At 40.0% G+C, this 273,648-nt stretch overlaps 3 protein-coding genes and 3 non-coding genes across 8 annotated transcripts; 4 read left to right on the forward strand and 2 right to left on the reverse strand.

The window, feature by feature from the left end:
• Window positions 1-6,596: 6,596 nt before the first annotated feature.
• Window positions 6,597-18,448, reverse strand: LOC119901715 (arylsulfatase I-like). Of its 2 annotated transcripts, none has more exons than XM_038717322.1 (11): window positions 18,268-18,448; window positions 16,487-16,676; window positions 15,366-15,505; window positions 14,675-14,824; window positions 13,824-13,898; window positions 13,556-13,730; window positions 12,570-12,806; window positions 11,485-11,631; window positions 10,418-10,550; window positions 9,479-10,119; window positions 6,597-9,379 (listed from the first exon to the last, which is right to left on the reverse strand). In XM_038717322.1, the coding sequence occupies exons 2-11, from the start codon at window positions 16,661-16,663 to the stop codon at window positions 8,972-8,974; spliced, it is 2,283 nt and encodes a 760-aa protein (XP_038573250.1). In that variant the 5' UTR covers window positions 16,664-16,676; window positions 18,268-18,448; the 3' UTR covers window positions 6,597-8,971. The 2 variants fall into 2 exon arrangements, with proteins under 2 accessions (XP_038573250.1, XP_038573249.1); XM_038717321.1 differs by having other exon boundaries at window positions 18,234-18,448.
• A 4,129-nt stretch (window positions 18,449-22,577) lies between these two features.
• Window positions 22,578-38,299, forward strand: LOC119901716 (uncharacterized protein DDB_G0286299-like). Its single transcript, XM_038717323.1, has 15 exons — window positions 22,578-22,775; window positions 24,318-24,373; window positions 26,443-26,609; window positions 26,910-27,067; window positions 29,806-30,036; window positions 31,316-31,468; window positions 31,673-31,763; window positions 33,504-33,562; window positions 33,720-33,801; window positions 34,256-34,927; window positions 35,149-35,335; window positions 35,517-35,893; window positions 36,016-36,092; window positions 36,250-36,296; window positions 36,868-38,299. The coding sequence occupies exons 1-14, from the start codon at window positions 22,671-22,673 to the stop codon at window positions 36,286-36,288; spliced, it is 2,454 nt and encodes an 817-aa protein (XP_038573251.1). The 5' UTR covers window positions 22,578-22,670; the 3' UTR covers window positions 36,289-36,296; window positions 36,868-38,299.
• Window positions 38,300-90,276: 51,977 nt separating this feature from the next.
• LOC119901717 (contactin-associated protein-like 4) lies at window positions 90,277-228,924 on the reverse strand. 2 transcript variants are annotated; one of them, XM_038717324.1, is made up of 24 exons: window positions 228,099-228,924; window positions 184,365-184,475; window positions 172,104-172,297; window positions 165,791-165,938; window positions 160,106-160,312; window positions 154,736-154,923; window positions 154,476-154,622; window positions 151,968-152,235; window positions 151,562-151,705; window positions 150,210-150,381; window positions 136,948-137,054; window positions 135,309-135,428; window positions 133,974-134,174; window positions 129,151-129,313; window positions 127,707-127,834; window positions 126,981-127,151; window positions 122,629-122,847; window positions 112,918-113,157; window positions 108,913-109,137; window positions 106,812-106,945; window positions 103,568-103,655; window positions 99,251-99,469; window positions 96,475-96,546; window positions 90,277-92,682 (listed from the first exon to the last, which is right to left on the reverse strand). In XM_038717324.1, exons 1-24 carry the CDS (start codon window positions 228,292-228,294, stop codon window positions 92,486-92,488), a joined length of 4,059 nt encoding a protein of 1,352 aa, XP_038573252.1. In that variant the 5' UTR covers window positions 228,295-228,924; the 3' UTR covers window positions 90,277-92,485. The 2 variants fall into 2 exon arrangements, with proteins under 2 accessions (XP_038573252.1, XP_038573253.1); XM_038717325.1 differs by lacking the exon at window positions 228,099-228,924 and adding an exon at window positions 216,846-217,156.
• On the forward strand, window positions 142,684-142,766 carry trnal-uaa. The gene has a single exon. It is a non-coding gene; the product is annotated as a tRNA-Leu (tRNA).
• Window positions 146,845-146,927, forward strand: trnal-uaa. The gene has a single exon. It is a non-coding gene; the product is annotated as a tRNA-Leu (tRNA).
• trnal-uaa lies at window positions 148,050-148,132 on the forward strand. The gene has a single exon. It is a non-coding gene; the product is annotated as a tRNA-Leu (tRNA).
• Window positions 228,925-273,648: the final 44,724 nt, after the last annotated feature.

The following is a 273,648-nucleotide window of genomic DNA, read 5'->3' on the forward strand; positions in this document are numbered from 1 at the left end:
CAAAAGGTCTCCGTAGTAACACAGTAGTGTGGATGGGGCCTAAGTGTTAAATAGTCTGAAAGCAATAAATCTGGCTGGGGTCTTGCCCCAGTTTTAGTGCAGTAATACAGCAAGAGGTAAATGCTCTTTTTTGCCAAGAACAAAGACAATACTGAGTGGAAGGGGTAAAGGAAAGTAGTTGGGGTGTTTGTATCAAACTATAAATATCTATGTATTTTTGGCTATACTAGCAGTATGGCTCTGTCATTTGGTCGTTCGTTCAGTCCACCACTCCAGACTAAAATATTTCAACAACCATTGGATGGTTTCACATAATATTTTACGCTAACATTCATGCTCCTCTGACGATGAATCCTACTGACTTGTGTGATCCCCTGACTTTTCTTCTAGGTACCAGGTCACTTTGTGCAGTACTTCAGGTTATGACTGAACACCTGCAAAACCAATCACATTCCCATCAGCCTCAGCTGTACTTCATGTTAAGCAATAATTAGCAAATACTGCTAAGATCATGAACATGGTAAATATTATACCTGCAGAACCTGTAGGCATGTTAGTAGTATACTGACTTAGCATTTAGCTCAAAGCAATGCTGCAGTGCTGCTAGCATGACTCTTGGAGTCGTGGGAGCAGTGAAACAAGTTGTAAACACAACACTGCACTTTATCACATCATAAAGTTAGTATGGCAAGCTTGGAGTTGTGTTTCTGAAGTAAAAATATCTAGTTCTTTAGTGTCTAAATGTTACCAGCTTGTTGCTAACTTTGTCTGCATGGGTCTGAGCAGTTGGTGTACTTGGCTAGCTCATTAGCCTGCTAACTTTTCTGCAACCAACACAATAATGTTACATAATTGGGATAATTTTTTTTCACATTGATAATGTTCATTTTTAAATGTTTTTAAACTAAAATTCTTCCACATTGTGCCTTAAGTTGGTTCATTAGTTTTTCTAATGTAAAATTTACTGCATTAACTAAACCTAAGTTGGTTAGATACATTTAAATCTGTGTAGAATTTGCATTGTGTGGTCTTTCCTCCTGCTCTGTCTGAGTGTCTTTGAAAATTCAAATGAATCCAGAATTTCCACGTTGTTGTTATAAGCCTTATTGGTAATGTGTAACTACATACACATACAGGCTTTTAAGAAATTAGACAGATAGCCTTTATTACTGAATTACTAACATTTGTTACAGCAGATTTGATGAGCTTAAAAGACAAACCAAGTAAGATTATTAATAAAATAATCACCAGCCAAAGGGATTTTTTAACCTACCAATTCACAAAGTTGGCATTATTAGCCTCAGAAACAGTATATAACCAGGAAATAAAAGCTGAAATTCTGAACTCTTGTCTCATACTCATCTTTTGATCTTAAACCCAAATGTCTTCAGTGAACAACAAAAACAAAGGAATTTGCCTTATTGTTCCAATACTTTTGGAGGGCACTGTAAGTAATTTATGTTTAACCATCAAAAACCTTTAGTTACAACTCAAACCTTGTATAAATGGTGACTTAACCTAAAGTACCATTTTTCATAGATAAAATTACAAATATCTCCGGATAGCTCATGCAGGGTTTACAGCACTAGTGATTTAAAAAAAAAAAAAAACATATTTCAAGAATCTACTAAACATTGATCTGGATCTTTCACCCCACCACCAACATGGTGTCCATTTAAACACAGTAACTCAGTTTTTTTGTGCTGCTGACCAATGAGCAATTTGAGATTTTGTGTTAAAAGGACCCAAGTTGAGTTAATGCAGGCAGGGAAAGGATTTATTATTTACCACCCACGAGGTCGTTGGCCCAGATGGGCTGGGATTCAGAATATTGTATAAAACAGAATTAAACAGCTTGGGATGCATTTGACTATAAGACCTCGGGTGGTTTCACAGCACCATACCAAAAGTGAAGAGAAGGGATATTTGCTATTGCTGCTTTTCTCTTTATTTCTCCCTTAAACATTGTACATGGCAATGTTCAGATTTATAACTAAGTATACCATAATAAGTATACATATATTAGTTCCACATATCTATATAGGTTATGTATGTACCAACATTTTCTGTGTGCCATAGAGCTCTGTTATTTTCTAGAAACTATTAAAATTGCATCACATCACATCAAGGAGTCACACAGTTGCACTGGTGCAACATGTTTCTTCATTACCATATACACTCTCTGTAGTTTATATTGACTCAATCACACACAGACATACACCGTTCCGCTGTTAGAAATACTTACTAGAGCAGCAAAGGTGTATTAGTCCACCGCTGAAAATATTCCCCAACAAATGCATTATTTCCTCCAGTCTGAGTGACGTTTGCTGAAAACTACAGTGCCCAGGCTTTTTAGGAAATCACATCTCACCTCTTTAAGAAATACAATAACAAATGTATGTCTTCAGTAGGAGTCAGTGGGCTTAGGGCAGTGTCACAGATAGATCAAGAAAGCGTTGTTTTGGTCTTTTCATTTGATTTTTTCCACAGTGAACCTGTTAACCTTTGAATAATGTTGAAAAGAAATAGACAGTCATTTGCCAATAATCACCTCTTTTCATGTTCTGAAAAACTTGTTTTGACATCAGCAACGTTCTTGGATAAGCTCGGCTGCCACTTTAGTAAATGAGTTTTGTGAGTCTGGTCAGTGCTCTGAGCGAGGTTATGTTCTAAAGAGTGCAATCAAAGCCAAAGAGAGCGAAGCACAAAGACGCTTTCACACCCAGGCCTCATTATCTGTGCTCTTGGCTTGCATGTATGGTGAATTTATCTCCCCCATCCACCTTCATATCTTCATCTACAGTCGCAGCTTTCAATTACCGGGGATCCTAATGAACTGTAGACATACTCCGTGGAGACATAGTGGACTGGCAGGCTCATTAAGGCTGATGAGTCAGAGGGCAAATAGGGATGATCAAGGTTGTCTGCAAAGGCCTGATCACATTGACCAAATAACTGTCTGGTTGCTGAGCCCATAAGAGTGGATCATCTCAGTCTTTGTTCTTTGGTTTGAAAGTGGAGTATCCATCAGTATCTGTCTGTCACTCCAATAATGCTGCATCACATTGAGATGCAGGCTTTGGATTGTTTGTTACCTTCTTTATTTTCAAGTTCTCTGAGGATGAGGACTTATTTCTTTACTAATGTAAAATATCATAAATGTTGGAAATTGTAGATAAAGGCTTGTGGGTGTCTCACTGTCTAATAAGTCCATTAAAATATAATAAATCATTAATAAGGTAAACCACTTTCCACTTAGGGGTGTACTCACTATTGTTGCCAGCAGTTTAGACATTAATGGCTGTGTGATGTGTTATTTTGAAGGGACAGCAAATTTACACTGTTACACTGTACAAGCTGTACACTCACTACTTTACATTGTAGCAAAGTGTCATTTCTTCAGTGTTGTCACATGAAAAGATCTAATCAAATATTTACAGAAATGTGAGGGGTGTCCTCACTTTTGTGAGATACTGTATACTACAATGATTATGTTAGAATCAATCTTAACAACACAAGATAGATCTAGGTTTTGCATCATCTTCATTCTACATGAAGATGATGCAAAAAACAAACGGCAACAAAGAAAGTAGAGACTTTTTGGCAAGAGCCCAACCACATTCACCACCAAGGACACTTCAGAGCACATAAATCTCATAGGCAAACTGGGCCAACTTGAGCCAAATGAAATGAAACAAACCAAATGAAAAATGTAATTTAAATGATAATGAATGTAAACATCACACCATTTGTACTGTGATCATTTCAAAACTTTCAAAATAGAAAGTAAGGAGCATTTAAGCAAGACATTTATTTTGTGAAAGTGATGAAAACAGCTGTAACTCTTAAGACAGTGAGCTGAGAAAGGGCGTGAAGAGTGAAAGATGAGAAAGGGGCTTTGTGAAAAGACTTGACTGGCAGATAAAAAAACATTTAGCTTGGGGGGAGGGTGGTGAGGCGTCAACTGTCATATTCATGCAACCAATAGTAATCTTATGCCAGACTGGTCCGACTAGTACATAACTGAACTCCCGCAACACATTGTCATGTTGTGAAGTCTCACAGACTCACGGACGAGATGAGAAGTGGCTCTTTACCATTTTGAAGCTTCATCATTCGGCATGCGACCGCACAGAGGGAGCATTTTACCATTTTTAATCTAGCAAAAGAGTACAAACAGAGGCTCGTGTCACTGCAACCACAGTACAGAACTCAATTATGAGTTTCTGATTGTGTCAGCAGAAACCACCCAAAAAAAACAGCTCTGTGGTAAGGGAATCCTAATTTCACAGCCGCCCACATGCTCCGATTCTGTAGATCTCATATTCCCCTGGTTCCCTGGAGGGGAGCAGGATAAAGCCGGGATTATTGGTTACAGGATTGCATTATGTCTGTGTGTGTGTGTGTGTGTGTGTGTGAGAGAGAGAGACAGAGGGGGTGAGAACAGAGATATTTCTGTGTAAACTTGTTAATTCAAGGTGTGAGAGAAGTGAGAAAGCGTGACTCTGTGTGAGTGAAATGAGCGCATTATTTATGTATGAGCTTGCTTATTCAAGCTGTGAGGTGTGTGTGTGTGTGTGTGTGTGTGTGTGTGTGTGTGTGTGTGTGTGTGTGTGTGTGTGGACATGTATTACTCATGTTGTAGGGATATAAATGTTTACACAGTGAAATTGTGGGGACTCGCCTTCCTTTTGGGGCATAAACATATCTCATATCGTATATTATTACATTTTAAGGTAAGGATTTGGTTTGAGGTTAGGTTAAAAGACAGACTGTCCACATCCCCAGGGTTCGGGCTAGGCAAGTATGTATATATATATATATATATATATATATATATATATATATATATATATTTTCTCTATATAGTCTATTTCTCTCAAATATTGTTCACAAATCTGTCAAAATCTGTGTTAGTGAGTACTTCTCCTTTGTCGAGATAATCCATCCTCCTCACAGATGTGGCATATCAAGATGCTGATCAGACAGCATGGGTATTGCACAGGTGTGCCTTAGGCTGGCCACAATAAAAGGCCACTAGAAAATGTGCAGTTTCACTGTATTGGGGGGGTCTTGGGGGGTCAGGAAACCAGTCAGTCTCTGGTGTGACCTCCATTTGCCTCACGCAGTGGAACACATCTCCTTCGCATAGATGAGGACTACGAGCATGCAGATGAGCTTCCCTGAGACGGTTCCTGACAGTTTGTGCAGAAATTCTTTGGATATTTAAACCGATTGTTGCAGCAGTTGTCCGGGTGGCTGGTCTCAGGCAATCTTTGAGCTGAAGATGCTGGATGTGGAGGTCCTGGGCTTGTGTAGTTACACTTGGTCTGCAGTTGTGAGGCTGGTTGGATATACCGCCAAATTCTCTGAAACGCCTTTGGAGACGGCTTATGGAAAGAGAACAGCTCTGGTGGACATTCCTGCAGTCAGCAGTGTACACTCCCTCAAAACTTGTGACATCTGTGCCATTGTGCTGTGTGATGGAAATGCACATCTTCGCGTGGCCTTTTATTGTGGCCAGCCTAAGGCACACCTGTGCAATACCCATGCTGCCTGATCAGCGTTTTGATATACCACTCCTGTGAGGTGGATGGATTATCTCGGCGAAGGAGAAGTGCTCGCTAACACAGATTTTGACAGATTTGTGAACAATATTTGAGAGAAATAGGCCTTTTGTGTACATAGAGAAAGTTTTACATCTTTGAGTTCAGGTCATGAAGATGAGTTCAGAGTATATAGCAGTGTATACATATATATATATATATATATATAAAAACTTGAATGTTTCTATTAACTTAAGGATTTGCTATTTTTTTCTGTTACCACAGGGTGCATCAGTCCTTAGAGCCCACTTTGTTGTGTTTATGATCACTTTTGGTAATCTGCATCAGTTGAACTGCTTATTTAAATCCCTGAAGATTACACAATCCTACTTCTGTTTGGGGATAAAAGAAGCGACTAATTCAATTATTCCTTTGTAAAAACAGTGTGAAGTAGGAAGGCAACAGCAAGCATGGAAAATCCTTTTTAAGGCCTGGGTTGCGTGTGGTTTTCAAATTAGACAAACTGCCAATCTGCAGGAATTGTTGATATTTGGCACCACCTACTGGTTAAATCCATTGTGTGCCCTGAGTTTCTAATATGAAACTACAGTATATGTAACAAATTTTTCTACATCTCATCTTCTATACATATTAGACATTTATCATGAATTATTAGGATGATCTATCCATAAATAATAATAATCAGAGGTTGAACTCCAGGTGTAGACATGAGACTTATACTTGAGTCAGACGTAAGTCACAAAATGAGGACTTGACTGCTTTTTAAAAGCAAAAAACATTTCTCAAGTTTGGACCTGCTAAAATCAGGCTTTGCACAGCCATGTGTACATATACATATATTAGGCCTGTGCATTGAAAAGACACATAAAAAAACCCCACAACATCTTTGACAATTTGCTTATAACAACATTTGACTTGACCTAAACTTGCCTCAAAATGTTAACACAAAACACTTTACTAAAACATTTTGCTTTACTTAGTGAGATGAGCTGTACATTTCCATTAAACATAAAAAGAAAAGAGTCATAGTTCATTTTATTTAACCTTTATTTACTCAGGGTGGAGAAATCAAGCGTCCATTGAAACAGGAGCACTCATACACACTCAAACTGCCGTGCACTTTAGTAACTGGGTGCTGTAACAGAGCCGCCACAGTCGTGGTTTGTTGGATATTGAGCAAATACACTGAAATATTTAGAGGTTAGGTGTCCTGCTCAAAAGGGAGAAAACCAACATCTTACTTCAAAGGGGTTACTAATGCTGGCAAAACATTTGCTGCAACACTTTTTACTTCCTTCCTTCCTTTTCTGAATTAAGTGAGCTTTTACTGAAGATACAAATGTAAAATGCATATGTATAATGTGTGATAGCAGGAGGGAAATGCAGCTGCTTATGTTTAGCTGGTTCGATCTGTGTATGTTTTCATACACAGAGTCATTACACAGGTGTCAGGAGGTGTTTTCCTAAAACATTTCCCTTTCAACTTACTTCAGTGCTTTCTGGTATTGATCCATTTCATGTGTTTACACCTTGAAACTAATAAAAACCTTAGTTGGTTTAAATAACTGAGCTTTTCCCCTACATCTGGTGGAATTTAAAACAAAACTTGTTATAAAAGGAAGGATTTTGTCCCTTTATGTCTTGAAAATGTTTTCAAGACGTATGTGGGGTCCTGCCTAGGGCTGAATAAGTTGTGAAAAATCAAGTTCATATGACAGTTTCTGCTTTTCACAGTAGCATGTAGTGAAATAAAAACACATACTGTAAATTCATAGTCAAAATATGCTTGCCATTGGCAATACATTCAAACAGCCACAGTATCCAAAGGCCTGTTCCACCTATAGTAATACATAAAGAAACTTAAAAAAAACCCAAACCAAAACATGAGAAACATATCTGTATTCACTGAAATGTACTAAAAATGTGTCCTATTTTCTTACACATGATGGACAAGCAAAAAACATTAACAGAATTATAGAAATAAGTATAATTCTCATGCACTTTCACTGTAAAAACAAGTACGAACTGTTGGTGTAAACATACACTAAACCTGTGTCACAGATTGTTGAAAAGTCTGGTCAAAGTAAAAAATATAATCATAATTGTTTACAGTGTCTAAAAACCTTTTACTGCCGCACAGTGGCAGTCCTCGTATCAAGAACTCTGTGAGATTGTGAGTGACAAAAATAAAAAAAGGAATAATAGACATTAATGAGGAAACAGTGGACGCACAATTTCTACAATCACATAATGCTGAAAACTGTAACAGCTGTCATAACAGTAAAGAACAGGGGTCTGGAAAACCACCAGAGAAGTTTTATTTAAAGGAATTTAATGGGTCAGTTCACCCAAATCATAAAAAAAACATTTTCCTGCTTACTCTTAAGTAGTATCCTGCCATCATGCAAAGAGTTTCATATTCTTTTGGTGCAGTATGACTGACAACTGGCTATCCCGGCACCTATCTCAACAACAATCCCTCTTTCCTAAGGTCCCGGGGCTACTCACCGCCAACACTGGAAACTGTTAGCAACAGTTGTTGGACATACTTTGGTAGATAACAAAAATCCTGTTCTCAAAACCTTGCAAATAAAAGTGAAACTACACTCTCGGCAAAACACAATATATGATTTCAGCCAACTGACCTTCTAAAAGTCAACGAAAAGCCTGAACTGAGTCTTCTTACCAATCCAGCTGGACTCTCAGCACCACACATATACTTCTTGTATGACCATCAGCGGTGGAAGAAGTACTCAGATCCTTTACTTAAGGAAAGTAGCAATACCACATAGTAGATATACGTTACAGGATACAAGTCCTGCATTTAAAATTTTACTTATGTAAAAGTACGCATTAGAAAAATGTACCAAAAGTAAAAGTACTCATGCTGGCCTGGATGGTAATTTGGTATAATTTATATATTAACTTACTGGATTCTTATTATTACTTTAATGTAGCTAGTAAATGTGGAGCTAATTTCAGTTACTTTATATAGTGCTGGGAAGCTTACAGTAATCTATAATGCATCTTTTATTAGTTGATAATATTTTGTATTGATAGTCTGAATCTGCAAAGAAACTATTGAATAAAAATATCAAATAACAATTTCCCTCTGAGATGTAGTGGAGTAGACGTACAAAGTTGCATAAGTACCTCAAAATTGCTCTTAAGTACAGTAATTGAGTAAATGTACTTTGTTACATTCTACCACTGATGGCCAGTATGTCCACATTTAACATTATTATAAATTACATGACATAAATGACAAGGAACAAGTAGAAAAGTGAAGCCAGTGAAAGGACATGTTTTAGAAAGCTTTCTGAAGAGTTTCACTTCAACTAAATGTAGTGGCATTACCTCACCTGGTAACATTTCAAAAGGTTGAAGTCTCTGACACGATCGCCTCAGATCTGATGGGACATCATCCTGCTGTTCAGTTTCAGAAAGAACGACTGCAGCTGGCACTTTTTCTTCTTTTTCTTCTTATTGTTCCGACCTTTCTTGTACACGCCGTGATATTTTCCCTCCTCGTCCTCCTCTTCCTCCACCCAGGGTACCCAGGCTCCGCCGTGCTGGCTGGGATTTGCCCGAGGGTCATCAGGTGGAAAGTAAACCGGCACGGCCGTTTGGTTATAGTAGGCGAGTCGGGCCATCAGCTGTTGCACCACATCTGGTCTCTGGTCCGCCAGGTCCCGCCGCTCACACGGGTCGGCCGTGATGTTGAACAACCAGACATTTTTGTGGTTGGTAGGTTTGTGGAGCGACGAGACGACTTCGAGGTTCCACCAGGGACCAGGGAGAGTGGGAAGTACCTTAGGATCAAAATAGGCAGTGATTTATGTTTCCTGATCAATTTGAAACCAAGAAGTAAAAATAATCGTACTAAAATGGGTCTAAATGCTTTGAAGTACCTGTGGGGGGACCCAGTCTCCATGGCCTGGGTCTCCTGTTAGCAGCTTCCAGTCTCCAACTCTGATGGCAGCCTGGACTGATGGGTCCCACACTGGCTCGGACGACTGGAGCCTTAACTTGGGCTTTGGATGGGATTTGGGCTGCGTTGTCCCTGCCTGGGACATGTTCTGGTACTGGGGTAATGTCTGCCTTGACTTGGACTTTAAATGTAATTTTAGCTGTGTCTTAGATTTTGTTTGAGGTGGTCTTGACCGTGACAGGTTCTGGGATATGGTCCGCCTAGATTTTGACTTTAAACGTGGTTGGATCTGAGGCTGAGACTTGGGGCGAGATGTTCCTGACGCTGATGGAGTACCACTGGAGTGGGACTTTAGATATGGTTTGTAATGTGACAGTCTCTGGTTCTGATGTAAGCCTTTGGTCTTGGGTTTGACTTTTGATTTTGGCGGGGGCTTAAGCTTTGGTTTGGGAAGGGGGTTGGATTTCAGTTTGGCTTTAGGCTTAACAGCATGATGGGAAAACGTCAGAGGTTTCTTGGTGGTCTTTAACTTGAACGCTGAGTTCTGCTTCGGTTGCTGCTTCAGGACCTTCTTCTTCTTTGGCTTCTTAAAGGCCGGACTTCGGTCTTTCGATTTTCTTACTGACAAATCAAGTTTGCGCAAGAGGAGGAGTTGCAATATGACAAAATAACTTTACATAAAATAATAATAAAATGTAAGAAAAGTAGAATACAGTTGCCTTTGCCTATCTACTGTTTATCAGCGTAAGCATAAACATTGGCATTTGACAACCTGTTTCCATTTGTGTGCAGTTTTGTAATTAATCTCACCTGTACTGTAACCTGAGTGAAGACTTGCAGTAACCTTACTGTGAAGTAGTGTTTAAGTACGACAACTTTTGATGTTTCGATTGTTTAATTTTTATTTTGGTGTTTTTACCTGAGGCGTCCCGGGCCCTGGTCCGAGCACGAGGTTTGTGCAGTGGGTCAATGTTGTGAAGGATCTCCTGACGAGGTGACTCCTTCCCTTCACTGATGGTGGGCCAAACATCAAAACCATCCAGACCCTGGCTCTGAGAGGCAAACAAATACACAGATATCATTTGAAGAGTAATGAGAGGTACCTTTTATGTGGGCCAGTAGGTACTGTGAAACCATGGTAACAGTTCATGTGTTTCCTGGATTAATGGTGCTAGAAGAAATAGTTGAACATTTACCACACCGGAATAAATAATAACATTTTCTTTGGTAATGGAGGCGATCGAGTCTCTGGATTAGTCAGAAACTGATACTTGATTGTAGCCAAGATAGCTTTATTCATCTGCTTTGGCAATGGAAACCTTCTTGCATACTAAGCCAACAAAGCTCTTTGGGAGCTGTACACACGCTGCTCTGTCCTGCCATTAACATGGATTGATGTCTGAATTAAAACACAAAGTGTCTATGTGGCCACTGTTAAGAAATAGTGCACTTATCATTAAAAGTCAAGAGCACATTTATCTACATGATAGTCGTAAATAAAGACAGTTTTACGGCAGTGCTGTAACCTGAAATTTAGTACAACCAACGAAACTCATGAATCAATATGAAATCAGCGGGAGACACTGAGCACAGAGCAAACTCTAGCAGAGTAACATTTCTGGCGAGAGAACAAGGAAAACATACAGAACCTAAATCCAGTGTACTCTGTACTCCCTTACAGTGAAGTGATCGCTCATGTCAGTGACGTGGGGGTCCGTGGTGAGAAACGCATCCCTACATCTGGTCTGTTTTATAGCACAATCAAATGGTCAGTAATGCACTTTTTTATGGTATTCAACCTTTACTATCCCGTATTCACTGTGAGACTAAAAAGATAGGCCCGGCTAAGAAAGCAACATCAATGACATGCAAGTTCCAGGCAAACAATATGCGACAAAATCTAAAGCCAACAACACATCCATAAGTTCTAAAAAGGCAAACATTCCCTAAATATGTGTCTCTAACAGTGTACTGAGTGCCACTGACCTGGCTGATGTTCCCCCCAGCCAGGCCCACCAGCGTCGGGAACCAGTCAGTGATGTGCAGAAGAGCTTTGGAGACCCGCCTCTTGTGCCTCAACAGGGGACTGTGAACGAACCCCACTCCACGGACTCCACCTTCCCAATACGTACCCTGGAAACACAGTCAGGAAATGAAGTTTTCAGAAGCATTTTCTCATCCCGGTTACATAGCAGAGATCTCCATAAGTACCACTAACATTCACAACATCATTTTAATCTATATGTTTATTTTATCTATATATCATATTTATATTTTTGCAGGTACTTGAGGATAATGTTATGAGTATTTATTTTGGGGGGAAACAAGATCCATGAATGTTACTTTAAACTGTCTCATACTTATGTATAGGTATGGAATTAAGTAAACTCCTTATTTGACATATGAAGGACTTCATAAATTATGTTAAACTGTAGAAAAACAAAACATGACTGAAGGTCTCTAAACATATCTAATACTTGCAGAATTAATAAAAAAAAATAGAGAAATAACTCTGCCATTCTTAGATATTTACCATGTGTAGGGCAAAGAGAAAAGGCAAAATTCACTGGGCAATCAAAAACATTCTGCCAAAACTACATACATGACTACATACATCCGAAGTTTGGGCTGGACGATATGGCCAAAAATGTTTTCACGCTGAAATGCATATCTTTCGATATCGATAATTATCACAATAAGTATCAAATCGTTATTTCTTTTGAGTTTAAAGGCTGATTTTTGCTCCCGAGTGAAGAAACCTGATGGTTAACTGTGGTTTAAACTCTTCTTTATGGTCAACACTTGATACCAAACAGTGGATCACTTCACAAATCTGAGGTACAACATTCAAAACAGTCATGATAAAATCTTTGTCAAATATGCATAAGTAAAAATAAGTCTTTTTTTCTTTTTTCTCAACAAAATAAACAAAATTAAGTCCTAATTTGTGTAATTTGTCAAACATTCGTTGAATATTAACTGAACATTTCTTATATTGTTATTGAAAAAACTTATATGACTGACTGTAAATGGTAAAATTGATGTACAAAAATGCAAGATGTCCTTTCTACCTTACGGCCTCGTAGCGGCCAGTTGCTCCCTCCTGTGAATGGTTGGGCACCGTTGTCGGTGGAGTAGATGATAACGCTGTTCCGGTAGTATCCGTACTTTCTCAGGGCGTAGGTGACATTTCGGACCGACTCATCCACTGTGGACACCATGGCGGCAAAATTTCTCCGGCCGATGTTAGCCATGTCACGGTAGGGGTGGATGTAGGACATGGGAGTCTTTAGAGGAGTGTGAACCGCCTGGAGGAAAACATTAACATGGTGCGTTAACATGTGTTCACTTTTTTAAAGAAATACAGGGTGCAAGTACAATACACAGAGATGCTCAGAATGACCAACCCTCCACTCCTACATTTCATTTCATGATGAAACTAGTAAAAAATTATTTTATTTTTTAGATATGCCAACAATGTTTAATGCTATTTTTAGAAATTATACCAATTCTGTTATTTTGGGATAACATTCGTTTTCAGATAACCCACTTTCCTCCACTCAGCGTTCCCTACTCCCTGCCAGCGAAATATTGTTTTGCTGTTGCCAGGGCATCGGCTAGATTAACTTAAACCCCTCAGCCCAAAACTTCACATTAAATGAACATGGCTGACCACAAAAATCAACAATGAACAAATGTCAGTCTTTTGAGTTTAAATGCTTTTAACCTCATACATTTTTTGTGTGGCCTGCTTTCAGTTAAATCGTCAGAGACCGTATGAGCCAAACAGTCTTTAAATATGTTTCTCATGCTCATACACAATTGCTTTCACGGGGGCCTTAATGTTATTCCAACATTTCTGAATCCCCACATCCAGACATAAACTAACACAGGATCGAAACACATGTCAGGTTGTGCTTTATTTCACCTATTATCTGCAACTATTTGTAAAAAGAATACCATGTTCTTTTTGATTTTGAGGGGCTTAAACCTAAACCAGAGAACTTTTCCATAGGTGCTTTTGACATTTTTCTGATATCAAACTTCAGCGTGATACCTGGAGGGAGAGCAGCAGGAAGAGGGGCCTGTCCGTGGGGTCGTGGCTCTCCAGGATCTTACGAGCTCTCTGTGTGAAGAGCGTGGTGGAATATTTCCCTTTCTGGCCCCACGCCACGTCCTCGTCGTCATGGAGATCGTACCCACACAACCCCGGGCCATCGCAGGACCCATAACTGGGGACAGATGAAGAAAGGCGAGTTATTGAAACAGATAATGGAAACAGAAGCAGACAACAAACATTCTAATCAGTCCTAATACACCTTTACCTGTAGTAATCCACACTTCCTGTTAGAGAACCAAAGAAACTGTCAAAGCCCTTTCTGGTGGGCAGGCATGCCTTCCTGGAGAAAAGAAGAAAGCAAAAGTCGGATCAGATTTCTGCGATACTGTTATACACAAGCAGCTTACACAAGTGTCAAAGGAGTTTTCTTCTAGCTCTGTCTACATTCATTGTTTCTGACAGAAACACGTGTGTATCCTCGAGGCCTAAAACATTTGCAAAGCCGATTTTTAAAAACATTTTAAATCTGCATTTATTGTTAGCCTGCTAGTCGTCTTCCTTCCTGCGTTTCTTTGTGTATGAACGATCAGCGGAACAGTGTGAAATCACTGGCAGGGATGTGTATCCTATTTTTATTTATTTTCATTTATTAATTTGAAACAGCTGAGCTCTGTGGGCGGGAGTGGATGAGTGAGTCTGTATGTGTGTATTTGCAGTGTATGTTATGTAACGTAATGTTTTTGTGGGTTTTTTTTTGTTATTTTTGTCTATAGGACTCTCTCGAAAATGAGATGCTACATCTCCAGGGGCTATCCTTTCAATAACGTCAAATCCAAACTAGTAATTAAAGCTTTCAGACAAATGTAGTGGAGCAGAATGTGCAACATTTCCCTCTGAGATGTAGTGGAGCAGAGGTATAAGTAAAGTATTTATGCACTTAAATTAAGTACAAAAACAACCTCAGTTTGTTTGGAATTTGAGATAATCTCACCTCATTAGCAGAGGGTTTGGGTTAATAACTCTACAGTGATTAAATAGTTTGTTAATAGTGACTGTAGAATAGAAACTCCTTGTCATTTTCATCGACCCTTTCTACCCGTGGAGGATCCATCTCACCTGTAGAAGCCCAGGTGCCACTTGCCGACCATGTGCGTGGTGTAACCGGCCTCGCGGAGCCTCTCAGGCAAAGTGTCCATGTGTGATGGCAGACAGCTCGGCTGGCTTGGTCTGATTATGGAGTGCTGTAGTCCTGTGTGGATCTGATATCTGAAGTAAAAAACAACTTGTCCTTGGCTTTGTATCAAACGAGCCGCTCACACAGGAGCTACTATTAGACCTCAGTAATACCAGGGACTCATTCAACCTCACTGCAGTTAGGCTGCCTGATCAATACTCACGTGTTCAGAGCTTCAAACTCAATAACTGCTTTACTCTCTGGTCAGCTTTGACATCTTTTGTGTCAGACAGATCTGAAGCTTTTGAGATTCATTTCTTTCTTTAATCTTATTTTCTCTATCTTCATTTTAAATTCTCCTTTAGCCTGTCGCTCGTGCTTCTGAGGATCAATAAAGTCTTATCTTGAACTAATAATAGTGACATGCTGTAAAAAAGATTTTAACAATTATTTATAAAAATCTGACAAAGAGAGAATTATTTAATGATGAAACAATTTGGCAGTTCATCGATGAGTTACTCGATAGACAGTTTTGATAATCAGATCATACTGATGTTTCTGTAACGGTTAAAGTTGCAGTGTATTTTGTACAGAAGACAGATGGACAAAAGAAAAGTAAAGAGGCGTCTGTACCTGCCGGTGATGAGCTGGCTGCGTGACGGCGTGCAGATGGGCTGAACATAGTAGTTCTCCAGCTTCACGCCCTCCGCCGCCAGTTTGTCCAGAGTGGGAGTCTTGATGGTGGGGTTGTGGTAGCCGATGTCGTTGAAGCCCTGTTTTAGAGCCACGGAGGCACGAAAGAGTTCATTTTTCAGATTTCCAAAACAGATTTTCGATCCGGAGGTCTAAGAATAGAGGGTGTTGTGGGCTGTACAGGTTGTGAAGGCAAATTTCTGAGCTCTTTTTTTTGTCAGGACTTTTGCAGGATATTTTCAGTGATAATCTAGCTGGTCTGACATACAGGGATCACGTCATACACTAAAATGTTCCTCTCTGTGGGAGTCTGATTTTAAAGAGGTGCAATGGTTTAAAACAAGTTGAGTAGAATAAAGTTTAAGCAATAAACCTGATAAAAAACTACCACAGTTCCAGCCAGCAGCCAGCAGTGACTAATGTTACAGCTGGAGGATAATGCAACTTACTTACTTTTAAACCATAGCCGATCTGTGCTACCTTGTGACGGGAGTTGGGGGTGTGTTCACAACGCTGCTTAACCGAGCAACCACAACATCGTGTTATAATAATTTTCCATGACAACACGAGATTTTCTAGGACATTTTACTTTTTCTGTTATTTTCCATGTGTTTTCCATGACTGGAAAATTGGTTAACTGTTTTCCAGGTTTTCACAGGACGTGTAGGAACCCTGTTTATGGTTTTAATTTCTTATTTCCAGTGAAAATACTGATGTTGGTGTGGAAGATTTCTTTTCTGTTTTACAACTGATCAACTACATTTTTCAGTTACTTTTAATTTGGCCTACTTTTCCAATTTTATGCCACAATTAAACTTTTAAATACTACCACCCCTGATGTGAATAATACAGCTGAATTTGTAGTGTACAACATGTAGAAAATCACCTATTCTCTATGTAAATGTCATCATATATTTGAAGTTATTAACAATATACTGTATTTTCAATACTTATCAGGTGTTTTAGTCAGATTAGCATCTTGTTATATATAAAAGGAGCGTGATCATCCCAGCATCTTGCTATAAGTAGAGGCATTCTCACCGCCTCTTTCATAAACACACCTGGTCGTCTGTGAGGATGAACAAGATGTGCGGCTGGTTCTTCTTCTTCGCTTCTGTCTCATCTTTCTGAGTGTTTCTGTCGTTCTGTATCTGGTTTGGTTTGGACCGATGAGCGGCCAGGCAGTCCAGGCCGAAGAAAATGCTCAGTACAGTCAGAGCCACAGCAGCAGCCTGCATCTTCACAGGAGCCCTGCAAGGAGCAACAACAACAACAATACAGCAAGAACCTCCATGAACAAAACACCAGGGAAGTAGAGCTTAGAAATGTTTGGCACAAATTCACACAGACACGCCATCGCTGGCGGACTAACTGTAGATCATAAAACCGCATTTGAGATGGGCCTGCCAACTTGGCTGTAACTCGGATCTGAAACACATCCATCTGGTGGAGAGAGAGCTGAAACTCCGAGGAGGTCTTTTTAACCATTTACAATCTGCACTTTATTTGCATTTTATGGTGCCTCTTACATTAACATGGATAAAATCATCTTTTACTATATGCGTAAATTAACAAGACTGGGGTGTCTGTTTTTGTCTAATCCAGCAAATTAAGTAACAGATCAAAGTACTTGATCACCTTAATGGAAAAATCATGTAGAATCCAATACTGGCATAAAGGAGTCCTGCTCATTAAGGGAGAGTTACCACGATCGATGGTAGACCTTAAACGGATGAGTTATTGTCACTCTTGATTGATCTGTCAATTATTTTTTCCTATTAATTTGTCAATATATGTGAAAGAGTTGGGGAAATTACACTTCACAGGTTCTGAGAGCCCAAAGGTAACACCCTAAAATTGCTCGTTTTGCCCCAGCAACATATTCAATTTACTACGACATGAAACAGACAAAGTACAAATAAATATCAAATGTGTGGAATGAGAGAATTGTGAAAGTGATTTAAAAAAAAAAAAACAACTATCAAAATGTTCTGATCGATCAATGTTTTAAGTTGTCACTTATACTTTGTCATAAACCTTACAAATACAACACCACAACATAATCTGGCCACAGACTTCAAACCTCTCTGTCTCACAAAGTGTCAACCGAAACAGAAAACTAAGAAGGTAGAACTGCTTTGCACCATACATATATTTTTATAGTCTTTAACCATTTATTTTCTCGGAAATGATGCAGTCTGACCTGCAGCTTAGTGCTCTGTGAAAGGAATGGAAACAGGATATATCTGTGTAATCTATCACGTTTACAAACTTACACAACCCAGGATCAGCTAATAATGTTGTGTTTATCTGTAAGACGTGACTAAAAGCAGCTGAATGGTCACAAAGCTGGTGACCATTACTACTGATGTCTGCACCGGTTTCCCATTAGATGAGATACTGGTGTTCATGGCAGCAGCAGAGGACACACACACACACACACACACACACACACACACACAAATGCAGAGGGAAATGTGTGTGTTGGACATGAGCTCCCTTCCTGTGACACCCTTGAGTGTGTTGGTTCAGACTATGCAAGCAGGGACTGGTCTTGCATAAAATCTGTTTTGATGAAGGCTGCAGCCCGTGTCAAGTTAAAATGTGACAGAACCTTATTATAAGTATACTATACAGTATTTGTCCATATCAGTTTTCATTTTGACTTTAAATTGCATCACAGCTTCATCCAGGTGCAAATGACCCAAACAGATTCGCGCTATGTATAAAATCAGCCCATTTCTTATTGAATGCATAGGTATTCCTCACAACATGAGTGTTATTTCAAAGCCAGGCCTAAATCAATACCTCGATATAGGATCAATGGAAGTGAACGGCTCACCCCCGGCTCCTCCTCTCCTCTTCCTCTTTGCTCCCCTTCAGTTCATTCTTGACACTTCAGGTCTTTCTCAGGATCGCAGAAAGTTTGGTTTGACTAAAGTTTGCGGGAGACGCCGCATGTCCTCAAGTTTCCTCCACAAAACCCTCCTTCCTTCAGCCTGAGAGTCCACACTCCCAGTGAAATACGACCAACATCAAGCCGCTCACAGTACCACGCTGTCACTACCGGTCTGACCTGTCAAAATAAAACACAAAACGTTGGCAGCTTTTTAAGGCAAGGACTGGTGGATTGAAAGTGCAGTTTGAATAATGAATATTATAAAATAATGTTTATTTTCCGTCGTTGAACTATTTTCCAATAAAACAAAACAAAACAAGCAAAAGGGAAAAAAACACATTCACAGTTGTAAGCTAATCTCAGTTATGCAGGGTCCTAAATCAACTGTTAAAATGTTTTACATTTTTGGTTTGGTGGTCAGTATAACATCATTTTGAGGTAGAAATTACCTTTCAGTCAAAAAGTAGAAGCTGCAATCACTTTCTGGCAAGTGAAATAATGCATGTTATGTTATGGTGTTTTGGCCATTTAAAGGTATTTCAACAGGTAAAAAGTACTGGATTGGTTTGTACACAGCAAGTGGAGATCATGTCTTTATTTTATAAATAACTCAGCAGTAAGTCATGTTAATTAGTATATTATTCTGTCGCCATCATAGACTGTACATAAAAGGGCCACAGGATAATGTCAAGTTAGCTAACTCACTTAACCTTATCTAGCTAATTCTGCGCAGGCTAACTCCACTTCCTGCTGTTCAAATTTTTATTTTTTTTTCTCATGAATGGTGATTACATTATAGAATTTGCAGTTAAGGCTCAAAAATGACCATTACATGAGATACATGGCTAGCTAGTAAATTAGCAGGTAACCTTGTTGGCTGTGAGGCTAACATTCAAAGACAACTTAAGACCTGCTAACGATAGTGTTTACTAGACAAAAGTTTTTTCTTTGTATTTGTATCATTCTATATCACATTGCTGAAAGTAAACGGTAGAGGCATATTCGTAAACTTAACAGCCCCCCTTACAAAGTGATAATGTGGAATAAAATGCTAAATTCTATGTGTTCTTGATTGTGACAGTTTTATTTTGAAGGCTAAATAGCTTAACATCCGCTGTTCTTGATTTTATTTGTGAAACTTGACACGCGGTGGGAAACGGTAATAAAGCCCTTAGCCTTTACCATTAACGGCAATCTGTTACTTTAATATGTTTATTGAATCTTATGCTTATTGTCACCGTATCGGACTTCCCTGCTTGTGGATGTGCGACCACGGACAGAACATCAGCCCGTATGGCTGCAGCCTGAACAGGCAGAGGAGCTGAGGAGCCAGCTGGCATTTCGGAGTAGACCAGGAATGTCTCTCTCTTTACGCAACGTACTGTACAGATGCAACACTGCAAGGCAACAAGAGACAAACTAGGGTGAGAGCTGAGACCGGAAATAGGTCAGGAAATAAAGTTCTATTTATGCCAAAAACACACATAATCAGCAAACTCTGAAAATTCACAGCATGTGCATTAGAAATGTTTGAATACAACATATTGCCTGCATCATTATGAGGAGTTAATGAGACAAAGATAATGTATAATATACAATAGTTAATGGAGCTTTATATATGCATAAGGGAAAGACAGCGTTTAAAAAATGTGAAGACAATTAAACGTGTGAAGCATATAATTGGCATTAATCAGTCTGCCAAAGGCACAAAGTATTAACTGCACACACAGATTAGGTAGCGGGTGCTCAGAACAACCAACATGTTCTCAAGTATGCAGCTACATTCACCCTGAAGTAGAGCTATCAGTAGGGAATTAGACCTCAGTACTATTTGCTAGTCTTTGACTATTTCATTTAGGAACAATCCCTGCACAGCTATTTGTGTCTAAAAAATATTTAACATTTGACATCTTAAATCAAATTTGAATAAACAAGTGTTTTAAAGAAAAATGTGTTTAAATTCCTCAAAGTAAGGAAATGCATTGTTTTGGTATCAGTTTTTAGGAATTGCATTGTTTTTGGAGGACCTCTTCCAACACCGTTTAAGGTGAGACAGTGCTTCTACAGCACTGTTCTCCTGACCTGCAAACCCTTCTACTCCCCCCCGTGAGTTAGTTTCATTCATTCTGGTCAGTGTTTACATTCCACCGCAGGCCAGTGTGCAGGAGGTGCAGCGCATGCTCGCTGACCAGAGTCCTTAGTTATTGTCCTAGGTGACTTTCCTTTTCCCTTTCACTTCATATTGTGAAGTTTTGCACATTCCTTGGTCAATATTTTGCACAAAGAGATGCACAAACTCTACATCTCTTTCATTCTTAAGCATAATTTATTGTATGTAATTTCTATAAAAACATTTCATACTCGTAGTACTTTTTTTTGTAGTACTTTTTTACTTATTATGTTTGTTGTTATGTACAGATAAGGATTAGGACCACAGAGATTAAAGTCAGAATTCTGACTTTTTTCTCAGAATTCTGACTTTAAACTTGGAACTCCAAAAAAAAGTTCACATGTGGCCTTAATCCTCTTCCGTAGTTATGCACCAAAACACCAAAGCAAATTCCTTGTATGTGAAAACCCACTTGGCAATAAACCTGATTCTGAGAAGGTCTTACTAATTCTTCTGACATGTGTTATTTATTCAAACAGTTTGTCTCTATTTGAAACATTCAAACAGTCTGGTCTGCATTGGGACCCCCTGCCCATCTCGAAGAGCCTCCCTGGCCTGCAAGTTTCCAACAAAAAGGCTGATAGAGATACATTAAGGCCTGATTCACTGGCAGTGAGCAATACATGAAGTACTGTTCCCAGATTTTTTGAAGCTCCTGGAGAAAGGAGAACAATAGTTAACCCATACTTGACACACACTGTTTTTGCACTTTAATAACTTTAATTTATCTATTCACCTATTCACACTGTATCTTCTTCTTCTACTTCTTCTTTTACTACTTCTACTACTGCTACAGCCTATTCTACTACTACTACTATTACTACTGCATCCTATGCTACTATTAGAATTACTACAGCCTTTCCTACTGCTATTACTACAGCAAATACTACAACTTCTACTGCTTCTACTACAGACTACTACAGCTGCTACTACAACAGAAAATACTGCTACAGTTGCTACTACTACAACAGACATTACTATTACTGCTACTACTACAACTTTTACTGCCGTATAGAGACTATACTACTACAGCTGCTACTACAACAGAAAATACTGCTACAGTTGCTACTACTACAACAGACATTACTATTACTGCTACTACTACAACTTTTACTGCCGCTAAGAGACTATACTACTACAGCTGCTACTACAACAGAAAATACTACTACAGCTGCTACTACTACTACAACAGACATTACTATTACTGCTACTACTTCTACTACCTCTACTACAGACTACTACATCTGCTACAACAACAGAATATACTACTACATTTGCTACTACTACAACTTCTACTGCTTCTACTACAGACTACTACATCTGCTACAACAACAGAATATACTACTACAGTTGCTACTACTACAACTTCTACTGCTTCTACTACAGACTACTACATCTGCTACAACAACAGAATATACTACTACAGTTGCTACTACTACAACTGACTTAACTACTACTACAACTACTGCTGCTACTAGGCTACTACTAAATGTACTACAACTGCTGCTACTACTTCAGACTACACTACTATACTACTACTACTACTACTACTACTACTACTATACTACTATACTACTAGTTTAAACAAACCACTTTAAATTAGGCACTTTATATCTTATGGATGGATTTTATTGAATAGCGTTTTATTACTGAGTTTTCTTTGGCAATGGGCTTGTCTGTTTTATGTTATGTGTTTTATGTTTTTTATGTGGTGACATTGCACTTTGAGCTTCTTGCATATTCTTTTCCAATGTGGTTTTATACTGCAAATGGCTAATAAAGTGAATCTGAATCTGAATCTGATACTACTGCCACTACTACAGACTATCACTCCTGCCGCTAGTAATGCTACCACTACAGCCTTTACTACTACTACAAAGTACTCTCAGTCTCACCATTAGCATATCTCCCTATGTGTATATATCTATATACATAGACTATATATATACATATTATATACGAACATTATATATATATATATGTAAATGTGTTATTTGTCATTCATGGTCGTTGTCTGTTGCATTTAAAAAACTCTTTTTCCCATGGTGCACTTCGAGGGGGGCGTCGTCTGCGCTCACGGCTTCACGCTGAATAGCGAGCATGAGCTGAACTGTAAATAACTCCTCAATAATATTCCAGTTTTGCTCCAGTTTTCCAGCCGTGTCAGTCGGACAGCATGGCCTCGGAGGAGGACGACGCTCTGCTGCTTTTAATCTACCAGCACCTGAAGGTGAACGGTTACGAGAAAGCTGCCAAGGTGCTGCAAAAACACGTTTCTCAGGTAAGAAGTTTGGTGTGACTCTGCATCATGCACAGCCTGCTTCAGTGTACAACCGACCTGACTGGGTTGTACCTCGCTGTTTTTCGTTAATTCCAGTCATAGTGATGATTCTATTGCTATTTCTTGAGCGGACATGCGCGTCAGCTTTGTTATATAAGAGAATGAATTAAATATAAATGTGATTTCAGTGTGTTTTCTGCTCCAGTGTGGCAGTCAGTAAGCTGCAGGTCTGCTCTGAGTGTGTGTTAAAGCACATGGCTCCTTGTTCAGGCCTCCTGGAGGAAAAGAACATTATGTTACAGGAGCTGCATGGCCGTAGAAACAGCCCTGCTGCAGGCCTGCTGCTGCACTCTGACACCCCATTCAAAACCTCCATACAGTTTTGTAGTGTTTAGTGTTAAAAGTTGTTCATTTTTCTTTAAATGTCTTGGGGCTGCAATGATTCAGCGATTAGTCAATTGACAGAAAATTAATCTGCACCTATTTTGATAATCAATTAATAGTTTAGGTCACTTTTCAAGCAGCAATGCAAAGTGGTTCCAGGTTTTCAAAGGTGAGATTGTAACTTAGATTATTGTATTCATGGGCTGTTGGTTTGACAAAACAAGATGCCACTTGGGCTTTAGGAAATTGTGATTGCAATTGTTGACTGTTTTCTGATATGTTAGAGACCAAATGATTAATTGATTATTAAAAAACATAATCGCCACAATAACTTGTGATAACAACAATTGTCAGTTGCAGCCGTAAAATTTCCAGTATACATGAGACATGATGCAACCAAACACCCTTAGAGACTGTCAAAAAGGCCACACACTGCTCAATTGAGGCCGTTCTTATTTTTTTTATTTTTGTGTATTCTATAAACTGTGACAAATTTAATTCAAAACTTAATTTATTATAAGAACTGCAGGGACCTCATTGTGTTGTTGCTGCTATAAATAGTTGTATTTTTTAAATAATTCACCCAACATAATGTCACACATTGTGTTTTTTCATGGACTAAGATTACAATTTGCTCATTCTTATGTCTGCTATGGTGAGCTCTGCCCAGTCACAAGTTTCAGGTTTCAGGCTCATGTGCAAAAAATATAACCGTCAAAAGTTGCTGACGGAGTTTTTTTCAGAAGACCGCAACAGAGAAAATAGTCTCAACAACATTCTGAAAATTAAAACATCCCCTCGTTCTCAGAGGCTCCCACCGAGTCCCTGTTCTTTTAATATTTTGAGCATCTTTTATCATCCAAACTTTCATCCCATGTCACATCCCATGGTAATTATGTAGTTATGCTGCTGCATGGATTCATTTCCGGGAGCGTGTGGCATCAAAGTGGAAGCATTCCTGAACGGCAGGGAATTTGCTGTTTGACTTTGAACTTTTTCCCCTGTCTAGCTAAGTGATCATAGTTGGGTTACAGGAATAATATCTGGCCACTTGATTATGTAACGTTCAGGGCATCAGTCAGAAACTTGGAAAATATGGCTTCAAGATGGTGATTGCAGAGAAAGTGTGTAAATGTGTTTGTTTGTTTGTGTTTGAAGGTGGAGACACCAGAGGAGGGATCCAACCTACATGATATCTACACAGGCTGGAGGAAGTAAGTCAGAAATGTCACATGGTGCAGGAAGTCTCTACCTTTCTTTTTAATAAAACATTTTAGATGTAAAAAAAAACAAAGAGGTTTAAATATTAGCATTCTCAAAAGTCAAAAAACTAGCACCCTTCTCTCTAACATAGGGTGACCAGATGAGAATGGATGAAATTCGGAAGGGGGGGGGCTTGTATAAAAAGACATTAAAACACGTGAAAATCAAAACACGTTAGAATTAGGCTAATTATTTTTGTTCACGAAGTCACCTGTCTGTCATTAGGAAAAACACCAACAACTGTGGATATGTAGCTAGCAGTGGGTACATCATGATTTTTTTACTTATTACTTTACTTTTATTTTATTAATTTCATCAGTGCAGTGTCGCATCTGTCTGTGGCACCGCCGTGGCTGCCTGAAGCTGCACTTTCCCTATCCTCGCGACTGTTAACCACAAGAAAACAAAAAGGGGAAAAGAGCACGAGTGTTACTTTGTGGCTATAACAACGCTGTTGACACGAGGTAGGCCTACAACCCCTACTGGAGCAAGAGAACTACACAACGATCAGTAGGCTATTTAATGTTTAATTAGACTATAAGCTTTGCGGTGCTACAGAGACGCCCTGACCTAAAAATTATATTCTCCATATGTGAGGGAACACTCTAGTTTGGTACAGACCGCGACTCATATGTTAATATCTACTATACAGTTGGGTGTAACATTGAGCAAGCATAGGTTTCTCTGAACTGTCTGTATGAACAGGATGTGACTAGTAATCTGTGTGTGTGTGTGTGTGTATGACTGCCTGCCTGGCCTTCTGCCCAGTGCACTGCATTCTGGGATTGGCTTCAAATCCCCGCCACCCTGAAAAGGATTAAATGGGCTGCAGATGAATGATGGGAATGAATGACCTCAGCTCACGTCTCTGATTCCTCACTGTGAATCTCACACCAAAATTATACAAATCGAAGCCATTCATTGGCCGTCGTATTGGCCGGCCCAAATGTAAGAAACACCCTCCTTTTCCAAAAACTAATTTGGATGAGAAACACTTCATTAGACTAGTACTAGTTTCTCTGAGATGCCATCAGTCCCAAGGATGAGACGGCGCTCATCACTGTGGTCAAAAGTCAACTGTAGCTTGTCCAAGTATGTTCTCAAGTCGAACTAATTCTTCCTTCTGCTCATCAGTCACATACACACACATTCCCCTGCCAGAATGATTTTCACCTGCTTCAGACTCCTTGAGTTCCTCGTCACGACGTTCACAGACATCTGTAAGTCCTGGCTGCTTGACAGATGATTTGGTCCCTGGTCAGTTTCTGCAGTAACGACGACTTTTGATTTTTATTTAAGTTTTTTTCCAACTGTGAGCAGCTCCTCCATCTATCTGTCAACAGCACACTCAAAATACGGCCGTGTTCAGTCTAGAGTACACTTATTAGATATTAAAAGCCTGCATAGACTTAGTACGTAGGAGAGATTTCGGACACGCTGATACCATACATGGACCTGAAGAAACGTGCTAGAGCTGCAACGATGAGTTGGTTAATCGCTTAGTTGTCAACTGTTATAGTCATCAGCAGCTGTTTTGATAATCAATAAATCACTTTGAGTCCTTTTTTTTAAAGAAAAAAACATCCAAATCCACTGATTCCGGCTTCTCAGATGAATATTTTCTAGTTTCTTTACTCCTCTATGAAAACAAAGACATTTGAGGACATCATCTTGGGCTTTGGGAAATACTTGATTGACATTTTTCACAATTGATTGAAAAAATAATCAACAGATTAGTTGCAGCCTAGTGCTAACCTAGCAACAATAAGGCAACCATAATACAACACTCCCACTGTAGTGCAACATAGGAACCGGTTCTAGCTCCTGGCTAGGAGAACATCTGCTGCTGCGAATATATAAATGTCTGTTCCTTGAGTAGAGTATTATTTTCATTGTCAATGAATCCATCAGTTATATTCTTTATTAATCAAATTCTGGATGTTTGACAACCTCTATGATCTCTTTCCAGTCTGTCAAAATCAGCCAGAAATAAAATTGTGTGCATGTGTGTGTGTTGCAGGCTGTGCTCTCTAGCTCAGCATGCCGAGCAGGAGACAGAAGACTCTACTACTTTGAAGAAGAATAGCATCAAAGCAGAACCTGCCACCAGCGAAGAAGAAGAGGTCATAGAGCCCAAACTCTCCGACACCACAGTAGAAAACAACGTGGATGCCAAACCTCCACTTGGTTAATGTTTTTGTTGTTTGTTTGTGTGTTTTTCAGGTGTATTTTGTTTTTCCTTTACAGGATGGATGTAGTATCTGTTCATTCACCTGTCTGACTGACGGCTGATTATTCTACGCTATATCTAGTAGTCCTAGTCAGTTGTTTGTTTGGAGTTTATAGTTTGTAGTTGGATAATTTTACTTATTTGAACATGTTTGTGTATTTGAATATGTTTTCATTTTTGTGTTGTTGTTTTTTTAAACATTTTTTTTTTTAACCACAGACACCCAGTCTTACAGGAATTTTGTGCCCCTGTTTCAGAGTCCATGACAGGCGCTGAGACCGCCACTGAGCAGCTGCTGCTGCATCCTGGAGCTGAAACCAAAACAACAGACGCAGACAGTGAGAGCGCTGATGTGTCTGACAGTGAAGAAGAAGAAGATAAAAAAGAGGAGGAAGAAACAAAAACAGAGCAAGAGGTGAGCAGAGAACAACACAGTGAACACATGACAGGGTACAGACAGATATGCTTATACATGGATGCAGTACTCACATGGCAGTGGCTGCACAGAAATGGGAGAAGCAGATGGAAGGTGACCAGTTTGAATCCCTGAACCGTCCTGAAATTGAGAGCGGGGAAAGGAAAGTGAGTGAGTGACGCTGTCCCCTCCCTCAACCACTAAACCCTCTGCTTCCTTTTGTTTTCAGGCTGTTTATTCAAGTTCGAACCAGAGTTTGATAGTACGCCCCTCCCCCTAATCTAGTATGCCTTCACACTTGTTTTTTTATTGTTGTTACGGTCCATATGCTGCTTGCACATGTGTTCTTTTAGTCAACAAAGTGCAGCTGTTGACCGCCGTTGCCAGGAGATGAGATTTGCACCCTTATTGACGTTTGCAGGAACAATGAACGTGTGGCTGTGTCCATGTCTGCAGAACACGCGTCAGTGAAGATCCTTGAACACGTTTGGTGTTTCATCCACGAGGCTTCTTCAGAACTGAGCCACACATTTGGTGTCCGCTTCATCCGACTCTCTTGTCATGTAGGAGAACAGAAGTACACATGCAATCCAAAGAAGATTGCAAAGAAAAATAGCTAACATAATATACAATCTGTAAAAAAAATATCCAGGATCTCAAAGTTTAAACTACAGAAGAGAAGGCGGCTGCAGAATGAAACATGACCACACCATCCAAGACTACAATATAGCAGATCTGATTAATGATAACTGATGAGGGAGGAACCAAAAAGAAGTGGCAAATTAGTATTGAGTATGGCTGCAGCAGCAGGAAACTACCACCCTCTCACACACACACACACACACACACACACACACACACATAGCTGTTGTCCAGTCACTGTAATAATGTGCTGATAGATGGACAGTAGCTCCAGTGTTGTTATTATATGCCTCTGAAATACACACAGACACATTTCTCTTCTGTATCTGTTAGTTTGTATTCGTTTGCTCGTTTGTTATTTCTGTGTGTGTGTGTGTGTGTGTGTGTGTCCAAGTCTTGTCTCTGCTCTTTTCTGTTGGCCCAGTGATGCAGCAGATAATGCTGTTTGGACTGAAACTCTGAGTGTGTGTGTGTGTGTGTGTGTGTGTGTGTGTGTGTGTGTCTGACAGAATGATAATCTCCTGAGACAAATTGTGTGTGTGTGTGTGTGTGTGTGTGTGTGTGTGTGTTTCTCTCAGTGTGTTAATGGCTCTTTTGTGGTTCTGTCTACAAAACCTGATTACTTTGCTTTGTGTCTGTCAGCAGAAGAGTTTGTACAGATTTTTCTCTCTCCGCTAAGGCGAATACAACACCTGCACTGATCTTTTAACATAACAAAGGTGTTTCTACTGAACAGAATTAAAAGCAGAGAGTTTTTGGTTCTTTTGTTCTCCTACCCCCAGCTGGTCAAATTAAATCTGGCCCACATGCAGAGGACAAGATTAATGCAATGCATTCTGCAAATGTATACTTTTTAATGGATACTTTTTGATTAGTAGTTTCACACTGTTCAGCTGGGAATGAATTGGTCCTACTAAATGTTTTGTGAGTTTCCAAACCCTCGGATATCTGCTGTGCCAAAACTATTAAAAATGCATGAATGAGCCACACTGTTGCACTGGGTGACATGTTCCTTCATACCACATACTGTAGTTCATTTAAACTGAATCACACATACACCGTCCTGCTGCAATCAGTAAGTCATTGAAAATAGGCCCCAACAATGTTAGTTAGAGTAACGTTTGATAAAAACTAAAATACCCAGCTGTTGTCAGCCCTTTTTTAAAATGACTGTATTCATTCATGAACACTTTTTAGAGATGTACATCTTCAGTGGGAAACCCCAGACAGGGCAGGGCAGTCAGAAAGTACTGGAAGAATGACTTAAGCCTAGTTCACATTACACGATTTGAAACACGATTTGCTGCTCGGCGACCGTCAGGCTGTGATCGGGGGTAAATCAGTGATTGATCGGCGGCTGCTAGTTGTTATGTGTGAACTACACAAAGACACATCAAAACGGCTCCCCGACACATTTCTGTCACATCGCAGATGTCTTCCAGATATCTGGCATGCCAAATATCTGGAAGAGTTGGCCGAATCGACATCCACATCCAGCCAATGAGAGCAGGCAGCTGCAGAGCAGGCAGCTACTTTTTCACCACAAAACACTTTTTACTCCCCTCCAGCTCTCTGTAACTCAGACAATCCCTGCTACCTGCATGTACTAATCCATTCTTTCACCCAGATTATTTGTGTTTATAATTGCTAGCTTTATAATAACAAACAGCTGTTTCGTGTGTAGGTTCGCCTCATTTCCCGTCTCACACGTGTGTTTTCTTGACAAAACGTGGTTTGGAGACCAGCGTCGGGTTACAGAGTCAGACCGATCAGTCACGTAGTGTGAACGCCACAACGACTTCAAGACTCCCGTCACAAGACGGCAAGTTGTGCAGTGTGACCAGCACGGCCATCAGCCGACGCTGAAAGTCGTGTAGTCTGCACGAGCCTTAATGCATTGTTGGTTTTGGTCTTTTCATGGGATTTGACAATAAGAACAACAGATTATTGTCAGCATTACTCTTTTAAAATCCCATTGCAGGGATCCATAAAAAAGATGCTCAAATATCTTGAATTTATGACACAAGCAGACACCCTGGATTCTCTAACCGATGGGAAAGGACAAAATGTAGTGCTCTATTGTACATATTTTGCAGGCAGCTACCATCGAAGTGTCTGCTGAGGCATCTAACAAGGCAGAAAGTTCCAGCCCCAGCTCCTCAGACTCTGAGGAAGAGGTTGAACCCAACTCCAGCCAGGCCGACCCTGGACAAGCTGCCTGTGATCAGGCCAAGGATCAGGTCACTGACCCTGATCCAGCTGCGGTCTCCAGTTTGGACAGCGAGAGCAGTAAGGAGCAGAAAGAAGACGACGATGAGCCCAAACAGGTTAGTGACCCGAGGCTGAATCCAAAGTACGTGGTTTTGTGAGACCTTTCCTCCAACAAGCGTAAAAAACTTGGAAGTGCAGCCAAGATTTTCATCTCCTTATCAGTTTTGGCAGTGTTTAATTTTCACTTAAGTCTATCTACCTGTCCAAAGAATGGAACCCTTTGATCAGATTATTCTCTGCTCTCAACGCCTGCATTTTCTTTCTCCTACCCTCTTACAGGAGTGAATATCACTCCAACTTCTCTTTGAAGATGTGACAGTTAAATGTGAAATTGTTTTCTAGCAAACACATATTTATCATTCGTAACATCTGAGCCGCCAACAAGCTTGTCTTTAACGTCCCACTCCACCAAACTGCTCTGAAGGCTAAAGAAATGAGCAGAAATGTCAATGACTTTCAACCACAACTCCTAAAAAGACGACTGACAGGAGTGCTCGTTGATTCCTGGCACAGCCGAGCCTCTGTTCCCTCAGCTCAGCCTCTGCACATCTGAAACTTATTTTGCAGAGGACTGTGACTGGCTGAAGTGCATTGTTTGTGCAGTTTACTGTAGGGAACACTGCAAGCAGTTCTTTTCTGCTGAGTAATGAAGTTTTCAAAGAATGTTCTGCCGTGTGAGGGTTTGGGATTAAATGTCACTATACCTGTCCAACCTTTGAAAATGGCAACTAAATTTAAAGCCCTGCACATTTACATTGTTCAAACAGCAATTCATGATGTTACTGACCCTACAGCAGGTCAGTTTAAAGTGCCGCGTATCTTAAAGTCCAATTCTGGTTTATTACAACGTGCGTCTTATTTTCATTGGCCATCCTTTGTATCAGTGCTGATAACACTGTACACACCATGTTAATCACTCCAGTCTGGGAAAGAGAAGTCAGACAGGGCAACACAGCAGACAGGCTGTAAACAAAACCCCAGGTTAGACAAACTTATTTGGGGGGAGAAAACAAAGGTGTACAGTGAACAACACAGCTCACAGACTGACTCTGTGGTTCCATACTTGCTGTAGCTTTGCGCTTGTTTAAACCTGTCTCACCGCCTGACTGATCGTGTTTGCTGCTCCGTCTGACTTCTTGATGTAATTATGATGACATTGTATTCAGCGAAGTCTTGGAAACATGGATTGAAAATGATAGAAATAAAGTGCAGAACTATGAAAGGCCCTAAATCTAAGACACTGAAATTATCATTTAACCTCCACAGTAAAGATTAAAGAGAAGTTTTTGTTTCAGTATCATGCCGTCGTCTCTCTGCTTTGTTTTCCTTCCTCAGGAGACAGAAGCAGCCACGGGCGCCTCTGAGGTCACAGATGAAACCTCTGCATTTGAACAGACGGCTGTCAGTCAAACGGAGGCCACGCCTTCCTCCACACAGGAGGCCTCTGAAGCAGATTCCTCAGAAGATGAGGAAGGCGGCGTTGCAGAGGTGCAATATTGGTTAATTTAAGTTCATGTACTGGTGGCACATAAAGTGGGGAAACCTGCAACTCACTGTAGCTTTTTTGTTTTTGACTGGAAAGGATGTGATCTGTGTCGTGGACACGGGACGTAAGAAAGAAAGAAAATCATCTGAGAGTCTTCATGTCTGGTCTTGGAGAATGTTGTTGACCTGTGTTGATTCCTCTTGCAGAAGCCCAGCCAGGCCGACCCCCCCACATCCGACCTGACAGCTCAGGACACCAATGACCAGCCGGCAGAGAGTGAAGCCCCGCCCCCTGCAGGTATGAACAACCAATAGACATTTGAATACCAGGCTGTTCTTTCCATGTTATGGATGGCATCTTTTCTGTGTGTTTCTCACTGCACTGACAAGAATCACAAACTGTTGTGAAGAAGCTGCTCAGAGGGTCCGGTGTGGCTACTTTTTTTTATTTAGAGGCCCTTCAGTAGATTTCAAAGCTGCTGATGAAAGGCCGTGTGGTTTTCTATCATTTATTTTGAAAATCTAAACAGAAAGGATGCTGGACAGTCAGACGGTATGAGGTATCCAGGTTTGCAACTAACAACTATTCATTTTCACCTTTTGGTGGTAAACATGCAGATAGTTTTAGTTTGGTTTGATCTATCTATTTCTACCTTCATCCTGGTACAATGAAGATCAATTGATTTTCACTCACAATATTTAAATATTTCAATCGCGGCAAATCTTTCCAGAAACTGGGGCCCAATTATTTACAGATAAAGTCACTGTGAAAACTGTTTGTACCCAAGTAAGAGACATTTTGTTATTTTCTTTTTGTAATATAGATGATCAGACCTTAAAAGCTACCCACCAGTCTTGAAATGCGGTTCCAAAAGTGAATCACAACTTAAGTAGTTTCCTGCTCGGCACAGGCTCATGCTGCGTTTCATTTTCCATCTGGAAGATTTTTCAGTTTTATTTAAAAGTACAAGAAATGTTTTACTTTCCTTTTTGTCTGCAGCACTGTGTCTCCAGCTGTGTAAATACAGAACTTTTGGATCATTTTATTTTATTTGAAGAAAAAAAAAAAAAGGGATCAGAAAGGAAACTGAGACCTAAAGATGGAGATTTTACCTGGAGGAACTCAGACTCGGCGCCAAAACCTGTAAAGAGTTTGAAGGATTTCTGCCAAAGCTCAGTGAAACAGCTCTGTTCAGGAGTTTTCCATGTCAGCCACTTGTTTAACTTCTCAAAGGACGTTTCTTCAGCTTGTCAGAGCTTGTTAAGCAAACAGGAGCGATGAGTAGTCTGGTAAATGAGGTGATTGTGTTCCAGATGACTGTAATTCCCAAAGTTTTAGAAATTAATTCATGACTTTGGTGAAGAAACTGAAGTGACATTTTTCTCAGCAGACATTTTGACTTTGACAAACACAGGCGTAACAATAACATTACTAATTGTTGCATTGCTTTGCAATAATTGCTGTAATAGGGCCATCATTAAACTGTTCCATCTGTGCTTTTGTCAAAACGATAAATAAACGAGGGCGCTCTGATGCTGCAAGACTATCAAGACTCAGGTTGGCAGGATTTATTCAGACAGAAATACATCATGTTAAGTACAAGATGGACGGACTTTTTTTGACAACTCACTGAAAACTGGAAACGCTCATCAAACAAAGACACCAGCTGAATCTAAAATATGAAAAGGCTTATCTTGCTCTCGAGTTCATTGCCAGTGCAGCAGGAGAGCTTTGTCGCTGCATGTGTGTAAAAGCTGGGTGAAGTTTTTTATCAACCGTGCTCTGCCGTTATGTAGCGTCTCAATCTTTTCTATTTATACAGAACCTTGTGAGAAACATTTCTAAAAAGAAACATGCAGTACATGTTAATACTTTAATATTTGTTGTAGTTTCCCCAGTATTGTTATTGTACTGTAGTAGTTTGGACCAAGGATTAGTCGTCCGGGCGCCGTCCGTTTGTCATGTTTGGTAAATACTTCTAATAAGATACATTAGATTTGGACCATATAATGGCAACTGTGTTTATAACTTTTTCAGATCCTGACTCTGAAAATCCAAAGGAGGAAGAGGAGGAAAAGGAGGAGGAGATAGCCAAGGTACCCCAAATCATTTTTCACGAGGGACTGTTGGGCTTTACAGTGTTGGTCGGCCTCCCCCTGCCAAGAGCAGGGAGTGAATCATACCATAAGAACAGATACAGTAGTTATTAGTTAGTGTATGTATGTTCACTTTCCTGTCGGTGTGTTCCCTCAGAGGACAGGGGGAGGTGACCTCACATCCCCGCAGAAGCTTGAGGACCAGGGTGGCACTTCTGACCTCCTCATCACTGACACTGGTAACACAGTTAATTTAAAAAAAATCTTGCTTTAATCATACCCAAAACCTAAACATTTTAATGGGTTGAATAAAGTTTGAATCAATTGCACTCTTTCAACCTCATTTTTCAGTTTTCTCAGAAAATGTATGAATATTTATGAATAACCGTAACTCATTTTTTATCGGTGGCTGAAAGTTGGCCGTGATATTGCATTTTTTAACATTTATTTATGGGCCTTTAAATTTGTCTTCTAAATTTCCATTTCCACCAGGAGTAAATATATTTTCTTAGATAAAAAGATTATGGGAATGTTTTATAAACTCAGGAGTTTCAGGAGTTTAAAATCATGTGACTAACGTGATGAGGAGGACCCTGGTGAGGTCAAGAGGGTGTTTTTCTTTACATGAAGAAGTGTGCTTTTAAAAACAGGGAAAGAAAGAACTCTTGAATGTGTTGTTGTGTTCTGTTGCAGAAAAGGTGATGGTGGCGGCTGCAGAGGAGCGAGTCGACCCAGAGGTCTCCATCATCCTCAACATCGAAGACAGCGAAGCAGACGAGCAAGAAACCAGCCAGCCGCTCCCTGAGGAGGCTGCTGAGCCCTGCAAAGATGCCGAAACTCCCAAGAAGAAGAAAAAGAAGAGCAAAAAGGGTGTAGAGACGCCAAGTGCAGATACGCCGAGCACAGACGCATCCACCATAGATTCACCCAGTGATACTCCTCTTACCACCAAGACTGCCAGGAAGAAAAAGAAAGACAAAAAGAGACAGGAGGAAGATCAGCAGAAAGAGGAGGAGGAGGAGGTGGTGAAGCAGGAGGAGGACATGTCTCAGGCCACTTCATCAGAGATGAAGAAGAAGGCTAAGAAAAGGAAACGGGAGAGAGATGAGGTGGAAGAGAAAGATGAGGGAACTCTTGCCACTCCTTCAGAAAAAAAAATTAAAAAGAAAAAGAATAAGGTGAGAGATGTAGAAGAGGCGCAGAGCGAGGCAGTAGGGGAGGAGGAGGAGGAGGAGGAGGAGACGCCGGAGAATCCTGCAGAGAAAACGGAGGCGAAAAAGAAGAAAAAGAGGAAAAAGGTGGTGCGGGCTGATGAACGACCAGCAGGGGGCGACAACGACACAGAAAAGCAGCTGGACGCCACAGGTAGAAAGAGTCAGAAAATATTCTCCTGCTCTTGTCTCTTAAATTTGAAGTTCTCTTGAATACATTGTACATCAAAGATAAATGGCTTTGACTCTTAATCAGTGTTAGTAGTTGCTTGAAATGTTCAGTGTAAGGCAATAACAACGGTCCCACCTGGGTCATGGCGTTGTTACAGCTAAGTTCAGGGATTTGTACATTTTCCCTGTCCCACTTCCTTTTAGACGGAAACTCTTCTCAGCTCTCCTCGGCCCAAAAGAAGAAACGTCTCAGGATCAAACTGAGCAGGAAGAAGAGGTTGAGGGTCCAGAAGCAAGAGGAGAAAATGAGGAGGAAGAAGAAGAAGAGCAGCATGACTACGGGACAGACTGAAAGCGCAGCTGAAAGCAAGAAGCTCGCGGGCAAAAAGAAGTCAGTCGAGTTCATGTTTGTCTTTAAACTTCACAGATTGTACACTGTTATTACTACTCTTCATTTGTTGTGGAGAGTTTCATTTGTTTGTCGTACAAAGGATAATTTCTAGAAATAAAAAAATAAAAATATCTGTATTTTATTTTTATACTATAGGAAATTAACATTTTCCATTCTTCAGACAAAAACGGATCCAAGAGGCAGCAGAGGAAACGCCTGGACCAAAACCAGCCAAAAGACCTCAACCTGATCCTGCCCTGGAGGACGAGATACCAAAGAAGAAGAAGAAAAAGATGAAAATAAACCCTGAACAAGAGGAGAATTCCTCAAAAGAAAACCAGCCGCCAAAGACGAAGAAAAAGAAGAGGCCGGTGAAGGAGGAGGATGAAAGTGGTGCTGAGCTTCCTGAAATCGTCTCGCCTCTACTTTCAGAGGAAGGCGAGAAGAAGAAGAAGAAGAAAAAGAAAAAGAAGAAGGTGAAGGCTGGAAAAGACGAGGAGACAACAGAAAGTTCAACTCCCATCACTGTGAGCCACGATGTATCTGCAAAGAAAAAGAGTAAGAAAACTTCTGATTGTGTAAAAGAATTTTATTTTCATAGGGCTGCTGCTAACAACAAATTTAATTATTGATTAATTGTTTAACAACAACAACTGTTTTGTTCTGACTGATGTTTGCAGAGAAGAACAGATTAGAGCAGAAACTGGAAGAGACGGAAGCTGCTGCTGACGAACACACACCAACAACTACTTCTACGGTAACAAACACAGCTGAAATCTGACTCGTGTTTTGACCAACGTTGTCAGAAACAAGTGTTGAAGTATAAACCTGTAGAGGTGTTGTTCTCGCGCAATAATCAGCTTGACGCATCAATACAATTTGTTTTTACAAACTTTTTCTCCTGATATTTCCAGAAAAAGAAATCTTCCAAAAAGACGATCATCTTAGATTAAACCTCTGGGTAAGTTGCTACTGAACATCTTCACTTCGACATCGAGTCTATGCTACAATAGAGCTGCAGCAATTAATCGATAAGTTGTCAACTATTAAATTAATTATCAACTGTTTTTGATAATCGATAAATTGGTTTTCTGACTTTTTATAGATCAAACAAGTAATCGAGAAAGTAATCGTTAGTTGCAGCCCTATGCTATGTTGGGAACTGTGAGCACAAAACAACACACATTTACATTTTAAATCCATCAAAAGTATTTTTACAAGCACTAATAGACTATTTTCTACTTGGACTGAGATGTGATTCCTGCTTTTATAGACTCTTTAGAGACACTATTCATTCACCATCTCACCTACGATTTTAAAAACCATTTGCTGAGATGGACATTTCTTTTCAGTTTGGCTCAAAGCTTACTGAACCATAAGGGAGTCCTGCTTTTCAGAAGTGGTTTACAATAAAAACAAAAAAACAAATGCATAAAATCACAGTAAAACACAATGAAAACACAATGATTATGACAGCGAACTATTTGTGCTTTAGTAATGACTAATAAGGATTATAACCCCCCCCCCCACAGTGTATTCTGTGATCAGGCATCAGTGGAGCCAAAACAACACGGCAGTCTGCATAATGTGCCTTTACTCCTGAGTTTTCTGTCTGTTCCTGGGAGGAGATACCCTTTCATCTCTGAAAACACTGATGTTCCCTCTCTCATGTCATGTTTCACAATCTTTTGCTCTAAAACTGTGAAAACGATACAACTAACATACACGATTACAACTTTAAAAGACCGTCAGCAGATTGGAGCTGTTAAATCTAAATTCAGCCAGTTGGTTATCTCAAGGGCTGGTTATCATTTAAAACTTTCTTTCTATTGTTCAAGTAATAGAAGCCAACATTTAGTCTTAAATATTTTTGTTTAAAATCAAAGAACAACTGAACTTCATTACAAATAGGTCTAAAATGAACTTCGTTTACTCTGTCAGTTGCTTTGTCTATAAATTGTTTTTTTTAATAGTAGTGAAAAGAAAGAACATTACCATAAGTGAAAGTTTTCAAACATCCCAAAACCTAAAGATATTCAGTTTACAGTGATATAAAACTGAGAAAAGCTGAAACCAGACAATATTTGGATTGATTAATTACTTAAGCAATGAATCATTTTCTTTCAGTACACTTGATTTCAGCTCTGATTATGAATCTGACCAGACATTCGATGCCAACTGTCGGGACTAGTTTGATACTTGGAGCTACATTTTGGTCTAAATCAAATAAGAAGGATAATAATAATAATAGTATGCAAGTTTGATAAGCAGCCCTAGTTATTCCTACTCCTCTGCGTCAGAGAAATATATTAATAATATTTGTATTATAAAAGCCGCAATCTACATCCAACCAGAAGTGAAAGAAATAATGAAGGGGGGCTGTCTCAGTCAGACCCATTTGTCATCTTGGAAATAAAAATATATAACAGTGACTGTCTTACAGCCCGGGGCGTCGTCTTTTGCCACAATCTAAATAACACTACCTTTGCTGGTAGGACAGGTGAGCTTTGCGGCGTTAACTGCTACATAACCTCGGCTAGAAATGAGCTTTACGGGAACTAGCTGTGAGAGAGAAACATTTCGTTCAGGCCATGTTGGAGAAATAAAAGGTTTCTGTTGGTAAAGTGTAAATGAGCTGATATTGACGGTTAAACATTTTTCCGTGTTTATGAGGTTAAAAAAAAAAAGTAGTTTGAGGAAGAAGACGATTTGCTTTTCTTTCAGTCACAAAGCTGTGAAATTCTGTTTTTATTTGGAAATGGTTTTGTTTACAGAGTTCTGTTGTTTACACACTGTTTTTCTTTATAATCCCATGAGCTGTTAACTATGCATCTGATTAAATCTTGTTGCTTGGAGGGAAAATTAACAAATTTCACTACTTGGACTTATTTTATTTTATTTTTTTTGTGCTGTTTCTGAGGACCAACATGGGAAAGATAAAATAAAACTCTGTAACAGCTTTAATTCTGCAGTGTTTCTTGCTATTTCACCATCATACTGTTGCCATGTTCGTGTCAAGTGGGAGTTAATATCATTTAATCAGATGAAACTGGTCATTTTCTGACTTGTTCATGTCTAAGTAGCTGCGATATATCCGACAAAAGTTCCTGAAAATGCTAACAGATATGGACACGTCACGTTTACTGTTTAAAACTCTAAATTTAAAAGACAACAGTTATGTTGTCTATGCATAATATTTTTAACCCCCATACAACCAACATAGCAATCTTGAATTGTCAGATGACGTGAACGCTCACAAGATGGAAACATGGAAATCCATCCCACATGACATGAACACAGAGCACATCCCACAATTCATTTCATCTCACAACAATGAATCTGACTTCACACCAAACTAAAAATCTGCTCATCTTGTCAAGATCGTGTCAAGATTTTAACTTGGCATGAAACAGTATGAAATGTTCCCGCTACAATTTAAACATCAACAACAGCTGCTAGTGTCCTTCCTCAACTGACACACGGGATCCAGGTGGTATGGCAACAGTTCTGAGGCTGACAAGAAGGCTTTTCAGAGAGTCATAAATACAGCCCAGAAGATCACCAACACACATCTGCCTGACCTGGAAGACATCTACAGCTCTGGCTGCCTGCGAAAAGCACTCTCGAAAAGACCCATCTCAAAGCGTCTCGAAAGACCCATCTCACCCCGCCCATCACTTGTTTATCCTTCTGCCCTCAGAAAAAGCGCTACCGGTCCATCAAAGCACACACCACAGGACTAATGAGCAGTTTTTACCCCGAGGCCATCACCAGGCTGAACTCTGCACTGAAAGAACATCCCTTAGCCAATACTTCCACAGTGCAATAACTCCTCTATGCAATACTTGTGCAATAGCTACGCCTGTGCAAAATCCCAAACCATCAGTCCTATTGAGCCAGTGAGTCTGTGGAATACTAGGGGCTCAGGTAGTGCACCTGAATTTTGTTGAATACACCAGGGCAGTGACAAAGACATTCAATTCTATGTATGTTTACATATGGCTACTTAATTTGGATTCTTATGATTTGTGCCCCCAAAACAGGTGATTTGAATTCTAACCAGTTGCACGTTTGCATCACCAGCTACACAATAATTCACTGATAATTCCTTCAGTCTATCTGGTTTTCGTTAAAACAGCACATTAAACCTGTAGCAAATTTCTTGTCTTACATGAGTGCAACAGAGAAATACTTGGGATTGGACGTTGATTAGTTAATTAGTATTTCTGACACAGCTGTAATGTGGGTCCAAATAGATAAGTGACTTTGTTTTGTTCCTCTTACAATCGATCAAAAGCACATGTCATGCTGTTGACTAGCAATTTGTGTCTAACTACTAACAAAACAAGACATCTGAAAGTTTTTTAAAGAAACTTTACACTCCCAGACCTAGTTTTTTCGTTTGGTGCTGAGCTTCAGAAGAGAGAAAAGTAAAAGCAGCTAAGAGACGATAATGATATTGATTCATAACAGTGAGAAGAAAATGGGTTTTTCACACACGCACACACAGTTCTGTATTCGCTGTCTTTCAGACAAACACGGCTTTTACCTTAGGTATATTTTATTGTCACATACACATACATGTTGCAAAATTCATTCTCTGCATTTAACCCATGCCTCAAGGGAGCAGTGGGCAGCCGCTGTGCAGCGCCCAGGGACCGACGCCAGATCTGAGCCAGTGTCGCTGGGTCAATGGCACTGACTGGAGAACATGACGTTTTTTTGTTCACAGAAATGTGAATATGTAGGAAATTAAACTCTTGAAAGTACAAGCTGTGTGACACAATTCCTGTCGCCGTGTAAAAGACAAAGATTGACGTAGCAAATGAAGCTGTATTTTCCTAATCTCTGAAACACGGCAGCCCACATAAACGATCGACGGTAAAACATTGTCACATTTATTGCTCTATATATCATGTCATCTCTTTCAGGTAACTGTAGAAAAGTAGATTTTTCAGTTACAAAGACAATTTTAACTGGTGCAGACTTTAGGTTTCCTGCTTCATGTAGTTCACATTTAGCAATGTGTACTTTTAGGGATTTTGTTTTGTAACTTGTGCGTTTTTTCCAATACATATTTTTTCTCTCAAAATAAGACTTTTTGTTGCAGTAAGTGTGCAAACAGAGTGAAGGGTGCCACTTTATTAAAAAAGGAGCCCAATGTGGATTCAGGAAAGAAAAACAATCATAAATTTGGATGTGATGCTAGTGTTTGTTTGGATGTAAGATGTTGATGACATCAGGGTGGTGAAGAGCCATGTTTGCTTTGTGGCACCAGTTTGTGTCTCTTATGAAATCGATTTTGAGAATATATATATGAAACCTTTGACCAAGCAGGATTTAACAGGACATTTCTAAAATCCTTACAGAGCCTTCTGTCCTGCTGATACACAAAATATCCCGTCCGCTGTACAATCAAGTATATTTGACCTGTTATATAAGCTGTGACTCGAACCCAAGACCAAAGACCACTGTTGGACGAGTCAGCAGATTACAGCTGTTTACTACTGCCAGTTTGGGTCGAGGAATAGAGTCAAACCTTGTGCAACAGGTTAAAATGCTGCTTTTACTGTAGACAAGAGGAAAATTTATTTTAAGTGATCACTGTAATTTCAAACGCCCCGTGATGATATACAAATGTTTCAATGATTAAACTGTTTTAAACTACCACTGTAGGATTCAGAGCTGCTGAAACTGCTTTCTTTTTAACCAAAAGTGAGATCACTAGGGCTGAGCAATACAGTTAAAATCATTGTCACGATATTAATATGGATCTGTTCCGGTATCAATATAATCACGTCATCACTTCAACACATTTTGGTACTTTCTAATTCTAGGATTCTTAGATCATTAATTTGAAAGAAATGTGTAAACAATATCATGATAAGATCATAATATCCCAGTCATGGGATAACACATAACGTGATTCTGCTAAAAGGTGATAAACAATAATATTGACTTATCACCCAGCCCTTATAACTACACAATAACTACCACATATTAAGTAGCACCTTGTATAACAGTAAAGTAAAACTGCACAAAGGGTGGGCGACTGGCAGTAGTGAGGACGCAATAATTACTACTGGCTTCTTTTGTTTTAAGAAAAGTAAATAGTTCAGACAAAATAATAATAATAATAAAAGTATCTTCGGTTTATGGGCGGCACGGTCGTCCAGTGGATAGCGCTGTGGCTTCACCGTAAGAAGGTCACTGGTTCAAACCCCGTGTCTGTGTAGGTTCTCTCCGGGGGCTCCGGCTTTCTCCCACCATGCAAAGACATGCAGGCTAGGTTGATTGGTGACCCTAGATTGTCCTTAGGTGTGAGCGTGACTGGTTGTTTTGTCTATATGTGGCCCTGTGATGGACTGGCGACCTGTCCAGGGTGTACCCCGCCTTTCACCTGGTGTCAGCTGGGATTGGCTCCAGCCCCCCTGCGACCCTGTACGCAGGATAAGTGGTTGAAGATGGATGGGCATGATGCATTTTCCATTAAATTTAAACCTAATTGTATAATGTACTTATCCGACATACTGTAAGTTTGATCTCACTTAACATGATGCTCACTTCAGCTTTATAAAAAAAAAAACATTTCACAAACTTTTCATGAAACTGATTTTCTGTGTTTTTCTCCCTCCTCAGCGTCCCTGCATTTAAAACGCCCACACAGACACAAAGTACAACACAATTATTGAGTGACTCTTGTCTGGATCTGATACAGGAATGATCTTGGATGTGATTACATACAAATGTGATTAAATACAAAGAGCTGATGCAGCGGCCGTGCAGAGCCAGCAGCATTTAAGTGGTCATAATGACATCTGCGGCACATTAAATTCCTTTTATACGACCATGTTCACTGTCTGGAGAAGAACCTTTTCTTTAAAGTACCATACTTACATGAGTATAAAATTGTTAATGTTACTTTATGACTTTCAAACTTTATTTTCTTTGCATGTTTCTGGAGCTTATTCATTTATCAAACTGATTAGAGCTCAAATGATTGGTTGGTTAGTTGAAGGACAGAAAAGTAATCAGTCACTGTTTTCATAATCAGGTATTTTTGAAATTCACTGGTTCAAAACTCTCAAATGTGAAAATCTGCTGGTTTTCGTAGCCTTCCCTAATAGTAATCCGAATACTTTTGGATTGTTAGTCAGACATTACAAGACATTTGATGGCGTTACATTGGGCTTTAGGAAATTGTAATTAACATTTTTAGACCAAATGATTAAACAATTAATCGCGAAAATAATACAGATTAACCGAAAATAAAAATAACTGTTAGTTGCAGCCCTAGATATATTAGATGTGAATTATATTTTGTTAAAATCTAATTGTTTTAACAGCTGTGGAGTTTATGAAACTTAGTTGTTGACTTAATTGTTGAAATAAACAAAGTCAGCCTGCCTATCCCTTATATAACAGTAATGTAAAACACACACTGCAGCACACACACAGTCATTTGCTCAGGAAACATAAACTGCATCAGTTTTTCCAAGATCTCATGAAAAATATGAAAACAGCCACACATCAGCACCACCTCTCTAAGTTTATGAGATGTTGCAAATCCAGTCTTGCACATTTAATTATACTCCAGATCTGCAAACAGTAAATCGCCTCCAGCAGCACCACTTTTCTTCTCCAGACATCCTCTAACCTCCTATTTCCCTGAAGGACAGCTGAAGCTTTATTTCGTGTTTTCATCATGTCAAAAACCTTCAATGCTTCCATTAATTATAGTGATGGAAAATGGGGGGGGGGGGGGTACAATGTTAAGAGTACGTTTCCAGTATTCTTTTACAATTACTCAGCTTTCTCTTTCTGCTTCTTTCAGTAGTGCGCTTTCCTCAACAAAATAAAAGATTCAACCAACAGCTAAAGCTTTCTGCTTACATTAGGCCTCCTGTCAATCACCTGATGCCAGCTATAGCACGAGTGCAGGTTATATTCAGACCTTATTTTTTGCAAATGCTGTTGTTGTCAAAACTGTTTAGATGAGGAAGCATGTTTCTAAAGGCTATAACATGAACTACAGTGATGTTAAAGAAAGTATAGGAATTAACAATCTGCACCTGTAAAATATTACAATTACCGATTAAAATACGTGGTAATTACATAAGTTAAACAGCTACTTACACTAAATGCATTTGGGACAGTGTGTTTCCTGCACTAAACAGATGTGATAATTGTCTTTAGTTTGGTCAGAGATGTAACATTGTTGAATTATAATACAGCTACTCTACAAAACTACTCTACAAAACTACAAAAAAAACTACAACATATTTTTGAGTTGTTAGTCTTACGGTGTAGACCTGGATCCCTGGGAACTGTTTGGAAGCAAAGCCGATATATTGCAGATAAATCAGTAGTGGTGTTTGTAACAGCTGATAAATGACAATTAAAAAAGAAACAGTGGGATGGATCCTTCAAATCTTTTTTGTAGTTTTAAACATTTGACTTTTGTTTAAAGTATTATTTATTAAAATGGTTATTTTTAAACTGCATGTCACGTTATCTTGGTTAGGTCTCATAAATCCACGTAACAAATGTTAGGGATAGTCTTTGTTTATGTTGGGTATTTCTGAAAAGAAGAGAAAAAAAGAATATCACCTGTTTGAATATCCTGAAATATCAAAATCGGTATTGGTCTCAAAATTCCCATATCGGTCTGGCTTTATTTGGAAGGTTTGTTTTCCTATGAAGTAAAACTAGCGAGATTCTTCACTTTATTGGAAATTTGATCAGTTTTGAATCATCTGAAATCACTAAACCACTTTGCAGAAGTACACACAGCAGCCTGAATATACCACGTGTGTGCTGTTAAGCACACCAAGCTCCATTAAATCTATGTAATCTAACATTCATTTTTCTCACTGAGACAAAAGAGAGATTATCCGCATTAATGATTTTTGGTGCAGAGAAGTAATTATGTGTAATTACAGGAAAAACTGGTGATGAGATAGGGAGGTGGGAGAGTGAGAAGCAGCCAGGAGAGCTTTACTGTTGAACAGCACGTTCAGCTTAAATCAGCACTAAAGGACCAAAATATTAGGAAAGTTTGTTTTTCATCTGTGCAAGTATTCCCTTAGGTGACTATAAAGAACACAAGTAGATTTTTTAGAGAGATGGAAACTCTCCTCCTGTAAGAGCCAGGTAATGAAAATCTGTGCTCATAATGAACCTTTCAACTGCTGCTTTTACCCAAAGCAAACTACAGCACAATCAAGGCATACACATAAGTGATGTGGGTGGTTTTTGTGCACACTGAAGACTTTCCACAGTTAATAGGAATATTCATAATGCAACCTCTGGCTGATGGCTTTGTCCACAGAAAGATACATTATGTGCATTCAAGTGGGACCCTGAATACATGTATTGCTTCACGGTGAAGGATTTGAATAGGGACTAGTGAAGAAGCTCCTGGCAGCACAATGGGCTGCTGACTGCAGAAGCTTTTACTGCACTAAATATCTAAAGGTTTATTGCTTTCAACAGTCATTTTATTTGGTCAAAGTGTTCCTAAGAAAAGCACTAAACTCTGATTCGGTTCCTTTATGGCAAAATATTAAATAAACATAGTAGCTCTCCTAGAAGCTTGGATAACTGAGCCTTTAGGTATGGCTCAGTGTGCTTCAACAGGTGCGTGTTGGATGGTCAGACAGTGCCTGAAACTCCTTTGGACCCTTCTCTTTTATTGTTTGAGAGACCATCCAAAGGTGTTCGACATCCCCATATTGAAATGATTACTGCGTTGTCTCTATGACAGTGGGCTTTTTCAGTCCAGTTTCAATTGTGGCAGTTTAGAACAACTGGAAACACATTGTACAACCCAGTTTCTTTCAAGTGTAGCCTACCTCCTGCCATACAACTGATGTTCCTGGACAGTCATCATTATTAGTGTGATGGAGCTGGATATCAACTGGTTCGATTAATGGTAGTGTTGTAGTTCTCAAGACCGATCTTAAGACCACTTTTTGATGGTCTTGGTCTCGTCTCGGACTCGAATGCATTTGTACTCAGTCTCGGTCTCGGACACTGAGGACTCGGGATTTTATTTCAAGACCAGTCAATACCATAACCTTGGGAATATCAATTAATTGCTTTTGCATTGTCGGATTTATTTGTTAACATCGTTACTTTGATTGGATGTAAAACATATTGCTTCAAATGCAACCAATAACCCTAATTAAAAATGTGTTGTTCCCGTCAACGACTGTGAACCCTCCCCGCGATGCTTACGTTGATTTCATCTCTTGTGGAGATGGATCAATTTGAGAAATACCTATGATCTCGTATCACATTTTATCATGTGTCATATAATGTGGGGAACTGGTCTTGGTCTCAGCCCCTAAAAGTCTTGGTCTTGTCTCGGTCTAGGTCAACTCTGGTCTTGGTCTTGACTTGGTCTCGGTTTGGGTGGTCACTAATTAACGGTGCCTTTTACAACCACATTATAAGCTCTGTTTTAATTACAAAGCTATCATTGGCAACATCAAGAGTGCAGCGTTTAAGGGGACAAGACAAAACAGTGATTTACGAGGAGAGAGTATGTTTTTGCAGAACCAGTAGAGCAAACAAACAAAGAAATCGTGATGCGTTGTACTGTGTCCTGTCACGATGTGTCGTGTCGTGTTCTGTCGTGATTCACGTTGTGACGTGATGTGTTCTGTCCTGTGGTTCTGTCCCGATGTGTCGTGATGAGATCTCATGACTCGATATGCCACATGTGGCAGGTGGAAATTAGCACAGAGGATGCCACTGCCACTTTTAAATCGTTTGTGAGGCAGCGTTTTGAGTGCCCGGCGGAAACGGCAACAGTGAATGACAGTCAGGACACAAAGCAACATTTCAAAATGCACCTGCATCGTTTAGCATTTTGTAACATGTAACATGTTTCGTCACTGAAGTGTTAAAATATCATCTTGTTCTCGCGAGATAAGTGTGTTATCACACCCCTAGTCATGACGTACCGATTAGTTGATTTATCAAAATACTGAACTGAAATTTAAGGAACTATTTTCAAATAATCCTCACTTAGCAGCCTTAATTAATATAGTCAAATAACATTACCTCAATGTGCTTCATGTGCACACATGATAATAATTATCTCTGGAGTTCCACAGGATTTATTGTCATGCTCGGTGAATATAACGATTAACGCTGACACATGTTAATCTAAAGTCTGAGAGTGTTCAGTCCTGATAAAAGATATTGATGAAATGAAGTCCTGAGGCTCCCTGATATCTTGTGTTAAAGACTGGATTAAACTACATATTGAAGTTTATTGTCACGTCTTACTCAATCTGCCAGGGGACAGGCAGAGACAGACTGTCAGCAGTATATTGGTCTGGAAATGTTTGAATATTGCAGCAGTATGTGTTTAGTTTTAGGTTTTGTAATGCTCAGCCAAGAAGCATGACATCATTACTGCCACTCTGAAAATAAAAGTAAAACCACAGTGTTTGATTTTAAAGTTTACTTCTGATTAAAGTGAATTGATTAGTGGCTCTTGTACACCCTCAAGCATGTTTAATTTCAAAAACATGCAGGTGTTGATTAGAAAATAGGCATAATTTTCTTAGTTCCTGGTTTCATATATGGTGGTTTTAGAGTGACAATTTAATTAAGCTCATCATATTTGGGTCAGAGGGGCCGGAGGCTAATTACATTGCAGGTAAAACCACCTCAAAAAAAGAAGGATTTCACAGCAAAAACACCCACTCAAGAGCTCTGAACTCACACATTAGACATCTGAAAGTCGTAATTATGCATCTTTCCTGCAATTAGGCTACTTGGAAACTGACAGAAACTGTTTCCTATTCTTTTCACATTTCTATTCAACGGATCACGTCTTGTCTGCCACTTCCAGCTCACTATTTACAGATGCAATATGGAAAGCGCAGAAGGTCAAGCATGTGCTGGAGCATTTACTAATTTTGATATCACTTTAATATCCACAATATATGATGCATCTGCGCACATCATGCACAGACGTTTAGAGATGTTCACGCTTTAGCAACGACAACACATTCGGCTCATCTACAAACCAAACGAGTCGGCGTCTGCTGGAGCGAAACAAGAAGCACACACACACGTCAGAGCTGTAATAACTGCCAGTAATTAAAGCTCATTTCACGCCGCTGCAGTTTGGGATGCTGCACACACGGAGCTATTCGTCAAAATTAGTTGAGATGCTCAGAAGCACATCACACCTGTCAATCAATGTACAACCTGCTGATGAAGGCTGTATGACCAAAACATGATAGTTTGTTTTCTTCATGACATTAATTGTTTTTCAGTCAATCTTGGTTCCCTAGTGAGCTCCACAAATAAGCTTGGAATTGATCTGATAGCGCTGCAGTTTTTCCAGGTTTTCACTCACTTTGTCCCCGTCTACTTAGACGTGTTTCAACATTTATTTAAAGGTGAATTAACTGAGTAAATGATCACAACATCATGAAATTAACAGTATTTTTCAACAGATTAAAAGGAAGCGCAGGAGTCCTCCTGTCCATGCCCTCAACATCATCGTCAGGCTTCGCAGTTGTTGTGGTTTTGTTGTCCTTCTCTCTTGCCTCCCTCTACCTGCAATACATAAACAGGAATAGGATCACACATGCAGAGACATAGAGGGGGGAAAAATGAGCACCTCCACAACAACTTGATCTCAAAAACTTGCACAGTGATTTATCATAAACTCCAGCAGTCAGCTGAATGGCTCATATTTAAATTACTACTAAACTATAATACAGGAAACAATTAACACGAAAACAACATGTGGGTGATGTAATACTTTAAGCAGTACTGGAACTGTACTTTACATTTTGTAGGTACTTTGAGTATTTCCATTTCATGCTGCTTTAAACTTCTACAACACTATATTTAGGTGGCAAATATAGTTTCTTTAGAGATTAAGATTTTTAAAACATAGTTTTGGGTGGTGGCCCCTTACAAAAAGCAGTGTCTATATATGAGGGCCCTTGTCATCTTTCAGATGTCTCTGATTGGAGAAAAAGTCCAGTTAAGTCCAAAGAATATATACAAATTTGGGTTGTTACGAAGTGCTTCACAAGGGCAGAAAAATAAAAGCACCAGGTTTGGAACAGTTGAAAAAGATAGACAACTCATTTGTTTTCCTGTTTGAACCGTGAACAAACATACGATGCTTGTCAATGTAAAAGATAATTTTGCAAGTCAAGAAAGTCGCAGTTTTGGTTTTTTGGGGGGTTTTTGGGGTGAAACTGCTCAATGAGCTACATCTCTCGTCTCAGATAATATACGTTGCCAACATGTTAATCTTGAGCAGCAGTCACGCACATAGGCAGTTGGCAGGTCAGTCTGTGTCAAGCTCTATTGCTGTGACTTTAATCTCAGCCAAAGTAACGACTACACAGGCAGCTTCTTACAGCAACTTGTCCCAGTTCCTACTAGTGGAGCCGTCTGATAAAGAACAGGCATTGGTTAACTTAACAGCAGAGATAATGAGAAAGGTTTCATGAAGTATATCTAGCTGGTCTGTCAGTACTGTTGTGCGGCTTCATTTTGATTTATTGGTTAAAAAAAACAACAACTAAAAACCTAATGCAGTCCATAAAAGCTGATTTTTATCCCTGAGTTAGAGACCTGAAAGGTGTATTGACTGGTTGGACATTAAGAGAGAAAAATGAGCAGTGGACATGATCTACCTTGAGTTTTGGCTACTTTTCTCCTACCTTTTCAGAAAAAAGGCTAAACCCTTCAGCAGAAAGATGGACAAACCCTTCAGTTTCTATACGAGTGCACTTTTATTCCTATTCGAAGACCCCAGCAGAGTTATAGATTTTCCAGCAGGGAGCAGTGTTAGTGTGTGGGCTGGCAGTTGCCTGCTGAGGCTTGTGTCCCAGTGATTTGTTTGTCCTGCTGAATGAGTTTGCTGCCTGTCATTAATGCAGCCAAGCAGGGAGGAAAAGTCTGTCAGTCACAAGCCCCTCTGCGGCTGCTCTGAGTTCAGCTTTCCCCCCGGCTCGCTCTCTGTCTGCCTCTGTCTATATCTGTCTGTGTTTGTCATCGCCTGGCTCTCTCTGGTTGCCTCGTCCATCATGATGCAGACACTCATCTCTCCGTCTACATTTCAGCCATTATATGATGCTGTCATACGGTGTAGCTCATAATATTTGCAACACTGAAATAAGCGCTGGCGTTGCTACGTTTTCAACCTTCTAAGTTAAGAGTTCACTTTCGCAAAGCTTTAGCACTGACATCCTACAATCCAAATTTGAGGTACTTCTACTTTCCTTGATACAGTAGTAATATTAATCCAGAAAAATCATTTATAATAGTAAAACATGGACAGGGAAAATTTTACTGCAGAATGAGGACTTTTACTTTTGATACTTTAAATGGAGTTATGTAAACTGAGGTTTAGGAACAGGACCACGCCTCTCTCACTTATTCGATCACCTGCGCTTCATTCAATTCCTCCAATCAACCACCTTCCCTTCACTCATTTCATCCACCTGTGCCTCTCGAATCCAATCACATGCACTCACGTACAGTATATAAGCTGTCTAACCCGTTTTCTCTCCCGTTTCTCAGTTCTCACATCCCTCCCACCCAAACCCCACTTGCTCACCTCTTCTAATGGGCGGCGCTGCGGCCTCACGGCGGGAAGGTTCTGGGTTTGGACCTGCTCACTTTGCGTGTTCTCCCCGTGTTTGCGTGGGTTTACCCCGGGTTCCTCCCACCATGAAAGACATGCATCCTAAAATCCATAATTCCGCCAAATAATCATTTTGTAACAGGAACCACAGGGGGTTCATAAAACCTAGCCGCTTATCCCTCACCCTGAGTCTTGACCCCTCGGGTTCCCAGCCGCTCCGGCCACCAAACCCTAAACAAACTCCTCGACCCCTTCATCCCTCCATCTTGCATACTTACATACTTATACTTAAGGTTTTGCATGCAGTAGGTACTATTACTGTGTGGTATTAGTACTTTTACTTTTAGTAAAGTATTTGAATACTTCCACCTCTGACTGACTGATTTAACATTTGCTTTACTGAATATTTTTGAGTTTTGGAAAAAAGGAGCAATTTGAAGACGTCATCTCCCGGCAAAAGCCCACAAATAAGTACATAAATCGTGCAACATTGCCTTTGCTACTTCTCGCTCATCACTGTTTGTAGGCTGATTTGGATGATCTGGCTCAATAGCAAATGGTAAATGTCTCTTTGACAGACATTTATGCCCAGCAGGCTGGCAGACTAAATTCCTGACCCAACACTGCATCGCTTTCTCTTTGTCGGCAAATATTTTAAAAGCATCCAAAGAAATTTTGCTCTCACTTGCATCAATATAAATTTGCATCTATGGAACTTAAATTGTATTCTCTGAAAGACATTTTATAAACTAAACAATTAATCAAGAAAAAGTGATTCATTGATCTGTAGTTACTGCTATAATTGATTACCCATATAGAGAATATTTTACTTCCTCACTTGCTGCAGTTGCAGAACAATACAAATATTGATTAAAAAGTATTGATCTTCAAGATGAAAAACATGATCAGTGAAAACACTTACCACCACCCACATTCTATAAATCATTTTATGACCTGCTGATGTGCATTGACCACCCTGAAGTGCAGAGGGAATCATTCTGGCAGAGGAGGAGGGAGACAGTGGCTGGCTGTTTCTATATATTCAGCTGTAAAAATACACTGTAGAGGGATTCTCATCACAGTCTCTATTCAAATGGGCAGATAGCAGAGTAGCCATATCAGCATGCAGTCCCCTGAGCCTGTGATAGATTACTCATGTCGGTTTGGGAATATATTTGTGCATTTTATGCATATTTCTGTACCTGTGTGTGAATGTGAGTATATATGTTATTACCCTTTATCAGAACCTCCCAGCCCTCAAGACATTTCATTTACTGTACATATGGATCATTGTCTGACAGCCCAGTCTATATTAAACCCGTTCATTTCCATCCATCTCTCTGAATAATCCCTGAGCTGCTGCTCTGCTCTCTGCCAACATGAGTCTTGCAGGCCTGTTGTGGGGCGTCTCATCGCCCATACATTTTCAATGTAATGGTCCTTTTTTTTATGGATGAGATGAGATCTGGGAGCCTGTCTGCCTTTGTAGTACGCTAATCAACCTGTCTGCCTGCTTGCCTGCCTTTGCGTTGTTGTTCAGCAGAGAATAAAATCAATTTTGCAACAAATGCAGCAGGACAGTAAAAGCAGCAGCAGATTGCCTTGTACCCAACATACCCAATCAAGAATCACAGTCATAAAGATGATACTCGTCTTCTGTCCAGGAGCATTGGATGGAAGAAAAAGTGGAAGCAATAGTGTTGTAGTGAACATGACTTTACCCTGCATGCGCCATTGTCAGCGATGGCTCGCCTTTGTCCTTACCAAGGACATAGTAAAAGTAGTTTTACATTACAAAATGGCGTAAATGTTTGCAGAGGTTTATCTACTTGGCCACAGTCGTAGGATTGTCCTTGACGAGCTGTCTAAAAATACCCTTGAACCAGGACTGTGAATATAGAAGCAGAAAAGCAGAGTGTGTGGAAGATTTCATGCTTTAAGATGATTTGAGGCATCTTTAAATGTGAATCCTCGGAGTATGTGTTGCAGCAAACCGCTCATTCTCCTCCAAGTGTTATCAAAGGGAGACACAAGGGTAGAAAAATTGAGCTCAAGAGTAAAAATAAAATTGACGTGTCACTTGTATTTTGCAGAAGGAGGGATTAAACATGGGAAGGGATACTGACCTGTAATAATAGCTGGAAGAATCAAAGGGGTTTTCTTTGTGGAACAGAAAGCTGCTTCTGTGGGATTTCAGGCAACCCTTCTGTGCAGTTTAATACTTAAGTTAAAGAATCTTGGAGTCAAAGGCCTTGTCGTGCAGGGAGAGGGGATAAAAACCCTACAAAAATGAAGGCAGTGGAAGACTACAAGGAGTGAGGAAAGGTGGCCAGGTGCACTGTCCATTACGCAGTTAGGGCGAGGAGTACAAATATACTAATGGATCATATGTGATATAGAAACAAACCACAATAGATTTGTAAAGTGGGAGTAGATATTTTGGACATCTAGTGTCCCTAAAGTAAAAGCAGCTGAAGCACTTCCAACGCTTAGATGGTTGTAAATTTTTGGTACAAAAGATGAACTCCATCAGAAAATCTTTTGATTAAAAGTCAACAAGTAGAAGCCTTTCTATAAAATGTAAGGTGAGAAGTCAAATACGACTCTCAAAGAACAAATCTGTAAGAATTATCCAGTCACAGAGTTTAAAAATCACGTGTGTTTGCTTAAATATTCACTTTTATTTTCGGCAACTATGTTGTGTTTTTTTCTCAATTGCAATGAGAAAATGTTTTTGAATTTAGTACAGTAAAGCTTTGATTCCCACCTCTGACCGGCTTTTACTCCTTAGAAATGATGGCTCAGGCTCATGGGTATTGTAGTAGGGGTAAACCGGGGCAAAAGTAACACAGGACGAAAATAACAAGGTGATCTTCTCAGAGCCCTGACTGCATTTGCAGTTCAAGTTGTGACAGCACCTTCAGCACACAACCCTTGATGGATCTGCCAAATATCGCATGATTGTGTCATTGTTTCCCGCGGCCGTCTTCGGAAAACTGTTTTCGAGCATGGCAAGTAAATTTCTAAAGCAGTACTGTTTTTCAAATTACAAGTTGTGTCTCTCGTTTCATGTGTCATAGTAATGATCAATCTACAGGTTATTTAGTGCTTTAACACACCTTGAAGTTTGCCCTGTCAGAGTTTTTCAGAGTAAAAATAAATCGTGTTGATACATCAGGAGTTCCTGCTACAGTGCCCACTAGTATTACTTTTGTACCGCTCGCTGCTAATGTGGTGACTTTCTCTGTGTTGCAGCATGTATTGAAACATGTTTCTGTTATATTATACCAACAGATTATGCCAAGAGTGAGGGTCAGAAAGACGGACAGAGGTCTGATTCAGCCAGATGTTTTCATGCACATTTTGGAATTACGTATAAAAACAGCTGGATAGAAACATGACTATTTTTGCATTATTTTGAGTATTTATATTTATGTTATGAATATTAATTTTCATATTGTTCATATTGTTGAAGAAATGTTTTATAAAATGGATTGACATTGCCAATGAACAAGTATACGGTTGGGTTTCTTTTGAAACATTTGAAGAAACTGTAAATAGATAATAAATAAAATGAAAATGTTATTTATACATTTTTTGCAAAGATAAAGGACAAAATCCAGGTCATAGTAAAGTATATTTAATAAGAACAAGGGAAACACAAAACATCCTCCTGTGTGTTACTTTTGACCCTCCTGTGTGTTACTTTAAAGCTTCCTGTGTGTTACTTTTGAACCTTCCTGTGTGTTACTTTTGACCCTCCTGTGTGTTACTTTTGACCCTCCTGTGTGTTACTTTTGACCCTCCCGTGTGTTACTTTAAACCTTCCTGTGTGTTACTTTAAACCTTCCTGTGTGTTACTTTAAACCTTCCTGTGTGTTACTTTTGACCCTCCTGTGTGTTACTTTAAACCTTCCTGTGTGTTACTTTAAACCTTCCAGTGTGTTACTTTTGACCCTCCTGTGTGTTACTTTTGACCCTCCTGTGTGTTACTTTAAAGCTTCCTGTGTGTTACTTTTGACCCTCCTGTGTGTTACTTTTGACCCTCCTGTGTGTTACTTTTGACCCTCCTGTGTGTTACTTTCGACCCTCCTTACTTTTGACCCTCCCGTGTGTTACTTTAAACCTTCCTGTGTGTTACTTTAAACCTTCCTGTGTGTTACTTTAAACCTTCCAGTGTGTTACTTTTGACCCTCCTGTGTGTTACTTTCGACCCTCCCGTGTGTTACTTTCGACCCTCCTTACTTTTGACCCTCCTGTGTGTTACTTTCGACCCTCCCGTGTGTTACTTTTGACCCTCCTGTGTGTTACTTTTGACCCTCCTGTGTGTTACTTTTGACCCTCCTGTGTGTTACTTTCGACCCTCCTGTGTGTTACTTTCGACCCTCCTTACTTTTGACCCTCCTGTGTGTTACTTTTGACCCTCCCGTGTGTTACTTTTGACCCTCCTGTGTGTTACTTTCGACCCTCCTGTGTGTTACTTTCGACCCTCCTTACTTTTGACCCTCCTGTGTGTTACTTTCGACCCTCCTGTGTGTTACTTTTGAACCTCTTGTGTGTTACTTTTGACCCTCCTGTGTGTTACATTCGATTCTCCTGTGTGTTACTTTTGACCCTCCTTTGTGTTACTTTTGACCCTCCAGTGTGTTACTTTTGACCCTCCTGTGTGTTACTTTTGAACCTCCTGTGTGTTACTTTTCACCCTCCTGTGTGTTACTTTTGACCCTCCTGTGTGTTACTTTTGAACCTCCAGTGTGTTACTTTTGACCCTCCTGTGTGTTACTTTCGACCCTCTTGTGTGTTACTTTTGAACCTCCTGTGTGTTACTTTTGACCCTCTTGTGTGTTACTTTTGAACCTCCTGTGTGTTACTTTCGACCCTCTTGTGTGTTACTTTTGAACCTCCTGTGTGTTACTTTTGACCCTCCTGTGTGTTACTTTCGACCCGCCTGCGTGTTACTTTCGACCCTCCTGTGTGTTACTTTCGACCCTCCTTACTTTTGACCCTCTTGTGTGTTACTTTTGACCCTCTTGTGTGTTACTTTTGACCCTCCTGTGTGTGTGTCCTTCAAAGAAAACTTTCAAATGCGAAATTACAGTCATAAAAATACTTCTGGGACCAGCGTGTTGTCTCACTTCACAGCTCTATTGGGAGATTATTAAAGTACCCCCACCCCCGACCCCAACCCCCACCCAGGAGGTAAATTAGAAAAAGCTAATTAAAGAAAGGTTGTATTTTTGCAGATTGAGCTTTGGTCTAGTGGTGCAATGACTATGGGAGTGTTTTAATATCTCAGGTGAGTACTCCAGCCACCACAGGGAGGCTTTGCACCATCAACATTATTTTCACCTGGGAGGATAGGTGATGATGACCTGACTGTGCTAACCGCAGTATAAAGATATGTTAGGGCTTTAAGAAGCTGAGTTTGTCTTATTTTAGTTGGACCACAAACACAAAGACAGAGAAAACATTCCCTTGTATTTGCCTACCTGCTAAAAACATCATATAACATCTCTTACAATGTGGCAGACAGCGATGCACAACACTACCCCAGTTTGAGCCACTAAGACAGCCTTCTGTTTGGTGTTCAAAAGCTGCCACAAAGACTGACACACGTCTGCAAATGGCTGGTACTGACAGCATGATGTACAGAATTATTATTATTATTATTATTGTTGTTGATACCTGCATCATTTAGTAAACTGAGACCCTGAGATCAAACGCTCGCTGAGCTCTGTAATCTTTTCCTCTCGATCCCTCCTCTGTGATCGGAGCCTCCTACTTTCTTCAGCACAACTTAGCTCAGTCTTGTTTTTTTTAATGTTTGTCCTGTAAATCAGTCAGGTGTGACAAAGTAAATCCCTGATGTCAGTGTTCACCGTCAGGGTTTTATTTTCGGAATCAAATATTCCAGTATTAACTGTTTCTGTTAGTCATGTAACTTCAGGGAACTTTGACGTTGGTTGGATTTATGCTTTTAATGTTTTCTACCATCTGTCTTGTACCTTGAAGGAAAAAAAAAAAAGATTTTAAATTATATATTCCAGCATTTGCTGTTTCAACTTGTAGTGAACTAGTGGAGTAATGAATTATTGAAGTAATCACTGTGTTATCCTGTCTTGTGACTAGAGGCAAAGTTTGGATTTTAGTACAGTGAGCAGAATATTACAACGCAGCCTGAGGTGAGAGGAGACAAGAGAGGAAGAAAGACAGATTGCTGCAGTTGTGGAGTTACAGTAATATATATTCACTGAGCAGCACTTACCGCTATTCAACTGAACAATGATTTTGCCTTTCTGGATTCTAGCAAACATGTCTTTAAAAAGTGAGTACACAACAGGTATTTATCAGAAGAATTAGAAAGAGGTCAGTTTCAGAAAGCTCCTCTGTAGGCCAAACATGCTGGACAGTGACCTCAGGCCAGCTACAAAACACCTACAGTAATCATGGTAGACAAAAAGCTTTCGCTTTCAAACCCCAAAAATCAAAGCATTAAAGAAAGAGAGCTTTCATCAATACATTTCTAAAAGCGCAAACCCAGGGTTAAACCAGAGGAGGGACACTGACCTGGCTTTAGTGTGTTTCCGAGAAATACGCTTTGGATGTCAAGGTTTTCAAACTTGGAGAGACATGAAGAAAAGTAAACCCACGGCTCTCTAAAAGGAAATCAAAAGTATATTTAATGCCGCAACATAGAGTTGCAACTTTTTTCCAATAGAAGCTCCTTTTGGATTTGACTCTCTTTTCTTCACAAGCCTGTGCACATGTTTTCTCATACAAATGAAAAGAAAACATCTATAAGTAATACAATGAAGCCATCCTCAATTTAATACACAACCACGCAGATAAACAAATGGTTTCATTATAAAATAAAATGAGAAGCAAACACTGTAGGCCTCCCTGAGTAGAAGTGTTGTTTTCGGATTTTCATCCTGTCAGACAGGTGTTCTTCTTCCTCTGTTCCTCAGTCTTTATTACGAGCTACAAATCAATCTACTCTGGCAGAGTGTGAGACCTTATGACTTCATGTTGGGTAAATCTTTCTAGGTCCCAGCATTTGTCCACTCTTTTCCAATGTATGCATTTAGTTGGCTCAAGTTAGATAATGTTAGCTTGGCCGACTTACGCAAGCAGTTGCTACTGTCATCTTGTGCAAAATACTATAGTTGTAACATTATCGTTTTCCACATTACTTCACCAGCTAACGCGACACATAGTACTATCCTGTGTACCACCGGTATTATGTCAAAGTGTTGATTTAGAAAGGCAAGAAAGGATGTAACAGTAACAAAGCAAATGTGGAGTGATTTGTTTTACTAAGTCAGCCTACAGTGATGCAAGAGTCTGCTACTTCAGCGCAGATCTGCTGCCGTTTGCTGTTTGTTTTGTAACGTTTAATTTAGATTTATTGTCATTTTACGATATTCAGGTACACAGCTTGTCCACCGGACACCAACACCGTGGAAGACCCATTCACTACTGTAAAGTTACTTACTGCGGTCTAACTCTTATAAAGTGTGGCAACAATCTCATTATAATATTCAGTCTATCTCACTAACCGCTTTGTGTGTCGGACTCTGTCATGGCTTGCTCATAAGTTTGAGCACTTGCGCGACAACACGAATTGGAAGGTAGTGGTTCCCATCTGAAGCTTCACTGCTAGAGTCCGCTAAAAACTACATAAAGCCCCTTTAAGTCTAATTCTATATAAAACCTTTTACAAAAAAACTTTTACATACTGGTAGGAGCCCATACTAAAACTAATCTTTAAGAAACATCTCCTTTCCAGCATCTTCCTCTATAAATTCTAACTCTAGGAGACTGCTTCATTCTATAATAACCCCTACCTTTATTGTCCTTATCCCATATTTCCTGTCAAGATTTACTGTGTCATGATCTTTAGCTCTACAACAAACATGGCTCGCTAAAACGATCAGTTCACTGAAATTACAAAATATCATATTTTACCTCCTACCTTGTGTGGATTAGGTTGTCCAGGGTTTAAGATAAATGTCTCAGAGATTTCTGCCTTCAAGACAGTGGAAGTGAATGGAAGATAATTGGTGAGGCGTACCGCATTGTAAAATACCACTTAAAAACTTAACAGTGAACTACAGAAGAATTGACTGTAGTTCCTCAGAAAAGTCTCTGAAGAGTTTTAACCTGAAAAGTCTGCTAATATGCTAATAATCTAACTTTATGAGTTTAGTGAACACTCAGCTGTGCATTAATTCATTTCAAATCACAAGAATTTGTGTTGATAAAACTTAAGACTTTTTAAGCTGAATTAAGTTCAGCTTGCTGACAGAGAGAAATTTTGAGTGAGCTCCTCATCCTGAACCCTTTACTGGCTCCGGATCAGTCCTGCCCTGATCCCAACCCTAGCCACGTCCTGCACCCCTTGCCTCAGACGTCTGTAGCATCCTGGCTACCAAACAAACCTCTCCACCGGTCCTAACCTCTGCCTGGCCTCCTGCTTTTGCCTGAGCTTCGTCTCTTACCGCTAAACTGTCAATCACCTGTAGATGCAGCCATGGATCCAGCAGACCGGTCGCTCTGTTTTCCATCCCCGGGCAGCAAAACCAATTAGTGTCTGACAGTTGGCCGCAGAGCTTCTCCTCAAGTTTCCAAACTCTGTTTTTATTTTCTTCTCCCTGTGACCACAAAACAATCTCGTCCATTGACCCGTGTCAGCGCAGGTCAGGCAGAGCGGAGACGCTGCAGGATACCTTTGTGTTGTTGTGATTCATTTGTCCCCAGACTGTCCAAACCAGATCCTATTCGTCCTTGTTTGTGTTTCCAGAAGGGCTGTTTTGAGTCTCTGATGTGGTTTAGCTTCACCCACGAAGCACTTTTTTTGCATTTTCTCACTTAATTTTCACCCAGAAGAAATCCCAGAGAGGGTGTAACAATCAAATCAGAGTTTGTGTGAGCCTCCTAAATTGAGATGAGAGCAGACAGAAATGACCCTTGTGAAACTGTTAATTTCCTTCAGCAGCATGTGTCTGTTTTATTTGCATGTGAAATCTGTTTTATTGTCCTCTGATGAGACATTTAGCGCTGTGGCATTTAGGAAACCAAAGGTTCCCCTTTTGATTCCATTTGGCAAACACAAAAGAGTAGTTAATGTGATTGTTTCAACTGGAGAAGACGACATGACTGAAATGTTGCGTACTTGTCTTAATTTAACAAAGACAAAATGCGTAACAACAATAAAATATCACAGTATGCATTGTTTTTTCTTCGAACAATCTCATCAGCATTAGAGAAGTGGGAAACACTTCTTTAATTGTTGGGAAAGTCAGTAATTAAATTAAATCTGCATCAGTGATCTGCTGAAGCTTTCCACTAACAAAGAAAGGCCCTGGAGAGATTTAATCATTCAAAGAGAATTTTACTGATAGAAGATATCCACCTGAGCAAAAAAACAAATGAAAGCAAGTAACCTCAAGCAATCATCTAAAACATTTTAATATGCTGATTGGGGAGATTCTCTCTACTAGATGTTAAAATTGTGTTGTATTGGGATGGGCAGGATGGATATATTCAGTGTTTAAAGATTCAAGATTTAGCAAATATGTAGAATAATTTAAACCTGCTTTTGCTGATTACATTTGTCACCTGGGGGGCAAAAGACTCAAGCTGTTAACATAACAGTGACACATTGTGAGCAACATTAGCATTCATTTTGCTTTCAGCCACCGGTCTAATATAGGTCTAATATAGCTGTGTTTTGGTCTCCAACAGCATCTTCTTTAACTGCTAAATGCTAAATATGTTCACCAGCTAGTCATTAACTTAGTCTCTCTGCCGTTTTCTGCTGAACAGGTAGCATACAGTGTTTTATTGGTGAAAACAACGGTGTGCCTGAAACAATGCGGATAAGACCAAATTAAGTAGCGCGCCGTGAAAGCAAAGACTTATTAAAAAGATACTAAAATGCTCCATAGTCTGAGTCTGCAGGAGAACTGCAGGCTTAGGTGGTAATATCTTTGAAGGTTTTTCAGTACGAGCGACCCTTTTCACTTTACACATAGTTATGTGAACCATTGTGAACATAGATATACAGCTGAGGCTGAGGGAAATGTCATTAATGTCATTGTATTAAATCATAAAGCAGAGTACATGGACAAAGTGACATTTTAAACTGTTGGTGGCGCTGGAAGAAAAATCAGGGGATCATTTGGATTCATCTTCTGGGGACCATGGATTTTTGTCCAAAATGTCATGGCAATTCATCCAGTTGTTATAGAGATATTCCATTCTGGACCAAAGTGGTGAAGTGGCTACAAATACGTAAAAAATAAGTATATGTACATCTGTCCAACCCTGAGGTTGGGTGATAAGACTCAATTCATCTTAAAAGTGTTGGATGGGGTCGAGTTCAGGGTTCTGTGCAGACTAGTCAAGTTCTTCCACACCAAAATATTTCTTTATTGAGCTGGCTTCATGCACGGGGGGCATTGTCATGCTGAAACGGGAAGTGTTGCAACAAAGTTAGAAGCACAGTATTGTCTAAAATATTACTGTCTGCTCTAGCATTATTTTCCTTCTTTCTGGCCCGGACCGACAGTGTATTTAGAAATGCACCTGATTTGATGTAGTGTCCTTTCCTTTAAACTCCACACATTGGTTACAAAAAGTTGGAGCAGTTATAACAGGCGACAAAGAAAGTACGAGGTTATGTTTGAGTTGGAAACCTTTTTTCCCTGTGTTATGATAGACAGCTGAGTCACAACACTGGAGGAAGTGTGTTTCACTGTGGATAGTCTGTTTCATATCCATGAGAGAGATCGAGAGAAAGAGAGAGAGTGGGAGTGGGAGAAAGATTGATGCATCTGGCTGTGGGTGTAATGCTGCAAAAAGTGTGCAGATTGGTCTTTCTGACTGGATTGTATGTAAAGAGGAGATGATAAAGAGAAGAGAACAGCCAAAAAAGCGCATGAGGAATGGAAGAAGGGGGGGGGGGATAATGGAGAGGACACAGTGACACATCCAAATTCAGCGCTAGGTAAAGTGAATGTTGTAGGTTTTCCAGCATCTCCTCAGGCTTAAAATAAATGCCAAATGACTTGGAGAGAACCGGGAGGTGGAAACATCACCAGGGAATCTCTATTTGATGCAGAAAGAAGAGAGGAGGAGAGATAAATGGAGATCCTCTGGGGAGCTACACAAAAGGAAAAGGAAAACAGTTCCCCTCCTTCACCTTGACAGTCTTTCTCCTCCTCTGTCAATTTTCTTTTTCTCTGTGACGTCCACTTTCTCACATCAGTGCTTTCTTCTTATCCACTGTTTCCCTTGACCTCGTCCTCCTCCACAGTCCTTTGCTGTCCTCAGTTAAAATCCCTTCTTCTCATTTTTAATTCCCATCTTTCCAGCAGTACAAAAAATATGGAATTAACCACCATGTTGCTGTGCTAGAAATAACATTCACATCACAAAATGAAACTTTGTGGTTGCAGTTGTCTACATAAATGTTTTTCATTTATTAAAAGTTTTGTGACTGCTTATTTGCAATGCTGTTAATCAGATTTACAATTGTCTTTTTCAGATCAATTAAAGGATTACACTACCACTTATGCATGGTGCAGACACTGCTTTCATTCTTTTCTAAAGATCTTTTTTGGGGGCATTTTCTGCCTTCATTAGATAGGACAGTGGGAGAGAGATATGGGTTGACACGCAGCAAAGGGCCACAGGCTGGATTCGAAAGAACTCAGCCTTGTACATGTGGGGCGCACTCTACCAAATGAGCTAACCGGCTCCACATATTTAACATACTAGATATCTGTCTGGTGTCTTTGATGCGTTAGTTTACACATAAGTGCCAATCGCTCCCTGACTGGCGAGCCCGGCGAGCTCGGGGACCTGCAAAAAGTGATTTCATTGCTTAACCTAAACTTGTTGCCATCATTTTGTATACAGAAAACAATCTGATCAAAAAACTGGTCAGATCAATAGACAGTAGACACATGTTATGTTTAGGATTAATACCTCTCACCTACTGACAGATGATATCAAACTGTGTGGATTTTTAAAGGAGACCTATGCTTTTCCACATTTTATGACTTATCTGCAATGTTATAATGTTGGATGTTCATGTTAAACATGGCAAACGCTTAAAAAAATGAGGTTAAAGTATTTATAAGAATTCCCTCAGGTTTCCTCCTGTTCTCAACGCTCTGTTTTGAACTGCTTTTTCTACCAACAGCTCCGTTTTACATATTACGAGCCAGATGGCAGCATCTACAGCTTGTTTCAGACAGAGGCTGAAATGAAGGCCTACATGAAAAGTCATTATGAGAAAAAGAAATTTTTCACACAGTCACAGAACTACAATATAGGAATGGAAAAGCAGTATAATAGGTCTCCTTTAATTGTGCTTTGGAGTGAAATCTAAACAAATGTAAAGATGGTGCACTGGTTTTAGCTGGTCAACAACATCATTAAGTTATGGCATTAAGTCAGGTGTTAAAAAGGTAAATACTTTTGCATTTTCAAGGTTAGTAGGAATTTTTCTAATGTGTCAGATTCATTAGTGAATAATAATGCTGAGGCAACTCTGACTCCGAGAAACAAATGAAATATTGGCCGAAGTTATTTTGTCAAATATGTTTTGAAGGAAACCTAACTCCTGACTGGATTATGTCATAATGTATAAAGTAAGTAACACATTAGTTAAATAGCACCTTTCAAAACCAAGGTTACAAAGGGCTTAAAAGGATAAAAGTTTGAAAGAACAAAACACAAAGCAAAATAGTTAGAAAAGAGAGAGGTGTTCAGCTGAACTAAACACCCAAGAACTGAATTTTAAACTGAATCAGAAGCCAGTGAAGTGACTTTAGAACTGGGGTGACGTGAGAGCGATGTGAGGTCTAAGTGGGTAATTTTGCTGCAGAGTTTTGTACTAACTGTAGCGTCTTGGCTTAGGCAGGAAGAAAGAGCATTACAGTGGTTTAAAGTGGATAGACACAAAAGCATAGATTACATTTTCCAACTGCTGGAAAGAGAACATTGTGAGCATATTTTTGCAGTAACCCTCAGGTAAAAGTACCAGGACTGAGTAACTGTATTTTCAGCTGGCAGACTGTGGTGAGGGCAACAAAAGTGCTTTTTTTTTTTTTTTTTTTTTAAGTTTTAAGTAAAGATTGTGGTTAAATGTTAATTCTACTGTAAACACGTAGTGTCTCATGCTTCAAGTCACTTTTCATTATTTAGCCACAACTAGGGTCTTACTTACTTACCGTTAACCTGGGACCACCGTTTTCTTTTACCCAGTGCTTATATATAAATGTGTTATAATGTAAGCAAGTTACAACTTTCTTGAGAATGAACCAAAATGCCAAAAACACAAGGTTTCAAAAAAGGTTAGACTGTAAGTTTTTGTGTGCAGTAACATCTGATGAGCTAATGATCAGACAAACTTCAGGCTGTTGAACAGCAGCGGTTCTAATCTCAGCTTCAACAGCAGCTTCTGGATGAACTCCCATTGAGGAGAAACCAGACGAAAAGCACAGCACGAACCAAACACCAACTGCCAGCCCGAACATCAAAACACAGATACCCGAACAGGACCATCGACTCTGACATGATTAATGGCTCTCGCGTGGAAATATCTTACAGCTCCGGAAACACAACAAGAAAGTTAGACGAGAGAGGAATAAGAGACATTCTAGGAGTGACACCAGTTTATATAACAGCAGGAAGGATTCAGAGTGAGACAAGAAGACAAAATGAGACAAAGGAAAGGCTGACAGAAGGAGGGGTAAGGAGGTGAGAGGGCAGAGTGGTGAGGAGGAGGAGGAGGGCTGATGTGGTTTCAGAGGCTCGGAGACACAGTTGGAAGTTAATTCATTCGTCTGTCTGCTGATAGAAACATCACAGCTCGGTCCTCTCTGACTGAAGGCCTGCTATCAGCCGGCTGCAGCCTGTTATGGGAGAGAGGGAAAGAAAAAAGTGAAACTGAGAGAAATTCACAGTCGGGGTTCAGCAGCTTAAAGTTCATTATGCAGATTGCAGAGTTAAAGTGCCTCCATTCTGCGAGTCTAATTTCTCTCTCATGGCCATTCTGAGCGTTTAGATGATCCATTACAGGTTAGCAAAGAGCAGCGGGGGCAGAACAATCGGATTAGCAATGTAACTCTGTGTATTTTTACAATATCGTGATAATACTGATAACCGTGATCATTTTGGTCACTATAATCATGATATGCAGTTTTCATACCATTTCATCCCTCCTGCCTTCCTCGCCCGTGAATAGGAGTACAGTGAGTGAAAGTTACAAAAGGCAGCATGTAGGTTTATTACAAAGCTTTCTGTAACATGTAAATATGAATGTTGTAATAAAACAAGCTCAACATCAAACGCACGCTCCCACGCAAAAACAAATAAGCCCTTTAACTTCTTTCCTCGGTTTTCTGCAGCAGAAGCTGTAATCTGAAACGCTAATTATAATCAGTGTTTGCTTAAGGCAAACTAAGCAGCACTGTACTATATATATGTATTATGCTAATATAACCTTAGTACATTTAATCTGTACAGCTGCTGTCGGCATTGTTCTGCTTGTTGAAAAAAGATGTGCTGTGTGGGGAAAAAAATACACAGACTGTAAAAAAAAGATGGAGATTGGAAAACCTTAACGTATTAATCAAATTACAGTGGGAATATAGCAAATTACAGCAATACAATGGATGATTTACAATTGTAATTAGTATTACATACAATATCCATCTATGAATGATTTCCATGCAGTTTAATTCTTAGGACAAAATATAAAAATGAAAACCATGTTCTTTACATTCATGCATGTATACTAATTACAATAAATTGCAGTATAGTCAGTCTGCTGACAGGATGCAGTGGGAGGGATCACTAAACAGAAAAAGAAACTTAATTAAGGAGATGAGACTATTTTTTTAATGTGATTTTTCCAAGATTTAATTTTAGCTTCCAAAACCTCCAACAATTTATTTTTCCAGTAAAAGTGGTTTTGCATTAGGATATGAAACTTTTTTTTTTTGTCATGTGACACTGCTGACACAATGAAATGATCTTTTATATAAGCTATGTTTAAAGAAGTATGTTAAAATTAAATACTTTAACTAACAAATGAATATAATGTATAAAGAAAATAAAATGTAATCACAGGGCTAATCACAGCTGAGGTGTACACCATCGCCCAAAATACAGACAAAAAAACATAATGAGAAACAACATCATTGTTCACATCATGTGCGGTTGTGCAGGTTCGCAGCTGATTTTCTCTTGGCTGCTGAACGTGTGTGATGGGCTTTCTCTCAGGAGGAGGTGAAGCAGGAGGAAAGACCAGAAGAGTCCCTGGCAGCCTCTGAGACCAGATCGACTGACAGGCCTGAGTGAGCTTCTGAAACCCTCTGAACTGATCAAATGCATCTTTTGTACTTTCACAGCCTCTGTGGCAAAACCTGCTGATGTAATGTGTGAATTAAGTTGTGTGGTTCAGATCTTAAAGTTGCCTTTCAAAATGTCTGTTTAAGATTCATTAAAGGCCATTGTGCTGGACTCTCTACACACAGATAGATTTGTTTCCACAGAGTGTGCAGAACACAGATCCATTTTTATGTGTTGACCTAAGAATACAGTGTATTCTCTCTGACTAGTTGAGACCACTATCATTGGTTCGTGTTTGGTTGCGCTCAAGAGCACACAGTGATTGATAGTTTGACTTTTAATATTTGAACAAACTACTTTACGATTGAGTAGTATTACAAAATGGAGAAAATCCTTGCCACTGTACAACAATCTGAATATCAGAATAATATAAATATAGTTGAAAAATATATCTGTGACCAAAAATAAAACAGAACAAGACAGAGAATCCAAAAATAGTCCCTAATGTAATAACAAATAGCAAAAATTAACGTTAACAGACATTCTGTAGTGTTTGGCATTAACACCTGTAACTTTTGTTACTGTTTTAATGAATTGATGAATTGATATGATGATACTTCTTACAAAGAAATGAATTTATGTGGAATTTACTATGTAATATAATCAAGTGAATAGATTGGAGATTCACAATCAAAGTAAACATGTACATATCTTTGTTACTAAACTGTATGCTGTATCCTGTAATACCCTAACTGTATTTTTCTTACATCAACAATCAAGTATTCATAAATGTTCCTCAAAATTTAGAAAATGTACTATTGTTCACTAATAATCTTATAGGTGCTGGATTTTGTTACCCTCAGAAAGAGCCAGGCTAGCTGTTTCCCATCTTTACGCTAAGCTAAGCTAACCAGCAGCTGGTTGTAGCTTCATATTTATCAGACAGACATGACAGTGGTATCAATCTTCTAATCTAACTCGAGGCAAGAAGGCAAATAAGCATATTTTTTAATAAATTGATAAACTATTCTTTTAATCTTACCCAGGTCAGTAACTTGACAAACTAACCTTGAAGAACTGTTTTTTCAGACTCGGACTACATATCAGCACCAACAGGACGCAATGTCTCCAGAAATCCAAATCTTTATTTGTTGACCTAAGAATGTTTCAGTTGATCCTAATCAACACCTATTCTACCCGGACAACAACGTGTTGTTAGAAAATACTCGGGTCGAATTGATTAGGCTCACATCAAGCTGCTCAGATTCATTTGCACTCGCATCAGTACAAAGAGCCAATCTTCGGGAGATTGGAAAGCAATGGTTAGAGTCTCCTCTGAAATTTAATGTGGGTTTCAAAAGTCAAGACATGAAGCAAGCACACACAGTGTTGAGGTGTCAAGACTGGACTGAAAACAACAATGCCATCTTTTCAAATCATTTAGCATTTTACTAACATGTCATTACATCCCTGAAAACCCCTTAAAAAGATTAATTTTAACACTGTATTGAACTTCGTATGAGTGTTTTGTGTGAGTGTAAGTATTATATATACTTACACTCACACTAAGCATCATTAGCACCATTATTTCCCTCTTGAATCCTGGAAGCTTCAGCTTTAGCCAAATAGTGAAATAACCATATCAGCAGTAATTGTCAGCTCTGATTGTTAACAGTTAATTAAGACTGTGTGCGAGTGGATTTGGGGCCTTGGCTAGTGAGGCGACATATCAAATGATGGTAATTGTTCATCTCACAGACAGTGGATGAACAATTACCCATGAGCCTCTGGGGCCAGGCCGAGGCACGCGGACAGGGACGTGGGTGGTCAGTGAGTTGACACAGTAACAAGCTGTGAACCAGCGGCCTTCTGGGAAAAGGCAGCCATGACAGACTGCGCCCTGCGTGAGAAAAAAACATTGAACGTTGAGACTCATGATTAATGGCCGCTGTTGGTTTTATAGCAGAGAGGAATATAAAAGTAAATGATATTATAGGAGAAGCAGAAGAGTGGCTGGCATTATAACAAAATAACAGGTATAATAGGATATAAATGGAGCTGCAGAATCATTTAATGATTCATATGTTTTGGTATTGAGCTACGGAGTAATGAGAAGGACTGAGAAACTGAACAGAAATGACCAAACAAAGGGCCGTACTGAGGAGATGTGAGGCTCCTGGGAAATCAACATAATGAAACCTTCTCACCTGAAAACACAGGCCGCCATGCCACAGCGTGATTGCCTTTCATCTGGCCGTCTGGATCTGGTGGAAAAAATGAGCCGACGATGGTGTAAACTAGAGGCTTCTGAATGAGGAGGATTTAGAGACCTGTAAATATCTGTGAGTGGTGTTATGAAGTGTGTGTTACACTATATCTGCCATGTTGCTTTATCCCTGTCTGAGACTGTCATCCACTTTGTAGCAGCTAGTCCTGTATGCTTCCTATTGAAAAGCTAAGGGCCATGCACTGCTCTTTAATGGAGGTGGAAAAGTTCAATTAGACATGCATTTGCCAAACTAACCAGTTAGTCCTCAAGCCTTTATTCTTGTAGAACCAAAATATGCTAACTTAAGTATAGAGCTTTGTGTGGCTTGTTTTAGTTTGTTTTTGAGTGTGAAAAGGGGCTCGTTGCTGCCCCTTGTGGCCGATAGGGGGAAAACACCCACTACAACTGTGGCTCTCACCATCCTAGACTGTCATAGTTGTTTTCTGCAGTGTAAAGGAATTTTCACTTCATTAGAGTACCATCACACAGGTACTCCCAGGTCATGTTAGGGTCAGTCTCTCTTCTCTGTCTGTTGGGTTGATTGACGCAGCTGCCTTGATCAAGATGCACAGTGTGATTCATTTGTTAGGTAAGGTCGAGATTATCTTTATTTTGTTTCATTATAGACAGACTGACTGATGTCATGTAGAAAGTGATAGCCTACATGTGCCTTGAATGACACACAGCGTTTCTTTGGTTAAATTAGGTAAGCATTGTATATTGTTTTGACCCAAGATCCAATAGAATCTTCACACATGTGTTGATAGGTGAACAATCAATGCCTGTGTTTTATTTTTCAGTGTTTAAATGCCAATGTTTCCCTTTTCACTTCAGGTTTTGTTTTCAATGACAAATTTTATTTTCAGTGTCAGAATGTAAAGTCACTGTCCTGACTCCATGGCATAGCATCTTGGACCAAGTTTAATCATTAACACTAGCAATATGCTGGTGGGCATTATTTCAGAATATGATTTTATTTATTTATTGAATATAAGAAGTGGCATATGTCAGTGGAACAGCAGTGATGAGCACACTGTTACTATTGCAGTGACATGTGTCAGTAAGAAATATTGTACATGTCAGTTCAACATTAGTGGCACGCCATTTTTATGTGGCAGACAGCAGGAGCATACCAATAGTCAGCAGCGGCATATGTGAGGAAAGAATCAACGTAAGGAGGTTATGTTAGAAAAGGAATGACAGTAAACAAAGTAAATACAGTTGTCATGTGCATACGGCGGTCAAATGGAACAACACACCACTAATCGGCAAATGACACTAAAACAATAGTGGCACACCATCAGGATAGCCTGGGGAAAGCGGTTATCTATACTTGGTGAAAAGTGGTATATTACAGTGCTCTGCTGCACAGAGACATTTGCTGAGACATATGTTGGTGTTACAGAGCAGGGTGATGGGAGCAGACATAAAATTAAACAAAAATGTCCCGGCAGAGGTCATACTGTAGCAATGTGACACAATAAATATAATAAAACAAGGGTACTGACAGAATGAGGGCTGGCAGCAGCACATAAATACTGACTAAAGACTGACCATGGAGCAGCCTGCTGGACATTACAAAGGAGCAAACTGAGCAGCAGAACATGGAGAATCATCTGTGTCAGAGTTAAGTGGCTCCTATAGACAGCAGGCCGGCACAAATTTGATATACAGGTAATGGAATGACTCTTCACACATGATGAAAAGAGTCACCATCCCTGACTGCTGCGAATGGGAATAAACAACCAAATGATGTTGAAATGAATATGGATCAGATCTCATTATGACTGCAGGTGAGGTTTTTTTTTCCAGCCATGCGTAAATATATTCCCTCTAATTAGCTGTGTGTGTGTGTGTGTGTGTGTGTGTGTGTGTGTGTGTGTGTGTGTGGGTGTGTGTGTGTGTGTGTGTGTCTGTGTGATTCCAACTTGGTGTTAAATACATGACACTTTTCATCTGGGCAGAGAAAGTGGTTTGGTGTCAGACGGACGGTATTCTTGCTGAATGTGATTATGAAGTAATGTATGTCCACATCTGTGCCAGCTGCTCTGGTGGTTTCACTGGCTTTTCTCGATCAGAGGAGACAGAAATGGACCAATGGATGAAAAATACTCCTGTAGTATGATATGACTGCAGCTGGTCTGTGCGTGCATGAGTGAACAACACATGTAAATATATTTTGGTTTCTGAAAGTATGAGGGGCCAAAGGGCCAGACTGAATGAATGTGATACATATGTGAGAGGGCCAGAATGAATTATGGCTTGCATGGCCCCTCATATAAGCGTTGATTTAAAGGTGGCAAGAAGTGTATTTCTTCTCAAAACAAACAAACAAAGTAAATTATGTAAAAAGAATTGTAAACATTAACATCTTAGGATGTGAGGAGCAGTGTTGGGCAATTTACTCAGAAATTGTAATATATTACTAGTTACTTATAACTCCTTAAAAAGGGGGGGGGGGTTATTCTAACTTTGCACAGGTTTGTGCAGCAGTGTTCGGGAGAGAGAGAGAGAGAAAGAGGGAGCGAGCGAGCAAGTGAGGAGGTGCTGCAGGAATATGCTCCTCAATACAGCTCCTCAATCAAATATGATTTTAAATATGCCTAGTGAAAAAAAATTAGACACTCAACGAGTGGTGGTCAGCGTTGATAGCGTTTATCCAAATTATAGGCTAATTATGGGAAACGCTGCTTTCCCTACCACCCCCTTCACCCCCAAACAAAGCAGTCTGCCCCGACTTTTTAACTAAAAACATCATAACAGCAGCAAGGAGTTTGTTTTTACAAAGCATATAGCCTAGGCCCAGCGTTTCTTAACACAACCGGCTGAAATAAAAAAATAAAGCAAGTAAATCCTGACTTTTGAACTGATGTTTTTCTGCACTTGTATTTAGAAGAACAGTATTTAGTATAGGACTCAGCGCTATGGAATTCAAAGTGAGATATTTCAAGCCTTTATTTGATATAATTTTGATGATTATGGCTTACAGCTTATGAAAACCCCAAATTCAAAATCAGAAAATTAGAATATTGTGAAAAGGTTCAGTATTGTAGACTCAAAGTTTCACACTCTAATCAGCTAATTAATCCAAAACACCTGCAAAGGGTTCCTGAGCCTTTAATTGGTCTCTCAGTCTGGTTCAGTGGAATTCACAATCATGGGGAAGACTGCTGACCTGACAGTTGTGCAGAAAACCATCATTGACACCCTCCACAAGGAGGGAAAGCCTCAAAAAGGTAATTGCAAAAGAAGTTGGATGTTCTCAAAGTGCTGTATCAAGGCACATTAATAGAAAGTTAAGTGGAAGGGAAAAGTGTGGAAGAAAAAGGTGCACAAGCAGCAGGGATGACCGGAGCCTGGAGAGGATTGTCAGGAAAAGGCCATTCAAATGTGGGGGAGCTTCACAAGGAGTGGACTGAGGCTGGAGTTACTGCATCAAGAGCCAGCACACACAGACGGGTCCTGGACATGGGCTTCAAATGTCGTATTCCTCTTGTCAAGCCGCTCCTGAACAACAAACAACGTCAGAAGCGTCTTACCTGGGCTAAAGAAAAAGAACTGGTCTGTTTCTCAGTGGTCCAAAGTCCTCTTTTGTTTTGCATCTCCTTTGGAAACCAAGGTCCCAGAGTCTGGAGGAAGAACGGAGAGGCCCACAATCCAAGATGCTTGAAGTCCAGTGTGAAGTTTCCACAGTCTGTGTTGGTTTGTGGAGCCATGTCATCTGCTGCTGTTGGTCCACTGTGCTTTATTAAGTCCAGAGTCAGCGCAGCCGTCTACCAGGACATTTTAGAGCACTTCATGCTTCCTTCAGCCGACGAGCTTTATGGAGATGCTGACTTCATTTTCTAGCAGGACTTGGCACCTGCCCACACTGCCAAAAGTACCAGAACCTGGTTCAATGACCATGGGATCTCTGTGCTTGATTGGCCAGCAAACTGGCCTGACCTGCCCAGATAGATTCTCTATGGGGCATTGCCAAGAGAAAGATGAAAGACATGAGAGCGAACAATGCAGGAGAGCTGAAGGCCGCTATTGAAGCATCCTGGTTTTCCATAACACCTCAGCAGTGCCACAGGCTGATAGCATCCATGCCACGCCGCACTGAGGCAGTAATTCATGCAAAAGGGGCCCAAACCAAGTATTGAGTACATATGCATGATTATACTTTTCAGAGGGCTGACATTATATTTAAAATCTTTTTTTTTTATTGATTTCATGTAATATTCATATATATTAATCAATATATTTTCTGAGATTTTGAATTTGGGGTTTTCATAAGCTGTGCGCAATAATCATAGAAATTATATCAAATAAAGGCTTGAAATATCTAACTTTGCATGTAATGAGTCTATATAATATATTAGTTTCACCTTTTAAATTGAAGTACTGAAATAAATGAACTTTTGCACGCTATGCTAATTTTTCGAGTTTCACCTGTATTGAACATTTGTTATGTTGTTCTTGAGGAAAATTATATTGCGATAATTATCGTTATTGTTTTATTGCCCAGCCCTAATTCAGTAGTTACAAAATGTTACATTAACGGCACTCTCTCCCCACGAGTCCAAGCATCAGTGGCAGTAGTGGGCGGAGTTTCTTTCTGTAAGTTTCACGTTGCTGTGCTGCTTCAGCAGATGCTTCAATAAATCAGATGTAGAAATGTTCGTGGCTGAAAGCTTTTCGCTGGTCACACAGAGTTTACAATAGACGACAATGTTCTTTGCATCTTAGACTGTGACACAATAATGGCAGTACATACTTACAGCTGTGGAAAGAACTCTCCCTCGTTCTCCATTCTTCCTTAAGTGTTTGGCTAACAGCAGACATGAACAACAGAACGTCCAATGCCGCTGACCTGCCACACAGTCACGCTTTTGCGTCAAGGATGGTGCGTTCAGTAACAAGTAACGCAGCGTTACTTGCCTTAGTAACTAGTAATAACATTAGTTTTAGAAAAGTAATTAGTTACACTACTAGTTACAGTAATATTATTACAGTAACACGTTACTCAGTAACACCCAACACTGGTTAGGAGCCAGAAGAAGAGGAATATTGGGCATGTTGTGCAGCTTGCTGATATCAATGTGTGAAAGTGTTTGAATACTAGTAGCACATGTGCTCATCAAGGTAGGGCCTGGATTCAGTGTGTGGCTGACAAAACAAAGAAAATGATGGAAAGAGAAGGAAGTGACGTGACATCCAGAAGACAATCAGACAGAAGCAAATGCATACAGGGAAGCTATGGGCAGCTCGGGGACTTCAAGCGGACATAAAGTTTCATGAATATGATTCATGTGGTGAAAAAAAACAAAAACAAAAGTGCTCTGACACGAGCAAGGCTATTCTGCTAACCGCAATCTTTTGTTTAATTAAATCACCCGTATTGTTAATGATTGGTAAAAATGAAATTCACTTTTGCAGGAGTGGGGGCCATGAACTTCCCCCGCGTGACAGAAAACGTGTGAGCACCACTGTCCTAAAGAGAGAGCTTACTCTGAGTAATTTAGTTGGTGCTCTAAAATATCCTAATTTTTCTGTATAAATGTAAATTTTCCTGTACATTTAGGTTTTGTGTGAAAAGGCTAATAGTGAAGAACTTTTCAACGTGTGTTTTTTCGCACTTAACAATTTCTGATCATTTGTGTCTAATAAAAATGATGATGTCTATTCCTGCTGTGGCCGTCCATGCATGGATCATGTTCATAATGGTCATATGCAACCTAGGTCTGGTCTGTTTAACTCAAACCATTTCCTGTCCATTCTACCTTGGCATTTTAATTGTTTCCTGGCAGAGAGCGATTTAAAACGGTGAAAGATATTTCTGTTTCTTTGTTTAAATATTCTCTGTATGAATTTAAATGTGCTCATAGTTTATTTTTGCACGTAGGCGAGTGCAGTCATGTATGCGCCTGCATATGTACCCAAAGATAGGGCTCCTCTGAAAGCTACGGTGTAATTGGAACACTGCATATAGAGTACACTGGTGCTGATTATAAATGAGAAGCAGGTATGGGGGGGTCAGGTGATATGGTGGGCAGGTGAGGAGTAGAGTGGTGTGTAATGAGAGCAACATAGCAGCTGGAAAAAGCACAACAAATGGAATCATAATAACTCAATGAAACAATGACACCCCCACAAACTGTACCAACGTGTTTGTAGAAGCGCAAGTTGTTTGCATAATGAATCCATCAAAGCTCTACGCACTTTCCAAATATTAGAGTTTCCATTTTTCCAATGAACACACAGGAGCGGTGACAGGTGATGTGGCAGAGCTCTCTCTCTTTGTCAGTCTCAGATGTGCACAGCATGTGGCCAGATTTGTTCACCGTCTGCATCATGGTGCCGCCTTTCAAGAGGCCCTTCAGCAGCAGGTGTGGACCTTAAACAGCTGTTTATGTTGCTTAATGGGCCGGGCCGGCTTTGGTGCTCATGCAAATCTCCCCCGATGAATAGAAGGGAAGAAAACAGTTGACTGCCTTTTGAAAGTCACTGTGCTGCGTCATCTTCCTGGGTCGAGCTTTAAGACAAACTCTGTCAATCACAGAAGCCCAACAGGTATCTGTTTCTAATGAGGATTTTGTGCTCTGTTGTGTTTTGGTTTGTGAAACCTGAGGGGATGGTGTAGGCTTTGTTGCATCTCTACAGACATTCCTTATTCTTCTGCACTTTCTAGAAACCCAATATTCCTCCATTTCTGATCTTGCAGTTATTTTTCTGTTCATATGAAACTGTTTTTAGAGCTTTGAAAACCCTGAGGAGCGTTGAGCCGTGCCAACTCTTATCAAAACTCCTGAGACTGGAGCTGAAAACAACAGTCAAACCGCAGCAGGCCTGTTGAACAAGGAGAGACGGTAAGGGTTGATGTAACAAGCTGCTTTATCGTGTGGGTGTGTGTTCAGTCGAACCGTGACTGAACATGAAAAGCCCACAGCAAAAACCAGGTTGTTGTTTTCCTTCCCAGGTGAAACCCTAGAGACCTGCTGCGCCTTTCAAACAAAACAATCCCAAACCCCATGATCGTAGTCGAGAGCTAAGAGCGTAATAAACATGAATCAAATGAATTATCAGGCAAAACAAAGCTGAATTATTAATTATTTAGCAGAGCAGAGCTCCTCAAACAGCCATTTAATGTGGTGGGCTTTATATTTGCAGCCACAGAGAATTAAAACAGTCTTAGGTCAACTGAACTGTCCGTATTTTTGGAAACAACTAGTACCCTAACAAATTCTTCCTTAAAGGGGAATGAGACAACCTGTTCTCACTCCCTGACTCTCATATATGGACGCATGGTCAAGACCCATTGGCGCACTGGGGATTCCTATGGCGTCATAGTTTAGTGATGTGGAGGAAGCCCTGTAGCGTCAGTTTTTGATGGTAAAGGTAGCTTTATGCTGTTTGCCAGAAAAGACTGAGTAAGAAGGTGGTTGGGGTGGATGGAGGGCCAGAACCCGGACTTTGAACCAGCAGAGCGGCGTCCGTGTCCTGTGTGAAACAAAAAGTCAACAATATTTTTATTTAAGTTAGGCAAGTTACGTAAATTGCGTAACTTACGCAAGTGAGTTAACTTACGTGTTAACTGATGTACGTAGTTATTTTAACCCAAACAATGATCTTTTCCTCACCTTAACCAAGTACTTTTTGTGTTTAAACCTAACCTAACTGCAAAGTTTCACAACTTTGATAACGTGCCATTTTAAAATGGCGATGTTTCGAAACGCTACCGTTTTATTTTGAAAATGTAACCGGACGTTGCATACTTTTTGTTGCTAAGCATTGCTAACTTCACCACGGAGCTCTAAACGTCTACAAATGACGCAAAAGGGGTACCCAGGGGTTAAAAAGCGACGCCAAAGGGCCTTGACCAAGCGTCAATATGTGACGAGTTGTTAGTGAGAATGTGTTGCCTGAGAAAGAGACTAAGCACAGTGGCTTCAAAGAACCAATGGGAACAAAGCTTTCTATCAATGTAACAAAAGTTGCAGTTCAAACTCAGTCTCTCTTGCAAACCAGCACAATGCCTTCTATGCAATGTTTGACAGCTGTGATATTAGTCATATCATAAAGATGATGAATGTGATAGACAGAGTCCATCCTGTCTCGCTTCAGGGCAGAAGTGTACTGAAGGAGTTTAAAGTAGCAATTTTAACCTATGCCATCACGTTTCCCTAGCCAAGTTGTTTTTTTGCTTAAACCTAAAGCTTAACCATGGCGTCAGATCAGAACACCGTTTTGTTTTTGCACCGTTTTGTTTTTGCGGGTTATAGCCCATACTGACAAACAGTCAGGTCACATTCAATCAAATCCGAGCTGAGATTCTTTTTATAACTAAGAAATTATATCTGAACATATTTTTTTCTACTTTTTTAGAAGTTTAACTGATTGTTGCTGATTAAGCATGGATGTTTAATAGAGTTAAAACCAAGTATTTATGGGCTTTATGGAACAGGCTGCAACAAGTAATGGTTTAGAGTTTGAGTTTTCATTTAGAGTTGAGAGTCAATGCTTGCTTGTGATAACGCAATGGAAAACTGTACATTTTGTGGATAACATCTCACCTCCCAACCACAGTCAATTTAAGGTCAATACAGGGTTGATGTAGCTGTATTGACATACGTGTTTTATTTTTCTTATTCCATATCTGTCAGTAAGAGCTCTCCTGTTCTTCGGATGTACAGTATGTTGTTTACTGTGTCTCGGTGTATCAACATGTTGAACATGATGATCAAAGTGATACAGATAGTGGTTCATCGTCCCACTCATTTGGCCACTCTGATGTTTCAGTGTGAGCGATCCCAGAGAAAGCAGCCTTTCCCTGATTTACTGAAATCGGTCTCTGTCTCATGCACTTCAGAACCTTGTAAACTAATAATCCATCACTGTGCTCTGACCTTGGGCCATGAACAGCATCACTGATGTGCTACACAGATACAGAGTGAGTAATGGCACAAAGCAGTGGACGACCTTTATCACCCGGTGTAGCTGGCCCGCTGCCCACTGTCAATATGGCTGAGCATAAATATGGATCCGAGTGGGATCTGAATATGGATGTGACTACAGCTCTGATTACAAATACATTATAAAACACAGCGAGATGGAACAAAACCTAGACTCAGTGATGAATCCAGAGAGACAGGGCTTAATATGGTGCATTCAGCTGAATGTGGTGAATATAATTATGATGACAAATCTGATTATGTGTAAAAACAGTGTAGGCAGTGCTGTAGATGATTTCCATCTCTGATACGACAGGTTTTAAGATGCTCTGATGCCACCAAGATAAATTCCTTCATATTTGCTCTGCGTGGTGAAATCATCATTTTGACTTTAACCCTCCATTAGAACACGATGCAGCACATAATAAATATAGATATAATTACAAATCTGAATGCTAAAACAGTGTAGGTGGTGATTATGACAGGAAACAGAGCTTTGACTACTGAACGATATAAATACAAACTCCATTTACAACAGCTGAAAATATAATAATCTTTTTATTTTAAGACGTTAATGTCAATAAACCAGTGTTTCCCAACCTGGGGATCAGGACTACTGAACACTATTTATATAGCACTTTTCTTAACAAGATTCAAAGTGCTATATAAAAAACTACAGATAAAAACAAAAACAAAAAACAACAACACAGGGATCATTGAACACAACATCAGTGGTGCGTGGCGGAGTGCATGAATGAGTGGCAAGTGCTATTTAATGTACTGTTCAAAGAAAACACACACAAGGTTGGACCACACAACAAACCAAATGCATTAATAAAACATGTGTAAGTCACAACTATATGTTAGTTGAATAATTGATCAATTCTGGATAAATTAATTACATTACATGTGGGCACGGCTAATGAAAGCCTGCAGACTCTTCATGGCACACAGTTGGCCAACCCTGAACCTGAATATCATTATGATAAAAACACAAACTGTAACACAAGGACTAAAACTAGTCAAAGACTGCACCTAATGTAAGACATTAATAAGAATGGTGTTTGTCATCAGAGGTTTTCTAGAGTGGGATATACACCAGCTGAAGAGGCAACTCCATGTTGTTCTTAGTAATGGTTTATTACAAATTAATAATTGTAAAATATGTAAACCATTTGCAGTATTGACATATTTGAAAGTAGTGTTGGTTTCTGTTTATGGTAAATCTTTGTCTCTTTGTTATATCATTTTGTTGTCTGGTTGAATGATTTTGTTTTATTATGTACATGAACGTATGTGAATTCAAATTCAAATTCATCCTCAGCACTGCTCCATGCAATCTAGTTTATTTCTCTTTACCATTTCATAATTATTGTATGTATTGTCTGCTTTTGGCTCCAGCTAGCAGTGAGGTAAATCAAATACTATTATTTCACAAAACACACATAATGTGCCGTTACGGCATTCATGTTCATGTTTATTAACTCAGCCTGTGTGTGAAGCTTAACACTGCATGAAGAAGGAGAAAAAGATTAACACTGGTGATTTCAGCTTTCTCTGGATTAAGTATTCAATCATAGATGTTTTTGTTTTCACTCTTAACTTTCAATTTGTCACTTGGTATGTGGAGAGGATTACTCACTAATATCAACAAACTGACTCGTTTCGATGAGGGAGTCAGGGTTAAGGTACAGGTCTCAGTTAGTCAGGACTGGATGCTTGTTATTGCTGCAACCAAACTGCGATATAGGCTGTTATCTGGTGTTATTTTCTACTTATTGATAAAACAATTGACCACCTGGCCTGGTGCAGCACTGAACAGACTATATTTTCCTACAAGTCAAATCAATTTCATTTGTACTGCCTTTAATCAAGGTCGCAGTCTCACAGGGCTTCACAAACGCCTACATTATGAAAAAAATATATGAAAAGGAATTCAGCCCTGTGGGAAAATGAAACTGCAGCTGTTAGCTCAAACTCAAACTCTGCCGCTCCCTGTGCGAGCAAACAAATAAATACAGAAAACCCATCTTAGGTTAAATAGATCTATTTGGAAAATACATTATTCGTGTTCCTTTTAGTAGACATTTCACAGGCTTTAAATGATGGCTAGAATACATTTCTCTTGACTGGTTGTTGAATACATTGCCCTTTTAAAGCATCTGCATGGCTGGGAATCCACTAATGATTCCTGCAACACTTGACCATAATCTACTTTCCTCTGCTGTGGGTTTGACATGTTAATCCCACTGTCACAACAAAAATAAAAAATGTGTTTACCCCAGAGATTTGTGGTCATATTTACAGAGTTTATTTCCTGTGAAGCTCGGCTTAATAAAACAGTTTTCTGAGCGTCTTATCCAGCACCAAAACACACAACAAGATATCACTGTAATGCCATCTATCCACAACCTGCAAGGCTTCTGTGAAAGCATCTTTGTTCCCCTGCCTGTCATCCAGATTAAAGGTAAATTGAAGCTAAATTGATCAATATATACTGCGGCTGCTATGGGTGTCATTTCATATCGACTTAGTGAAACCCTTTTAATCCTATGAAAGTGGTGTGCCAAAAAATAAAAGTTGAAGAGACACAGACAGACAATGGCTTGGAAATATAACAGCAAATTGAAGATGGAAAAGACGGAAAGAAAACCAAGAGACAGTAATTTGAGAGAGAATGAGATGGAGGCCCCCGCTGAGCAGAAAATAGCTCACCGTCTCTGTGTGAGATAACAACAAATAGGAGGCTTCTGTAAATGTCAACCTGTAGTCGTGTGTAATGGGAGGTGTGCCACGGGGTAAATGAGAGACTTTAACGGGAGAAAGCCTCATGAAATCGACTATAATGGGACAGCTTAGGCGAAGACCTGGAGGAAGACGGAGGCTTCTTACTGGGATAATTATGTATGATTGAAAACCCCATCTTAAAAACTTGAAACTGAGTTGGGCACGTTGCATATCACCTCGACAGCGTCCAAGTCTCATTTAGGGCGATCATGAGAAAATTGGCATTTGGGCAGCTGGAGGCATCTTTTCTAAATTACACCACATTACAACAGAGCTGAGGGAACTGATGCTCTAAATGAACTGAGGCTGCGAACAAGAAATTGGTGCTTTCCACTGCAGAGAGGTGGTGTCTCTAAACTGAGAGGTTATGTCTATTCATAATACTGAACAATGTATCCTTCTAAAAAGAAAAAGGCTGCTGTCATTTTATTTTTTAAAATGTCCTTAAAAAGAATATTTTCCATGTTGCCCAAGTCTAATATCACTTAGAGCTTTAACATAGTTTGAAAACCATAGTTTTGCCATCATCCAGTTTATTATCTACATTTTCACTCAAAGAGGCATCTGTTGTGTGTTGTGTTAGTCAATAATTCAAGCATCTATTATAACATGATAACACACCTTTGACATCTAAAATCTGAATACCAAAACACAAGACATATAACATGGATGTCAAATCAATACTCAAATGCGCAAAACAAACTCAATGTTACAAACTGTCATTGAGTTTGTTTTTTAATTAATCCTGAAATAATTGTGTAATCTTTAGTAAATGTACAGATGTAATATGACTCTTTTAATGTGTTTAGTAGTCCTTTATGAATTGTCTCTATATATTTTGTATAATAATAATAATAATAATAAAGTAATATGGTCATAATGGAAAACAAATGTTTAAGGCAGATTGTTGAACAACCCTTATCACATCTTTCTTCCGTCAGAATTAGGGGGGCTGCGTCCGGCTATTTTTGTAACTTTCCAAAACCAGACAACCCTAACAATGAATCTTACAAGTTTGCATTGCAATTTCCCAGGTGTGGGGATGTGAGAGAGTAAGCAGGGTTTGAACTTCTATCTCAAGCTCTCTTTTTACGTTCATCACACACATCCAAGTACAAGGAGAGACTGTGTCGTTATCTCCATTTGTTCAATGTGTCTTGTTTCTTCTCTACGAGGCAGACTTTTTGCTTTTTCGCACAGGAAGTACCTAGTTGGATCCACACATCGTTCTAACAATGTTCAGATAAACGGACTCTTTCCAAATTCCAAAGACAAGATAGTTTGCTTCATATGCGTGTACTTTTCTAGCCAATTAACCATTTTTTACACTTATCTTCTGTTTGACCTGCCACGGTACCAGATGTGGTAGATGAGAAGGTTTTTGGGTTCAAGCTCTTATTGTTTGTCATATTTGTTCAGAAATGTCTGAATGAAATGTGCTGTAGATGGTTGTTAAACAGAACCTTCCTGCATGCTAATCTTAGTGAATTTCTGGACGGTGCCACATTAGAGACTGTCACCTGTGTTTGATTGACTTTTAACAGGAAAACTGATCGAAGGGGGCAGATAGAAGATTAAGGAAACAAGAGGAAGGTAGAAGCTAATGACTAGTAAGAGACAGCTTAAACGGAGCAGATATTTTGTGGGTCTGCAGAGAATATTTATCAGATTGCTCTTACAGCCTAGTTTTAAACCAAGGAAAGGTGGGAAGAGTCAACCTTCACTCTTCCCACCTTCTTAATAGGAGATAACACTAGTCTAATCTCTAATGGAAAAATAACAGTCTCTGTAGAAACAGAGCTAATCTGTGACAGAGAAATAACAGCAGTGGAGGGCAACTTTTCAAACATGGCTGCCTGCAGACGACTTGTACTTTAAAAAAGGATTATCCCCACACTTCTCTCTCCAAAAACATTTCCAGCTTCTTCTCTCTGACAGCGTTCATCCCGATACATTTCAGTTATCACGGCAGAGCCACCTTACAGCCTCCCTGTCCAATAATAATTCTCCAAAAAACGTTTTTCATTTTCACCTCTGCGCGCTCTTAGCAGGCAGGTGGAGAGCTGTGAGGACTCTGAATCTGAAGTGGATGCAGACCTCCGACATGGCAGAATCCAGATGACCTCAACTACTAATTTAGATATTTTGCCTCCAAAAAACCCTGCCAGCTCTAAATCCCTCTGATAAGCAGGAAAAGGCTTAAATCTAGAGCTGATGCTCTGGTGATTATATCGCCATTAATACATTCTGAACACGCCTCATGTTTACTGACGTTTAGGATATGAACATTTATACAAATTCTTTCAGCATCCTCCTGCACCTGTATTTGCCACTAACTCTGCAAGCCACTATTGTAATGCAGTTGTGCAGTATTGTTGTTGCCTAAATGACTTCGAACAACATATTTTTACATTCAGCAGCAAAGCAGGATGTATGACGTTGTTATACCGTCACAATAATCATTCACACAGAAAAGGGGTTACTCAGCATTGGAAATAATGTATTTGAGTTGAAAATGGGGTCCCATTCAGACAGAGAAATGCAACGTTCACTATAGGAGAATTACAAGAAGGAAGGAGAGTTTGATCATGTGTATCACCTTAAAAGTGTTGGTGGCTGAGTTGTTAAAATGCCCACACAGTAACCACGATGATGCACCTCCTCTCTTTCCCTGTGTTCCCTGTCACTTTACACCGTCAAACTATCACAAATAAAAATGCCTAAAATGTTTGTACTACTTTGTGAGAAAAGAAATACAGCTCTGGCCTGCTGGAGAGCTTTGAGTCACATCACTCCATTGAAACACACGGAGAGTTTCTCCTGAGTGACATCTGTCTTTGTCACTGGGCCATACCTCAGCTTTTGAGGAGACACACTGCAGATGGAAAACTGCAACAGAAAGCCAATAAGTGATGAGTCATTTAGGAAACCTATCTGTAGTCCTGCTCACATAAAGCCCACAGCTTTAAGTAGGGTGGTGCAGGTTTTTTCCCCCCAACTATTCGCCTGACCAGGTGATTTCCCTGATGACATCTCCCCGTCTACCTAAAGGAGTGCTAATCAGTGCGTGAATCCTTTGTGTACAATCGGTGTTCTCCAAAACTGTGTTCAGCAACTAGGTAAACTAAATGGCACATGCCAACTATACCGGCTTGTGTGGCAGGTAGCAAAACATTTGGTGTGGCCTGATGGACCTAAGGGTTAAGGTGCCAACCGTGAGCCGAAGCGTCCCTAGTTTGTGTCTGGTACATTTGCTGCAAGCCATTTCCCCTGTCTCCCCCCGTTTCCTGTTATCTCTCTAAAGTCGATTATCCAATAAACACATAAAATTATAAAACATTTCACATGGTTTGTTGTGAAAAGGTATCGTGCTGTTTCTGTCAACATTTAAAGTTGTGAAAAGATCAAATTAGATTTTACCACAGCATCCCCTCTCCTGCTGCTATTTTATTGTCAGCTGATGGACATTTAACATGACTAGCACCTCACCGCCTGCACTCCACTAAAGCGGGTTTCCCCCGAATCTTGCCACCATGTAACAGGCTACATGTGGGCACGGCTAATGAAAGCCTGCAGACTCTTCATGGCACACAGTTGGCCAACCCTGAACCTGAATATCATTATGATAAAAACACATAAAACATAAAAGCAACAGGGAAATATAAAAAAGTTTAAAAGCAACATAGGGAAATTGAAATTGAAAAAATACACATTAAAAAATAAAAGTTACAGTGCAGTGTACAATCAGGGGTTAAAAGAGTTAAATGGAAAATAAAAACAGGCTGACGGGTTGAGCAAATAATTGAGTTACAATTATTTTGAAAAGAGAATAAACAGAGAAGTACACTTAATCTACTCTCTCTAGCTAGTCTGTACTCAGGTCCATAGCAATCTTTGGGTCCACTGAAACTCCAAAAACCCTCGGACACTACAGAGAAACCAGGACATGTCTGTCCGCAGGCCACTTTGATCAAGTTATACTCTGGACCCACCTGCGCGTTTACAGGTGGACAGAGGTTCCTGCAAATCACTCAGGCATGAGATTTAAGACCACTTCCTTCACTCTGTTCAATCTCACTCTCATTATCTTTTCACTCAATTACCTACTCATTTCTCACCGTGTAAATATTTAATTAAAAGCAATGATAAAAAGCTAAAAACAAAGAAAAAGAAAACAGGACAGTAAAAGTTACAGTGCAGTGTAAGTTATCAATCTACTAGTTAAAGGCAGTGGTAAAAAGAAAAATCTTAAATATTTAATTAAAAGCAGTGGTAAAAAGAAGAGTTTTAAGTCTTAATTTAAAAGAACTGACAGTTTCAGCAGACCTGCAGTTATCTGGGAGTTTGTTCCAGATATACGGAGCATAATAACTGAACGCTGTTTCTCCATGTTTAGTTTTGACTCTGGGGACAGAAAGCAGACCTGTCCCAGTCGACCTGAGAGGTCTGGATGGTTCATAACGAAGCAGAAGATCAGAAATGTATTTTGGCCCTAAACCATTTAGTGCTTTATAAACTAACAGCGTGATTTTGAAATCAGTTCTCTGACATACAGGAAGCCAATGTAAAGACCTCAGAACTGGAGTGATGTGATCCACCTTTTTGGTCTTAGTGAGGACTCGAGCAGCAGCGTTCACATTTTGATCATGTTACTTCAGTCTTGACCTTTGGAAACAAAATAATCTTAGCTCTTACTAGTGTTTTTTCTTTTTACTTCATCTCACAATAGGTGACATATTTATCATATTTGTAGTTATAATGTTTTGTGGTTGGAAAATGACTGATTAGACTGTTTCCTTTCATTTGAAACATTGTCAGAGATAAAGAGAACTTGAATGTTAATTGATTGCAATGAGCGGTTCAGTCGAGGCGTCTCTGTCAAATGACAGATCTTCTGAATTAAGAATCCCACACATGAATGAAACAAAGTGTGTTCATTAGATTTTCACCAGATAAATGAAGATAGAAGATAGAAGATGAGGGGAGTGATGGTGGACTGACTACGTTCTCTCCTACATGCTGTAGGTGTGCTGATAATTAGCCGGACAAACTCTGCCATCTAATTACTCATCTGACAGAATTCTAACTCTCCACAGCCGCTCAGATTTATAAACTGTAGGTGGGCTGGATAATTACCAGCTGTCTGCCATGAGAGGAGAGATGTTATCCCCCCAGCAGAGCATTATCACAAAACATGGAGACCTTCAAATCGAAGCAGAGGGAACTCATGAACTAAAATCAGTTCTGCAAAGTGTTATCTGTGGGCTTTGTGATTTTTGACACCATGCCACTGACGAGCAGAGGTGGGAGTAGCTCTGTGCCTACACAGCAAACAAAAGCAGTGAAGGAGTATTATCTGCTAAATGTCTCATGAACCTTGTAGAGGAATGTGATGAATTTAATCTGACAGGACACTAGAAGAGTGGGTGTTGACTGTGGCCACTTTTTTCTTTGTCAAAGTGAATAGCCGTGTACTAAGGTGCATGAATTCATAGAGCAGCAGGTTGTGAAAACGTACATATTTTTAAAAGCCATCTCTAATGTAAGAGCTTCAAGGAGGCCAAATGATTGGTGCTGAAAGTGTAGATAGTTGTTGATTGTTTAATTAAAACATAAAAAGAAATATAAAAATGACTATGTGTGGTCATCACTGTGAGGCTACCAGATTTGGTATCATAATGCGTGTGAGACCAAAACCTGTGCTCACCACCTGCATCTGGCAATCTCTGTACTATAACTTGAGACACTAACAGTGTTGAGGGTATGGGTACATTCTACCCCAAAGTTTTTATACACACAGGCTTGTACCTTTGACTTTTTTTTTAAATGAAAGAACTAATTTTTAATCTTTTGTACAGCAGATTCAACCAGGAGAGTGTCATACCAATCCAAACAGCAGAAAAGCTCCCACTGTGAGTCACATTACTTTGTCAGAGGGGAGAATGAATGGGACTTTTTACTTCTGGAGCCAGCAGCGCTCGAAATAACTCCTACCACTTCCCATCTCCATAGACAGCAGTGTTTCCTGTAGTTATCTCTAAGTAATTTATTCAGCCCACCTACACTGTGAGGAACACCAGAGTGTGATGTGATTAAATCAGCCAGAGACTGAGCACGGAGACTTTAAAGAAGGAGCTGACAGACAGTGAATTCTATAACACCTTTCAGTACTGGCTATTGTGTAAAGGGAAATCACTTTCAACAGTAATATCACTAACAGGGACACTAAAGTGAGCAATAATGTATTGAATACACAGAGGTCTTGCTCTGTTCAGACTGGGCTCACTGTATATGTGGGAATATAATAAACAAAACATCCATGTCAGGAATCAATTTCACTTTTCCATTGCCCTGAAGACATTACAATATAAAGTTATGATCTAACAGTCTAATTTAGAAACTAAATATAAGATATTGCATCACTATGATGCATTAATATTACACCAGTGGTTGTTTAAAACTACTATTATTTTATTTGTTCAATACAAAAATCACATATCTCCCTCTACACACTCAAGGAAAAACAGATCTTAGTCTTAAAATGGTCATTAATATTAAAGTGCCTCAGTGTGTTCCCTTACCAAAGTGACTAAAGTGACAGGATCTTATATACGCACACACACACACACACATATATATATATATATGAACTATCTTAATTTCTATGAACTTATCACACATTGTTAAATAAATAAAACCAGTGGACTTACGACGACGATTGAGCAGGTCTCAGTCAGTAGGAATCCTGTGGGTATCTTATTTCCTCTGTGAGGGGCTGCTAATGAGAGGCTCCACTTCCTCCTGCAGGGCAAACAACAGCATCATCTGCATCATGTGATGGAGAGCTGCTGACCACAAGGAGAGGGATGGAGGACTCAGAGAGAGAGAGAGAGAGAGAGAGAGAGAGAGAGGTCCAGGAAAGAGAAAGTGACAGTGGTGGAAGAAGTATTCAGATCCTTTACTTAAAGGTATTAATACCACACTGTACAAATAGTCCACAAGTAAAGGTCCTGAATTCAAACAAAGTAGTAGTGGTTCACAGTAGCAGTAGATGTTTAAGTTTATGTTTATTTTAACTGCTTTATTTAATGTTGGGTAGTTTAATCTACAGCAATGCACCATTTTCTATAAGAATATCATGTTTGCAGCTTTGCTGTCCTGTGAGAACCACGTATCTCTTAAAGTTTTCTGAAGTCAGAAAAACGGCTCTGTTTTCAGCCTTGTGATGATGCATTTTCCAGCTGATCCAAGGAGGGTTTAAATTGTTTATTTAGCTTAAGAAGTAGGAGAATTTTCTCCCCCTATAAAGGAACACTTCATCCTCCAGTTGATTAAATTTGGAAATACATGAAGTATAAAGTTGTATAAAATGGAAATATTCAAGTAAAGTACAAGTACTTCAAATTTGTACTTAAGTAAAGTACTGTAGTAAATGTACTTAGTGACATTCCACTACTGGAAAAGAATTAGTAGGGAGAGAAGCCAACATTACATCAGAAAGGGGTTCTCTGTGTCCTGACCATTATCAGCCACCACAGGTTTATCATGTGGACATTACATTTGTGTTATCTGCTGATGTCGTGTGTGAACCACCACACAACAGTTTATACATGATTACCACATCAGAGTCTTGCACATTTTATCCCAGAATCATATGAACATCATAACAAGAAAAGAAAACTGCTTCAGCTGCTCTCATCAACATGCAAATCTGTCCTGCTACAATCACACGCACCTCTCCCATCATCTGAACAGCCACTAAAATGGGTACGGCAGTGATTACGACTTTAAAAGCCACTGTTTACATGGCTGAGAGGAAGCAGAAGTGAACAATCGAGGGATATAAGTCATCAAAATGGTCAACATGCCAAGTGGAGGAGAAAAGAGAAGTGCAATCAATCAAGGATGGATGATGATGGATGTGCCAGATCCCATGCTTTCTGTTTCTGTTTCTTTATGGTAAGCATCAGGCTTCATTGGTGTCTGTCTGTATGTGACCTATAGATCCAGCTGACCTGTCCCAATCAGCCACAACCAAAAAAGTTACGAAGGACTGGAGTCTCTTTCTCCAATTATGTTTAAATTATTCCTCTGCGTAGTAACTCTGTATCTGAAAGCAGTGTTGGGGCGATGCAGTTCCACACAGGCTCAATCCATCAACTACTTTTAAACAAATACTGTGCATTCATTCTACACCTATATACATTCTGTTGCATATACTGGGTGATAAACAGTAATCTAGACAAGCTAGGAGGTCACTCACTCTCATGAACCTCCACCTTTCATCTGCTGGGTTGCACATCGTTTGCCTACAGCAAACTGATCCTGCAGGCTCTTTGTTTCAGTTGGGGCTCATTCAACATTATTGTTAAGGTTTGTTTTTATTTATTTATTTGTTTTTTATACTTTGCAGTCCAAATAAATCAAGATGTGTTAGAAAGTTCTACAGTATTGGCACATTTTATTTTGTGGCCTCCACTTTGGTCCAGACTGAAAGAACTCAACAACTTTTAGATGGATTTGTACAGACATTCATGTTCCCATCAGGGTAAATTGTAATTTTTCATTGACCATTGTAATCTTTAGTGATCCTCTGATTTTTCATTTAGTGCCATCAAAAGATAAAAATTATAATTTGTCCAATTCTTAGGTTTACAACCACAAGCCTAAGTCTAATCAGATGTGCTGTGTATTTAGTGCTAATTAGAAAATGTTAGCATGCTAACCTGCTAAACTTACATAATAAACATGGTAAACATTAGCAGCTGTTAGTATTGTCACCGTGCGCTTGTTAGCATGTTTACATTAGCATGTAGCTCAAGGCACCACTGCACCAACGAAACAGAGCCGCTAGCATGCTGTGTTTGTTATCTGCTTATCATGTCCTGTAAAAAGTCCTGGAGAAAGACTTCCATGTTAAGGCCTGTATGATACACTTATTATAGATTCATAACTTGTTGATTCTGCAATAACATTGAAATAGGTGGGGTGAGAATGTATGTAAGCATGTAGATACATATGTCATCAGAACATATGAAATACATAAATAAAAGTCTGTAGCACTGTTTCTTTATATGGAAGATAAGTGGTCAGTACTACATTTTTTTAAAAATGATTTAAGAACTTAAAACTCAACCAATGGAAACAGAGCTGTGACAATATGCCTGTAAAGAAAAATGACACTGTAAAATTAAATAATGACCTGAGTTTTAATAATTGCTTCCATTATCTGACAGAGTGTTAGTTCATTTATATATTTTCCACAATTTATTCAAATTTATTTATTTCATAATGTATTTTGTTCTTGTATTCTGCTCATTTCAATATGCATATTCACAATGCATGCATACACATAGGATAGATCGGCTGGGACTGGACAGAGTCGACAGTTTTTATTATCAACAAACACTACTGCTACAGAAAACATAAGAGGAATAACAAAGTGGCCTTGCTGGCCATTTTAGCACTTAAATGTTTTTGAAAGAGTGTGGCATGGCTCTCTATAAACTAACGCAGACAGCACACTCGTTTCAACAGTGAGGCGCAGGGGCGTCACTTTGTGCTGAAAAGTGGTGGGGACATTTAAGGACTCAGATAAGGGGTGCAGTGTTACACCCGGAATATGAACAAAACTGGAAGATAGTAGAATAAATATTCACTACTGTGATATATGATTTGGGGGGTCTGTGTGTCCTCCCCTAGAACATTTTGAGCATTAAACACTTAATTTCCTTAATTCTCGAGACATTTCTGGACCAATTTCTGGTCTTTTATATATATAAAGGGAAACACAACATTAATTTCTTGGACAATGCACATTCATTTCTTAGATATTTACATTACATTGCATGTTTCTTCAAATAAACCTTTCTCAAAGTATTCTCATTTGTTATGTAACGTTTCTTGTTGCAAGCAATTTATCAGAACCATTTTAACAAATACTTTCAGAAAGTGATGGGGAGAAAATCAGCCATTTTATGTGTAAGTGGCTGGAAAAAGTGGTGTCCCTAGCGTAAATGACAGCTATGGAGAGGTGGCTCTGTAGCTGCCACCCAATCGCAGAGAACCACAGGAATACAAAGTGGTGCCTATAATCCCACGAGCTACATGAATGTCACCGCAGATGAAATGTGTTGAATCAGCACATCAAAGGTTTTTAAAATTTTCCCCTGGAATGATATATTGAAGTTTTCTTGTGGAATAAATGGAGCTGTGTCCCAGTGGTATTTGTCATCCTAATCAAACACATTAACTGCCTACAGATGAGACTGAAGCACACTTAAATTCCACTTGGCAGCAGATTAGTTGATCTTTAAGATGTTGGGGTTTTCTTCAATGATGTCTTTGAAATCACTGATGATGCTGAAGATGGCAGCTACACATCTTCGCTCTGATCACAACCAATACGAAGAGATTTAAATGAATCAAACAGGGATTGCTGATCTGAGGCAGTTGAATCATCTGAGTGTTTAAACAGGCAGCGAGGCTAAATGGCTCTTCAGAGTTTCACTTTGACGTCCTCTGTTCCTGGTTGCTGCACGGCTTTACATATTTCCCTTTACATCTCGGGTCTGCAGAATGTTAACAGCCATCAGAAATGTCAGTACTGACAGATGTGTATCCTCCCACATTACGGTTTGAAGAAGCAAATATAAAAGATGCAAATGTATGTAAATTGTCCTGGTTGTTGAGGGGGGAGTCTTTGCTGTGTGTCAGCTTCATTTAACAAAGAAATAAAAGAGCTCAGTGGTTTAAATGGTTTGAAAAGAATCCTACTTCAACAAATGTGAATTTTCTTTCATTTTGTTGTGGAGACACATGTCAGCTTTGTGCAGAGGCCTGCAGACATGTAAATTGGTTCACAAGCTCCATCTGCACAATTAGAGTGTCTCCTGATGAATCAACTGTAAAGCGGGAAGAAAATCCAGCTACAATGAAAAAAACATGATCTTTTCAAAAGGAAATTGGTTTTTATTTCCATCAAACAGGATTTTGTTGATAACCAAACAACCAGATATGGGTAAAAGCTGGATTTTTCTATGGCATGTCACTCAAACTCACTACATCACTGTTATTGACCAACACTACAGTTACACTGAACAAAATTCAACTTTAAACCAGTGCATTGTCAGAGAGGAACTACGCCACTGTCCAACAAATAATCCACACGTTCTCAGGGCCTGAGCACAAAATGTGCAAGGACCCTAATTAAAAGGAATTGTTCTTTTCCTCCCAAATGATTGGCACTTTTGAGTGGCTAGAGGTGTTCGAAAACTCACAAATCTTTGCACACAAGTGGCGAAAATTTACATCTTATACTTATACAATGATGACGCTATGTTGTGACGCTTGTCTAAACACTGTTGCTGTGGCGATGTAACGGGAACTTGTTGTAACTTGAACTTAGCATAGGTCCACACCTATGACCCCAACTGACCTCTGGCATCTGTGCTGCGGAAGCAGCACGCCCTTGTAAAATGTGTGGGCTAAGCCAAGGAAAAAGGGAAAACACAAACAAAGAGATGAATAATGCACTTTGAAGTTTTAGCAACTTTTGTCATTAAAATGCCATCTGTGCGTTGGGGTTCTCGGAGAGAGACGGCAGTGTGTGTTTAACAAACAGCTGCTGTGGATCCTCATTCTGCTTCTCATCCTCCCTCTATCAGCAGCAGTCTTTACACATGAGCTGCATTAACACACGGGGAGGGATTTGCTTCATTTTCAGTGTTAATATCAGGCTGTGTTCATTACATCCACACTTTCTCTTGGATTATCTTTCTGTCTCATCCTGATCATCTCTCTGCTTTCCATCAAGTCACAATCCACCTGTCAGACCAAAGCAGATTAGCATTTCAAAAAAACATTAACTATCTCTGCGTGCGGTGAACGAAGTGACAGACAGCCACGGTGTTATGGAGCCTATGCTGCTGTCAGTGTTAAAAGCTTTGCTGTTCAGAGACATTAAGAGAACTGGCAGAGGAAGCGCCCAGCAGGCAGCATGCAGCAGGGAGGAGAAAACTTTTATTATAGAGTGAACAACATGTGCTAGTCTTTTATGAATAGCTTGTAAACTATACGAAACTACCAACACTCAATGCTCATGGATGTATTTTTGTTCCCTTCTTTTGGAGTTAAAATGGAAATAACCTACCAGAGAAAAGAAAGAACGAAGTATAAGAGGAAGAACAAGAAAGAAAGAAGTAAAAGTGAAAATTAAGTGAAAATGAATCCCTACAGTATAAAAAGTCTCCAGGTCTCTCGACCAGGAGCTGCCAGACTGCAGTGTACGATTTCTCACACAGTACAAATTATGTACTGATGGTGGTGTGCGTGATTGGAGTGTGTAAAACTATGTTGACTCTGAAGATGCCACTTGTTAACACCAAGATTCTGTGGTAGCACGATTGCTGGAAGAAAATCACTCATCAAAATGTTTAATTAATGTGCTGACTGGAGTTAGAAAATCATCAAACAATGACTTGGTATTTGGTGGACGTATGCACTGCAAGGGCTCTGACGATGCTGGCAAATTCTCCAAGTGTACAAGCTGACATAGGTTTCCCTTAAACGGGGCTTTCAGGGTGTACTCCCCCAAAACACGGCTCACAACAAAAGGCATTACACACGAATAAACCACGAAACAAACTCTTACAGAAGTACTGGGGCCTAGAGGGCCTAATTACAGGTCATACGTTTCCATTTCCAGTTAGGCAAACATCCATTCATTATCCTCATAGAAAAGTGCATCAGCCAAATGACTTCAGCCCTGATGTGTTTGAGTACTCTAAATCAACAAAAATCTGTTTCCCTTAAGACTATTTGCAACATTTCAATATGACATTATGACATTAGTTAGATATTGCTGTAGACGCCACTTCCACATTTACATTTTTGAATATTTACAGTTTTTGAAACAAGGAAATCAACACCTTATAGGTCCAGCACTGTTGCATGTTTGTATCAGTATGTACATTATATACAGTAAAAGACAAAACTGTTTACATAGTTCCTTTTCGTTGTCTATATTCTGTAGAGCCACAGCCTCAGGCAAAGTGTCTGTGTGGCTTTGAGTCCATTGTAAAGTCCTGAGGCATGGCAGGACACCTCCATCCGCAACCTCTGCTCCAAAAACCACCAGTTCATCAGGCCTCCAGTTAAATGAAATACTCCTTTGGGTTTTCACCGGAGACATTCTGGGATTCAGTCTGGTTGTTGAAAGGGAAGTCTTGGCTGTCCTCCCGTTTGACACCCTTCACCTCCTGGTTTCGATATGTCTCTTTTCTCCGGTAGAGGAATCTGGCAGTTATCGCCAGGCCAGCCACAATCACAAAGATCACCACTGCTATGACACCTGCAAGGTAGAGGATATTTACTTTGATATATTCAGACATGTAGGGAAATATATTTGTTTGATGAGAAGATTGGTATCAATTTTATATCGGTGAGTTTAGTCCAGGCAGCTCGGTGACGTGTTTAGCCTAGCTTAGCGAAAATACTGCAGTGGGAAAAGGTCTAGCCTAGATCCATAAAAAGTGCTTTCCCACAATATTGTCAGATTTTATCATATGCATTTAACACGTAAAGACAGAAAACAATGCATTGTGAGCTAACAAGCAGTTAGCTTAGACTGTGAAGCCATTTCTTGATCAGCAGCAACTGGATGCCCACTTTCCAATTCTCTAATGAAAACCCAGGGTGACTCTTGGATGTATTAGTGGCTAGCTTGCTGTACTACATCTACACAAAGTTAATTTTAGAGATGTGGGATGTCTCTGGAGTACATGATTTTGTGGGAGTGATTATTTGCTTCTTTTTAGTTAATTACCTGCCGCAACACCCATTGGACTAGGGGTGAGTAAGTAACCAGTACTTACCAGTAATTAGGCAGTTAAACTCTCTGTGAGGATTCACTTGTACCTCAAGTGTGTGTCTGGTGGTAAACACTTTGTAGTGAGTTGTAGTTGTTACCCCTTGTCTGGGTTTTTTGCTGTGTCTACGGTGGCTTTTGTAAATGGCTATAAAAAGGATCAGCTGGTGTAAATAGCTAGCTACCAGCGTATGGAGGAGATCAGGAATGTGTTTTTTGTTTGAACAAGGTGTGTGTAGGAAAGTGTGCTTTGTGCTGGTGTCTGCGCCAGCGGTTGTGCCGACAGTTGGTTTGACTTTTGAGCAGCAGAAGGAGTTAGCTATGCAGTCAGAGCAGGAGAAGTTACAGTTAAAAGTGGACATGGAGAAGCAGTAGTTTGAGAAACTTCGGCAGAGCACTGACAGACCGAAATTGGAGTTAGAGCAGTCCAAATTGCAGTTAATTTGAGAGGGCAAGCTTTCTCCACATGGGATCTGGTGTGGAGGATTCTGCTTTTGCTGGTTCTGCAACGGGTGGTATTGATGTCATTGCTAGTTTGCGTTTGGTGCCAAAGTTTAATAAGCGAGACTCTGAAACTTTTTTTCACTCTCTTTGAACATGTTGCTGATGCAAAAAATATATGTGCTTATATGTGCTGAGGAAGATTTAGATTATGATATAGTGAAAAAGGCTGAGTTGAAATCATACCAGTTGGTCCCTAAAGGGTAAGCCTGCATTTACAGGGTGACCTGAGGTTGCCAGAGTGTGTATTTACTGCCGTGGGGAGGGTCAGTGGAAGGATCAGTGTCCACTGTTAAAGTTAAAAGTTCAGCGTCATGTGGTATCCCATGCTCCAGCTATGCTATGCCCTATGAAAGAAAGGAAGCCAGTGTGTGAGGACCCAAGAGCTGGTTCTGGTTTTGAGTCGCTTATAGCTGACGCTTGTGTGTCCTTGGCTGGTAGTGAGACGCATGTTCCAATTAAGCTGTTGCACGGTCTGGTGCTGCCCTTTTAACCCGAAACAGAAACGGGGGGTTTTGCGCTGATGCAGGGTATGGAGCATTAAACCATAATATTGTACTCAAATATGAGCTTGTTTGGGGCATTGTTCCTGTCAGGATGTGTCCTGCCTTACCACTTGACGATGTGGTGATGATTTTGGAAAATGGCCTGGCTGGTAATCAATTGTGGTTCGATGTGCCGGCATCTCCTGTGGTTGTTGCTAGACTGCTAGCATTTGGGGAGCCAGATTATGGTGGTCTGGGATTTCCAGAGGTTTTCCTGCTGTGACCGACCAGCCGTGCAGTGCATAGTAAAAGGTAAAGGTACTTTATTGTCACATTTAACCCATCCCTCAAGGGAGCAGTGAGCAGACACTATAGCGCCCAGGGACCAACTCCATATCCTTGTGCCTTGGTCAATGCTACTGACCTACTAACCCAACCTAACATTTTTTTGATGGTGGGAGAAACCAGAGCAGTCGGAGGAAACCCACGCAGACACGGGAAGAACATGCAAACTCAACACAGAAAGGCCCGGGATGCCTGAGAAGGAACCCAGGACCTTCTTGCTGTGAGGCCACCGTGCTCTTCACCGGGCCACCGTGCTGCCCCTAAAAAATATGGTGCATTCTGAACAGATTCACTGACTGATTCAATTCTGTCTGCTTGGTGGAATGAGGAATAATCATGGTTACTTTGTTCAGGGAGAGTTGCTGGTGCAAAAGCAGGGTATTGTAAGCAGTGCATGCTTGTTGTGGTCATTTGGGGGGATAGCGAAAACGTGCCGTGGCCAAAGCACGATGTCCCCAAGTATGTGAAGTCGTGCCAAACATGCCAGCTCACTGGTAAACCAAGTGAGGTTATTAGGCCAGCACCTCTTTGTGTCCCATTCCAGCCATTAGCCATTAGCCATTAGCCGTTTCCCTTTGCTTTTCATCTCAGTGAAGTCAGTAGTTAAGGCGTTAACTCAGTTCATCTCCATTTTTGGCAATCCACGTGTGTTCAAAAGTGACCAAGGTTCTAACGTCACTTCTCATATGTTTAAACATAACAAGCAGCTGGAAATGAAGCATAACCAAGCTTTGGCATATCATACCAGCTAGGGCGCACTGGAATGATTCCATCAGACTTTGAAGTCAATGTTGCGTGCGTATTGTATGGAAATTGGGAGGGATAGGGAGGAGGGACTGCCTTGGCTCATGTTGGCAGCTGGGGAAGTTGTGCAGGAAAATACTGGGTTTAGTCCCAACGACTTAATCACTTGCTCTGCTTCAGCCCACAGGCACACCATGTCTCGATTGTATTCACCTTACAACACTCGCACTCTTCAGTTTCTCTCATGTACCTTCCACACCACCGACTGATACCCCATGTTTTTTTCTTGAATTTGGTATTTTAATTTGATTAATGAAATATATTTTTTGGCAACTGTTTCTCTTGGTGTGTCTCCTTTTTTGTTGTGGCCCCTTTAGCCAGGCCATAACAGAGCTGTTATGCGTAAGATAAATTAAACATGAAAATTACAGCAGCTAATATACTATACTAATGGGGACCTATAAACCTGTCTGAAACCAACTGAGCAGACCTCATACTGTAACTCATCTGTGTGATTTTGATGTGTGTTCCCCTCTAAATCCTGAAATGCCTAGTTGCTTGCTGATATTCTGTAAAGTAAATCCATCACAGTGGACTTTGTGAACGTTCTGTGAAGTCTCAACATGATTTCTGCTCATATCTTCCTCCCATGGGTATGTGAGTCCTTTTTCCCCGCAGTCTAGTTGTTCTGCTAATCTAACTTCAACACACAAGGAGCATATTTTCACACATTTGGACCCAGATGGACTTTCCTCTTCAGCACTTTTCATTATCCAGAGAAAGTCTCATCTAATTGGAATTCCAAAATATGGCTGAAATCAATTTCGCACTGTTTAGTTTGCATTTGAAGAGAGTGTGAAAGTTTCTCCATCAGCACGTAATTTCAGCAGCGGTTTAATTACTTCAGCAGTCCTTTGTGCACATAGACACAGAGTCAGAGATTTAATAGACACTTTTAAATGACTTTTGACTCTCTCACTTTTTTACTACTCACATATAGGAACTATTCAGATTTTGAATCAATCAGGCAGAAGAGCAAAAACATTTCACTTTTGATGGCATTCTTTGCCCATTGCATCACCTTGGCTGGCTTTCAGCAGAATATTACTCATCAATAAAATACTGAGTGTAATCTCTGACAGTTAGGAGAAGTCCAATACACATGAAAAAAACAAAAAACAAGGTGAAACAGGTGACGTACCTCCAATCAGAGCCGAGTCGGTCCTGATGGCATTGACTAATGGTTGACCTGAACCCACTGAACCGGACTGGTCTACAGCAAAGAAAGAGAAAGGCAGAAGAAATGAAAGGTAAAAAGATAGAAGAGAAGAGGTGAGGTGAAAATGAGAAAGCCAAAAGGGGGCAAAGAATTGGAAGAGGAAATGGCGAGAAGAATAACAGAAAGCAGAAATGATGTAAAGAAGAAGTGGAGAACAGAAAAGAGAGACAAGGAGAGAAATTCAGAGACAACATCACAGTATCATCTATCAGAGCAGAAATGAATACAGCAGCAGCTCTCCAAAAGAAGTCTATTCAAACTGGAATGCAGGACTTTTAAATGAAAGTCTGTTACATTCAAGCCCTTGCCACTGGAACTATCATTGGCAAATCTCTCTGTATTTCTCAGTATAGAGTTTTTAAATCTTGTGTCTGTTGCGATATTCCCCTGCTGGCACACCGGTAATGATGCGTTTTATGGAGAGAAGGTTTATTATGATTGTATAGTTTGTGTTAATATGCTTTGTATTGTTTACAGTCAAAGGTTATAATCCTTAACGAAGACGAACGAAATAACGAAAACTAGGCGTGAAAAAACATCGTCGTTAACTGAAATAAAAAAAAACCCGAGGATTTACAAAAGAATTATACACTAAAACTGTATTGTTGGTTCGCAAAACTAACTAAAACTACCTAAACTAACTAAAATGAAAGAGTAAATGTTCTTAGTTTTCATTTATTTATTTTATAGGACCTAATAAGCCTACGTTTCCAGTGGACATGAAGCTGGGGGAACTAACATTGAGGGGCAGTTGGTCTGACCGGATTGAACCTATGGGCTGGACCGGCAGTTCAGCGGGGCACGCGGTGATTAGCTGATAGGCACCTGTTGGTGAGGTGATGTGTTCTATTATCTTTTATCCATACATGTGTACAAAATTATATGAATGCAACAACTGCATAGAGTTGTGTTTTGTTTAGTTGGGGTTGGTGAGTCACTGTCTTGGTGATTTTCTTTTCCTGTTCTGTTCCATTCTGATGGTCTGGCTTAGCATTCTGCGTGTGGGATAAACTTGCCCCTTGCCCACTGACTGTGAGCTCCCCTTGCGCTGGGTTAACATGTCTGCTGGTCATTATATTTACTGCATGTCAGCTAGTGTGTGTTTAATGGGCTCATTGATATCTCAGCCAACCTGTCTCATTGTGCTTCACATTGTTTTAATACCTATTTTGTGATTAATAAAGGTTGAGATTTTAATAAAATGCTTTCCAGTCATACTTGCCTTCAGGGTGCTAGAGACCTGTTTGTGGCTCCAAGGGGTACCTTCACTATCTTCCAATTTCTTTGCTCCCTATCAATTGTATTTCACCTCCATTTATTGTATTTCACCTGTTTAACCAAGAATGATAGAGCTACAGACTGATGTAATGAATTTCTTGGGACCACTGGATAGTAGGATTAGGGTAGTTAGCTCTTAGGGTTTTCTGTATGTAGGTTAGAAATTATTCTGTAGATTGCATGTGCTTCATTTATAGTATTTATTTAGACAATGTGTCAGTACTTATATATATATATTTTTTTTGCTTAGTGTTTGGGGCTGTATGTGCATGCAAGTTTTGTCCTCTGGTGGAAGACTGGAAGAATCCCAGAAGAGAAAATTGAACTGAGACAGTGAGAAACGATCACCTTCAATCAGACAGTGTTGGAGCCCTAGGCGAGATTTTAAATGGCGCCCCCCCATGCCCAACCCTAAAAAGTCCACCTCAGGGGTTGGAGTCATCAGTCCCCTAACGTTCAGCAGCTAAACTCACAATTTTAGCATGTACAGATGACAAGCCAAGTTAGTAATCTTGGTCAAAAAGTGTGATCCACATCATAGCCTAAATTGGGACCAAACCTGTATGTGTCCCCACATAAAACTGTGTGTCAACCCAGAGACTGTTATCTTGCATTATGGGGTAGATTTCTTGAAATGCAACAGCATTGGTTTTGTTTCAATGGTGGAGGTAACTCAAAAGAAGATTTTCCCCCAGAAGATTTTAAGCATTGAAGACTTCATTTCCTGCATTCTGGTTTCTGCCTTTTATGCCTCAATTTATGGTGGAAAAGTCTTCATTTATGTAAATGGAAACACAAAATTCAGGCAGCAGGGGACAATTCAAAATATAAAAAATGAATAGAACATAAAGCAGTAAGGCTTTCAGGCGTTCTGTAGCTATTGCTTTTAAATAGCCCATGTTTCTCCTGATCAACTTTTATAATTTAATAAAATCCCTGCTGAATCAATCTGCTACCTACCTGTCCTATACTCTGCTGTGCATTGCTTATTGCTCCGCTGATATTATCCCCTTTAGACCGTTTGACCAACACAGTTTGGGACTGCATGTTGCATGTGAAACCGAAACCAACTGGAAAACACACCACAAATCCAGACATGTTAACTTCAGCAGCTCACATTCCCTAACAGAGCCAGGCTAAGCCTTTAGATGTTTTTATTGCAAAACGCTACACAACGACACGACTCGTCACAACTGTCTGGACTCACAGTGCGAGGTGCACTTAATTGCTATCACGGCGTACGCCAGTGTCACAGCAGCTGGGCTGAGTTGATTTGCGCCTACTCAAAAACCTTCTCTCGCGGCGCCCCCTGACATTTGCGCCCTAGGTCTAGTTGAATTTGAAAATGATATAACTTTAATCTCAAATGACACATTTGAAATTACAAACTGACCTACAAAGCTGACTCCTCCCCTCTTACCTGACAGGTGGTGTGTGTTCTCTGCTGCGTAGGGATTGGACGAAGCTGAGGAGCCACAGTTGGACTGGACTAAAGGTCCGGTGATGATGACAGGGCTGGTGTCTGGGTGGAGCAGAGCAGCTTTCAAAGGGCTGATGGAGTTAAAGTGGACCACTGAGAGGCAACCGGTAAAACCGAGAGCTGCCACCCTGGCCAGATCTGCGTCTAAATCATCAGACTCTGGAGAGAGAAGATTGAGAGGGAGGCTTTCTCCAATTCAACAGAATAAAAGAATACTTGTTTCAAAGCTTCAATCAAATGTAAATGATTCCTGACAAGGTTACTTATCTTTAATAAAAAATATAATCATCCTAAAATTTCATATTATGACTTTGTCTTTTTTGCCATTTGTTCCAAGAGAGACAAAACTGCTGTTGAAGATAGGAAGTATTTTCTTGAAAGAAATGTAATATGTACAAAAACAAGTGGAGATATTTGATCCAATGGGCAGATTTTGCTTTAAGATTTTACAAAATGCAACACTTTTGTTAAGGATGGGTCTTTTTTGCAATCTGGTTTTCAAAGCACAGGTTGAAGAATCCAGTAATAAAATTTTAATTATCTCTACCTGATCAAACTTTTAACCTTTTGTTTAAAGGCTGAACTTTCATAACGAGTAGAATGGCTTACCCAATAATCCGTGACACTCACCGACAGGTTCATTGACTCTGCTTCACATTTCCCTGTTATCCGAGTTGGGCAACAGTTGCAGCACATTGAGTCTGATGATTAGCACACACACAAAACCGCACGCACCGCCTCATTACGGTACAGAGACTTTCAATGACTCAGCTTCCAGCCTGCATCTATCACTACTTAAGACACATGTGCGCTCGTCTCTCTCTGTTGACTTTACTGACTTATGCTGCATTCATGTGCTCCTTGGATGGCCTCATTTCCAGAGCTGGGAAGTCGTCCTTATTCAGTGTGTTCATGAGCTTTATGCAGTAATGTGAATACGACATGTATGTTTTTGTATAGTGTCTGGGTGGTGGGTTGTTCTATATGTGATGTTGCTCTGTGCAGTTTGAAGCTTTAGTTTGCTGCGTCAGTAGGCTACATTACCTAAACCATTAACATATATCTTTACCTGATCATGTGAATTCATGTAAATGAATAACTATCTAGGTCACTCTATGTGGATAGCAACCAACGTTTATAATCTAATAATATATTACAAATTACATGCGAGCAATGTATGTGTTAAATGTATTTGCAATATGTGATTTAATAAAAAAGCATTCACTTTCGTCCGACATGTTTCTGCGCAATGTGACATTGACTTGGTAGGTCGTGTACTAAGATTTTTGCAGACTTTGACGAGAGTTGTTGTTACGAGGGGGCATTTAAGAGAATTTTCCCAGTGGGGAACTCATTTTCCAATTATTCCAATACCACATGAATGCAGGGTGTAATCCCTTCATCATTCCCCTCCACTCCTTCACAGCAGTGTAAACAGCAGCTGTGAACGCCACATTACCGCTGTAAACCGCTGCATCAGTGTCTGTTCAGATGACTGAGAGGTGACTGTGGTTTTACCAGCACACATCTGCATGTTGATGAGAGCAGCAGGAAACATTACTGCAGCCTGTAAGCTCCTCTCAGCTGATTCACTCCATCACCTCTCTCCCTCTCTCTGTCGCTCTGTATTCCTTCCGGGTCCATTAGTAAGGCTGATGGATGACAGGGTCGGCAGTAAACGACAGAAACTCCACTTCGCTGCTGCTTTTCTGATCCTGATCTCACTCTCTGGTTTGACAGGGGTGAGGAGGTCACATGCTGACATGACGGGGTTAAAACACACCGAGCTGAGTTGCAACGTGGTACTGGAGCTTTACTGCCAAAAAGACAAATGATCTTGGAGACTTTGTATTGGGTGGTCCATAAGATATGTGGTGGGCATGTTTGCTCTGATTATGCATTATTGTACATATAAACAGGTGACATTGTGAAATGAAGCTGCCAATGATGATTATGTTCGAAACAGAGAAGATTTGTTTTTCATTTCCACACCCCAAAATGCGAGTATAATTACATTATTCAACACTGGCAGTGGCACTGGAAGTGAAAACATTTAAAATAAAGATTACCGACATAACACGTATTTATGCATGCATGTGTGCAACTCAATCGAAATCTTCTAAAACATAAAAAATAAAGCTTTTGTTATCTTTTATATTTTTTCTTTATTTAGAGCACCACATGACACTGACACACATTGATTTCTTTTACCGCACTTGGTTAAAACATTCCAGCAAAGCTCCGCTTGAGCAGAAAACTTCTTATGATTTGTATGTGTGAATATTAAACATTTTCTTCAGGTTGTTATCTGGTATTACCTGACCATGCTTTTTATGGAAGCTATTTAGACGCACACCCATGTTTTACTTCTAATAGCCACTGTGTTTCCTTTTAAATTGACTGTGTGTTTTCTGTGTATCTGTCTTATCAGCACGCTGGGACTGCCGCCTGCGGCCTCTCTCTGATAGAGCCATGACAGAGAAGATGAATAAGTCATGATAGAGCCATCTAGGGCTGAACGATTTGGGGAAAAAATCTAATTGCGATTTTTCTGCCAGATATTGCGATTACGATACGGTTTAGCTAAAGTATTCACTGCCGGTCTATTTTTGATCTTGCCTCGTCAAGCATCACAGAGCAGATGAACCGGGAAGGAAGTCAGACACAGAATGGCATAGAGAATCCAGTTGATTTTCAGAATAAAACACCCTGTGCAGACTCCCAATCGTATATCAACAATAAACACAGTTAAAACACGTAGCCTACTTAACCATGCACAAAAATCAAGGACAACCAAACAAATCAACAGAAGTCAGCAAAATCAGGCAGGCAAAACATTTTCTGAAATGCCCCATGTGTAGCCTGCGGAGAGCAGCTCAAAACCGCCTCACAGACAGCTGTTATCCGTAGTTGAAGCACAAGAAAGAACTAACAACACGTCAACAACGCAGGATTAAACATTCAGCCCTACATACTACCCATTAAAATAACTTAGCCTCCCCACTCTGCCCCCCATCACCATACTCAACAGCCCTGTGTCTGCTGTGGAATCCTTCAGCTTTCTGGGATCCACTATATCCCAGATCCCTGGACCTGAAGTGGGAGAACAACACTGACACCATCATCAGGAAGGCCCAGGAAAGGATGTACTTCCTGCGCCAGCTCAGGAAGCTCAACCTGCCTAAGGAGCTGCTGATCCACTTCTACACAGCCATCATCCAGTCTGTCCTCTGGTAGGGGCTACAGAGCACTGTACGCCAAAACCAACAGTCTCAGGAACAGTTTCTTCCCACAAGCCATCACTCTGATCAACAGCTGATTTCTGCCTCACAGTGTCAGGAACAATTCCTGTGCAATAACCCAGTAACTCTGTCTCTAATCAGCCACCTGTTTACTGGTTACCACTTATTATTTATTCACCATTCTCTATTTCAGTGCCGTTCATACGGTTTATATTGTCATTTTGTATATACTGTAAACCACATCCACCTACCGCATGTACATAACACCTATAATACTTAATACATAATACTTATTTATTCCAGCATCCTTAGCACTTTGCTCCACCGTACTGTGTACATGAATGCATGTATGTGTATGTGTACTTGTAAATCTCATCCTTATAATACTACTTAATAATAATAACGATAATAACGATTATAATAATTCACTGCTGTATCCTTTGCATTCTGCTCATTGCACTATTGTCTCAATCTGTCTGTATTGTTTTTGTTTATAGTGTGTATATATGTGTTCTCTATACTGTAGTGTGTGTTATTATTGTATTATTGCATAAGTAAGCACATCGTGAGCAATGTACAATCCAGAGTCAAATTCCTCATATGTGTACACATACATGGCAAATAAAGCTGATTCTGATTCTTTTATATTTGAATTTGATTCAGATATTTAATCTTTTTTTTCTGTCATGTGCCGCAATTACCTTTGTGGTCTAGCTTAGATTAGAGATACCCAAAGCAGTTAAACTTCAGTTCTGCTGCAATACTGCTCAGACATAACAGAATGCTAACCTTCATGCTAAAGTAGCTCTTACATTTTGCCTCAGACTTCTCCTTCAGATAATTTGAATAATATTTCCATTAGGTGCAAACAGCTGAAGCTGCATTTATTTCTCTAAGGATTCGTAAACTGTGTGTCAGATGAGGCCAAACATCTTAAAGCTGTTATTCAAGTGCAAGTCTGAGTGCACTCTAAGTAAAAAGGCCTTGAATCTGCTTTTACTGCCTCCTTGCTTACCGTGTACTCTGCCCAACTCCAACGACTTGATGGCGTTGAATTCTCCGTCAGATGTCAGGTTGAAGTCTTCTCTTGAGTTTTGGTCAAGCTGAAAAAGAAGAATTATTTCCTAAATTCATTTAGGGTGTTTTAATGTTAAAGCCTGGTTATCATTTAACAATTTCTGACTTTAAATATAGCCGCGAGCAGCAATGATCAGGATCCAAGCAAGTCGCAAAAAACGCAACATTTGACATTTTCAGAGGAGAAGAACAGATGCAGATGACTTAAGAGATTTAAGTGATCAAAGAATTTGGACTTGGAGAATGCAAACTTGATTTTTATATGTACCTGACCCCTGGGTGAAATGTTCAATCCACCAGCAACATTTTGTGTTTCCAAGATTTAAAGTTTAAGCTGCACAAACACTTTTAAGCAAAGAAAAATAAGAATAAAAGTGTCACAGGATCCATATAAAATAGAGAACGTAGACTGACTATGATCTGAACACCCCCATTTGTCAGCACATTTGACTCAGTCACCTGAGGATTTGAAACCTGGAACTTCAGATCTCCAGAATTGGTGAGTTGAGGTAGTAACATCACATGTGCCAGACCTGGATAGTTTTCTCAACTTAAAACGCCCATAACAGTCAAGATGTTGGTCAGAAATTTCTGAAAAAAATCACACATCATTCTGCTGATTTTGGGTGTGTTGTCAATTATTAGTTAAGTTACAGCAAGATACTGCATATCACTGCAGACCGATTTAAAAAAACCTTTGCAACACTTAATATTGTCCATCTAGAAAAAAAGGAGAATTCATTTATTTTCACTATAATTCCATCCGTAAGTAACATAGTGACCGAATGTACAACTTTACTGGTCATGGAATTCATACACTAAAACATCTAAAAGCCAAAATCCTATCAGATGGGCAATCCTGGGACAAAATCTTATCAATGGGGGTACGTACTCTTATTTGTGTCAGTTTATGGGTCCTTGTTGTGAAAAAGTTTGAGAACCACTGATCTAGAGAATGTCTGTGTTGATTTTGGTAGCGCTTGAAGAAAGACTTGTGGAGATGTAGATGTCAATTTAATTAGCATATTCTAAAAAATATAGAGTGACTGACTTCTGAATTAACCATAGGTTGCATTGAGGCAAACGGAAAAAGCTCCTAGAGAGCTGCTAGGATGTACGGGTGAGAAATGTCTAGAAATTTACATTTCTTGTAATAAGCCACGCTCACTTTGAGCAATCATTACCAAATTTTATGCATCAACTGAGTAGTGACCCAAGATCGTACAAACTGAATTTTGTACGAACCCATGCCGCAAATTACGAGGTATGAACTTTTTTTGTAGTGCTCCCTAGTGGAAGAATATCCAAGGAGTGCTCACTGAAGCTCAGACCAAGCACCTATATAGACGCGTCAAGTTTGGTTACAATGGCTTAAGCCAATTTGGATTTACGGGCATTTATGTAAAATTGTAAGTAAATTCACAAAAGTAAAAATTTATAAAAAAACCCCCCCAACAGATTGACATATCAAAATTCTTTCGATATCTTTTGATCAACAACGTCCGTAGATGACGAAAGATGCCAAAGTTTCAGGTCGATTGGCGAAACCGTCTGGGACAAGTTCCCAAAATAGGTTTTTAGTGAAAAGTGATAAAAAGTCGTATAATTTGACATTTTTAGAGTGGAAGACTATTGGAGCAAAGATGCAGATCAATTCAGAGATTAAAATAATGAAAGAAGATTGATTCTAAACAAAGCTGTTTTAAAGATAATTGCAAAAACATAAAGTTGATTGTTATAGCGCCACCATGAGGTTTATGAGGGCCATTTTTTAAGCCAGAGTAGTGGGTGGAATTTGCAACGTAAGTGCCAATTTTAGTGAGTTTTCGTCCAGCAGTTATTGCTGCCCAAACACTTTTAGCAGAGAAGAAAGAAAGAAAGAAAGAAAGAAAGAAAGAAAATATAATGAGAACAAAAACAATAGGTTTCGCTTCGCTGCTTGGATCCCTAATGATTCCTCACACTAGATATGTTATATGCAGAGATGACATTATGGCTTGAGGATGACAGGAACAAAGCTCATGAGAGTCCACAATGGGAAGGGTTCAACCCGTGAGGAGTTTAAAATGATTTATCTTCTGGAGACGAAAACATACTCAGTTTTATGTATATCTGTTGTAAGTAGTTGTTGAGATATGTTTTTCCAGACTAAACCTTCTCCTTATGCCTTCAAAGTATGATTCTAAAGATATCATGATTCAACATGATGAGATGCACCTCATATTCCAATGGAGCCTCACAACAATGTGAATCGGGAGGCTGCACCCATGCAAGACGAGGTCACCTTGTGTTTCAGCTCAGGGTGTTATTAATTATACAGACATTCCGGCTGCTGGTTTGATTAAGTTAACCTGATACATCATCTGAGACTGCTAAAAAGATAAGACATTCAGTAGATCCAGGTACGATTACAATGTTTCATATTTCATCTGAAGCTCTTCTAATGTGTAGTTTGTGCTGGCCTGCTGTGACTACACTTAGGACAGCAGCTGCTTGTGGCTGAATTGAGAATGAAAGTGATGGTTGGGGCTTTAGTTCATAGAAGAATATCACAATACTGTACCATAGTTCACACAGTGAGTAGATGTGACTACCTGTAGTTAAAATGTCTGATGTCTTCAACGGAGAAATTATAAATGTTGACAAAAATGTAGATTTATAAACACAAAAATGTATGTATTATCCTAAAAAAGACCAACATGCAGAGAATCTCTATAGTCAATCTCAGTACTTCCTTGTAATCAAGATTGTTGATTGAAACAAGCATTATATTAATTAATATCCAACTCTGCAGGTTTACAGATTTTAAGTGTATTTATTTTAGCTCACTGCTTTGCCTTTACAGCACATTTAATATGTGGTTGAGTCCCGTGGTTCTCACCAGCCTCCATGTATAACACTGTAGCTGCTTGTTTCCAATCCAAGTTTACAGTTCCTGTTTGTAACTTTGAAGAAAGTGGAACATGTTCAACAGAAGCTAAAAAGCGAAAGGTTTTGTTGTGTTGGTGGAGACCAAACCAAAGCAAAAAGGTGTCTAAATGTTAGACTTACATTTGCAAGATGGCCCAATAAAAGACTCCAAAGGGATGTTCATGTTGCTTTGTGTAAGTAGGCGATTGTCTGCTATGGTGTAAGCTAAGGTGTTAGCTACAAATTGTGATGAACTGATGAGGTGGTTTTACCTGCACAGACACAGAGTTTGTCAGCCTCCTGATGGTAACAGAGTGTAGCTGTCCGTCGGCCAGGCTCTTCACTCTACTTCTCAACACTTCAACATCTCTGCCGCTGTCCAGCTTGTATCTCACCTCCAGCATATCTTCACACATAACACACAACAAACCGTGGGGTTTCAGATCTCACAACAACAGGAAAAAACCTTCAGAGCTCGACTTTCTGAGAGAGAGATTTTCACTTAAAATATATTCATTTCAAACGAGATACATTCTAGGCGAAGTTGTCTGTTTCCTAAAAATGGCCTTGTCATGTCTTTGAGGGTTACAGTCCAGCAACAGGCGACCAGACCTTAATAACTACATGACGCTTTGAAGTCACATGACATCAAACATGTGGTTAATGTTGTGAAACAGTCGCAGTTTGGTTAAGTTTAGGAAAAGATTGTGGTTTGGGTTAAAATAAGTACATCACGTGACTTCACATGTGACAGAACTCACGTTAATGAAGTGATGGAAGTCAGTAATGCTATTTAACTTGAAAATCAAAATAACATTTACTTGGTTTCACATGGGACTCGAAAGCCGTTCTCCTGCTTGAGAGTCCTGGGTTAGTTTGACCGAAACATCCAACCCATCCACCTCTGTACGCGGACGTTTTCGCTATTTATAATACGTCACCCTTCTTACTCCTTTGCTACCGTTGTACCCATCCTAGAGGTCGCTGCCACAATAAATGTAAATATGGGTCGTAATAACGTGCTGCAGAAGCCCTACTTGGTAATATTTCTGGGGAGGACAGGTTGGCGTTACATTAGTGTAAATAAACATAATAGTTTATTTACAGTACCAAAGCCTCACAACTGCAACTCCCTACCTGTCTTCCCTATGGGGAATGTGAAGGAATAATTAGTTATTGTTGGAGGACCTTCAACTACCTGCTGCTGCTCCAATAATAAATGTATTTTTGAAAAGATGCCTTAAGTATAGAGGTTGTGTTTGGGCTGAGCAGGTGTAACTGCAGTCGAGACTAAAAAGAAATGAGCCATCTCAGGGCATACAAGAGAAAGCTCCCCGGGATTTAATTGGACACTTCATTTTAAGTGCACCTACCTGGCGACTCCACGTTCAGCATGAAACCTTAATGCCCTGCCGTCCATCAGCTTTCTTTGACTCATTAACACCAGAAAAAATCCATCTACAGCTAATCTAGCAGCAAAGTGCTGATTTTATTAGTGTCCTGGATGCTGAAAATGTCATTTTAAATTCAAAGTGCCTCCTACTACTCTTAAAAGCCAAATTCAAAACATGATTATTTCACACAAAAGTTTCTTAAACACATCAGCAAGTTTTCTGCTGTTTTATTCAGCAGCACACTGACCTTCCACCCATTAGCAGCCCACCAGACCTTTACTCCCTCAACATCACTCATCAGTTCTCAGTGATAAAACCAGTGGACTCTTTTTTTAGCCGGACACAAAACATAATAGCCGGCCCAGCTGGACAGATTAAAAGGCAGTAGATGCTGACAGGGGAATCCAGAAAGAGGAAAGGTCTGACAGATCCTGATAGATCTGGTAAAGCTGCAGAGGAGAAGGAGGAAGGAAGAAGGAAATGAGGAGAGGTCGATATCAGGCGAAGATGACAGGGAAAAGGGAGACGATGAGAGGAAGAGGGGAAGAGAGGTAAGATGGGAAGCTGGGAGGAGCCGAGGAAGAGAGAGAAAGTAATTGAAAAGGGTTGAGGGAGGAAGACGACGAGAGGCGAAAAGGGAAAGTCTTGAATAGACGTAATCTCTGAAAAACAGGAGGAGAGAACAAGAAAGGAGAAAAAAGAGAGCAAGGCAAAGGCAGCAAGGCAAAGGGAGGGGTAATTAGAGGGAAGAATGAGAAAATACACAATATTAGGATATAGAGTGTATTTGAAGTAGGGAAAACCCACAAGATGAAGAGATTCCAAAAGTATTCAAATAAAAGAAACCCACAAAGGGAACAAAAAAGAGGGGAGGAGGCCATTTCAAAAAAGGAAGAAGGATTGAGTCAAAATAAGACACTCCACCTCAACTCAACTTCTGCCACATAAACAAACTCCTTCAAAATAAAAGCCTGCTCACCGTGCTTGTTGATGAGCAGGGCCAGGTACTCTCTGTAGTAGGAGCTGACGTAGAACAGCACGGCCGGACTTTGGTTCGTCCTGAAGCTCAGGGAGACGTTCTCTCCTCTCAGCGTCATGTCAGAGTAGATGGAGGACGGCAGAGCGCTGCTGTTCCTGCTCAACTCGTACGGCTCCTTGAAGGTGTAGCTGACAGATGTCCCCGACTTGAAACTGGCTGACACCTCTGGAGGTAGGGGGGGATTACATATATCTGATTTGTTGCTGTTGTATGAGGACTTTTTGCTTTATGTGTGACTGATTGTGATATACAGCTTATGACCTCCTGATTAGGACAGTTACTCTAACAATAAGGTGAAACCCTAAACTATTAATATATTTTAATAGCACTTTCTAAACATTACATTTACATCTTGATGTATTATTCCTAAATTGTTGAACACATTTGTAGGAACATAAATTCCCCGTTAGGTCATTCTGTAGTTTCCCAGTCCCAATAAAATAAATATTTACATTACTTCATCCATCTATCATCATATCCAGTGCAGAGTCATGCTGGAATTATAGTTCTGCAAAGATACACACAATCATCTCAGCAGATCTAGAAGGGTATTATGGGTAACAAAGAGCCTTGTCATTCACAAGCTTCAAGGACTCTATGTTGCCCCCCATCTCCTCCTTTGGTCATCAGATTGTACTGTTCCACCTGATCCTTTGAAATGTTATCCGTTACTCATCGGGCCAAACTTACATGCACAACCACGTCTGCTGCCGGGATAATTGGTCTCCCCACACCCAACCTAGCAGAACAAAATATTAAGGCCACTGCACACATTGCAACCTCAAAAGCACAGGACATCACACAACCACTCAATCACCATCTTACCCTACTGCCCTCTGGATGCAGGTACAGAGCACTGAGATGCAGTAGGGGTTGCTTTGGGAAAAGCCTAATCCCCGCAGTAATAGCCTCGTTAAATAATAGGCTTCGCTGAACTGGCCTGAGAGTGTGCTGTTGTTTGTCTTTTGTTTTTTTACCGTGTGCTATTGTTGTCTGATGTGTACAGTGCTGTGAAAACAAATTTCCCCCTTGGGGACAACAAAGTCTAAAGTCTAGATTGTGGAGGCTCATAGAGGAGGTGACGCGCACACTTCCCAACTAAACAATGTGCTTTGCGGCCGGAGAGTCGAACAAGTGGGTTGGTTAATCTAACTTTCTGTCAGGAGGTCCTTGAAACAGAAAGAAAAAAGTTTGTACGAGCCACATGTACGTCTGTGAACAACATACACGGTGTGGCGAAACAACCTCATTAGCTACAACAAAGTCTGATGCTTCTCTAACACCCCACCTTGTTCTCCTTGTGTGTTGTCACAAAGTTTCCGAGCGACAGAGACACAGAGCGTCCCCGTAACCATAGTAACTTACTCTCACGCCTGCCTGAGAGAGAAGAGATGCTGTGCTGCTGCCAGACGAGGCGCTCACGGAGATTACTCTGTGCAGCATGCATAAATTAGCCTAGTATAATATACTTCTCACTTTCACGCCGATGGTTAGAATAACTCACTTGTAGCTCTGAATAGGGTAGGCAGTGGACCAAACCACTGTGAGGCATATGAGGGGGAGGACATACTCTTTAAAAACTTAAAAACACGTGTAGAAAGCAAGTGCAGTTAAAGTTTGTGTGCCAAATACATTGACTAGATACTGATGATATTTAATTAAGTAGTAGCTCAATATTGGTAGGGACCATCGCTACTACATTCTTCACCATTGCGAATACCAATCAGTATCCCAGCTGCTCTTCATCTTCACAATCAAGCCCGCCCGTGTATACCTGGTCATCCCTGCAACTCATCGCCAGATTATAGTCTAAAACTGCTCAGTCAGTCTCTCTTCTAGCCTTTCTATATTGTGACCTTGTCATGTTGAACACCGCTTAACTCTGATGTTTTGTGTGCAGACTCCCCGCCGGAAACTTGACTCCTGTCTTCGCTCCACTCCTGCTCCACTTGGATTTTGGATTCCCCCACTTGATTCCCCCAACTGGACCTGCTCCCCCTCCCCCGTTTAAGTATCTGTCCAATAAACCTAATTTTTGACTCCACCCTTTCCTTGTGTCAAACTCATTACCAAATCTGCTTTCTACCACCCCAAAAACATCTCCAGACTTCGACCATCACTCTCAGACTCTGTGGCAGAGTCTCTCATCAATGCCTTCATCACCTGCCGCTTGGCCTACTATAATGGTGTCCTGTATGGGGTACCCAGCAAGGTCCTGGACAGGCTACAATATGTACGGAACTCAGCTGCCAGGGTTCTCACACACACTAGGTCGTGGCACCACACCCCAATCCTTCACTCAGCTTCACTGGCTCCCGGTCAAATTCCGCATCACCTACAAAATCCTACTCCTCACCTATAAATCTCTCCATGCCACTGCCCCCCAGTACCTACTGGACCTTCTCCACCCTTACTCCCTGCAGTCCATCGACAAGGGCGTGCTCTCTGTCCCCCACACCAGACTGCGGACTTTTGGGCACAGAGCCTTCAGCGTCACAGCCCCCACCCTCTGGAACTCATCCCCACAGAGATCCACAATGCTCCCTCTCTGGACACCTTCAAAAAAACTCCTAAAAACCCAGCTCTTCACAAAGGCATTCAACCCTGAATGACTTTTTATTGAAAGGCGCTATATATATATATATATATATATATATATATATATATATATTTAGAACTGTTGAGTCTTTGCTGTAATTTTCAAACAGGAAGCAGAGATGAACTTTTAAAACATCAAACACAGCTAGAGTGTGTCACTGTGACTCACAAAGGCATAAAAAACAAACTGTTTCTGGCTCTGCACGGCAGAACAGATAAGTAGGAGGTAAACGTAGATATCAATATTTAGTGGGAGGAGGGTTAAGAGTAAAAAAGTAGAAATGGCTGAACTCACTTAAGTTATTGAACTCATGGAAGGCATAAAGTTGAGTGTGATTATGCATTATTACAGAGTTAACATCAAACAAATGACTAAAATAGACTCCAACACATCAAACAGGCCAGTAAATGCAGTAAATAGTTCTCTGAATTTATACAGATCCTTAACCTTTAGACAACGCAGATAAGAACCCACACATGGAGGTTGTCTTCACTAACATTTTAATTTGTATGTCTATATGAGCTTGAGGGAATTCATCCTATCACAACTATGCTCTAAAAGAAAGAAGTTTTCTTTACAGAGACAGAAGTTCAAGACTCTGCTGAGAAAATGTTCCGCTGAGACTCTTCTCCTAAAGGAAGTATGAGCCGACATGAAAACAGCTTTAACCTTGGCTGTGGAGATATATGTGACTAAAAGTCCCTTTGGCTGTACAAGCTTTGTACTTTTATCTTTCACAGAGAACAGATTTGTGGTCAGCTTGGATTCATGGTTACAATGGATAGTGACCAGATTTCATGGTTGAAACGGCATTAAAATATCCAAAGAATCTTCTCAAAACATGTCTGCACCACAATCCACTGTCTATCCTTAAACTCAATATGTCCACACACATATTTCTGCCAAAATATGGCTAAATACATACCGTAACTTCTCAATTAATCTTCATGCAAGACCATCCTATCAAATTGGCGTAAACTGTACTAATCAATATATTTCCATCCATCCATCCATCGTCAACCACTTATCCTGCGTACAGGGTCGCATTTTTCATATTTCAAAAGTAATACAAATGATTAATATGAAGTGACATATCACAAACCCTGCAGCTCTACAGAGCTTTTTAGCTTCTTTTAAGTTAGTGTTTTGGTGTTACGGCACATTTACTGTTTGGTTCTATCTCACTGTTTCCAAGCAAACAAGCACTGATAAACTGTGTATTGTACATATTGAAGGACATCTAGCAGGAGTTGGTGGAGAGAAAAATAGCTAAAAGAGAGTGTAAATTACACTTACTTCACCAGCCAAAGGAACACTTTAATATGTGTTTTCTTATATGTGTGTACCTGTATGGCAGAAGACTCCAGTGTATGCTGACAGGCTGCAGTCACAGTGGAAGCCGTTGGCCCTCTCCACACAGCGGCCCTGGTTCTGGCAGAACGAACCGTAGCTGCTGCAGTGACCTGGACAGCCGGGTCGAACCCCGGGTGTGATCCTCGCCCTCTCCTCCAGGTCTAGGGTGACGCCGTTCAGTTGCAGGGAGCGAATACAGCCCCGAAAGCCCTTCTGCCTGGACGCTGTGCCTCCTGACAACACAGGAAATGGCGCATGACATTAGCATTATATTTACATTTTAGACATTCAGCTAATGAAATGGAGCGAGAGCTCCCAGACCAAAGAGGTGACAAATACACCACCAGCACACTCTGTTTTTCTTGTCCCAGCCCTCTTTTCATTTCTGTGTGTGTTGACAAGTCTGTATATGTTCTTTCTCTCTAGCTTTTCATTTCTCCTCCTTGTGTCATCTAAAGCAGATCCACATGTCGCCTCTGCTTCCCCAGAAGCTCCAAACTGCCAACACTCTTCTTATGAAATGACACAACGATAAAACAGCAATGAGGCAACAAGCTGTAGGTGGAAAACGTTTTGGGGACGTAACTTTGATCAGCTGTCTGTCTGCCTGATGCCATGCTGGCTGCTCACTGGACGAGTGGCTGATTGTCTGTCTGCCTCTCTAGGACATGCTGCATATGCTCACTTTAAACTTCAAACCTTAAGCTACACAAGTTCAAACTCTCTATTCAATATTGCACATTCTCTCTGAGGTGTAACATGGTCACCTATTGTTTGCATATTTCAAAACATGACAACCTCCCATTTCTGCAAAGAACACAGATTGAAACTCTTATTGTACTCGGAGGATAAACTTGGCAGCTCTTTGCTCTCAGAGTTTGAAGCTGATAACTTCCTATTGTTCAGCAGCAGCAGCTTTTCACACCAATAAATCACAGATCTCCGTTAGACTCTCTTCTAGGCCTCCTCTCTCCGCACTGATATGACTCGTGCGAACTACTGAACTAGCTAAGCAACACAGGATATTAAACTTGCCTCAACATTTCCCCTAACACAACACAATGAAGAGTCATTTTGTTACCGTTATTAAGTGTACTGAAAATCAGTGTTCAACTTTTATGTATTAAGACTGCAAATGGCGATAATACAGAAATGACAATTGGTAATCTTTAAATAATCATTCATAGGGGTGAAACACGGCCTGCCCTTACATGTGCAATAATAATATGACCTTACTTGATTATGCTTGCACTTCTTATGTAATCCAATAATTACACCTAGTTTCCCGCAGAATAATTCAGTTTTCAATTACACCTTTTTAAAATTGTAAACGGCAGTCAATAAACAACAGTTACCCACAAATCACCTCACTTTGAACCACGACAGCACTACTCCTACTGATGTCCATGTAAACACCCACTACCACTTGCGCATGTGCAGCTTCGCCAAGAAAGCCAGAGTCAGAGCTGAGATTTTGGAAAAGTTGGTCCACCCTGAAATTTCTATGGAATTTTGCTTTGTGACACCAGTGTGAACTAAAGCTACCCTGGTTATACTCACGATCAACTGTGCACAGTAAAAATAGTTAGAGAACACAATCTTAGTCTATTTAACTGACATGTCATGCGAACACGTTCTTCTCAGAATTTAAAGGCACTAATTAAAAGTGTTAATACCTCTTATATTATTTACTTTTTTTTTTTACCATTGCATATTCCCACTTCAAAGTGTCTTATAAATGACAATCTTAATGTTCCTCAACATGCAAACACAGGAGTCTCCTGAATAATTTTGCGATATTGTAGTTTTATGTTACTGCTATTAGCTTGAATTATTTTTATGTCATTTAAAACATAATGTTTTTTCATCAGGTTGTTATGAAAAAATGCTGTAAATACTGCGATTTCATCCACCAATGCTAAGGAGAAGTGCAACGTAAATTAGAGTTGTAGCAAATTCAGAATGTAAATTAGTTACTACAAAGTGGACATTAGAACCCCACAGAAGATCATTTTAAGCTAGATGAAGCTATATGTGAGTTGTGATTCCAGCAGGGACCAGAGACAGATCCCTGAGGACCATCACCTCTGATTAAAGCAACAACACCGGGTCAGAGCGAGTTTATTAGCGAACAAACCATAAGAGGGAGGCTATCAGAGTGGTGAGGGTTGCCCTGCTGTTCTTCAGCCCCAACATGGATAACACTCTCTACACATCAAATGGATACACTGCTTACAGGAAACACTTATAAAAGCATAATGAGGGATTTATGGCTCGGAGATCAAAGAAAACATCAAAGAATCCAAATGCAGATAAACTCCACCTCTGACCGAAGGAGCAAAGCTATCAGTGGGACTCTTAAAAGCCTTTCAACCTCATATCAAGCAGTACAACCTCTAGTGTCTCAACATCAGATCTCCATGGTGTGTCCTTGAGTGAATGAGAACAGATGAGGGTGGAAAACAATTAGTGAAATGGAAATCAAAGTAAACATCAAAGGAGATGCACAAGCAAGCCTCAACATCGAGCTTGGAAAGCAACGAGTGGACAGAGCAGATCCAGAACTCAGGAGCTGCGTGAGATTCGACCACATATCCAACAGTACAGCCTCAGCTTGGAGAATAATTTAAGTCTCAACATGAAAGCAGGATATTGTCTGATAATAACAGATAAAACAGTATGGGATGATCTGAGTTGCGAGGGGTGTGAGATGCAGATTAAATAAATCCTCAAAACGGTGTGTACAGTGGGGTTTTCTGATGCTGCACACAAAACATAATCTGTGAATCATTTTAACCTTGACAATAGCAGTTAACGTTCAGCGCTTTATATATGAAGGATTTCTGAAGTTGAAATCAAAAGACACCTTAAAGGAAGTATTGTACATTGGGTTTTCAAAAAAACCCCAACAAACTATGTATCTATACTGTTTCACAGCAGGAGTTCTCAACCTTTTTTGCGCCACAGTCCATTTTAATATTGAAAATGTTGTTTTGAACCAGTGTTCATTACTGAGCATAAGTGTTCTCCACATCCCATCAGCACGCACAGTGTAAGATAAAGGGATTCATGGACACTACCAATCTGAGGGTTCACTTGCATTTATGTTTTGGTTCAGGCATGACATCATAATTTTTCTTTTTGGCCTGGCTGCAAATGTTCCAAAAGCCGGTCCTGGTCCATGGTACAAGGATAGAAAACATCTGTTGTTGATAGCTGTTTGTATTTGATCCCATTTCTTCCGTCATCTGAAGTATATGTGATATTAAAATCCAAAGATACCTCGACACCGTAGGTTTTCAAATAAACTATGTAACTCGTCAGTATAGATTCCTAGCTAGTTGACTTACACTACCTCACTACAGGATGGTCTGACGTCAATACCACTGCATTTCGAGGGATCTGTGAAGCAAACATCAAAGGAATCCTCAAAATCATCGTACAGGAGGGCGCTCCATCTACACACAGCAGCAGAGTGGAAGAGACTGTGTTAAGCACATCAGTTGGTCGACAGCAATGCAGCACGAATATACAAAGGCTTAACTATCCAAACAGGGCAAAATAATTCATTACAAACCTGCACAAAGGAAGAGATTTTCTGCGTTCATTGCTGTGCTCACTTAAAATTGCTGCGTATGGATTTTTAGCACCTACAATACAAACAGCAATGAAGGAATTGGAAAATGAACAATGCTATGGATTATAAATCCATGGAAGGCAATAACATGGCTTATTAATCAAAACGATGGAATTCACTGCTGTATAAAGCAAGAAGGATTATGGCTTGTAAATACAGTGTACATTGAAATAGATTTATGAATTTATACAAACCAACACAGCGGCTTACAATCCAAACAATGGAACAGTTTGCTTCACAAAAATCAAGACTCATATATACAATGCATGTGGTAAGACAGTTTATGAATTTAAACAAGCCAATGCTTGCTTGTCAGTATTTTATACTGTTTGTCTACAGGAAGGAATTGTGTGCTCATAAATGAAATCGTATACAGTAAGATATTCGATATGTGCATAGTAATCCTGCAGGGCCAACAGTCACACCACAAGCCCCAAATGCAGAAATGAAAACATTTCCTATAGCATTCTATTATACACATTCAGATTTTTTACTACTCAGCCTGTGAAAATGCTTAGTCATATTGTGTTGTGGCTCTGGAGGGAGTTTCAAGGTTGAGAAAATTACCTTAGTGCCATCACCAATTCAGGCATGCAAACTAGTCAATAAAAAAGGTGAGAAGGATACGCAAGCAGATAAACACACAGAGACTGTGTCAAAGGGGGCTGTTTAAGCTTAGCCTACATATTTGTATAGATAACTTGCAATTGTGTACTGCAACAACAGAAAGATACCAACATACCAAAGGGGTGTGATGATACACTTAGCTCACGAGAACAAGACAAGAAGACACTACTTTATAGAAAACAATCAATGCTGAAATATATGAGTTGGGGGGTGTGGGGGTCCTCCGCATTAAACACTTAATTTCCTGCCTTCTGGTGAAATTTTCTGCATCAATTTCCTTTCCTGCAATAATTGATGGTGGAAATGTTTTTAATGATGTAGAAGAGAAACACAAAATTCATGTGGCAGGTGACAACTGAAAAACTAAAAATATAAGAGAACAGAAAACTGTCAAGAAGTTGTTAAAGTCATTGACTGGTGCTGCACGTTTTGGGGTCATTTTATAATTAGAAGCTTGATTTTTTTTTTAGCTTAAGTTAAATAAATAAATAATAATAAATAATAGTGTAAATTAACTTTTCTCAAAGCATTTTCATTTGTTATTTAACATTACTGGTTGAAAGCTATTCAGAACATTTAAAAAATGCTTTCAAAAAGTGGTGGGGACAAAACCAGCCATATTAAAAGGTGGTGTGGACATGTCCCCATCCCCAGTGGAAAACACCGAAGTTTGTATCCTGTTGACTTTAGCCTAGCCTACTGTGCTGCCTCTGATCTTCATAAATTAGCTTAGCTGATATTATTGGTTAGTAACAGCAGGCAAAGTTATAAAACTGGCAACATCACTGAATCTGACAGGACAGTACCGATCAACTCTACGTTCCGCAGCATCCACACATGTTCAGCTGTCAGACTGCGCAGTGTAGCGGACTTGAAAAAAGACCTGCCCTACTCTGCCTCTGATTGGCTGTCAGGTTTAGCCATTAGGAGTGACGACTGGTTAGGCATGTGCAGCTGTAAATTTGCAAAGCTCGTGCTAGAGTGGACTCGGTAGATATAACTGACTAACGACCCCGGCACCCCCCATAATATTTTCGGAAATGCACAAATCACGTGGGTGACCCATTCTGGTTTCTAAACGGCAAATTTGAAAAGGTGAGGAGTTTGCATGCCTGATAATTCCAAATACTTGGTCTTGGGTTTAGAAACTACCATTTTGTGTAAAGAAAGTTGGTGTTCCAAACTCGGGAAGTTGAGTTTGAAAGACATGAGCGTTACCTTGTCAGGAGGGCCTAATGAAAACAAAACACACAGCCACACTTGAGGCTCTGTGAGGCTGTACTTTCTCTCAAGCAGTGCTTTCAGAGAAATGCTAACATCAGCAGGCTAACATGCACACAATGACAATGCTAACATGCAAGTAAAGCAGGTAATGTCCACCATGTTTACTGTGTTAGAATGTGAAGATCTGCAAATTAGCACAAACCAAAGTACATCTGATGCTGATGGGCAGGCTGCAGCGTATCATTCGGTCTGCAGAGAAGGTGACTGGTTGTCCCCTTCCATCTCTTCAGAACCTGTACACCTCCAGGGCCCCGTTTCAGAAAGCAGGCTTAACAAACAAAGGAGTTACTGATCTAGGGTTTATCTGATCTCGCTCTCTGAAACAGAAAACCCTCATCTCAGGCTTAACAAACTCAGAATTTTCACTAATCCGCTTTCTGAAACGGGGCACTCTGAGGTGTGCAGGAAAGATTGTAGCTGACCTCTCCCCCCCTGGTCACAAACTATTTCAGACACTCCCCTCTGGCAGGAGGCTGCGGTCCATCAGGACCAAAACCTCTCGCCACAGAAACAGCTTCTTTCCGATTGCAGTGGGTCTCCTCAACAAGGCCCGGGTCCCCACTGTCACTGACTCTCATGACCCCTCCCCAAACACACTGACACACACACTCCTACAAACTCCTGACCTCCTTTACGACAACGCTCAACTGTGCTTTATGCCCATGTTGTGAATTTGTGCACATACATACTATATTCTCAATGAGATATTGCTTCATTCTGATATGTGTGTGCTAAAAAGCACAAGGCAGCACGTTCTGCCAAATGAGTCCCAGAAATCTCTCGTGTGTAATAACCAAAACTGTTAACTAGGCTTGGCTGTGGCTCAGGAGGTAGAGCGATCGCCCACTAATCAGAAGATCTGAGTTTCGATCTCAGGCTCCTCCAATCTGCATGTGCAAGTGTCCTTAGGCAAGATACTGAATCCAAATTGCTCCCATGAATGATTAGTTTCTGATGAGCAGTTGGCACCTTGCATGGTGTGTGAATATCAATACATATCTGAAAAAAGTAATTGTGTATAATGAGATTTTGATAATGAGTTTTTGATACTTCGTTGCAATTAGGGATGGGGATCGTTAATTTTTATTGATATTGATACCCTTATTGAGACTGCATAATGATCCGAGTCTTTACTACTTTACTACTATTTGGTGACGGTTATTTGGTAAAACCAGACCCAACGGGAGTGAGGTAGGCCTGCCTGTTTGATACCGCGTTTCGGTGCCATCAGTAAATAAACATTAGCTTTCTTATCCAATGCATTTCAAGTGAAACCAGATTTGACGCTCAAGACATAAGGTTACATTATAGCAGTATCCAATAAGCTCTGACCTTATTGATTTTCGGGTTTTGAGAAAGTTTGGAACCAGGTCCTTTTAGAAGTGGATAGTGATCCCCATTCCTAGTTGCAATAAAGTGTTTATATATGTAATGTGGCCTTCTACTTTTACTGATTAATTACTGTAAGCAAAGGACCTGTAGATGTTTTTTCACCTTTGGGTTGTTTAAAGATAGTATGTAAATATTTATGAGAGACCTGATTTAATTAAAAAATGGTCTATTCAAGCAAAACCAGGGTTGTTGGTGCTTCTTAATTTTTCTTGTATTCATGGGCTCTCAGTGTTACACTGTCTTATTTTCAGATTTCAAACATTTAGTTGATGCTCCGCAGGTATATTCAATTTCTTACTCAAAGACACTATCACAGAACATAGTGCTGCTGGGGGACATATTAGCAGTTACAGGAATCACATCTGTAACTATCTTTTGCTTTCCCCAAACGGCTAGTCCTCGTCTAGTCACTGCTCCTCGTACAACAAGACGACAGTCAAGTCAGAACATTATACAACCATCATCCACTACATAATCAATCTGGGAACAAATACCAGCTCATTTCAAACACACATCCTTTAGATGTATATAATCTAGTGACTGTACTGATAATCTAGAGGCAACCATATACGGGTTTAGGCTCAAAGTAGATTATTGGCTGCACACATTCAGCCAATCAATATTTACCTCGATTTCCCTGCTGCCGCCTTTGTCAAGGTCAAGGTCAAAGTTTATTTATATAGCATGTTTACATACAGTCACCACTGCCCCAAAGTGCTGTACAGATACTGAGAACAGCATAAGATAAAAAGCATAATAAACAGCCGAATAAAATAGCTCGTCAATGATTGTTGATTTGTTTTCCCTCCACAGTCTGTGTTTACTGATATGAAGTGACATACATAATGTTTGCAGAATGATACAACCTACTAATAAATATGGATTCTCTTTTTTCTCTCTCCTGCAAGTCTACAGATGGACTGAGAGGTCAAAGAGAATCTGAATTATAGAATTGAACTGATGAAGTTGAGATAAACAGGGCTGCAGTATGGATGAAGTTTGTATTAGAGATGGTTAATTTGATTGCCTATGAGATATCGTACAGGTACAAGAAATCACATCACACACTACACTATATCTATATCTATATATATCTCTATATATATCTATATCTATATCTATATATATCTAAATACTACTGTATATATTTCTATATATATACTCCTGCCCTCTGATGCATGCTTATTAAATGTGATTATTGGTCAGTGGCCAGAAACCATCAACTCAGCACTTTCATTTCCAATAGCGCTGAACACCTGATGACATTTAGCCAACAGCAGTTTAGCACTTTTTTAAAGAATATTTATTTAGCTTTTTTAGTATGTAGTACTCTGTGGGAGATCTGTCTTTCCAGTCTATCAGAAGCACAACCCAAACGCAGTCAGGATGGCAGGATTATATCAGTGGTTTAATGACCAAAATATCTTACAGGTGGCTACAAGTAGCCAGACAGCCATGGAGGTAGACAGGTTTGGGTTACAGAAGTGCAAAAACAGAAAGCAAGATAGCAACTAAGACAAATGACTAAAGGAAGTGACTGGTATATGAAGAGAGCTGATATGGGAATGCAATGCAGATGGGGAGATGGGCGAGGAAGCTCAGGTGAGGGTAATGAGGTGATTGCAGGGAAGATGGGAGTGGCAGGATCTGAACTGAAAGGAGAAAAGTCTAAAGGGCATCTGGTGAACAGGTGAGGAGTAACGCTGAAGGAGCCAGGGAAAGTGTGGCTGAAGTGGGGACAGGAAGGGACATTGTGAGGGCCTTGGATGAAGAGGTAGCAGAAACCCGACTGAACAGATGTGCACATTCAGCACACTTTTATAGCCAATACTGCTGATCAGCCAACAGGATTTAGTCGATAACAGATTAGCATATGTGAAAAGAGAGTTTTTTTCTAAGGATACACATATCTCTGGAGGATCATATGCTGTACTACGAGCTGCTGATTTCTAAACTTTACTTCCCTAGCAGGTACAGTGCCAAAGCCTGTATTGATAAATATGTCAAATTGGCATCTTCCATATTTAGTACCACTTGGTGGCATTTTGTCAGTAACAGCTTAGCATGTGTGAGGATGCAGAGGAGTTGGAGTTTCTACCTTTTTATCTCTGCAAAGACAAACAGCAGCACCTGCGCAAGGAAGAAACAAACTTTTTTTTATTGTCTTTACCTGAAATGACCATACCAAGTGTCACCAAAGGGTTGTGATGGTGTAGTGCAGGGTGGCAGCTTATATGTCCTTTGTCATCTTGGCCATTTGCCTCATGAAACACCCAAGAACTATGTCTAAAGTATGCTGTATCTGTTATCCTCCACCTGGCCCTAAATATAGGACAGGATGTGCACACAACTGCCTTCCTGCAAAAACTCATAATAAAACGGTTGAGAGTCAGAGCTCTATTAAAGCTGACACACACTGCTAATTGGTATTCAACTTAACATGACTTCATTGTTATGCACAAAACGAGGGCTGCTGCCTGACTTGCTGGTGCATCAATCAGAAATAAGGAAATAATGAAGACATATGCCAAACATTGGCAAATGGTAGTTGGAAAGACGAACATCTGTCACAACTGGAGAGTTACCAACAGACAGAAAAACACTTAACACAATAAACTGGAGAACTGGAGAACAAAGAAGATGTACACCAAATAAATGCCTGTCTGTGTTGGAGAAATACGGAGACATTTGCTAAAGGATGGAAGTCTTCTGTACCGCTACTAATGAGGGAACTGTTCACTGTCCATATGTATCTCATCCTTACCTATGAACAGCTGGCTGTTGAGCTGCAGGTGGAAGTGTCCGTCAGCAGGAGCCTCCTGTGTGGCGGCAGGAAGTTCATCCAATCGGAGCGACGCCTCCTTGACGTTCCGCTCAGCTCGGACTCGATGCCACCGGTTGTCGTTCAGCGGCGCGCTCGACTCCACACGAACCTCCAGCGGCCCGTTACCCACGTCAAAGGAGAAAAGCACCTGAGTGGAAGCTGACGGGAGGGAGACAGATGAGAGGGGGTCAAAGGTAAAGGTATGATTCATGGAAAGCACGGCAACAAAGGGGAAAAACAACAAAGGAGAGATTAGAACAGAACAGAAATATGTCAGGATTGAATAAGTAAATAATCAGGCCAGTAGACTACCGTTTTTAACATAATTAAAATTACTTAATTAAACAACATGTTTTATTTCCAGAAGAAAAGTTAGATTCAGATTGACACACTGTTTCAAGCTAATTTTGAGTGATACATCCGTTGCATGAGCCTTTTGATCACTTGCCTTTTCTTCAACTTCATTATCACCCTGAGGGATAATTCATTTGTAGACAGGTATTAAATACATTCTTCACAGAAATACACTGCGTTCCTTTAATAACCATTAGGTATTTTATTAAAGTCACTGTATTAAAGTGATTGAGATATTACCAAGTTCCCTCTTGAAATATAGTTAATAGGTTGGACAATGTGATCATAATGACTTGCAATTTGACCTGCTAATGTGTGTCTTGGTGCCAATTTAAAATATACTGAGGGCCCTCTCCCATCAAAAATTACGGCAAAAATGCATTGGGTGTGTTGAAAGCTCCTCCACGGAAAGGAAATATTTCTGAAATCTCCCTGTTGGAAGTGTGTGCTGTTACGTTTGCTCCACCAGCTCCAACCAGGCATTGCCCAAATTTGACCTTCCTGGCTTTCTTTGGACCAAGGTTAGCAACACATTTACTGCATTTTCACTGAGCAGAACTGCATTTGATTGGTTGTTATCAGCATGGCTGAACAGTTGACTAATGTGTGATTAATCACAACAATTGGTTGAAGCTGTGCATTTTATCAACTGCAGTAAGTCTGTGCATTAAGGTGGAAAAAGGGGTGTGCAAAATGGATATCTAATATTGATATGTATAGTGAAATGCATTTGCTGGAAATAATGATAACAATGATTCTGACAATACTGTCCAGGTACAAAACAGCCCTTCCTATATTTCAAATTTTCAGAGACAGTTAAAGCCATGACTAGCTTCAGTAATTCCATGTGATGTTTTATTCAGCATTTACTGTTCCTGAGGTTTACTCTCCATATTCTAAGACAAATCAGCACTACAGCAGTTGCTATAAGAAAATGAAACCGGCAGTGTGGTTACTTACATCATCATAACATAACTATTTAATGCATAAAATTCACCAACACTCCCTTCTAACTTCCTAGCAGTAATTTCTGCTATCTAAAAATGTCTACAACATTGTTCCCTCTCTCCTGCTGTTATTATAGAACAAGTCTGAGCTAACTGCGACCCCTGACTCATAAATATTAAACATAAATATTTTTTAAAAACCCGATATTGATCGTTTTTCAAAATCTACCATTCTTATGTAGACATGTAAGGCAAGCCAAATACTGTTGAGAAAGGTTTTGTTGGATTTTTAGTAATTAGCGTTGATACAAATGTCAATGGGATTTTGAATGAGGTTTTCTTACTTCTTATTAAAACACCTGGAAGTTTTCAAGCAGCGCTCAGCCTCACAAAATCATTGTCATGTTCAGTCCAACAAAAGGAGTTTAGTTGGGAGAATACAACCCTCATCCTTCAGGTTTTGGATGGAGAAGATGTATCACGCTGTGAGCATAGAACAAGATGAAACAACATCCCAGCATCATAAGGTAACTTCATTTAGAAAAAGTTCTCAGGCTCAGCCTCAATGTTACGGAGTCATATGAGGAAGCTGGCAACAGGGCAGCAGTATTCTAAGCTGGAACAACACACTGACATTGATTTCCCAGAGGAGAGAGGCTGCAGTGTCCCTGTATTAGATTCTATGTTTGTGTCTCTTCAAATCCCATTCCTATAAAAATGCAAAATGCAGCACAATACAAAAACTGCAAGCTAAACCAAACCAAAGATAGTGAAATGGACTGCTTAAGCATCAAAAAGCAACCACTCCAACAACCGATTCAAAGCATCTGTACATGACTTACTAAACACCAGATAACATGTGTGCCCATAAACACGCATCTCATATCTATATGGTAAAGAACACCCTTGTGGGCTTTGCTGCCATATTTTTAATGGCAACACACCAATGAGGTATAACACCTTACCAGCCACAATGTTGTTGTACCCATAAAGTAAAAAATACCCTCTTGGTTATTACTGTCATATTCTAAAGCATATCCACACACATAACAGAAACCTTAAGTAAAGCAAAGAATAACTGATCTACTCTACTTCTCAGTAACAAAACCATCCTTGAAGCAAAGGAAAATAAACTTCTCTTGTCAGTGCAGGATTTCACATTTGCTTTAATTTCTTTCGAGATATGACCGACATTTGTATTGTTTTCAATAGCCTAGTTATTTCCCCCTGCTATCTGTCTTTATGCTATGCTAGTGTAGTCAGCAGTGAAAATGTCCCCCAGGCCACCAAATGTCCCTCGTGACATTATTCATATGGAGCCGTATTTCTGTTTTAGCTTTGCGTATACCTGTCTGCTGTTTGGTGCGTAACAGGCAGTGTGTGGTGAGTTTTTATAACATAACAGCTGCCTGCTGAAACCGCTATGTAAGCATTGAGAGTGAACTAAAACAGCAGACAGGCTGGACACCTAAACAATTAGCTGAAACTGGCTATAACTGGCTGACCCTTCAAAAGCCCATAGTTGCCTATAAATGGTCAGTGAAACCACCCTCATTAATATTAATACGTGCTGACTGCAGGAAGAAAAGGAGGCAAATTCTGACAGAAAAGCTACAAAACAAAATTTAACTCAGCGTGACATTGACGTTCTTTTTGGTGAAGCTGAACCATGTTGTTTGGTGGGTAAAAAATGCATTTCCCTCAACGCTTGTGCACTGGAGGAAAGGGGAGCTCCACTCTCCTTTATAATAATAAATCTGCAGGAACGGGCGTCCCTCCTGAGTAACGTGTTTTTACAAGCAGCGCATCACATCCAAACAATGGTGCACAGCATTTGTCTCGATAAGGTAATGAACATCTGATAACTATAGGCTATATGAAACTATGCACTCGTATTTGCTCATAATTGTAATTTGTCCTCCTGTTCACCTCGTTTATGCATGCAAGCAGTCTATTAATTAATATGATTCCTGATTAAACTGTTCAACATATTTGAGGCGTTCTTTTGCAGAAACAGATATCTCCGTATGTGTTTATTATCCTAAATCTGGATCCTTTTGTGTGCGCTGCAACAACCTTAAATTGTGGGGGGGGGTTTGTGCACTTCAGGGAAAGTCAATCAAATGGGTGTTTGTTTATTCAGAAAGGCTTTAAGCCTATAATATTCAGAGGTAATATTTTGATTTATTTTACACAATAGTAGGCATATTCATTTCAAACTGTTTCATCCTTCTGCCATGTGAGTCGCCGTTTCTCTTTTCTCCTCTTTATGTGCGTACGCATGCCTCAGAGTTTATTTACAGGACCGCACATTCTCCCATCAAGTTTCATCACAACCTTTGCTTGGGAAGTGGCGTACGCACGTTTCCAGCCCTGTTTTGTACGTACGCACTGTGTATAAATGAAACCTCCGATGAAACAGATGAGTTTTTGAGTGTTAACTCTTTATATTTGCTGTAGTTTTCAGGGGCTTTACTGCTGTTCAGTGAACTGAACTCAGCCCCATTCAGCACCTTTGGGATGAACTGGAAAACCGACTGTGAGCCAGACCTTATCACCCAACATCAGTGGCCAGCTTCACTCGTGCTCTTGTGGCTGAAGGGGAACAAATCCCTGCAGCCAGGTTCCAAACATTTGTGGAAGTTATGGATTTCCAGAAGAGTGGCGGCTGTTACAGCAGCAGATTAATGCCCACAAATTTAAAATGATGTTTTACAATCACATACGGGTGTAATCTTTAAGTGTTAGATTGTTAATGTAGTAAAGTATGAGACTAAGTTGTTAAACTTTGTGTCAGGACAGGAAGGTCAAGGCAGCTGAGTTCAACCTAAAATAAACAATATTTTTCCTCCAGGATAGTTTGATACAGATTATGTCCTGTGTAAAACCTGGGGGTTTTGCACAGATCCAGATTAAGACTTTGACTTCTCAGGTTTCACTGACACATCATTCTAATCCGGATTAAATGTTCACCCTTCAGCTCCTACTTACAGCTCAGTTCGATCCGTATGAAGTCTTTGATGCCCAGGTTTTCCAGGAACACACCAGACGAGGCCGTGGTTTTAAACAGGAAGGAGATATCAGCACTCAGCTCTCCGTGGAAGGTGGGAAAGTGAAGGTACGACGTCTCCTTGTCGAAAAACGCAGCGTTCCAGAAGTTCTCTGAAAAACACAATGCAAACTCGCAGTCAAGATCTTTAAATGGAAATCACGTAGCAACCAAATGAGGCAACACGTTCATTAAATGAGCTTACACAAGGGTATGATTTCTGTTATGTGGTCTTGTTTGATTAATCATGCCAAACATGGATTTATCCATCTACTTGGGTAGATATGGAGCGTCTGTAATTACGAATAATTGAATGAAGGAAAAACAGCGTGCTACTTTGATTTACCTTGTAATGCATTTAATGAGAAGAAAGTGTCAGAGTGTGAAAACTTAAAAGGAAATAGTTCCGCTAATGATAATTATCTTTTAGATGTTGAGTTGCCCAGAAGAATTCATTTATTACAAAAAAGGCAGGTGCAATAAAATATTAAACACCTAATCCTGTATTTCCATACCAACAATAGGCCTGAGAGGAATTAATGATGATTAATGAATTAATTTGCTGCTTAATTGAAAAACGGTGGCTAAATGTGGATTTATCCGGTTCAGAAACCTTTTTTTGTTTGTTAGTTTGAATCCTTCCATCAGTTGGACAGAGCTGGACTTACTGTCTCCATGACAACGGAGGGGTCCCACCCTGTAGGCGGCCTCTGACCCCGGCCTCTGGAGGTCACCCAGCACCAGAGACCGGACAGGGAGGCTCTCCTTGTGGATGAGCAGGCCGGAGTCTTCAGCCCTGGAGGAGGATGGGGGGGGGGGGGGAAGGGGAGGCAGAAGATAGAAATGGAGGAGAAAAAAGGAAAAGAACAATAAGGAGGAGAAAAGAAGGAGGAGAAGAAAGAGGGGAAGAGATAAAAAACATAAGGGGTGAAAGTGAATGAGAAGGAAGCAAAAGAGGGGATGAGATGAAGAAGCAAGCGGAAGAGGGTTGCACAAAAAGACAAAAACATGAAAAGGGAAAATGGAAGAGAGGAGGAAAAAGAGGAAGAGATTATAAGAATATGAGACAAAGGGAAGCAATAAAGAAGGAGAAAGGGAGAGGAAAGAGAAAATGAAAGGATAAGGAATAGGACAAGTACAGGAAAGAAGTAACAGAAGAAGGAGAAGAAGACATGAAAAAGAAGAAAAGGAAAGAAAAGGAACCAAGAAACAAAAGCAGTGGAAGGAGAAGAGGGAGTTAAAGAAGGAGGACAATGAGATGAAGTAGTAGTAGAAATCATCTAAGGAAAAATACACTTTAATTATGCTTATTTGCTTGCAGAAACATAGCAGCAAATTGCACTGCTGAACTAGGACATGTGCAGTGTCTTCGACAAATTTTCCAGGAAGACATTTTAATAGTGAGCCAGATCGTATGACCCTGAGACAAGAGTGTTAAACATCGCCAATATTTGTGACAACTATTTTTCAGAAGAGCAGTCCAGACAGACAGCTGGGTGAGCAGCGCTGCCCATTTACACCCATGTTCAGCTTTATGCACTTCTGATAATCTACACGTCAATCTTGTTGTCAGGTGAGAATTTTCCAGGATTGGAAGCGAGTTGCGTATTCTCACAGCCCTCTGAGGATCTGATGAATGGTCTGTAAAAAATGTAACTGAAAGTTTGACAGTTTGGGTCGAAAGATTATAGAAAGAAGGAACTGAGGTGTGAAGAAGACTTGACAGCATTGGTCACAATATAACACATATTAAAAAAAAAAGGTTGAACTAGTTTTCCCTCAGAGCTTGTGCTTAAGAGGCAGCAACTTCATGTCCTTTCAGTAGTGTAGTATTATTTTTCATTCTTGTGGTTATTCTTACAATTCTGTTAATATGTGTTGCATTTTTAACCTACTTTTAACGTAAGTTTCACAAAGATAAACTCCACTGCAAAGCTGTTGCAAATATTGGATTGCATTATAATGTAAAGGACGTTTTCACACAGTGTATCAAACTTGACTGGTTTCAGTGACGTGTCAATCCAAATAAAAACATAAACAAGAGTTAATTGGCACACATTTGTGTTTATGCAGTAAAAATAATCATGTCTGTATATATATAAAGCTCAGTACCACTCGACGCGGTCGGCGTCACAGTTGCAGTAGTGTTGTGGGTCCACACAGTCGCCCTGCAGGCCGCAGGCACACTGCTGGCTGCCTGGCTGAGCGCCGCCCCAGTAAGTCTGGACACGACCAGGACCGGGACCACCGAGCCACCAGCTCAACGGCGAGCCATCTGAAACACGCACGAGCAAACAAACCCTTAACGTCTCTAAAGATGTCCAACAACGTTCTTATTCAGTCTACTTCAACCTTTAACAAGAACACTGAACGGTTAGGTTAGCTGAACTGAAAGGTTAGCTAAGTTAAAGTTAGTAAACCTCAGCTGGACTACTTATGGATGATCAAAATTCACTGTTTTATCAGCCATAAAAGCTTCCCAATTTTCAAACAACTTTTTTTTCTCACAGATTTAAGCCTCAAGAACGAAGCTGGGAGAACGACTTGATCAATTGTTAGTGGTACCAGCATCCTTTGAAGTAATTTTACTGAATGTTTCTGTAATCTCTCTGGTAATAAATAGAATTTGTGCACATACTTAATTTAAAACTATATCAGGTCATAAAAAGGAAAACCAAAGCAGTGAAAATCTGTCTGAGGGATGCCATGTGTGAAAATAGCAGAGTGCTGTATCTCTTAGCCTCTCAAGATGAATCCAGTGTTTTAAGTGCAGGGATGTTTGCCAGCCCCTGCCCCCAACACTGAATATATTGTTTTGGATGGAGGGCAATGCTAGTATACAGTGAAAAATGTATTTTGCACTATGAGATTGTGTAGGTGGAGAGGAGTGAGAGAAGGTGATTGGAAAGGTCTCTGTTGAGTCAGCACTTCTTTCTTTCCCAGAGAGCAGCAGGGAGTTAATAATGGAACTTGTATTTCTCTACCCATTCTTCCTTTTCTACCACTTTGACTATTTTCATCCATCATATTATTACCTGCCACCTCAAAAAGTTGCTTCCCTCTTTTATAGTCTATGTAGCTCCACAGGAGAGAGAAAGATGTGTCCTCACTAGTTGTAAGGATGTCAACTGGACAACTGGCAAGCAAAAGAATGCTTTATAAATGACCGGTTATTGAGTTATCTAAATTGTGGTCGATTACTTTTTTCTGTCCACTGACTAATAAATAATTTCACTGTTTCAGAACTATTCATAGTTACAGCGGTGCTTTGAGCTAAATGCTAACTTTAGCATGCCAACCTGCTGGTGTTTACCAGGTTCACTATCTTAGATAAGTATGTTAGCATTCCAACATTTGATAATGATTATGGGAGTAATCATTAGCACACACACGCTTACTTTTTATTTATTAATTTTATTTTATTTTTTATATAGTTTAATTTTTCTAACACAAACACGCTTTAATTACTTGTTTAATGAAATGTATGGGGTTGATTGTTCTTATGTTGTATGTATGATGCTTTGGCAATATTGTTGTTACACATTCATGCCAATAAAGCTAATTTGAATTGAACTGAATTAGCATAGTATAACCAAAGTAATAGACAACAACAGTATTTTGACCTGACGATGGCGCTAGAGGAAAAGTCAGTGGATCTCCAAAGTTATCAAAATACAAAATGTCATGGCAATCCCTCAGATAGTTGAGTTATTTCAGACTGGATCAAAGGGGTGGACCGACCGACAAACCTAGAGCCATACTGCTTGCATGGCTAAAACTGTGTGTGATCAAATGTACATATGTCCCTGATGTACCAAACAGCGACTACACTGAATGATGCTCTCTTTTACTTGTACATGGATTTGAATGAAAGTGTAAGCTGTTGCAGTAACTGCTACCAAGACAAATTCAATGGAACTTAGTGATCAAAGTGATTCTCCCTCCTTTTTAATACTCACTCTGAGTCAATAGCAGGTACTAAACTAAACCCTAACAATCAATTTCATTTGATTCAGTCATTTGTGAAAGAGAAGAAAATAATGTGCAGAGTCCGAGCTGAAGAGAGCCTGATTAACCAAGCTTTCATTAACTTTGATTTAACCCAGCAAGTCAATTAGGTACAAGTATTGTTTCTGCCTTCTCTTATTTAAATGTGCACTTGAGGGGTATTGAGGGAAATTGAGTAAATAAAATGCTTGAATACTCTCTCCAAGTTAAGATTAAATAAGAGTTAAAGGACACAGATTAGATTAAGTAAAATCACAAACACAGAATGGAATAAAATCAAATTTGGCTCCAGTAGAGTACATGATTCAAGTTGTTGAGACAGAGTCAATGACAAAATTTGTTAAAATATGAGTAACAACACAGTGTGAAACCAGAAACTCATCAGGGTTCCCTGCAGGGGCGATTCTAGGATCAGACCTTTCGGGGTGCTCAGCCCCTAATGAGAATGTAGCAAGCTTACAATGCCTTACAAAAGTGTTCACTAATTGGTGGAGAGTATAAGTAGGCCTACTAGAGCGGAGCGGGTCAGTAAAGTACGTCACTTTTTGTTGAAAAGTGGTGGAGACATAAGGGCTCAGATCAGGGGGGTGATGATACATTTGTGTCATGAGACGTGACGATGCACGAGAACAAGACAAGAACATTTTTAGCACTATTTAGATTAAATATTTGATGCAGAAATATATGTGAGGGGGGTCTGGGGGTCCTCAACCAGAAGATTTTAGCATTAAATAATTTACTGCATTCTGGAGACATTTTCTGCTCCAATTTACGATGGGAATGTCTTGTTTTTATATGAAGGAAAGCTATACTGCATTGCATGTTTTCTTATTGTGCAAATAAACCTTTTCTCAAAGCATTTTCATTTGTCAGTTACCATTTCTTGGTGCAAGCTGTTTTTCAGAACGTTTTTAACAAATGCTAACAAAATGTGGCCAAAATCAGCCATTTTAAAAAGTGGTGGGGACATTTCCCCAGCGTCTACGGTGTAAATGACAGAGTACTGAGTTACTGAACGCACCATCCTTGGCATGAATGTGCGACTGGGAGGCAGGTCAGCTGCACTGGACCTGATGTTATTCAAGTCAGCTGTTAGTATAATGTTACTATATTACTTACATAATCACAGCATATTCAATACATTCTCATATACTGTATAGTTTACGACTAGTTTAGGCCTGTTATGAATATTATATTCCAGTAAGCAGTGTTGGGAAGTAACTATATACAAGTAATTTAGTTACATAATTTAATTACAAATGAACTGTAACTAATATGTTACAGTTACTGGGGAAAATGTTCATGATAACATCGGGGGTTACATCTGAATATTTTCTGTAAAAAGCTCGGCTATATGTTGAATAATATTAATGTTGTTGCTTAGCGTTTTTCATGTGCACAGTGCCTTTCTTTGCCCGGTCCAGCCACAGCAGTTCAGTAAAGTTTGATGCTGTTCTGATGCTTTTGATTCGTTCCCATGTCTGAATTTGCAGCACCACCATCTGCCATTTAAACTGTGTTTGCATAAAAATCAAATCCCTCATCTTCAGCTTTGAGGAGGCCTATATCTGGCTCAGCTTCCCCTGTGCTGGGCTCTGCCTCTGCTGATTTTACAGCTATATATGCATGAAAAGAACATCAGTAATAAATATGACTAACAATAATCCATTTCTAATTTTATTTTTCCTCATCACCATGACTGGGATCATCATCACCATGTCTCTCTGTATCACCTCCACTGACCTTAACAGCTAATATATACAGACACACAAAGATTCCTCGCTTATAGAAGGATGTTGTCTTTCAGTGATAACACATTGCAAACTGTTGTTTATTATATATATATATATATATATATATATATATATATATATATACACATATATATATATACACATATATATATACACATATATATATATACACATATATATATATTATATTTAATTTCAGTATATAATAAATGCATTATTCATTGCGTACATATTTCTTCTGCTGCTGGGTCCTGCTTCATCTGCACCTGCCACAGCAACTTCCACCAAGGAAGCAGTCGGTTAATTTAGCGCATTCAGCTGCCTCTTGTGCCTAAACAGCATTCCACTGCAGCTGACCGGTCCACCACCGTGGTCGCGGATCATTAAGTAAAACATTAGAAACTAAAAAATGTCAGTATTTAGGGACATAAAACCCGTTTAATGTAAGAAAAGCCATATTAAACTGCAGGCTAATTAGTTGTCCCTTCTCTTTCTTCTCCAAAATCTAACATTAGAGGACAAAAAAATAATTTTCAGAAAAAACTAATAAATTATTGTTTTATTTTTTAGGGGTGCTTAGATGAAATTTAGGGGTGCTTCAGCAAACCAAGGCCTGTATAAATCAGTTAATCACACCATATGTTAGCCCCTTTACTAACAATCACAACCTCCTATGAGCTATGGCTAAATTTCATATCATATTACGGCCCATTTTATTGTAATGTGAGAGACAATGCTAGCAAAGTGAAAAACTGTGCTGTTAGCCAGTATTTAGCCGATGTTTGGAACACAGCTGGGCTTCATTCATTGTTTTGACTCAGGCTTCATTCATATCCAACTTTCTCAACGACACCCAACACATTTGAAACCATTGCTCCTAGCCAGAGCTGAAACACAAACCTTAAACCCTTGCAGGCAAATCAAGGTGGCAAGCACGCAACGTCTGCAAACATGTTAACCACTTTAATATCATTCAACCATTTAAAAGAAATTGAGAAGAAAACGTTATAAACCTAATAAAAACAACTACAGTTACCAGCCGGCAGTGACTAATATTTACTGTACCTTTTTGACCGTTTGGGTCACTTTAATTAATGTCTTCCAACCTGTGCTAACATGTGACGCGACTCAGGGGGGCATTCACAACGCTGCAGTTTTTTGGGAGTCCCTTACCTGGAGTGTTGAGGAGGCGGGACTTCTTACACTGGTAGGACAGTTCCTGTTCGCAGTGCTCTGATTGGCTGATGGCGGCCAATAGCTGCTCCTCTTCAGAAGAGTAGTCAAAGTGGACTAAATGCTGGTGTCCTCCTGGGGACAGTTGGACTCTTGTGAGCTCTGTGTTGTTTTTCTGGATCACCATCCATGTGTTCTCCTCTGGTGGGGGATAGATACATTAATATTCATTACTGATGATGCTGATTAGTTGCTTCTACTGATTCATTTGCATTTGCTAATTCATACTTTCTCTTTTGTCATAAACAGTATGTTGTATCATACACTTGCCTTAGCAAGAACAGCCATTACCCCTTTAATGCATAGAGCGGTAGTCTACATTTACAGAGTCCTTACTAGAAAATGACCATCTTATATCTCAACTTCTCACTCAGACTTAAAGGAATAATTTGCCATTTTGGGAAATAGGCATATTATTTTTCTTACCAAGAGTTAGGGGAGAAGATTGATACCACATATATATCTGTACATTAAATATGAAGTTACAGCCGGTTAGCTTAGCTTAGCACAAGGACTGGAAGCAAAGGGAAGCAGCTAGCCCCAAAATACACCTTCTAGCACTTTTAAGGCTCACTAATTAGCACACTGTACACAAACTGAAATGTATAACCATTCTTTGTAGCTTTTACTTTTCAGTTTTTGGTATGGATAAATCAAATTAGATATATTATGTTAACAAATGAGCTTTAACTTCCTGGTTCTAGCTCCATATTTAGAGAACATGTATTTATCTTATCATCTAACTCTTAGCAAGAGAGTGAAAAACCCTACAGTGTTCTCCAAAATACAGAACGATTCCTTCAACCAGCTCCAGTGATTGGTCGATGCTTCAGTAGCTACTGATCTGGGAAAAACTGCTTCTAACTGCGTGAGTTCGGATGAATAATCTGAAAAATAACCTAATAAACTGTGTGGCCATTTAATTGTGTCACTATTGGCCTACTTATAAATACTAACTTGGTCTTCAGAGAAGGAGGTGATATTTGGCTCCTGAGTGCAAATGCCAAAGGAAATGTGTGGGCATGAACTTTAAAACAATGAAGATTAATACACATATGCAAAGTATATGAAGCAGTGAGACAGAAAAAGAGGAAGCGTGCCATCATTATTTATTATCTATGTGATTAAACAAATGACACAACATTGAAGAAAAAGAAGGGATGGATGATAATGTGGGTCAGAGCGTGATGAGAGGAGCATCATCAGTTAGAATTATGTAAAAAGTTTAGTGATACGAGGATGAGGGGAGTTGGTGTGTGTGTGTGTGTGTCTCACCTGTCATGTTGCAGTAGACCAGCTGCGGTTTGATTGGTCCGCTGCCGTCCACGTCGATATAAAAATGTCCCGACGTGTTGCCGTTGTGTTTGTACGCCTCGCACGACTGTTCGTACACAGCTGGGAGGAAATGAATGAGATCAGCTCCAGCATGAATCACATCAACATCAGCACTTTAGACACACACAGAGGAGTTGTGAGGGGAAGAAGATACACACTGTGGAGGATTATGGGTGCTGCTTCATACGTATGTATCACCACCGAGCCCCATAAAGTACAGATTACTCCAGCTGGAGAGGATAGTATGACTGATGGGAGTACAAAGTTTCAATAAATAAAACTTTAGACCTTTATCAGCCCTGCCTCTTCCTCTCTATCTCCATAAGTCTTCCTCCCTCCTCTCTGTCCCCCCCCCACACACACACCAGTGCATCCTCTGCAGTCAAAGAATTGAGTCCTTCGAGTCAAATCCATATCTAAAGGTTCCCACAATCTGCTCACCTGTTTATCTCGCTTCTTCTCCACAGCCAGGGGCCTTTCATTTATCACATTCCCTCAGTGTGGTTAGAAAAAGGTTTTCACAGAAACATCAGCAATAAAAATGATACCAGGAGTGAACTGCGTGGTAAACTTTCCTCCTTTGGTCTCAAGGGCTTGACTCGAGGGGTTCGGCATCCAAACCGGTAAATCTTCATTGTCATTTATTTATTGGGCATTTGGCACTTTAGTCACAGCTACAGTATCATTAATTTCCATCATATCACTCACATTCAAGCAGATTTTATAATACTGTAACCTTAATTTGAAAGAAAGGATGTGCAGATATCAAACAGAGCTCACATGGGGTCGTCTACTTAAAGGTTGATTCCAATTTAGGTATTTCAGTATCTCCATTTGTATTTGTTATATCAATGTGGCACCAACCAAAGTAATTGCCGAGATCGGGGAAAAATCTCTTAAACATGATCCAATAAAGCAAAAAACATATGTGGTCAGAAGATTGTATTAAAAAAAAGAAAAGACAGTAACCTATTTACCCAAATTAATGTAGTTGAAGGTAAAATTTTGGCAGTATTCCCTCATTGCACAGGAAAAAGTACATGCACAGCTACGGTAAGAACCAAAGGTCCAATTTGAGCTGGAAAGTTGGTCTGTTTACCATAGGCAGTTCTGGTAATAATATTTCAGTTTGCCTTTGTTTTTTCTTCCAGAATAAGTTTGGCTCACCTGTTGGTTTTGCTAATTATATGCCCGTCATTCAGTCAAACAAATAGGAGGCATGGTCAGTGATAACCATTAGAATGTTTTCTGTGATTACTGTTTAATGTTTTTTTATTGCATATTGTATGAAGCACTTTGATTGCCATTTAAAATGTGCCATACAAATAAACCTGATTTTATTATCTTTGTTTAATGGGTTTTTGCCACATGATGTTTCATTTAATTCCGTCTTCCTGTGTTTGCTCTGCCTCTGAGTTGAAATTACACATGAGGAGAAAAAAATCCTTATTATTCTGTTCAGTCACACTGCCTCATTTCTGAATTTTATTACATAAGCCCCATCTCACCTCTCTACCTGTCTATATGTCCCTGTCTTTCTTCATTTGGTTTGCTGAGATTTGGCTGACAGGTGACTTACTGCTGTGGCAGGTCGCTCCGCTGTAGCCGCTGTCAGAGCAGTTACAGTGGAAGACGGTCCAGGACTGACTGCAGTGGCCGCCATGTTCACAACGACTGGGAGAGCACCTACGAGAGAGAGAGAGAGAGAGAGAGAGAGAGAGAGAGAGAGAGAGAGACAGAGAGAGAGAGAGAGAGTTAATTAGCTAAGAGTTAATTTAAGATTAACAAGGCTGATTTATTTGCTTATTATGGCATCTTAAACTTCTGGAAACAATTCTCCTTTAATGTCAGGAAGAGTACACATTTTACATGAAATCATTTATATTTTAGCTGATTCACTTCCAGTGTTTTGTTCAGGGGCTCTTCTTCAGGACACACTTACTGCATTTTCACACATGGTTCCTGAACATCCAAATTAAAGATCCGCTCTGTGATTCTGTCATAAAGCCCAATCACAAATCTTCCAGTTATAAAGCATCCACAGTTCTAATTTGAAGGTGTTATAACAACATCAGGGGTGGTATCATTGCGGTAATAAGTTTAATTAAAGCATTTGCATGTTAATACATGCATACACAGATACATAAGGCAAGGCAGGTTTATTTGTATAGCACATTTCTACAACAAGTCAATTCAAAGTGCTTTACACAAAACATAAAAGCAGCAAAAGGAATCTGAAAAAAACCCCACATTAAAATATAATTTTTAAAAGAGTGGAATAGAAAATAAAACAGGGTAAAATACATTTTAAAGAGTTAAATAAGAAATAGAAACAGGGTAAAACAGGACAGTAAAAGGCACAGTGCAGTGCACGACATTAATCCACAGCCTTACATTTGATCTAATTAAAGGCAGTGGTAAAAAGAAAAGTCTTCAGTCCTGATTTGAAAGAACTGAGAGTTTCAGGAGTTTGTTCCAGATATACGGAGCATAAAAACTGAACGCTGTTTCTCCTTGTTTAGTTTTGACTCTGGGGACAGAAAGCAGACCTGCTCCAGACGACCTGAGAGGTCTGGATGGTTCATAACGAAGCAGAAGATCAGAAATGTATTTATGTATTTTGGCCCTAAACCATTCAGTGCTTTATAAACCAACAGCAGGACATTTCTCTGACAGACAGGAAGCCAGTGTAAAGACCTCAGAACTGGAGTGATATACATATGTACGTACATACACATGTCTGGACACCAGAATACTAGAGTACCAAAACGTTAGTAGGTAACAGGGAAAAGGAATACACTGTAACAATAAAAATTAATGTGTTTACATATTGATCAATTTAGAGAGCATTTTCAAGTTTACTCTTAGTTTGTATTGTGGTGAAAACCTATTTACAGTTGCTAGCAATGAGGCAAGCAGACTATGCAGCATACTGTACTACAAATAGTTTAAAAGATTAATGTGTAATCCAGACAAGTTCAAATATCATTACTTAATTACAACCCTAAAAGTCTTGAGGAGCAGAATGTATGCTTTAATACATTGTATATAGCCTTTTGTGGTAGCAGAGGAAACTGTACTAAATCTGATAAGTGATGTTTACTTGGCAGCTTGAGAGGTGAAAACATGACCTCTGTAATCCGCTCCTCATCTCTGCTTGAGGCCAGCAATCCATGGTATCAGCTGGCATTAGTTGCTACTAGCATAACCTACCCAAATGTCGGACCACACTGACATGAAAAATGAAAGTAATACAAAAGATTAATTTAGACCTTCTTTTTCCACTGCCCATCATGAGTCCGACAACGTTACAGAAGACCAATGCTAAATGGTGTTTAATGTTTTGCCTTACTGTGATTATAATGAAAGTTTTAGTGAGCATTTAAAAGCCCTGAATGTCATTTGACTTTGGGGTTACAGATCGTCTCTCTCTAACCGTCATCATTTACACTGTGGTACACAAAACTGTGAGTAGTTCCTACGGAACGAGTGAGGAACAAATCAGGAAATACCTTCTAACGAATTAACTGTTAATAAGTAGCTTCTGAATATCTCAGAATTGAGGACTGTTTAGAGGAGAGAACTGAATGAGACATACTATCTTAAGGAATAATTACCTAATAATTAGTTCATAAATGCCTATGAATCAACAGACTGACCATTTTTCATGAATCATTATCTAATGATTTTTTAATATAGTATGTCTTAGTCTGTTCTCAAATAACTTCATTATCATCTAGGAACAACTTATTAACAGTAAACAAATTATGCTTCCTGATAATTCCTGAACTCACAATTTTGTCTACTGTAGCGGAACATGTTATCAGGCCATCCTGATTAATCTTCAATAAAAATGGGGAACCAAGCTTTCAAGCTGCTATTACCTTTCAAAGCGAGAAAAGTCCTTCATTAAACTAAATGGCCCTCTGATGAAATGATGCATCCTGTTTCACGGAGGGAAAAACCTTTTAGTGGAAGCTCTTCAAGGTTATTTATCTGATGGCCATCAATATCTCTAAATAACACCTAAATAATGCTAAATAGCAGTGTAGGAGGAACAGAATGTCAAATATAAAGTCTTTCATTTTAAGATCAGTTTGTACTGAGGTGAAGTTGTTGGTTTGAAAAAGAAAAGCACTTCCTGATTTTGAATGGGAAAGATAAGATTAAAAGAATAATTTCTTTATTTCACAGTTTTCTCTTCTTTCATTTCATACAAAAAGGACACGTTTTCGCTGAATACAAAATATCCTTTCACTTCTTTTTGGCAGCAGATTTTCTCTGATTGAACTGAGCTGCTCTTCTAAAGTGCTGCCAGACTGTCTGAAGAAGCTCTTTAAATGTTCCCAGGAGACTTCACTAAGCTCTGTGTGTTATTTATAGATAAATATCATACTGCTGTAACCATCGTGACACCAGTCCTGTGTAGGAAGGAGGACGAGGGATGAAGGGGGCGGAAGGAGGGTGGCAGCGATTGTGTAGACACATTTATTTGACACTGAAAATTAATTAAATCTGCATGTAGATGCTCGAAGTGTACTGGATGTGGTAGGAGTTTAAATGCTACCAAGGTAGTTTAGAAAATGTATATGAAATGAAAAACGATGGGAGAAAATGCATTCATATTAACAAGCATCCATTTTTCTCTTTCAACTTGCTCACACATTTTTCATTGACCTGTCAGACTAAAGGGTGTAAATGAGACTCCTATCCCCTGAGGGCCACTGTAATTCATGAGCTGCAATGATCGGGTCATTTTTTTCAATAAAAACTGAGTGGTTTATTATTAGAGATCAAATATGTATGTAGCAGGCAGCAGTAGAAATATTGGCACCTTTGTAGTCAGCAATGGAAGAACATGCCAACCGCATACAAACCATATGGCAGGATTTTCCAATAAAAACAGGCAAAATGCCAAAAAGACTTAAGATTATGTGAGTCTGAGCCCTCCTCAAAGAGAACAGTAATGCATTTGACTAAAGGAGACAACAAAAGGAAGCTACTTGAAAACACCAAGTTAGTAAGGACATGAATGTTGACATAACAAGCGGTTCCTTAAGCTTGGAAAACGGTACCGAACAAAATGAACTGGGAGGAAACTGCAGTCAGACTCTTCTTCATGTGCTAGTTTATGATGTTTGGGTAGAGATATGGGAACTGGTTTCGCAATATATTTGAAGCAGGATGTCAGGATAACAACACACTGCTCTGCGTCCCAGCTCCTTGTGAGTCCTGACTCTCTTCTGACAGAGCTGACTGTCTGGATTGTTGCAGATAAAAAACAGAAATGCAACTACAGGGATAGGGCAAATGTACACAAACTTATTCAAAATATTTTACATTTGAAAGAGCTGAATTGCTAACACTGCTACAAAGGTGGGTCATGTTAAATTAGATGTCAGTTACTGTACCAATCTTAACTCTTAATCCACTAAAAACAGTACTGTAAGTCAATCCTATGCCTGGGGGTTAGCTAGTTAAGTGTTCACCTTGACATAAAGGTTTTTTGACTATTACATTTGCATTGTTGGCACAAATAGTTTAGACTTTTTAAAGCTCTATAAGTTATCTCAGGTTGCTTTGTAAGCTTAAATTTTATCCAAAAGGGTATGTTGTAGTATAGAACAGTACAGTCCATCAGCACTATAAACTACAGCCTCAGAAATTATCATAAAGTTGACTCATCTAATGCCTGGAAACACTGGCAAATCGCTGTGCTGTTAAGGCTATACGAATTGCTGTCTTGTTAATTGGGAGTCTTAAAGCCGTTGTCGTGTTCACACTACGTGACTGATTGGCGACAGGGGGTCACACACTGCACAAGCTGACGATGACTCAGGTTTCCAAACCACATTTTGTCAAGAAAAGGAGCACACAGACACAGGGCGAACAGGCTGGGGTCTTGTTACTGTGAGGCCACAGTGTCCACAGGGCTGCCATGCCACCCCATGTGGGAGGTCTGTGCTCCATAGAGTTTGAGGTGAGTAAAAAATGTTTTGTAATGAAAAAGTAGCTGCTTGCACTGTCTGCCGCATTCTGTCATTGGCTGGATATGGATGTGGAGTCGCAGACAGCTCCAGATATTTAGCATACTAGATAAAATCGTATCAGTGTGAACTAGGCTTAAATCTAAAACAGGTTTATCCACGACTACATTACACTGCACTTCTTTTAGCTGTAGGTGTACATAACAAACTGGCAGCTGAGCATACCTGTTCACATAAAACTAAGACTATAGGCCACTTGAGGAAAGTGAGAAAATATGTTAAACCGACACTTAAAAATAACACAGCTCAGCACCTGATGTACTGTGTCTCTGGTAAGATACATAAGGAAATGATGTGACCTCATTCTGCTGAGAAAAAGACAGACAGCGAGAGGACGACAGGAGACGATGAGTAACAGTGTTTTTATCCACACTGGTTGCTTTCCATCTGTTCCAAGACCGGCTGGCACCTCCAGGAGGTTTGACACAAACACAGACAAACACACACACATAATTTTGCATCACTGGTGTTTGCAAAGCTTGGCGGTATTTGTATGTTGTGTTTTTACCTTGTCTTTATATTCATGTTACAGGCTCACATTCATTTGCTTATGTAAATGTACGTGACAGTGTTTCAGTGGTTGCCAAAACCCAAGCAGGAGTACCGAAGAGAAACAGATTACTGTACAGAATCTGCAGTCTCCCTTTTATTTAGATAAAAGCCCTGACCCAGCAGCCTGTCAGCTTGCTATAGTGTGATTTTTTTTGCTTCCATTTATCTCTATACTGCTTTAATGTAAGAGTAAGCTGGAGCCTTGCAGATAAAGCACTTAGCTTTCACTTTAAATTCACATTACCACACTGCTTGGTTCTTTAATTTTATACAGTTAATGTTTGTGTGACTGGGTATCAGGGGTCTGAGTGTTGATGTACAGTAATCAAACTCAGTCTGGCTCTTTCTGACTGAGTTTCACAGTTGGTTCTGTCTTGCCTATATACGTATTCTATTGCACTGACATGAGCAAGGAATGTATAGACTTAACAGAGTCTAGGTAAGTTTCCATAAACATGCAACACATACTCAAACTGTGGATTTAAGTTTATCTAGATATGTGACATCCATATCCTTAAGGGAGTGAAACAACAAGAATAAAAAGATGCAGCTTCATTCTGTTGTTGCTACAGCACTTACACATCAAACTAGTGTAAGTGACTTCTATTAACAACACGTGTAATTATATAAGGTATATTTTAGGCCTTATACAGCTAGTCTTTAGTCACATTTAGCAAAAACAGTCAATAAGAGAGTGGGTCACTGTCTCATCAGACACCAGGATGGCCGAGTGGTTAAGGCGTTGGACTTAAGATCCAATGGGTAAATGCCCACGTGGGTTCGAACCCCACTCCTGGTATTGTTACTGTTCAGTTACATCATTAAGTTTCTGTCATGTTGAAAAACATTCTGTGTAATCAGTGATGGCAGAATACAGACACTTTGTTGTGTAAAAATGTATTAAATATAGTAATAAAACATGCTAGCTCTCTTCTTTCACACGGTGCATCAGTGTCTCTACTGGCTGAACGAGCACATAGGTCAAAGTTGAATAAAGGTGACATGCGAATCTGCTGGAGATATCAGAGAAACAGGAAGCACATGCTTGAATTTGTCCGTTGTTTGGGCTTTAATAGGAGCTATTGGGAAACGGAGCAAATATTCATAGAACAGAAGTGTGACCACTGCTTGAAATGTTTGATCCATCAAACTCAGGCTTTTATGGGTTTTGAGTCAGACAAAGTGAGATGATTAAGTGTCCTTGTTGATTCTAACCTCACCTTTTGTGCAGAACTAGCGTGGAGTAAATGTTTTCATTTACACATTGACTATGCGATGCCACATTTATCACAGGGCATTGAACTCAAAATGCTATGGGTTTCAGAAAACATTCAGAAGGTAGTGTTCAGAATACAGACAGCGGAATCTACATTCTTGAAGTGTACTTACTGATTGCAACAGATTCCAACAAATTTACATCCATACCGATGCACTAACAAGTGCTCAAGAGTAATACAGCAACTTATCAAAGTTGTCCTGACATGATGTTGGTAGGAGATGGAATAAAAAGTGTGGTCTTGTGTGTTAAAGTGACACCCCCCCCAACCACCGACTCCAACCCTTTTCCTCCCTCAAAAGCTTTTGACAGCAGTATAACATCATTACACTACTTCTACCACCTGTGTGGACATTGGCTTGCACAGTCATTATTTGCACAACCATAAGGGGTCGTTGTCAGAAAAATATAGGTGTGTATATATGGTGTGTTTGAACTGGCGTGGACAGTCTCAATATTTCATATTGCACAGGTACTGTCACAGCAACTACAGATATTACATCCACAGTCCACATTTCCAATGAAATCTGCTTGGTTGATCAAGTTGCTATACCCTGAGTCACTGTAGGGGAAGTTAGAGCCTCTGATTAAGATGATGTTTTTCTGCAGTGTTTGACTGGGTATGATGTATTTTCTGTGTTCCCGACTGTTTGGCGTTTTCTTTGAAATTGCTACATTTATTTAGTGCTAGCAAGTGCTAGGAGGTATTGGCTGAAAACAAACAAACAAACAAACAATTTTAGGTGTCCCTCGTGTAACCAGGGCCAGGTAGAACATCCTTTGTGATTAATAGGCTTGGTTTCTCACGTTTGAGATAACAATCCACTCAATGGTTTTCAGAGGAAACATGTAGAGAACTGGAGAGCTTTAAATGGCTGAGCAGGTTGTTGCTACCCTCCTTTCCCCCTGGGTGTTCACCTCTATAGGAAATGGATGGAATTCTGTTGACTTTGATCACGTTGCTTGCAATGTGAACCCAGGTTAGAACTGAAGTAAATTAGATCTGAGTGTTGATTCAGTTCCAGTCCTGCCACAAGACTGATGGGTCAAGTCTATTAAGTGCATGGCTGCTTCTATGCTGTACTCATGGCATGGGGTTGCACTCATATGAAGTTGGCACAGAGACACACCAGTACAGATGTAACACGCTGCTCTGAGATATGAAAGCGTAAGGAAGTTGTATTTGTAACTTCATTTACCTGTAAACTTTCTATCCCGTGGAGCCCAAATTTAATCAACAGAGTTACAGTGAGGGAAAGGACAGTGAGAGCCATCAATTTTCTCTTGTTCTGTTCTAGTGAGCAGTCAGATCTGTGCAGGAACTGAAGTCTGCTGAATAATAATCTAATAAATGTAGAAACAGGAAGATATTTAATTAAGCCCACTGGAGCAGGCTCTCCTTCTCTGGTGAGGATATATCTGGCGTGCCTTGCTGTATTCATATTGGTATGGATTTTCGTGCGTGTCTGCTGCTTGACGCCCAGAGGAGAGTTCATAATTGGTCCTTTAATTGTGTTTTAGTGTAACACTGAGACAGAAGACAATTGGTTCTGCTTCACATTCCTTACCTTTCTTAATCTGAGAGAACTATAAATGCAGAGTTGAAAATGGAAATGATGACATAAAAGAATGACAAACCCTTGCTTCTCTCTTGTTCTGCATGTCTTTCTGATGAAAGACATGTGGAGGTGAAAATTTACCATCTTTTATAATAACGTCTTCTGTTATTAGCCATACTAGAAATATGGTTCAAGAGGTGGCAATGGCGGTCAGTCAGAAGGTCACTTTGATCCAAACTGAAATATCTCAGTAACTATTGTATGGATTGGCTTTACATACATTCATGGTCCCCAGACGTTGAAGCCTACTGACTTTGGAGACCCTAGCTTTTCCTCTAGCGCCACCATGAGTTGTTTTAAACAACAACTTTTGGATGGACTTCCATGACATTTGTTTAAACCCTCAGAATGAATTGTAATAACTTATTATGATATCTCATCTAGTGTAAATATCAGACCACATTTTAAAAATGCCTAATACTTTGGTTTGTGACAAAATACCTGCTAAACATCAGAATTCTGACATTAGCATTTAGCTTAAGTATGGCCTAACAGAGCCGCTAGCATGGCTGTAGGCTCTTGGTCTTTTTAGATTATGTTTTTCAGTTCCTCCATGTATTACCTTCTGTATTCTGAAGAACTTACTTTCAGAAGAAGAAGTGATATACAACTAAACTGTATTATCATTTTTATTATATTCAAGAAAACTGACTGTAATATTGGAAGTTTGGTGGTCTCCTTATGATGGCACCCTTTCTATTGGGCATACGGTTCTCTCTCCTCTCTCTGCAGTAAGGATAAAACTAGAATGAAAACCCCAGACATCATTAACAGAGAATGGTAATAAATAAATAAGAAGATTGCTACTTTAACATTGGTATCCACAATCAAAGAAATACTGGTACTAACTGAGACAGGCTTGATCAAAGCTGACAAACCATAACAAAAAGGGTAATACACAAGTGACAATAACACTTATTTTAGTGAGAAACAGATAAGAGTAAAAAAGACAGAAATGTTGATTTGTCAGCTATCGGGGAGAATAAAACAAACAAGGTTGTCAGTACTTATTTCACACCTCAGGTCTCCACTGAACAATAATTCTCCATTCCTTATTGGAAATACTGTGTGCGTGTATGCTTTTGATCCTTTGTGTGTGTATGTTTGTTACTTTCATGGATCCAACACTTCACAAGACGTCACAAATAAATTACTCTCCTAAAAAATCAAAAAAGAGAAAAATTACATTTCACTTCCAAAAAGGTTGAGTCTCATATAAAGCCCCTGGTCTCACCATGGTTGGAACTGATAACAGTAGGCTATTTAGGGCTCACACAGTTGCAATGAATTTGAAAAGGCTTTACATGTAGTGCATTCGCTTTGTGATACTTGCTGTGAGTAGGCACCTGGATGGCTTAGTGTTTAAGGCAATGGACTTAACATCTAATGAGTAAACACCCACCTGGGTTTGGGCCCCACTCCTGGTAGATATATGTATGTGGGTGTCTCTTGGACATTTCCTTTAAGAACTTTGGGGAAGTGAAATGAGTGTGTTACCAAATTTAACCTTGAGTGATTAGTTGAGACAACCTTCGCAAATCAGTATCCTTAACAGTAAAGTAACCAGGATGGTGTACCCAAAATGCAATGGACACAAGTCCTCGGGGGTTAAAATCCCACTCCTTGTATTGTGTTTCCCCGAATCCTTCACAGGTAAATTGTGCTGTATGTCAGCATTACCAGGATGGCCGAGAAGTTAAGATGTTAGACTTAAGATCCCATGGGCACATGCCCTTGTTTGTTCGACCCCCTCTCCTGGTATTGCGTTTGGCCGTGTTACTTTCTTCATTAATGTTGATTTGTCTTTCACAGGTTTCAGAAATTGATCTTTGATAATTTAAGGTTAGCCTAACATACAGTATATCCAGAGGCTCTTTTCTTACCGATAAGAGTAGTGTATTTTTAAGGTATGGCTTAAAAAGTTTCTCAAAGTCCTTCAATTGTTCTTCGCAGATTAATTGTACTGTAGGACTGTTTCCACTACTAGGATGGCCGAGTGGTTAAGGCGTTGGACTTAAGATCCAATGGGCAAGTGCCCTCGTGGGTTCAAACCCCACTCCTGGTATCCTGTTTGACAGTAACGCTTCCATCTTTACCATTGACTTTCAGAAATTAATCTTTGAAAATTTAAGGTCAAACTCATATATACCCAGGAGCCATGTTCACAAGAGGTCTTATCTTAACCACTAGGAGTAGTATATCTTTTCAGTAAGACTTCGAATCGTTAAGGTGTTGGACTCATGATGCAATAGATGCATGTCCTTCTCCAAGATCCTTCAGTTTAGAAAGCCATTGATCGATCAAGTGTACAATACTGTACTGCTGGACCTAAGATCTTATGGGCATGTGCTTACATGGATTCAAATCCCTCTCCTGGTACAGTAATTGAGCACAAGAAGTGTTTGCTACATGATTTCATTCCTCATAAGAATATCTGGGGTTGATGAGATTTGTTCTTTTTTGCAAAAGCTTAGTGTTTGACAGTGCAAGATGAGGATATTCCAGTGGACACAAAGAGAGATCAGATTGCATCTTACTTCACTTCTTGTGCAGCATTAGTGAGTGCTACAACCAAACAAGTATTTAAAATGCATGGCCTATTGTGGTTAGTATGTTAACAGATTAATCTTTAACACAGAGCCTTCACATAAATGATTAGTTGAGCTGTTTGGATTCTTAACAAATCAACATGCTCTTTACTTCAAAACTCTGAAATGGTTGGAACAAATAAATAACAGTAGGCTATTTTGCCCTCACACAGTTGCACTCAATATGCAATGAATACATGTCCTTGTGGATTCAAATCCCACTTCAAGGATCAAGTTTCCCCAAGTCCTTCAATTGCCATACAAAGATTAATTGTACTGTCACTCTAGCAGCGTTACCAGGATGGGTGAGAGGTTACGGAGTTGGACTTAAGATCCTATGAGCAAGTGCCCTTGTTTGTTCGACCCCCTCTCCTGGTATTGCGTTTGGCCGTGTTACTTTCTTCATTAATGTTGATTTGTCTTTCACAGGTTTCAGAAATTGATCTTTGATAATTTAAGGTTAGCCTAACATACAGTATATCCAGAGGCTCTTTTCTTACCGATAAGAGTAGTGTATTTTTAAGGTATGGCTTAAAAAGTTTCTCAAAGTCCTTCAATTGTTCTTCGCAGATTAATTGTACTGTAGGACTGTTTCCACTACTAGGATGGCCGAGTGGTTAAGGCGTTGGACTTAAGATCCAATGGGCAAGTGCCCTCGTGGGTTCGAACCCCACTCCTGGTATCCTGTTTGACAGTAACGCTTCCATCTTTTTTCCAGACGTGACCAAATTTGGACAAGATGGTGGAACTCACGGCCGTGTGTGGAGCTAGCTAGCTTGCTTAGCTTAGGTGCATCTGTAATTCACGTTAATTCAGTCATTTTAACAGGGCTGACAATTTTGTCTAGCGAACAATGGTGCTGGTTAAATTTACACAGTGCCGTGGGTACGAGTCACTCTAGCCTGATTGACAGGTTGCCATGGTAATGACTTGTCAATCATGGGTCCCACCCAGAAGCATACTCTGCTTTCTGGAACCGGACTTCTTTTTGCAACCAGAAGAGTCGCCCCCCTGCTGGCTGGTCGATAGATAGGCAGGTTTCAGGGACTTCCGCATTCACATCTGTTCGCTGACCGGAAGCTTCCCACTTGGTTAGAACCCCACTCCTGGTATCGTATTTGACTGTGTTCCTTTGCAGTGGTTTCCTTCTAAACTATTGATTTGTACTGTATGCTCGTCATCTCTGCCAGGATGGCTGGATGATTAAGGCGTTAGACTCATGATGCAATGAATACATGTCTTTCTGTGTTGAAATCCTATTTCTGGTATTTAGTGTCTTTTAGATGTGACTGTGTGTGACACAAGGCATCAGGATGCCCAAGTCGTTAAGGCGTTGGACTTCAGACCCAATAGGTAAATAAATACCCACGTGTAGTTTCATCTACAAAATAACCTTCTAGCTTAATGACAAGCTCAAGATGTTTACATTGTGCAAGGGATGTGTCTTGACAAATACCTTTGTGTAGTCAGTTCTGTTGACCATTTCATGGGAGTAATTAGTTATTCTCAAATCAACATACTGTTTTACTTATCATCTAAAACTATAGTATTTCAATGAGCATTGATAATCTTGTTTCAGCTAAAACAAAAAAAGGTTACAGTAAGGTAACCAGTATGGTGGACCCAAGTCCTTGTGCGTTCAAATCCCACTCCTGGTAATCTATCTTTTTTTGTAAGAAAAAATGTAAGAAAAAAAGTCTTTCAATTGCCCATCACAGATTAATTATACTGTACATCCAGTTAGTTCCTTCTATACTGCTGACTTGGCTTTCACAGGCTAAGGAATTGATGTTTCACAGGCATATATATACAGAGACCATATTCACAAGGGTTTTTATCTTACCAATTGGAGTTGCATATCTTCTTTGTAAGAATTATGTGTTTCATATATGATTACATGGGCCAGTGGCATATTCACAAGGGGTCTTGTTTTACCACTATGAGTCCTTCTAAAATGCACCTAAAGCCCGTAACTAAGAGTTTCCTCTTAAGAGCGATTCACAAAGCTATTCCTCACTAACAGTTGATTTTAGTGAGAACCCTAAGCTAAGAGAAAGTATGCTGCTTATACACCTTTATTTCAACTATTTTGTTTTGATGATCTTGATTAGCTTGTTGGACTGATAACAACATTTTATTACATTTGTGGGTGGTTACAGTAAAAATGCAATAGACCTTATGGGTTCAAATCCCAATTATGGGAGAAGAATGTTGATCACTGCACATAGAGAGATAATGTCTATTGTCATAAGGTACTGAAGGCTATTAGCGCTGTAAAGCTTGAATGAGAATGAGCATAAAAGGCTTTTAATTCAGTGCAGTCCAAAGGAGTATGTGAAAGCAAAACAGCTGCGTGCCTACTACAGTGGTCAACAAGCATTAAAAGTGAAAAACGAAATGTATTGTATGGTGATGGCAGTTTGGAAAACTGCAGTGTTTGTATTCTTTATGTTTCACCCTGACATTCCAACCATAAAAAATAAACGCTTCTCACAGACTACTGCAAAGCACAGTGCTTTCTTGGGAGGAAAAGCATTTACATCTGTGCCAAATGTTTCATATTGAACACTCCCAGGTATTCCAGAACCATATTCCCTGAATGATCAAATGCCTGGTACATTTTATGATTGAAACTGCACATGACTGTGTATCACAAGGAATATATTGGTAAGTGTATCTGCATTGGTGGCTCAGTAATGCAAGAGAGTAAAATTATGGTTTGGTGGTAGGCCAGTGAGATAGGTTTTGGTGGTTCTGACCTGTCAATGATGCCACACATGTCGATCTGCAGCTGGCTGTAATTTCCCAGGAGTCTTTGCTGCACCATGATCAGGTCCACTGGCTGGTTCTCCACGCTGAGGAGACGCATGCAGCCCTGAAAGATGTTGAAGGGATTTGTACATTCCTGACTGTCGTCTTCAGGAGGACAACCTGGACAGGAAAGTAAACAGAAAGTGACATGACACCAGTGTTTAAAATGCACTATCAGGGTTAAAATCTATTGTGATATACTAAAGAGTAATATTAAGGGAAACTGTGTTTTACCACGCAGAGGGTTGAGCTGTGATTTGTGGTGGTTTGTGCATTTTCAAGAGGCTAGAATAATGCAAATATAAGCCAAGCCTTGATCAAAGGAAGATGGCTATTTCTTAGAAGTCCATTTAATGTGTGTGTAAATGTGTGAGTGTGTATGTGCAGGATGATAAAAAGCCTAAGGCAGTTACATGCTTGGACTGGAATATTGCTGAGCAAAAAGAAGACAAAAAAAGATGAGATTTAAAAAAACAAATGAGAAAGTGAGGAAGCCAGTGGAGACTGAAACAGAAAGAGAAAAAGGAAGAGAAAGAGGAGAGAGAAAGGAAGGGGGGGCAATATGACAGAAGGACCGAGTAAAGGCAAAATGGGAGGAGGGGAGAAAAGAGAGAGGCAAAGATCAAGCAGACTTAATAACTTTCATTATAAAATAGCCACAAGCTAAATTTGGCTCAGTGCACACCCAACTGTAGAAGTGAGTACTGACAACATCAAATGTACTGTACAATAAATAAAAATGTCAACAATATTCAAATATTAATACACATCTTTCAGGGCAAATATGATTCTCTAGCAATCATTTTTTAAGTTCATATAAAACCATAGTGAATTCAAAAAATTAAATAACAGGTGGATTACATATACAGCCTGGGCCTTGGCAGACATCAGGATCAAAAGGGAAAAATTTCATTTATATTCAGACATAAAAAGGCATGCATCGAGAAATTCACAAATGAGGGAAATTCAATGAATCATTTAGGTGAAAATGCCTAAAAATATGAAAAAGTAGAGAATGAAATATAGCTTGTCTACCACAGACCTACTGCAAAATGGAGTAGTAGAACAGTAATCATGTGAAGCAAAACAACTGACTTGAAAAGTGATTGATGCTCTACCCAGATTTTCTACTGTTTGAATATCCAATGAATATTAATTAAAATTTTACTGAGGCATGTCAAGTATAATGATGTTAAAGATTTGCCTGCTTGCTTTTCACTTCAGTATACTGTAACGGCCCAGTTATTGGCACCTTATACAGCTTGATAACAGACTCTGACATTATATGTTTCACTCTTACCACCAAAGAATAGCTGACTTCCTGCAGTGACGGAGGAGCTGTCATGAGCAACGCCTCCTTCTTCTTTATCTACAGCGATGGTCAGGCGACCTCGTCTGGAGCTCAGCTCTACTGAATGCCACTGACCATCATTCAGAGCAGAGCCTAGAAAAACATTTAATAATAATCATAATTATATCATGTGGAATTTCATTTATGTAGCGTTTAAAAACAGTATTACAAAGTTTACAAAAAGACTTAAGCATAAATTGATTAGAGGGGTTAAAGTGAGGGGGTTAAGGGTTACATTAAAGATTAGACATTAGGAGTTATAAAGTTATATGTATGTAGTGTTAAGATGTTCCTTTTAGGCATTGTAACAAGAGTTAAGGGGTTACAAATCAATTTTATAGGCTGTTAGACTGACCTGCGCTGAGCTCCAGCAGCGCCCTGCCAGCTTTATGGATCTGTAGTCGGAGTCTGGCTTCACTCAGGTGCAGCCAGACCACGCCCCCTTCCTGAGGCAGCATGAAGGTGAGCAGAAGCCCCGCCTTGTTCCACGTCCTGAACTGGAACTCCACGGATATGCCCGCTGAGGAGGACGCCGTCGTTCCCGGTAACTGGAGGAAGCTCTGGGGGCCGGGGAACGTCACGGCAACGGAAACTGGCTCAGCACAAGAAAAGGTCACATTGCCCTAAACATGCAGAATGGAGGAGGAGGAGGTGGGACAGAAAAAAATGATTACTAGAGAGATAAACAACATAAAACATGAATATTAATCAGTTGCAGAGGGCGTGTCGATGTGACCTCATGTCACAATGATCTCATCAGCAAGTCTCCTTGAGAATAAAAGGCATGCAAACTGTAAATAGAAATGTCACCCAGCTTAGAGGCGTGGAGGGAGGAGGGTATGTATGTGAACAGTACTTTATAGACATCTCCGTTGCGGCCCATTGTTTTGAGTAGTGGTGATGACACCAGGTCCGTTGCTAAGGCTGCAGCAGTAATATATTACAGTCCCGGCTCTCTGCTGGGAATATCAGTCTGTTATCTTTATAATACTTCGGAAACACAGATGACATCTAGAAGCCCTTTGTTGAGCTGTTAAAGTGATATATGGAAGCACACTGTGGAGGATGCAGCGCCACTGCAAAATGTAAAGCTATAAAATCCCCCAAAAGCCATTCACTAACAGACGCACACCAAAAATCTCCCTCATACACCTATACACACATAGATCGTTGAATGCTCTACTTCTGCATCTACATTTTGTTACCATGCCTTTAAGAACGGCCATAAGTGCTCTCTATATTAAAACTATAACTAATAGCCTGTATTAGATCTTCAGTCATGCATGTGAATCTCTGAAGCTTTTTTATCAAGAATCTTTGCTTCTCTGCTCTCTGCTCCGTTACTGTAATGAGAGACCATTTATTACAAATGGTTCAGCGTTGCTCTCCACTGAGTTTGGGCCAATCATTGTCATTGTAGAAAAATCTAAAGGTTCTATTGAAAAAGACAAGGAAGCGTCAGCATCCTTGTTAGGCGCTCGTTTGCTTTGTTAACCAGCCAGTAGCTCATTATCAGGTGATTTCCAAGTGCTCCAAGCATTTCAGCTTGTATGAACTCCACTGCATGTAGACATGCTGGTCCAGTTGCCCTTGACCTCAACCATCGTTGGATAACTATGACCTGGATGACTGAGTCTGTCATCATCACATCGGAGGAATAAAAAAGCAACTCCTGCAACTGTTCATATATTATGTCTGCAGATGCAGAAGTATGTGCACAGCTGAGTTTTGCCATTTAAGGTCTGACCTATTCACTCCCAACAAGCATATAAACAAAGTGAAACATTGGCATTTGACGATTAAATAAGAGCACTGTCCAATATTCATTCTTATTTTAGCTCCTTTTCGGTCTCAACCCACTTCTCATGGGAAATATCTGTCTCTTTAGCTGCTAGATGTTTTATTTTCCTCACTAGCTAGTTGCTAACATCGTCTGTGTGCTGTATGGTGCTGGTCAAGCAGCAAAGTATGCTCCACAAAACCAAAATACTATGCTAAAAGGCAATCAAAAAAGCTCACCGGTGCTGCAAGGTTGGCTGATAATTCTCTTTGAGTGGGTGCAACCTTGCTCTGTTTGGGACTGTGAGCTTTATCGGAGGTGCTGAAGTTAACATCTGTGTGGTTTTGTGGAGAGATTTCTGCCTATTCAGAAATGTTGTTGCTTTTTCCAAATGGTCTGAAGGGGATACTACCAGCAGGTCAAACGTAATTCGCAATATTAGTATAGGGCAGGTAAACTTAATAATGATTTTGAATTCACATTAAATGATGAAGTTACTCTCTTAAAATTACAACTTTTTTCTTGACATTTTGAATGGGCAGGACATTTTGAACATGAGCTGAAAACCTGCTGAAACACAGGAGCTATTAAATTCCAGGAGTTTCTAACTGAATTCATTTATCTTTGAGGTGAAAAGGTGCCACAATCACATTTAAAGGAGTCACTTACCCAAACAAAGACACAAAGAAGGGGGAAGACTAAATCACACTGCATGTGTGCTGACTCAGCAGGAATGATATTACAAGAGAAAAGCTGATCTACAGGAGAGATCTAACAGCAACACAGAGTACCTGAGAGCCTTAGTGCATTGTATTCCATTACATTTTGAATTGTCACCTGCCGCCTGAATTTTGTGTTTCGCTTCACATAAATAAAAACATTTCCATCATAAATTGGTGCAGAATCAAAATAAAAATATAATAATGAATTAGTGCAGACAAACTCACCAGAATGCAGGAAATGAACTGTTTAACGCTCAAATTTCTCTTATAATTCAGCATTGAAGATTTCTTAAAAATCTCGTCTCAATCTCGTGAGCTGTGTCTCGTCACACCCCTAGTGTTTATGGTAAACTGTACTCACCACTACAGCAACTTGATGGTCATTGTGTTTAGCTAATTCTATGAGGTTGAGGCCGTTGTACAGCAGGTTTTCCAGGCAGCCATGAAAGTTCCTCTTGGAGACGACTGGTTTCTGAGAACGGAGGTCCAGGACTGCCCCTACACTGAGCTGTATGGAGACAAAAACAAGAAGAAGAATGAAATATATTTGCTGTTTTAATGGATATGCATATGCTTTTGTATGTTTTTGTTTTTGTGTCAGACTGGTGTGTTTCCTCACACCTGCTCAACGTCCCAGTGGCTGAACGCAGGGATTTGAACCCTCTCTGTGTGTTTGTCCACAGTGAGGTTGAGGTGAGAGCTGCGCCGCTCCACTGCTAAATGGTGCCAGTGTTGATCATCTAACAGGCTGCCGAGGGAAGCAAGACGCCGGGGTTCGGGGGATGAAGTCCTACTTGGAGGAGAAGATGCTGAGGAGGAGGAGAAGAAGGAGGACCAGAAGGGTGAGTGGATAGGAGGTAAGACCAGCAATGAAACAAGAGCAAGAGAAAAGAGCAGGTGAAGAGGAAGAGGGAGGTGACAGACAAGAAGGCAAAGGAGGAAGGGAGGGTGATGATTGGACAGAGGAAGGACATGAAAACAAAATGAGTGAGTAATGGGAAAGAAAGGGAAGGCAAAAAATTGGAGAAGAGGGCATTCAGAGGAAAACAAAGATGAAAAGGGGAAAGATGAGGAGAAAGTCAGGTGACAAGAAGTAAGGGAACGTGGAGTAAAGAAGAAAGGGCAGGAACAGGGAGGATGTAGAGGTGTATAGAGAAGGTGAGGAGGAGGAGAGAAGGTGTCAAACCACAGGAGGAAGATTAGATGAGCAAAGAGAAGGTACAGACGTCAAAGGATGAAAAAAAGCCCCCGGATGGAGGAATCAAAAAAACATGAAGGGGAGGAGGGAAAGGATAAAGACTGTTACTGAAGACCAATCACACAGTGAGAAATGGAAATAACAGAGACAGTTTTCAATCAGCACATCACCATTCTATCATTTGCAAAGTCTGAACTCCACATTCAAAAGGAAGAGAAAAAACCTTATGCATGAAAGGAGACAAGATAAAATGAAACATTAGCTTTCTTCAAGTTATTTGTCTTGTTTGTTCTTTCAGTGTTATTCTGTTATTCTGGTTATTTAATATGTAGGTTTGCTTCTATTAGGCAAGTAATTTCTTTCTTTTTAGATGTGTAATGTGCTTAGCTGTTTTCTCCGTTTCTATGTTTAGTCATCTGATCTGACAGTCTGTTTGTCATCTTCTCATTATCTCACCGGCAAGTCTGCTTCTTTCGGACAATCTGACCTGGTGTCGAGGGAACGCAAGCCCAATGGCAGCTACAACACACCAGCCTCCATGTTGTGTCTAAATATTTCACTTTACACAGTATCCCACAGAGAGGATCACGCCGAGGTCACCCTCTCTCATCTCATTAGGGACTACGGGATAGCTGCACACTGAGAACTAAAGCCAAATATGTGATAATCCCTAATGTAGAAGAAACAAAGCGAGACATCATTAATGATAGATGAGCACCAGCCGGTCCAAATAAGTAGATCCATCCCCCCAAAGTACTGGAAGAGAAACTTTGTGTTTCTGCTGAGAGAAGGAACTGTACAAAGAGCTGAATACAGTCAACCATTAAAAATGTATTAGATTTTCTTCAGGGAGAGACAATTCCAACTTCAAAGAGAGAAACAGAGACAGTTTGGAAGATGATGGACAAATGTATCTTTGATATTTCAGCTCATTTTGTGATGTGATATATGTGACTGCAGCTTGGGTGAGAAAAACAACTTCATCCAGAGAGAGAGAAAGTTGAGACGTGGACCTCATGAAAAAAGAGAAGTCTGTCCTGTCAACACTTTTATTGTGCTTTGATTACAGTCTGGAATATGAGAGGAACGACAGCAAGACTTAAAAACAAATCAATGGCATTGATAAATGGAACAATGGTTGTGTTGCAGGAAATATAGAAGAGATGAGGATTGCCGTATGATGGAATCTACTCATATTGATATATAGAACCATCTCTAGCCTTCTCTTCATCTATCGGTCTGTATTTTCTTTGTAGTTTGCCAAACAGGGAATCGCCAGCGTCGATTGATGTTGTTCTCGTGACAGACACTTGAAAAGCACTATTATTATTATTAACATCAGAATTTTGAATTGTGAAATACTGTATAACCATTAGCTGTCATTGTTGTCCGTATTATTAAATTCGTTTTGATGCTTTTGAAACAGGCCACAGTGCTGCCACAGATTTGATAATGCTGTTGAAATTCTTTTGTGACAAAATGGACCAATTAAAGTCATAGATTACTTAACTCTAGACTCACAATGCCAGACTACTTCTCACAAGGACTTATCAGGAAATTCTGGGAAGTATTGTGATAATGACGTGACTTGCTGTACTTTAAAACTCCCAAGAGTATTCATCATACAAATTCATCCAATGTCCTACCAGACAACAATGAGAGAAGAGAAAGAAGTATCCCTCTATGCTGTCAGTTAGCATTTTCTGATATTAGCTTCTTTCTTGTGACCAGGACCTGTTTTTTATGAATAGAATTTGATTCTATTTGAACTACAGCTCATGTTGGTAGAGCTGAATGTTGGCCAAAAGACACAGACTATGGTTGCACTGGTTTGGTTGTACAAGCAGGCAAATGTGTTCAGAAAAAGCTTTGGATAAAGTTTAACTAGTACAGTAGTTGAAGTTAGAACCAGCTTAAATTGTTAACGACTGCAGCATTTTCCCCTCATGACGGAGGGGAACAGATTGGATGTGCGTGTCCCAACATCACAGTGCTGATATAACTTTATCGATCTTCACATGTCCTCAAGACAGTATCACCTCATCGTATCTTGTCTGCTCTTCTGCGTGCTCAAAATCTGATTATGGAGGAAGACAGTGGCAGCCCTTATCAGAAAACAGGCAGGTATAATTATTTCAGAAATGGATTCCTGTCTGTCACTTAATCCGCCAAACTAAAAGTGATGAAATTTAAAATATGAGGAGCACAGGGAGATAATGACTTGGACAATGTAAACTAGCGTTACATACAAGTGTTCATTTCACAAAATCTACCTGCTTTTAGTTCTACTATAAAGCTAATAATGTCACAGGGAAGTCACATCCTGCTTCATCTAACAGCTGCTAAGTATCCGGGTTCAGCATTTTTTAAATCAGTATTGTAAATTGGTACTTCAAATTACTAAAATTCTGCTTTTATTGTGTGGGTAATATGATATGTGGTGAACGATAATCTACCAGTGCAGTGTCCACTTAAAATTACCCTGCAGTGCAGCAAAGTAGGAGACTGGTGACTTATGAAACGTGAACCTTTCCTTCACCCAGTGTGTGACTTGAATTTCATTAAGATTATGATTCACGAGTCAATACAAAGCTTTATCTGCTCCAGCATCAAGTGTAATACCACCGCTCTATGTTCTGGAAGATGTTTCACCAGTTATGGTGTACAAATGACAAAATGAGAAACACTGACAAAAAAAAAGATAGAAAATGTCTTCATATGGACAGTAGAAGTAGTGGTTGTAGTGTAATTTACGTCCACTCTCACTATATTAAATGATCGACTAAACTGAATAGAAGTTTTGCATTGTCTGAAGCATCATGTTTCTGGCTGTAAGTGTTTTGTTTCCTCCGTTATCCAGGACAGAGTTGCTGTCTCTGTGCAGAGCTGTTACTCAGAGTTGCCTCATAAAGTGACTGCATCTGCTCCAGGGGGTCAGACCTGGATGTGTTAGTATTAACAAAGCAGAGAGGCCTTATGGTCAATGCACACAGCAGGTGACCTAAATTACACAACGTGTGCCCTAAAAAACTCATGCAGAGAGAAAGAGAGAGAGAAATAAAGTAGAAAGTACGAGACAGGAAGTTGAAAGACACTAAACTGAAAAAGGCTCATGGCCACTTTTCAACAAAATAAATAAAAGAACACAAGAAAATTGGGAAAGAGTTGTGTTGGCATATCCAAACGACAGATATATAACAATAAAGGAAGAGGAACACAAAAGAGTTAATGGGGAATATCAAAAGGGTGTGTGTGTGTGTGTGTGTCAGGGACTGAGAGATAGGACAAGAGAGGAGCCAAAAAAAGGCAAATGGCCCCTTCTGATGTGGACAGAAATATAGCAATGGGAGATCTCTGGAGACAAAGACACACAACAGTAATTAGAACATAAAAGGAGGAAAACAGAAGTGAACAGGCACGGAACGAAGAGAGGCTGTTTGTTGTTTCCACTGTTGGTCTGTCGCAGCAGAAGCAGAGCTCCCTTCAATCTCTCTTCTAGAATTTCTTCTTCTTCTATACCTCACTTAGCTGCAGTCACTGAAGGGAACAGTCTACACTTAAATCACCGGTTTTCCTTGGACGTGACACAGACAGTTTTTCTAGGTGATCCACTTGACGATAAAAACGTTCATGGAATGTGTGGGTCATTTGTCAAGGTGATCCACAGATGCTCTCTGTGTTTAATTGGACATAGTTGTCTTAAAATGTCATAAACCTTCTTTAAAATATGAAGTGTGAAGGATGTGCTGTGTCATATATTCATGAAGTGAAGTCATTTCTAGTTTACATTCTGCGAGAGGAGAAGAGACAGAGGACAGTGGGCGGCAGATGGATAGAAGGGAGGATAAACGTATGATAGAGCAATAGATGAAGGCAGGTAAGGATGCTGGGATATAGAGCGTTTGTAAGAGGGTGAACAGAAGGAAAGATAAAAAGAAAGAGGAGGGGATGGGGGAAAAAGATTTGGGAGATGTCAAGTGGAGAGAGGGCAAAAAGATAGATGGATGGATGGATGGATGGAGAGAATATTTCAGCAGCCAGATGGGGTTCCCTGTGAGAGGTGAGCCATATGGTGATGATTCAGCATGGCAGCTTGACAACCTCTGGTTTAACCCGACACACACCCACACACACCCACACACACCCACACACACACACACACACACACACACACACACACACACACACACACACACACACACACAGAGCTCTGTAAGCCATGCATCAAGCCCTGCAAAGTCCGGCCCTAACACATGCTACAGTGAATGGGTAACATCCATCATGGCGGTAACTAGACAGAGATGCAGCAGCAGAGAGTGTGAGCCAAGATTTAAACCAATCAGACGGCAGCGTGCGTGTCGTCCATCTCACCCAACCACAACCAATCTAAAGTTATCTCAGAGTTTATATTGCCCTCCAATTTATACAGATGTTCTGTGCGAAGACAACCATAAAGAACTTCACATTACAAATTCAACAACAAACAACAAACTAAATGATCAAATTGTTGTTTTTTTTCATTGGATATCAGAAAAAAAGATATTGTAAGTAGTGGGTAAATACTATATCTGCTGGGTGGTAAAGATGGAAATGTCATGTTCCTTATCAGAGACGTATTTAGCTATTTTCTCATGGCCCACTAAATAAAGAAAATCTGGCACATGGTTATCTATTTTAATGAAGAAATGAATTCAGAAGCTTTGCCGTCTTCAATTAACTTCTCATCATCTTGGGAACAACTTTAAGTAAACAGGCACCAATTCTAATAACATTTAATATCTGGTGTGTTGTACCTTGTCTGAGCAGCAGCTGTAGCTTTCCTCTCTCTAACTCCAGACTGAGGCTGCGTCCTCCCTCTCCCTCTGCGTGCAGCAGTGTCCCAGAATTCCTCAGGGTTTTAAACTTCAGTGAGATGACATCTCTGGACGTCCGCCTCGGCCCGGGACTCAACCTGTACACCAGACTGCTGCTGCCGCCGTCCAAGCTCACCACATCAGAGGCTGAAAGACAAAACAGAGTCAGAAGAGACCACACTGTAACAACAAACCAAGAGCTTAACAGTGAACACATTCCTCTTGATCAGGTGACAATCTGTGTTCAAATTTCTCTTATTTATACATTGTCAGCGCGGAGGAACATACTGCAGTCCTCAGAGTTAATTTCAGGTGAGAGAAATATGATGATATGGTTTTCACAGAATTCTCCCTGTTGCTGTGATGTCGAGGTCGCAGCAGAGGATACAACAGACAGTGAGGACTGACTACGTGTTCCATTTATCACTTTTCATCAATAAAATTTCACCTCAGTGTCTCCGTTGCTCGCTGGGGATTTGGGACCAGATGAAGTGAGGTGAGGGGAGGTAAACAGTGTGTGTTGAGCGTAGGCTGTAAACAATGGATTGAAGATACTGAATTGTTTAAAAGGAGCAGCAGCTGAGTTCAGCATCAATTTCCTTTATAGCCGTACAACTAATTTCTCTGACTGAACGTTTTATAATGAACTTGGCAAGGCTTTGACTCCCTAATGCCAAGACTTACACACAAACACACAACCACTTTGCTTGCAGTAATGCTCTTATTGGATTGTACAGTGTATTTCCTGCTGATTACAGAGCAGCAGGATGAAGCTCAGCATTACTTCAAGTCTACTCTACCACTTTATATACTACCAAGCCAGTCTAATTCCTAAGTCCTGGATTACATTTCATGCAAGAATATTATGTTTTATCTGATTATAATTAGAATAGTCTGGTGCTTGCATATCGTTCTGTTCTGCTTATAGCAAGTGCAACAATATGCCTAACAGTCCAGGGAAACATCCTGTGGCAGGAACGTTAATTGGGTTTGCCTTTACCTTATGTTTAGTCCAGCAACTGACAAGTTATTAACCTCAACAACAAAAAGTTAATGTTTTGTAGCCTTAATTCAAACATGCATTCACCACCTGGGGGACAGTAGAAACTCCACTCACAATATTACCTTACAAAGTTTGTATGGTGAGCCTGTTAGCAAACAGTTGCCTACTTACACATCACAACAGATGCTGAGTTAACATTATTATTCATCTGAAATCGTGTTTTGGCCACCTGGTGAATGTAAGTCTAATATTTACTCTTCTTTTATCTCTGTTTTGGTCTCCACCAACTCCTGAGGGAAATATCTGGCTCTTTACCTAAACCTGCTCGTTGCTAACTGTGTCTGCTGCAGCTGGAAATCACCACTGATGAGAGCGCTGACACTGAACCAAGTTGTGATCTGGAAAACCAAAACAACCAGGTGTAAGACAGTGAAACACTCTGCGCTGAGGAGACATTCAAGCAGTTATGTGTATATGATCCTGTAAAAACATTGATTATTCTCACGGGTTTGGGTTGGTTGGGTGTGTTTTGTATTTGTTTCTGTGTTCATTCCCTGCTCTTTCATTTGTTTTTCTCTGTAGTATGTGTTACTTTGGTCATTTGTTTATTTGTCAGGTTGCCTTGTTATGAATTCATCAGTGTTCCTAGTATTGTTTTACTGTCTCTGTGTTTGTTACTCTTGTTGGTTTTTGTCAGCAAGTCACTTGTTATCTGTGTTATGTTTCACTTTGTGACTTTGTCTCTTGTCATGTTTTACTTCCTGTGCTTGTCTCCGATTGTCTGAGTAGTGTCACCTGTGTGTAATTAATTTCTTCCTCACCTGTGTATTTAAGCGGTTGTCTGTCTTTAAGTGGCTGTTTGAATTTAAGCTTGTTTCGACAGGAGTCTCTGTGTGTTTCTAGTTTAGTCTCTAGTTAGTCGCCCGTTTAGTTTCACGTCTCCCGGTTTCTTGGGGATTACTTTCTCATTTGGATTTTTGGACTTTGTTTTCACCTGCACTGTAAGTTTCACTGTTTTTGTGCAATAAACCACAGTAATCACCAGTACCATCTCTATGTCTGCATTTGGGTCCACAAGCTCTGTCTCCTGTGTTCAGCCCTGCCGACTGAACATAACAATTATAGCTGCTCAACCTGACAAAAGAAGTGACTGAGCCTCAGTTTTCTGAAGGACCCCAGAAGGGACGGTGGGAAATATTTTAGACGGGAAGGGAAAAAACACATACTTTTGTATTCTCTCGCAAAAAGCAAAAATATATTTTGGTTTGCAGCAACAACAATAAGACTTTTGGTCCAAATCCTTTCAAGATAAAAGCTCTATCTACACATGGTAACTGACCAGAAAACTTCAGTTTGGCACAAAACCGCTCAAATTGTATGTTACAATAGTCTTCATGACCTACACTCAGGGATAGACATTTTGACTGAATGTGCACATTGGCAGCATTTGCCTGAAGGAGGGTTTAGCAATGTGATTGGGCTCAGTGTCAAATTATTAAAAAAAATATTTAAAAAAAGGGGGGTTAAGAAAACTCCGATGTTCTCTTTAGATTTTCTTTGTCTGAATTCTCCTGTAATGGTAACTGCCAAGGCGGATTATGAAATGTTATGTTGTGTTGTTGCAATAACAGACCAAAACCCACAACAATTGGTAAACTGTTTGCTATTACAGCTATATTTCAGCTCCCTTCAGTATATTACACTTGCTTATCCGGGGAGGATTCGGCTGTGCATGCTACATTAGTTTACCACCAGGAAAACCAAGTGTCCTCCAACCGTCAGGCTGACTGAAAAACGTATTACACAAATGTATCTGCTGTGTTCTTGAATAACTTGAATATTTCCAAACCACTACAGGCTATTTATCAAAATCCATCTTTTAAATGTTTCTCATAATCCCATCTTCTTCCAGAGGGGACAGCACAATTTTAAGGAACACAAAATTGTGTTTTATCATAAATCATATTTCCATTTGGTGAACTAATATGATGGATTAGTGCCGGGAGGGTAGAGTGTTATGTTGCCTCGGTATACCCAGGTCTGGACCTCTAAATGTTTTGAGTATCTGGACTTTTTAGAGTTTTCGAGTAGTGGGTGTTGTACACCTTTTAGGCCACACCAGTGCAGGGCACACCAACGGGAAATGGGGGTATCGAGTGCAAGCAAAGCAAAATGCTTCGTTATTCTCACAAAACATAAAGAATCTAGTTTCTGACTCGGGTACATGAACGAAATCTGGTGAGCCCAGAAGCCCTGAAGCTGTCTCTTCGGTATTCTTCAGCGTACTGCAGTTTGGCATAAAGGGGGCAGCAAATACGTACGAGAGCTGGTATCTGCAGCAGTTGAGTTGACTCAGGTCGAGTACTGAAGAAAACATGATTCACACTGTACTCAAGTGAGTTTAAGGCTGTAATACTTTAATTTTGATGTCTGGCAGTTAGTTTGGTAACATATGAATGCGGAGAAGGCCAAAGGTTTTGTGTGTCTGTCTTTCGAGCATATGGCAATTGTGGAGGCAGTTTGTACCAGTGCAGACCCGGTACATATCAAACTATATATACTAACATATACTAACTAAGTATCAGTAGAAAAGAATTGTTCCTTGATTTTTTGGCCAGCACTATGATGAATATCTAATACGAGAACAGTCTGGACTCCAGTACAAGATTTGGGAACATAAAATAGAGATGATGTAAAAGTGGCGAACGCTGTGATGATCCAAAAGAACGACTCAACAAGTACAGACTGAAACATTTCAACAACTCTTGGATGGATTGCTGTGGAAATTGGTGCACATATTCCTGTCCCCCTCAGGATGAATTGTAATAACTTTGTGTGTGTGTGTTTGAATTTTGATTATGTCAGGAACTGTTCATCCAATCGACTACAAACACAGCAGGTGTGTTGCTGCGGACCCAAGGCTGCGTGATCTGGTTACAAAAAGAATCGAATGAAGTACTGGTTTGACTGCAGACGTTTCGATACTACTCGATACTGGACTGTTTCGGTCGGTACTTAAAGGTATCGAGTAGCGACACCCATCCCTACGGGGAAGACTCTTGGGAGCACAGCAGTGCGGCTTATATGCTCCAGAATGAATAAACTGAGTAAACGACAGTACAGCGTGAGCCGCTCAGGTACCCTGGTGGGTGCAGGGCTTATATGCTCCAATGTAGTAGTGGATTGTTGAAACACAGTTATCATCATCACGCAGGTTTGATATATGTTAGGAAAAAATGTGTTAAAACGGAGCTGTAAGAGTTTTATAAAGTTCTAAGGAAGTGCTGAATATCTAGCAGTACCTCCGCCGTTGTTCTGTTGCTTCAGTGTTATTAATGCTGTAGGACATGAAACCAATGTGAGACACATTTTGAACAAGCACTGCACTATCGAAAAAGCGCAGGGAGGCATCACATCGGTCCTTGTAACCGGGGAACGCACTAGTGGGAATAAAGCTGAAAAAATGAAGATCACAAGAGTTTTTGAAACCTGTTTATTTGTGTTGGCGTCATGTGTATGTCAACCCTTTGTTCTTGTATTATAAGAATCAGTGTTCAAAACAAACGTACTTTTTTTTCAAAGCTTCCAGTCAACTGATAAAAGGAGGACAGCTGCGGATAGAATCCCAGAGACAGAGAGTCCAAATGAAAATCATGTTTGCACATTAATATTCACTGTTAGATAAATCCATTTGAGCATATATGAAAATGTGCAGACTTTTTGATATTCATGAGCATGTTGTGTTTTCATGAAGGACAATATAGTGAACAACTGGTGAGGACGGAAATCGGGGCAAAGATACCACAGGGAGTTAATGCCGAGAGGCTAAATATTACACCTGCTCCTTCAACTGAGTCATGAAGAGGATGAAGAATGATGAAGAGGAGTCATATTCAGTGCGCATATAATGTATGTGAAGTCACGCTCATCGTAAACTCTGACAAATTGAAACTACTACTAACAACATGCTTTTAATGTTTAAGTAGGAACAGGTTGATATTTGTTATATTGATATTTGGCTCTAAGAAAAGAGTGATACATTTTCTTTCTGTGTTTGCCAAGATGGTGTAATCACTGACAAACACAGAATGAGAAAAGGGCAAAGATCGTTTATTTGTGGAAATAAAGCACAACGTGATGTTCGTTTATTTCATTGTGTTGATGCCAGAGCTGATGCCACTGCCAACATAAAGGGGCACAAAGGAAATTGTGAACACAATGTGTTTTGTGTGATACATGTTGTTCTCACCGTTAATAACAGAGGTGAGAGATTAAATCAGTTGTGAAATATGAAAATACTTCTAATGAAAGGCTGCCGGAAAGTGTTTGTCGCTCTTTGTATCTGTGGGCAATCAAAATATAATTAACTGGTGTGATATGTAATGTTTCTTTTCTTTTTAACCAGATTAAATATGTTATGTATTGGCTAGTGAGATGTTGATTCTCTCTCCAAATACCCCATTGTAATGATATGTCATGGAAACTACATTTCCCTTTGGGACAGTAAACAAACTCAACAGGTCATATAGATAAAACCAGTCAGCCACCAGTGTCAAGGGCTTTTTCAGCAGGATGACAACTCTAGAGAGTCCGGTGAGTCCAACAAAGGAGAAAAGACTTACTGTAAGGACATCCGTAGGTCTCCAGTCGGAGTCCGATCCTCCCGTTGGGGTTCCAGTCCAGAGGAATGAGGCGGAGGAAGCGAGCGATCGCCGGCTGCTGCAGCTTGTACTGAACCACACTGTCTGCATTACTGTTACCTGGAAAAGACTGAAAACACACAAACACATTGAGGAATTGTTAATTATGTGTCTGCATTATTGCTAACTGGAAAAATCACATATAAACAGTTCAGCACAATTACTTTAAAAAGCATATATCTCAGACTAACCACAGCTGTTTAAATCAAATGCAACCCAACTAAAGATAGGATTGTTATTTAAATGTTTATTTAAACAAAGGCTGTGGTTATAATTCATTAAATAATAAATAAAAATCACTAGACAAATAATCAAACAAAAAGAATGGTTCTTTGATTCTAGTCCTCTAGTCATCTTTCTTCATTTAATCTCATCCATCTCAAAGATGCTGCACTTTGTGAAAGCTAAAAGAAACTTAAACTGAAAAAAGTTTATTATCAAGTCCTGCAATTAAAATAGTCGTTAGTATCCAAAGTATTACCAGCAAAAAGTACAAAATGTTTCAAAAATGTAAGTTCTGATTATAATTCTGATCTGATTAATCTTTTTGCGTACAAGTTAGCTCTGTTGTGTGACAAGTTGCAACTTTTTCCTTATTAGTACATGGTGAACTGTGTAAATCACAGCATGGATTTGCACAACTCAGTGGGGCTGTGGCTCAGGAAGTAAAGTTGGTTGTCCGCCAATAACACGGTTGGCGGTTTGATCCGCCAGATTCATTAACCTGCTTTACAATAAAATCTTCTTTTTTTGGACTATGAACAGACAATTGATTGGGTGTTTCTTTCTGACACTGGCCTGAATGCCTGATGGATCGCTCCCTTCCCATCTCTTTCTATCTCTCTCATCTGGCAATCTATCCTAATTACATCGCTCCCTTGAAGTTGACATGCAGGTTAACTGGCTCTCCCACTGCTCAATAAAAATGTAGACACACAATTAACTTGTTAATTCCTCTGTAATCATGAGAGAGTAGAGTTGGACCCCCTCATATGATAAGTAGACTACTAACTCATGGCCTTTTGGAACATTTTTAAAACCTCAGTGGAAGATAAATTCAGAATGAAAGGATGATAGATGTGAAGCGTCATCAAAATGAATTACAGCCCTTCTCCAGTACACCGTGCCTTATTCACAAGACTTTCCGATATCTTACATTCATATAAATCTAAAAACTGTAGTTTTAATGGAGGGAACTCTTAAGCTGACAAACAATTATAGAGGTTTCTAAAGGTTTCTTAAACTAACACCTAAAAAGAGCTGATGATTAAACGTTTCAACCTACACAATTCATCAGGCAAACGTCCACATGGGCCATACGTACATACAAAAAAATTACAGCTTAGATCACATGATACAAAATAACACCCACCAGTGTTTCCTCTACCACTGGTTTGGCGGAGCGGCCCCATATCAAAGACAGAGCAAGAGCTCATCACTTCAACAAACTCTAAGAAGTGCAACCACATGGACAGATGCAAGACGCGAACTTGTTGCAGACTTCGTGGCCGTGTGGGCGGAGTCAGATATTCCGTTTACATCCGGTCAAGCTTTGTAAACGAGGAGCGCTGCTCACGTGCCATAAATATGCTAATGAAACTATTAATTCTAAATGTATACTTTTATCTCCTAATTTTGACTTAGTAAGTTGACCTAATGTTGATTTACCCATTTGCACGGCTCACCTTTCTTCTTTATTTTTCCTTTTACTGGCATAAATGGGCTTGCACACATTCCTCATTTAAACCATTAGGTGATGCATTATTTAGTGTATATACTCAAGATGTTTCACATTTCTACAGATCATCATGTCAAGGAGACTTTTTAACTTTCTTAATGCAATGTGCCTTAGGCAGAGTAGAGATCCATCCATCGTCAACTGCTTATCCTGTGTACAGGGTCGCGGGGGGCTAGAGCCAATCCCAGCTGACATCGGCGAAAGGCGGGGTACACCCTGAACAGGTCGCCAGTCCACTCACATTCACACCTAAGGACAATTTTGGAGACACCAATGTATATATCCTGCGTTTTTGTTTGGATTCTCAATCAAACCTGACCTCCTCCCTTAGGTTTTTTTTGGTGTTATACAACTTTTCCAGCGTCCTTGTCAAGAAGAAGACACATGGGCCATTTAAGTGCTTGAATAAATGACCAATGCTTTTATGTTGTTACGTGACAGATACTGAAGAGGCAGATAAGGAAAGGAGACCGAATCTCATTTACTTCTACAAAGATGATGTGAATTCTTCAACAGCAACCTTTGATGAGCAAAAAAGAGTGAAAGAGACATGGTGAGAGAGATTAACTATGAATGTGAAGGACAGAATAGTAGAAAAGAATAAAGGCAGAAGTTTATTCAGTGAGTATCAAAGGGAAATGACAGAGGGACAAAATGAAAGGGAAAGAAAATCTCATGCTGAGAGTAAGAGGGAGAAAAGCAGGAGCGTCAGAAAAGGAGAAGAGGAAGTAAAGGGAAAGAGGAAATTTGAGAAGAACGGGAAAAAGTAAAAAAGAGCAGCACTCGTTTCGTCATCCCCAGCCTTCCAGGCAGGAGGAAACAAACCGATAAAGAGGAGAGAGACAATAAAGAAAAGATGGATTGCTATATTTTCAAGTACCCACAGGCTTCAGACAAGAGAAAAAGTGGAGAAGAGAAAACAGCATACTTCCTCCCCTGACTTCAGGCCTCTAAGGCAGAAGCCCAGTGGACGTTGATCCAACAGCTCTCCCATCACCTTTCTTCCTCTGACGGACTGTGTAAGATTGGCTGACTAATACACAGTAGTAGAGAAGCACTTTACTGTAAACTGTGCACAATCCCAGTCACATTTCAGAGTGTCAGATCAACATGTTTTTAAGCTGTGAGAAGCTGTTCTCTGCTCCCTCAGAGAAGTCCTGAGATTAGCTGGATTCCCTCCACATGAGGAAATTGCCTCGGCTCGACTTCTAATCAAAAGCTCCTCTCTGAACTGCTGTAACAGATGTAGTGTAATCCTGGATAAATGTCCACGCAAAAAGTAGGAAGTATTACACTTTTCCCATGTTTGTTGCACTGCAAGTGATTTGGTATAAGGCTCGCTGGGAGCATGCAGGTGAGAAACTGAAACATCTTTTGGCTCTCTGTGCTGACAGGATTCATCCCTGCGTTTGCTTCCTACACAAACAAGATCAAAACTACTTAGTATTCCTGTGGCTGTAGACTGAACCATGTTCCATCACTACAGTGGGACAAATACAAGTCCAACACGACACTTGTGTGACGGGAAAACACTGAAGGGGAGTTCTGTGTCTACCAGGAGGTGGGAGGTGACGCTTCACCGCTTCACCGCCTCTGCTGTCCTTCTGACGGATTTCTTCATTAATCAGTTCTACAGGGACAAGCTGAGCCTTTTCCCTTTCGGTCTATGCTGTGCTATGTTCCTGCAACATTCTTACTCATGATCAGTGGTGGAAAAAGTAATAAAATGTCCTGCTAATGTCGAAACATGATTAGTAAACATGATACTCAGGTAGAAGTAAAGGCCTTGGTGTAACAATCTTTTCAAGTAAGGATGTATTGACTGTTGGATTAACTGGATGTGACTTCAGCAAACGCTCATTAGTTAACTCTATAGTGAAGAGTAAATTGAGATCGGGAAAGAGATTGAGACATAAAGAAAAGGACGTCAGATAAAGGAGAGAGCTCAAACTGGATGCTTTTCATTGGGAAAAACAGGCAGGTCTATAAATCTTACAGACGTGCTGTATCTTCTCCAAGTTTCATGTCAGCAGGTGACCAAACTCAAGAGCTTTCTTCCTGTAGAGTTTGTTTGACTGTGCAGTAGGGTTGGGTATTATTTAAAATTTTACATACCAGTACCAAAACCAGAACCCTTAAAGTGATACCGATACAGTGTTTCAGTCGATACCTTGCATAAAATGCCACCTGTTGAAGCCATAGTAGTTGATTGGTGACCTATTATTATTTTTATTGTTGTTATGGACAAGCAATTTTTATATTATTTAATATTTTATTTTTTTCTTGTTTCAAATAACTGCTACATAAAAGTTGTTTAAGTTTAGGAAATTGTATCAGATCGCTCCTCATCCTAATTAGGTCATCCTCATGGGTAGTATTTATAAGGGAAAAGACTACAGCTTGCAATTTTTTATATTTGAATGAGAGAGGAGGAGTGAAATAGTTCAGTCACCAAATAAGTTGTGGGAAATAAATTTAAAGTAATTTTAGATCTGAGTGTTGAAAGTAAACAACAGAAAATTATTTTGTCTCTGTCTGCTAGTGAAACAACAGGTATAAGTATAAATCGAGTAAGGAGTCTGTTTAAACAAGTCACTAAACTACACTAAAGACACAAACAGAGGAAAAGAGAGGCTGCACGTCCAGCCAATCAAACCAACTCCACCTGAAGCAGCCGCAGCTGCAGCCGAGGCTCCGTGAGGAAAATCAGCTGATCGCTGCTGCGGCACAAAAGTGTTTAATTGATATGATGGAACGCAGCGATCGATCAGTGACGAGTGATGTGAACAGCAAATACAAATGTACAGTACCGAGGGAAAGCCAAGCTTGTGGTGATAAACTTGCAACAGTGACGAACGTGCCTGAGACCTCAGCCGAAGGTGAGGGGACTCAACGCATGCAGGAATGTTTTTATACAGTTTATGATGCAGGCACATAAGGAAAAAAAGGCTTACTCTTCTCTTTCTTTCTGTTTGTTGTTTGCGGTTTTGGCTGCAAGCAAAACCATGCAAATAGTCATTTTTTGCTGCGATCTGGTTACAAAAAGTATCAATTGAAGTACTGGTTTGACTGGAGATGTTTCAATTCCACTCGATACTGCGCTGTTTCGGTCGATACCATAAAGGTATTGAGTAGCGATACCCATCCCTAATGTGTGGAACTGCTTCTGTGTAAGATTGTCTCTAAAAATAAGTTTGAACTTTGAATCTTTAAAGCAAACTTTTGTGTGTCTCTGTGAACCTGAAGTTAAGGCTGCTGTAACATCAATCCATCGTCAACCGCTTATCCTGCGTACAGGGTCGCGGGGGGCTGGAACCAATCCCAGCTGACACCGGGTGAAAGGCGGGTACACCCTGGACAGGTCGCCAGTCCATCACAGACAAAGAACCACTCACACCTAAGGACAATTTTGGAGACACCAAATCACCTAGTCTGCATGTCTTTGGATGGCGGGAGGAAGCCTGAACACCTGAAGAGAACCCACGCAGACATGAGGAGAACACGCAAGCTCCACACAGAAAGGCAAGGGGCAACCAGAGTTTGAACTGGCAACCTTCTTACTGTGAGGCGACAGTGCTAACCACTGTACCACTGCACCAGCCGCAATAGTTTAATCCATTTGAAATTTCGTTTACTTTAAAATTAATTCTAAAAACTGTATATACTTTGTTTTTAATTACTGTAAAATTTCATCTATATCATGTATGGGTTGGAAGTCCATAATTGTCTTATACCAAAGTACCAAGTACCAAACCTACATACAGTGTATTTGTATGTATGAGCAATATTTTTTATATTTCCCATCAAAAATACTGGCAAGTAAAGAGACACATAATCTGTTATATATGACACAACCAGTGTCACTTTGTAGATAAACATGCTTAGTGCCTCTTTAAAAAGCCAAAGAGCGAGCAACACCATAGCCGCTAACTGTGGCTCAGGAGGTAGAGTTGGTTGCCCACAAATCGAAAGATCGGGGGTTCAATCCCCTGCCTCTTCCAGTCTGCAAGTGTCCTTAATCCCAACCTTATGTGTGAATGTTCATTTCTGTTTCTGATGAGCAGTGGGCACCTTAGCCTCTGCAATCAGTATATGAATATGGGCGAATGTGATGCTTTCAGTGGTCGGAAGACTAGAAAGGCGTTATGCAAGTACAGGCCATAAATAAATTGTGCCTCTTGACAGCCTCTCAGCTTGTGATCAGCAGCTAATGCAGCTTTATTGACAGGTCTGGAGAGTCAGCAGAGCTTCAACAATGGTCCATACGTTTTAAATGAAAAGATTAATTTGTGGTGGCTTGAGTTTACCTGTGCAAGATGTATGGAGCCACGTAGCACTGTACAGCACAGCCTCAACATGACAGCATCAAACAAAATATGATGATGTTCATTGGTCCCTCAGGGGAAATAGAGGCAATGCAAGAACAAAAGTGTAGCCATAAAAAATGAAGTCAGTGACGTAGTTTTGATGGAACTGTTTGTTTCAGTATGGACTCACCCCTGTACTGTCCTCCTGCCGGTACTGTTTCCAGTTGTGTCCCGTGTCGCTGAACATCAGCAGGTACGACGTCAGCCAATCAGAGCTGCCGTAGCGGCCCTGAGTAGCGACAGCAGTGATCTTGGTCCGCTCGCCAAGGCTGACCTCCAACCACTGGTACCTGTCTGACGTGAGAGGAGACCAACCTCCAGCTCCTGCAGAGAGAGAAAAACCAGCATACATGATTTATTCCATCAATCTGGGAGGAGATGAAATGAGCTTTGGTAGATGCTGGAAAATGGATTGCTTTGCTTGAACTTTCATTCTGAATAAAAATCACAATTTGCTGTTGTAAAAAGCAGAGTGAAGAAAATTGATTGAACAACCGCAAACAGCTTTAAATCCATTTTGAGCCTCCAATGGGATACAAATCCTGAGGAATTTAAATCATTTAAATTTGCTAAATGACCCACAGTGGCATCAGGCATGTGCTTCTTTTCATATCTCTCTGAGAAACACATGCATATTGGGAAATGAAAATACGCAATACAATCAGCATTTGATATTTCACTTGTCAAAGCAACTAACAGGGCTCCCTTACGGTCTCATCATCTGTGCCCAAAAATATGTAAAATACCAAAACAAATCAAGACAACCTATTTGTGAGAAAGTAGTCTGAATGTTTTTGCAATGCTAAGAAATAATTTAAATATTTCTGATTTACCTAGAGCTAGAGCCACCACAAAAACAACTTGCGCCTTAACCCATTCCTCAGTTTTTCACTAAATGTATTTGAAATGGGGTTTTTCAATGTGTTGATGAAAAGACTTTTAGATTTCACAATCTACAGTTCTCAACGCAACGGAACACCTTTGGGAGATTTTGGAGCGACATGTTAGACAGCGCTCTCCACCACCATCATCAAAATGTTGTGGACCCACCGCTGGCTAACTCAGGTCTATTCCAGGTTACTGTGTTGGCGTGAGAGTGGCGTCTGCACATGGCAAATAAATCGGATTAAAGATAAAAGCACAAATAAGCTGATATCATTTCCCACACACAGTCTAACCTATGAAAGGATGCGTTGCAGAGCATTGATTCGTTTTACAGTACCCCTACATGAGCGTGTTCTTCCTTATTTTCATCCATAAAGGAACTGTGTGGTAATGTATTGACTGGTTGTGCTGCAGGCGATCGATCAGAGTAAGAAATGTTTAAGTAGGGTTGTAACCTCTCTGTTGCAATATAGTAGAATTATATTTAGTAACATTGCATTAAGGCCACTTGTTGATGCATACTATAAAATGCAGAATTGGTAGGATAGGAGTATGTCTTACTTCTTATCTGAACCTTAAAAACTGTTGTGTAGCGTGTGTGTGTGTATGTGTGTGTGTGTGTGTTTTGTGTGTGGCTGAAGACTCAGAGCTCAAACACCAGATGGTTCTGAAGAAGGAGGCTGGTGACCAGAACCCCACTGAGCACTCACACTCACACAAACACAAACACACAAACACACATGCAGAGTGAGTGGCAGGAAGCCTTACGAAGAACAAACCCAGTGAAAGTCGGCTTTAATGCCGCTTGACTTTTAGAAAGACTATTCAGTTCTCTTGGTTCCAACAGCAGCAAGCCAATATTTAGCCCACCAGCTGCTGTCCGTACAAGCTGTAAGTTACAAGCACGACGTGTACAAGAGAACATGTAGAACAGGGACCAGACTATACAACAGTTCTTTCCAGATGGTCACATTGTCAGATCATGTTGCCTTAAATTCCTGCTGTGACTTGGCTGAGAGACGTGTCGACCTGCAAGCTGAATGACTTCTTCAAATGGGGCAGGAGGTTCCAGACAGTTCCTTGCTAGCTGTAAAAAAATAAATAAAAAAATTCTAGAATTTCCTTAAATTTTGGCGGGATATTTCCGACCCCTGACCTTTTCGACTCATGACAGCATCAGGCCCTTTTAGACCGACACTATTCCATGAAAAGATATCTTAAAGAACTACAGTACAGGTTTATATTATTACTTATGCTTGAAGAATTCAGAGGAGAAATGTTTTTAATCTTTACACACATAATATGAAAACATCTAATGGTCAGTCTGACGTGAAAATTTGTGAGCTAATTGGCCACAAGATACTGAAAGGTTTATATCACAATAAAAAATGGGCAAATTACTACATTTCTACATTTGATGAACCGCCCAATTAGTCTGTATGGCACTACCTTCAATTCTGTGACCCAAAGGTTTTAAATCAAATAGTGTTGGAGCATTCGTGTGTGCTCTGTCTGAATCTTGGGTACCAACATAAATCCTATACCAACAGATAACGAGATAAATTGTTTTTTTGTGGTAACACTAAGGTCTGACTGAAATCCTTTCTCATGTGTTGACCTAATACTAGTTTTAAATGGTTGTACTGGGGAACATATTTCCACCCCGGGTGTCATGTAAGTTCAAAAGGGCAAAAGTTGGAACAGCTTCTGTTGCGCGTCAAAAATGCCTCTGAACATTGTGTAGGCACAGGAGAAACACTCAGCAGGGAAAAGGAATCAGTGACGGTCTGGTGGCTGAAGGAGCCTGATCTTTAAAGAGCTAAAGGCCAAAGCTAATAAGCACTTGACTAACAGACGTGTCCTGCGATGGAATAACAGAAAAGAGCAGACACTCTGACCTTTACTCATGAAGATTAGACTGCAGAACAAAAGAGAAAGAGATCCAAGGGACACGAATCCGAGACAGAGAGGCGTTACAAAGATTTACTGTGTCCATCCTGACAGTGTAACTGAAACTAATATAATTGAGGTGAGCTGATGGCTGGCGGTCTGAACACTTTCTGTCACGGTTGTCACTTTAAATCAAAGAGATGTCCCTGTTTTCTCTCCCCCAGTGTCTGTCAAGGCACCAGATCTCAATACCCACTGAGAAAAGTAAAGAATAATGGAGGTCAGGAGTGTGACATCACTGCTCTGGCCAAACAGAGGCTGAACTGATCATAGGAGCCTAACGAATCAGGGAAAAGTCCAAGTGGAAATGTGGGAATGTAAAACCAGACCAAAAGGGACACATGCCACCTAAGTGCTAACACAGTGTTTAATATTCTGTTTTGTTTCATTTGTTTGGAAAAGTCAAAAATATTAGATTTAAAAACACAAACTATCAAAAAGCCTGCGCTAAGGCTAAAACTACATCTGAATCTTTATAATGTAAGCAATGTTAAACAAATAAAACCTATACTACCAGGAGCTAAAAACACTAAAATGAAACTGATATGTTACAAAAACACAAACCAAATCATGCCTTCATTTCACCAGCATCTCGCTCTTAAAAAGTTTCTACTTCAGTTAACAGAACATTAATCTGTTGCAGCCATGACAACAATGATATCAGAGAAATAATCATAAAACTATGTCTCTACTGAAGCCATTAAATCTTAAAGGTTCTGCACACCCACACAGGTGTTTTCAATTTCTTCTGCTGCTTAGACCTCTAGTCAGGTGTACATTAGGCGGAGCTATGCTGCAAATAGACCTGTTACCCTTCAGATATTATGAACGGGTCAAAGCAGGAAAAGCCCATGTGTAAATAATAACATAATGGCTCCATTACGAGTCCCAGTAAGCCACATCAGTGAGTGAGTGCGCACAGGACCAGAACCCTGAATCGAGGTCACCTAAATGGAATCCAGCCAGTTATTAATTCCACCTGTGCCTTTTCTGCTTTGACACCAAAACAGTCCTGAGAACAAGTCTAATCAGGCAACATAAGTGACAACGAGGACCATCCTTTACGAAAGGAAAGGAGAGAATGCCGTCCCACAATTCCTTGCGGCGGCAACATTTAAAGCGGCGCACGTTCTCAAACTCAAATGATAAAATCCATCAACGACATTTAGCAAGATCCTTGCAATACAGACGCACATTATGATACTTTAATAAGACTCACAATTACCTTCTTTCTTCTGGTTTGTTTTCTTTTGACTTTTTTGTAATCTAATACTGTTTCAACACCGTTTCATGTTTCGGGTTGTTGAAATAAGCCATAAAGTGTTTTATACAATAAAAAAAAAATAAACCAACCATAATGGATAAAGGAGGTTGATTACCATGTAAGTTACCATTGGCTATTAACCCTTTTCTCTCTTATGCCATAACTTGCTAATATGCATATATCTTAAACTGTCAACAATAACTGAGACCCATGCGAGCTGTTACTAGTATTGTAACGTGATCAAAGTGAGGATAATGTTGCAGCGTGGAGCCTCAGGTTATGTACTGCAGCCTTCAGCAAATTAATACTTCAGTCACAGATGCTGACACCCTCGCCTTAATAAAGGCAAAGATCCAGCTGGATAACCTCTACAGTAGGCGTTTCCCACACACTGATTTATCTGTGGCGGCCTGCCACATTGTCAACGCTGATTTTTTATTGATTTTGTTACTATTCAAAATGGGTAAATTCATATTTTATGACAGAGTTCTGCGCAGTGCACATATTCTCTCAGCATCTCCTCTCTCTCTCTCTCTCTCTCTCTCTCTCTCTCTCGGCAGAGTCTGACTGTCATTCTGCGGGAAACACTGTATTTCCATACAATTGGGATTCATGTTGATAAATAGGGGTGGGCAGGAGGGTGAGTGTGAGCAAGCATTCTCAATGTGACAACCCTGTCCATTATTTAGTGACTAGTAGGCTACCTTATCTGCCTTTTTGCTACCTTGGTTATTAAGTAATATAGTCCACTGTGTTGTCCACCTTTAGATGGCCTGCATTACAACAACAGGGGGCGCAGTGTCAAAGATGCGCTTTTTGTAGTCCATCTTCAGAACATTGTAGTTTCATCACGGCAGGTCACGGCAGTAAAATGGCAACTCTAGCAGGTCTTCCAGCTTGTGCGGTGAAACCCTTACAAATGGTTCAGAACGCAGCAGCGCGTCTGGTTTTTCATCAGCCCAAAAGGACTCACGTCACTCCATTACTCAGTGACCTCCACTGGCTCCCCGTGGCCTCCAGAATCAAATTCAAGTCACTAATGCTTGCATACAGAGTGACTAATGGGTCTGCACCATCTACCTAAACTCCATAATACAAACGTACGTTCCTTCTCGGCCGCTACGCTCCTCCAACGAACGCCGCCTGGCTCTGCCATCCCTTCACACAAAGCAATCCCAGTCCCCGCTATTCTCATCTGTGACACCACGACGGTGGAACGAGCTACCACACGCCATCAGAGCAGGGGCGTCCCTCTCTAACTTCAAGAAGCTCTTGAAAACTCATCTCTTCTGAGAACACTTCCTCTTATAACACCTCTAACTCCTAACATCTAACATGTTGTTCCTCAAATGTAAGTCGCTTTGGATAAAAGAGTCTGCCAAATGAGTAAATGTAAATGTAAAATCCGCCGCCGTCAGATTTCTCTGGCCACACAAAAATGTGTTTTCATTGTTTCACATTCTGGAGAGCATGTTTGAAAGTCCTTCCAACCTTAGTGAGGTCGGAAGGACAAGACAAAGAGAAAGATTTGTGTTTTCAGAGTGTGAATGTAGTTTTTGCCTAAGGTTAACTGAAAAATAATATCAGGTGCAGATAAGTACAGCCAGACTGAATGGATAACTAAACCTATGACTGTTTCATCATCAGTAATGTACTGATGTTCCATCAGACAACTACAGAGAGACAGACAGGCTGAGGGACAAAAAGATAGGTAGACAGAAAAGACAGAAAAGCAAAGACCAGAGAAGCAGAAAAGAAATAAAGAGTCAGACAGGAAGTAGGACAGAGAGACAGGCAGCTTACAGGAATAGAAAGGCAGCTGGAAAGTCATGTTATGAGCGCCAGGTCCAGAATGAGTGCTGGTCATTTGCATGAGAATACAAAGCCTGGAGGGTAATTTCAGCAGCCTGATAACATGTCAGTCTGACAGCGAGTCCAACAGGAAGCTAATGGGCTCAATGCAGCACTGACAGCAGCTGCAGCAAGCTGGAAAACACTGCAGGTTCTCTGCAGGTGAAGCAGGAGAAATTTCCATTTTTCCAAATTCCACACTGCAAAAAAAAAAACACCTCAAGAAAGAAAAAAAAAAATCCTATTACAGTATGATTAAATCTTATTTTGTCTTATCCAAGATATATAATCTTGTTAAACACAATTTGCATTATATTAAAATTGTTTCAAGGGTGGCGCAGTGGTGCAGTGATTAGCACTGTCGCCTCACAGCAAGAAGGTCGTGTGAGAGTGAGTGTGAGTGTGACTGGTTGTTTGTCTATGTGTGGACCTGTCCAGGTGTACCCCGCCTTTCGCCTGATGTCAGCTGGGATTTGCTCCAGCCCCCCGCAACGCTGTACGCAGGATAAGCGGTTGACGATGGATGGATGGATAAAATCGTTTCAAGGTGACTGTTCTTGATATATCTTAGTAAGATAATATAATATATCTGATGGTTCTCACACTATTATTCCAAGCACCTACTGAGAGAAAACTATATGTTGTTGCTCATTTCAAGAATCAAATCCATCTTAAAACTAGATAATCTTTATTGGATTTATGTATTATATAATCTAATAAATAAGCCGTTAATGAATTGGTTAAAGGTACAGTCGTGAGTGCCAAGTTGAATATTCTTATATTTCAATTTAAAATCTTGTTGGACTTCAGACATATTGCTGCACTCGTATTAAACACCTATAACCATGTCCACTTTTGGGCAGCAGAAACAAGCTGGAAACACAGCACTGACATATTAACACACTGAAAAGAAAAATCTGATAGCAAACAGCTGTTGACTGAGCAACTCTATATCTATTTGGTGCTGGTAGCATAAAGTGACTTTACCAAAGCTTCTAGGGCCTTCCTATGGCGCCCAGGTGCGGTTGGTGACAACGGAGAGAGTGACAACAGTAAATTTAGTGAAGTTGCAGGCTGGAAAATCAAAACAATGAGCTGAAAGACACCAAAACACTCCAAAACACTCCATAGAGCTGAGGGAGCTGCAGTCAGGTGATAACTGTCATGAATTGCCAAATTTTAAGCCAACATGGACAAAGAGTATTTGAAGTGCTTAAACTGGACAAACAGCTTTTATTTGTTTATTTTGACTAGGGTCATGTTACCAGAACAGTACAAATTAGGAACTACTGGATTGACAAAACAGTCCAGATTTAAAGTGTGTGGTGGAGTTAACAGTGGAACGTTTTAGAAGGAGGTCAACAGGATATGGAGCTCAACACTTTATTAGTTGGCCAGTGTTATACAGTCCGTAACCGATTTACAGGTTCCAATTTAAGCTTAATTCTACCTTTAAATGTCACTATTCAGTAAAATGATTACTGTGGCATGGAGTCCATTTCAGAATAATTACACTGGTGTTACTGATAACTGTCAGTATTGCCTACTGAAGAAAAAAGATGTTTAAATATGAAGACTGGTATTAGTTGACTTGGCAGGAAGACAGAGATGGCCAAATTAGTTTGCACAAATGGAAACAAAAATGTGACAGATGGGACGAAACTAATTGTTACAACAGGACACAGACTGTAAAGAAGGAGCGAAAATGGACAGGGGACACTTATGACTTTACAATGAAGGAAGACAGGAGGTGGAGAAAGGAAAGTGGGACACTAAGAAAAGAAGAGGCTGGATGACAATAAGAAATAAGAGATAAAAAGTTAGAAGGGGTGAATCAAAATGAAGAATAAGAGAAGCGGACGGAAAGACTGAAATAGTTGAGTCATTCATCCTCCAGGTCCCTGGTAAAAGGACATTCATCTCCAATCAATAGACTATCAGGGCTTTTTATCCACTTCTGGTGTCAGAGCTATCAGGCCTCGACTGTGATCGGCTACATCAGGTCAAAGTCGGAAGCACAATGTCAGGTCCTCTGTTCTCACTGCAGAATGAAACTGCTGCCGGGTTTTATAAAGTGTCTGTGAAAATAGTTTGCTGCAATGTTAAAAAAAAGTCAGTCATACCAACTTTTATTCAGTCTGTATTAGTATTCAGACACGTTGGTCTATTCTCTTCACGTCCATGGACTCATTACGGATAAAGACAGGTTTCTAATGTCTATCTGCAGCTCGTTCCACCACTTTGGTCCAGACAGAAACATCTCAACTACGCGATGGATTGCCATCAAATTTTGGAGAAACATTCTTGGTTCCCTAAGGGTTTCCTCAATCACCACCATGAGGCCGGCAACTATTGTCATTTTGAGCATGTTAGCATGCTCACATTAGCATTTAGTACAGCCTCACAGAGCCGTTAGCGTGCCTGGAGATTCAATTTGGAATTGTGTATCACTGAAGATCACAATTTTTGGCTAAAAGGCTCAAAACACTCCAGTGGTGAAAACAAGCCAGGCAGTCACCTCACTTCAAGCACAAAAACGGTCAGGCTTTGTGCTTGGTAAAAGTCCCGCCCCGGACACATCTACATGCCAATATTCAGTTATAGTCGTAGTGCCAAGTGCTCTGTAGTGCTATAAAAGGGACACAGGAAGTGACGTATAACATCTTTGTGCAGCGTCCTAAGTGCGTGGCAAATTCACAGCCGCACCAGCAGAGCTCCAGAATCTGCAACGCGGCCGCCTCACACCTCAATGTGCAACACATGCGAGGGCACACACAACGCTGCTTGCAGCTTAAATTTATTTATTGATTTCCTCAACGAGCAGCAGGGATTTCTCTCTGGGATCTTGCACCATGAATGTTGCAGAGGAAGAGCTTTTTTCATCTACCTACTAGTGCTAGAACTACATTAGAAAAATGCATTAATGTTCCCATTGTCCTTAAGCTATTTCTTAAGCCATTTAATTTGTTGTTGAAGCAAAAATCGAGATGATTCATACTGTATATCATCGATCTGTTGTCCATTGCATTCTAGCTGTTCTTTTCAAGGGCCGTAACTTTTCTTTTGTTCAAGTTCAAGTTAAATATTTATATATCTGTAAGCACAACAGACAGTTTGTAGTGGTTACACCGTCAGCCTGATCTATTACATGGCCTATTTAACTATCAGTAAACTAAGGCTGTGTTATGTACGGAAGCCCTAAGTGGCCATCCATTCAAATAGGGGATACTTATCACGAGATAACAAATGTTGTTTTCCGTGATAACAGGATAATTTTCTCATAATCTCGAGATAACAAACAATAGCTCAATACAGGGGTCAGGATGTACGTTTCTTTAGGAAATTTTTGTAAGTATACCCAGTGTCACTGGTTAGCACTGGTTAGATGGTTGAGCACAGGACTTTTAATCGAAGAATTGCGTGTTCAATTCCTGCTTTGGATGTTTTTTTCTGCTTTTGTGTGTTTTTTTATTATCTTCTTCGACAGAGTTGTTATGAAGAGATTCAGGGGAATCCGAAATAGCCGTCAGGAAATGTGTAATGTTAAATGGATTCCCCTGAATGAGAAGTGCAGGAATTTCCTCTACCTGGGAATGATGGGAAAATGAAAAGTCCATAGGTGGATGGATGTGGACCAATCGCCGGGATGCACAAAGTCCAGAACGTGCTTTATTGTGAGCATGTGAAACAGTCTTTTCATAAGAACTTTGTTGAAGGGGATTATAAAAAAGTGAAGTAAAAAATTGGTCTAAAGTGGAACACACAACCCTTTAACTGTGAGTCCTGTACTTTACCCCCTGAGCTAACCAGCAACATTGAAAATCACTTCACTGACCCCTGTGTTAAACAACTGTTATCTCAATATCACGAGAACATTATCCTGTTATCACGGGAAAACAACATTCGTTATCTCCAGATAATTATCCCATTATCACAGGAAAACGGTGTAAGAAAAACATTTGAATGGATGGCCTCTTAGGACTTCTGTAGTTCAGAAACACATACTAACATACTATTTATACTAAGTATGATTTGAAATCGAGTATGAAGTGCGTTCCAACAGCATAGTGTGTGGATTTAGCTTAGGCGAATTTCTGAGTATGTGCCGTGAGCTTCCTGGACATACTCAACTGTCCCAGACCCATTACAAACAGAGATAAGGATGTTTTCCAACTTTGTAAAAAGCAGTTGCTTTACTCTTCAACTAAAACAAATATGAGGACTCACCTGCTAGCTCGCCAGCCAAGAAAGGCAGTGGAAGCAACAGAAACGAGTGGACCAACTTCAACTGTACAAACTTGTCTGACTTCCTTTTAAAGAGTCCATCCATCCATCCATCGTCAACTGTTTATCCTGCGTACAGGGTCGCGGGGGGCTGGAGCCAATCCCAGCTTACATTGGGCAGGGTACACCCTGGACAGGTCGCCAGTCCATCGCAGGGCCACACATACACAAACAACCACTCACACTCACATTCACACCTAAGGACAATTTCGGAGACACGAATTAACCTAGCCTGCATGTCTTTGGATGGTGGGAGGAAGCCGGAACACCCGGAGAGAACCCACGCAGACACGGGGAGAACATGCAAACTCCACACAGGAACCGGGGTTTGAACCCATGACCTTCTTGCTGTGATATATCCACCCCGTAAGAGTGTATTTTACTATTTTATCCACTGTCCTTAATGCTTTAACAACTGCGTATTTTGAAGGTTTCAGCTGTATTACTTGGTGTAAAATTTACCTGTAATCTTTTTTTTTTTACAACAAGGCAGTCAACTGACCTTACAGAACAACAGTGTTAGTGATGGTAGCAGGAAGTGAGAGATACTCAAAATGCAACACTGCATTCTGGTCTATTGGGGTGACTAATGGTGAGCAAATGTGAGTTTCTCCCCCCTTTATGATGGATTTCTATATATTTATATTGTTGCAAAATACTGACTTTGTATGAAAGAACTTGCTCTTTAATTTTTTTTGCACTGAATTACTAGGCTTTCGTTCAAGGTCTGGAAATAAGTAAAACAAAGACCCACCTGTTATTAACAGCCACAGCAGTTCAACACTTACATGTAAGTCACATGACATCTGAGCTATTTCAAGCAGCTTTAAGTAAACTGCTCAGCTCCTGAAATAGCTATTAAGTTGTTCTTAAGTTATTCTTGTTTTGTTTTTGTTCAAAAGGCCCAAGATCTTCAATGTTTTGTGTTTATCGGCCATCATGATGTAAAGAAATTAATATAAAAATAGTCACAGGTCACAGTTTTCATTACAGAATTTTAACTGCAGGCGTTCACCTGTCTCTTGTAACAGTACATCAAAGACCAAGAAACATCAGGATCATTACAGTGGACTGGTTTTGGTCCAGTATGTATCAGCAAAGGTCAATAATGAAAATTAGCTCTTACAGTCTCTACATGACCTAAAGTATCAATGCAACCTCTGCTCCCTTTTTCTTTCTGGCAGCGTGTAATGTTGGCAGTCTTGGAGGTGAGGATCAGACTCTTCAGCTGATCTTTGAAGTAAAAGCTAACCTTTAAATATAATTCAGTGTGATGACACAGATGTGTACTAATACCACAGCAGAGAGCCTTGTTAATCAACTGTTACCAAAAATCAGCAAACACAGGGAGCAGACTGGAAGCATTTTACAACAAAGCCTGTTTGCTTAAAGGCTCGACCATCAAACAAACTGGGGACTGAGCAGTGTTCTGCAGGCTCTGCTTCCTTTAGTTTCCCAGGTGGTGAAAATCATTCAGATCCAGATTAAACTCATCTCACCCTCCCAGCTGATTCTGAGCTTTGATGTCGAGATAAAACAAGGAAGCTTGTTCGCTGCAAAAAGCTCCACAACAAACTGTAAACTTAATTTTGTCAAAGCCTCACATCAGCATCCAGCACAGGGCTCCCTGCTGGGTCAAACAAACACCATTCACAATTATCCTTCAGGCATAAACCTTCGATTCAAACAGCACCCATAGAGAATAAAGATGGGACAACGCTGCCATTCTTTTAGATTGGATTGTCTTGTCCTTCTGATCCTCTGGTCACTGGTGAGTTACCTGTAAGTCTTTGTGAATCCAGTAAAACTTTCCTGTTTGTTATGTTTTGTGTTATGTGCCCTGAGCTTAAGCAAAGTCCCTTCTCTACTGAGCACAACTGCAGCAGAGCAGCTCAGTAACAGGACTGCCGCTTTCTCTCTATTGTCTGTTAGACTCAGATAAACCTCACATTACACTGGACTAAAGGAGAAGCTCACACCCCCGCTTAGAAGAACAACAGTATAAACTTTATTCCATGCTCTAACACACAACTATAACAATAATAATAAGTGAGAGTAAGATACTGCAGGTACTTACTGTATGTATCCAGTGTGGTCAGTTTTGTTACATACCCTGATCAAACTCAACAAGTCTTATTGAGTCAAACTCTTCCTTACCATCTCTCCTGTTGAGTTTGGCGAAGCCCGGAGCGTGACTGCTGGACAGCTGGGAGGAGCTTCTGAAGGACGATGGCGGCAGATTGGACACAAGTGCACTGTCACACACCTCTGTCAACCAATCACAGAAGCAGAAAAAAAGCACACTTAGTTATGTCTTTAAAATAATTTCATATGCTTAAACTAAAACTGTTTGCGATTAAGTTCTGGAAATGATGTGTTTTCTCTGTTTTAGGTACAAATGTACATGCAAGTTCTCCTAAAGCTGACATCCCTCCACCGACCCACAAGCCACCTCGACCACCGACAGTTCTTACTTCTGCTGTGATATGCTACAGTAGTAGTGGCTAATGTACCATTGAGCCGCTAGCCTCAAGCAGAGATGAGGAGCGGCTACTGAGGACTCCACACTACCAGATTTCTTTCATTCATTTTTTCAGCCCCAACTTTCGTCGTCGCTTATTTATCAGATTTCATGCAGCTCCCTCTGGAACCACAAAAGGCTTGCTCCCCAACACCAGTACACAGACTCTGGCGTGTAAAATCTTTCAGTCACATATGGATCAGGGCTTATGGACAGTTTCCTTTTATTGAAATGTCGATCTTGTGATTTTTCATGACATAGTTAACATGTTACATTGTTTCCTGCTAAGTTCTTGATTAAAGGAAACTCCAAATAACAAAATACGTGATACCATGATGAGGAATATTCAGGTTAAATAGCATAATGTAGGTGTTTTGGTCATATAAACACAAACACTGAGTATTTTTCAGTGCAGGTTTTTTAGGTAGCTTTATGAATATTTTTAAATCTCTTGGTTATATATGCAGTATACCGTCTAACTGTGTTGTATTGTAGTTCATGGCTGTCAAATCACATTCATACAATGTAACTCTTTTGTTGACTTCCTAAAAAGTGAATTTATTCTTTGCCCACAGATGAACAAAATATTAGTGTTTTTACATGAAACAAGGATTTACAATTAAAGATTGACCTTCAAACAAGCTACCTTTAGCTACAGTACTTCTACGCTTGCACAAATGTCACAGGCAGAACAACAAACATCTCTTTTGTGCAAATCTTGCCGAAGTAGCGCATTCTGTAACCAGAGAAAATTTCACGCTTCAGCAGCATCCATTCATCTGTCTAGAGTAGGTTGAGATGGTTGGACACAGGTACCTCAAAACTTACCCTGAATGATGCAGCACTTAAAGGTTCAGAAAGGCAGACTATCGGAATTAACAGGGCAGGAGCATCACATTTCTTGGCCTCACTAGACACCCTTGCACAGCTGAAGTGAAGTGGAGTTTTGTCATTGAACTGCAGGTTTAATGTCCGCTAAGTAGCCTTTGACATTGCTCTGTAGTCTCTCAGTGAACAGCAGTAGTTCACAACAGCAGGTTGATGCAGGAACCTCTCTTCTCTTTACTTTAGTATAAACATTTCTGTGGTCCAAACTCTTCTCCATAGTGGAAAAACACAGCTAAGTGGTTCAGGATATCACATACTGAGGATATCACAATATCAGACACAGCTGGAGATAGATTATTATCTTTTAGCCTGAGTGAAAAACAGCAGGACGGCAGCTCACTGATGCTGAGAGGTGACAGCCAGGTATCTCAGAATTATCAGCTTTTCAGAACCAAAGGAGCTTTTTTAGTTTGTGAATATTAACACACAAGTGGCAGAGTGGAGTCTAATCATTGAGAAGCAGGTGGGAGCAGGTCTTTCAGCTGTTAGGGGATCATACTAGATGAATGAACAGTGTAATAATGTCCAGTTGGATGGATTATTGGTGTACTTCTGTGGCGATGGATAAATGAGCGTTGTAATCATGTCGCGTTGTGGAGATGAATGGCTCATTACAGGGTGGATACTGATGGAGACAAATCAGCGTTGTCAGAAGAAACCTTTACGTGTCTCACACTTTAATGGTTTCTGGATGATTGACTACAATAAAAACTTCATATATTATATGTAATGCAACAATTAATGTTAATTAATTAAGGTTTAAATTAATTGGCATCGCTCCCAAGCTCACACAGGAACCTTTAAACATACAGTGGGGATGTGTTGCTGAAGGTTTTTCTTTGATTTATTAAAACAAGTGCAGTGCCTGTTCACAGGGGCCGATGTGACGCCTCCCTGTGCTTTTTGTTCAAAATAAATAAAGACATTAATAAATATTTTGATATAGATCTCAGTCATGACAGCACCAGTTACTCATATAATCAATTTCTTTTAAGTGATTGTGCCTACAAAATAAAAGCACAAGAAAGTTTTTTGCAGGTCTGCTTTGTTTCGAGTTGAATTGAGAGCTTTTACTTTGAGCTAAGTTCTGAAAGACATTCAAAAGAGTCTTAACACTCCTTTTAAAAAAAGCCTCAGGAAATGTGAATCCGGGGCGGCGTGGCGGCACTGTTAGCACTGTTGCCTCACAGCAAGAAGCCCCCCGCGACCCTGTAAGCAGGATGGTTGATGATGGATGGATGGATGGATGGATGGAAATGTGAATCCCCTGAATGAGAAGCGCAGGGATTTCCTCTGCCTGGAGATGCTGGGGAAATGAAAATAATAGTCCGTAGGATGATGGAAGTTCGCTGGGACGCACACAGGGTTGGGAAGGTTACTTTAAAAAAGTAATCCGGTACAATTACTAGTTAAAAATTTTTATCAGTAACGTAATCCAAGTACCACAAAATAAAAGTAATGTAACATGATTACTCACTTTTGGATTATTTCAATGCCAAATAGGCAAATAAAGCTGTTACAATGATGCTCAGTGTATTTTTAGAGAAACACAGAATATCAAAATCTCCCATTCACAAAATCCATGTTTAAATGTTTTTATATGATATGCTTTGCACTATGTCACCACTACGGCACTATCTGGCCCATCAATGACAAAGAACGTTGTTCTTCTTCTTGATTCATTTTAAAATGTAGATGACTCACTTGACAACACTTGTATTAATTTAGCGTCCAATGAAAAGATTCTCAATATGACTGGGGCTGGGCCCCACTGATTACTGTACAAAAACAACTTTTTTTCACTGATTTTGGTGAAACTGGATCATATGTGATGAGAAATATTAGAAATTTGGAGAAAATATATTCTAGTATTCTCTCGATGTTCAAATAGCTTTACTTGTTGTTGACGTTACTTAACAAGTTAACTAGCTACTGTGACTGTAGGCCGGCTGTGGCTGCGGCTCAAGAGGTAGAGCAGGTTGGCCGTTAATCAGGCCGGGTCCACTCACTGAAAGCTGGAACCGCACAGTCTGCATGACAGAGTGGGAGAGCATAATGTTAATACACATTCAGCACTACTGGCGACTGTAAACGCCAATCAACGTCCCTCCCTTGCTTTGTCTTTTTACAGAAACACATACATGTACCTGTACCTGTAATCTGATTACATCTTTATTGTCTGTACTATAACGGAATACAGTTACAGTTTTTGGTATCCTGATTACGTAACGCTGTTACATGTAATCCATTACTCCCCAACCCTGGACGCAAACACTCCAGCACATGCTTTATTGTGAGCATGTAAAACAGTCTCTTCATAGTTAATTTGTTGAAGAGGGAAAAAAATATGTTCGCATTAGGGGGAATTGGGGAAAACACAAAACCCCCGATTGTACTGACTGAGCTAACCAGGAACCCAACATAAATTTTAAAATGATCAAACTAACGTGCCAAGCCCTGACATCCAGCATTAATAGCACTGAAACAACACAACAATGGTGGAGGTACTGCTAGATATTCAGCACTTCCTTAGAAGTTAACATAAAATATAAAACTGTATAAATCTGTCACATTCATTTCTAACATATATTAAAACTGTGTGATGACAATAACTCCATTTATCGGAGCATATAAGCCCCGTCCCCACGAGCGCTCCTCGCTGTCACATGTTTAAATTACATCAGACACGGCACAGCGCTCTCATGGGTCCGCAGCAACACACTCGCCACAAGTCGATTGGATGGACGATTACTGACTGACACTAACACACACATCCACACAGAGAGAGATTCCCCTATTTAAATAGAGATTAAACATGAAAAAAATATAATAATAATAATAAACTGTAAAAGACACAGTAGATTTGTTTAGTTTAGTTTGTTTTATGAGATAGTCCTGACAGTGTAACTGCATCCCACACATACATACACAAAGACTCATCGTCGACATCAGCTCAGTAAATATTCATAGTTTTCCTCTCGAGCTCCAAACTGTAAGCCAAAGCCAAACTAACGCTGCCTCCATCTAAAGCCTCCCTGTTAATGGATGTTGTTCTCCACCACTGAGACAAGAGCCAATTACTATGATTCACACTGCAGTCCGATCCCTGCCCACAACTCTGGCAACCAGGCTTTAGCTTCTATTACTCTGTCAACAGCAGTGTACTTCATCTCAACAACACAAGGTCTTCATCTGCCTCTTGATATCCAGCAGGGCCTGATGATTTCACTTTTTAAAAGCAAATAATAATACACATTTGTAGGGCCACATTTTCACCTGAATCTTACACGTTGTGATACTTTGGTGTAATTATTATGTTCAAGAGCAGAGTTCCCTGGCACATATGTTAGACAAATCACATTGTAGAGGCCAATCTGCAATGTAGTGGTCTCACTGGTCAATGTCAATTATACCCCTTATCTCCCCTTTCAACGTGGTGATGACAGATTGAAGTTAACCTACTGCAGCTATCACATTTAATGATAAATCTTTAAAATAATAGTTTAACAGTTTGGGGAATTTTTGTCTGGAAGTTATGTATGAAGCTGGGACTAGCTAGCTTAGCATAGCATAAAGAGTGGAGGGAGGGGAAAACAGTCCAAAGTTTGAAAATCTGCCTACTAGCAGCTCTACAGCTCACTAGTTAGCCAACACATTCTCACTCCCAACTCGTCAAATATGGATGCTTGGTCAATAATAATAATAATAATCCTTATTTGTAGAGCACTTTTCAAAAACAAGTTACAAAGTGCTTTAACAAGTGTAAAGAATAATACAAAAAAAACAAGATAAGAGCATGAAAAATTTATATAAAATACAATAAAATAAAAGGGATAAAATAAAGTCAAATAAGATCGGGAAAAGCTCTTCTATAAAACTATGTTTTAAGAAGGGACTTAAAAGAGTTCACTGACTCAGCCGACCTGATTTCCTCGGGCAGGCTGTTCCAGAGCCTCGGGGCCCTGACAGCAAACGCTCTGTCCCCTTTAGTTTTCAGTCGAGACTCTGGAACAGACAACAGACCTCTGCCCGAGGATCTCAAGGTACGTGCTGGTGCGTATGGGACTAAAAGGTCAGAAATATAACAAGGCGAGAGGCCATGAAGAGCATGGTCAAGACCCCATGATGTCGCTTTTTAACGCCTGCGTACCCCTTTAGCATCGTTCTTCAACATTTATAGCTCCGAGGTCAAGTTAGCAACAATAAATATGCAACGTCCGTACTTCACAATATGGTTAGGTTTAGGGAAAGATCTTGGTTTGGGTAAAACAACAATGTACGTCAGTTAACTTAAGTAAGTAAAGTAACGTTTCTTGCGTAACTTGCGTAACTTACACAATTTACGTAACCTAGGTAACTTAAATAAAAACATTCAACGTTGATGTTTCACACAGTAAACAAACACCGGCCCCACCATCCACCCCAACGACCTTCTTACTCAGACTCTTCTGTTAAATATCCTACACCTTCCTTTACCATTAAAGAATGATGCTACAAGGCTTTCCACAGTGTGTTGAACTATGATGCTGATGGGATCCCCAGTGTGTTACAAACTGACGCCAGCGGGCCTTGACCATGCGTCCATGTGTGACGAGTTGAGAGTCACGATGGGTTGAATTAGCATGTTTACATGCGTATTTCTCAAAATGTCAAACTATTTTAAGGTTTCAGTCCCGAACAAAATGGCAACTCCTGTAATTAGTGGTTGTAACAGCAAGTGCGTTTTAATAATACAGGGTTCTGTTCAAAATAACACATGTATCAAACACGGTCTGGAGTGGCTACTACCTCAAAAATGCAACTATCAGCTCTGCAAACCCTCTCTATGCTGCATGCTCAGCACCAAAGGGGTAGAAAGACAAAGTTAGGTTGCTAGTAAACATAGTGGACCATTTTGCCGCTCAAGGGTCAGATATTTTTTCTCGGGTGTTGGTAGAAACCAAAAAGTACTAGTAGTATTAGGGCCACATTCAGGGAAAGAAATTGAGGATGAAGATTTATTTATTTATTTTTCATTTCGAAAGTCCGTGAAAATAAAGTTGACATGGTACTTCAACTTTATTCTCATCATGTACACTTTCTTTTATTCTAAAAAAAAATCTTCATTCTGAGTTCACTCCTCGTAAAAAAGCCGAGCTAAAAAGAAGATCGGGCTATAATACGTTAGTTGGTGTTTCCACTGCCCTCAGGGGGGATAAGAAAATCAGTTAATATAGGTTTAAAAATTATAACATTAAAAGTTTCAGAAGTGCATATGAAGAGTTTTACAGTCTATGAATATTTAGTCCAGTGGCTTGATAAGATCAGAACGCCTCCAGCTTGGCCTCAGTGACAATGTGGCTCTGAGTAATTTCTCTTTGATGATGAATTATCTGGTATTAACTGAGTCTAAAGTCTATTTAGGACAGTCTGTTACAGCAGTCATCACTAAGCATTCTGATGTACAGTCATATTACACAGACTGAGACGCACAGTGGCTCTTTACAGTTAGGGATTAAGATTATTATTTTGTTAGTAAATGGAGTGCTTTTGAGCTTCATACATATTTATAACGTAAATAAAAACAGTCTACCTAGTCAACAATCATCCGAAGGCCTACAGCTCTTTGATCCTCTTCCTAATAGTCTTTATCCCTGCAGGCCTTGGCCTAACAGACACTTGTCACTGTGGTGGGAGCCCTCAGCATGAGAAGCAGGTGAATTACAGTATTCTGAAGAGGTGAAATGAGAGGGAAGGCTCTCCGACACCGAGTGCTGTAATCCCCGAGGAGATAATGTGTGGTGAAAGCACCGCCTCGCTCTCCACAGACTGAGAGGGAGCAGGGGAGTTTAAAAACACCAGGATGGTTTTCTTCAGATGAGCTTTGGCATTTAAAAGCCAACGTCCCTGAAAGTGTGACCAGTAGAGCACAAACACAGACAGCTCAAAAGAAAGAAAAGTGGAGCTAAATGTTGAATACATGCTGGACTCTGCGGCAACTTGAACCTCGACACTGACCCTGGATGTGCTGCACAGAGAGCTTTCCTGAATATGAAACCACTGCACCTTCATCCTCGGCACAAACTGCACGAAAACAAACACACCTCCTTTGTCTTTCTGTCAGCCTCAATGTCTTAGGGAGGGTAAATTTAGAAAAAAAAACCTTTTCTCCTGGCATTTATATTTTAGGCATCCAGGTCAACAATAGAATAAACAACGATTCCTGAACAGCTGACAATACTAGACACTACTTTTCACTTCAAGACAAGAGACAGGGAGCAACATTTATGAAAAGAATATGTCATTCTGGGAAGAGATTATTTGTCTGTAATAGAATATAAGGAGTGACTCTCTACTGAGTTGCAGAATAAAAGCATTAACTGATCTAATACTGGCCCACAAAAAAAGTGCTTCTGCCTCAGGTAAACAAATAAAAGAAGGAAAGTGCCACAAAACTCAACCAGCAAGGGCAGGAAGCCGTTTTGTTGACATTTGAGTGATGGGGAATATCTTTTCATTTCAATCAAATATCCTCTTGGACACCCATCACTCACCCTCTGGCGATTTCATCAATCCATACATTGTCAAGTTTATCATTTTCCTGAAATGACAAATGGTGAGTTTGACAGCAGTAAAAAGCCTCAAACGCTTTTTCTGGACCTCTGGAGGTTCGAGGCCTGGCTTGGCCTGGAAGACTATTACCAGAGACAGAGAGGGAGACCACGGCTCATGCACCTGCACTGTCCACTTCCTCACATATATTTGTGTGAATAACAAAATGCTCACAGAGTCCATGACAGAGCTGGAGACCCTGAATACTGATGAGCTCCATCCATCACCTCAACCAACAGCAGTGAACAGAAGGTCCCGCACTTCAGAGCTCTATAAGCCCCACAAACCCAGAGTTCAGTGCCTCTCAGTATGAGTCAAGACGACTTACTTAGCCATTCAGAGCACGTTGCAGTAAGCAGGATAATGAGGCTCCAGCGATGCTTGTTTTTGCTCCAGAGCACTAACAATCATCCTCAAGCAGAAAACGTCAATGTTCATTTCACTAATCCGCTCAACTTCTACCTGCAATTTGACTCGAAGGGGTTCAATCCAGCTCCTCCATGGATATACACAAACAAGGAAATCAAAAACAGAACATAGTGAGATTCTTTCAATTATGTTTTTCTTTAACTCGATAGCACAGTTGGTTTTCTCACTGTCCTAGAGCTCAGAGATGAACCAAAATAGTTGCATTCACCAACTCATGTTTTGGAAAAGTTTTTTGAGAGTTGTCCCCAAACATAGGTACAAGACACATTCATCATCAAGTCAAATGTTTCCACCTGATTTATGCCTAAAAGCATTTTTAATACTGTCTGCTGCAAAGATACAATCCTGGATGGTTCCCATAGAAATTCTTAGTGAGAAAATTAACATTTACCAAACCAACCAGTTAGTCTTCAATCATTCATTCATTTTTGTGCCTAAACCTAACCTTAACCATAGCTTTGTCACATCATAAAACAGTTTTTTCTTCCAACAGTGATTTGTTTTGGGAGGCACAGACAAATGCTGTGGTCCTGCCAATTGGTTGTTTGTTTAAATGCTACAATCTATGGTGAATTTACTTGAAAACAACCTCTTGTGCTCATATATATAATGACTGTACAGTAGTAAAATGCACTGTTAGGTGTCAAAATTGTGTGATTTCGACCGTGAAGATGGGGGTTCGAGTCCCATTTTCTAACAGTCGACCAAATAAGATGATCTTTCACTAACCTTAACCAAACGGTTTCAGTTGTAAACCGAACTAGAACTTGAACATTAGTAATTTCAGAATACACTGAAAAGCAACCTGTTCTGTCGTTGATGGCACAAGAGTGTGTAAAAACACTGCTATTTTAGATAATAATAATAATAATCTTTATTTGTAGAGCACTTTTCAAAAACAAGTTACAAAGTGCTTTATCAAGCGTAAAGACAATAATACCCAAAAGACAATAATAGAAAAACAATAAAAGATAAAAGCAAGAAAACATTGAAAAGACTAAAATACACGTTTAAGATAAATATAAAATAACAGGGATAAAATAAAGTCAAATAAAATCGGGAAAAAATATGGAGACACCACATACTTGCCCATCTCACATGAAAACACACAAGTCACATTTCAAAGACATCAAAGCAAAATCAGGCAAAAAAGATCACAAAAAGTGGATAAGGATATAGGATCTAACACACGTTATTGTAAACCTGGAAATATAAGATAAGCAGTTATTATTTTGTATTTTCTATTTTATTGTTCCCTCAATGCTTTGAACTAGTTCCCTGCCAGCGGAAAACTGTCAGACTGTGTGACAGCTACCACACTGAGAAGCTCAGCACCTTCCACGTCTCCCTGCTAGCAACAACAAGATAAACACAATATTTTGTCATCTTTTCATCTCCAGTTCTTCATCTATCCTTTATCTGCATAATGTTGATTCCTTCTGGCCTTCAACCTTTAAACAGCTAGAAAATGCCAAATTAGGTCATTGTGTACAGCACAGTCTGCAAGAATGCAGCCACACACATACAAACAGTGTCTTAATGCACACAGCACTCTGCGTTACACGAATCTACAGCTGCCTTTGAAACAATTATCCTTCGTATTGAGGCCCATCACACTCAGCATCGATGTGGGTGGCTGTGTGGGAGACATCAACCGAATGAGGTGAACACATAAAAACACAGACGAGCAACATCACAACATTCAACATTTGAAATCTCTTTATCTCTATACAGTCAGGTTTAACTCACAGAAACTTAGGCAGAGAGTTGAAACAAGCTGCTGACTTTCACCAGGATTCACTTCAAATGCTGCTGAAGCCCAAAACATCCACTATGAATTATAAAGCCAGAATTATGCAGATTTAGAGGGAATGCTGCAGGCTACATCACTCATACTAATGGCTCCAGGAGGAGATATGTGTAATAAAATACCTACTAATGCAGCAGCTTCACTAAGTAAATAATTTGAATATATTTGCCTGTAAATGTCTCTTAATAGAAAGCAGTAGACCAACAAGAAGTCTCCGTGGAAAAAAAAAATTGTTTGGCACAAAATGTAATTTTGTTCTGTCATTCAAATAAAGTACATGGCACAAGGATATTCACGTCATCCAAGCACCTCTGCAAATCTAATTTATTTCAAAAATTAAACACTGAATTGGACACTGGGGATTCATAGAACTGAAAACTCTGTAATGCAACAGTAGAAGAGCCCATTCTATAAACTATTTTTATGTAAATGAGAGCCAGCAGCATACTGTACATTTTGTCTTTTTATAGGGACAGTAGACAATCCACTACTAATTACTGTATTTTTCCGAGTGCAAAGTTACAGCTGAACATTACATCTATATTGTGGTGTGAGACTACATACGGTCATCTAGTATTTGGGTTTTTGAGCTCTGACAAACCATTGTCTAGCACTGACCCAACTTACTTTAAGCTGCCTTTAAATCCTACACTCAACCAAGCAAAGAGCAGGATAAATTGGCAGCTTCACCCAGTCTTATGTATACATTGTATCTGCTTATCTGCTTATCTGCTTAGGCTAAACTACATAGCTAACCCAACTGGTCTCAACATAGAGCATTAACCATCACATCAACACAAATCAGAACTGCACTTTTTTACCTCATTTATTTATAGCTTTTTCTCTAATCTATAAAGCACAGATGTGGTCCACAGAGCTGGGTGAGCAAGAACAAGAGATATATATGGGCAATATTGTTAGGCCCCGTGTCCACCAAATCGTTTTTTTGTGACGCCAGCGTCTTTTTTCAATTCATTCCAATGGGAGCGCAGCGTGACGTGGCGCTGAGCGTTTTTTTTCCGTCGCCTAGAGTTGAAAAATGTTCAACTTTGGGAAAAACGCTGCGCCTGTCACTGTCACTTTTTTACTCAGCTGTCCCATCACAGTAGAGGAGGGGTGGGACAAATACCATACCGTAGCAACGGTTACTATCCTGGAACCGGTTTTCGTCCTCTTGGACTAAACGGTGGTACTGGCCGAGATGTTTTCTCGCCCACAAAATCATAAACCCACATACGGCCAGTCCGTCCTTTCTCTACCTGCTTCAGCCTTCTTCCTTCTTTGCAAAAAACGCTTTGGTGGACACGGGCCGTTAAGGTTAGGGGAAAGATGTTTCCTGTATGGCCAGCTGTAAGCCATGAAGATCACATCGAGACCACCCCTTTACCGCTTCACTGTAACAGCTGCTCTGTGGAGAACAGAAAACCTCACTGCATAACACATATTCTATATCAGCGCCAAAGGAGAGAAACTGGATGTTGTGACCAAGGCATATGGAGCTCCCTCCCTGTGTGTGTGTGCAGGATCTTTAAACCAAGGCTGTCACAGAATCAACTAAGTTTTACTTTACAGTTGATTAAAGATAAGTGCTCTTTAAAAACATCCTGCCTCTCAAACACCAGAAATCACAGAACAAAATTTTCAAAGCACCCGCAAAGAGTGAACTTCACCACAACTACGCTGCCAAGCAAATAAAGTCTCTGCGCTCCGGTTCTATTTGCAGGTATTTAAAGGTTCACTGTGTAAGTTTTAGTAGAATCTAGCGGTGAGGGTTGCGAATTGCAACCAGCGGTTCGTTGTGCATTCATGTGCTCCTCCGATGGTCCCATTCCCCGAGTTGTGAAGTCATTTTTCAGACTTTAGTGTGTGTTCATTTGCAATTAAGTTGGAATGTAGAATCAACATGGACGCTAAAGATGTGTTGCTATCGATACATTGAGTGTCAATGAACATTAACAACGCTCAAATGAATTATTTTTGTTCATGAAGTCACCTGTCTGTTATTACGAAAAAACACAACTGTGGATGTAGGTAAGTCCTGATCTTTTACCTAATTTTTATATTTATTTTATTCATGTCATCATTCATGTGATTTTTCGGGATGACTGGTCACCCTAGATCTGAGGAGGAAAAAAAAAAGATTCTGATTATTCAGACACCACCTGAATGCACCATCAGTCACCGCTCCCCCCTCCTTTTCCAAGCCGTATGAGAAGCTACGGTGGCCGACGCGCTCTGTCTGCTCTTATGCTAAATAATACGTGTGGTCCTCCATCTGTCAAAATTTCTCTTATTTTGTTACTTCTAATAAACCAGTCGACATGTTTTTCTTCTTACGTATTCAACGTAGTGCACGAAATGCACTCTGTAAAGCACTCTGTAAAGCAGTTTGTCCATTTGGGCTTCTGTAGAAACTTTGCGGCGCAACGTGGCGACGTCCATGTAAGAGGATACGCAATGTATGTAGATAGAAATGGATTATTCTAGGGTAATAAAAACATAGTGGTGAAACTGTCCTTAGGTGTAAGTGGACTATGTTTCTCTGCAATGGATTGGCAACCTGTCCAGGATGTCAGCTGGGATTGGCTCCCCCGCGACCCTGTATGCAGGATAATGCAGGGGAGCGATAGATGGATGGATGGTTCATTATGTATGGATCTTATATTGCATTTCTAAGGGTAAGGGTTGCCACACCCAGACTTTTTAGTCATCATGGCAGCAGTAACTGCAGCCAGGCAAAGCAACAGCACAGACAGAACAGACAGAACAACACCTGATATTCACTACAAGGGAATCAAACTGAAAAACAACATAAACCTACTGCTGTGAGAAGCAGAGATGAGGATTACACACTGGAACAGCTTCGATCCCACAGGAACGAGGTAGAGCCCACCGTTAAAGCGTCCCAAATAACAATGGGCTTTAATATAATAAGCGCAGTATCTTTTGTGAATCGGACCTTGAGACGGAGGAGATAGCGGTTGCAATTCATGGTGCTATCAGCGGCCGCAATCCATTCATTGTGAATTCGCCCCTCAGAGTGCAGCTTTCCAGAGGCTGGAAACACAAAGGCTACTAAGATTTCTGGAACTAACTAAGAGGAGAGTTTTCTGTTCCCAAAGTTGTGCAGACAAGCGTTGATGCAGAACTTTTACGCTGTACTACTTAACTATCACAGGACAGTGTAATTGGGGGTAGCTGGGGTAAAAGCCTTGACAGACTCCAATTAAGGCACTGTTCAGAAATATAGGAAATGGTGGTGAATGTCTCCTGTCACAGCTTGTTGGTCACATCCTTCTGAACAGATTGATCTTGAAAAGTCTGATGGAATAGAAACTTTAGTTCAAAAAGGTCACAGCTGCATGTTGCGTGAATAGTAAAACTTTTGCTTTTTGAATTGAATCGACCAGGCTGAAGACACACAGGAGGCCTTTCAGCTCACAGGAATAAAAAAAAACCCTGCACACCAGATAACACAGAAACTCATACCCCACACTCTTTACACCAAAGTTTCACTGCACTTCCTGTCAGAAAGATGCTGGTGGTTGTGATGGTGATGGTTAGGGAGCAGAGGATTATATTTGGCTTTGCTCCAGACCAGTATTACACACATTTGTTGCCTGCCTGCCTTAAATTTAATCTTTTGCGGAAGATTGAAGTATTTTATCTCCAAGTTGATAATGCACTTCACAGAAATTCAATTTTGCGTTTTGTTTCTGTGAGTTATCACACTGTTGTGACATGACCGTCAAGACCTGAAAAGCTCCTGCAGCTACTCTCTGCTCCCTGAGGAGCAGCATCAGAATGTTCTGAGAGCCCAGTTCAGATGCGACCTGGGCAGCAGCTTACATTACAGCTCAGAAATAACAAAAGCCCCAGAGTCCCAGATCACTCCTACGTTCACTCATTCACTGCTCCCTATATACCCTTTTGATAATTAACTCTACAGCAAGCAGTATACTGAGTTTGTTGAGAGAAAGTAGCATTCCCAGGGTGTATACAGGAATCCTGAAGTAAAATTCAATACCTTTTAAGAACTTTTCAACATATTTTAAGACTGTCACGCCACTTTGAGCGTAACCGGTAAAGTCAGCAACAGGGGAAAAGGAGAGTTGCAGAGTTTTTAAAAGTAATTTATTAATTATAATTAAATATATTTCTAACATTTGTATTGCTTGTATGTGACCAGATTGTAACCTTACCTAAAAATTGAGGCATTCACCCACTTTCTCAGTTGCCTAATAGCCTGTTTAGGCCTACTGTTTTCTATGTGAAGGACTGGTCGGATTTTCTGCAAAAATCCATTTTCTTACATACGTTGTTTAAATGTGCAACATTACTGCAAAACATGTGAAACGTTGTGATTTTGAGTTTTAGTTGGTTCAAATTAGATAATGTTAGCTTGCCTAAGATCTGAGATCAACAGCTGCTGTCTGCATCCTAAAGCTGATTTGTGTAAATTTTGTGTAACAATAACTTTAGTTAAATAGATGTAAAATAGAACAAGAGGAACATGTTGCTCTCGGGAGGAGGCAGCTAGAAGAAGCACATATTGGCACAATGGCATCCTGGCTCTGGCTCAATCTACATCTGTCCACTACAGAGGCTCGATCCACAACCTGGAGGAGGAGCTAGTATAAATGAGTGTATTAGTATAATATTATATTAAAAGTATATTGTTAATATAATAGTAAACTGTTAGTTTGATATGAATATATTTATATGATGTTACTATATTTATTATAATTTCAGATAATAGTACAGTATATTTAAATATAAATATTAATTCCAGTTACAGCTGTTTCAGTTTGGGAATGTTTTTTATTTGTTAACTTTGTGCAAGAGGAATGATCTACATGGTAGTTAGTCTCTAACTTTAATTTTAAGTAGGATACTAACTCATCAATTATCATAACTATTTATGCATTATGGACAGGCGTCCATATGGGACAGGCCTTTAATTCCTCTTGCAGAAAAATGAAATACTTTGAAACAGTTTATTTATTTCAAACAGAATATTGTATAAAAATTAATAATAATATCAAATACACATCATTCATTAGATCTAGCTCCGACAGATGGCTTGTGTGCTTTTATTTCGTAGGCAGCAACGTGACGAAAACAACAACGCAGTGCAGGATGAGAAAAGTGTGGCAGAAGTTAGCAGACAGAGAGCGATGGACATGACATGACAAGATTCATAACTTGAATTAATTTTTATAAAAAGCTGTTTTGATTGTTTTGATCGGTGGACCATTACAGAGTAAAGGAATTTAATAATCAAGGACACATTCAGACTTAACGAACGCTCAAAGTTAAAGGGAGTCTGCACTTAACTATAAGAATTAGACCTGTTGTTTCCGTTTAATGAACTGAACTATTGAATTGTGGAGAATCTAACCAATCTAACAATGTGTAGCATGTCATATTGATCAAACGTTTAATAATTGTGTAATTAATATTTGTATGCTCAATCTAAGCAGCTAAGAGGTTTAAGAGGTTTTACATCCAAAGAACTTCTATAAAACCAGATCAGGCGTTTAATGGAGACCTGCGTTTATTTGTCAAAATGTGTTCCCACACCAGGCCAGTAAACAGGGCACTGCCAATGTAATGTTTAGGTAATAGAGCAACATTAAGCAACACTTCAAGACGTGTTTCTGGCCACCTGACAACTCTCCCTTTAGCTCTGACGTGCTTGTTTCTAACTTCAGATAACCTTGTAAAGGACTGATGTACACGTGATCAATACTGGATGTGCATAATTGACCACGAGAATTATAAATCAGCATAACTAACGCCCCAGTAATAACATCTAAGGCTAGGAGTCCTGTCCCAAATGTCAGGAAGTCTTCATTCATTTAAATTATATCGCAGAGAAAAGAAGAAGTTCAGAGATAGAGTTTCTGCTTTCTGGTAATTCAAATGGAAAGATTATGATTTTTAACAGCATCAGCGGTGGAATTAAAGGAAAAGGGCTGGATCGGTGTGTCTGTCTGCGGAGTTGTGGCTCTAATAAGTTCCATGTTTGCAGAAGCACAGCCCATGGTAATGTAAGCCGCGACAATAACCATTCATCTGTCTCTGCCAATATATCAGCACGCTGTCACTCTCTTCCAAGGGCCTGATGCGCTAAGGCATTCAAAAGATTACACTTCCAGCTGAGCCTATTATAAACAGACACAAATTAACCTTCAATTGGTGAATCATTTAAGTTGTTTTGCAGTTTGAGATGTTCATATTGATATTGTAGTGTTATACAGTAGCTTCAATAGCCAATCTAAATGAATGATGATATCATTAGGCTATATGAATACATTTAGAATTCTATTATAATTCGAATCGCAGAGTCAAACAGGATGTGAGCATAGTTATGAAGTGTAATTTATATAGGATTTTTAAACTCCATCCATCCATCCATCCATCCATTGTCAACCGCTTATCCTGCATACAGGGTCGCGGGGGGGCTGGAGCCAATCCCAGCTGACATCGGGTGAAAGACAGGGTATACCCTGGATGGGTCGCCAGTCCATCGCAGGGCATTTTCAAACTCAAAAGTAATAAATATACAATCCATTAGTGAAATACTTAAAGTGTACTGTGAACTTGACAGTGTAAAGCTATGTCTGATGCAGGCCTCGTTTTCATCTCCTCAGCAATCAAATTTTGTTAGATGTGATCAGATTTACTTGGTCATGATGAGAAAAGCAATGAAATAAGATCCAGGTTTCTTTAAACTAAAGCTTACTCTCTTACTTTAAAGGTTCAGTGTGTAATATTTCTGAGGATCTATCGACAGAAATGCAGTATAAGATCATAACTATGTTTTCAGTGGTGTGTGAAGACTTTACACATAATAAACCATTATGTATTTATTACCTTAGAATGAGCCATTTCCCCTTCCATGGACGTTGCCACATTGCATCGTCATGTTTCTACAGTAGCTGAAAACGGGCAAACAGCGTTACTGAGCGCGTTTCATCACTACATACTTCTTGTTCTACTTCTGGTAGAATTCAGGCAATGCAGACACTCATCACTATGTTGAATATGTGCGTTAAAGAAGAAGAAGTAGTAATAATATACACTGGGGGAAGGGAACACTAAAATAACACATCCCAGATCTGATTGAATGAAATAATCTCATTAAATACTCCTTTCTTTACATAGTTGAATGTCCTGACAACAAAATCACACAAAAATTATCAATGGAAATCAAATTTATCAACCCATGGAGGTCTGGATTTGGAGTCACACTCAAAATCAAAGTGGAAAACCACTACAGGCCGATCCAACTTTGATGTAATGTCCTTAAAACAAGTCAAAATGAGGCTCAGTAGTGTGTGTGGCCTCCACGTGCCTGTATGACCTCCCTACAACGCCTGGGCTTGCTCCTGATGAGGTGGCGGATGGTCTCCTGAGGAATCTCCTCCCAGACCTGGACTAAAGCATCCGCCACCTCCTGGACAGTCTGTGGTGCAACGTGGCGTTGGTGGATGGAGCGAGACATGATGTCCCAGATGTGCTCAGTTGGATTCAGGTCTGGGGAACGGGCGTTGTTGTTTGGTTAGCTCAGTCGGTAAGGTGCAGGACTCATAACCCAACAGTCAAGTGTTTGATCCCACCTTGGGACAACTTTTTTTCTCTCTCTTCAACAGATGGATTCTGCAGCGACTGTTTATCACATTAGGGGATGTGCTGCAGTGTGTGTGTTTCGGTATTTCGGTGTGTCAGGCATGCTACAGACTCTTTTAATGTAGTTCAGAATTTTTCACAGTAAAAGCTCAGTTCAACACCAAATACTGCATTGCAGTAAACAAGCTTCTCGTGGGTTTTTTTTGTAGGCAAAACCACTAAAGAGGAAGTGATTATGTGAGTAACTGTTGCTGTCATGACTGAGATCTATTTCAGCACCGCAATAAAGTGTTTATTTGTTTATATTTTTGCTGCTATCAAAGCACCATAATCTGCCTGCGAGCCAGATATTATTGTTGGCGGGCAGTTTTGGCGAGGGTCCATAATCACAGAGAGAATTAATGTGTTTCCCTTGGCAATGTTTGCATAAACTTTATTTATTGTGTGGTTTATAACGGACTGTGGCGCAGAAACAGTGACAGTGTTTCACACTCTTGGCTTACATTTTCCATGTTATCTGTCAGTGGCTAAGTCACAATAACTGAATATTAAATATAATTTCTTAATATATCTACCTACAGAAACCTCATTTCTTGACTGGCCACTCTCTGCTGTCTCAGAAGAGACACCTTTTGTGCTGTGTCAGCCACCATAGCTGTCCTATGCTCTTTGAAAGGATAGGGGGCAGTGGTAGACTGGACAGATGGTTGCAATTCACAACGCTCACCACTAGATGCCACTAAATCTTACACACTGAACCTTTAAGGTACTACTGACAATGTCACAAACACAGACAGATCCAACCGTTAGCGTTGGCATTAATATTTATACCAACGCAGTCTTGCAGAAAGCTAGTACTCTTGGGGCTGAACATGAACACTCCCTTAAAAGCCAGTAGGGGTGAATTGTAGAGGCAGTTGAGAATGTCACAGCAGTGACACAGACAGGAGGACACTATTAAGTAGACACACTTTCTTATCATCCTTCTTTCCTCATCCTCCTCTTCCAGTTACTCCCATTTTCTTACCACTCCATCTTCAGCCTTCCTACACTTTACTCCCCTTGTGTTCTTCCTCTCTCGCTCATTCCCGTCCCTGTCAGCTTTCTTCAGTTGCCTTCATTCCTGCTATCTACTGTCATCCTCCTCCTCTGCCTCCTGCTTCATCTTATGAAGTCAAATCATCTCAAAGATGTGAGGCGTTGCATCCAGAAAGCAGATGGTGGCCCGTGCACACATACAGCAAAGTCATTGAGGGATGAAATGGGAAAGCCAGTGGAAAATGTCACTGCAGTTGTGAAAAACACAGAGGGAGTACTACTACCAGATAGCCTGCTGATTTTGACCCCTCAAGTTTATCCTCTCAGACTTTTTACTGCTCTTCCTCCTCTTCTTTCTCTCTCTCCCACACTGTCCTCCCTCCTCTTCCTCTTCTGACCGCACCTTAGTGCTTAGCCCTTATTAAGCTCTGTCTTGTATTGTTGAAATTCAGCCTTACCCATCCTTCTTTAATGGCCACTGACTCAGCTCTGACCTCCTCTCTAATTCAAAATGACCAGGCTTGCTTCTTCTCATCAGCAGAGCAGCAGTCTGCAATGCTGTGGTCACTGGGTTCATAAAAATACACAACAGAGAGAATGTTAAACTGTGACAAGCATCTATCTCAGTGAAAAAGAGCCTCAACGGAGGCATATGAAGTGATGTGGGTACACTGGTTTGCTTACTGACGACTGGCATTAAAATGTGCAGCGGGGAGCAAGCACAGTGAGCAGCAGATAATGCTGTTGCCAAACTTTGCATTCGAGCTGTCTGAGTAACAGATGAACTTTGCTGAACACATTCTAGCGCCCCATAGTTTACTCATGTTCAGATGAGGGCAGCTGAGGCCCCTTTATAAAATTTATTTTGCTTCTCGTACTTTCTCTTAATGCATATTTTCTATTGTTTAATTATTGTCTATGACTATGTGTCATTCTTTTATGATATGTTGTGTTATGCACCAACTGCACACACTCTGTGTGGACAATCTGTCTAGTCAAAGGCTATTCCCTGCTGTAATAGAGACTGAAAGAGCATGGTGACCTTGGTAACTAATGCAGTTACAGTGGGTAAGTTTAATGTCCCCAATATAATATCCAATTATGACAGTCATAACTAATGTATCCGCTGGTGCAAACAGAGTTGTAAGTATAAAATCCATTTGTTGTTTGAGTCTACTGTCTCAGAGGGACGGAGTATCATGACCTCAGCAGATGAAAGCTGATATTTGAAGCGACAACGAGTCCTCTGTGTTGACGAAAGCTCCGTTTGATACTGTAAATGGCTTCATTTTGGGGAAGCCAGACTTCTTCTGGGGACGGCCTTGGCTGCTCACTTGCTGCTGCTCGCTACCTGTTCCTGTGTTAATAAATCCACATTCTCGCTCCACGTTCATTCTGTACACTTGACTTCAACAGATCCCAGGCTTCTCATTGCAAACAACCAGTTCACTGAAAAGCAATAAATCCCACAAAAAAGGCTTTGCCACACCTGAAATAAGGTCCAGTTTCCGCTCTCCATTTTCAGCATTTCCTTTTCCTGGAACAGATGAGGGATTCTCCATGAGATTTAATCAAGCATCCCTAATATTCCCCGGGAGCCTCCACAGCTTAAATAACCAACTCTTTCTTAAGGCACACAATAGCCGTCATTGGGTGAGTAATAACACCCCTGAATTTGCCATTAAGCCTCCAGCATCTTAATAATTTGCTGTAACTCATATTAAATCCTTCCACAGCCTGCAGCATCTGAATAATCAAGCTGTTCCTTCAACACCGAGTTTGTGAATAACCAAACCATGCTGATCTTACAGCCTAATTAGCTGAGACCACGGAGTTCAAGGGAAAAAACTTATGATTGCCCATCATGTAAGCCGTCATCAAGTTTAATCACAGGACAACCTGTCTGAATATGAAGGAACTCCACTTCCTTAACAGTCTCTGTCACCAGACTCAGATACAGCTATTTACATTTGACTTTCAGGCAGGACTCAATTTCTCTCTGCAGGCAGAAAGTAAACTGACTACAAAGTTTAAGTTGTTAGTTTAAAACCTTGAGGCTGGACTGGGAATGTGGTGACTCAGATGAACCAGTGACTCACTATCATTTAAACGACAAGGGCGAAAATGCAAATCAGCACACACACACACACACACACTGTAGGAGGGTAGTGGTATTATCTGCCATTAGGCTAGGATTAAAGTCATTTAGTATTCTTCAGATTATCTGTCATTAGGCTACGATTATAGCACACACTCCAGTGGCGCTAAATCAGCTCAGAGGGGAGATAAAACCTCAAGGAAGACTGATGAGTCTAAGAGAAAGAGAAGGAAAGTTTACTCGAAGATGACGACTGGGAAAAATGAAGCCTTGTAATAGGTGTAAATGATTTGAGGAAAATATCTTATTGTCATTTTTCTGACTCTGAAAGTATTTTGTAGAATTTCGACTACAGGCCTGTCTATTAAACAATATATAACTGAACCAAGAATCACAAACTTCCTACATTACTATAATCTGATAAAACAGCACAGCTGCTGATTGCTGAGGTCCTCCCTGTGATCTTTCTTTGAAGCTCATTCTAATTGTATTACGTACATACAAACTATAGTGTGTGGTCTTTCTCCTTCCGTAAAACCATTTTTGAAAAATGTACTACAAGTAGCGGCATTACTAGTTTGACTACATTTCTCAGTAGCTTGGTGGTAGTGTTGCTATTTTCTGAATCACATAGCTTTTCAGTAAGAAAGCTCTTTTATTGGTTGAGTAGCGCGGTACCGTCCACACAGCTACATTTTCCCAAGTATTTCTGAAGGATCAGTAAGTGACGCCACCGCCACACACGGACCTGTATGTGCAGCCGGCAGAAGCGCTTCCTGTGAAGGTGACATCACGTACCAATCCTTGGGCTGATGTCTGCGACTTTGCAGCAGGAGAGTAAAGACACGCTATTTTTATTTATTTCTATTGTGATAGTTACTGTAACACCTCTTGTGAGAAGGATCAGGGTCCAGCCTGGACACCTCTTCCTCTAGTGAGGAGGAAACTTTGATATGTAGTGGCAGAAACCTGTTTCCATGAGATGAGATCTCTCTCTCTCTCTCTCTCTCTCTCTCTCTCTCTCTCTCTCTCTTTCTCTCTGGCCCATTGCCATGAATGTTTAGGTTGTTTAGATTGCAATGGTGCCAGAGCACAGATTCACATGTAAACAATAAAAATTATATAATTAATTTACAGTAATTAAGTTACGTTATACAAACAACAATGGTTCTCCGTTTGTTGCATGAGAAAATACATTTAGCTGCAATGATATGGCAGTAAGTAGGAGAGTTTCTGTGTGTCTGATTAGCTGTCTCTCTCGCACACACTGTTTGGAGCAGGTTTTTAGTCTTTCTTCTATTGCTACTGTGGAATGAAGTAATTTCAATATAAACTAGGCCTATAGTCTACTGTGTGTGTGAGTGTGTGTGTGTTTGTATGTGTCTGTGTGTGTGTGTATACATTTATATATAATGACCTAAAAATTTAAAGTAGCTTTGATGTACTAAGTTACTAATGTAACTAATGTACTAAGCTACTTTGCCACGTTGCTGTAGCTTAGCTTGCTACATTTCACTGTAGGAAGCTTCATTTAATGTGGAGTAGCTAATAGCTTAGCTCACTACATTTTCCAAGTAGCTTGCCCAACACTGCATATTAAGTAGACAAGAGCCATGAGTTCCTATTTGTTATTGCTTAAACTCACATAACTAACTTTATTTAACTAGTTAAGTACATATTTGGGTGACATCATGGACGGTGAAATCAGGCGTCAGCAGCATAAATTGTCACTTGCTACAGCTTGTTAAGACACTGATTATTATTATGTGTGTTGTAATTACAAGAGCAGCTCATGTGGTTTGAAAACTGCCACCTTTTGAACTAATTTAATCAAATGTTTGCATTTACAGTACATCTTTAAAGGTTCTCGGTCATCTCGGTCATAGTTATCCAAGGTGGGTTAAAATCAAGGACAAGTGGACTAGGCTGAAGATACTCAAAGACATTTTGCCACTCTTCCGAGAGGCTTCTTCAGTTATGCTTATTTAAATGGTGAAGTGGATCTGTCTTACACTCTCATTCAGTAGCTGGTACTGCCCCTTCTCCAGGATCATTCCAGCTCTGGGTCCTTTTACAGTGGAGCCTTGATGTAGGCTGTTTGGTATAAGTTTATGTTGTAGGCATCTCAGGTAAAAGGAAGGTTAAAATTAAGGGCAACCGGACTTGGTTGAAGATACTCAAAGACATTTCGTCTTTCATACAAGAGGCTTCTTCAGCTACACCTTCAAGCATATTTAGCATTGTCCAGTTGCCCTTGATTCTAACCTTCCTTAGCATTTACAATAGGTACCATTAGGGCTGAACGATTAATCGTTTTTAAATTGAAATTGCGATTTGAAAGAACGCGATTAGCTAATCGTGAAGACGGCGATTAAAATGAAGGTTAATTATACAGCACACCAGGGCCCATATTTATCAAGCTTCTCAGAATTACTCACTTACTACACTGCTAAAAACTGACTTAAGAGTAAAAATATTCTTGGCTCAAAGCTGAGCTTAAACGTAAGTTATCAAGCATCATAGTCCTAATTTGAGTGAAGTGTAGGACTAAATCTTAAGTGTCAGTCTTAGTGCTGATTTGCGACACTTTGCTCTGCCGCAAACAGGATTTTGGATGACGATGTCGCCAAGGACCAATCACTGAATAGATTTCCTTATTTAAAAATATTCTCAGATAAATTCACATTGAATGGTGAAATTCCTAAGAGGAGTTTATGTTCAACACACATTCAACAATAAAGAATTTCCCTCACCAACTCACTGACAAAGTTTATGCCTGCGCTGTCCGACCCCGTCTTATTGACTGCCCGTCGTCAAATAATTCAGAAACATTTTTCCTCTCCTGAAAGATGCATGTCTCTGTCTCCACAGCACCATCACAAGCCCTACTGGCAGCTCCTAACCACAAATAACTGGGAGAGTAAGAGTGATTCTTAGCTTTAAGACATTTGATAACTTGCTTTTATTCTGAAGTTTAAAAGTAGGAGTAAATTTCATGAATTCTCAGCACTTAAGAATGGCACTAAAATGGCACTTTGAGAAGCTTGATAAATACCGGCCCATACCCCTTTTAAACAATCATGCAGTTGCAAATTCATTCCATTGTCATCCTTGTGTGGCAGATCCGCTCGCAGGTGCATGGCGCTTGTGATTGACAAGCGCCATGCACCTCCTGTTACGGTCCTACTCACCAATCAGAGTGGGCACCGGGTGTGTACATTTTACAACAATAAATGAAACTAGAGGAAAACGTGGGATAATGGCGTCAGTGGAACAGATACAGGAAGCGGCTGTGCTGCGGTTTTGTCCGGCATCAACTCACACTGAAGTGTTTAGCCTGCCCTACGATGTTGACGTGTTGTTAATTTGTCATTTTGTGTGCTTCAACTATGGATAACAGCTCTCTGTGAACCCTTTCGGTTCCGCTCTCTGCAGGCAACAAAAATAGACTGGCAGTGAATATTGAACTTTAGCTAAATTTAAAACACAAAAAAAAGGATTAGATTTTTTTCCCCAAATCATTCAGCCCTAGGTACCATATTTCACCTGGATGTGGTGACTGCTCTGAAACATCATTTCCTCACCATGCTCTGTATAACCAATATACAGTAACTATAACAGTAAACTACAGCCATTCTCCCCTCCATCACTAGACGCAAATGAAGTAAAACCAGTGGGTGTGGCCATTAGCCAAAGATCCTAAAGACTTAATAAACAAGATTTGGGTAAAATCACCAGAAAGAAAGAGACTTAAGTTTCCATATGTCGCTCCTCAGTTGTCTTTTGGCATTTGACATGTCCACATCTGAATGCTCACAACATATATACAAATATACAGTGTCTCAATGAAATGGGATGAAAAGCAGCAGCTCCACTTATAGACGTGATTCAGGCCTGCAGCTCGGACGCTGAATTATTGTGAGTGAAGAAACGCAAATATCAAACCTCTCGGGATCTTTTTTAGCTTCTTCAATTCACTCTGATAAACAGCTTCAGTCAGGCCCTGCCCCTGGCACTGACAGAGTACTGAAACAAATGAAATGCGGAGAGAAAAGTCAGAGTGGATGATGATTAAACGAATGATGTACTACAGGTGGGTTCTCTGAGGAATAAATGGCTGAAGGACAAGTTATTGGTCTCAGGGAGCTGTGGTTTATTTCTTTGTTTTTGGTTGTGGCTTGTAAATGGCAGATACTCCTCCGAGGTCCAAAAACTTTTCCATCAAGGCAATAAGGTCTTTGGTTTTAATTTGGGTCACCGCAACTTCTTATGACAATACTTTTTACTCATCTGTACTCTCAATCCAAACCCTTAACTGTGATTTACTTTCCTAAATGTTGTAAAATGTTTCTCTATAATCTAAAGAGGTCTTCACATTTGAAGAGGCCCCTGTTAATCTGCTATGTATCGATCCTCAAGTCTGCTAAATTTCAGGTAATCACAACCATTATTTTTACATGTACTTATTTAATTAGGCAAAGAGACTGCAAACAGTCTCAATCCACAGTCCTTCCTCTTGTTTAGTAACTAATACAAGAGTTAGATACCACTTTTATCTTCAGTATAAAGTATCTTTTGGATTTGTTCCATTTTTATTTATTAGATTTAATGAGTGTGTTTGTTTTTCTTTTTTTCATTTTCACTGATCCATTCCCCCCATTTAAGTTTAATTTCCTCTCATCTCATTCTTGCTGTCTTTCTCGCAAGGAGCACACAAGTCTCGTCATCGATCCATCTTGAATCCTCCCTTTGTCAATAAAGACTAAAGTTTCTACATACATCTGTTAAATTAAATTACCCCTAGAGCACTTACAAGCCTTACATGGGTAGAGGTGACCTCATTATTTAATTCTCAAATCAAATTTAATAGGATGATATAATGGCTATAGAACAATGCGGCTATCACTAGCAAGATCGGTGAATGGAATTAATTGTTTCCTGAGTGTTTTATTCTGTTTTTCCCTGGGCACAGTTGGACTGAAGAGGAAAAAAGAACTGGGTGTAAGGCTGCACTAAACAACCACATTTAATTAACAATAGGTCAAATTAATATGTGTAAGGTGAAAAGAGTTGCTCATAAGCAGTATATTACATACATACATACATATTTTTACACGCACTTTGAAGTATAGCATTAAAAAAGGTTGATGGAAATAGCAGAATCGGGGAAAAAAAGTTTTTACATATGCTTGAGGGTTTTTTGCGTGTGTTAATGCGCTTAATGGGAAATGGAAACACCTTTTCCAAACACCTGTTCTGTGACACAGAGACTGATCAGCTGTTTCCACTCCGAGAAGAAGAAGAAGAAAACATGGTAGTAGCAACAGGCATGTGTGACTAATGGGGGAAACCAAATTATTGTGTTTCCAGTTCACGACCGGTACTTCTTCTACTCTAATTCGCTTGACACTTAGATGGAAACCCAGCTACTACAAGTCCACAGAGAATTATCGCATGACTCTGTGATTCACAGCTCTATTAAACGTTTTCGCCATTAAGGTCAACAACCTGGCTCAACAGTAGGTGACAAAAGCGGGAATCCACACAGTCTGAAAATAATAATAGATATTTTAATAAGTAAATTAAGCAAAATATACAATTGTAGGTGTCTGTCGAGAGTGTGTGAGTGGAGTGTATGGGTGTAGAACACAAAGAACCAAGCAAAACAGAATCAGTCGGCAGGCCAGGAGAAGAGAGCGTCAAATCATCAAACAGGCTCCTTTATAGCCACCTGAGCCCCGCCTGTTCACACCAGGTATCAACTCCAACCACCAATTACCTGGATTAAAGAGACAAAAAACAAAAATTGGCCAATCACAAGAAAGTTGGCTTTTAGGGAGGGGATGTTAAAGAGACAGGATCTAAAACAGGGTGTTCAGAGTAGAATAGGTGCTGAAGCAATGGACAGTGTGAGAAAAAATAATGTGTTTTGAACATTAAAGCATGTACACTTTTTCTAGTAGACACCCAAAATAAAAGTATGAATCTGAAAATAAGCGTAATAAGAGACCTTTAACTCGTTTTAGTTTTCCAGCAGACAACTTTACTGTTACGATTCTTTCCCACTGTTGTCATCAATCCTGTTTCTCCCAGCAGGCATCTGTTTCCAGTAAAAAAGCTCTGATAAACCAAACGACCAAACGGCAGTAAAGAGTCTATATAATTAGCAAATAGCTGGTGAACATAGTGGAGCATTTAACAGGTAAAGAGCCAGATATTTCCTCCAGGAGTTGGTGGAGACCAAAAGCTAAAAGAGAGTGAATATTAGACTTACATTTATCAGGTGGCCAGAAACAAAACGTAAGTGTTTTCATGACACCATGTTCAGCACCATCTCTACGCAACTCAAGGAGATATAGAATATATCAACAAAACACTAAAACATTGTTAAATGCAATGGCAGGCAATGCATCTTTAGTTTGGTTATGTGTATTTCATCCTGCTTGAATGTATAGAGGATTTATTGAAAATGATTCACTATTAAAAAAAACAATTATAGCCAGGTTTTGGTGCCACTCCACACAATTAAACAGCAAGAACTTATTTCAAAAGTCGTGATTTTGCACCAATGTTCAAAAATGACACAAAGAAATGTTTCTTTCAGTATGTAAGACGAGGTGGGAGACCAATTTTGCACCTGAAGGAGCCTCTTCAAAAGCCTTATTATACTTTGAACAACCAGGAACAGCAGCTATGACATTGTTCTCCTTACTTTTTCTGTACTAGAAGCTCATTACTCCACCACAATGACTCAGTCTACCCACACATAATGTACACCAAGAGAATAAGCTGCTGAGGTGGATCTTGAGATGCATTCTGGGAAATAAAGTGACTTTAGACTTAACACTTAAGAGACGTACTCCTTGAACTGCACTGACGGAAAAGTCTATGTGATACTTTACAGCCTGTTTCTTCTTTTTTCCTTTTTAAAACTTGCCCCCGGGGCTTCCATAAATTGGCCAATCAGAAGAAAGTGGGCTTTTAGGGAGGAGGCCTTAAAAAGACAACAGCTAAAACGGGAGTGTTCAGTAAGAGGGTGAATAGAGGTGCTTAAGCAATAATAATAAGAAAAAAATAATGTGTTTTTAAAGCATTAAAGCATTTAAACATTTTCTAGTAGACACCCAAAATAAAAGTGTGAGCCTGAAAATTAGTGTCATATGAAAACTTTAAGCTGCACTTAACAGAACAAAACCCTCAAGCATGACATGTATAGATGCCATGTTTATATCTTTAGAAGCAACTGAACTCCAAAGGCATAAAAAGGAAACTGCTCAAAGAATGAGGGGGCATCTGAGGAAAAACACCAGCTAACAATACAGAAAAGCTAATTTAATCCAGTAATTAATACAGACATAAATTAAAAGTACTGCTGTGCTCAGAGAAACCGTGAAATAAATCCTAACAAAACAAGTAATGAGACAATAAAACTATCTGAGGGCTTGGCTCCGTGTTAAGGGTAAAGACAGAAACCTCTAGTGTTCTTCATGTTATACGAGGATGGTCTGCAAAACACCTCTGCTGTTTTTCAAACTAATTTTGAAGCAATTCCACACATTCAATCTTATAATACAGCATATGCAAGACAGGCTCTTGAAAAGTCTCACAATGCATGTAACTCCGTTATCTCATAATGGCATCAGCATGTATTAAACATTTTAAATTTAAATGATGTCCTCTAGCCTGCTGTAGGCTGTTACATAAAATGTCTTATTATCTGATTGCGGGCTGCAGGAGATGTTCCACACCTATAAACTAAAAGCGTGATTGTTGACTGTCGCATTCTATGTGGTACTAAAAAGGCAAGTCTTGAATTTAGCTCCGCTCTGCAATTACACCGCCAAAACGCTAGCTGGCAGTGGGGTTTCTATGTTCCATGAGTTTCTTCTTCTTCATTGGTGTAGGCTAATGAAGATGTAGAGCTGATCGATGTCGGAGGAGATGGTATGTATATCCCTTGAACTAGCTGAGGCGGAAGAAGGGCAATAGGAGGAAATGTGTTGCTACGGGGCCAACCAATCGCAGTTATTGCAGTCTGCATCGCTGCACCATGTAGTTACATTTTTGGGGAGGTGTGCTTCGGGCTACGAGTCTACCTGTAGGCTACGCGCTGGCTACGTCGTACCTACGGCGTAGATTCGACACAGACATATAAATTGGCCTTTCTCTACAGAAATAGGAAAAACAAAGCAACAAACAACAAACCTGAAGTACTGTAACCACAAGACACTAATAACTTTTTTCAAACCTTAAGGAATCATTCTCTCAAAGCCACATTTTCATTTATATTTTAATCATTTGGCTGCCGCAGTCTGAGCTACTAAACACACAGCGACTCTTTCATGTTGTAATATTGGAAGGCGATTAAACGCACAGTGACTTTTCCGTCCCTGCAGTGTAGCTGTTTCACGCACTGATTTCCTTGAAAATATGTATTTCTACTTTGATATCATTTAGCACCACCTCAATAATGAACAACAAACTGTTTGCAGGGCGGGAAGGAGATGTGAAGCTCAGTCTGAAACCTGCAGCTGGGATCCCTTTACATCTGCAGTCTTAACTTATTATGCTGCTGCAGTTTATGGTCCGTGTATGATGAGTGTGCTGCCGGGTCAGGCCGAGCGAGATAAACAGAGAGATAGACAGCGAGAGAGAGAAAATGGACGTTCATTTACATGTAATAGTCCCACACTAAATATTCAATATGGATCCTTCAATGTTGAGCAGACTCAAAAAAGCTGCAGAGAATTTTCATTTCACAAGTGCTCATTTTACATATTTCTTAAGCTGTTAGTATTTTCATATGAAGGCAGAAATGTATCACAGTCCTTTTTCGTCATTGAATAGGTGTGATGGGTCAAGCTCTTTTAAGAAGATGGAGGCATTGAAACAAACATACACAGAAATGTCTCTGCAGAGCTACACAAAGATGTGTTTACACTACTATAGGTCTCAGAGGCTCACAGAGGAGCCGATACGCAAACCTGCCAAAATGCGACACCCCGCCGAAGATATACGATCAGGGGGTCTGGGGCTCCTCCCGCTGACACTTTTTTCTGCATTCTGCTTCTTATCAATTTATGGTGGAAATGTCTTTATTTATATTGAGATAAAACACAACATTCAGGTGGCAGGTGACAATTCGAAACATAAAAAATTATTGGAATGTAATGCAGTAATCAGTAGCTTGTTTTTTTTTTTTTTAGTTTAGGTAACTTTTTTGGACAGTTTCTTCTATATGTTCACTGCATTGCAATTCTTGTTGTGCAGATAAACCTTTCTTACAGCATTTTCATTTGTTATTTAACATTTCTGGTTGCAAGCAATTTATCAGATTTTTATTTTTTACAATTGCTTTCAAAAAGTGGTGGGGACATGTCCCCAGCGTCCCCAGTGTTAATGACACCTATGCTGCTAGCAGCAGTAATCAGGACGAGAACAAAGAAGGAAGTCAGATGATGTATCATAGAGCAACAATGTCCACATAGGGAGGAGGTCAGGGTGGATGGAAAGTTAAACCAAAAATCGTACTTTAACACGGGAAACAGCTGTTTGTTTCCCATTTCAAACAGACAGTCAATGTTCGTAATCATGACCACGGCGGTTCTATAATCTTAACCATGTGTATATTATTGTAACCATGAAGACAAAGGTCACCTAACCTTAACAAAGAAATCACTTTAATCCAAACCATGATCTTTCCCTAAACCTCACCAAGTTGTTTTTGTGCCTAACCCAAACCAAACCTTAACCGTAGCGTTACATCTTAAAACAGATTTCTTCTACAGCAGTGATTTGGAAGTCTCAGACAAATGAGGTTGCCTGCCGATTGTGGGTGAAAGCGTTTCCATGGATCGTTCTAGATCAATACAGTTTTTGACCAAAATGTGTCAGTAGCACAGTTAGTATTAAAAACTCAGCAGCTCTCGGTTTTAGATACGCAGCGGGGCAGAGATCCAGGTATAGGAGAAGAAAGAAAAACACAGAGGGTATGACAAAAAATAGAGATAGATGTTGTTGGGAGGACAAAGGAGGAGGAGAGGAGGTGACAGGACACGACAGGAAGACAGAAAGGAAAGAGCAACAAGCAGAAAGGAGAGGACGGAGAGTTAGCAAGTCTGTAGATGTTTCTTTCAGGGAGGCAGCAATCTGTCTCATTGTCTCCCCGTCATCAGCCGACTGTTGTAACATTAAACTACAGCAGAAAGATCAGACTCAGCATCTCACACAAACATAAACACACCAGGGGTAACTGCGTGTTGCTTTGGCTATAACATCCCCGCTAAAGTGAATTAGCTGGATGAAGAGAGGTGAGAAAAGGGGGGGGGGGGGGGGGGCAGTAACTGAGAAGAAGCCAGATAGAGAAAGGGAAGATGGAAATATAATTCGGATGTATTTTAATATTTAACAGCAACAGCAGGAATAGCCAAGAAATTGCAGGCAAAAGGGGTTTAATATATAACAGAAAATGAGGGCAAAAACAGGAGGAAGTTGTGGAAGAGGAGAATAAAACAGTGGAGGGATGGAGGCATACATCATTGCCCTCTCTCTCCTCCATTTGCCCTCTTTCTCTCCTCTTAAATTTTCCCTCCCTTTCTCTACCTCCTGCTCTCTCAGGTGGAAAAGGATATCAGCACAAGCCCCACTTCACATTCACACACTGACACAGCTTCAGACCTGGACACAGCCCAGTGTCGGTGTCAAACACGGCTCAGTGGCACTTGAGGACTGGCATTGCATTCCCCGTTGCAGGAATCACACAATCAAAACCAGCAACCCCTCAGTCCAAAAACCCACCTCTCCAACCTGCACATAGCCTAACCATTTCTTCTCTCTCACACACCTTCACACTCTGTGCTCACACGCTCCAGAGAGCAGCCAAACGTGGCTCAGTCCCAGGATACTCATCACGCTGCTCCGAGCACCAAATTAACCAAAAAGAAGAGAGATAACCTTATTTTATGCACACAGTGGATGAGCTGGCTTATAATAGTGGGAACAATGCTTCTTTTAGCCTATTGAGGATAAAACACACAGCTGAGACCTTTTACTGTGGAACATTCAGCTCTGTGAATCAGAAACCTTCTCTGTGCAGCTGAGAGAATGCAAAGCCACTCAGGAGCCATCACAGGTTGAGAATCGGAATATGTAAATAACATAAAGTAAAACAAGTGAAAAAGAGGAAAGGGGTTGGCATAAAAGTTGGCTTCTAAAATTTGTGGGAAAGACACGTTCTGCTTAAACGTTACTGTGAGCATAATGACGTTGTTAAAACGTAAATGTAACAAAATGAAATCATTCACATCTAACAGCTTTAACTCTCCTTCTCTCTTTAACAACTGATGCGCGACCGATACGCACAACCTGCCCGGGCATTCACAACACAGCAGTAACACAGCCCTGCACTTTCCCCAGACGAATAGTACAGTAAGTAGCCTAAATGAAACAAACAACTGAAATAAACTGAAATATCATCTATATCTACATCTATAAACAGAAGTCGGGTTTTTTTTCCCAGGCGGTGACCGAGGGATGAAGCCCCGTTTACAGCCTCCCCCTCTCGGGTCTGCGCTACCCGGACTCGCTCCGTCTCCTCCGGGAAAAGTGAAAAAGCGCACGGTCTCTCACCTTCTCCGGTTGTCCCGTACGAGCTGGAGAGAAGCAGGGCGACCAGAGCGATAATCCCAGCGACTCGTTTAGTCCCCAGATCCATGATGAAGCGGCGGGAGGCTGCAGAGGAGAGACACGGCCAACCTCTCCTCTCCAGCTCCAAGAGAGATCTCCCCAAACCCGACTGAAGGAGGAGAGGAGGAACGGAGAGAGAGAGAGAGAGAGAGAGAGAGAGAGAGAGAGAGAGAGAGAGAGAAGTAACGTAGTTGGAGGCTACTGCGCGGCAAAAGCTCCAACTTCCATGCGCCTCCTCCTCTTCTGAACCCCCCTTTCAGTCCCCGGAACGTTTTCCAAGACCCTCTGCAATGCCAAACTAGGTCTTCCAGTTTCCCATCTTCCAATGCGAGTGCTGCTGACACAGTTGCAGCTTTTTGGTCAGGTGTTATGGCGAATTTTGCATGCCTGCCGAGAATTGCATGCAGTAGGCTACTGCTTTTAAACTCTGTAATATTCTTTGTGGGGTTCATCAATGGCGATAAATGATTCCAAGTATATATTTCATGAATGTTTAGAGTTGCTAAGTATTTCTTGAGATTTAGCAAAAATATGTGGTGATAACCGCATTTCAATGAGCAAAGCGATTGAAAAGGTACTAAACAGGTGGAGGCATAATTCGGCAGAACAGATGTTGTCTCACAGAAATATGTGAGATCAGGTTAATTGTAGGCTACCTGCTGAGATTTGCATCCACCTTTTCAGCATAAAAGAGCATTAGGCATACCACACCGCAAGGTGCATGCAATACTCAGCAGGCTGGGTACGTTGTAGTAGGCTAACATTAACGTAGCCTAAGCACGAAACGTGTGAGGTCCCTGTTGAAACTGAAGGGATTATTTTTCTTTCTTTCTTTTTTCTGCAAAGTAACCTCAATTTTGGGGGTCTAAAAATATTCGAAAACTCACCAAACTTTGCACAAAATTCAGACACAGCAAAAAAAATTTTGGCTCGCTAGCACCACCTACAGAGCAGCCCCCGGACAAAGCTTCACCTATACGTGTACGAAATTTCTGTGGTACGTGTATCGTGTCCAGACGCACAAAAAAAGCCTCTTGGAGCCATTGCCTAAACCAAACAGGAAGTCGGCCATTTTGGATTTAATGGTCTTTTTTGGCATTTACACACTTTGTACTTTAACAGCTCCTCCTAGAGATTTAGTCCGACCGACTTCAGATTTGTGCTGTGCAGTCTAAACCCACTGACGATTAAAAGTTGTGCAAACGGTGAGTTTTCATGCAACAGTGTGCCGGTAGCGTGGCATCCAAACTTGATGATTCACCATAAAACAGGAAGTTATTCAAACTTCAGTCTACATGCTCACATCTGCACCAAATTTGGATTACAAGTCCTGCCCTGAACACATCCATATGCCAATATTCACTCAAAATCATAGCGCCACCTGCTGGTGGTTAATGGCTCAGTTAATGGCTTGGCAGTGGCATGCTTCGACAGACACAGGAAGTTGTTGTAACTTTACTGTACATGCTCAGATCTCTACGAAAATTTACAAATTTAATAAAAGTCCAGCCCTGAACACATTTACATGCCAACATTCACCCATGGTCATAGCGCCATACCAGCTGGCAACATCCACCTGGAACACATTGCAGACCGATTTGCAATTGCGAAATCTGATTTCTTTTGGTGAATTTAAACACACATAAATTGTTTTCACTGCTTTTAAAATAACTAAATCCTTTAAACCTATGGTATGTATAAATTGTACTTTTAAGTAGTCTAATGTGGTTTGTTTATGTATCTTAAGGGTCTTGTTAAATGTTCCTTGTTGTTGTGCGTGTGCTTGGTGTTCATATTTGTAACTGTGCACTGTTAATATGCTGCCATTTTGAGCAGGTCTCTCTTGAAAAAGAGGTTCTAAATCTCAATGAGATCATCTGGTTAAATAAAGGTTAAATAAAAAAGAGGAAATGACTTTTAACGAAGCACCCCCGTGGCACGTTTCACCAACATTTATGAAATTTCTGTGGCACATGCATGTCCAGATGTACCAAAAAGCCTCTTGGAGCGATGCCCTAAATCCAACAGGAAGTCGTCCATTTTGAATTTTACGGTCATTTTTGGATGATTTACACGCTCCGTACTTTAACAAACTCCTCCTAGGGATTTAGTCCAATCGACCTCAAATTTCTGCTATGCTTTCTAAAGGCATTGACGATGAAAAGTTGTGCTATCTGTGTTTTCAAAACAGTCTCAGAAGAGCCTTAAGATATTGATGATGCTATGTTGTGAATCTTTTGAGGTTTTCGATAACGGCGTGTCCGTGGCGTGGCGTCAAAGTTTGATGCTTCGCCATGACACAGGAAGTTGTTGTAACTTCGCCGTACATGCTCATATCTCTTCCAAATTTCACACATTTGATAAGGGTCACGCCCTGAACACATCTACAGGTCAAAATTCCCTCAACCTCATAGTGCCACCTGCTGGAATCAGGAAGTGTCGCTTCAAAGATGCAGCCCCTTTGCACTGAATCACCAAGATGCACAAAACTTTTGTGGTACATGTATCATCCCAAGACACACAAAAAGCCTCTTGGAGCCATACCTGAAATCAGAAAGGAAGTAAGACATTTTGATTTGAATGTGTTTAGTGTAAATTCGCTGATCTGTACCAAACTTCACATGGTCAATATCAGTCCCGTCCTGAACACATCTACATGAAAATATTCACTCAACGTCATAGCGCCACCCACTGGTAACAGGAAGTAAGGCGTTTCTGACAAAACGTGGCCGCCTCACACCTGAGGCCCTGCGAGGGCCCGCCCAACGGTGCTTGCAGCTTTAATTATCTGTGCATTTCATTTTCCTACAGATAGCCGAACTACTGGAAAATACTTTCTTTATTCTAATGTTTTTTTAAGAAAGAAGGGAAGAAAGAAAATATTTTGGTTTTACAAGTTGTTCTCAAATCCGTTAAAGTCTCTCCTAAGTTTGTAAGTTAACGTTACTAACATTTGTGACTTTAGGAATGTGAGGTTGCTAGGAAACATCCATAGCTCTGTCGAGTCAAGAGCAATCAACCATGTAATCAGGAAGTCAGTGTAGCAGCACAAACTAGCATAACTCCAAAACATGTTGTAGCCAGATGTAGGCATTAGCTTACTGTATTTCAGTTATGGGAATTCCAGCTCATTTTAGTGGGCCCCAAATGGCTAATAATGTACTAGGCTACCACTTCTGCTGGTCAAAGATACTTTATTTGTTGCAAGAAATACATGCAAAATTCTCAATCTCCAATAAATTCAAATATTAGGTCATACTGATGGTTAAAAAGGGATACCGGTATGTCACTAAGGTGTTGACTAGTTTTTGTTATATTTCTTGAAATTCCATCCCATTCCAATAGCAATCAATAAATCAAATGCTCTGACACAAATGTGAAAAAAATTCTGGGGCTTTTACAGGTCTCTAATAAGCACAGCCAATCATTTCATTAGGTCCGCTCTCAGCAAAAAGGCAAGCGACCTTTTCTGGTTCTACAGTTGTTAAGGACACCTTCCACTTTGAATCTAAACAGAAATGATGCACTCTCTGAGCAATATGGCTGCTGTCAGTTATTTCCCCTCCGTCCACGACAGTACAACAGAAAACAAGAAAATCTGGGCTCCTTTTAACCCTAAAAAAACCCAGCTGAACTCTTGGACCATCAGTTCCTCTTCTGATAAAGACTGCAATGTGGCTGCTGATGGAAACAGCTCCACCGCTCAGCAGGTTGAAGCTAAAGCAGCCTGGATGACATTGGGACGTTTGGCATCGGCTGATTACCGACCTCTGGACGTCTTCAGTGGGACAGCAGAGGCTCCTGGTTCAGCCTCATCGAGTGAGGCAGAAGAACTGTGTGAGCTCTGCATCAGGCTGAAAGAAATCGAGTTACGCAACATGATAGGAGAAACTTCTGGCATCCCGGACTGTAAGTAGACAACGATAATAATTACCTGTGCTGCTATTAGACTACTTAAAGAGCCAGGGGAGTCAATAAAGTTAGCTGTTGTGCAATTTTGAATGTGGATCATTATCACAGTAACTATCATTCAGTCATGATCAATAGAATTAGAAAGCTTTACGATCTCTTCAGCTCATTTGAGTCTGCTTTTCAGGAAAAATGACATGCATACAGGAAAAGAGACGCTGTTGTTCGTATACAATATTTTATTTAATTTTAATCATGTACACTAATATTTCTTTCATTCTGTATGTCTGATGGTCTGAAGGGCTTTATTGGCAGGGCAAACGAAATAAAAACACGTAAACAGAAGAATCGTGATATTAATTAATTCTCTCTCTCTCTTTCAGATAAATATCTGAGGAACATCAAATACTGCATGATGAAGCAGGCGAGGAAAAAGACGCCAGTGGCAAAGAAAAAAATACACTATTTTTAACAGACACAGTAACTTTTTGTTTATTCTAATGAATAAATACTTGACAGCAATCTTCTAAACCGTTATCAAACATGTCTATAAACCTTTTAATGTTTCCAGTTATCCAGCATGGGAATGTGGAAAGGCTGCTTTAGGAAGTTGCTTTTATCAGTTTAGGCTTTTCAACTTCCTCTTCAGTGCTTGATAAAGACCCAGAGATGATCACATAGTATGAAAATTTTGTGAGCATTTAAGTGACGGTGAATGATGCGATGCATTTCTGAGCTAATACAAAGCTCCTGGCATGTGTTGGCACATCCAGGGAGCCCCGTGGGTAGCCTGGTTCCAGTCCTCCGAATTGCTGCCGTCATCTTTGTTGTTTTTTTCAACAGCAATTAAAACAGTAAATTACTGATCACTTCACTCATAGCAATGTGAATAATAATGTGAAACAAAATATCAATTGTCTGATTATCAAGCTACCTCAGGGGACCATGTTGTAGAAAATAATATTGGTGTGGCAAGCCATATTCTCAGATTAAAAACCCAAAATAATTGCTAAACTGAGAGCATGGTTTAGGAGAAATTGGAATAAATACTTCTGCATATGAACTTTTCAGAATAAAAGTAGGTAATTATAATTCTATAAAAAGTCAGTAATACGTAATTCACTACAGCATTTAATTGCTATACCAACTAAACTAAAACACAGACTAATTAGTGGTTTCAGAAAAAAAGTACTTGAAAATACTTTAATATCCTGTTTGATAATGTCACAAAAGCCATTGTCAGTTCCTTTCATTGTTAAAGCAGAAATGATTTCTCAAAATACCTCCTGGTATGTGTTAACAATCAAATAGGAATTGCACAGCATGTTATAAAATTCTGCTTTCTTTGCTTTTATTTAGTGGGTAAGAAGATGAAATAACTTGGGCCTATTTTTCCCTCTATAGTAGACCATCCTATCATATGTTGTTCTGTATTCTTCAGCCCGAGAGGTCAATAAATCCTTTTAGGTCAAAGAGCTTCCACAAGAGAAAAATTAACACTATGTGCGTATCCGATTGCCTGTCAAACCATATTTTCAATTTGAGCATAAATAATAATAACAACTGATTAAAAAGTCTTTGGTCTAGACCAGGGGTATTCAATTAGAATTCAAAAAGGTCCAGTTAGAGAAAATTTCCCGAAGCAAAGGTCTGGAACAACAACTAACTAGCGTTATCATTCACTACCATAACGTATAGTTGTATCAACATATGTTTTTAGTCAATAACGGACTGTCAAATCAAATAATATTTCAGTCAGTGTTCACATCAAACTGGAGGGATAATAAATAATATCTACTCTAATAATAAATTCTAAATTTAAGTCAACTAAAATAAAGTGCCTAATTTTTTGAAAAAATTATATAACAAATGTAGCTTGAAGTGATGAATTGCAGTCTTAACCGATTTTATAATAAACACTCAACACATCATAACAAATGAACAGCTGTAATGCCTCCGCTTCATTCCCTACATAGCTACCACTCCTACTTTCTCTTCTTCAGTGAGAAATGTGAGCTCTTTTTGGGGAGTCTGACTCCCCTAGTTAAGGTTTGGACCCCCCCAAAAGAGGCAAAAACAACAGTTCAGGGGGTCTTTCTTACCTGTAATTGTAAATATTACAATATATTTCCCATACTTATGCCTTATATTTAAGAATTTTGAAATAAAATTTTAGACACCTAAAATGGACCGTACCATTTTCTAACATTGCCATAAATTGAAGGTCTGTCTGCCCACATCACTTGCAGCTGCTCCAGTCTGGTACATCACACACTAATGGAGACACTGTAAGTTAATGTCAGTAGTTAACTATCCAGCTGCTTAAATACACTTATCTTTCCTACCTTCGGAGTTTAATAATTAGCATTTCTTTCACTTAAAATGAGCTATCTGATGTTAGCTAGCTGAGAGTCCACCCTGTCGTTTCATTATCACTATGTAATTAATTCTTTTTAATGTAATTGTCAGCTAACACAGGTGCTTAGGCATGGGCAGTGAAATTGGGGATTAGTTATTGTAGAGATACATTTTTACATTAATATAAAGTTTATTATTTCATTTGGAGTATTCTTTCACAATAAACATGGCCTTTGTTTTAACTCTGGAATTCCCCCCAAAAATTCCCCAACAACAGTGTCTGACTACTGCTTTATTGGACGCAGATTACATCATTCACAGTCAACATGAGCAAGAGGAAAGGAGGTATTTGCTAAAAAAGAGCAAGTTGAAACTTGATGGGAATTATAAGAATGAGGAATTAGAGATGATAGTGCAGACTGTGTTTTATGATAGTGTCTTTAGTTCTGGTTCAGCATTGTATGGGTCTGGTTTGAGCGGTCATGACCTGTCTGCTGTTGTGTGTCTGACTTTCTGGCAGTTTTGCTCTAGAATACTTGGTGACCCCTAACTTAAAAAATTGTCGTGTGGTATGGGGCACCCCTGAACTGGTGTAATGAAATCGATTTTGTCATCATCTAAAGACTGATGACATTAGTTAAATAAGCAAGGATATTGTAAGCGTTGTAAGATTTTAGTTCACTGAAGCACGCGTCTGTGCTGTACTGGATTTCCTCTTCTGAATTCGCACCCTGACCAGCAGAAGGACTTACGGCAAACCTTGGCACCTATTATGTGACTTTATTGATTTTGTTGCAACAGCTTTGGCAACATTATTTAAATGAAACAGTCATGCCAATAAACCACACTAAACTGAACAGAACTGTATTTCCATCATGTTTTCAACATGGCCATCTGTTTGTTTTACAGATTTTATAAAAAAAATCTGTTAAAATTAGTGCTACATTTGAACAGAAACTTGGCTAGTGGCTTCATAGAAGGCAAGAGTGAATGTGACACTGGCTATAATACAACACGTGGGTTAAAGCAACACCGAATCAATACACAGCAGGAGTTTCATACCAATTTGTGTGACACAGAATCGTCTGGGGAGGAGGTTATGGTGTCACGTTCAACGGATCAGGTCCAGCACTGAATATTAACTGAATACATTTATGAGAGAGGCCTTTGGTTGCATTCAGCATCAAGTAAAAGCCCTGAAAACAGAGAGGAGAGGGAACTGCGTGCAGAGAAAGTCAGCAGGGGAATCTGATAATGAAAACCTACTGAGAGTATAGACAGCAGGGGAATCGGATGATAAAAACCTGTTGGGAGTAAACGCAGCAGGGAATCAGATAACACTGAAGCCGGAGTCTGTGAGAAACAAGGGAACACATCGTGCACTAACACACACTCGACATGAGTGTCACACGCCTCGGTGGCCTGCGGCCACACCACACACGGAGAAACCAGCTGGCTGTTTAATGCTCAAACCAAATGGGTGGGAGATTTTAAAACTATGTGGTCGCAGAAGAGATTTGAAATTTAACAACTAAACACGAAAAAAATATGGAAGTTAGACGCAGGAAAAGGTGCAATGGATAGAGGTTTGATGCTCTGTCAACTAGCTGAGTTAAGACACTAATTCACAAAAATTTATCACCTTAATGTGAATTGATAATTGATGTTAATCTGCCCAAACTGGACGCTACCAGTGGTCCAAAGCTCCTGTAATAACATTAGAGGTGTAAACTCCAACACAGCCCTGGAACACCAAGCTTCCAGTCTGGCCAGAGTCAGCTAACAGGATGGCTAGCTGCACAGCTAACTGAGCTAACTAGCTAGTGGAAGCTACCATTAGCAGTAGTTAGCTAAAGTAACTGCTGTTAATAACAATTAAAGCTATATGTCCAACAGGATAATCAGAAAGTTGAGCCAAAACAGCCAGAGGACATCTGAGGGAAAATCTGAAAATATTTTCTCCATAAAATATGATTCACCAAACTTCACCAAAACCAGTAAATAAAGTTATAAAGTTGTGTTTTTGTATGGTAAAGGGAAAGGTCTGGCTATGCGAGACTAGCCCTCACTGCCAGTCTACTGGTTTCTGCTAATCAGACAAAAGTGGGCTTTTAGGGAAGGGTGCCTTTAAGGGACAGGAGTTAAAACGGATTGTACAGGCAGAGAGTGAATAGAGCTGCTTAAGCAGTGGACAATATGAGAAAAATAACATGTTTTTTGCAACATTAAAGCTTGTAAATATTTTCTTGAAGACATCCAATAAAAAGTATGAACCTGAAAATGAGGACAATATGGGACCTTTAATGGAATTTTTGGGGTTCGGTAAAACCATTTGGCAGGTGTGACCGAAACTGGGCCATTTGTTCAATTTAAAAAAAGAAAAGGCCTTTTCTTTTAGTTGACTAAGTTGTGCTTTTACAAAAATGTGTGTACAATGTGACCGGATTTGAACAAGATGAAGAAATAAGTTAAGTGTCTTTGTCAATATTAGGTCTGTATTAACAAGTACAGTAGATTACAAAGAAATGAAAAAATTGCATCTTTATTCTCTAGTTAGAGCTTTTCCATTTAGTTTGCACAGATCATTTCGCAACAAATTTAGGCATTCACACATAATTAGAGAAAGCTGAATATTCATGTACAAACAAAGTGTGAATATTTGAGAAACACACTGACTCAGGCTTTGTTAGAAATTCTGTGATTCTCGGGATAAATATTGGTAAGAAACAGAAGCTTTTCATTACATTAATTTGAGTCAGTTCACTGCAGTCTCCTGTCTTATTCTGTTGATGTGAATGATCATATCTGTTGTCACGTTTGTTCCTAAAAATCAAGATAAGAGCTTTCTCTAATATATAAACAGTATGGAGGGAAGCAGTAGCAATTTTGTGCAACGTTTTAGAGCTAAGTTATTCATTTAAGGAAAAAAAGGTGATATTGTGGGTGAGCAGCGTGTCCCAGGCTTGGTAGCTTGTTAGTGGTTAGCTTGCCAACTACTGTAGTTTACCAACTAGCTCCGTGAGTAGTCCCTTTGTCACTGGTGGTTATTTTTATTATTAAATGAATACTTCTCTGACACTTGTTGGTGTGACCAGGCCTTTGGTCAAACTTATCTGAAAAAGCGGTAAAATCACCTATCAGTACGTATTGTAGGGAGTCAAAGCCAGTGAGCTGTCGATAGAACAGTTTTTAGGAGATAATGGAGTAAACTGAAGCATTAAAGGCTCAAAGAGACATGATGAGTGACTTCGCTACTGAATTATGTGAGTTGTTCCTGAGCTGCTGCTGCGTCTCTTTGTGTCCACACTCGTATTTATGTTGAATACCAGATGGAGCGAGCCTGTGAAAGATGCACTCTGACTCTGCTTTATATTCACAGCAGCAGCTGCAGGCTGTTCGAGGCCTGATGCCCGACCGGCCGGCCAGTTGGCTGAAACAGAAAAGACACTCAGTTTCTTTGAGTGCAGAGCAGAGATCAAGCCGCTGGGAGCCAGAAAAGAGGGAGAGAAATCAACGAGTTTCAGAGAGAATTCAACTCTTCTGTGCACTGTACACTGGCGCGCTGCATTGTGGGTAGAAGATTGCAAAAAGAGGGTTGCCTTTTTTTGACATAAAATAAAGAACCATTTAAGTCAAACAGCACTGAGTTATGCAGTGTTTATAGTGCAAAATGCATTTTTGCTGCTTTCCAGAAATAGCACATAAAGCACAACAGCTCCTTATCACATAAGAAATGTAACATTGAATGAACACTGAATCTGTATGTTGTTCAAAACCTACTACTCAGAGCCTGCTTTCCCAAAATTGTACTACACAGTAAAGTCATTGGTTCAAAGTGAGCTCAAGAATATAGACTACTTCTATGACACAACTAATATGTTGTCAAGTCTCAAAAAATGACTCCTTAGATGAGTCTACCAGTGCATTATCTGACCACGGACTGGGCTCTTAAATCACGTTGCCTTGAAACAGTGTTTTTGCCGCAGAACCACATGTCCGATAATGTGTCAGAAGCTCTCCGCCACACATTTGATAAGTGCTCCCTGGATGAAAAAAAACTGGCCTGGATTACTACTGACAATGGGGCAAACATCATAGCAGCAGTGAACAAGTTGAACTGGCCGTGGCTGAACTGCTTTGGTCACAATTTACATTTAGCAGTGGCAACGGCTAGTGGAAAGGGCATTTATTATAGTAAAGTTTATTAATAATCAAGTTATTAATTATCAAGTTCAAACTCGCTGAAATAGCTAATGGTATCCGAAAAACACAACAATGGAGCTGCACCAAAGAGGGTTAAATACAGTCAGTACACAAAATGGGTTGTAGGCGCATCATGTGTAACTTGTGGCAAAAGCAAAAGCAAAAGTATTGAGTCTGGATCTGGATTTACGTACAAGAATAAATTCCACATGGGTCAAAGGATTAAAACAGAAAACATATGCCAGACCTTACTAACACCACAAAGCGTAGGAAGCAGCTGAGCATAACTGGTTTAATTAGACTCAGTGCCCTGATAGGATGAAATAAACTCCAAGAACTCTTCAACAAAAAAACACACCATTATATGTTGAAAACAAATGAATAGCTCTTGAATCTTCACGTTCTACGGACATCAATCCTCTGACGACTGATTATTAATCAAATCCTTATCTGATGACATTAAATCTAAAAATATATAATATTAATCAGGGATTGACGAAAAACACCTACCAGCCATGCACTTTAACGACTTACATAATTACCTCTCTGCTGTCTGGATTTAATGAACTTCTCTAAGAATTAATGATAGAAAAAAAGTCTCACACAAAGTCTCCTGCTAACTAGATCAGGACTTGTGTTTTTTTATGGCAGGTTTTGTTTGAAAGGGAAGTTTGTTAGAGTTAGAGAGCCTTGGGTATGGACAGTTCTGCGTTGTTTAATCCTTACCTGACAGATGTTTGAAATGCCTGCAGGCTGCCAGACAGATGATGAAGACAGCAGCAGGTTTCCTCAGAGAGGCACTGGCTCTGCCAGGTGGACTGCGGGTGAGCTGCTCCAACTGATCTTTGAGAGGAGAGAACTGACATTTTGTTAGGCATTTTCTTGTCTGTCTGCAGCTACATGTCTTCTTCATTGACGACATGTTAAGACAGTGGACGGCCGGGCATAATGGCGCTGAGCTCTGGCACGGCACATCGCAAATGGAAGGCTGCAGATTTGCCTACATATCTGGCCTGCAGGGATTTATTAAACTGACAAGAGAAGCTTTTCATACAGTCTAAAACAGCTGTGGACAACAGATACTGTAAGAATCAACCATATTGATTTAAAGATACATGCAGACGTTCCTGCTCTGAATCACATAAAACGTTCTACCTCATGTCCAATGACCAGGGAAGTCTGTCCAGTTAGGAAGCAAAAGCAATTGTGAATCATTGTAACGTGTTTTGGTGCAAATGATGGTGACAACAGGTGCACTGTTTTTGATGGATGTTTTCCTTCTGTACAACCTTAGGGCCTTTAAGCAAGGCACTGAGTCCATTCTGCCCAGGCACAGTTTGCTGGATTGATGAGAAGCAGACCAGATCTTTGTGTCAGAGAATTATATTGTCTGATCTTCCCTCACCTTGTCTGTGTTTTTATATATATATATATTTTTTACGACTGGCTCAATAACAGTAAAAACAGCCTCAAGGTGTTTAATAATCCTGGATTTATGAAACCAGGTCAGAGAAGAAATGAGATCCAAATGGCATTACATTGTGTAAGTATAACTTTTCTTATGTTTTATCCTTGAAACAATGATGTTAAACAACTACAGACAGCAGCTTCACTAATCCTACTGGTTTCTCTTCCAGGGCAACTCAGGTTTTTGTTGTTTTGGAACAAAGCTGATCAGACTGGCAGCAGCCTCCTGGAAGCTTCAGACAGTCGAGCTGCTCGGTTCACCAGAGCTCGTCTCTGCCAGGAATTAACACGCTTACTGCTGCCTTTCACAGCAACAGACAGCAGCTCTGCCCTGCTTCCTCTTTCTAAAGTCAGAATCAGAATCAGCTTCATTGCCAAGTAGGTTTACACATACAAGGAATTTGCTTTAGGGACTCGGAGTATAACAATAAACGGAAATACATAAATATAAAAATATATTCACCAATAGACATAAAAATCACAGCAGAAATGGAAGTAAGTCTCAGAGACCATTACATTAAACCTTAAATTGCATATTCTGTTTTTCCTCTTTATCGAGGTAATTGTTTTTTAAATAGGGCCTAAGGCTACATCCACACAATTATCTCCGTCCATCTTAGCTGCACATCAGAATAGATTTCCATCTATATCAAAACGACTGAAACCACATATCCAATGGAGTGCCCACATATGTACACATATGAGATGTTTGTCAATTTAGAAGATAATTTTGCAAGTCAAGAAAGTTTCACTTTGTAGTAAAACTGTTGGAAGTATAAGAAAGACCACACACTCAAAAGTTGCTAAGTGATGTCTTACCTTAACAACAAGCTACCGAAAGTGGCTGACGCTATGATGCTCGTGGGTTTCGTACGGGGATGTAGTCACGCAAGCAACAGGTCTTGCTTGTCTCATTCAAATATAAAATAACTCCCAAGCTGTAGTTTTCCCCTTAAAGGTCAGTGAGGATGACCTAATTAGAATGGGGAGCGATGTGATACAATACGTTTTATGTAGCAGTTATTTGAAACAAGAAAAAAATAATATAGATAACCCTGCTTGTCCATAACAACAATAAAAATAATAATAAGCTACCAATCAGGTGACATGTCAACAGATGACATTTTATGCAAGGTATCGAATGTACTCAATTGGTATCGGTATCACTTTAAGGGTACTGGGTTTGGTACTGGTATCGTAAAATTTTAAACGATACCCAACCCTAAGATGGTGACTGTACATCTTTTTTCCCGAATAAGTTCCCATGGTGGACACTGTTGGAGGAGGGACTTTGCTTCTCTGTTATCTGGAGGAATACTGGAAAGTGGAAACTCTTCAAGGAGTTCATTTTCTGCAGCTAATAAATTGTGTTTGATGTTGCCAAGTGGAAAAAAAAGCATGCATATATTGTTACTAATGCATTTACAATATTGAACTGTCAGGCACACACAAAACATGCATTTACTACAGTAAGACAATATTCTCCCATAATGCATTGATCATCTCCGTGCAGTTTACTGGAACACACAAGGATTTTACCTTGGCTGAAAATACACTATTTTACTTTAAGTAGGCATTTTCCAAAGCTAAATATGGACGTCCAGAAAGCTTTACACTCTGAAGGGAGTTTCAAATTTTTAATTTTGAAGAGTGCTGACAAGAAGTTAATCAACTTGTCGATCCGAGCTCTGTAGATAACTGGAGTTTAAATGGATTCCACCAGAGTTTCACTATTTTTGTGCATTAATGGCCTCATTAAAGGAATCGAGGAAAAGGGGGTTTCATTAAACCTGAAAATAGAATTTCAATTCACCTCCTTCATTAAAAATGTTTTTGAGAGGAAATCTGTCTGAGCCCAAATCAGCAGCTCAATTTTGGCGAGGGAATTAATTATGTAGTTCACAAATGACTTATGCACAGGAGGATAATATGGATATACATGAACTGATTTTTCTGTTGTAATGTGATGTTACTGAATGTACATCTCTTTGCTCATTATTCACAGCTCACTGTTCATCCTCAGCATCAGTACAAATGTGCTGTCTAGCATTGAGAAGAAGAAGAGAACATGTATCCAAATAGCTCCCAGAATATCGACTGGCTAACATAGTGTGCAGACAGGCGGGAAGACAAGAGGCCAGATAGACTGATGGACTGATGGTTGGTAAGCCAGCAGAGTCACAGGAAGATGAAATGATTCTGGAGGAATTCATTTCAATGTAGTTTAATTTCTTGCCCAAACCATCTTAGTTGACACCGACTTTCTTAAAGTAAAATACTTGAAAAAAAGAAAAAATAGAGAGAAAAACTCAAGGCAGAGCAGAGCAGCTGGATAATGAGGAAGCAAATGACTGCAGGGGCAGCCTGCAGCAGGGACTCTGGAGAATGAGCCTGTTGAGGATGCTGGGAATCACCAGTAACACCCTCAGATCCACGGCTTTAAGTTAACCTGAACCCAGTCAGATGACAAATGCGGGAACCCACAAATGAAACCTGCTGGTAGGCTCTCTAAATGATCCTGGCAAGAGTAAAGAGTTGATATCCCAAAGGGGGAATAAAAGTCAATGAATAATAGAATATAGAAAAGTATAGCAATAATTAAAAGCAACAATGAATAGAAAAAGTTCACAAGTACACAGCAGATACAATGGCAAATCCAATACTGTCCATTTAGAGAAGGTAGCCAGAAAATAAGTGCCTGAAACTAAAGGGTCACCCTGTCAAATCTGTTGCAGGTCGCATTATATTTTGTTTAAAAAGCAGCTGTTGGACTAAAAGACCATATGATATATACTGTATCTGCTGGTGCCACCTGTAGGGAGATAAAACCTCCATCCTGATGGAAGCAAACTGAACTCAGTGTTAAGGGTGCCGGGAGTCTGGTGAGATGGCAGGAGCATTCTGCGTGGCTCTGACTTTATAACAAGTTTACAAAAGTGACTTTATGGGGTCTTGGCATAAAGCTTGACAACAGGGAAAGCAATGAATGGCTAGCTAAAAAAGATGCAGGCAAGGGGGGCTATCCAGAGTGGATAAAGCCAGAGGGCTAACTGAAGGGGATGCAGGCAAAGAGCTACTTGATGATGCTCCAGGAATGAGGCTACTGGAGGCTCCAGAGAGGCACTGGGAGGAAACTGGGAAATGCAGAGAAGGCAGAAAAGACAGCAGACAGGACTGATATCTCTACACGACATAGGAGCAACTTAACAAGTCATAGATTTCATAAAAACTGTGGCCACATCATGCCACGCTGTGAAGCTTTCTGTTGTTATTACAAATTCTGATTCAATTAGTGAGCTCCATCAATGCACACCTCTTCCTGCAGACTCAAAAAGTAGCGGACCTTTATTCCACTTGGTGTACCTGAAACTCACCCAGGTAGGCCGAGTCACTGTATTAAAAACACGTTAAGTCATTTTATCCTGGTATTGTGTCATAGTAGACAACCAATTCTGCATCTAGGACACTTTGCATGGATATGCAAACGTGCAACTTTTGTGATAATTCCTTTAAGGTTTTCCGTGTTTCCCACAGAATGACAGTGTAACTGTGGCGCACTTTTTTTAAAGCCGGATCTCCTAAATTGACAGCGTTGTGTTGGACTGATTTCAGTAGAGGGGATGTGCTGCGAATGCCATCAAATACGATTTTAAATAGTAAAAAAAAAAAACGAAAATCAATATGTGGCGGTCGGCGTTGATATTGTGGCGGGCTGCCACAAATAAATGAAGGTATGGGAAACACTGGTTTTGATATAGTATTCTGAAACTTTGGTTCAGAGTCCAGTTTGGTCATGGGTTACAGAGAAACGAAAAAAAAACTGCATCTTCTTTTCTCCGTATAGATTATGTTCATTTGTCGCATTTTGAATATATAAGCATGAATTTGATCCTTGATTTTCATGCTTGAATTTCTGTACCAGCAGTGAAGCCAATACTGATACTTTACTTCATTGTCACATACACATACATGTTCTGAAATTCATTCTGTGCATTTAACCAATCCCTCAAGGGAGCAGCGGGCAGCCACTGTGCAGCGCCCGGAGACCAACTCCAGATGTTTATCAGTGTCTGGTCAATAGCACTGACTGGAGAACCTAACATGTTTTTTGATGATGGGGGAAACCGGAGCACCCGGAGGAAACCCACGCAGACATGGGGCGAACATGCAAACCCAAGATGATGAGTGAAGAAGACAGAGAGACACACAACCGTAACTGAAATAGAAGTGTAAAAAAAAAAAGTTTACTTTACAGGGGTTGTTTCTTTCTCTTTTATTTCTATTGAAGTTATGTGAAAATGTAAAACGTTTTTGAAGTGTATCTGATTTAAGTTGAACAGCCTCAGTAATGGAAATGTTCTTTCTTTCTTTATTCACACAATGTCTGACAGGAGCAAAAATATATCTGAAAATAGTGTGAATTATCTGGACCTATGAAGCTGTGTTTGGTTTATCTCACCTGACACACTAACAGCCTCAGAAGTGGAAACGTCTCTTTCAAGATAACAGACGTCAGAGCGGCTAAAGCTTTCTCAAATATATGAAGGATATACAATTACTGTTTATCTCAGATCCAGCAGTGAGAAGTTGCGACAAAGTGTCTGGTAAATGGTTGAAATGTCATGTTGAGCCAAAAGCTTATCTCTTAACGTGCATATTCCTTTCATTTCTCCTGGTAGGAAAGAAATAGGATCCTGAATTGAATTGAGTTTTAACTGACAATCATCTCAACAGAAAGTCCCACTTACTGACACTTTTTTATACAATTTAGTTTTACTATGAAGTTTATTTTGGGTATTCTTCGGCTGAGATAACTCTGTGGATCTGAGAACAAGCTACGAAACTATCATGTTGTTTCTGCTGATTATCTCTGTCTTTTCAAGTGAATAAAGGATGAAACAACCATCAACAATGATGGTTGTTCCATCCGGTAACTCACAGTATACCGTTTATTGTGGCACACTCAGAATGAGATAAATAAATCAGTGGAGCAGCGTTTGCCTGTGGATGTTTTCAACAGAGAGCAAGATGCTGCAGTAATTTCACTGACTCAACAGAGAGGAGTTTACTTGCTGTTTAATCTGTGAGCACCTCTGACTGTTCAAGCAGAGAGAAGTGAGTGAGAATGAGTGATGGGTTGACTGACTGATATTCCTTCATTGTTTCATTTATCTGACACTAACTTTAGTAATTTAATGTGCAGGACAACAGCAGCAGCTGCAGGTCTCCATCACTGGATATGGTCAGTACTGCTTTTAACAGCATTCACAGTGCAGTAGGGTTGCTACCAATTACATTTCCATAACGGATTAAACTAGTAATTTTCTGGATTTATCATTTGGTTAATAAAATATCAGAAAACGGTGAGAATCACCATCCCAATTTCCGAAGGGATATCATCATATTGCCTGTCTGTTCAAATAAATATTCAGTTTGCTATCAACACAGAAAAGCAGTTGTTCCAACTAAGTTACTGGGGACTGGGGCATTTTCCCTTATAAATTACTACAAGGTACTATGTGTAAGATTTGGTCAGAACTTTAGTAAAAAACATTCAAAAAATCACCAGAACATGAACAGAATGTGAAAAAGTCTCCATTCTGGTCGTCATGTCAAAGACTATGTAATGTGTTGCAGAGGTCAACTGAAGGTAGCACGCTAACCTGCTAGCCCCGGCACGTACTGTTGTAATAGCACTTGTGCCTCAAGAGATGACAGCAAGTCACTGTAGCATCCAGTCTGCCCTCAGTCTAACATGAGAGGGAGAAGAAGTCGAGCTGAACAAGGGCTTGTAAAGACGAACACTGTGGAGAAAGGTCCGGCTATGCAACACTAAGCTGAAGGTAACTTACAGCCCTTGGTTAGTTTCACAGAAAAACAAAGATGGCTAAGAAAAGAAGCAGTATGAAAAGCTATAACGTAAACTAAAGAGTGACACCACACGTGAAGATTATGAGATAGCAGTATTATTTTGACTGGCTCTCAGAATTTCAGCAGTTTGGTCGAATTTTGCGTATTCCTCCCCTGCTGTCGATCGGTTCACAATATTGTAACCACTTGGCATTACTGTTATAAGTTGAGGCAAGATTTGTCTGGAGCATTGGCCAGAAATTACACAGTGTACCTTCAATTAATCTTGCTACAAAATCAATGTAGTTGTGTGTGTCAGTTCTGCAAAGATGCATGTAAATGTCTGTGGATTGCGTTTGTTGAAAACAAACAGCTGTGTATGTTCACTTACTTACAGACAGAAAATCATGTTTTAGCTTTCACACGCATGTGAGATGGACAACTCAAAAACTCAAGGGGTGAATGGAGAGGGAAAAAGGGGGAAAGGTGCAATAAAACTAAAACTGTTCATGCTTCTTCTAATAATTGGCCAAATGCAGTAAATTCTCTCTGTACATTTATAAGCTAACACAACAATTGGAGGTGGTGAAAAGTTCATTTTGGCTTGGATATAAAGAAACGTTTTGATACAATTGTGCCTCCAACTTTTCAGGGGCATTTGGAATAAAATCTGCAGTACAAAAAGCTTCTGTGTTGCCTTTCCTGGTCAGGGAGCTTGTCTGCAAATTTAGAAGCAAGCAAGCAAACTTTATTCACAAAGCCTGAATCCATCCTGCTGAGCACCAAGGACATCTTCAGCAGGGAGTCCAGAGGAGAGACCGGCAGGAAACTGTTGAGAGCTGCAGCTCACTGTCCATCAACGGCTTTGTCCAGAGAGGCAGCAGCTAACATTTCAAAACCCGTACCCACAAAGAGACCATCTGGCTGGACACAATACTGTCAAAGAGAGTACATTTTGATAGGTTTAACCATTCTTTACATCTGTTATGATAGCGTAATTAAAATGTAACTGCTGATATGTGAGTAATCTGCCACATTGATTAAAAAGAAAAGTCCAATGGCATTGACATACAGCCTGACTTTTACTCTCACTGTTTAATAAAAGTAGATTCAGCTGTAAATGAAGTGCCAAAGTAGGAAACCAAACTCATATTTCAACTTTTGCAACCACAATAAATTATAACGCTATGCTAATGATAAGCTGTTATGAGTAATATTTACATTGAATCTGCTCAAAACCTGACCTGATGTTGCCAGAACTCACAAAACACCTCAGTATCTTGTGTAGGTTTTTCTGCATCACAAGCAACTTTAAATCATCCATCCTGTCTATACAGAAGAGAACACCTAGAGCTACAGTAGTTCTCTTATGATGCTACACTGCAGAACCCGAGGGACACATTATTATGTGCTAGTGGATGTTCCTCTTCACTCTGAAATGCAACATGTTGGGAAATAAATGCCTTCTAAAGCTTGTTGACTTCAGGGCTGCTGAAAGACTGTCAACAGACACTTTGAGGAGATTCTGTGAGGAGATTCAGAAGAGTCTGAGCAAGAATGACGACTCTGACGTCTGCGGAGATGAAACGGCAGATGAGATCCTGAACCTGCCATCTGAGCTGTCAAACGACTGAGCTGCTACTGAGAATTATCTGCAAAAAAACTTCTGCAGGAATTTTTCCCTGTTTCGTGTGTTTCCCATGGAATAGCTGGGAATCCTTAATTAAGTGTAGCATGTTGAAAGGAGCTTGTTACAATTTAAGATTTAAACCGCCGCTAATTGATTTTAAAAAATGCAGGAGGGGGCAGTTAAAAGTTTTGTTAAGTTCTGGAGTCACTATTTGCATTTTTCTAATGTTTACATCATTTATAATATTTAAGTGCTCCCTGGTTTATTATCTACATTTCAGTTTGAAACAGACAGTAATTTTGCTTCTTGGTAAAAAAGTTTTGATGGGCTTGCTCTCATGAGGAGTGTCTGTTCTGGCAATGTGCTGATTGCTTTGAGGAACTGCAGTAATTTTCATTATATTAAATTCTGATTAGAAATTTTGATAAGAAATGAATATGTGGCAGAGAGCAAAGAACAGCGGAAAATAAACCCTGAATCAGAAAAAGAGGAAGGCAGGACAACGGAAAGAAGCCAGAGGCAAGCAGTGATTGAATTATCGCTGTAAGGCCGGAAAAGCACCAACTCCTCCTGCTGAAGCTCTTCTCACAATCTTTCAAACACACCGACAAGAGGTCTGATTTGGCAAAACTCAGGCACTCACTTAAAGCCCCATGAAGCTCCAAAAATAGGAAGAACTTCAGTGAATGAGCACTTTTCTATGTCCAAAACCAGGAAGATTCCGGTTTGTTTATTGCCTGCATGCTGTAGGAATTAAGTGTCTTTCTTCCCTCATTTAAATGGACGGACAAACTCTAAGGTCGACCAAGCATCTCTAATTTATTATCTTCATAATTATTATTATCACCTTTTTTTTTTTACAGCATCTATGCTACTTATGAATCTTCACTCTGAATCTTTGACGTTATAACGAATACATCTTTATGCTAACGAGCAGATCTGAAGTAATCACTTGTTATATAGCGTATTGAACTCACTAAGCCCGCCTTGCGTTGCCATATATCTATTTTACATAATAACAAGGAAACTTGTAACTCTTAGCTCACTCATTACACTTTTGTTTCATTGTTTTTTAAGTGATCTTCGTTTAATCTTCTTTTAGGATTTTGATGTTTCCTTTAAAGATTATTTAGATTTATTTATTTTTTATTCTGTTGCTTTCTGGCTCTAAACTGATTACACAGCCTGCTCTAAATACCGATTTGTATAACCAACTGACATTCGAGGTTTGTATCCAGCTGGGGATCCCTGAGGAGTGTGGTGAAGCGTGATATTAGACCCTGAGCTTCACAGCGGGAGGCTTCAGAGTCCTAACAACCTCTGAGCATCTCCGACCCGTCAGCTGTGACGGACAGCGGCTCTCATCTGGAACAAAACACACACTAAAAGTGAGAAACTGCCTCAATAGTGTGAAACAATGATGAGAGGGTCGGCGGACTAAACCTGCTATTAGGACAGAGTCTGTTTACAGATTACTTGACGCTTTGACAACATTGATGGATTTGGAGGAGACCAAGAAGATAAGTGACTCCATGTCACCTGGCAACATGAAGGCACAACTGAAAGTCCAGGGGCAGATGTTGAATCCCAGTTAAGAGAATAACTGAAAGGTCACAAGTTCGACTCCTGTTGTAACTGTCTGCTTGTTCAGTGCATTGAAGGCTACTCTGGATGACTGCTAAAAGACTGAAGATGCAGTCTTCAGATGTTTCCATTTGCCTGACTTTGACCAATGAAACAGTAAGAACAATGTCCAAACAGTACAGGGGAGGGGTTGGGAATCTTCTCGTTGTAAAGATATTGCTTGTTGTTATTCAGTGTGTCTGCATAACTGCACATTTAAATGATACAAGAAGCACAGCAGAAGGGATGCTGCAGTGTGTACAGGGAAGGATGAATATGCAGGAAAACAATTCAGTATTTAATAAAAGTCTATTACTTTCAACTTGGAAAAAAAAATTAACTTGGAGAAAAATTTAATTCTGCTTGTTTTTCACCACACTGAATAGGTTCACTTTTTAGAAAATCTAAATCTTAAGAGTATTGCACTTTCATAAAGTCATGGGACTTTATGAAAGTCAAGATGAATATTACAAAACACTGACACCCATAGTTTTACAGTTTTACCCACAAACCAGCGATACACCACTGCCACTGTGTTGACGCAAGTCAACTCCAGAAAAACACATTCTATTCTCTAGAGTGGTGCATCCTGGATAACAAACACTGACTACCTTTCCTATCTGCTTGATGCATCTGGTGTGACAGGTGTCACTGATGCAACACTCAACAACACTGATGTCGAATCCCCTAGTGTGGGTCAGATTCCAAAACTGGATCCTACTTTTCCTATAATGCAACATACAGTAACACAGGCTTTCTGTTTTATCCTGTCCTGCCCAGCAGCCTGGTATACAGTATGAGGAGCTGGATACCATGTTGGGCCAGACAGATTTGGCTTTCAGAAGAGAGTTTTTAATATACTCCCTTGTATTCTTTATTATTTATTTAATTTAGTGCTGGGCAATAGCGTTGTCGTTACACAAACCAACTTGTGCATCGAGAGATTAAATGTTGTAGGCCTATTACTTTCAACATGAGTAGCCACCACGCAAGTTATGCCATACTCCTAAACAATGGTAAAGCTACTCTAAAAATTCAGCAGTCAGCACAGAGAGAGTGAAATTAAGACAATCATATCGACCAGCTTTTTACCTCATGGCAACTCTCCTGCTGGCTGGTGACATTCACCTGAACCCTGGGCCTGATCTGATCCCCGGTGGCGTGCTGTGCTCCCGGACACACTGGAGCCGCTTTCCAACCGTGGGAGACAGCGGTTGCATGGTTGGGACAACAGTGGATGGGGTGCCCTGGGAAGTGATCTTGACACGGCGCTTCTCGACTCCCTGGAAGCGCCGAATCTTCCCTCCGTTCCAGCGGTGTTGATGACCACAAGTATAACTTCTTTTCCGGTGGCTCGAGGACAGTCGTGTCTGCGGATGTCTGATAGCGGTGAGTCCCAAACTTTGGCTTTGGCTGTGTTGCCTTCGCTGGGAACTATGAGTGTGATGGAAATTTGATATTTTACTGTGTTTACTGTTTCACCCTGCATGCTTCAACAGAATAAACCAGTGTTTCACTGTGTGGTATTTGATTATTTTATTATGTTACAGCTAGGTGAAATTTTCCATGGGAAAGATGCTTGTTGGAGAGTTTTCTTATCTGACTGTCCTTGAAAGGCCTTCATCTCAGGACAGTTGGTCCCTACTCCCTTCCTCCCTAACATAGCTGAGTAATATAAAGTCACCTGTTTCTTCCCTGGCTTTTTGTCTTACGCTCTGCAGACTGGTTGCACTCTGTATGTCTGTCTCACCCTTTGCAAACAATAAAACCCTTTAAAGACGTCTGGACTGGACTCTTTATTTCAGAAGACTCACTAAAGGACATATTTCCATTACACCCGTTGACTGTCATCAAGCAAAGACAAAAGGGTTTAAACAGAGGCAAGGGTAAAGGGGGAGGATTATTAATCTATGTTAAAGAGACAGTGAGATGCAGTCTCACTGAGTGGTCGCATGTAACCAATATGGAATGTATTGGATTAAATTTTTCATTGTCTCCAGAAATGTCCTTTACTGTTGTCTGTCTGTATCAACCACCATCATCTAACAGATTATTTTATGACCAGCTATACAGAAAGAGCTTATATTAATGGTTGATTTCAACATAAATTGGAAAAACAAAAACTTAAAGAGATAACAGACAGTTCAGTCTTACTCAATTGGTGCAAGGACCAACTAGAGTAACCAGTTCATCCCAGACACAGATTGTTCTGATGTTCACAAACAGACCTGAAAGAATAACAAAATCCTTTAACTTGTTGGATCATAATATTACACTGTTGGTACAGAAACTCACCAGAAAACGGTTTGAAAACGCCATCAAAACAAAACAATACCACCAGAGGATTCCAAAAAACAAGATGAACAACTTTGAAACTGCCTTAAAACAAATTGACTGGTCTAACATTTTATCCAGCGAAGAAGTTGATAACACCTGCAAAACGTTTTTTAACAGCAGTAAATAATGTCCTCCTTCACAAGGAAAGTGCAACACAAACCTAGACATAAAAATACTTTACCATGGCTTAATAAAACTATTCGACAACAAATGAAATAATGGGACCTGGCACTGAAAAGAGCTCTTAAATCAGGTAACAGTAATGATAGGCTTATAACTTTACATCACTTTGAAATAAGGTAGTAAGGAATATAAAGAAGGATAAAGCTGAGTTTTTTATTAGCATTATTAATGATGCCAGGGGAAATGGAAAACTTGCCTGGAAAAATCTCAATAGACTAACTGGATTTAATAAAGATCAGAGAACAAATGAACCTGAACTTATGGTTAATGGAATTTTAACACATGATCATGACTTGATAGCAAGTACTTGATGATTAATAATGATTTTTTTATAAACTCAGTGAAGGAGTTGGCCCAGAGCTTCTCTCCTAGAACTATAGCTTGTATCCCCATGAATGATGCCAAACCAATTTTTAGAATAACAGAAATAATTGAATTAGAGGTTAAAAACATTATACACTCCTTAAGAGACTCAAAAGCAAAGGATGCTTATAATTTGGATACCACCTTTTTTAAATCAGACAAGGATATCCTAAGCTATCCTATTGCTCATCTGATTGAATTTTTCCCAAGCACCTGGAAGACACCCGTTTTTAAGGCAGGTGAGCGAACAACTGTGGGAAATTACAGACCCATCAGTATTTTACCCATAGTGTCAAAGGTTACTGAAAGATGGGTAGCAAAGCAGCTGACTACTCACCTAAGCAGAAATCACTTTCCTTTGCATCCAATGCAATTTGGATTCCATTCCAACCACTCTACCGAAACAGCCAACTGTTATTTTATTGAAAATATAAAATCAAAATTAGATGACGGTAGTGAAATAGGAGCAGTATTTTTGGATATAAAGAAGGCCTTTGACACAGTAAACCATGAGGTACTCCTCTCAAAGCTATCCTTTTTTAATTTTTCCAAAGATGCAATTAAGTGGATGAACTCATATTTAACAAACAGGAAGCAAAGTGTACGTATTTGCAATGCACAGTCTACATACCAACATTGTAATATTGGTGTTCCCCAAGGGTCAGTGCTGGGCCAAATTTTGTTTAGCTTGTATATTAATGACCTACACTTAGCCTATACAAATGTATGCTGACGACACAGCTCTATATGTGCATGCAAAAAACAAACAACAAGCTGCAAACAAACTAACAGCAGCTATGGCACAGGTTTCGAACTGATTAAATATTTCATGTTTACACCTGAATGTAAACAAAACTGTGTGTATGTATTTTTCACTGAGAACTTCTGACTACCCACAACCAAATGTTTTTGTTAATGGTGAAAATATCACGGTGGTGTCTCACTTTAAATACCTTGGAATCATTATAGATTAAGCAGCAATAAAATATTTCTTGTAAATCTCAACTTAAACATTAATGTAATCAAATCAAATTTTAAACCAAAGCTATTTGCCACTTCCAGGGCAGTCCAGTTTTCTTGGGCTTTTGTCTGAACAGGTATCAGCAGAAACATTTTTCTTTTATCAGGGAGCAACATGAACAGTCTATGTTCAATACCAAGGTGAAGTGGTCGAGCACGAGGCGTAGCGTGCGCGTTCCTGTGAAACACCTCATGCACACGCCTGCCCACTGCCGAAGTTGAATTGTCTTAAACTTTTGGTGCGCAACGCAGAACACAAATCATTGGAAGAGAGACTGATCATCGCTGTTTGTGAGTTTCCAGAATCTATTACTGTTTACTAAATAGGACATCAGCAGGAGGGAATTCACATGGCAGTGCATCCCCGCAAAACTAGATGAAGGCCTATCAGGTAAAGTTATGTAGCCTATAATTTTAACTTAAGTTAAATAGGCTGTGTAGCGCACAGAAGCTGTTGCCATGTTTACTATCCATAGAGCGCCTGCCATTTACTCGCAGAGCGCTTGTCTCCTGTTCACCTGAGAGCGACCACGTTTTGATTTTAAGAATGTTCTTAAGACCGACATCTTCCCCAGTACTAACCAGCATGCAGTGTGTAGCTATCCACTTCGCGGTGGCATTTGATCGCTTGTCTTGCTTTTGTTTATCTACTTCTCCCACATGCTGCATCCAGCGTAGTATACTGAAGCCTTCCTCCACTGCTCGTTTGGGTGGCTGATTTGCAGGCTGATCAACATCCCACCCCTCCTGTGACGCATGGTTTGATTGTATGTGTATTCAGAGCCAGTGAGCAACAGACTTTCAAAATAATGATGATAAAAACTGCGTTAACGTGCGATAAAATAATTGTCGTGATAATAACGCATTAATGTGCCCAGCCCTAATTTAATTATGTATTGATTTGTCACTGGGCTGGACAGGGAGATAGAAATGGGGATGGGGCACAAACGTCACACAAACAGACACCTGCAAGAGAACAGGGGTGGGGGTGGGGACAACGCCAAACAACAGAGAATGGGCTTTCTGTTAATAATTTGGAGACCCCTTCTTAAAGTTGACAAGAGCCACAGAAGACATTATACAACTGTTTTTACAGGCTGTGAAGCTATGACTAGTAAAGTGACTTTGACATGTAAAGGCAAAGTCACTTTGCTCATTTAAAAGTAAAAGGTGGGATTAGAGAAGACAGAAATCTCACCGGTCTGAGGGTTTTTTTTATCACAGGTCATCACAGGCAGTACTGCTTTTCTGGTTTCAGGGCCCAAACCTATAACAAGGAAATTGCCGACATATACATTTGGACAATTATTCAATTATAATAACCTGCTTCACACTCTTTGGTAATAACATCATTTCCTGCTCTTCACTAACTCTTAATGCATTTAGCGCTGCCTCAGGCTACATTCTCCATTTAGATTAAGTTTCTCCTTCACGTTTGTAATTTCCTCCTCTGCCTCTTTTCTCTCTCATTGTGTCTGTGCAGTGAACTTGCTGTCTCTCTTCATCTGTCTGTCGGTCTTTCTGCTCATCTCTAATCAGCCCGTTCTCTCTTTTCTTCACTTTATTCCTGTCATTGTCGGCCATTTTTCCCTGCAGGGCTTCTTCCTGTCACGGCTGACACTTGTTTCCCCTCCTCCCATCTCCTGCTGACAGCAGACCAGCCGGTCTGAGCAAACGATTTCCCCTCCCGTGTAAACATCTATCACTGACGACCGAGAGAGCAACAGGGGGAGAGAGACTGAGAGGATGTAAGATGCTACTGGTCGTTGTTGCATTCGCCTACAAAACAAACCATGTGAGAGCTTTGACCTCAATTCCAAAACAGGTGAGGACATTTCCACGTGGCAGTCTGCTTTCATTACAAAAACTCCACGAGCATCAATTGTATCTAACAGCAGCTTGTTACAGGGAAAGTAGATGCATTCTAGAGGCTGACCTTTTTCCCTTAGGATTCCCAAGGGATGGGAGTCAGTTTCACTGTTCATCACAGGACTGGGAGAGGGCAGGAAAAAAAAGCGGAACAGGTGGGATGGAGTCATTGCTCGGTTTTTATAAATATGCAGTCCTAATATGAAGGATAAGGGAAATTTTCTTTACTTTTTTAATTGGGAATGGGATGGGAAGGCCCCACGACCCTGTATGCGGGATAAGCGGTTGACAATGGATGGATGGATGGATGGGATGGGAAGGTAGTGAATGGAATGAAAATCCACTCCCATGTCACACTCCCAATGCATACGGAGACTGAATAGTGACAATAAATTTATCACTGACCTGTGCCATCCTCATCATAATAATACATAAGCTGAGTTAACTGATTATTCGCCACTAGGGTGCAGAAGAAGTCTAAATAAGCTAAAACATGCACATATGGGACATAAAATTGCTTTAAATTAACTAGTGTCAAACAGATCTTACTTTAAACATTCAGCAGACATGGAACAACATTATCCTCCCATTGGAGCTGTGTTTCTAGTCACCCAATGAATTTCAGTCGAATATTATTTTTTTCTCTGGATTGGTCCAACAGCTCCTGATGCTCCACTTTCTTAACGAAGAAAGGTACGCTACCTGCCTGCTAGGCAAGAAGCATACAATTGACTAGTTTAAGGCAGAAAACACGCAGGTAAAAACAAGGGCATATATATCTGACCCCGAATAGTAGCCTGATCCGACTTCAGCGAAACGAGGATCATGCCATTTTGGCAATATAAGGGTGCTCAATGTCTGATTTTACATAGAACTACCAGTTTTCTCCCAATAAGTTAATAATACAACAATATACATTTCAACGTTTAATGCTGGAAATAAACATAAAAAGAAAAAAACTTTCAATAAATGTTTTTAAAGTGCATGAATAAATCCTGGGTCGTCAGTGCGCATGTGTAGGCGTATGTGTGTAGTGGCAGAAGAGGAACACTGGCTGTAGAGACGGAGCCCCAGCTTCACTGGTGTTGTGCTGAGTTGTCCGCACCTTGCGGGACTTTCGAATAATTTTAGATTAACCACACAAAGAATATTATATCGTTTTTAAATAGTTGGCTACTTGAAATAGACCCGTGACGAACCGCAACGTGAATGCAGTTGTCGGCAGCACGGCATGCACGCCAAACTCTACACAAGACCGGTGAATGACAGGCGAGAGAGAGAGAGAAAAGAATCAACAAAAAGGCTCAGTTTAGCTGGAAATTTACAGAGTAAGTTGAATGAATAGAGACTCCAGCTCTGCAGCTTCTCAAGATTGAAGCGGAGCCACCATGTGTTATATATAGCAACCAAGACAATGACACAAAAGTGGCTAAAAAGCTTCACAGGGCTGCAGAGGTGTTGTTGGCTAAATTAGTGCAACTAACACATTTCATATTAGAGGTAATTTTTTTGTTGTTCCAACATGTGATTAATTAGTTAGTATTAGTACAGTATTACAGTATTTTTGGTGGGTTGGACCTCTGGTAAGGTTGGTCTGGTAAGTGTAGTATTCTGGGAATGATGTAAAGTCACTGGGTAAAGGTGTAATTTGCCCTGACTGGTGCAACAAAGCTGACAACCAATTTAACACCCCCAGCAAAATGCTACCAACATCACTCCCATAGTCACTACTCCCAATAAAGTATTCACCCGATAGTTTACTCCACAGTCAGTGGTGAATTTAAATTTCACTGACATGTTTCGGGTTGCATCACTGTATTAAATGTGAGAGATTGCATGTGTTACCACAAAGTAGTGTACATAGTATGGATAATACTTTTTTGTTCTATTGTGGAAATCTTTAAATGCACATTTACACTCTCAGAACTCAAATAACATGGCGGACAGTAAATATTGTGGTCCAAGTGAAATCCTTTGGGTGGGTACTATGGAAATCCTCATGGAAGACTACAGGCAGACATGCACTGTAATTGTGTGACAGAAGTGGAGATTATAGTATACTTGATGTTTTGTAGCAGTAGATAAAAACAGTCTCCCTGCAGCTCTGCTGCCATTTCAGGAACAACTATCAACTATCAAAATAACATATTTCAGATCAGTGTAACATCAAACTTAAAAATTATAATGTATTGAAACTTTGTACAGCGGCTTCCTTATAGAAGAACATGGTGCTCTTGAAATGTCAACACTTCATTTTATCGTCCTTATTTTTAAGACCAGCTCAGTCCCGCCAAAGGTCAGACTCAAACTACACTTACATTAATTCACAGGCTGACACAGATCAACTTAAACACCTCGTTTCCCGTCAGCAATTTGATATGAAAGGTCAAGCAATCACAAGACCATTCAGCATTTTTATCGGTGAGCTGAAACCTTTCTCTGAGCTCATGACTGTCTCAGTGGTCACCATCAAAATGTCAGCAATCATCTGTTGATTCATTATCTTCAAGGAAAATTTCAGTACAGTTCCTCTCCTAATAGGGCACAGGTTAAATATACCTAAATGATCCTTTAATATTTGATCCACACAGCTATATTTGAATTGTGACTTTATCTCCAAGCTGAATATTCTGAAGAACTGATTCACTCTGCTATACTGAGCATCTTCTCAGTAACTGAAGACATGCTTGTTTAGTCCACAGCCTGTTTCACTTGTTGTCTACAGGAGCTGAACTGCTGAGTGTGGAACTACTAGAGACACTAATGACTCTACTGAATCGGGATGGAGCTGTTTGTGCAGCTGCAGGTTCAAAGGGTTAATGGATTATTTCTCATTTAGGGCCAAGAAGACAAATAATGTGGTGATATAGTTATCTCAGGAGAGGAGTTGAGAGATGATTTAATAAGACCATAAAGGTGTGTAACTGGTCTTCATCATTCATATCTTCCCTCTATGTTACCCTCCTCTCTCCATCTCTAAAAGTGCAACCTGCAAACACATTTTAATTCTCCTCAAAGGTGTTATATAGCAGCCGTGATTCAGCGGGTCATTTATTCATAGTTACACTCATTTATGTTCTGCCAAGACTAATGAGCTGCTTAATATTCCCCTTTTGTCAAGGTAGAATTAATTAATGCCCTGACCTGACCAAAGAGAAAAAAACTCACACTACATCAACTGATTATTTATGTAGTGAATTAATATTGAAATGAAGGCTGAAGCTGTATTGTTGACATTCAGCAGTTCGAAATCTTAATTGTGATTAAATAAATGTTGCGTACAGTAATTAGAAACTAATTTGGGTGATTTTGAAATAAACCCTGGCCTCTCATCGACCTAGGGCCTCATGGAAATAAGCATTGTGCCAAGTTGAATTACAATAGAGAGTAACTTAATGAACTCTCAAGTTTTAAAGATCCAAATTCATAATTCTTTTGTTAAACTCATAGAGCTGGGTTTTCTTGTGTTTAATAGGTCAGCACAGCGTTTCCTTCTTGACCCACAAAACTGAAAACGCAGTAGACAAACATAAAGCTTGTGATCTGCTCTGTTTTTAGCCAATGGCACCATGCACCTCTAACACTCTGTACAGTTGTTATGCTTGTTAAGCTTTCCATGATACATTGGGTCTGATTTCAGACAGAAGAAAACAAAAGCAGGCTTCTAATTCTTTAGCTAGTGGCACCACACATAGGTTAGGATTGTGCCTCATAAACAGGGCTGGACTGGTAACCTGGCATACCGGGCAAATGCACAGTGGGCGACGCACCTTTGGGGCCAGTATAACGTAAATTATTTATTTATATAACTGTTAAAAAACTGGCAAACGGTCGGCCCATAAAGCACGGACAGCAGCCCTTTGGGTCATTTTCTATACTGACATTGGGCTGGCCAATGTCACATCACATCACTTACTAGCCCCCACCCCCTCTGCTCTCTGTTTCTTGCGTTGCGGGTCAAAAAAAAACCATTCTTACGATGGCTGCCACCAAATGTGCGAAAATAATCGATATGTTTGCTACCCGGGATGCAGTAGCTAGCTGTTAGCGAAGTATGACAAAGTGACAGGGCCGAGTGAGAGAGAGAGCGGGAGGAGAGCGGAGGTGAAGCTGTAAGCATGGAGTAGATCAGCCTGTAGGAAGGGAGCAGCGAGGGAGGGTCATTTACACTGGGGACGCTGGGGACATGTAGCCACCACTTTTGAAAGCATTTGTTAAAAATGTTCAGAAAAACAGCTTTCACCAAGAAATATTTATTAACAAATAAAAATGCAATGAGAAAGGTTTATTTGCACTTAAGAAAACCTGCAATGCGTGAATATATGTGAATATATAAGAAACCTCTGCGTTGTTCAAAAAAAGTAACTTAAGCTTTTATTATATTTTTATATTGTGGAAAAAAAAGACTTTTCCACCATAAATTGTTGCAGGAAATGTCTCCAGAATGCAGGAAATTAAGTGAGGATTAACTAGATGAAAGCAGAAGATCATTCTTCTGGAAATGCGCTTATTTGCTTTCTTTACCAAGAAGATTGGTACCACTCTCACAACTGCCCATTCAGTATGTGGCTGCAGCCAGCTGCCGCTTAGCATAGCATAATAGCTAGCTAGCCTGACTTTCACCAAAAGTGTAAAATCTACCTTCCAGCACCTCTAAAGCTCATTAATTAATGAGCTATATGTCGTCTGTTTATTCTATAATCTACTGATCATAAAAGATCAAGTAAGGCTATAGCAACAAAACCCACATTGTGGATGTGTTAGTACTGAACAGGGCTTCTTGTAACTTGGTAATATTTTCACAAAATAATGTAGCTAGCTAATGATCTGCTAGCCCTTGGGAAATAAGGCTAGCTTACTACTGTAAGCTTGATGATAAGCTTCCCCCCAGGTTGAGCTCGGACTCCTGTGTATGTGTGTGTCCTTGTGAGTGGAGCAGAGCAGGTGACAGGTGAACTACTCGAGTTGACAACAACTCGTTACGTTATAACGCTGAAATTCAACCGTGTTGTTCCGTGGGGAGATGCAGTTACTTAAACTAATGGTGGGAAAAGTATAAATCCGGTAATACAGACGGGGACACAGTGAAATTTTACAAGCACGGGGTTTGTATAAGCATAAATATGTAAATTGTTGAGCTATGAGTAGAGAAAAAGTCTGCTAGCCGCTAGGCTCATTTCTGCAGTGTAAAATGCTATAGGCTTAAGTTAATAATGGTGCAAGTTGTAGCAGTTATAAACCCCATCGTGTCGGCTGGAGCTGAACTAAACATCACAACCTGGCTGAGAGTGTGTTTGGGCTTTTAGGCAGGGACATGGGGCGCCGCTTTAAAGGAAATGGTGCGCTGGAGTTATAACACAAGACAAAACAAGTGTCGTTGCAAACAGCATGTGGCACAATAAACGTTTTATTTCAAGTAACTTGTTTTTATAATCAATGAAAGCCAAAATCGAAATTGTGATTAAAATTTGATTAATTGCACAGCCCTAGCCTGCTGTGACATGTTACGCCTGCTAAGCTGTGACAATCATTGTTGGGGGGAGGGGGCTCTGCGAACAGCCAACTGAGCTTCATCAACATCGACAGAAAATAAAAAGTGATCCTCTACATTATGTGATAAACTGTACAGAATCACAAAGATGATTAGCTCACAGCTTCATCAGAAACAAGCCAACGGCAGTGGATTGTGGGCGGTTGGTGTCCAACCATTCTTTCCATCAGCAGAGCTGGACTGGGCTTCATCACATCACAATGTCTGTATAAGTGAGACTCTCTTAGCTCTCTGCAATTACCACCCATTTGACACAGTCTGAGTGTCTCGTCTGGATTATAAATGAAGAAGATAAAAATACTGAGATCATAGCAAAGCAAAGCCTTGTACCTTAAAGAATTATCAACGCCTCGACTCCCATCAGTGTCCTCACCGAGCCCTCGCTAACAGACAACAGTTCTCTCGTTTGTGGCCGCTTTGCCTCTTCGCATCTTCAGGCTGCTACTTTACTTCCTTTGAGAGGTGAATTCCTGCAGTAAATCCTAAATATCAGCCAGCATGTCGCAGGTTTGTAGAGGCTGTATGGCACGAAGCCCAGACCTGCTATTGATGTGTACAGCTTTTAGTGATGCAGCTAATAAGAGCTTAATGAGTTCTCTGTGTGTTTGGGTTTTAAATGCCTAACCTCATGGGAAGCCTCTTCCCTGATATCAGAGGTCGGGTCCAGGCAATTTGTCATGACATCCTGTTTACTGACCTTACTAACTCTGACCCTAACCCTGCTAAACAAAGTGGAAATCAGGCCTTTTGAACGTCCTCTTTAGCCTTGACCTTCTTAAAATATGCTAATCTGAAACACACACATCCCTGTCAAAAACACACTCACTTTACAAAGACATCCTCGTAAAGTGAGTCCAATCCCTTCGTTTCAGCTCCATCTGAAGGACGGATATGTGACAAAAGAAACTAAATCGCTTTTGAAGTTCCTGAAGGAAAGCGTGTTAATTAATGAGGCTGTTTTGGCATAAAATGATGAAAGACATGTTGACAGAACCATTCCTGCTATTACAGCCATTTGCAGATTATTCCCCTGATTGAGAGAATTGTACGGTATGTATAAATGTATTTTACCCTTATGTGACATTAGATTAAATGTGTGAAAAACATTCAATATATGTGAGTTTAATTCAGTTCAAGGAAGGTACTTGATGGCAAAGTAGTGTGAGATTTTCTTTAAGATAGAAATAAAAATTCAAAAGCCCAAAGTCACAGCTGCTTGACAGCGTCTATCCATACACCAAAGGCTGGTGTGCCAAACAGGGTGGAGGACCAAGTGTCCTCCCCAGACCTCCCCAGGGGCCCTAAAGCCCCATGTTCACTGTGTGTAAATTATTTTTAGTAATTTGAAAAATGTCTGCAATTTCAATTTGTTTTGAAATACACAGCACAAAAACAGTGTTAGCTGAAAACTGACCTTCATTCAACTTCCCATGATCTTCTTCTTGTTGTTAATTCTCAGCAGTCATAATTAAGTAGAGGTGTAGATGGTATGGCTATGCAATCCGCAGTGAAGAAGATTCAGTGGCAAGGAGAGCGATGCACCTGAGCCCGGAGGGAAAGCGACCACGTGGCCGGCCGAAGAAGCGGTGGATGGACCGGATAAAGGAAGATATGAAACACGCCAACATCACCCCCGAAGATGCCCTGGACCGGAAGAAATGGAGAGCTAGTTGCCGAAAAGCGGACCCTGCACTGACGCGGGACAGACAAAACTGCAAAAATGTTCTTGTGCTTTTATTTTGTAGGCACGGTCACTTAAGAGGAAGTGAGTATGTAACTTTGCTGTCTGAGATCTGTTTCAGCACCAGCCGCAATAATTATTATTTTTTTATTATTAAAGTAATCTTGCCCAAATATAATTGCCGCCTGTTGCCGACCACTGCTTTAGGTGGCACAACCTGAAGGCGCAACCTCCAAAGTCTAGCTAACAGGTTAAAGACAAATATCCTGTCACAGCCGCTGGTTTATGCATTTCTTCGTCTTAGTAAATGTTGTCTTGCAAAAATAATAATAGAACTAAACAAGGGATACTTCAGTGTTAAATCATTTTCTCCTCTCTTGCTCTTAACGGGTTGCTGGTGTCTTTTCGAAGCAGTTTATCATTCGGTTTCTGTAATGAGAGATGGAGGAGGCTCTGTGTCGGTAAAGATGCTTGGCCAATCAACGCTTCTTCAAACTGAGCTTTGATTGCATTTTTAGCAACACAAGCACTTCGTCAGACTTACCGAGGAGATGCTGGGAGTAACTGCTTCAGATTCTTTTACAAAAGAGTCTCTGATTGGGAAGATTTCCTCTTATCATCATCATCATCATCATCATCATCTCTCACATTCACACACAGACACACACACACACACGTGTCAATCTCTGCAGCCCTCAGTTATGTGGCTTTGAAATAGAAGTTAAAATGCTCGGCCTGTGAAACAACCAGCTGCGCTGAATTGTAATGATGCTTTAGCTACACTGTTACACCTTCGGCTGCTTCTCCTGCTTCTGTGTCAAACTATTATGACTTTACTTAACTCCCTCTATTAAACAAAATTATACTCACTTGACCTGACTCTCTCTCTCTGTGCCCAACAAAACTAGTTTTTCCCTGTTGCCTATCAAAGACAGCAGCTTCACTTGCTCTCGCTCTAATTTCAACCTGCAACTGACTTTCTCTTCATGTTATTTTGATGAGTAGTGATTATGAGCTTGATGACCTGCTGGCCTCACACTACAGGAGCACTGGGCCAGTTCTGGGTCCGATTCGCCCTCCCCCCAATAATCGTAGGGGGGTTCCCCAGCCAAAGCTGGCTTGAACAGATTATCGGCCCAAATGATTCTGCATTGAGAGGGGTTTAAAGACGAGATCTTAAAATCGCTGACTGGATCGGAGGAATCTGATTTATAATGCGGTTACCTCAAATCAGAAACCCGCAGCAGTCAATAAAAGCGAGCTGACCGGGAAGCATCTTTTTGTGTTTTTTTCTGCGGAAAACATAGCACACACAAGTGCAACAAGCTGATGACGACAGTCTGCCTCCATGTTTGTTCATGTCTGAAGTCACGTTTGATCATGCGGGTTTCTGAGATCCCAAGTCCCTGAAATCAGCACTCGAGTGTGTGGTCCTGCGTCTTGACTGAACCATCTGGTGTGCGCGTTCTTAAAATTAAAATATAAAAAGTTTGCACCAGGAATCAGCATATAATAATAATTATATTGAAAGCTACGCATAGTGTGGCATGCTGGCATCGCTGTGATGCTGTTGTAAAAAAAATGTTGAGATCGCTCATGTTAGTGTTTTTATTAATTTCATAAAGCAATTTAATTAAAAAACTACTGCAAAGACAGAAGTTTTGGGTTCGTTTTGAGACATCTATTTCTTTTCTCCACTGAGAAAATATAGTTATATAATATAATATATAATAGTTTGCTATTGCTAAGGGATGTTTGTTATTTTCATCCTTTCATGCATCCAGTGCTGAGTCTGACAGTTCAGTGTAGAAATTATTTCTAAACAAAGTTGCAGAGAAAAGAATCCATGTCATCTCAAGCTGTCATGGTGTTTTTGTAGCAACAGAAAACACAGAATGTGCCAAGTATCAGGAGCTGAGTTACTTAAGTATAAACAAGACACACTGATACCAAATGTCTCTTTTCCAATGTAAACAAGGCTTAAGCTTCTTGCTTATGCTTTATATGTGTGTACATAAAAAGAAGTGCATAAAGAGTGCAGTAAATGAATATAAGAGTGCCTGTAACCTAACATGCAGAGAGGCATGCTCAGTGCCTGAGTGTGAGCCTGGTATGTAAGATTACAGCTGCTCTTCATACTCTTCATGTGCTTCTATTTATTTACATGTATCTAAAGACTCAATACATGTTTATATTTTATATTTAAGGAGATTACAGTGTTTCCTTCCCCCTTTCAAACTGTACAGTGGGCCACTTTTTCTCCTCTATTGTTAGCACCGAGGCTCCCGACATCGTGAGGCATTGTCAAACGCAAATACTCGTCATTACTATGTATCATTACCATGATTCCTGAACTGTGTCAGTGATCAGTAGCACTTGGAACAGCATTTATATTACATTTTGTTTGCAAGACAACAGAAAAATAATAAAAATCAAAGAATTATACTGTTTTCGTAGCATATGTACTTTTTAAATCCAGCCAATGCCAATTGTTTTCGCCTGGAGGTTTCCCGACCACAAGTTGAAAACTCAACATGACAAAAACAAGGCCACAGTAAAGGTTTACAACCATAGAGTGACTTCTAATATTGATGATAACCAGCCTCCCTGGAACCCCTGGTCCAAAGTCCACCCACCATAGTCTCACAATATTGTGTGGGAAACACCACATTCATTCCCCTGTCAAGCAAACAGGGACAACAGATTAGCTACTAGCTAACTCTAGTGTAATTATTTTAATTGTGTGCTATCCCTGTCAAATAAACAGTAAACAATAATAATAATAATAATAAAAAGCCATTCATAAAAACACAAATCATCCACAGTATGTTATGGTTATGTACACAATAATACAAGAATAGTGTTCATTTTGTGCGGCCAGCAGAAATACTAATCCAACAAAGATCTTTTTGTTTTCATGCAGATGTGCCCTGTGCAGTTTAATTTAGTAGCGAGCCCTCATACAATTTCCAACATTTTCCCTGTGGAGAAGCTAACACCACTGAACGACATGATGACTTCTAGCCCCTTACCGTAACCTTAACTGTCACAACTACATGCCTAATCTTAAAACTGACACTTACCCTAAACTTAACCTAATTGTAACCTGAACCCTAAAACCACATGTTAATCCTCAAAAAGCAGTCTTTACCTGTGGGGACCCCACTGGTTATTGTTCATTCAGGTTCAAGTCCCAGCCGGGATATGAACACACACATACACAGGGCTCTGTGAGATTTTATTTGATGCAGACTTATTTAATGATTTGATAACTGCTGAGGCTTTTAATAGAGCACAGGGAAAAGTGAGATTCCCAGATGAGGAGTGAAAGCAGAGCTGTGCTGTTTACAATTTGAAGGATTTCTCTCCACCTGCTGTAACACACTTCTCTGTAAATCAGCCTCTCTGTCTTTCCATTTCCCTCTCTTTTTCTCTGCCTTGATCTCTGTCTCAGATCAGCGCAGCAGGACGCCCGCAGCACGCTGCTAGTGATATTGTAAATGTGGAGGAGGAGTGCTCTCGCCTCTGCAGACTCTCTGTAGATGCCGTTTCATTAGAAAGCAGCAGCAGTTCTTTTACCTGGACAGAGTCAGATTGTTAATGAAATGATCTGAGTCAAACTTCAAAGAAAAAGTAACCTTGTAATTTCAGAGGAACAGATCCAGTGTAAAGTTTGTTTCAGCTTAAACTTTTGTCAAATAATCGTTTCTGAAGGTTGTCCAGTTGCCAGAGGTTCTTTAAGTTAAAGAGGAGGAAAATAAATTTTAGTAGTCAGTGATAGTTTTCCAGTAAAAACATTTGTAGATAAGACGGCAGCATCTTATAGTACTTTCTCAGTACTAATGATGCCTGCATATAGTAAGTATAAACTGTATATTAACAATGGAAGAAATAACTGTGAAGTGAAATTGCACTGTGTACATGTGTACATGTATATGTACCTGTATATCAAATCCACCTCCGACATATACATACTCCTGCATCCTTTGCACTCTGCTCACTGCACTATTGGTCAATATATCTATATGCACATCTGGTTTTGATGCCAGTCCCTCAGAATCCTGGAGTCGCCATCAGTGTACATCAATGATCAACAATCATGCGGGGAGAAATCCAGCACTGAAGAGGCAGAGATCCAGATTTCTACACCAACAGTAGTCTCAACAGACCAGAGTGACACGCAGCTGCAATACATGTTGCTGTCTGCTGAGTACATTATCATTGTCAGTCTCCCACCCTACACCCTAAACCCAGAGCTTTAAATCCGGAAAGTTCTCTGGGGGTTGTCAAACGTCATTCGGGGAGAGGTGAGAAGTCAATGACTGATGCAGAAGTAGATAAAGAAAGATGAGGGGAATAGATCCAACAGAAAATAAATAACAACACTGCATCACAAAATACCTTCCAGTTTGGTTTGATGTCAATAATGAAGCAGGTAAGACTGGTTTGTCAGTGAGTCTCCTGAACTTTCTGTCTCTGCTCTGCTGCCATTAACAACCCGGCCCAGCTCTCTGTTCTGCAGGCAAAGTCAGCCACTAAAGAAACGGGACAATTACACACATAATGAACACTGCCGAGAGGAGAAATTAAAATTTAAACTGAGCCAGGTGTACTGCTGAATGAGAGAGAGAGAGAGAGAGGGAGAATCAAATGAGCCGCCAGGTTTATGAAATTAGAAAGAAGGACGAGAGGAAAAGATGGGACTGAATTAGTCCGACTTGTTGGAATTGAGTTTAGATTTCTCTTCATCATTGGCCGTTTCCAGATCAGACACCAGCGGTGATGATATAAAGAGATTAAAACACAAAGAGAGAAGCCTTTTTGTCAGTTTTTTCTCTCTTCATGTTCAGTGAGTTTAAGAGCAGTCTGTTTTCTAATCAAACATTTGTTCAGTTTTGAAGATTTGGAGTTTGAAGTTTTACAAAGACTTTAGTTAATGAAACACCTCCCATGTGTTTAAATCTGCAGACTTTTGCAAATCGGACTGTTTGAAGATAAAAAATTATTTTTATTCAAGAGCTGGAAGTTGTGTTCACTGCAGTGAGAGGGCTGCCTCATAACTCTCGTTCTGATGACCTTATTTTCTCTAAACTATAATTCAGAGGTCTTGAGTTACGCGGCCTTTTGATCTAAATTATGTTATTAATCAGCCGCCAGAGGAGAGGAACCACTAACGACCTTTATAATGAGAGGGCTGGAGACAACATGCTTCTTCTTCTCTTCCCCTTCAGCGTCTGCCCTTTTGTTTCTGCTCTCATTTCCTTTCTTTCAGTTTCCTTCATAGTCTCTCCATACCATCCTCTCGCTTTACTTGTCACATATTTTGATTCTTTTTTCTGCTTTTAAATCTCCATAAGGAGGAGTTGAGAGATTGAATACGAAAACAAAGAACAAAAAGAACAAAACACTGTTTAGTGGATGCTTTCATCCAAAGTTTCTCTGCATACTGGGAGTGTGTACATTTTGTAGAACATGTATTCCCTGTAGGAAACAAACTCCACAGCGAACTGCCTCATTCCACCCACTGAACGTCTGTGTTTTCAGACAGCTGCGGTGAACATCCTGACTTTGGGATGTCGCAGTCAGTGATTTTAGGGAAATTACATCTTATATTAACTAGTTTACTCTTATTAGAAGTAACATGGTGTATACAGGAATCTTGAAGTAAAATTTAATACCTTTTTAAGACCTTTTCAAGACTTTTTCAACATATTTTAAGACTGCCGCGGCACTTTGAGCTGTAACCGATTAAATCAGTCACACACCTTTAAAAGGGACATTTTTGAATTTTAAAAGGAATTTAAGTACATGTATAACATATTAATAGCCTATATGTCATCAGGTTGTAACACCACCTACAAATTGAGACATTCACCAACTTTCTCAGTTGCCTGAACAGTTTTCTATGTGAAGGACGGGACCGGTCAGATTTCCTGCAAAAAGCAACTGTCTTACATAGGCTATGCCGTTTATGTCCGCAACATTACAGCAAATCATGTGATCAGTGTAATTTTGTGTTTTAGTTGGTTTAAACTAGATAATGTGAGCTTGCCTGCAATGATATGTGTAATAACTTTCATTGACCACTTGATGAAAACAACAAAATTCAAATAGGCCAGGAGTGAATAAATAAGTAGTGTAGGCGGTGCAGCACAGGCACAACCTGGAGGAGGAACTAGTCTAAATGACTGTATTAGTAGAATATTATAACATTAAATTAAAAGTATATTGTTAATTTAATAGTAAACTGTAAGTTTGATAATATATATAATATATTCATTATGTTACTATATTCAATATAATTTCATAATAGTATATAACTTACCACTAGTGTAATATTAATTCAAATTACAGCTGTTTCAGTTCGGGGTTGTTTTTTATTCATTAACTTTGTGCAAGAAAAATACTCTAGGCTACATGATAGTCTCCAACCTTGTTTTTGGGCAGGCTACTAACTCGTCAATGATCATAACCATTTATGCAGAACACTGAGTTCAATATTTATAAAGATTGTTGCAGCACATCAAACTTTTATTAAATCCCACTCCATCCAGGCTGTTATTAATCTGTTCACAAAAAGTGACACTGACGAGAATATCGGCTTTATGAAAAATTTAATGCGTTTCAATAAAAGGCAGAGATTTAGCTAAATAGCCAGCTAACGTTAGCCAAACCCACACGCTCCTTGAATTTTCCCTGGTGTCTTCTGTTTTACCGATTCAGCTGCTGTTGGCGCATCTCGCTCTAGTTTTTCAGGAACGGGGCTGTTCATCAAGTGGCCATAGAGTGACTGGCCAACCGGGTTAATCCCGTTACTCCTGATCACCACTCCAACTATGTTTTGGACGATTAGCATTGCGGGTCCGGCGGGGTGGGAGATTACGGTCGGTTGTACTCATAAATCATTTTCCGGTTCGCACGGATGTATTTTTTGGAGCGTTTAAGAGTGAAATAGGCGCTCGGTAGATCCCTGCACCTAACGTTACAGAGACAAATCACACAGTCGCTACTCACTGCCTGTCTAGCATTTTTGGCTGTGCAATAGAAATAAATTCACCTACACTTTTAGCAAACAAACTTTTGGAAAAACAAGATTTTCACATTGGCAAAAATATCTTCAAAATTTAATACCTTGTTAAATGGCGATTAAGACTTTTTAATACTTTTTAATGGCCTTAATTTTCGCAAATTTGATTTATCACCTTTTAAGACTTTTTAAGACCCCGCGGACACCCTGAGTAAGTAATTAATCTCTTAAAGCTTAATCATTAGAGTCATTATCATCTTATACATTTTGGTTAATGAACTCAAACTTACATTTTTAATCTATTTTTCAGTGACAGAACCTTCACTGTGTGGAAAACTTATTTTGAAGACATTGCGCTTTTGCAGTGCTAATGATGTAGTAATAATAACACAATTATCGTTTTTCCACGATGAATGTAGTCATTCAGTTTTTTCTTTTAAAGTAATTCAAAAATTCATTAAAGAGTTTATGAGAAAAATGTAACAAATAAAATGAAAATGTATATAACTAGGATACACATGCATTTACATAAACTGAAGCAACAAACAAATCATAGTCATTTAGTCACAACAACACTCAAAACACAACATAAAGCTGCTCTATAAGCAAAATATAAATGTAGAAATAGACGTGTTATCAGAGTTGACTCAAAATGTGTACATATACATAGATTGCCCCCATCCTCCCCTACACACACACACACTTGCACACACACACACATACACACCTAAAGAGAAACGCATAATGCAACATGATGGTGGTGATGATGAAACCAGTGATGTCAGTCAAGATGGGCATGTTCCTTTGTCCACAGCCTCCACCACAGCAGCAAAATTAGAACCAGCCATGCAGCACCACAGACAGAAGAAGAAAAGGGCCTTTCTCCTTACGACCGGCTCATGGCCTTGCATTGTTACAGTGGAAACAGAGCAGAACCAGGGACTAAGCAATGTAGGATCATTGTTGTTCTCTAATGAAGCTATAAACAATGTGGGACAGACCAGAATCACATCTAGTACTTTTGACTAAGAAATAACAGAATAGATACAATTGTCACGATCTCTTGGGTGGAGTCAGAACAATGAAGTCGTTCACAGAGGTGAAACTACGTGGGTCTGAACTTGGAAAAGGAAGATTCGTGATGACAAAAAGCTATCGTGCTGTAAAAACGGCAGATACAGATCAAATGCTCCCAAAAAACATTGACCACACACAGCAGACAGCCTCACTGCTCTTCGAACTGGACTTGTGATTTGGCAGCTGACTGATGTTTTTGCAGAGTGATAACTACATGTAAAAATCACTTTTAGTAGCTTTTCACTAACTAGGTCCACGCCAATATGAGGTATAACAAGGTAGTTTATTTGGATAATGAGAAGTATTTATGATGGAGGGGTCGAGGGGAGAGGGATGAAGGGGTCGAGGAGGTTGTTTAGGGATTGGTGGCCGGAGACCAGGGTGGGGGCTCGTCTCGATAAGCGGCTAGGTTTTTCCTGTTGTAGAAAAAGACAAGATGATTACTTGGCAGAATTATGGATTTTAGCGTGCTTGTCCTTAATGGTGGGAGGAACCCGGATTCTAGAAATTGGATGAGGCGCAGGTGGTCGAATTAGGCGTGGTCCTGTTCCTGAACTTTAGTTATATAACTCCATTTCGTGTAGCACACGAGCCAAGATGTCTTCTTCTTTCATTTCTGTGTGTACTTCTTTATCATTACCATGAAGCTGCACAATGTAACCACAGAAATGTATTGTTCCTCTTAATTAAGGGCTTGTAGAGGCTGGAAAGATTCATCAGCTCACATATTCTCATGTACGCCAACCAAGCGAGTCGCACTCTGCAATGATGGAGGCAAGAAGCACAAATGTGTAGACTCAAAACCCCAGCACATGAATTAAAGCAAAACAAATTGAAATTGAATTAAAAGATGCCAGGGTTGCTAGAATAAAGTGAGCCATTATTGTATCTGCTAAGAGGAAAACACAGTATCCCTGAGAGATGAACTCAACTGTCCATCAGCAGCTCCACCATCCACAGCTATAATCATGCAAATCCTCCAGGTGGAGACTTGGTGTAACCCAGAGGTAAAATGGGCAGTAAATAGAATAAATAAATAAGTCCTGAGTGAAATAAATATGCAATAAATATAAGTTTAGGGTATACAATACATGTGAAAATTAAATATAAGAATAAATAAATGCTTTATGTTGAAAGGATCGATCGTAAACACTGATATCACCCAATACGAGGGCATATTGTTATTGTGGCATTAGCCTGTTAGTCTGAGTGTTAATAACCCTATCCAATAGAGTGTTTAGACCCACCTCTCAGCCACTGACAATAGAGAGGGAGACTGGAAGTGTCACCAGTGCTAGCTGAGTCATTGTAGCGGTATATTAATTATAAACTTTAACTGTTGATATCTAATTCTGTGACTTATGACTAAACAAGCTAACCCAAGGAGTGCGCACCATAGGCGGCGACGTAAGCGTGGCAAGAGGGGAGGGCTTCATGCAAGACTAAAATGCTAATGCCACACAGCTGGTCAAGAAGGCTCAACAGCGGCTGTACTTCCTGAGGAGACTGAGGAAGTTCGGTATGTCACCTAAGAGCAACTTCTACAGGTGCACTGTTGAGAGCATACTGACCAGCTGCATCACCGTGTGGTGTGGCAGCATTACTGCTATGTACCATAAACACCTGCAGAGAGTGGTGAAGACAGCTGAGAAGATCACCAAGACTCCACTACCCTCCCTGCAGAGCATCTACCACCAAAGAGTCCACAGGAGAGCTGCCTCCATTATCAAGGATACCACCCACCCCCAACACGAACTGTTCACACTTCTACCCTTGGGTCAGAGGTACACAAGTGTGAAATGTAGGACTACACGACTGAAGAACTCTTTCTTCCCCACTGCCATCAGACTCCTAAACAGTTAATAGGCATGTGGACTCCATAATCATGCCCATCTTTACACTGTTCCATGACATGTTAATTGCACTATTTTTGCACATTGCTCCATGCACAATTTCCACATGTATATAATTCATCAGTTGCACAGCTGTTAATTCACAATTCACAACAATTCGCAATTGTATGTGATTGTTAATATTTTTTCTATGTCGGATGTTTACACTTTTTATATTTGAAGCTTTATTTATCGTATTTTTTTTTCCATTGTATTTTATTCATACATATATTTCATTTTACTTTTATTGTTGGCATTTGATGTGGACAGCAAAGTAAGAATTTCAGTGTGCAGGGAAACTTGAACATCTGACAATAAACACTTTGAATCCTTGAATCCTAATATTGTGAAACACTAGTGAGAGTCTAATTTGGAGGGCATGCTCAAGCTAATGTGCTGTCCCATTGCACTGGTGAGTTTGTTATGCTCCCTATATGCTAGCCTATATACCAATGCCCGCCATTTTGTGCCCATTGTTCTCAATGTAAACAGTGCTTGCAGCCGCAGCTGCTGCTAACTTGAAGCTAACGGCCAAAGTGTGTTATCCTTGTTAACTTACTAAAATGTATTTAATGATAAAACGGGATATTTTTGTTGTGTTCTGGACTACTACCGTTGGTGAGTGGAGAAGCTCTGTCAAGTTACATGTTTTGAAATTGTGTTATACGTCAAGTGTTAAATTGCTGTATTAACCGTTGCGGCCTAGCAGCCTACTAGAACTCTGATCTGTTGAGAAACTAATACTAGTGAATGCTAATGAGGTTGGAGTTTCACACACTTCATTCATTCATTCGTTCATTCAGGGCTATTAAGTGTACTTTGAATGTACTGTATTTCTGTCTTTGGTATATTTGGGATCTTCCTCTTCCTCTTATACAACTATTTTGTTGTATATACACGGAACAAAATTATAAACGCAACACTTTGTTTTTGCCCTCATTCAAAATGAGCTGAACTCAAAGATCTAAGACTTTCTCTATGTACACAAAAGGCTTATCTGTGTTGGTGAGCACTTATCCTTTGCCAAGATAATCCATTCACCTCACAGGTGTGCCTTAGGCTGGCCACAATAAAAGGCCACTCGAAAATTACCCCAATCAGATTTTTTTGCTCATACGTAACTCGGGTAAGATATTGTTATAACAGTGTGAAGTCACAAGGAATCTTTTCCATTTCGGATTCTGCACTATCACATGTTAGTATGATAGTGAATATGAAGTCTGGACACTCAAATTAGAATACATGTGACTCTTTTATATTATTTATTTTTTCTAACCTGTCCTGCCTTGCAGCCTCGTATACAGTAATGAGGAGCTGGATACCATATTGTGCCAGACAGATTGGCCAGACAGCCATGAGAACTAGAATGATAATCTAATAAATTGAAATAAAACATTTAAATACATAACTTAATGAAAAGCATAGAGAATAGTTGTACCTGTATCTGCCAGTTAGCGAGAATACAGGAGAACCAGGGCCCCCCCAGCCCAGCCAGAGGCCATTCCCCCAGAGTGCAGGCAGAGCCAGCTGCCTCCAAGCCCCGTGAACCTGAGGAAGGTCAAGACCCTGGACGGGTGCCCAGCCCCCCCAGGAAGAAGGCCAAAACCCACCTTCTATGTGCCCCCCAGGACAACCGCACGCCCTCATTGTGAGAGAGCCGGCATGGAAACGCAGCGGGAGCCCCACCCCTGTCAAAGAGGGCCCCAGTGAGAAGAGAAGACAATGGACCCCAGACCCAGGGACACACCACCTGCCCCAGACATGAGCAGTCTGATATGGGTCACATTTAAAAAATAATGTGAACTGCCAATCAAAACAATCAGATCTGGGCAATGAATCGGAATTGAGCGTAGCACTATGTGCACTCCTGTTTTCACTATTTTCCATTCATCCAGGACATGATTTCCATTAGTTTGTTTGAGTGACTGAACAGTTAACTGATTCATGATGTATAGTAACTGAAATGTAATGGACAAGAATCATTGGGCCTGTCTTAATGTTGACCAGAGAGATCAGAAATTTCCTGGAAATACCTAGGCTATGTGATTTTGAAGGTATTATAGGTAAATTAGGACCACGTTTTGAGCCTTTTATTTGAGTTGAGTCAGCTGTGTTCAGTTTTTACATTGATTTCCTGTCAAGCTGGTGTGTACAAGGCAGCAAAGGAAAGGACCCAATTTCAGACAAGGCAGACTGGAACAGTTCAGTGATTTAACAGAAAAATATGAAACACATGCAGCTTACAGACAAGACGGCAATCCCTAACAGAAGTAGCAGAGAATCTACAGGTTAATAGGAATGGGGCAGGGAAGTACAGATTGGGATTCAGGTCCAGGGTCACAGGCAGGAAAGCAATGGCACACTTCAACACTGAATATCTGGCAAGGAGGAGGTGGAGATAGGCTGGTATAAATACTATGGGGGGTGATTTTGGGAATGAGGAACAGGTGCAGGTGGATGTGGGGGTCAGGTGACTGGGACAGGTGGGGGGGCATCTGGTGGACAAATGGAGAATGGCAAGACTGGAGAGTTCCTGAGTATTTGAATTGTCCTCAACGTAGGCAGATGTTGTAACATTTCCGGGAAAATGTGCTTATAAGGATTTGTCTGTTTAAACCTATTTACTCATTTATTATTGGAAACTTTCTTCATATACTCTATGTAGATTTGCAATTGACTGGAGTTAATTAACTTGAAGCGTACCAACTGAATACTGTGTCCATTTTCACTTTCCATTAGTACCGATTACATCCCATAGTCCTTCCCAGGAACCTTTCTCTGAATTTATGGCTTAATACTGGTTCCTTTCTAGGAAACTGAAATGATGGGACCCATAAACTACCGTCTTGCTATTAGATGTACTTAGACTAACGTTTGTACTAAAATGTACAAATCTGTGAATCTGTCCATCTGGTCCATGGCATTTGTCTACTTAACACGTTATATTAATGTACCAGTCAGATGGCCCTGATGCAGTACCACAGTCCTGGATGGTTACTCAAGTGAAGAACCTATTTCTGGAGGGAATATGGCGAATTCATATCAATGTCTGGTGTGTGTAAAGCAAAATTATACCAGTGCAGGTTAAAAATTAACCCCTTTTTTTTTTGTTGTGGAACGTTTTTGGAACATCATTCATCACAAGTCCGACAAGAATCCAGTAACTGGGTGTGCCAGAACTTCTGGGCCACTTTTGCTATCTGGGATTCACAATTGTTATGATTATAAAACTTTAAGCATCAAACACAGCAATTTACTCCTGCTCTAAATTATTACATGTTCTAAAAATGCATCCAATTACGCTACAATTTTATACACATAATGTAATAATAATTAATGGGTTTGCCCTGCAGTAACATGCCTCTGGCTTCCTCTAGGCAGACAGCAGGTCGGGGATATGTTACCATCCTCCGTCTGTTTTCCACAGCTACAGGCTCTGTTTCATACTGTTGTAGCGCATAAAGGATTAACAGCTTTGGACTACAGCTAAAGTTTAGAAAAAATTTGAATATTGATTAAAGGGATCCCTTTGCTATTTCCCTTATAGCCACGATGACACAGAGCAATGAGAATACTAAGCCTGCCTTTAAATCAGAGTTGTAAAAGCCTCTCTTTTATCAGAGGTCATTGTTCATCTTGTCAGTTCTTGTCTGTAAACTGGAGTTTAGCCAAGGACGCCGCCTACCCCCAACAAGTTCCAGTCACTGAAGTCCAACTCCCAATGGACACAAACACCTCCTGTTGTTGTTGTGATGAAATGACCTTGGACTTGTTGTGTTGGAAGAATCTGAAACAAAGCTTACGAGGAGTTTTGTTTTCCATCGGCATTTGGCTGCAGCAGATAAAAGAGTCCTCAGGGAGCAGGACATCCACAGCAACAACAAGTTTGTTTGGAGCTTTTCTCTTCTTGTGCAAAGCTGCTGCTTATTATTGAATAGTTTAGTGCACAGATGCCTCATTAGTTGCTGATGATTTTCCCCAATGATAGTTATCAGGTTAATAAGTCATGAGAGGCAGGTGTGTCTACACAGCAGCTGCGAGTCATAATGCTGGATCTCGTTTATCACCTCATCTTGTTCATGCCAAAGCATCAACTTTAGCATTCAACTTATGGTACACTGATCCTCCACAGATCATTTATTATTTATAAGTTATAGCTAGTAAGCAAGAGTTATTGTCATTAGCTGTACCTCTATCTACTTAGGCAATATCACAACAACACTGGTGATCACAGAAAAGAACAGTCTGATATTACTACAAGCAAATTAAAGTAGTCATACTTTAATTCAAGTGGAGAATGAGATTGCACGTGTAAAAAAGCCTTGCTTCGGTACACTGTGAGCAGCTTAAAGTCATCAAACAGCTCTGTCCTCCACATTACGCCTAAGCAAACAGAAAGTAAGCCATTTAGTGAGCAGGATTTTGTTATAAAACCAATGATTAAAGCACATTGGATTAGAAATGCATAGAGAGCTAAGGAGGAGATAAATATGTGTTGGCTCAGTGTAGTGAATTTATACTCTGAATTATTTATAAATGACTATAATTTTCAACATACTCAGGAAACATAAAGTAACATAAAATAATTGTAAAGACATAAGCAAACTATGAGACATTTGTGGCCAGTACATTGAAGTGAAGTCTGTCTCACACACACACACACACACACACACACACACACACACACACACACACACAAGTCTTATGAATTGTACTGCTTTACTGCTGCACTGACTAGCCTAAAGGTATGGTTACATTACATATTGCTGCATCTCCCATTATTTCAATCCAAGGCAGTGTAACTGAAATATTCAAGCATGTGTTCACTGATCTGGTGGGCACATATTTCATCTAAGGTGGACTTGCAGGTTAGAGTTTATTCAACTTTGACCGTGCAGCCAAAAGATGCACTGCGTTTGGAAATGGAGAATTCATTCTCATTCATAGCAGCGCAGCAGCGCTCTCATACACTATTCACAGATTATCAGAACCCATTTTAGTCATTGTTGGTTATTTGCTGATACTTAGATACTTTCAAAGGTTCACACATAAGTGTACAAATCAGTAAGCTATGGCATCTTCTTACAGAACACCATGACATTACAAGGCTGCCTCTGACTTTCTTCACATCACTCTAACTCTAAGTAAATCTGTTGCTTGATTGAACAGACTCATTCATCTCCTACCATCTGAACAAATTTAAGCACTGTTTATAAGAATAATGCAGCACATTTATTGTATCATGATTGTCCCTGAGGCTTTGGGGGGCCTTTCAGTACACTTTTAAAGCTAAAAAAATTATGAAGTATTTTTATCTTAAAATAACAGATTTAAAATCATTTTGATGCTACAGGGTGAATGGCGTTTACGTCATTGCCACTCCATGGCAAACGAGGCTTTTTAAGCTAAATAGGAAATGTTTCTATTCTCTAATTAAATGCTTAGTAATCCTGTAAAAAAAAAACAAATTATGCATCAAGATGCATCGATAATAGTTTTATTATTGTATCGCAGCCCTCTGAATTGTAATCGTCAGGTGCCCAGAGATTCTCACCCCTAAATATTAGTTGATGTTAACAGACTTACTAGATAACACACTCAGACATCTGTAACATTACTGTAAGTGCTCTTGCGTCGGTTGCTGCCTAGCGTTGTTGGCTAGCTTGCCACAGAAGTTTTAAGCAACATTATGCAAATTGTTGGCGGACAGCGGTGCCGGTGTGGTGTGAGAGCTGGGCTAGCTGGCAACATAACCATTCTTTCTGTGTACACAGCTGGACTGGTGAGTAATGTCGCTATATTTTGTGTTGTTGTACTTGCTTGATGTTTGGCCGTGTTAGTAAATTTGGCAACTTGCTAGTTTCCGATCCTAATGTAATCATAACAAAGGCACGTGTACAGCTGTCCTTATTTACGACAGCAGTGAATCACACTCTGAAACAGCAGGGGCGCCAAATTACACACACATTGTAAATAATGTTGCTTTAACCAGGAAGTGTCATATTGTAAATCATGACACGTTTGCTCACCAGCGAGTATATCTGGAATGATTATTCATTACTCTCAGTTCAGTTGAAGAATCAAAAGGATATTCCAAATAATATTTAAATGATTAACATTGCTAAACTCTTTCCAGCACTGCCTCAATTATGACCCTCAGTGACTGGAGAACAAACTGTCACAGAAAAGTGTTTGACGGGGCCGCAGACAGCAGGGAAACAGACACAGAAGTCCTGTGAAGCTCAACTAGTCGAGCGTCTCCTCCACAGTCAGTGGTTTCATTTCCACTGGGACCATCTAACTCAGAGTCCATGCACTCAGTACTGTGAGCTGCTGCAGATAAGAGCATCCAGCTAGCAGCATGTACATATGATGACACTGAGGTGTTGATATCTGTCTGCTGCTTCTGCCTTCTCTTCACATTCTGCGTCACCTTGTTGTTGCAAAGACAAAGAAGAAAACCACCAAAAAACCCTTCTGGCTGCCTGGTTGAGCCAGCGCTTACTGTCTGACAGCCTCCTGATAGAATCCAGTGGAGACCAGACTCTTCCAAAGGTTTATCAGCAGCCAACAGCAGCGCAATTACACCACAATCTACAATGCAAAGCATTACTGGAAACAGCTCAGTATGACTGCATGTCTCTCTCTCAGCATCTCTGCTTCTCCTTTCATTGTTGTCCTTCAGCATCCCAGCATTATTCTCAGCTCCACAGTTAAACCTGTTAACTTTCATTACACGGAGCAAAAGGATTCCCCCACTTTAATTCACACTGCTGTGATTTCCCGGACTGTTGTGTTGGTCTGGCAGGTTTCAGTTAGGCAGCGATTAGTGATGGAAACATGAAGAAAACATCCCCTTTTCCTTCCAAAGCAGTTTAACACACACAAACATCTCCGCTTTCTGACAACACGCCTCCTCCATCTTCACAGGCAACAGGTTTCAGGTTAGATTTCGGATGAGTAGCTGTGGGTAACAGAAGACTTCTCTGTCCTACACCACGAGGTTTGAGATTCTGGCAGATGGAGGATGGAGGAGAGAGAAGAAGAAACAGTTTCCCCCAGAGGCTCAAAGTGCCAGAGAGAGCAGCTATTCTGTAAATGACTTCAGAAATCAAAGCGTGTGATGTTTTCCAGCGGAACTATGACTGGAGAAGTGGAACTTGTTGGGAGTAATCAGGCAAGACGGCGAAGCTCGAAGCCGATACGGTGGACAAACTTAACTGAGCATGTAAAATCACAACATGGCGTTTTGTTCGACAGTGTCCCCGCAGAGCAGGAAGCTCACTGATCTAACCAAGCATACTGCAGCAGATGCTGCGACGATCTACAGGATTTATTTAATGATTTCAGATGGCGGTTTAGCTGCTCCCAGCATCTCAAAGAAAACTGACAAAAACAACCAAAAACAGAGCAAAAACAAAACAACAATTCAGCTTTGAAGACCCAAGTTCAGGAGGACGTTTTTCTCCTCGTGTTATTTTGTGCAGTGAATACATTTACTAGAGACAGCGTGCAGCAGAAGAGTGGCGACAAATCCCTGAGCTGTTTCTTGACACTTTATGCTAATCTACTCTATTATTTGCTTCCATTTGCCCTTGATGGAGACAGCTGCACCCTCAGGCATGTTGGAGAAACAGTTTTTGGATTAATTCCTGTCTCACACACACACACACACACACACACACAAACACACACACACACACACATATCTACACAGTGCTGGCGTTGATCTGACTTGATCTGTGTCACCACTACTGGGGGGTGGCTGTGGCTCAGGAGGTAAAGCGTGTTGCCTGTTAATGGAAAGATCGGTTCAATCCCCGGCTCCTCCAGGCTGCGTGTCGCCCAAAGTGTCCTTGGGCAAGATACTGAACCCCGAATTGCCCCTGGTGGCTGTTCCACCAGTGTATGAATGTGTGTGAATGTTAGTTTCTGTTTGAGAATGTTAGTTTCTGTTTGAGCACTTAGGCTCAGTGTGTGAATGGTAAATGTGATATAGTGTAACAGCGCTTTGAGTGGTCGCAAAGACTAGAAAGGCGCTCTACAAATACGGAGCATTTACATATAATTTTTTGTGGAGAAAAGAACCTGTCTGGGTTTAAAATGTAACTGGAAATGTATGAAATGTTTTCACATTTTTTAGCCAGTTATGGATAAGTTTGGGAGTTTGGGTTTCTGGATTTCTAATACCCTGGTATACCATACCTTGATGCCGCCCAAGCCTAGTGAACATGCAGCTAATTTATATTTTATTGGTGCTGCACCTGCTAGCATGGTTATAATGCTGGTGGTTCTAGTTCAGCAAACCATAAATGTTTAAATCTGACTAGGCTGCATACAGTGTCCTTCAATTAGGGCTGGGCGATTTGGCCAAAAATGTTAGTCAGACTTTAGCGATGCAAGGCTGTTGATTGATAGCTTTAGCTAGAAGCTGGCCATAATCACCAACAGACCTGGCGTGTTTCTCCTGTCCACTTCTATAAAATATGTAGTTGGATTAATTTCATGTAGCATTGAAAAACACCAGCTGACTGATTGAACTGCAGACTCACAGCAGAGAGGGATATGGACAGAAGTGTGGACGTGATCTGAAAAACCATCTCTGATCATGAAGCCTGTGTTGTTAAGTTAATATAAACTATGATGAACGGGTTGTGGATCACATCTCTCCCCTACACTGGTTTCTTTATTTTGTGTTTTATTGATGTAGGAGTGTTTTCTTTAACGATTTACTTTCCTGATTAGAGAGGCTGCTGTCGGTCATTTTAAACGTCATGTGCGCAATAAAGTTACAACAAACATTGTGGGGTATTTGAGCAGCAAAACAGAAAAAATCTGAAGTTCTAAACTTGACATGACAAGACAGAGGAAACTCTCCAGAGGAAACAGAATTCAAGCTAGCTTCTGAAATGATTTAGATGCTCTGATGGAGGACTGATCAGGATCAGTTTAATGCTGGTGGTTCTAGTGGTTCTAGGAAACTTGACACTTTCGCCGCGCTTTGCACCACTTTGTGCTGGGTGCAAGAAAGGGCCATTAATCTTTTTGGTCTTTTTGATAAACGTAGGTTTTCAGCCTGCTATGTCAATTTCTGTATTTGTTTTCATCCTGTGGGTGGCAAAATGTCAGTGCTGCATCATTCATTTTGATTTGATTTGATTTGATTTGATTTATTAGGATCCCCATTAGCTGATGCAAAGAAATGCATCCGCTACTCTTCCTGGGGTCCACACAAAACACATAACAAGAATAAAAACACACTACACAATCAATACACAGATTAAGAAATTACCAGAAAAACACAAACAAATTTTCAACACTTCAATACAGCATTGTGCGTTGTTTTGAGTTTGTTTTGGATTTTGGAATAATATATTTACCAATTATGGCATGCCTAGTGGGGTATGTATGTACATTAGAACTCAGAGTAAGTTGCCTATACAGACAGTCAGGAGTTTCCCATATATTTATTTTGAAGAAATTATACTTTTAACCAATTACTTTTAAAAAGAGTTTACAGTGCATTTTGTTAACATTAACCCTTATTGAACAACCAAGGGCTAGACGAGCAGCTCTATTCTGAACCCTTTGTAGTTTTCCTAAATTCATCTTTGTAGTTCCTGACCAAACCACAGAGCAATAATCTAAATGTGATAGAACTAGGGTCTGCAAAACATGTTTAGTTAGATATGGGTTTAAACACGAAGAACACCTTTTAACTACAGATATATTTCTATATATCTTTTTCACCAATTCATCTATATGTCTTGACCATGAAAAATTACAGTCTAAGGTTACCCCAAGAAGCTTTGTTTCCTGTACCTGCTCAACAGTAACATTGTTTAGTACTAAATCCAACATGGGCCTTGTCTTTAATGAATGTTTAGTTCCAAATAAGATGCTTTTAGTGTTGGCTATATTCAGGACAAGTTTATTATCAGTAATCCAGTTAAATACCATCTGCAACCCGTTGTTGAGAGCTGCAGTGATTTTTTCTAAAGTTGGTGCAGGCATATAAAGTGTTACATCATCTGCATACATAGACACAGATGCTCTTTTACAGACCAGCGGGAGATCATTCGTGAAGATAGAGAAAAGCAATGGTCCTAGTGATGACCCTTGTGGGATCCCACATGCTACAAACCCTACCCTTGAGAAGCTTCCATTGAAATACACCTTCTGTGTTCTATCTGTTAAGTAGCTCTCTACCCATGCTAATGCAGATGGTGTAAAGCCATAACATCTGAGTTTCCCTAGAAGCAAACTATGGTCAATAATGTCAAAGGCGGAACTAAAATCTAATCATAGTGCTCCGACAATATTTTGTTGATCAATGTATTTTAACCAATCATCTGTCATTTGTGTAAGAGCTGTACAGGTTGAATGTCCTTCTCTGTAAGCATGCTGGTATTTGCTTAACAATTTATTCAAAGTGAAATAACCTTGTATCTGGTTAAATAAATTTTTTTCTAAAAGTTTACTTATAACAGGTAACAAACTGATTGGCCGACTGTTAGAGCCAGAAAAGGCAGCACGAGCATTTTTCGCTAAGGGGATTACCTTCGCTTCTTTCCACATTTGTGGGCACTTATTCCTCTTGAGACTGAGATTAAAGATGTAACATATGGGAGTGGAAATATAGTCTGCTACCATCCTCAATAGCTTTCCATCCTGGTTGTCCGTGCCAGGTGGCTTGTCATTATTAATAACAATTGTTGTACTTCTTCTCTTGTCACTTCACAAAATTTAAATGAACAGTTCTTATCATTCATTATTTCATCTGATATACATTAATAAGTTGACTCACAGTGTGTGATGTTGGCATTTCCTGCCTTAGTTTACAAACTTTATCAGTGAAATAATTATTAAAATAATTTGCAATGTCTACAGGTTTAGTTGTAAAAGATCCTTCCACTTCAATCCACGATGGGGTCAGGTTACTCTTTCTGCCCATGATATCATTTAAGGTACTCCAGAGCTTTTTTCCGTCATGTTTTATATAATTAATCTTAGATTCATAGTACAGTTTCTTCTTCTTTTTGTTCAACTTGGTAACATAGTTCCTCAATTTACAATACGTTTGGCAGTCATATAAGAATCCAGACGTCTTTGCCACTTCACTTGTATTTTCTCTTTGCCCCATGTACCCTATTAATTCCTCATCAACCCAAGGAGCCCTAGCAGCTCTAACAGTCAGCCTCCTAACAGGTACATACTTATCCATAACTGGGGCCAGCAATTCCATGAATACATTAAGTGCACTACCTGGGTCTCTCTGTTGAATGACATCAGACCAACAGATATTTCTAACATCATCCACATATGAATCACAGCAAAAACCCTTGTACATTCATTTATATACAATTTTTGGCCCCGCCTTTGGAACTTTAGTTTTCCTGAATAAGCCCACCAAATTATGATCACTGAAGCCGATCGAGATTGATACGGCTTTAGAACAGAGTTCAGCTACATTAGTGTAATTATGATCTATACATGTGGATGATACAAGTCCTGACTTATTAATACTGTACATTCCCTGGTTGGCTGGTTAATAACCTGAACCAGATTACAGGCTCTAATTAAAGTAAGAATTTTCTTTTTCAGCAAACATTTTGATGCCAGAAAATCTATGTTAAAGTCTCCCAGAACATAAATTTCCTTATTTTCATTGCACGCTCGCTCAAACATTTCTCCCAGATCGTCAAGATACTGATTTCCAGACCCTGGTGGCCTATAACAGCATCCCATCAGTATACAGTATATATCACATGACATTAGATCTTCTCTGATTTTAACTGGGATGTGGCTCTTAATGTACATGGCAACTCCTCCCCCATAAACATCCCTATCCCTTCTATAGATACTATATTCCTGTATCTACTGTATCTACTGTGGTATCATCAAACGTATTGTCTAAATGAGTTTCAGAAATAGCTAAAATATTAATATCATGAGATGTTAGCATGTTACTCATGTCTTGAATTGTGTTTCTTAAGCTGCAAATATTTATATGAGCTATTTTTAGTCCTTTTTAGGTAAATGTTGACATTAATAAAGTGTCTGAAAATTAGCACACATTCAGTACGAATGTATGTATAGGTCATATGAGTGCTCACTCAAGTCGACATTCTTAGCTGACCTTTCCATTTGGACCTGTCATCCTCTGTCATGGCGAATGTAGGCAATGTTTCCCTTTGCTCGTTCAGCCTTCATGACGGGAACTAATTCCCTTCGCTTTATCCTTACGGCTTCAGAGTAGTCCTCATTAAAGTAAATGTTCGTACCTCTCAGTTTGTTTGCCCTGGTCATCACAGCTGCCTTGTCTTTCCATCTTAAAAACTTGACAATTATCGTTCTGTGTCGGCTTCCTGCCGTTGTAGGATCACCCATACGATGGGCTTGTTCCACCTCGATCCGTTCTTCATTCATTTCTAACTTTTCAGCTAGTATGCGGCGGACCTTGTTCTCAGTTTCTTCCCCACTCTCACGTTGCAATTCAGGAATGCCGTCAATAATAATGTTATTCCTTTTTGACTTCGCCTCAAGATTGAAGATCCTGAAGATCCATCATATCCTTGAAAAAGATTTTCTGTGTTTCTAACATTTCCGTTAGAACGTTCACAGTAACATATTCCTCCTCAACAGCAGACTCTTTCTGAGACTTCTTAGGAGGAGCCACCTACCATATGGCAAGCTTTGCTGATGG

Source organism: Micropterus salmoides, unplaced genomic scaffold (genome assembly GCF_014851395.1).
Source record: "Micropterus salmoides isolate LMB-PRFRI ecotype aquatic unplaced genomic scaffold, ASM1485139v1 Ms_hic_scaffold_14, whole genome shotgun sequence".
Lineage (NCBI taxonomy): Eukaryota > Metazoa > Chordata > Actinopteri > Centrarchiformes > Centrarchidae > Micropterus > Micropterus salmoides.

Excerpts from the sequence above, each read along its gene's own strand:
- LOC119901717 (XM_038717324.1), bottom strand. The coding sequence starts at position 228,294 with ATGTCGTCAATGAAGAAGACATGTAGCTGCAGACAGACAAGAAAATGC. Across the intron at positions 184,476-228,098 it reads GCATTTCAAACATCTGTCAG|AGGTGTGTGACAGTGCACTT; the intron begins GTAAGGATTAAA and ends ATTGGTTGACAG. Across the intron at positions 160,313-165,790 it reads GACCTACGGATGTCCTTACA|CCTCTGATGTGGTGAGCTTG; the intron begins GTAAGTCTTTTC and ends TTTGTCTTTCAG.
- LOC119901716 (XM_038717323.1), top strand. The coding sequence starts at position 22,671 with ATGGCCTCGGAGGAGGACGACGCTCTGCTGCTTTTAATCTACCAGCAC. Across the intron at positions 22,776-24,317 it reads TGCAAAAACACGTTTCTCAG|GTGGAGACACCAGAGGAGGG; the intron begins GTAAGAAGTTTG and ends TTGTGTTTGAAG. Across the intron at positions 33,563-33,719 it reads AGGAGGAGGAGATAGCCAAG|AGGACAGGGGGAGGTGACCT; the intron begins GTACCCCAAATC and ends GTGTTCCCTCAG.
- LOC119901715 (XM_038717322.1), bottom strand. The coding sequence starts at position 16,663 with ATGCAGGCTGCTGCTGTGGCTCTGACTGTACTGAGCATTTTCTTCGGC. Across the intron at positions 11,632-12,569 it reads GGCCGCTACGAGGCCGTAAG|GGTACGTATTGGGAAGGTGG; the intron begins GTAGAAAGGACA and ends CTGTGTTTCCAG. Across the intron at positions 10,551-11,484 it reads CTGGGGGGAACATCAGCCAG|AGCCAGGGTCTGGATGGTTT; the intron begins GTCAGTGGCACT and ends TTTGCCTCTCAG.